The sequence below is a fragment of the Felis catus genome, chromosome F1 (assembly GCF_018350175.1).
Source record: "Felis catus isolate Fca126 chromosome F1, F.catus_Fca126_mat1.0, whole genome shotgun sequence".
In the NCBI taxonomy this organism is placed as follows: domain Eukaryota; kingdom Metazoa; phylum Chordata; class Mammalia; order Carnivora; family Felidae; genus Felis; species Felis catus.
In genome coordinates, this window is record NC_058384.1 from 39542916 (window position 1) to 39822705 (window position 279790).

The 279790-nt window shown below is 53.0% G+C and overlaps 7 protein-coding genes and 4 long non-coding RNA genes across 26 annotated transcripts; 6 read left to right on the plus strand and 5 right to left on the minus strand.

Annotated features, from left to right (window-relative positions):
* Positions 1-1026: 1026 nt before the first annotated feature.
* Positions 1027-2965, plus strand: GPR25 (G protein-coupled receptor 25). The gene has a single exon (XM_023247599.2). It carries the CDS (start codon positions 1725-1727, stop codon positions 2826-2828), a length of 1104 nt encoding a protein of 367 aa, XP_023103367.2. The 5' UTR covers positions 1027-1724; the 3' UTR covers positions 2829-2965.
* A 3650-nt stretch (positions 2966-6615) lies between these two features.
* Positions 6616-35998, minus strand: LOC111558359. Its single transcript, XR_002739148.2, has 3 exons — positions 35520-35998; positions 23476-26385; positions 6616-6943 (listed from the first exon to the last, which is right to left on the minus strand). It is a non-coding gene; the product is annotated as an uncharacterized LOC111558359 (long non-coding RNA).
* Positions 24838-45780, plus strand: INAVA (innate immunity activator). 2 transcript variants are annotated; one of them, XM_023247625.2, is made up of 10 exons: positions 24838-25144; positions 31424-31572; positions 32315-32439; positions 32951-33067; positions 33791-34013; positions 38459-38512; positions 39345-39555; positions 39780-39953; positions 41825-42482; positions 43833-45780. In XM_023247625.2, exons 1-10 carry the CDS (start codon positions 24942-24944, stop codon positions 43923-43925), a joined length of 2007 nt encoding a protein of 668 aa, XP_023103393.1. In that variant the 5' UTR covers positions 24838-24941; the 3' UTR covers positions 43926-45780. The 2 variants fall into 2 exon arrangements, with proteins under 2 accessions (XP_023103393.1, XP_023103394.1); XM_023247626.2 differs by lacking the exon at positions 24838-25144 and adding an exon at positions 28290-28482.
* Positions 45781-47260: 1480 nt separating this feature from the next.
* On the plus strand, positions 47261-77730 carry LOC109495416 (maestro heat-like repeat-containing protein family member 7). 2 transcript variants are annotated; one of them, XM_045048482.1, is made up of 22 exons: positions 47261-47861; positions 49682-49746; positions 50158-50280; positions 50402-50481; positions 50889-51018; positions 51668-51754; positions 55446-55553; positions 56020-56158; positions 56941-57029; positions 58547-58696; positions 60430-60584; positions 63929-64073; positions 64577-64749; positions 65263-65400; positions 65475-65589; positions 69544-69684; positions 70220-70396; positions 70743-70901; positions 71980-72081; positions 75519-75621; positions 76039-76098; positions 77447-77730. In XM_045048482.1, the coding sequence occupies exons 1-22, from the start codon at positions 47768-47770 to the stop codon at positions 77593-77595; spliced, it is 2682 nt and encodes an 893-aa protein (XP_044904417.1). In that variant the 5' UTR covers positions 47261-47767; the 3' UTR covers positions 77596-77730. The 2 variants fall into 2 exon arrangements, with proteins under 2 accessions (XP_044904417.1, XP_044904418.1); XM_045048483.1 differs by having other exon boundaries at positions 56023-56158.
* Positions 77731-81525: 3795 nt separating this feature from the next.
* Positions 81526-131474, minus strand: KIF21B (kinesin family member 21B). 7 transcript variants are annotated; one of them, XR_006591477.1, is made up of 37 exons: positions 131098-131474; positions 117539-117761; positions 117026-117208; positions 114533-114682; positions 114315-114449; positions 113749-113916; positions 113294-113409; positions 112583-112778; positions 111264-111453; positions 110203-110266; positions 109878-110096; positions 109460-109541; positions 108891-109008; positions 107867-108058; positions 105883-106082; positions 102601-102708; positions 102067-102135; positions 101434-101666; positions 100917-101064; positions 100477-100671; positions 100277-100378; positions 98873-99038; positions 98611-98662; positions 98368-98425; positions 97397-97602; positions 97244-97318; positions 95365-95478; positions 93594-93632; positions 91489-91625; positions 90372-90552; positions 89032-89196; positions 88579-88696; positions 87561-87731; positions 86822-87021; positions 86118-86301; positions 85112-85682; positions 81526-82972 (listed from the first exon to the last, which is right to left on the minus strand). XR_006591477.1 is itself a non-coding variant. In XM_045048480.1 (35 exons), the coding sequence occupies exons 1-35, from the start codon at positions 131136-131138 to the stop codon at positions 85628-85630; spliced, it is 4869 nt and encodes a 1622-aa protein (XP_044904415.1). In that variant the 5' UTR covers positions 131139-131473; the 3' UTR covers positions 81526-85627. The 7 variants fall into 7 exon arrangements, 2 of the variants coding, with proteins under 2 accessions (XP_044904415.1, XP_044904416.1); XR_006591476.1 differs by having other exon boundaries at positions 83240-85682; XR_006591479.1 differs by adding an exon at positions 129743-130025 and having other exon boundaries at positions 81526-85682; positions 131098-131473.
* LOC109495691 lies at positions 122328-123845 on the plus strand. The gene is made up of 2 exons (XR_002151300.3): positions 122328-122675; positions 123284-123845. It is a non-coding gene; the product is annotated as an uncharacterized LOC109495691 (long non-coding RNA).
* Positions 131475-131556: 82 nt separating the features above from the next.
* Positions 131557-135490, plus strand: LOC109495455. Of its 2 annotated transcripts, XR_006591480.1 has the most exons (3): positions 131557-132271; positions 132985-133111; positions 134933-135490. It is a non-coding gene; the product is annotated as an uncharacterized LOC109495455 (long non-coding RNA). The 2 variants fall into 2 exon arrangements; XR_006591481.1 differs by lacking the exon at positions 132985-133111.
* Positions 135491-144166: 8676 nt separating this feature from the next.
* CACNA1S (calcium voltage-gated channel subunit alpha1 S) lies at positions 144167-209637 on the minus strand. Of its 3 annotated transcripts, NM_001038605.2 has the most exon segments (44): positions 144167-144749; positions 144897-145034; positions 145240-145331; positions 146083-146168; positions 147552-147802; positions 148592-148720; positions 149909-150033; positions 150331-150432; positions 151362-151464; positions 151818-151914; positions 153176-153303; positions 154287-154446; positions 155621-155712; positions 156309-156374; positions 156575-156703; positions 157546-157602; positions 163250-163333; positions 164049-164159; positions 165499-165657; positions 166137-166338; positions 166812-166958; positions 167216-167268; positions 169605-169712; positions 169949-170036; positions 170484-170590; positions 172147-172206; positions 172516-172645; positions 173229-173361; positions 175925-175994; positions 176655-176748; positions 177821-177935; positions 178780-178900; positions 179674-179881; positions 179979-180204; positions 181783-181943; positions 183917-183998; positions 184424-184569; positions 186423-186526; positions 188113-188318; positions 190567-190719; positions 190891-191033; positions 193495-193634; positions 207504-207609; positions 209362-209634. In NM_001038605.2, coding segments are annotated over 44 exon segments (5616 nt in total). In that variant the 5' UTR covers positions 209514-209634; the 3' UTR covers positions 144167-144497.
* Positions 207866-209368, plus strand: LOC123382764. Of its 2 annotated transcripts, none has more exons than XR_006591652.1 (3): positions 207866-208219; positions 208347-208498; positions 208600-209368. It is a non-coding gene; the product is annotated as an uncharacterized LOC123382764 (long non-coding RNA). The 2 variants fall into 2 exon arrangements; XR_006591653.1 differs by having other exon boundaries at positions 207866-208174.
* Positions 209638-210207: 570 nt separating the features above from the next.
* ASCL5 (achaete-scute family bHLH transcription factor 5) lies at positions 210208-214193 on the minus strand. The gene is made up of 2 exons (XM_023247362.2): positions 214000-214193; positions 210208-212177 (listed from the first exon to the last, which is right to left on the minus strand). Exon 2 carries the CDS (start codon positions 211696-211698, stop codon positions 211126-211128), a length of 573 nt encoding a protein of 190 aa, XP_023103130.1. The 5' UTR covers positions 211699-212177; positions 214000-214193; the 3' UTR covers positions 210208-211125.
* A 16732-nt stretch (positions 214194-230925) lies between these two features.
* On the minus strand, positions 230926-250616 carry TMEM9 (transmembrane protein 9). Of its 4 annotated transcripts, none has more exons than XM_003999364.5 (6): positions 250529-250616; positions 249930-250031; positions 248726-248817; positions 243126-243234; positions 240696-240827; positions 230926-231967 (listed from the first exon to the last, which is right to left on the minus strand). In XM_003999364.5, the coding sequence occupies exons 2-6, from the start codon at positions 249993-249995 to the stop codon at positions 231815-231817; spliced, it is 552 nt and encodes a 183-aa protein (XP_003999413.1). In that variant the 5' UTR covers positions 249996-250031; positions 250529-250616; the 3' UTR covers positions 230926-231814. The 4 variants fall into 4 exon arrangements, with proteins under 4 accessions (XP_003999413.1, XP_011289250.1, XP_044904545.1 ...); XM_011290948.4 differs by having other exon boundaries at positions 249921-250031; XM_045048610.1 differs by lacking the exon at positions 250529-250616 and adding an exon at positions 250445-250498.
* Positions 250617-279790: the final 29174 nt, after the last annotated feature.

Sequence of the window (279790 nt, forward strand, 5' to 3'; positions counted from 1 at the left end):
AGAGCCCGACGCGGGGCTCGAACTCACGGACCGCGAGATCGTGACCTGGCTGAAGTCGGACGCTTAACCGACTGCGCCACCCAGGCGCCCCTCTATGTAATGAAATATTAATCAGCCATAAAAAAAGACCAAGATCCTGCCAAGTAAAATATTCAGAGAAAAGCAAATGCCATTTGATTTCACTTATATGTGGAATCCAAAACAAAACAAAAAAACCCCACAAATAAACAACAGAAATAGACTCACAAATACAGAGAACTCGTGGTTGCCAGAGAGGAGGAAGGTTGGAGGGTGGGCAAATTAGGTAGGGGATTAAGAAGCACAAACTTCCAGTTATAAAGCAAATAAGTCACAGGCATGCAAAGTACCGCATAGGGAATATAGTCAGTAATATTGTAATAATGTTGCACGGTGACGTGGTAACTATACTCGTGGTAAGCACTATGCAATTGTCAAATCACTATGTTGTGCACCCGAAATTAATCTAATATTGTATGTCAACTATACTTTAAACACAAAACACAAATAATCCAATTAAAAATAATTTTTAAAATTATAAAAACTTTTTGAGAAGATAAAAAAGGACCCCGACCTAACTGGAGTTGCCCCAAACCCTGATGTAGAAAGGGCACACCATAATAGAAGGCTTCTGCACAACCAAGGAAATCATCAACAAAACAAAGTTGGGAGAAGAAAGGGCACCTTCTGGAGTAAGGGTGAGCTTTCTCTCACCCATCCTCTCCTGGGGCCACCATTCCTTTCAAAGTCAGGCATCATTCCTACCCTTTCATGAATCTTCCCCTGACTCCCTCAGTAGGTAAGGGATTTCATCCTCCTCTAAACTCCTGACTCCTAATTAAAGACAACTAATGTGCTGCGAAATTGGGTGACATCTTGAGTCATCTTTTGTACTGAGCTTACTTCTGTGTTTGGCTTAATACGGACGTTTGGCCAGATGAGGGCAGATAGAGAAGAGCTGGGATTAAAATCCCAGGCTCTGATCCTTTCTAGCTGGGTAGCTCTCCCTCTCTAGCTGAAAACCTTCCCACGTGGCTCCATGAAGACTTGATTTGGTCAGAAAAGCCACTGTTTGAGTTAAGACATTGAACCTACAACAGCTGAAGAGCTCTGATGGCCGATGCCTGCTTAGGAGGCAGGCCTGGAAGCCACAGGCTCCCCAGTTCACCCCGACCCCGTTGCACACCAGATAGCAGAACCCCTCTTTCCTAGAGGACGAGGGACCCGCAGCAGGCTGAGGCACCAGCCTTACAAAACCCTCAGCTGGGGTTCTAGGCCCTCGCCCCTAATAAAACTAGAGAAAGCAGCAGTGCGGAGCATGGGAAGGAGCTAAGTGGGGGACGAGAAGGGAGGCAGGCTCTCGGGCACCCGCCACCTGTTGCAACCTGACATCAGACTCCCCCTGGGGGGCAGAGCGGGTCTCCCAGCCCCGAGGCCTTGTCCTCGGAGGATCCAGCTGTGAAGCCCCCTCCGCCAGGTCCCCGTCTTTCCCCTGGGGCCAGCCCCAAATCGTCGGCCTCTACCCCCAGGAGCCTGCCCCTCCCACTCCACCCCCTCCTCCCCCACCTTCCTGCCCACGCATTTGCCTGGGTCGAGGGTGGCAGGAAGGGAGGTGCTGGGCACCGGCCGTGAAGAGCAACTCCCCACCTCTCCCTGGGAGAGCCCGCACCCAGGCTGCGTCCGGCACAGGCCCGACGGCCCCCGCCATGCACCCCACCGAGCCCAGGAGCCCCAGCCCCGAGACGGCGTCCTGGGACTACTTGGGGTCCGGCGCCCTGGAGGAGCTGGAGCCGTGCCTGGCCCCGGACCTGCCCTACGGCTACGCCTACATCCCCGCGCTCTACCTGGCGGCCTTCGTGGTGGGCCTGCTGGGCAACGCCTTCGTGGTGTGGCTGCTGGCCGCGCGGCCTGGCCCGCGGCGCCTCGTGGACACCTTCGTGCTGCACCTGGCGGCCGCCGACCTGGGCTTCGTGCTCACGCTGCCGCTGTGGGCGGCGGCGGCGGCGAGCGGCGGCCGCTGGCCCTTCGGCGAGGGCCTCTGCAAGCTCAGCGGCTTCGCGCTGGCCGGCACGCGCTGCGCAGGCGCGCTGCTGCTGGCGGGCCTGAGCGTGGACCGCTACCTGGCGGTGGTGAAGCTGCTCGACGCGCGGCCCCTGCGCACCCCGCGCTGCGCGCTGGCCGTCTGCTGCGGCGTGTGGGCCGTGGCGCTCCTGGCCGGCCTGCCCTCCCTGGCCTACCGGGGGCTGCAGCCCCTCCCCGGCGGCGGGGGCAGCCAGTGCGGGGAGGAGCCCTCCGACGCCTTCCAGGGCCTGAGCCTGCTGGTGCTGCTGCTCACCTGCGTGCTGCCCCTGGGCGTCACCCTGGTCTGCTACTGCCGCATCTCCTGCCGCCTGCGCCGGCCGCCGCACCTGGGCCGGGCCCGGAGGAACTCGCTGCGCATCATCTTCGCCGTCGAGAGCGCGTTCGTGGGCTCCTGGCTGCCCTTCGGCGCCCTGCGGGCCGTCTTCCACCTGGCGCGCCTGGGGGCGGTGCCGCTGCCCTGCGGCCTGCTGCTGGCGCTGCGCTGGGGCCTCAGCATCGCCACCTGCCTGGCCTTCGTCAACAGCTGCGCCAACCCGCTCATCTACCTGCTGCTGGACCGTTCGTTCCGCGCCCGGGCCTGGCGCGGAGTCTGCTTGCGCGCCGACCGCCCGGCGCGCAGGGGCAGCTCGGTGTCCTCGCTCTGCAGGGACGACAGCTCAGTGTTCCGGAGTCCGGCCGGCAGCTGGGAGCGAGCCCGGCCGGCGAACGCTGGCTCGGCAGTGCCGTAGCCGCCCCGGCCCGGTGGAGGTGGCGGCCCCGGAGCCCGCGGGGGGACGAGACCCGCGGGAGTGCGTGGGGGGTGGGGGTGGGGGTGGTGCCGGCTTCCCCAGACATGCCTTCTCTGCTGGCTGCGGGCCGCCCCAGCCGGCGCTGCCTGGACTCCCAGGGTCTCCTTCATTAGCTTTCTCAGAACCTCAGCGCCTTTTGAACTCTCTCCCACCCCCGCCCCCAAACCAGTCTGCTGAGACCAGCTGTTCTCTCAGCCCAGTGGGCGTGGGGGGGGGGCGTAATTTTCTCCAGTCCAATAAAGGTCCCCAAGAGTGACTGTTGTCTCCGGCTATGCTTTCTCTGAACCCCTACAAATAGCTACTACCTTCTGAGAAATACCTTCTCGAAGTCAGACTCTCTGGCCCTCTCATTCTCCAAAATTTCTATAGAATATGGGAATCGACAGCCCTTTCGTACTTAGTCATCTTTGTAGCTGTCCTTGCTGTATCATTAGTCACTATCCGTTGAGACTTTCATTTTCAAAGCTCACCAAAGCCATGGGAACCAGCCCCAGCGTGAGCTGCCCAGTTTATCCCTCCGGACAATTTCCCTACATGTGCTTGGCCTGCCCTGGTTTTGTATCTTCTCTCCATTCCCACGAAGCTGAAGGACTCACCCTGGAAAGTATCTCGGCCCTTCCCTCTGGACAGAAGATTCTGAAATCGTTCACCAGAGTCTCTGTCACTTGGCCAGGGACACCAGAACCTCTTGCATCAGTTCACCTTTCTCAATAAACACTGTCGCTAGCCTGAATCTGACAACCGTGTCTTTTTTTACTTGAGCAATGGGAGCGAAATGAGCATCGGGAGGCAAATCCAATACTGCGCCAGACAAAATTCAAGCCAGTAGCTGAGGCTGCCCTCAGGATGATCAGAATTTGGTGTGAGGTCAAAGACCTGTACCACCTGTGGGTGCAGTAATCCTACAGAAAGGCAGCAAATCATTTACTGTTATTATTTCAATTTTTTAAAAATGTTTACATTTATTTATTTTTGAGAGACAGTACAAGAGGGGGAGGGGCAGAGAGAGACGGAGACACAGAATCCAAAGCAGGATCCAGGCTCCGAGCTGTCAGCACAGAGCCCGACGTGGGGCTCGAACTCACAAACTGGGAGATCATGACCTGAGCCGAAGTCAGACGCTCAGCCGGCTGAGCCACCCAGGTGCCCATTTACTCTTATTAGTTTAAAGGACGTTTCACATTTTGAAGGTTACGGGGAGAATAAAAACAGATTTAAGAGCATCTGCCAGCCAGGTGTCACTTGAAAAAGGGTATCTGTCAATGTGATATTTTAAGTATGTATTGGGCATTTTTTCCTATCCTTTTTGGGCCTATCCATTTTCTGACTATAACTTACCCCTTGGGGTTTCTGGAGGGTTTGGAAATTCGGTGTGTATACTTTTGATTTAAGGGGATTTGGCCTAAAGAAACGTTAGTCGGGGCAGGGAAAGGAATGTAATTCTTGAAAACCACCTCCCAGCCAGATCCCCAGCAGGCCAATCATAAAGTTGTAGGCTCTGGGGGCAGTGTCCACTCAGATCGGCACGGCAGTGTGAGGTTGGGTCTGTATCCTGGGCATTCCTTCTCAAGCTTCTTAACCCCCTACCTAATACCTGCATTTGCGTTCAGCATTTGGGGCTGTTGGATTAGAGCGCATTGGATGTCACACTCCACCTTGACCCCGCCTGTCAGCTGCCCCTAGCAGGTGAGGCTGTTAAGAAACGTCAACCACATTCCTCCCACATACCCAGAGAGTCACGAGCCTTGCAGCCTGTGGGGTTGCTGGTGCCAGTGGGACAAATTTCAGACACACTAAGGTTTAAGAACCCAAGTATATCATGGCTCTTCTCATCCTCACCGTTCCTCTCTGGGCAAGAAATTATTCTGTGTCATACGGTGGGGCTGCAGGATGGGGAAGCCGGCTCTCATCTGGGTCTGCATGTGGCAAAACGTCCAACGACAAGTGTTCTGAGTGAGTCCCCACCTCCACTCCTGCCAATTTACTTCTCCTGATTTACCAGTTGAGCTCCCTGAAGGCAGGCAGGAAGAAGGCTTCTCCATGCCTGAGTGAGTTTTCATAGCCCCTCCTCCAGGAATTATTGAAACTCAATGTTTCTCTCCCACTGCAGAACTATGGCTGACGGGGAGAGAAAGTTCTCTCCCGTCGTTTGGGTAGGTCACCGAATTAGTCTGCCACGTGTCCCTTGGCAATTTTCTTCTATACTCAGTCAGGAATGAAAGGGGACCAGTAAGCTTCCAGTTGCTACTGAGACAGATGAGGCACAGGTTCAGGAAAGAACGGGTTAAATAAGTACTCCCACACAGATTGCTGGGAGGTGTGTAAGTGGCAGATTCTTTTAGAAAGTAATTTGTCAGTTGGGGGGCCTGGATGGCTCAGTCAGTTAAGACTCTGATTCTTAATTTTGGCTCAGATCACGAACTCTGGGTTCGTGAGATCGAGCCCCCGGATGGGCTCCACGCTAAGCGTGGAACCTGCTTGGGATTCTCTCTCTCTCCCTCTCTCTCCACTCCTCCCACACTTAGGTGCACGGACACACTCTCTCAAAAAAAAAAAAAAAATTAAGGGCAGTCCTACTTAAAAAAAGAAGTAAGCAATTTGTCAATCAATATCCCCAGCTTTAAAAATATTCATATCCCATCCCCCCAAAATGTTCATTCCTTTTACCCTGTGCTTTCTTGTCTGCCACTCTCTTCTAAGCCAGTACTCCTGAATAAAACAAGTTTGATGCACTGAGTTCTAAGACATTCTGAAAGACTTACGCCGGAAAGAAACAACCTGAATGTTCAACAGTGGTGTAATGCCCTCGTTAGTATATGGGACTGCTATGCAAATTTTAAGATGTTGCTTTAATGTCAGATTGGAAAATGTTGACAGTAAATGAAAAGAAGGTAACAGGTAACCTGGGTGGCTCAGTCAGTTGAACGTCCAGCTTCGTCATCATCACATGGTTCTCGGGGGTTTGAGCCCCGCATCAGACTCACTGCTGTCAGCGCAGAGCCCTCTTCAGATCCTCTGTCCCCATCTCTCTGCCCCTCCGTCCACCCCCCTCTCAAAAATAAATAAACATTAAAAAAAAAAAAGAAATTTAGGGGCACCTGGGTGGCTTAGTCACTTAAGCATCCAACTTGAGTTCAGGTCGTGATCTCGTGGTCCATGAGTTTAAGCCCCGCGTCGGGCTCTGTGCTGACAGCTCAGAACCTGGAGCCTGCTTCAGATTCTGTGTCTCCCTCTCTCTCTGCCCCTCCCCTGCTCGCGCTCTATCTCTCCTTCTCGAAAATAAATAAAAAACATTTAAAAATATATATTTAAAAAAAGGTGACAAAATTACTCGCGTTAAATACCCCCACACTTCAAGCTAAATAATTGTTAGCATTGGTTTTGTTGAAGCAAGACATTACGTGCCACAAAGTCCTCTGGATAAAAACTATCTTTCGCTTTTTTCTTTCTTTAGCACAAGTTTTAAGCATCATAGGTATGTTTCTTTCCTCTTGGTGCTAAGGTGAGAAATGTCATCTATTTTAATTTTTGGTTCATTGTTTGTCTCTCCCATCAGAATATGGGCTCCGTAGCGGAAGGAGTTTGTCTGCTTTATTTAGTGCTGTATCCCCAGTGCCTGGAACACCGCCGGGCATGCGGTAGGCGCTCATGAACTGCCTGTCGAAGGAATGCTCATCAGAACCACATCGCGGTATAAAATAATATGATGCACTGTGAAGAGGAAGAGGAAGCTTATTGCATTTTATGTATGTTTGAGAAAAGGGTACACAAGAAAGCGTAGAGAATTCAATAAATGTTAGCAGTGATTGTGTCAAAGTAAGGGAATTGCAGATTCTTTCTCTCCTCCCTCTCTTCATTCTTGAAATTTTCTATAACCTTTTTTTTAAGGGCAGTTGTCAAAGGGCTGTGAAACCGCTGATGCGCTGGGGCTAAAGTCAGCCTGGGTCCGGTCTCCCACTGTCCCAGCTGGCCGCCCGTCCTGAGGTATCTCTCCGCCTCAGGAGCCTCACTTTCTTCATCTGAAGGATGGAGATGATCATGTCTGCTTGGGCCGCCTGGTAGATTAAAGGAAATCATGTTCTTGACAGTACTTTGCAAGCTGTGGTGTTTTAGACAAACAAACCACAGGAGCCCCGCCCTTGGGATTGTCTTGTTCCAGGCCCGGCTGCCCCCTTCCCGTCCCCGTCCCCACCGCCCCCACCCAGGCCCTCGCTCTCGTCCTCTCTGTGGAGACAAGAAGGGTGGAGCTGCTCTGGGTTTTTAAAAGGTCAGCATCAACTATACTCACATGAAAAAAAATATATTAAAAAAAAAAAAGGTCAGCACCTGGTCAAAGCCTGGGCACATGGGCTGTGTGTGATTCTGATTTCATTCTTGTGACTAATTCTGGGCTTTTTTTTTTTTTTTTTTTTTTTGGTACCTCCTTTGACCCCAGGGTTCTTTCTCAGGGCACAGTGTGGGAACCCAGGGCCTCCCGGGGTGATGAGTGATCTGGGGAGTTCAGAAGAATGGCAGAGTTGGCAAAGCTGTACTTGGTGATATGACTCACCCCCGTGTCACCCCCCCCCATGTCACTCTGGGGGTAAAGAGAGGGCTCTGGACACTTGTGAGGACATCTCAGGTGGCAGAGTTTATCAGATCTAAATCCCTCCCTTACCCAGACTGAGTGGCCGGCAGGAAGCTCCCTACCACCCCTGCTGGGCATCGAGCCCTCCAGCCTCAGTCCAGTGGGGAGAATGACGGAAAGACCCACAGCCAAAGGAGCAGGGAATGTTTGGTAAGTGAGAGGAAAAGAGGAAGCAAAGACGTGAAATCACTCTTCCTCGTCATTATCATCAAAGTCAAAAAGTGTTTATTGGGTGTGTAATTAATCACATCTTCCACGAGAGTGGACTGTGCCTGAGATTCACATTTACTCCATCGCAGTAACTTAGAGCTAGAGACCCATTTTCTCCGTTCTAAGAAGACACTGAGGATCAGAGGTGAAAGTCACTTGCTTAAGGTAATAATAACACCACTTAGGTCTCTGTAACACATCATAAATTTTTAAAAAGCACAAACACATGATTTCATCAATTATTGTGACCCCGAAGCAAGCGGGAACGATTAGCTCCACTGTATCGATGATGAAACTGACAAGTAAAGAGGCTTGGTCAAGGTCACAGAGAAGCAAACATCGCAGCTCAAACCTTTGTTTAACTCTCCTGCCCTCTCTTCCCCTGCCATCCCGCCCGTGTGAGACCCAAAGAGATGATCTCTCCATTCTGAACCCAGTCATACTCAGTGACTCCCTGACCCAGGCTCTCTCTTAAAAATTTTAAGAGTTTCCAAGACAAACACCATTTGATTTCACTTAGATGGGGGATCGAAAAAATAAGGCAAATGAATAAGCAAACAAAAAGCAGACTCACGCCTAGAAATACACAGAACAAAATGGTGATTGCTCGAGGGACGGGGGGGTGCACAAAACAGGTGAAGGGGAGTGCGAGATACAGGCTTCCAGTTACAGAATGAATAAGTCACGAGAATAAAAAGTACAGTATAGGAAATATAGTCAATGATATTGTAATAGTGTTGTATGGTGACAGACGGTAGCTATACTCTTGGTGAGCACAGCATAACCTATAGAGTTTTTGAATCACTGTTGTGCACCCAAAATTAATGTAACATTGTGCATCAGCTATACTCAAATTTTTTTTTAATTTTTAAGAGTTTTCCTCTAATCGTCAAGTTTTCCCCTAATTTCCCTTGATTATTAATCACAGGTTCTTTATTAATAAAAATGGATATTACAGAAAACATAAAGGTAAAAATGAAAAACACCCATTATTACACCATGAAGAGACACCTTAGAATATTTTTCTATGCAGATGATAATACAGATGTGCCCCCTTTTTTTTTTTCAGCTAAATTGGGGACAATCTACATGAGACCAAAGATTACTGTGTTCCCAAGTGTATAATCAGTGCCTGGCACAAAATTGGGACTCAGTAACTATATGTGGAATGTATATCATATACATTATTTTGGTGTCAAAATGATGTATATGATATACATTTTTAATTTATAATATAAAATTTATAATATAATTTTTTTAATTGAGTAGGCTCTACACCCAATGTGGGGCTTAAACTTACGACCCTGAGATTAAGAGTCACAAGCTCTACCAACTGAGCCAGCCAAGCACCAATGTATACATTATTTTGTAGCCTGCTTTCTTCACTTAGCAATATGCTATATTTTATATCATTAGATATTTTTCTAAAACACGTTTTTAAGGTAACATTACATCAATATACGAAATAAAACCTCATTCGTGTAACCAAGCCCCTAATCTTTTTTTATTACGTTTATTTATTTGTTTAGTAGTCTCTATACCCAACATGGGGTTTGAACTCACGACCCCAAGATCAAGAATCACATGCTCTTCTTACTGAGTCAGCCGGGAGTCCCTAAGCCCCTAATCTTGTTTCAAGTTTTCACCCTTATAAATAATTCTATGATGAACATCCTTGTACAAAGATTTTTATAACAAACTTTTATTCATTTCTTAGGACAAATTCCTAGAAGTGAAAGTATTCATCAAAGATTATAAACAGTTTGAGACTTTTGGTACGTTGTGCCAAATTGTTGAAAAATTTATATTCTCTCTAGAGGTGTAGGCATTATTATTTTAAAAAATATTTTGTCAGTTTGGTTTCCACCAAACTTTGAAAGAATATGCCATCTTATTGTATTATTCCAAAGACTTTTTATACATAATGTGTGATCACAACATCCCTCTGAAGATGTTAAAATAACAGCTAATATTTACTGAGCACATACTATATGAGAGGCATCGAGCTAAAGGTTATATATATTGTCTTATTTATCCTCACAACAACTTTATGAGGTATAGAATCTTTTGTCCCTGTTCTACAGACTAAAGAGTTGAGTCTCGTTGAGTTTATGTAACTTGCGCAAGTATCTTCTCTAAAGAGCTTGTACTATTATCCCCATTTTACAGATGGAGGAACTAAAGTCCCAAGAGGTTTGATGACTTGCCGGGGTCACACACACACAGCAGAACACAAATCCCATGCATCCTGGACCACAGCTCAAGTCGGTTTCCATCTTCCACTACTCCTCCAGCACCTGCCTTGCCCTGTTTATCACTAATCAGTACTAAACCAAGGGCACACTGAGGTCAAGGCCACCATTACTGGCCCTGCAGAGAAATCACCCTGCTTCTGTTATCAAAGATCAGTGGTTAATTGATGGCTAATTTAATGTGTCAACTTGACTGGGCCACGAGGTGCCCAGACATTTGGTCAAATATTATTCTGAGTGTGTCCCTAGGTGTGTATGAGATTAATATTTGAATCAACAGACTCGGTACAGAGGGTTGCCCTCCCCGAGGTGGGGTGGGGGGGCCTCACCCAATCCATCGAAGGCCTGAAGAGAACCAAAAGACTGAGTAAGAGGGAATTTATTCTCTGCCGTCTGAGCTGCGACATCAGTCTTCTTCCTGCGGACTCAGACTGGGTTTGAACTTACATTATCGACTCTCTCGGGTCTCCAGCTTGCCAGCTGCAGATCTTGGGACTTCTCAGCCTCCACAGGGGTGTGGGCCAATTTCTTATAATAAATGTCTTTAGAGATAGATGGATAGATAGATGGGTGGATTTAGAGACAGATCTATAAATAGACATAGAACTATATCTCTTCTGTTGGTTCTGTCTCTTTGGAGAACCCAGACTACTATAATCAGGGTCCTCTCACTAGGGAGAACTTGGGCATCTGACTGAGAGGGTGAATGGGGCTCTTCACAGATGTGCTGAGGTAAGGGGTCCAAATGGGAGAAACAGTGCGAAAACCCACCATGTTGCCTGCATAGTCCTAACTGGCAAGCGAAAGTGGAGGGGCTTGGCCTTGGTGGGCAGCAAAGCCTGAAGTGCAGACCCGAGACAACGGCTGCCAGCGTCTGGTAGAGGCTGTGGTTTGCCCCAGGGAGATGTGCTAGACACAGGGTGATTAATCTCACTCACCCTGCTCTGAAAATGACTGTCTTCATGATGTGCATGCTCACATCCCCTCTCTAATCCAATATGTCTCTTCACTGCAGCCCCCGAACCCCCCAAAGCGAGAAGGTCATGCCTTATACTAGCCCCATACTGGGCCCTATGCACACAAAGACACAACATACTATGTAGGTCACAAGGCTTGCTGAATTTCTATCTTTTTAAACAAAATCTTGGAGGTTTTTTTTTTTTTTTATAACCTATAGCTCCAAATCTTCTCAGGTTTCATTTTTTAAGTTCTTATTACCATAAAGAGAGAAAATGTCATATTAAGAGTAAAATAACTCCAGACCCTCCACCCTAATCGCAGTAATTTTCTTGTTTGCACATTCTCTTCCCGAGCCCTTCTCTATCATGGTCACATTTTACATTGCTGTTACTCATGAGGCATTCTGGTGTTTGGGGGTTGTTGTCACTGTTGGGTGTTTTTTGTGTTTTGTTTTGTTTTTGCAGAATATACTGTAAACGTTTTTCTCTGCCCCTATGTAGATTTCATAATGGTCGTTTTTGAAGGTTTCCCTCTGTGGGTAAACCACCATGTAACACAACAATCCTCCATATTAGACATTCAACTTGCTCAAAAGCTTTCGCTTTGATAAATACATTGCAGTGAGCAGCTTTCCCATCTAGCTCAGGACTGGTTTTGAACGTCTGTTCCAAACCGAACGAAACTCCCTGACACCTGCTCCCCCTCCTTTAGCCTCTCTCCTTCGCTGCCTTCGTGGGATTCTATCACCTCTTCTGGTCTGTGAGGAGCAGAAACAGGGAAACCCCCTCACCTCAAGAACAGCGGCCATGGACTCATGAACAATGCATTTTGGAAGCACTTTGAAAAGTAGCACAACACATTAGTGGAATGAAGGGCATGTCAGTAGTTGTTTATTATTATTTTAGACCCTAATGAACCAACGGTGAAAGACAATATAACGTAGGGCTTTAGTCCGTAAACCAGTGCCACTGCCCGCGTTCAAGTTCCAGCTCTGCTTCTCACTTTCTTTGTTACCTGGGTAAGTTATTCAACCCTTTCCACTTCAAAATCCTCATCTGTAAAATGGGAACAATGCTTCTTATGTCATTGGGCATGTGAAGGAGTTAAATGTGTTCAAATAGGAAGCGCTTAGAACTATGTGACACATATTAAGCATCGTATGTTTGCTACGATTATTGGGAGTATAACAAACAATACAAACTATTGTTGACTGGAACTGCACTATACCATGGCTTTGGATTTCTCTTCTCAAATTCATGGACTCAACTCATTTTTATTTTGCATTTATGATGCGCCAGTTAGTAAGCGAGGCCATGGGGCTACAGAAATTAAAGACTTCCAGTCCCTCTACAGAACAACCACCGAAGCTCGAGTCTCTATCCTACACACACAAATAAGATGGGAAATGTGGGCTTACTGGCGTAAAAGAAGGAAATAAAAGCCATGTGGACCGTTAATTGGGGGCAAAATGTTATCTTTCTTCTTTCCTTTTTCTTGGAACTAAAAAGTACACAAAGACTTCTGTCCTATGAATAAGTCACTTTTGTAGATCATTGATTTCCAGAGAATTGGTTGATCACAGTGTCTCTTGAGTGAAAACCTGTGTATAGACCCAGGTTATTCTGTCTTTCAGGGCTGGGAATTTCCTGCTGAGCCCAAAGCATTCCCTGAAATGAGTGGGACTCAGAGACTTATACACAGCAACAGCCTTGCTGAACAACTGTGTCCAGCGGTGGGCAGTCAGCCCTGGATGGGGGTAGGATGAGGGGATCTCTCTGGTCCCTGTCAGACCAAAGATTCCATAGTCCCATGAATACAGGTCCAATCTGTTTTCCAGAGATATATCGAATTTATTACTTTCAAAAATATTTTAAATATTTTATAAAATGCACTCCTCAAAAGGCTGGAAACACATATCCATCATTTAAAAATTAAACAATCAGGGCACCTGGGTGGATCAGTCGGTTAAGTGTCCGACTCCGGCTCAGGTCATGATCTCATGGTTTGTGGATTTGAGCCCCATGTTAGCTGTGTTAACAGCTCGGAGCCTGGAGCCTGCTTCAGATTCTGTGTCTCCTTCTCTCTCTGCCCCTTCCCTACTCGTGCTCTCTCTGCCTCTCTCTCTTAAAAATAAATAAACATTAAAAAAAATTTTTTTAATTAAAGAATCAAAGCAAAACAATCCATACACACACACACACACACACACACACACATACACAAAGGCAACAACTCGATCATGCCATCCATTACCACAACCAATCCCATCAAAAGGAGATCAAGGCAAGACAAACAACTTACATTAGGTCTGAATGTAAAATTCACTTATCAGCCCACTTAATAAATGCTTTTTGACACTTGAAAACCTGTTTCTCTGTGGTCCTACACCAAGAGAAATCCATGCATACATACTCTGGGTACTCTCAGAGGTTCAAGACCTGAAAGACTCCTGACCAGAGCCTGCCAGGGGCTCCCCAGCAGACTGCATGTTATTTTAAACATGCAGTTTTTTTATTTTAAAATATAATATAATAAATTATATTTAAATATAATTAAATTATATTTATATAATTTATAAATATATATAATATATACAATAAATTATATAATATATAATAAATATATATATTTTAAATAAAATATATATAATATATATTATAAATAAAATATAAATATATAATAAATTAAATAAATATAAAATAATAAATATTTTAAAATATAATATAATAAATCACTACAGGCGTCTTTTGGGGGTTTTCTTATATCACAATCTGAATTTGGAAGGTAGGTCAATAAGAAGGTGATTGCTCACATCATAATGCAGTCTACTGGTTTTTAAGAAAAAAATTATTTTATTTCTTTCTTTTATTTTGTGTATTAAAAAATTTTTTTAACGTTTTTATTTATTTATTTTTTTTAAGTTTTTTTTTTAACGTTTATTTATTATTTTTGAGACAGAGGGAGACAGAGCATGAACAGGGGAGGGGCAGAGAGAGAGGGAGACACAGAATCTGAAACAGGCTCCAGGCTCTGAGCTGTCAGCACAGAGGCCAACGCGGGGCTCGAACTCATGGACTCTGAGATATGACCTGAGCCGAAGTCGTACGCTTAACTGACCGAGCCACCCAGGCACCCCACGTTTTTATTTATTTTTGAGAGAAAGAGAGAGAGAGAGAGAAAGAACGAGTAGGGGAGGGCCACAGAGAGGGAGACACAGAATCTGAAGCAGGCTCCAGGCTCTAAGCTGTCAGCACAGAGTCCGATGCAGGGCTCGAACCCATGAGCTGCGAGACTGTGACCTGGGCCAAAGTCGTATGTTCAACCTACTGAGCCACCCAGGTGCCCCACAAAAAAAATATTTTAAATAGAAACAGAAATCACCTTGTGCAACCTCTAAGAAAATGGTTCAGGCAACAATCATTGGTGGGTGCTAAAACCACGAGGCGAGAGCTGGACTATTACAAGATGCTGACGTGGCACCTCAGGGATTAGTTCTCAGTGATAAGAGAGACAACACGATGTGACAACCGAGGATGGTGAGGGTGAGGGTGGAGGATGACGAGGCGGATGGGATGCCCAGCACCACTTGTGAGGTGTTCTTGCCACAAATGATGAGCCGAAATCTATTTAAGCCTTTGCCGCTAATGTCCAGGTTACAGGAAATACGGGGGTCAGGAGTCAGTTAAATGACAATGCGAGGAGGCAAGCAGATAAAACACAGAATGTGGGGCATGAGACAACTGACCTGATTTCAACAAGGCACTGACGTGATAAGAAAAAAATCGGGTGGGGGAAGGGGACCTACACAGGATTAAAAGAGCCAAATGCAAAGTGTAGACCTTACTTGGATCCAGATACAAACGGACCAACTTGAAAAGACCGTGTTGGGACAACTGGGGAGCTTTGAATGTGACTCGGTGTCAGGTGATATTAAGGAGTTATTGTGGTAACAGTCATGTGATTATGTAAGAAAAGTGTCCAGTTTTTTTCATAGATGCGTTCTGAAACATCTACAAGTGATGTCACCATGATTAGGATTTTCTTTAAAATATTTTGCTAAAGGGGCACCTGGGTGGCTCGGTCGGTTAAGCATCGGACTTCGGCTCAGGTCATGGGTTTGAGCCCCACATCGGGGCTCCCCTACTCTGTGCTGACAGCTCAGAGCCTGAAGCCTGCTTCAGATTCTGTGTCTCCCTCTCTCTCTGCCCCTCCCTTGCTCATGCTCTGTGTGTATGTCTCTCTCTCAAAAATAAATAAACATTAAATTAAAAAAAATAAAACAAAATATTTTGCTAAAGAAAAGGTAAACTGAGGAAATATAGGGAAATGTTGATATCAGTAAGTCTAGGTGATAGATAAATGAGAGTTCACTATACTAGACTCTCACTTACGTTGGAAGGTATTCATAATAAAAAGTTTTAAACTATTAATTTTAATTACAGAAATTACACATGAATAAAGAATACATTTTCACAGCAAAAAGTCCACACAGAAATGATAAGTAAAGCTCAACTCCTCTTTGCCCCCCAGTCCCTAGGCCAGACTCCACCCCAGCATTTGGGTGTATAGAGACTATTTTTCAATTTCTTAGCTGCTCCTGCTAGAATCCCAGCTCTCAGCAGTAGGCAAGGATATAAAATAGACATCATCTACTTTCCAGCATCCAAGGCATTTTTGAAGCTTCTTGGACAAACTAACTGGTTTCTCCTCCCTGGTTTCAGCTTTAGGGGGCTTTTTGTCCATCATGAGCACCTAGCTAACCCTGGCTTCAGGATCCTCCATCAGACCCAGCATGGCGTCTTTCAACCATTCCATAGGACCAGCTCAGCCCTCTCTCTCCACCAACCTCCCACAGAGCTATCAAAGCACTGAGAACACATCAGTGCCTGTGTTTATGAACAAATAGATGGAAATGCACTGACCAGGTGCAGAGGGGTTGGGACAAGAACTTTGGGGTGGGAGGTGGGAAGAGGTCACACATCACCGGGCTTATGGACCATTTCAATTGATTTCAACAGCATCGTACCTCAAATTAAACCATCCTCCCTTTAAAATACACCCTTTTCTCTTCCTTTCTCATCATGTGGAGTATTTTAAGAGGAGACAGAGGCGTGAGGTACTAATTTGTTTCTAGTTAATCCATGCCAAGGCCCCAGGCCTGGGCCTGGTCACAGGAGGAAGGTGCCCTTTGAAGCCTCGAGCTGCAAAACCACAGGAAGTGAAACTTGGTCACCAGTAAACAGGTTTGGACCACTGAAGATGTAATTATCATGCAGAAGTTTCTTGCTTTCTTTTTTTTCCCTGAGAGTTGGGTGTGAGGACGAGGAACTTATTTTTCTTTTAAGACGAAGAATGTGGAAAAAAATGTCTCTTAAAAAAATCACTACCTTTCCTTAGGTGCCTACTATGGGCAAAGCATAATGCTAAAAAGCATCTTTAAAAAAATGTTTATTACTTAAAAAAAAAATGTTTAATGAGCCCCAGAGAGAGAAAGAGAGAGAGAGAGGGTGAGGGGCAGAGAGAGGGAGACAGAGGGTCCGAAGAAGGCTCCGCGCTGTCAGGGCAAAGCTCGATGTGGGGCTCAAACCCACGATCTGTGAGATCATGACCTGAGCTGAAGTCAGACGTTCAACCAACTGAGCCACCCAAGCGCTCTAAAAGGCATCTGATCTACACCCCCATTTTATATATGAAGAAACTGAGGCTGTCTGGCTCCAAAACATACTTTTTATGTCTCTCCTAAACTAGGTACCTGAGCTGGTTAATAACCACCTACCTGGCAAAGTGAGGAAAAGGCCCCATGTAGGTCAAGTGCTATTTTGGAGGGCACCTCTATCTCTAGGCCTTTGAGAAAAGCAACCGGTTATTAGAATTCTGATAATAATCCAGCCCCAATGACAGCCGCAGGCACCGCCACCCCACCCTCTACCTTTCCCGCCACGTCTCCTGTCAGCTGCCCAGTCTTCAGCCTTCCTGAGGTGCAGCTCAGACAGGGGCTGGGCGGCCAGGGGTCTGCTCCCAGGGGCCTGGGAATTCTCTACCACACATAACCCTGCCAGGGAAGAAATGCAGTGGAGACCAGGCTGACAAAGTGTCTTTACTATGTGCCATCTGACTACAAGCAAATATGAGCTTTCTTTGTGGGAACTGGAAGGGGGGGCCGGTGTGGAGAGCTTGGAGCAGAGGCGCCCTCGGGACCCAGGTGTCCTGTCTATCTGGATGCTGCCACATTTGAAAGCCCCCCAAAAGTCACTGCTCTCTCAGCTCTGGTATTTAGCTTTGTATCTTTGTAGTGGTGCTGTTTTTAACACAACTCACTATCTTTTCTTAGTTTCACGTTCTCTGTGGGTCTCTAGAAACAGAAGAGGGGATGGCTAGAGCCCAGGGCCTTCGGGCCTGCTGGGCAGTGGTCCCAGAAGGAAGAGAAAGTAGGCTGGGGACTTGGGGCTTGCAGTGAAGGAGGGGCCAGTCCTGCTCTCCGGAGAGGAAGGGTCCACGTCCTGCACCAGCTGGGCCATAAGAAGCATGGAAGAGTCTCGGGCCAGATTAGAGCCTACAGGCAACTCCACTCTGCCCTCCATCACTTTTGCTCTCAGGATTTTTTTTCTCCAGGGCGCAGGGAAGAAAGACCAGAACGTAGTTGGTCCAGACCCAAGAGCGCTCAACTCTCGCCCCCTGGTGGTCCCACCGGGGAGAGCAAGTTACAACAGGGGCTTGCAGAGTAAGGGACGGGGGAGGAAGGCGGCTCAGAGGCCAGTGCTCTGTACAGGTGCTCAGACATAATCCTGCGGTCCCTGGAATCCTGTGGAAGCCCTCATGGCTAGGAAGGAGAAGCTGGAGAGGAAGGAGTAGAAGGAACGAGAGAAGGCAGAGGAAAGATGAAAGAGAAGAGAGAGAGGAGGCGGGGAGGGTAAGGGGCAGGACCCTGAACACTGTGGAGAGGACCGGGCCGCGTTCAGAAACCAGCTGAGAATTGCTGGCCTGGAGGATGCTGGTGTGGCTTGGGGAAGTGGGTCCTTTCCCATCTCATGCAACTTGGGAGTCTGAGTCCCAGTGATAGGTCTGCCCTGCACTCCAAGCAGCTCCCTAGACTCCGTGTCCCCCAGCCCCAGTTTCTTAAGGGGGTGCTCTTCCCTTGAGGCAGTTAAGTACAGCCGCCTGGCTTGACCCCCGAAGTTGGTCATATGCATTTCCCATAGCTACTCACCTGCCTGCAGCCAGCCTGCGCCCCGTCGAGCGGGTTGTGGCCCACAGAGACAGAGGCAGACGGGCACTGCCCCTCCTGCACCTGCCCCCTGCTGCGAGCTGCAGGATGCGGTCAGGAGAGGAAACGGGGCCTCCGGCTCCGAGTCATTCTGGGGTTTCCAAAGAGCTCCTTGCTGAGGGCATCGACGGGGCACTGTCTGGGCCGCTGAGAATCGACTCATTCTCCTCATCCAGCCCATAGAGGAAGGAGAGGGGGAGGGGAGGATGGACAAGGTGAGCCTCATCCTCTGCTGGGCCTGCGGCCCCGAGGCTGCCTGAGTCAGCAGCACCCGTGGGCAGGGAGAGGTCTGGGGCGAGTCCCCATCCCAGTGTGTGTGGGAGGGCTGTGTGCAGTGCAGAAAGGCAGCCGCCCAGCCCCCGGGAGGCTTTTAGAAGCTACGCCACGGAGATTCCAGCTTGTTCCTCTTTCTCCTCTCCAGCAAGAGCTCAGAGAACTTTTCCCAAGACCCCTCCTCTACCATTTCTCAGGAATAACCACCTGACAGAGATGAACGGTTGCCCCTTCAGCCAAAGTGAGGAGAGGAACGTACTGGGGACTTGACAACCTCTCCCAACTTGCACCCCTTCCCTTCCTTCCATAGGATGAACCAGTCCGTTCCCAGTGAAGGCTCTGGTTTCTGCTTCCAGGACACTTGCTTCCCAAGCCCCGACTTCAGCAGACCCCGTTCAAATCAGCCCCAGGCCCTGTGCTCAGAGCTGTGCAGCAGCAACTCAAACTTCAGCCCAAGGAGGGCAGACACATTTTTCTTGACTCCTTCTGAATAAAAAAAATTTTTAAACGTTTATTTATACGTGAGAGAGACATAGAGACAGAGCAGGAGCAGGGGAGGGGGCGGTAGTGAGAGAGGGAGGCACAGAATGCGAAGCAGGCTCCAGGTTCCAAGCTGTCAGCACAGAGCCCGACGCGGGGCTCAAACCCACATACTGGGAGATCATGACCTGAGCCGAAGTTGGACGCTTAACCGACTGAGCCACCCAGACGCCCCTTGACTCCTTTTGATTTTTTAATAAAAAAGTCAAATGTGTACAAATCAGATTTCGCATAAACATTTGGATTTCCAGCATTTGTTTTTAAAATAGAAGCCCTTTGCTTGCGACATTTGCAGTGACAACCACCTTTGAGACAGAACCTCAGTGTTGGAATGTGCCATAGTCTCTACCACGCCTTTCCATGCTCCCCTCCAGCCACAACACATGCCAAGGCCAAGGTACAAATTGTAGTGGGACAAACTAAATATGGCCATGTTGGAATGCCAGAATTCTTCTACCTGACATACTTCATTCCTTCACTTTATCTGATAGGCCCTTTAGGTGTTTGATGTTTTCCAACCACTGGTTTAGGGCTATGGAATTAGAAAGATCTGTCTTCCAATCCTGCATCAGTCATTTACTGGTTGTGTGACTTCGGGGTGTGTGGGTGGCTCAGTCAGTAAGGCATCCGACTTCTGCTCAGGTCATGATCTCACGGTTCACGGGTTCGGGCCCTGTGTCAGGCTCTGTGCTGACAGCTTGGAGCCTGGAGCCTTCTTCAGGTTCTGTGTCTTCCTCTCTCTCTCTTCCTCCCCTGCTCATGCTCTGTCTTTCTCTCACTCAAAAATAAAATAAAAATTTTAAATGTAAGACAGGAAGCCATCAAAATCCTAGAGGAGGAAGCAGGCAAAAACCTCTTAGACCTCAGCCACGGCAACTTCTTACTCAACATGTCTCCAGAGGCAAGGGAAACAAAAGCCAAAATGAACTACTGGGACCTCATCAAAATAAAAAGCTTCTGCACAGCAAAGGAAACAATCAGCAAAATTGAAAGGCAACCGACAGAATGGGAGAAGATACTTGCAAGTGACGTGTCGGATAAAGAGTTAGTACCCAAAATCTATAAAGAACTTATCAAACTAAACACCCAAAAAAACAAATAATCCAGTGAAGAAATGGGCAAAAAACATGAACAGACACTTCTCCAAAGAAGACATCCAGATGGCCAACCGACACATGAAAAAATGCTCAACATCACTCATCATCAGGGAAATACAAATCAAAACCACAATGAGATACCACCTCGCACCTGTCAGAATGGCCAACATTAACAATTCAGGCAACAACAGATGCTGGCGAGGATGTGGAGAGAGAGGATCTCTTTCGCAATGCTGGTGGGAATGCAAACTGGTGCAACCACTCTGGAAAACAGTATGGAGGTTCCTCAAAAAACTAAAAATAGAACTACCCTACGACCCAGCAATTGCACTACTAGGCATTTATCCAAGGGATAGAGGTGTGCTATTTCGAAGGGGCACATGCACCCCCATGTTTATAGCAACACTATCAACAATAGCCAAATTATGCAAAGAGCCCAAAGGTCCATCGATGGATGAATGGATAATGAAGATGTGGCATATTTATACAACGGAGTATTACTTGGCAATCAAAAAGAATGAAATCTTGCCATTTGCAACTACGGGGATGGAACTGGAGGGTATTATGCTAAGTGAAATTGGTCAGAGAAAGACAAATACCATATGACTTCACTCATATGTGGAATTTAAGAGACAAAACAGGTGAACATAAGGGAAGGGAAGCAAAAATAATATAAAAGGGAAGGGGACAAAACATAAAAGACATATATAGAGAACAAACAGAGGGTTGCTGGAGGGGTTGTGGGTGGGGGAATGGGCGGAATGGGCAAGGGGCATTAAGGAGGACACTTGTCGGGATGAGCACTGGGTGTCATATGTAGGAGAGGAATCACTGGATTCTACTCCTGAAATCATTATTGCAGCATAGGCTAACTAACTTGGATGTAAATTAAAAAATAATAATTGGGGCGCCTGGGTGGCGCAGTCGGCTAAGCGTCCGACTTCAGCTCAGGTCACGATCTTGCGGTCTGTGAGTTCGAGCCCCGCGTCAGGCTCTGGGCTGATGGCTCGGAGCCTGGAGCCTGCTTCCGATTCTGTGTCTCCTTCTCTCTCTGCCCCTCCCCTCTTCATGCTCTGTGTCTATGTGTCTCTCTGTCTCAAAAATAAATAAACGTTAAAAAAAAATTAAAAAAAAAATAAACAAATTAATTAATTAAATTTAATTTAAATTTAAAAAAAAAGAGAGAGAGAGACTTAACTGGTTGTGTGGCTTTAACGCAATTACTTAGCTTCTCTAGGCGTCAGGTCCCTCATCTCTAAATGAAGATAATAGTACTGCTACAAATCCCCAGCTACAAATTCAGGTTTGCAAGGCACACAGGTCATTTCTTTTCTTTTAAATCAATTTGATTCTGTTCCGGGCCTGCTGGGATGGCAAAAACCGGCTACTTTCTGCAGCAGAATCCTGAAGGTTTAGGGGGATGCCAGAAAGCAGGGTAAGGGCGGACATCTAGATGCTGTAGCCCCCAGGGACCTCTTGTAGCCTGGGCTCCTGCTTCCTGGATGTGTGTGGTGCAAGAGTCTGTCGAGGCTAGAAACTTGGGGCCCAGCATCCCACCTCCCAGCCCTGCTGAGGTCTTGCCGCCTCTGAAGGGCATTGCATGAAGGTCCTTGCTGCTCAGGACACACACCATTTTCTTTCGCGCTCCCAGGCCATCGCACCTTTTTTTCCTGGCTCTCAAAAGCCACCTCGCTGCCCTTGTCCCTGGGGACCCCTGGCACTGTCTCAGCAGGCTTAGGGCTAAGGCCTTTGGGAAGCTTCCACTTTCCACCCAGACAAAAGAGAGGGGTGAATGGGAAGGGAAAAGGAATGCAAATCAATATTTCAGCAAATTGTCCCATTGCATGAGTAATAATAATAATAATGTTTACCTTCATTTTTTTTTAATGTTTATTTATTTTTTTTTTAATTTTTTTTTTCAACGTTTATTTATTTTTCAGACAGAGAGAGACAGAGCACGAACGGGGAGGGGCAGAGAGAGAGGGAGACACAGAATCGGAAACAGGCTCCAGGCTCTGAGCCATCAGCCCAGAGCCCGACGCGGGGCTCAAACTCACGGACCGCGAGATCGTGACCTGGCTGAAGTCGGACGCTTAACCGACTGCACCACCCAGGCGCCCCAATGTTTATTTATTTTTGAGAGAGACAGAGACAGAATGTGAGTGGGTTAGGGTGAGAGAGTGAGGGAGACACAGAACCAGAAGCAGGCTCCAGGCTCCGAGCTGTCAGCACAGAGCCCGACGTGGGGCTTGAACTCACAAGCTGTGAGATCATGACCTGAGCCGAAGTTGGACGCCGACTGAGCCACCCAGGTGCCCCAATAATGTTTACCTTCAAAGGCACTTTCCCCTCTGTCTACCCCTTAAACGTTCCCAGGATCCCACCCCCTTCCCTGTCCTGTTCTCATCGTCCACACCCTTCCTGGGTGATTTTACCTACTTCCAGAGCTGCAGCTCTGTAGTGGCTCTCAAGCCCCCTTCTCCAAACTTCCTGGGGCTTTAGAACCCCCAGCCAGGCTGCTCACTGGACATTACCTTCAATGTCCTCAGGTGAACACATCTTATGCTGAACCCTCAAGCTAAAAACCTGGGAACCCCTAGACTCTTCCCTCTTTTTCCCTGCCACGTCTGTAGCCGGTCAACTGTGAAGTCAGGCCAGGTCTACCTCCTAAAAAGCTGTTTCTGAATGCTCCCCACTCCATTCGCTCATTCATGAAAGTGATCTAAAACGGAGTCTGCCTAGGTTCCGGATCGACAGTTTTCAGTAGTGTGATGGATCATTTTAGGTGTCAACTTGGCTAGGCCCGTGGTACCCAGATATCCGGTCAACCATTATTCTAGATGTTTCTGTGAAGGTATATTTATTTTTCTATTTTTTTAAAGATTTTATTTTTAGGTAATCTCTACACCCAATGTGGGGCTTGAATTTACAAGCCCGAGATCAAGAGTTGCACACTCATCTATCAAATGAGCCAGCTAGGTGCCCCTCTGTGAAAGTATTTTTATTTTTAGTTTTTTTTAATGTATTTATTTTAAGAGAGAGATAGAGAGAGAGGCAGAGAGAGCTAGCACAAGTGGGGGAGGGGCAGAGAGAAGGAGAGACAGAATCCCAAGCCGACTCTACACCATCAGTGCAGAGCTGGATGTGGGGCTCCACTCGACTCTTGAACCGAGAGATCACGACCTGAGCCAAGATCAAAAGTCTGATGCTTAACCGACTGCGCGCCACCCAGGTGCCCCTGTGAGGGTACTTTTAAATGAGATTAATATTCAAACCACAGTCGACTGAGTAAAACAGATTATCCTCCATAATGTAGGTGGGCCTCATCCAATCAGTTGAAGGTCTTAACAGAAAAAAGACTGACCTCTGATGAAGAAGGAATTCTGCAAGCAGACTGCCTCTGGACTCGAACTGCTATCTTCTCTGGGTCTCCAGCACGTCAGGCCACCCTGTAGATTTTGGACTCGACGGCATTTCCAACAGAATGAAACAATTCCTTAAAATAAATCTCTTTCTCCATTTCTCTCTCTCTCATATGTATTATATACATATATCCTATTGATTCTGTGTCTCTAGAGAACCTTGACTAATACAATTAGCTTCTCTTCAGTTTCAGGATAAAAACCTTAAATCCTTACTTAGCCCACGAGGCTCTTCAGTCAATTTAGCTCATATAGTGCCTTATGTACAAATGAGAAAAAGCCACCACCTCTAGGCAGGGCACACAGCTTGGTGGGTGGAACACGGGTGCGCCCTCCCTCTTAGTATGGTGGAAACGTGGACGACCAGACAGAGCTGCCCTGCTTCCTGATGAACCTCTGCCTGCCACTTTAGCCTTGTCTTTGTGTTCATTCTTTTCCTCCCTCCTCATCCGACACCCTAAGGTCCGCGCAGCTCCTAGGTCCCCGTGCTTCTTTGCCACTATGCGTTTGTATATCCCGTCATAGCTGCCTCAAGGTCCTTCTTGCATTCTCCCGCCAGTTCCCCGGGCGCATGCCTTCTCCCGCCAGACTTTGCGACCCTCAGCCTGGCCCAGCCGCGCGCACGGCCTCTCTCTCTCTGCTCTGAGTTTCAGCCCTTGCTTCATTGATGCTATTGCTACTTGATTACTCGCCTAGGTTGGGGAATCATCCAGGGAAGAATTTGAACTTTGATCCACCGTGCTGGGCACTCGTAGGTGCTCCATAAACTTCTCGCACAAATGAAAACAGGGACGTGTGAGTGAGAGAGAGAGTGAGTGAACGGATGGAGGGAGGGAGGGCACCAGGCTAGCGGTAACAGCAGGAGGCGCTCACCGGGAGTGGGCTCCTTTCCTTGCGCGGCGGAGCCCGGCCAGCCGGCGCCCAGGAGGAGGACTGGGCTCGGGCCGGAGGAGGGGGAGGCGGTTGCGGCTGCGCCAGCGCGCGGTGGCTCGGCAGCACCGCGGAGCCCAGCGAAGGGGAAGCGGACTCGCGGGGAGGGGGACGGGGCCTGCGGGGGAGGGGCGCGGCGCCCTCTTGCCGGCTCCGCTCTTTCTTTCACCCCGGGGTCTCCAGGAATGGAAACGGCCCCCGGCCAGGCCGGAGCGCGCGGATGAAAGGCGGCCCTCGGCCGGAGAGAGGAGCCTCCTCCCGCCTGGGCGGAGGAAACTGGTAGTGCCGGGGGTGTCCCGCCACGCCGGCGTCCCAAAGCGGGAGAAGGGGGCAGTCCTGCCCCCCCGGGCCGGGGTCCCCAAAGGGTACCCATTCTCGCTGGCATCTTACCACCCCGCCATGGGGTCCCGCCCCGACTCTTGGATCGGAATCTCGAATCCCTTCTTGCGTCTTTCCCCTCTTTCCTCTGGGCCTTGGTATGCCCCAGGGGACAGATGTCTTGGGATCTTTAACATTTGGGATGCTGCAAATGCCGAAGTTAAATGAAATACCTCCCGGGAGGGAAGGCCGGGAGGAGGGTCGGGGAGAGAGAAGATGGCCTGGACAAACAGGTCCTGAAGCTTCGAGGCAGGAACGGGGGGCGCGGGGACAGGCGGGCGGCGCCAGAGCTCCATGGGACAGGTAAGGGGGAAAACTTAGGGGGACGCAGCGCGGGTGAACTGGGGGGCTCCAGCTCCTGAACCCGTGGTCCGTGGCCTGAGCAGAGCTGGCCCTACCAGGAACGGAGTGATTTACAAAGGGGGTGGGAATTTCAAGTTCCTACCCAAAGTGCACATTTCCGACTCCTCAACCCTTCTCCTTCGACCTTCCCCACGCCTGTGGATCCCCTGGCCAGGTTCCGGGAAGCCAGAAAGCAGCCAAACAAAAGGAGCAAAGTCTCGGGCCGCCTGGATGCGGAGGGGCGCGGTGGGGGAGGGGAGCAGGGTGGACCGGACAAAGGGGCTTTTTAAGGAAAGCCGAGAGGTCTGATTTCAGGGCGCATTCCTGGCTAGAACCCACTCCACCATCGCCTGCTGGAGGCGAACACCTTTCCCAGTGGGGACGGAGAGGAGTGGAGAAAGAAACCAGTTAAGGGACCCTCTTCCACCCTCCTTCGCCTTGAGGGTCCCGGGCTATTCCCCTTCTTTCTGCACTGCTGGCTCCGGCGGCTGACCATTGATCTGTGAATTCGTTAAGTGGGATCTTAGGAGTGCCTGAGACCGTTCTTTGCTGGGTGCTGGAGGCAATGTGAAGATGGTAGATGAGGCTCTTGCTTTCAAGAACTTCCAATCTCGTGCATCAGAAGAAACTCAAAGGGACTTTTTGAAACTGTGGGAGTGGATGGCCACAGTGTGGAAGTTTCCTGATGCAGCACTTCTCCTTGGGAAGTGAAAATCCTAAAGAGATGCAGTTTTTCTCCTTTGAACAATCAGATTCCAAGTACTCTGACTTTATTCAAGGACACTCCCCGTCCTCACCAACTTGTGCTCTGGGTGTTGATGCTCTGGGGGTTGGGGCAGGGCACTGATCTGAGAACCCTGATCCCTTAGGCCAGCGGGCAGCAGGGCACTGAACCCCAGCCAGCTCCTGGGGGTACTATCCACCTCCCTTTTGGTATTTTGCGTTGAGTGGCCTGGCAGACAGTGAGATCCAACCCATTGGATCTAGGGTTCTTGGGAGAATTGGTTGGCTAGTCGCATTCCAGACCTCACGTTCTGCTGGGTCAGGAAATGCTGCATGTGAGTTTGAGGGAGCAGGGGGTTTACAAAAATTCCAGAGGATCAATGCGGTGAGTTGATTATCTGCATTTCTCTCCTCTGAACTCAGAGAGGGGGGATTACCTGATAGTGGGGTTCTTCACTGGGTCCCGGGCACCAAAGCATCTGTGGATAGAATTCAGAGGGTTTGTGAACTTAGATGGGAAGAAATATCTTTATTTCACACCAACCTTTAACAAAAATTTAACATTGCCTTCAATCACGAAGGCAAGAAACCATTGGCAGTAGCTGTGGCTTTGCCGTTGATAGAATTCACAGATAGTTTACGGTCACATCGCAGTTGTTCTGTCTCGAAGCATCGTTTACATTCATCGCTTCTATGAAACTATCCACTGCCACATCCCGTTTAACATTAATAAAGAAGCATTATATATTACTATGTGTTTGTTTTTAGAACTGTATTTTAATATAATTCGTTCTCCTGGTGATTCTCTTCATTTCTTTTTTGTGCATTAAAAAACATGCCATGGGCTGGTTCCAGAGATTTCCAACACCCCCCACCTGGAGCTGGGGGATGGGCAAGGTGGAAGAAGGGGACTAGTTCCACTCAGAGTCAGTCTCTCTGTTTGTCTTCTTTGGAAGAATGTGACAAGCCAGTAGGGGGAGGGGAGGGCTGCAGGCTCTTTGGGACACCCAAAGCTGGCTCCACATCACGGGAAGGGTCTGCCCCCGGTTGGGGGGGCCCCCGTAGCCTCAGCCTGGGGAGAGGAGGAAGTGGTCAGCCTGGAGGACTCTGGGGCTAGCATTGTTTGGAAAGAGGGTGTGTATAGGATGTGAAGGTGAGCTGGGTATGTGTGTAGGGACTGTGGGGGATGCAGGTGAAGGGAAGGAGGCAGACAGGAACTCTGTCCGGTGACACAGCTCTGCTCTACAGGGGACACTTGGTGGAGCACACTTCTACCCGCCCAGCCACGGGGAAGGGGAAGGGGAAGGGGAAGGGGAAGGGGAGGGCGTTTGGAGATGGGGCTGGGAGAGGGGAGCGATCCAGAGAGATGCTGAGGTGCTGATACCCCCAGCGTGAAGGGACACAGTGGGAACATCAGAGTGGGAGAAAGGGAGGTGGTGCGATGTAAGCCTTGAGGGGTGTAGTCCTTAATCTGTATCACGTCTGTGTGTTTTCCACGTGGAGCCACAGGTAGCCTTGCTTCCCCCAAAGAAGTGGGCTGAATTCTAAACAGTTTTGGGTTTGTCTGAGGATCAGTGGGGTGGGAGACCTGGGGGCTTGTTTTCTGTAGAAAACAAGTTCCGTTTCGGTCCCTGGTCCCTCATGTTTGGGGAGTGGATTTAGAGCCTGGGGTCCAGTGGCTCTCCTGTGGCGTAGGGGCTAGGACTGGGGTTCAGCTTAGTGTGCTGTGGACCCTGTTGAGGGATGGATGTAAGAAATAAATAGGCCTTGATGATCCTGGGAGGAAATGAGTAGGATGAAAAGAGAGACCACTCTTGCTTTCTTGGGGACCCTAGAGCCTTCCCATACGGACTTCCATAGTTACTGCCTTGCCTGAAATTTCCTTAAACCTGATTTGGGAGAGACAAAACCCAGGCCTTGCTTTCCATGACTGTGTATGGAAAGAATCATGACCTATTCTTGTCATTCTGTCAACTTCTTGTTGGTATTCCCCATGGACGGTGGCCTTTCACCCTGCTTCTGGGGGTCTCGAATGCCTTGACCTCTCTCCTTGCTAAGGGTTAGCAAGGGTTAGGAGAGCAATTGTGTGCCCTAACCATTCACCACTTTTGCATTGGAGTCCCCTGAGGCCATGAAGACATGACCCCCCGTTGCCTTCTTCTGGGGTTCCTCCACGGGGAGCCCCTCTCTCCCTCCTCACCCCACCCCCGGAAGGCTAGAGGCCCAGGAGCTGCCTGCTGGCAACAGCCACGGCAGGATTAGTTCAGGGAAGGACTTGCTCACCTGCTCCTCCCCTCTGACTCAAGTCGTAACAAGTAACCTGGTTCCCCTGGCCCGGCAGGCAGCCTAGGAGGAAAGGCAGCCTACAAGGAAAGGGAGGCAGGCCAGCAGGCGGGACCAGAGGGAGGGGCGGCCATCGGCAGCGGCAAGTAGAGAGCTGGAGCCAGGTCAGAGGAGAGCACAAGGGAGACTGGCCTGTGGCCTGGGACACCCTGAGGCGACATGCGACACCCCTCGGCCCCCTGACCTGGGAACGGGGCTGTTTCCCGGAATCCTGGATTAAACCCCAGAAGCAGGTGAGAGCAGGGCAGGGTGGAACAGGTCTTTGGGGCTGGGGGGCAGGCCGGCCCGGGAGTGGGGGGAGCCCCTGTAGTAGCCCCCGTCACCAACTCCTCCTCCGCCTTGTGTCTGGGGCGTGGGATGATAGGGGGGTGTTGGGGGGCCCAGATGAGGAGCCCCTTGCTGTAGGTTTGCTACAGTTTTGCTGTAGTCCCCAGGCCTCAGTCTCCACAGGAAGAAGCGAGAGGCCCAGGACCTGGTTTCGGGGGCACACGGGTGATCGAGGAGGGTCCTCAGTGGCTCAGCCTGAGGGACGCTGCACCGGTGTTTCCCTTCCTTCCTCTATGCCTCTTCTTTCCTGTCTGCCTTTTCCTGGGGACATTGTTCAGTCAGGTGGACTGCTTCTTAGGACCCAGCCCTGGGGCTTGCCGCTTAGAGCTGAGGGTCTGGAGGGCAGGGAGAGATTCCTGCGTTGGGAAGGGGTTGGGCATGTTCCCTGAACTGCCTTTATCTGAAAGCAATGCCTTAAATATCTAAGGCTCAAGGGACTCCTGTGGTGCTGGTGGAGGCGGGAGCTGAGCTGATCCCTTGGGCTCCCGGGGCAGGGTCCCCACGGCCAGGAGGGCTGCCTTGGCAGGGCACATGAGGGCGACTGCTACATGGCTGTTTGGGGTTCCTGCTCAGCCCGGCATTGTCCAAGAGGTCCAGATTCTGAGCGGGGAGCTGGAAAGGGCCTTCCCTGGACACTGTCTAGTCTTTGCGTCCACGAGGAAAGGAGGCTGGCCGGGCCAGGTAACTTTCTCAGGACAACACAGGCAGTAGCCGAACTACAACTTGAAGCTCTCAACTTTGGGTCCTGTGCTCTTTGCTTCGCTTGGAGCCGTGAGTTAGCCCAGAGTGTGCCCAGCATCAGACCCTGGCAGCGTGTGCCCTTGACCCTGGCGGTGAACACTGGAGGAGAGGGGGTGTGCCAAGGGGGCTCTCCTCTCATACCCACCCCTCTGTCTGCGTAACCCTACACACCGCACCAGTCAAGGAGGAAAGCAGGGGCTGAGTTATCGTAACTTGCCAAGGCAACTCCTTCGTGGTTAATAATTAATTAGCAAGTGTGACTAATTCATGGCTTCTCTCCCACATTACCTCCTCCCTTGTGCAAAGCAGAACGCTCACCGTGCTAGCTGAGACACCCTTGCTTCCTAGTTCTGGCTGGGCCCGGGCCCTGGCTTCTGGGGAAGGTCAGAGGCTGCCCGCGGTGGGTGGGAGGTGGGTGAGCCGCCTGCCCCTCTGTCCTGCTCTCATCTCCAGGGGGCATGAAGGTTTGGGAGGGATGGGCCATGCAGAGGTAACTCTCACACTAATTACCCTGTTCTGGGTTTCTAGAACACGGGCTGGTCTCTTTGGCATGTTTACAAAGGCCCTACGTAAACATTTCTTTTTTCCCTTTCTTTCTTTCTTTCTTTCTTTCTTTCTTTCTTTCTTTCTTTCTTTCTTTCATCCTATCATCCATTGTCTGGACTTTCTGGGAAAAATGCAATTTCACAGTGCAGGTACATGTTGTTATCAAGGCTACCTTTTTATTGCTATTGCCCACGGTACTTCGCTGGCCTGTGCCATTTATGGAGGTCTATAAAAGCGCTCCATCGGTCCTGCTCTTCCAGTCTCGAGAGGCAGAGGTCCTACTGGGGACCTGCTGTTCGAAGTCCCTTCTCCCTCTCCTGGCCTTGTGTTGTGCTCGGCTTTCCCAGGGCTGACTTGCCTCTGCTGTTGGCTGGTGGCAGAGGGGTGGAGCCCACCTCCTCCACCCCGTGGCCCTGTGCCGTGGGGAGGCAGGATAAGCTCCAGACAGAAACTCAGGAGGACTTTTGGACTGTTGCTCAATGGGCTGACTCAGTGAGGAGGTGGCTGGGCTCTCCTTCCAGACCGCCTGCCTGGGCTCCTCCCGCCCCTCCCTACCCCTGCTCCAGCCAACAGCTACCAGGCCGCGGCCAGCTGAGACCCTGACCCAGGGATGCGGGCTCGGTGAGGAGCAGGTGTTGTTTTGGAGACTGGTACCCCTAGCTGGGCCGACACACGCTGAGACTGTACCTGTGCCACCCAAGTGCTCCAGGGAGATAGAGGAGTGGGTGGACTTCTTGTCCTCGGGTGGCTTCCACTCTAGTCACACAGCCCCTCCCCCTCCCCCGTGACCCTGACACACACACACACACACACACACACACACACACACACGCCAGGTCTCCTCTGGCTGTGGGGGATAGGGGATCTCAGCTGACTCCTCCTTGAGGGGTCTCCTAGACATAGTGGCTTGGGAATTATTTCAGAACTTTGGGACAGCTCTCTGGCACCTGCCTTTGGATGCATACCCTGGTCCAGAGGGCAGGGCAGCCTGGGCTTTGAGGACCCGAGAGCACAGGCTTGGGTGGGTACCCAGTGCCCAGCCAGGTTTGAAGTGTTGTCACCCACTGGGGCAGCAGGATGGGTCTCATGCCTCCTGGGTTCTCGGGCTGAGGACGGTCAGCCCATGGCGATCGACGGCTGTGCCCCAAGAAGACATCTTCCCCTTCCTGCTTTCCTTTCCTCCTTGCTTTGTCCTCCCACCCATTTTTTCTTATCTTTTCCTTTTCATTCTCTTTCTTGCTCTTTTCCTTGTCCTTGTCCCCAGTCTCAGTGGTCCCTGTGGCCACCGCTGCTGTTGACTCTCTTGGGCTGAGAGGCCCCTCTCAGAAGGAGGAGGCAGGAGGCTAGGGTGGGCCCAGAGAGCCCCCGAGAGCGGCTTTGCTGGTGAGGCCCACAGAGCCTTCTCGGTAGCACCCCCAGAGCTGAGAACCCCCCAGGCCAGACTGTTCCAGAAATATGGCCCTCACTTCCACTCCCCGTGCCCTCAGATATCTGATCCTTAGGCTCTGTTTGGAACTAAGGGGTTTCACATCTATCTTTTTGTTGTTGTTCTCTTAAAAGCTGGGGAAACTGCAGGCCACTGACACATCCTGGCTCAGCTTGGGAACGGTGTCACCCCTCCCTACTCTGTGCCCCCTCCTCCCAGAAATCCACCATGGAGAGTAAGGATGAGGTCAGCGACACTGACAGTGGCATCATCCTGCAGTCTGGTGAGTGGTTTGGGGAATCCCGCCACATGGGCCCCCTAGCCCTGCCTCTCTGAGGCTCCAGGCCCTAGGCCCCAGGCCCCAGGGCCGGCCAGGCTGAGAAGCTGGAAGACTGGAGTAGGGGGAGGGCAGGAGGGGTGGGAGAGGGCTCTGCTGGGGGCTAAATATGAGAGGGACTGCAGTTTTCCTGGATGGTCTGGCCTGGAGGTGTGATCCTATCTGGAACAGGTCTCTGCAACTCTGGCCCTAGTGATTACTAAGAAGTAGAAAAATCTTATCTGGCTGATGGAAAGGTCCTGTCTCTTTGGTTGGCCTGAGTCTGTGGGCCTGGTCTGGTCCTGACAGAAGAGAAGAAAGAAGCATGTGTGTGAATGAGAGAGAGAAAAAGAGAGAGGGAGAGGGAGAAAGGAAGAGGAGGAGGCAGCAGTGAATTGTGTGGGTGGAGGGTGGGAAGGGTGAGAACGGAGCCCTGACCAGGTAGCCCTCCCACCACCTGCAGATGGCCTGGTGAGGCGGCCCTTCCTTTTGAGCTGTCATGTTGCCACCTCGGACAGCCAGGAGATGTGGCGTTTGTGGTTATGACACAGGCCGCAGCACCTGAGATCTGCGATCAGCGGGCAGGCATGAGGCTGTGTGTGTGTGTGTGTGTGTGTGTACACGTGTGGGCCTGGGATAGCTAACGAGTGTCTGAGAGGGGCTTACCCACCTCGGCTTCCCTGAGCCAGTGCCCTGTGGCCCCCCCTAGGCCCTGACAGCCCGGTGTCCCCGGTGAAGGAGCTGACCCACGCGGTGCGCAAGCAGCAGAGGGCCCTGGAAGAGCGGCTGGAGGCACACCTGGAGGAGCTGAAGAGACTCTGCCTCAGGGAGGCGGTGAGAGCCTCGGCCGGCCCCTGGTTCCTCCCAATAACTTGGGGTTAACGGGGGGAGCCCTAGAGCCACATTTGGGGATGTTTGGGCTGAGGGAAGGGAACCCCGTTTGTGGGAGAGTTCTGGAAATCAGATGGGGGTGTGGTGCCTGGAGCCCCTGACCTGGGCCCTGAGCGGCCCTGAGCGAAGGAAGTAGCCAAGGTGGGGCCCCCAGACACGGGAGGGAAAGACAGAGGGGCTACAGAGGGAGTTGACAGAGGTGCCTGTGGGAATGTAACCAGGGCCAGAGTAGATCTCTGGCGGGGGTGAGCAGAAGGTAGAAGGGAAAGAGGAGGGAATGCGGAGGGTGCCCTGAAGAGGCCAGTGAGACAGGCCTGGGGGGCGGGATGGGGTGGGGAGTGGGCAGGGGCCTCTGGGGAAGGATGGGCACAGGCAAAGGGGGTACCGGCTATGCTTGGTTGGCCAAGGGCTGGGCAGTTGGAGCGGGGCCTGGCTGACGTTGCTTCCACTGCAGGAGCTGACGGGTGTCTTGCCGGCCGAGTATCCCCTCAAACCAGGGGAAAAGGCCCCCAAGGTCCGCCGCAGGATTGGAGCAGCTTATAAACTGGACGAGCGGGCCTTGCACAGAGAGGTGAGGCACCTCAGGGGGCTGTCTCTCAACCTACCCCCCCAAATGTTGATCCCTGAGCCAAGGCCTCACCGTCTGGAGGGGCAGCTTCTGAGGCACAGGGCCCTCTCCTGGTTTTTGGCAATCTCCACCACCCCCCGCCCCCCGCCATCACACCCAGTCAGGGTGCTCGGCTCCGTGTCGATGAGGGGCACCCACTCACATGTAGCCCAGTGGCCATGGGGAAGGTGTGCAAGAGCTGGGGACTCACGAGAGGACCCTGGGTTTGTCTGGGCCAGTAGGCAGAAGATCAGTTAAGAGCTCAACCACCAGCCCAGGGAGGCAATGGCCCATTTAAACAGGTTATTCTGGCCCCTAGGGCTGTCCTCTTTCTCAGCGGGGAAGGCAGGTGGTGAGGGGGCGGCTCGGGCCCCGGGGTTCCTTCCCCGTGGTGCGAAAGGTGGCAAGTGTCCCCTGGGCTCGCCTGCCCGGCCCTTGGGGTCAGGAGGGAGAGAGGCCCACGTTGGTGCCCGCTCTGCCCGGCTCAGTGGGCAGGTTGGCGGGTGGGTCCCCGTGCCGGCTTTTCGGGCCCACAGGTTTGCTCTCGGGCACCTCCCACCGCTCCACCTTCCGCCCCAGGGCCCCAGGGCCGCCTGTGCTGCCGTCTGCTTCCCGGGCTGGGGGTCCGTCGGGGCCCTTCCCTGGGTCCCCACGGCCACTGAGCCCCCTGCCTCTCCCACTCCTCAGGACCCCCTGAGCGGCCTGGAGCGGGAGCTAGCCCTGCAGCTACAGATCGCCGAAGCGGCCCGCCGCCTGTGCCGGGAGGGGAACCTCAGCAGGCAGGCCCGCCGGCAGCGGAAGCACGCCATGCTGCAGGAGGAGAAGAAGCTGAGGGAGCTGGAGCGCTGCCTGGGCGAGCAGCGGCGCACCAGTGGGCCCCCTCCCGCCGCTGCCCTGCCCCTGGGCCGAGGTGAGCCAGTCGCCCTGAGAGTCCCGTCCCGGGCCACGCGGGCCTCGTGTGAGCTTGGGTGGCATGGCCCCGGGGCCACTGCATTCGCCTTCGTGCCCAGCACTGTGTTTCATAGTCCAGATTGGCTTTAGCTGGGAAACCTGCTTCCTCGGTCCACCTCTACCCCATCCTGACCCTCTGCAACCCCAACAAGCTGTGGCCCAGGGCTTCTCCATCCCGTGAGGCCCTCTCCCCCAATCTCCTTAGGAAGCGTCCCATTCCTTCCACGTCCGCCTCAAAACCCACTGCCCTCAAGAAGGCCTTCTAGGCAGAAAGGTGCTCCCCAGGCTGACTTCGAGCTTCTTCCCAGGGTCTATGCAGCTGCGGTAGCCAGGTCCACCCTCCTGCCCTCCAGGCCCCAGGGGCTGGCTTATATGGTCAGGAAGCATGAGGCTGACGTGAGCCTGAGGCTCTGAGCTGACGTACTGTCCCCCGGCCTGAGCGAGGCTGCTCAGGGACCCAGGGCTACTCGTGGGATGTTTAGGTTGAAATCCAGCACCACCAGTGCCACACCCCACCATCCCTTAAGCATCTAGAACCACCCTGGTCAAGGGGAATCCCTCCACTTCTGCTCTTTGCTCTTACTGTGCCTCTAGTCTAGTCCCTGGGCCCCGTGGCCCAGAGACCTGGGGCTGTGGGGCACCTAGAAAGTCGTCCCTGCCCAGGACCTGCCATTATTGGACACCGGTGCACCCAGCCCGGGTTACCTTCCAACAAGTGGTTCTGAGCCCTCAGTTGTGTTGGCTTTGCCCTCTCCTGATGCAAACCCAGCTTGTCAAGTCCACTCGCAGCCCTACCTTCTACTTCTCACGGCATCATGCCCGTCGCTTGCCTCAACCCCTGGCCTCTCATGGGGCCCAGTTGTAGGGGAGGGACCTGGGGTGAAGAAGGGAGGGGTGGCCTGGGGCCATCCTTGGAACTGGAGACCAAGGCCTTGGTCTGGGCTTGGGGAATTGTTTACTTCTCCCACACCCTCCGGCTCCTACCCCTGCACCTTGGGTTGGCTTTTCACAGAGGCTGCTCTCCTCTTCTGGTTGGGGACGCTCATATTTAGAACCCCCCCGTGCCCCGTGGCCCATGCTGTGGGCAAGGGGATGCTCCTAGTACAGGTCTCCAGAGTCCCCGCTGCCGCACGTTGTCTCTGATGTAGGTGAGAAAGGGTGTGACCAGACACCTCCCAGGTCACCTCCAGCAGAAGTCGAGAATGAGCCGAGAATGTCACCTCCGTGTGACAGTTGACCCAGTAAACCCAGGAGACCGTGCACCTGACCCAGGCTCAGAGGGCCAGACTTCTCTGGGTCGACTGGCTCTGGCCTGGCTGCAAGACAATACTCTGGTCTCCCAGGCTCAGATGGAAAAGAAGTTCTCCATCCTCCCTCCACTCCGACAGGATCCCCAGGACTTGAGCCCCCCCCCCCTTGAAAGGCAGCCACTGACTTGGCTTGTGGAAGTCCCTGAGGGGCTTACCTGCGCTGTGCTGGTAGGGAGCCGGTGGGGGAGTGAGAAGTGCCCCTGTCCCAGTTTGCCTCAGCCCCTCCTGTGTCTTCTCCAGCCCCATACTGCTCAGCAGCCTGCAGATGTTGGGGTGGCAGAGGGTGTGGGGGGATATCACACTGCTGCTGCCATTGTAACCAGTGATGCTTCTCGTTGGGGGTATGAGCGGGTCAGGACGTGCCTGGAGCTTTCGTTAACCTTCCATGGGAGACAGGCGGTTCTGAAACCTCGGTGCACTCAGCTGTAGAGAAGAAACCTGGGGTAGCGGCCACCTTTCACCCTCCAGATCAGAGAAAAAGACGCTGCACCCTCCACCTTCAAACCCTGTCTTGCCGGTGGGCCTGAGGTCCTGGGTTCTAATGTCCTGCCTTGGGAGCGCAGGAGGAAGCAGCTCTAGACCAGTGATTCCTTCTCTGGCTCCTCTGCCCAGCTGTGCTTTCCCCAGAAGGAGGAAGTAGAAAGGGATTAATAATTAGTTAGGAGCTGAGAGGTGTTTTGAATTAAAAAGGAAAAAAAAGCAAACAGAAAAAAAAAAGAAAAGGAAAAGCCACCCTGCCCCCTTGGTCTCCACACAAGGCTTATTCAATTTAGGATAATTACTAATTATGCCAAGTGGGGGTAATTAGCTAGTACCTTGCAGGTGGCAGGGAGCAGTCAGGTGTTAAACTAATTCACCACAGTGAATTTGATGAGAAATCCCCCTACGCCCCCATGACACACACCTCTAATTTTAGTAGGTGCTCGGAATGCGTTTGTGGACTGACAATACCTTCCTTTAGCAATGCTATCTATTGGAATTTCTGCGGTGATGGAAATGTTCCATATCTGTGCTGTCTATAGTAGCCGCTAGAGCATATGAAATGTGCCTGGTTTGACCGAGGAACTGAATTTTTAATTTTATTTCATTTTAATTAACATAACCCCCATGCAGCTAGTGGCGACGCGTTGAACAGTGCGGCCTTTGAGAATGTGCAGAGTTGGTGGGTGTGACCTCTGTAGTTACCTCCTCACCTGGGGGGTCCAGCTGCCAGTGCTGGACTGAGGGCAGGGTGAGGTTGATCCGGGGCTGGGTTGGGGCAGTGTGGCTGAGACAGTGAGCGGCCCTCGGGAACGGCTGTGTTTGGCTGGCAGATAGATGTGCTCCCTCCATGTCTTAACTCTACAAAAGCAGCGGGTCTCCAGATCACCCTCTTTGCATTGCATTTGTTTGGCCAATGAGTCTCTGACATGCTTGTTTTTATGAAGATTAGGGATGATGGGAGATGATGTCTTTCTTCCCAGATCATAGAGTCAAACCAAACACATGACACTAACCCCAGCTGCATCACGGGACCATGATAGTAACAGTCCCACAAATTCTTCAACTTGACAGATCTGTAAAAAAGAATACTCTTTATTCTCCGAGGTTTTGTAAAAGATCAGAGGCAAAGAACCAGAATTCAGTAAAAGGGTGTAGCCTCACTTGAACCCCAAAGCAAAGGCTAGTACGAGCCAAGCACAGCATGGCCTAGCTGGCTACTTGGGAGTCGCCCAGCTCCTTGGGCAGAATGCCCTACGTGGTTTAAGAACTACTCTGGGTAGAGTTTTTTAATTCATTTAAGTTGTGGAGCAAAGGTTGACAAACTTCTATAGAGGCTCAGTAAATATTTTAGGCCTCATGGGCTATAAGGTCTCTGTCGCAACTACTCAACTCTGCCATTGTGGTGCAAAAGCAGCCAGACCTTATGTAAATAAATCTGTAGCTGTGTTTCGATAAAACTTTATTTATAAAAACAGTGAGTTAACTGTATTCGGCCCAAGGGCCCATAGTTTACCAGTCGTGGTACAAAGGATTTTAAGATGACTGGAATTGTTTAACTGTCTTAGAACTTTCTAGATAATGACTTGTGCATTAGATGCTAGCTAACAGGAGAACCCATAAATGGTAGGTAGCGGTGACAAGCCAGACTCTGGTCAGACTGTCTGGGTATGAATTCTGACTCAGTCACCTTTTGGTGGATTGGCCTAAGCCATGTTACTCAGTTCCTGCAAACTTTGGTTTTCTTAGCTGTTACATGATGATAATAGTGTTTACCTTACACGGTGGTTATGATGACATAAATTAATATACATAAAGTACTTAGAAAACTACTGGTACAACAGAAATATTGGCTATTGTTCATTTCCCCTCATCATTGTTATCAAACATAGTTGAAAATACTTTGTGAATTCCATCCAGGTCAGTAGAGTATTCTCAGGGTCTAAATGTTTCAGTTTGTTCAAGGGCAATGGCAAATGTAAGTTCCCTCTGATTTCCTGGGTCACAGCTGCTCTTGTGCCATGCAGAAATGTCACACTCCCATTTCATGCAAGTGACTTGCCGTATCACCAAGTGAAGAATCAGATCGCTGTGAGTTGATCCCACAACTCCACAACTCAAACTGCCACTTTGCGCTGCCCTTGGTACTGGTAATGCAGGGCTTCTCAGATTTGGGGTCTTTGAGTTGAGTTGTATTCATGATCTCAGAAGACTATAGAAACGTTAGGCAAATTATTTCCATCCCAAAGGCCTTCCAGAATGACACTTCACCTTTCCCTTCCACTGCTGAGAAACCCTGTCAGAAAAAGCCCTGGCTTTTTTTTTTTTCTTACAGACAGGGAAACTGAGGCCTAGAGCATTGAAATGGCTTATTCAAGGTTGTGTAGCTAATAGAAGAGCTAGGATTGAAATCAGGCTTCCCATTTCCTCCTAGCTTCTGATTTTTTTTTCCCACTTCCGAGTAATAAATTCATATCTAACATAGTATTTAGTACACAGTTGGTATTTCCTGATACGGGATGCTATCGGGAAGGGGGTGGGGTCAATACTGCCGGATAAGCCAGATCTAGGAGTTGATTTCCTCACCTCTTTCTCTCCTCTTTGACTTTTCCAGAGCTCAGCGCCTCAGATGACAGCTCTCTATCAGATGGGCTGCTCCTGGAGGAAGGTGAGAGGGGTAGTTTAGGCCTATTGTCAGGATTGGGCTCATAACAGAAGACAGTGGGGCTTTGGCAGACTTCACTGCTAAGGACTTCAAATGGGGAGTGGAGATTTACTGAACTAGTGAAGGCAGGAGTGCCGGGCTGGGCTCCAGGTCTCTGCTCCTACTTGATGCTAATTTCTATGTGCCCTTGCACACGTTCATTTGAGGGTGGGGATGTGCTGACCCTTTGCCATTCTAGAAGTTCAATCATTTTGACAGGGAAGGAAAAGGTGAATTCTAGCAGAGCCTATGGGCTCTGGGGTCCCTGCCTTTGCCCTGGGACCCTAAGAGCCATCTGGCCACAATCCTTGCCCTCTTTGAATAGAGGATGGCACTGGGGAAGGAAACACTGTCCATCGATTAAGAACCCTGTTTATAAACCTTAAGGATGCTGGGGGTCAAGGTGGACCAAGAGGGTAGCGCAGTCCTATGTAGGGGAGTGTCCAGGTCAATAAGGAAATAGTGCACCTGGGCACAGCATGAACAAGAAAATTAGGTAAGCGGAAAGGTAGCTGCAGATATAATACTAGGAGCAAAGGTTAGAAGGTGGAATGATGTGAACTAAAGGCAGTCAATCTGGGAAGGTTTCTTAAAGGAGGCAGGTGTAAAATAGAGCTATGGGTGAGGAAGTCCCAAAGGAGAACAAAACATTTTTGAGCATCTGGGCCTGGAGCCACAGCCTGGAACAGCCAGATAAGCAGCCGTGGGAGGAAGAGCAAGGCGTGGGCCACAGAGGTTCTTGTTGGGCCGATTTCCTGGCCACTGCCTTCACCAGGTTTCTTTTCACTCCCCGCAGAGGAATCCCAAGTGCCAAAACCTCCCCCAGAGTCCCCAGCTCCACCTTCCCGGCCTCTCCCACCCCAGAGCCTGGAGGGGCTGAAGCCAGCAGGACCTGAGACTGGGGGCCTGGAGCGGGCCCCCATCCAGAACAGTCCCTGGAAGGAGACCAGCCTGGACCATCCCTACGAGAAGCCCAGAAAATCTTCTGAACCCAACAGCGAGTCCAGGTCAGGACGGGGAGGAAGGGGAGGGCTGGAAGTGGGTGGGAGCTGTGCTTGGCCAGGGGGGTACAGGCAGGGCAAGGCGTGGGAGACTGCCCCTCTCCTTAACTGTGTGATGGTGAGAGATGTGAATTTTGGGGCCCCCTTCCACGGTGCCCCCTTCCTCTGCACAGCTTGACGCCCTGAATGGAGGCATTCTTGCCACTGACCTGTCCCTAATTCTTTTGCAGCAGCCCAGCCACCACGCCACAGGACGGGCCCGGTGCCTCCAGCCTATGGCTGCTGGAGCCTGCCTCCTACCATGTGGTTCCCATCCGCAGCGTTCCTGGCCAGCGGCAGGGCCGCACCAGTGCCCCCGCCACCCCTGAGATGCAGGGGAGGAGGGGCCAGGCGCAGTCTCTGAGGTAAGAGACAGGTCACCCCAGAGATGCAGGGGGAGGCGAGACCCACTATTGAGAGCTTACATTTGGAGGGTGGTGGCTTCCAGGATACAGGTGGGACTGGGTGACACATGGCTAGTACTGTGGCTTCTCCATCCCTTCTTGGGGCACCTCTCAATAGAGGCTTTGCCATAATCAGCAAAACCAGAGGCAAGTCACTTGTGAAGCAAGCTGTTTTCTGCACAACCCAATTCAAGTTCCAACCCCCCCCCCCCCAACCTATATTCTCCTATGGCACGAGAATATGTGCCTTGGTAGATACATACTTTTGCAACTGTTTAAGATTGTTGTATTACTGGTCGCTGACAGTGGATGATTCACTCTCTCAATTGATGTGCAGTCGATTCTCATTATTTGTGGGAGTCTGATGTCCTATAAAGTCACCACAGACAGTAAAGTAGCAATACTGAACCATTGCTCCTAGGGAAAGCACAGGGTGAGGCTCTCGAGAGCTTCTGGTCACAATATTTTTGTCAATCGATCAGTCCATAACCTTGTTTTATGTGTGTTTCTGTTGAAGACACCTTATTTAATATATGCTGTTGACCCATTAACATTGAACTGGCCAATGGCACTGTCACTCATGCCCGAATAAAACTCATCTCCTATGTATATTCTACTGAAGGCACCTTCACACATAGCCTTCCTGCCCTTAGGAATACCAGACAGCACTTCAGCACTATGCTTAGGGCCATTCTAAACAGTGAAGTCACCAAGAAAAAGTACAAGAATATGAAACGCGTGACACTAAATAGACTGTGGCAAGAATACTCGTTTATGGTACGAAAGCCGAAACAAGGAGTCAGAGCATTGCCTTGTTCGGTCTCGGCTGGGAATGTGCCTATTGGGCATGTCAAAGTCTTCACCATTCTGTGTGTGCGTCCACAAATGACCACAAAAGTATTGTGGGTGTTGACTTTGAGGCTACAAATGCATTTTGACTATGGGGGGGGGGGGGGGGGATTTGCAAATACAGAATCTGCAAATAATGAGAGTCAGTTGTATGTTATTTTCCAAGTGCTTTATCAGTATTCTTGGTGATAGTTTCAGTGACAGCGTTATGAAAGGCACTGTTAGCTACACCCCACGGAAAGCCCTGGGCACCACTGCTGGGCTCTTCTGTCAGTTTAAATTCACTCATCAGGCAGCACTGGACTGGGTGCAGCCTGGGACAACTGCTCTCAAGTCAGGCCATGAATTTTATATTTTACATACTCCCAGGGCTATTTTACAAACAGTGCCTTTGTGCAAACTGGGAAAAGGGGCTGGGTTTCAGCCCCTGCGGGTCTTGGGCTGCCCCCTTGTGGAGGGTCGACCTGCGTGCAGTCCCCCTATGGTAGTTTGGTGGCACCGCCAGAACAACATGCCACAGAGTGGGTGGCTTAATGACAGGGATTTATGGTCTCACCATTCGGGAGGCTGGAAGTTCAAGATCAGGGTGGGGTTGGTTTCTTCTAAGGCTTCTCCTTGCCTTGTGCATGGCCATCTACTTCCTTCACACGGTCTCTACCACATGACAGCTTTACAGGTCCAGCTTAGATACCTGACCACGGATTCTGTGGGTGTCATGTGGCTGAACACAGGGTCCCTAAAGCAGCTGAAAATAGCCCACGTGGCCGTGGCACGCTTTGCACAAAGCACAGAAGTGTGAATGCAGCAGGAGGGATACGTTGAATGGCACACCAGGCCAGGAGGGTGTCTGGATGCTTCCTGGAGGGGGGCGGGGGAGGTTCTGCCTCACCTGTTTATCTTCACCAACCCCCCCACCCCCACCCCAGGCCCAAAGGACTAGATTCGGCCTCCCCGACTCAGTGCGTCTCCCCTTCCCCCCTCAGGATGGATTCCTTCCGGGCGGGTCCCGAGGGCCGAGGCCGCAGCGCCTTCCCCCGCCGCCGCCCCACTCACTACACGGTGACGGTGCCCGACTCCTGCTTCCCCCCGACCAAGCCCCCGCTGCCCCACCCCGCCTACCACTCCTGCTCGGAGGACAGCGGCTCCGACGTCTCCAGCATCTCGCACCCCACGTCGCCGGGCAGCAGCAGCCCCGACATCTCCTTCCTGCGGCCCCTGTCTCCGCCCGAGCCGCCCCGTCCCCGCGGGGCCTGGGTCCCGGCCGGCGCGCACTACCCCAAGCTGCTGCCGCCGCCCGGGCGCTACGTGCTGGTGGCCGAGAGCCACCTGCCACCGCCCGGCGAGTGGGAGCTGGGCCGCGCCGCCCTGGGCCCCGCCTACGAGGAGGACGCGGCCGCGCTGCGCTGGCAGCGGCTGGTGGCCTCCCGCGGCCGCCTGGTGCGGACGCCCTCCCTGAAGGACAGCCCCGCGGGCCGCGCGCTCAGCAAGGCGGCCGTGTCCGAGGAGCTCAAGTCGTGGCACGAGCGCGCGCGCCTCCGGAGCGGCCGCCCGCACTCGCTGGACCGCCAGGGGGCTTTCCGCGTCCGGAGCCTGCCCCCCGGGAGAGAGGGCTTCGCGCGAGCCCCTGCTCCCCGGACACAGGTACGGGCGGCCCCGGGGTCACGGGGCCTTCCAGCTGGGGGAGGGCTGCGATTCTAGCGGGCCCCAGAGTAGAGAGGTTTGATGCCACTAGGCTGGGGGCCGCGCCGTCCCCAGCTGGGAAGGACAAGCCACAGAACCTTTCCTCTTGGCTTTGGAAGGCACTCGTGACCCCCCCCCTCCCCCCACGCACCTCCCAATTTTGCCTCTAGCTCAAGAGCGCTCACCCACGTGCACTGGTGGAGGTAATCCTGGAAGAGAGCGGGACTCTTTTCCTTATGGGCTCCACAGATGATCCGCAAAGCAGATAAGCCTGTATTCAGAAGCAGAAGTCCAATCCGAATTAACCCCCAAGTTTCCTGATGTGAAGGCCCAGGACAAAGGGAGAGTCTGGACACGTGTTTGCAGAAGCCAGGACCTGTGATTGCCTGTGGCGCCACGTCCCCTCCGGTGGCCCTCCTGGCTGCAGGGCTGAGAAGCAGGGTGGCTAATGGTTAAGTGCACAGGCTTATCAGCCTCTCAAGCCAGGCTACGGGGGGGGGGGGGGGGGGGGGGGGGGGGGGGGGGGGGGGGGGGGGTTCAAATCTCAGCCCTGCTCCCTGGAAGGGATATTAATGATTGGACAACTATCTCAGAGGGCCATGAACTTTAAATGAGTTATTATGTGTAAAATGATCAGAACAGTATAGAGTAAGTATAAGTAAGCGGTATTCTTATCCGCCAAGGACCAGATTGGTAAGGTAGACATGAGGTAAGGCTGCCCACTCTGGTTTCAGTGACCCAGTTTCTTCATTCTGGAAGTAGGGATAACACACATGCGTCTTGTCTCCTTTCTCCCTGGCATGGAGGGCTCTGCAGCCTCCAGAAGTTACCAACAGGCTGCTTCTTTGAGACCCAAGATCCCTACCAGGCCCAGCTGCACATCCCTCCCCCACCCACCAGGTCTCTGGGCTGCAGCTGGCATCCCGGCCTGGCAGCGGCCTGGCCTGGGTCCCAGGCCGCACCCTCCAGCTGACGTGCTTTTGCCTTCCTGCCAGCTTGGACCTGTCCTCAGCCCAGGCCCAGCCTATCCCAACCTGCCAGACAGGGAGGGTGACAAGAAGTGAGCCCAGGAAATGCGGGGAGGAGGAGGGCAGGGCGCCTGGCACACCCCAAAGAAAGTGGAGTGGAAAATGGATAAAGGGTGATCACTGGGGGACATAGAACCTCCTGGAAAGGCAGGGGCTGAGTGCCTGGGCCCCTGAAGCTGCCAGTCAGTGTCCTTAAGGCAAAGGGATGGTGTACCTGTGTTTGCTGTTTGACGTTTCTTCCTGGTTTGCTTACAGATCTCTCCTTTCTTCCTGACCCCGGCAGGTGACCACAGTGTATGTGCCCCGGAGATCGCCCGAAGGGGCCCCTGTGCAAGTCTTTGTGCCTGAGAACGGCGAGATCATCAGCCAGGTGTAACCAAGGCCGGGTGTCACCACCGTGTGCCCTGAATGCCTCAACCTGGCTGCCGGAAAAGACTGTTCCACAGCAGGGCTGGAGCCGAGACCTCCCTGCCTCGAGTGCCTTCTTCGGCTCCTTTACCCCATCGCGGGTCGATGACCTGGAGCTGAGCCTTTTTTTTTTTTTTTTTTTTTTTAAATGTCTTTTGTTCAGAAACCCTGGCCTTAGGATTTATATTGTGATTTGTCCTCAAGATCCCAATAATATGATGATGCTTTCTTCCCCAGAGCTTGGTCTACTGGACTTAAGGCATTGCCTGTCTGACTGACAGCATTTGTCTCCTTCTGCAAGACAAGTGGCAGGGGACACGTGGAGCAGAGAGGGCCACGTCGGGATTCCTCACAGACTATTCTCTGGCTCAGAGCACTTCCCCGGAGAACAGCTCCTGTCTCACTGCCGCTGGAGGCACACTAGTGCGCCTCACCACCCCCATTTCCCAGCTCTCTGGGTACTGTAGGGGTGCCTGACAGGGGGAGAATCTTCTTCCCCCTTTATAATGTGCTCTGTGATGCACACACGAAGTGGTAGGTTAAAGACCACACATCCTGGTGGAGTATTGTCTCCCTGGGCCCTATTTTCCTCACCCCATAACCCCCTCTGGAGGGCCCCCAGTCACTCACCATATGCTCTCTGTGCCGTGTGGGCTCCCACATCTACCCAGACCTCTGAGCCTTACGTTTGAGGCTTCACCGGACTGTAGCATTAGGAGGCCCGGGCTGGGGGCTGGCCCGTGGTGGTGTTTGGTGGAGAGCAGCCCACGCTTTGACCACCGTCTCTGGGCATCGTGAGAGCTTGCAACCCCACCCATTTCTCTGTCATCTTTTCATTATCGTCCTAAAAACGAAAACCTTCCAGATATCTTTGGAGAGGCACCACTGTTGTGGCATGTTCTCCTAGGAGGGGGTAGGGGTCCCTGCCCTTTTTACCCCTCACCCAGCTGTGCTTCTGCTTTTGAGACTGGATTTCCTTGAAAGAGAGCAAGTCCTTATTTTTACAAATATGGGAATACTCACTCTTAAGGGCGTTCATTAATCATCCCATCTGCTAAGACTTGAGCAGGCCTGGACACTTCCTGTGCTAAGACCATCCGATAGTCTCTGGGTTCTCGTCCCAGGGCCTTTTTGCTGCCTGGTCACATACTCAGATCTCCTGCCTCAAGGAGAAAGCACAGAGTTGAAGCTTGGTGGTGTTAGGAAGAACGGAGTTCTGATTCTGCCCATGCAGACCCCTTTCCCCTCTGAGTGGCCTGGACTTGGACAGAAACTACAAATACAACTTAAACCCCCAATCACTTTGATGCCTGACCCCAAAGAAACACAGTTCTCCCCACTGGACAGAAGGCAGTGTAGCCAACTGCACAAGGGTGCCGAGGGAGGAACTTAGGTGGCCTGTCAGGAATCCGGGGGAGGAGAGGAGAGCCTGAGGGGAAGCACCCACATTTCTGTCACTGACCTCTTACCACATCCTGCAGCTCCCTCCTTTTTGGGTGGACTCTGGCCCCATTATGTTAGAATGTCCTAGTTTGGATGCTGTTCTCTTCCATTTTATCTCTGAGCGCCTGTCCCTGGTGTAAAGCTATCTCCCCTCCCCGTGTCCTCCTGGGAGCCCAGAGCTCCTAGGCTGAGCCAGGAGACAGCCCACCACCGCCCCCCCCCCCCCCACACACACATGAGGGTCCTTTATGTTAACTTATTGGTCCTGTGTAATGCCTGGTGCAGTTGCGAAGTGGCTGCATACTTGGCTGCGGGGCTGGAACTGTGTGGGTTTTAGTGCCAAATATGTCAATAAAGTCTGTTCTTTGTGATTGGCCTGAGCTGATGAAGGGTTCTTTTGTGCCAAGTTTTCTGAGCAGAGGTTTTGCCCAGCCCTCAAGATGCCTGCCCAGGGAGGCAGAGTCGCCTGGTCTCCAGCGGGTCTGGCCTGGTCCCTGGGGAGCAGGGGGATGGCCGGGGTGGTAGAGGTTCTCTGCTCCCTGGCAGGATGGAATGAGGAACAGTCCCTGCCAGAGCTCCTTAGGTCCCCAGGGCCTGAGGAGATGGGCTCTGGGAGCCACTTTCTCAACGGCAGGGACTTCCGCTCCAGGAAGTCTGAAGGCTTCCCCCAGGCCAGGCTAGGCAGTGGACGGCGATGAGTGGGGCTGAGTCTCCTGTTCCTTGAAGCGGTTCTAGGAGCTCTGGCCTGCCCAGAGTGGAGGTTTCCATGAGAAATAGGAGCTTCTCCAAAGCTCTACAACGCAGGAGTTTCCTTGGGGTGGTGGGGAGAGGCGCTTTCCACAAGGTCTCCTCCCCCACTTCTGGGCAGGGTGGCCCACAGCCCCTCCCACCTGGGGACCTGTGCGGGGAGGGGGAGGGGAGGGGGAGGAAAGCTCCAATTCAGCCCACTTCCCTGCCGGCCCTGCAGGGGCCGCTATAGGACCCGGGGCACAGCGCCCCCTGGAGCCACGATGCCCGGGAGAAGCGCGTGCCCTGGATCTGAGGTGCCCGGTGTGTCAGGTAAAGGGGTCCCTGCCTGCCTGTCCCTCTCCACAGCACACACAGGGCCGATGGCTACGGGTAGGGGTGACTCCAGCCTGGCCCTGGGTGCTGAGCCCTGGGGGCCGGGGGAATCTGTGGGCTTCAGGGGCTTGGCTTTCTCAGGCTTGGGGGAGACTCCATTCTGGGTAGAGGTGCGTGGGTGGAGCAGGTCTCTAGGGGTCTCTGGAGGCGTGAGCGTCCTAATTGTGGACCTAAGGATCTTCAACTTAACGGAAGTGCTCATAACAGGGCGCTTGATTCTGTATTGTAGACAATTGGGATGAGTTAGGCCCAGGGAAAGCGACCAAGTGCTGGGGAGTTCCGAGGAGGCAACCAGTCAGAGGAGGAAGCTCCCCAGCCACAGGACTGACAGAGACCAGCTGACACATGGGGACACAAAAGAAGGCAGGGGCAGGCCCTCTGTCAAGGCTCTTCTAAGAACAGCCCATAATGGGATACACAAGTTTGGGGACCCCAAGGGCAGGGCAGTGAGAGAACTGGCTCAGGCAGTGGTCTCCTGGTCCAGGAGAAGATTTTCCTGGGCAGTGTCTGGGGGCGGGGACAGATATTTAGGGGCTCTTAGCTCCCCTACCACAGGGCAGAATGGGATTGATGAATTGGGGAAGGGGGACAGAAGTCTCTGGTATAAGGGAGATTTAGGATTTTATTCTATTTTTTTTTTTAATGTTTATTTTTGAGAGACAGCGAGAGGGGGAGGGGCAGAGAGAAGGGGAGACCGAAAACCCCGGACAGGCTCTGCAAAGTCAGTGCAGAGCCCAAGGTGGGGCTCCAACTCACAAACTGAACCTGTGAGATCATGACCTGAGCTGAAAACAGGAGTTGGACGCTTGACCCACTGAGCCACCCAGGCACCCTGGGAGCTTTAGGATTTTAGCAACAAGACTCCCAGAGTCAATTTGACCCAGAGGCAGAGGGACGGACATCATTGGTGCCTCATTCTGTATTTTAGACAGTAGTGATGAGGCCCCCAGGAGACCACGTCTGCAGCTGAAATTTGCCCGTGCAGGTCACGCCCTGAGTGGAAGACTCGTAGACAAGTCGGGATGAGTCAGGGCCCTTTCCGAGGGTCGCATATCTTCCCATGGGGGAGGGAAAGGGAGCTGACGGTGAGAAGCTGGCACTGGCATTGCTCAGCCAGTTCTTTTCTTGTAAATGTCCTGCCTCGCACAGCTTCACCCCTCGGTGGAGACGCTGTATCCCTAGGAAGGAGCATCTAACGCCTGACCTGGCTACAGTCCTCACAGGCTGCAGGCTGCTGCCCCAAGGATGCAGATGAATCCATATTCTCACAAGCACCAATTAGGCAGAGTCACCTTGTCGCGATCAACTCACCAAGTCTCTTGGAATCCTGACTTAACGGGTGAGCAGTTGGCCCCGGACCGGGCTGCGTTTCAACTCATTGTAGTTCCAGAGGTGAAGGTGATAGGCCCAGCCTTTGCTCGAGATGTCACCTGGTGGGCACGAGCCTACCCACTTCCGGCTGCCTCCTTCACAGCTCTGGGCTCGTGTCTGTCTTCAGAACTGCCTCCGTGAGGAGCCTGGAGCCAGGCGGGGAGCAGGACGCTGGGGCTTTGAATTAAAGCTCACCCAGCTCACAGCTGTTCAGGGAGCCAACTCCCATGCTCCCCCGCCGTGTGCATCTCTATGCCTGTCTCAGCTGAACAGCCAGACTGATCTTGTTAAACAAAAGTCAGACCATACCACTCTTTTACTCAAAGCCTATCCAGGGCTTCTGTCCCATTCAGGGCCAAAGCCCGAGTCCTTACAGTAGCCCTTTCCATAGGCCTTGAAAGGCCCTTGTGACGTGTCCCATTACCACTCTGCTTCTGTCACCTGCCATTCTCCTTGCTCCCTCCACTCCAGGCACATGGTCCTTGCTTTCCATGAGCATTCCAGGCATGATCCTGCCCCTGGGCCTTTGCATTTGCTGTTCCTTGGGCCTAGAATGCTCTTTCCCTAGATATCTGTATGGTTTGGTCCTCACGTAAAGGACCGGCCCTTCAAGACTGCTCAAATTGAGTCAGCGAGCTTTTCTCTGACCTCCATGTATGTATACAAACCTATATGAGCAAATACAAAAAGAATACCTTTAAAACAATAGTAGCCAGAGTTTCCGTGAAGGAGCCATTTGGCCTGTAAGCTCTACTTAGAAGAGGGCCTTTTCCCTAGAAGATGCTCAACAAACAGATGCCAAAGAATGAATTCATTGATTTCCCTGCTATGTGCCAGGGATTCTCCTAATATTTTACATGAATGAATGAATGAATTCAGACCTCATCACAATAACACATACCGTGATTATCATCCCCATGTGAAGATGACAGAACTGAAGCTGGGGACATTCAATTTGCTCTTTACATGCATTCATCCATTTAAGCCTTACAACGCTAATAGTTAACCATCATCTTTGCCATCGTATGGATGGGGACATACAAGTCGAGAGAGTTTGCTTTGCGGAAGCTCACGGAGCCAATAAAGTCGAAGAGCTGAGCTTTGAACTCAGGCAGTTTGGGGTTTGACTGCTGTGCTATGGCTTTAAGCCCCACCCTCAGTGCGCTCTGCTGGCCGGGCAATGTGACTTGGCCTGAACCCAGGTCTGGTTGCTTCTGTTGCTTCTCGCTCTAGAACTGCTACCATCTCCAGCCTCTTGATTCACCCCTCCTGACACCCTGGGGGTGCTCAGTCTGCGTTCTTAGCGTTGCCCCCCCCCCCCCAGCCTCTGGGGCCCTACTTGGGGAGGCTTTCCCAGAGGGCTCTACCAGCCCAATTGACAAGGGAGGTTCCAAGGCTCATTTGAGATTTCAAGTCCATTCACAGGATTTCAAAGCCTGTCTAGGAGAGCTCCAGTAGTTCGTGGCCACTGGGGGTGACTTAAAGATCTCTCTAATTACCCTTCTATATCTGGCCATTCGTGATGCAGACACCTGTCCATTGTCAGACCTGCCTCTGTGAGAAGCCAGGAGTCTTACCTGATTCCCCACATGATTGCTTTTCCACTTAGTCTTCAGAGATCCACACCAGGCCCTAGATCTGGAGAAGCTGGTTCTTGGAGCTGAGATACCCGCCCAGGCCCTGATGGTTTTGAACCTCTTGGCAGAGGATAGGGGGATAGGATGGCCCTGCTTTCTTGTTCCATCTGAGATAATCAGTCAGCCTCCTCCCAACCACATCCCTTTGCAGGATTGCGCCAGTCAGAAAGAGAAGCTTGTGAGTTCATTCAGGAATTTCTAGAAGAAGGACAACCGGTAAGGAAATTGTCTGGACCTTTTGAGAGCTGAGGAGAAAGTAGAAAAAAATGAGAACTCACGTTTCCTTGGGTTTTGGATACTAGCCCTGGTTTGAAAAGCACCTGAAATTCGGCCCATTTTTGCCTTCTGACCTGGACAATCTGACCTGAAAGAATCTTCCATGGGGACCCCTAGCTCCACTGTCCCCAGAGGGCTGTGAGGGGACCGGGACATTGATGAGTGTCAGTCTAGGGGATGGGGGAACTGTGTTGAGGAAATCAAGTGAGCTATCCATCCTGGCTGCTCTGAGGTCTGGGCTGGGTGTGTGGGGCAGGGTCTGGGGTACAGGTTTTGGGTGCAGCCTGTAGGAGAAGTGAAGGGCTGAGGCCTGGTTCACAGGCAAGAAATTTCTGTGGTTTTCTTCCCTAGTCAGAGTCGGAAAAACTGAAGTTCCTGAGGGCTGTGGAAACCTTGAGTGCCACCGTTCAGGCCCAGGCAAATGGCAATATGAATGATTACTTTCCCAAAACCATTCTGGCCAAGAAAATTGAGGTGAGAGAGACCCAAGCTCTTCTGGGAGTTGGTCATCCAGGGATGAGGATGACCAAGTCCCAGAGCCAAGGGCCGGCATCTCTCTCTGAGAGAGATTCTTGTTTCTTCCTGGCCCTTCTAGGTATTAATCCTCGAGGAATCCACCGAGGTCTTGGTCAGCAGTGTGCATCAGCGAGCCATGCTCTGCATCGTGGCCCTGAGGTTCCTTCCTTGCTGTTACCTCTTCTGAGCCCCTGGGCCTTTGATGCTGTGAACATTTGGGTTGGGAGGAAGGGCAAGGTTTGGGGACTTGAGTTTTGTGCTGTGGGTGGCAGGGCCCATTGATTGCTGCCTCATCTACCAGCATCCTGGGGTGGTGGACGTACCCCCAGTTTCACGATCAGAAGCCTATTAGGACATCCAGTGTAGGGAAGGCTCCCCAAGAGGCCAGGACCTCTTTTCCTGGCAAGTAGGTCATTGGAAGGTGTTTGGGAGCCCAGGTCCTTTCTGTTTGCTGTGCCTCAGAAGGGAGAGCAGAGAAGGTTCTGCCCCAGGGTCCTAGAAACATATCCCACCCTGCCACTGATATCCTCCAAAGCTCTCTTGTCATTCCTCCCCTCTCACCCCAGCCAGGTGAATCCACCATTCTACTTATCCCAGAAACTGGATCTGGTGAATGCTGGCCTCTCTAGCATATTCTCTCTGCCGCTCATCATGCCTAGTCTAGACAGAAAAGAGAGTGCTAGTCTCTACCTCCAGGTAATCCCCACCATCGCCTCCTGGTGGAGGTCTCCACAGGAGAGGATTTATCTTCAGAGGCTTCCTGGGTCCTCTTAGCTCCTAGACCCTCTTCCCCTCCTCTCTGACCTTCAGGAGCTCATAGTTCCATGGCCCTCGTGCTGCTCGAAGTAACCCCTCTGCCTCATCATCACCTGTCTCCCCGAGGACTGGCCCATGCTGCCACACTACCTGTGTCCTCTCTCGCTAAGTCTCCTATTTCTCTAGGAAGAGACAGTCTAATGATAAAACCCATAAATTTTATGGAATAACTTAACCGGCCAATGGACTGCCAAATCTTCTCAAGAGTTTTCAGTTTTAAAAATAGAACTTTCCTTAATCTACCAGAATGAATCTCTAATGGTGAGAATATCATGGGGGCTATATTTGTTGGGGAGAACTACCCAATGCCTACATTTTACTACTTGGTTTAGAATTTGGGCTGGCCTTGGCCCAGCCTTCAGTGAGGTCAAGAAAGGTCAGCACTTGGAAAGATGGGAGTGTGGCAGCAGGGCTAGCCCGGCCCCCACGTTCCTTCCTCCTGAGGTGGGACAGGGGGGAGTGCCCCAGGGAGCCAAGCTAGCACAGCGGCTGTCGGTCCACCTACGCTCCATGCTTCCTCACTTGTCAGACGGTCCAGGCCTTAGATGACATGTTACAAGCTCTTGTAATGGAAGATATGGACCCCGACATGTCCCTGCTGCAGAACTTCCTGGAGGTAAGTGGCTGGAGAAATCGGGGAAACGGAAGCCCTATTTTAAGTCTGATCTTTGGGAGGAAAGATAAGGAGTATGGGGATAGTCTGGGGGTCTTTTCAGCACAGAGGCCATCAGTTCTCAAGCCTCAGAGAGCAATCACAATGACTTGGAGACCACTTCCTGTCTCCTCGCTGTCTTTAGAGCCTTTCAAATATTCTTAGTTATGATACGTTGTCATCTCTCGGGGTTGAATTTGAATTGGGGAAGTAGCCCAGAGTCACACGAAACCTACTTTCATCAACAAGATGGTAATTAATGAGGATAATATAATTTTGGATAAAACATTATGTGTGACTACAAATGAATCGCCTGGATATCTTTAAAAAACTTTTTTGTGGGTGCTTGGAGGGCTCAATCGGTTAAGTGTCTGACTTTGGCTTAGGTCATGATCTCACAGCTCATGAGTTCGAATCCCGCGTCAGACTCTGTGCTGACAGCTCAGAGCCTGGATGGAGCCTGCTTCGGATTCTGTGTCTCCCTCTCTCTCTGCCCCTCCACCTGCTCGTGCTCACTCTGTCTCTCGCTCTCTCTCAAGAATAAATAAACATTATAAGAAATAATAAAAACAACTTTGATGAGGGCTGTGTCTAGAGAGGAAACTTATCCATATTGGGATTAGTGACGTGATTTTTTTGAAATGTATCCTTTCTGGTACATTTGTTGAGATGTGTTTCTGTGCTTTGTGGGTACCTTCACTGTAAGCAAACTAGTAAATGCACTGTTATAATTTGAGTTTATGGGGAATGGAGATGCTGAACTTTGGTTCTCCATCAGGGTGGAGTCCTCAGGAAATCCATTACTGGGGTCCTCATTATCCAAAGATAAATGGTGCCCCCCAAAGGCACTGCTTGATGTAGTTTCCAAAATTTCATTTATTGATTTATCTTGATAAATGAAATTTAAATGAGAAAAATAGATATTATTATATGCAACAACATTTGGATTATATTTGCTACTTCGAGGTAATTCTGAAAACAAAAAAATCAAGTGTGGCTATTTTAGACCTAATTTTTCCTACAAAATTATATGATTGCATGACGCTTCACTTATTTCATGTTTGACTTTGCACAGCAGGATCAGAAAGAATTTTAATTTTGAAAAAAAAAAAAAAAAACATTTAAGGCCTATTTAGTTTTCCAAAGGGCTCCTCTCTCTTTTTGTCTTTGTTTTATTTTTCATATTTTTGTTAAGGTGTAATTTACATATAGTATAACGCACCCTTCCTAGTGCATATAGTTCTATGGGTTTTGACAAACGCAGTCACGTAACCACAACGATAATCAAGCTACCGAGTAGATCTACCAACGCCAAAAATCCCCCCATGGCTCTGTAGTCAACCCCTGTGCCCACCCTGGCAATAGAGGATCTGTTTTCTGTCCCTATTGTTTTGCCTTTTCCAAAATGTCATATAAACAGAATCATATAGCCTCTTATGTCTGTCTTCTTTCATATAGCACAGTGTATCCGAGACTCACCCATGTTGTTATATATGTCACTAATCCATTCCTTTCTATTTTGTCATTGTCCCGATGGATCACAGCTGTGTACCCCTTCTCTAGTTGAGGAACATTTGGCTTGTTTCCAGTTTGGGGTGATTATGAATAAAGCTGCAATAAATATGTGCATTCAGGCTTTTGTACATACATAGATTTTTTTTTACTGTTCATATTTTAGAAGATTTTAATACATTTTTATTTATTTTATTTTATTTTATTTTTATTTACATCCAAATTAGTTCACATATAGTGCAATGGTGATTTCAGGCGTAGATTCCTTAATGCCCCTTACCCATTTAACCCCTCTGTTTACCTCCCACAACCCCTCCAGTAACCCTCTGTTTGTTCTCCATATTTAAGAGTCTCTTATGTTTTGTCCCCCTCCCTGTTTTTATATTATTTTTGCTTTCCTTATGTTCATCTGTTCTGTGTCTTCAAGTCCTCATATGAGTGAAGTCATATGATATTTGTCTTTCTCTGACTAATTTCGCTTAGCATAATACCCTCCAGTTCCATCCACGTAGTTGCAAATGGGTACATACATAGATTCTTTATTTCACTTGGGCAGATACCTAGGAGCGGGATTGCCGAATTGTATGTGCATATTTTACTGTTATAGGGAACTTCCAGAGTATTTGCCAGAGTAGCTGTATAATTTTGTGATCCCATCCACAATGTACCAGAACTGTAGCCAGCCTGCGTCCCTGCCAGCACGTGGTATTGTTAGTGTGTTTTATTAAAGATGGTCATTCTTATGGGTGCGTAGTGGTATCTCCTTGTGGTTTTAACTCACATTTCCTAATGACTAATGACGTCGAGCACCTTGCGTGGGTTTATTTTTTCTCTGTATATCTGCTTTGGTGAAGTGTCTATTCCTATCTTTTGCCCATTTTTAAGAATTGGGGTATTATTGGGGCACCTGGGTGGCTCAGTTGGCTAAGCATCTGACTTGTGGCTTTGACTCAGGTCAGGTCATGATCTCACAGTTCACGGGTTTGAGCCCTGTGTCAGGCTTTGAGCTGACAGAGCAGAGCCTGCTTGGGATCTCTCTCTCCTTCTTTCTCTGCCCCTTCCCAGCTTGCTCTCTCTCTCTCTCAAAAATAAATAAACATTACAGAATAAAAAATTGGTTTCTTATCTTATTTTTGAGTTTTGAGAGTTCTTTATTCTGGACATAAGGCTTTTGTCAGATATGTGAATTGCAGATGTTTTCTCCCATTCCGTGGCTTGTCTTTTATTCTCTTAACAGGGTCTTTCGAAAAGTAGGTATGCATTTTGATGAAGCCCAAATATTAAGTTTTTCTCTTATGGTTATACTTTTATTGTCTTACCTAAGAATTGTTTGCTTAACCTAAGATCTCAAATATTTTCTCCTATTTTCCTCCTAGAAGTTTATAGTTGTAGGTTTTAGATTTATGCCTGTGATCAATTCTGAATTAATATTTGGATTGGGTGTCAGGTACGTATGGGTGGTGGTTCATTCGTTTTTATTTTTATTTGTTTTTTGCCTCCGAATGTTCACGATAGGATTTAATGTTCTGGCAGAAAGGCCACCCTGAAGGGCATCTGTCCAGCTCCTATGCAAGCAGGACACACTTTTCCAAAGGTTTGTGCCGAACAGGACACAGGTCTCTCCCACCTGATGGTGTCTCAGCCTGTCTCATAGGGTTGTTGGGAGGATAAAGTGAATTATTATACACAGACAACTTATCTGTTTGGTCACTAGGAGTATTACTACTAGTAATAGAAGTTAATGCTTCCAAATCTCATCTCTCGGAGACTATTTCCACCTTGGCCTGGGCTTAGCGGGGAAGAGTTTGTGTGCATTTATGATGTGAACAGAACCCCCGCTCTCCCCGGCATCTCGTCCCTCCCAGCTCTTCTGCTTTGCAATTCCTCCTCCAAGTGCATCACTGTCTTTAACCATTTCTATAGGAAGAGTCTAAGGTAATAGGTGAAGGGCCAAAGACATCCTTGCTTTGCCAAGTTCATGGAGCCGTCACCTGCTGCGACTCCCTCCTTTTTGTCTTTTTGGTATATGCGCCGCCAGAGCGAGCAGCTGTTTGTCTTTTCGGCAGTTAGAGATGTAGACTCAAAACAAGGAGGGATGTTTCCCATCGAAGGCGTTATTGGTGTCTCTATGCTGCCTTTCCAGATCATCTTGCCTTGGCTAACACTGTCAGAGAAAGTGCATCAACAGGTCCGGGCCTTGGGCACCATTTCCCGGATGCTGAGATTTATTTGCAATTTCCCTAGACTGTCGGTGAGTGCCTGGGGTGGCAGGAAAGGCTGACCCGATGGGCCTTGCCTCTCTGGGGTGCCTGATTGAGCCTGAGGCTCTGCAAGGATTAACCAGGGCACCTTATTTATTTGTTTATTTAGCCTTCGTGCCTTTTCTGCTTCAATGGGATATTGCCCTCAGCCTAGTTAACTAACTGGCCAGACACATCTCAGTCTTGGTGGGGCAACTTCTCCTAGAGAGCTGGGATGGGTCCACAGCTTTGTATCGGCTAATGTATTTCAGGTGCCTGGCTGTCCCATTTCCCTGGGTGTCAGTTTGGAAGGTTCCCCACGCCAGGACAGAACATGGCACTGGTGGGGTGAGAGGCCACACACAAGCAAATAATTTAGTGATGTGGGAAGAAAGGGAAGGTTGGAGGTGGATGATGGTCATGGTGGGGAGGAGCTCCTTTGGGGACAGTGAGGAGGTAATGGTTTCCTCTTCCCAGCAGCACATGATGGAGTTCTCGATGACTGGGAAGATGATGGGCATTTTAGGTCTCTCCTGCATGAACGCCAACCATGAGATCAGCATAGAGGCATCGGAAGCATTGCATTACTTTTTTAAAATCCTTGTGCTTCATAGAAGTAAGTGATATGAGCCTGGACCATCATGTGGCTGCAGTTGGGGGACCCGCCGAGTAGCAGGAGCATACAAGCACCAGCCACTGAGTGCCTGCCTTGTGACAGGCACACCAAAGGGCAGTTCTCTCGTGCGGGGGTGCTGGAATAAATCTGCTTTATCTAAATGAACTCCAAACCCATTGCTGATGAAATGCCCTGTTATAAAAGATTCTAGGAAATCCCTGGCAAAAAGGGAGACCTAGATTTGCAGCCACTTATGAGATCAGCTTGCATCTCCAAAACTTCCCGCTGTCCCGTCGCTACTGCTTGGGTGTAGGACTGAGAAAATGAGCTTTGTTTCTCAGGGAACAAGCTTGGGAATCTTTGGTCTAGACCTTCTCTGTCCCAGAAAAACCAAAGATACAGACAGCCACACACACTTACAGAGGTGCTAGAGGAATTTGCAAATGTGCCCTAGGGGGAGTTTCAGAAACCTTAGCTTTTTATGATTCAGTAGGATGTACTTCCTGTTTTGCTAGCTGTGGGGGTGGGGAGTGGGAACAGTTCTCACTGTGGCATGGGTACAGGGACAGCAGGGGCCAGGGGACCAGACCACCTTGCCAACTACAATCTCCCTCCACCCATCAACCTGGCACTAGGGAACTCTCCCCATTCTCCTGGGCAAACATCACTCCACCTGTTGAACCTTGTTGATCTTCTCTGAGGTTTGGAGGGGAAGTGAGGGAGGGTGTGTTCCTTTCTCCCAGTGAAGGCCCTGCCCCTTAATTGTTGTTTTTGGATCGGAGGTATGAAACAGAAGACAGAGATCATCCTGAAGGATTTGCAGAAGAATTTCCGCGGAGGATGGTTTGCCAACATACAGAATCTCGCAATGGTAACCCTCACTCTCCATGGGTGTATGGGATGCCCAGATGGGGAGCGTTCACAGGGGAGAAAGATGGCCGAGTAGAGATTACAGAGAGCCTGGCTGGGGTCACAGAAGAGTACTCCCCACACAGGGAACTGCCCCCGAATCAAGGTCTCATGGACAGCATGCTGGAGGGGTAAGGCCCATTCCCCTAGCTGCACTTGAGTTGATTGAAGGTTGAGATTATTGAGAGAGTTTTAAAATAGGGGCATAGTCGACCCTATCCTCCACTCACTGATTGTGTTCATGTACCTTTATTTGTGGACTAGTTTTAACCCTATTCAATCAGCAAGGGTGTATTGCTTGTCTTAACAATGGTGTCCTCAAGCTTAATCTACTTCAGACACGCCAGCCAGAAATCCAAGAGTCATCCTTCCCTCTTTTCCTCACTTTCCACATCCAATTTAATCCCATGTCTGTCCACCCTCGTCCTGAGTGGCTCTTGAATCCATCCACTCTGCTCTGGCCCCACCACAGCTATTCCACCATCAATCTCTTGCCTGGGTTATTGCAACAGCCTCCTGTCGATTGCCTTGTTTCCAACCATGCTTCTTGTCACACCATTTTCTGTACTGTCATCAGAGAATTAGTTCTAAAATGCACATATCATCATATTATTCCTCTTTGGACTTTGCACTGACTCTCCATTATTCTTATCCTAAAGGCCAGACTTCATATAGCCAATGAGGTCCTGCACGATCTGGCTCCTGCCTGACTCCCTTGCCTCATCTTCTCTTGATTCCCCTTTCCCACCTGGCCCAGGTCCCTTGCAGGACACAGTGACCACACAAAACTCCTCCCTAGGCCTTTGCAGAGTCTGTTTCCTGCCTGGAGCTCTTTCCCCCACTTTCACCAAGTATGGATTTCGGAGGTATTTCCTCCAGGAAGCCTTGTCTAATCTTGCAAGTCTAGCTTTGTCCACACTGTGTCCCTCACTGGCATTTCTCACATGGCACCACGACTGCCTATTTCCCTGCCCTGCCCTGACAGTAAGTTCCTTGAGGGCAAAGTCAGAGGGTGCCTTGTGTGTGGGCTTCCCCAGCTCCCAGCATAGAACCAGGCACAGAGTTGAGACTCTCTTTCTTGTGTGAGTGCATGAGCTTCACTGAGGTGTGTACATTTAGAGACAGGAGGCACATCTGTTTTAGACCCTGGCAGTCACTGCTTGCTTTGGAATGCTGCAAATTCACTAAACATCAGAACTTATTTCCAAATGGAATCACCTAATTATGTTCCAAATTCAAAATAGAAATGCCTTACTGCATTTTTCTCAGTATCATGTTGTCTGGACCATTGTTGTTACCTGAGGACTTAAGAGCTAATGACACTCGGGAGCCTGGCCTCACATCATGGAACAGCCAGATAGTAGCCAGGGGCTGCCTCCACTGGACCCTGGTTGACTGGTCTCTTTGGAGTCCAGAGGCTTCGGACACGCCCAGAGTGGGATGCTGACATTGCAGAGACAACTGTTGTTCTCTCTTCAGTTCTTCAGGAAATACCTGACCCCCGAAGAGAGAGCAGATGTGATAATGGTGCCAATGGAGGCCATGACCCGTGCCAGCAGGCATGATGTCTGTGCAGCTTCCAAGATGTTAAAGATGATCCTGAAGCACCCTATGCCAGAGATTGGGAAGGTACCAGCTCTGAGGGACTTAATGGTTCAAGGTCAACTTAAGGATTCTTCCACTCTGTTTTGGATCTTGTTCTGTTTGATTTGCTACTGGTTGGGGTTCAAGGAATTGCAATCCTTTAGCCCAGAGGAGAAACAGTTAAAGGAGGAGTTGTTTGCAATTGTGTGGAAGGCCATTCCATTGGAAAAGGTGACCTCCCAGTCTCCACTTCTACCAGAAAGGGAAGAATAAAGTTGTAGCAGGAGGCTACTTGTGGGGGCGTAGGACCAGAAGAGAACTCAGTTATCTCTCCTGCTTCCAGACAGTATGTTAGGTCTGTGGGCGCCTTCATCTTCATTCAGGTGGGAGAATACAAGGTGAAGACAGAGGTCTGTTTATCGATCGATCGATTGATCTCATATATCTATATTATATGTATATGAATTTATGAGACACTGACCTGAATCAGAAATGGAATACAGAGACTCTTTTGTCAGAGGTGGGATTGTTTCTTAGTAAAATTAAGACAGCATAGTTTATCTTTGTCTTTTTGTTATGCCATTTTTAAAGGTCTCATGGATTGATAGATTCACTCTCATTTTAATGGCCTAACCCACTCCTCTATGATGCTAATGACACCTCCATGATAGGTCCAATTAGCAACCTGAGTCTTACCCTTGCCACTCTCTCTGGCCTGAACACTCATCCGAATGCCTCAGAGTAGACTAGGAATACGTTCTTCGAGCTGAATGCCACCCCAGAGGTCAGCCACTGCAACCTCCCACTCGATGCCTGTAACCCCTTCCAGAACACCCCTGAGCAGCCAGCCTCTGCTGAAAGCACTTTTGGGAAGCTCACTACCTGAAACCATAGCTCATTCTAATTTGTGAATCTTTCATTGTAAGAAAGTTCCACCTTGTGGATTGAAATCTGCATCCCCATAGTTTCCAGACTCTGGCCCTAGCTTACTTTTTGGAGTTATGCGGAAATCAATTAATATTCACACTTTACTAAAACCAGGAGCCATGTGTGGTCCTAGCCTCATCCACATGTTATTTTGTTGAATTCTTACAACAGGTCTGCGAGGAAGTAATGGTTTTCTTTTTAGAAATGGGGAAAAGGCTCAAGAAGGCTATGAGCCTTAGTAGCTGAAGTTTCTTGAGCACTTATTATGTGACAGACCTGTTCCAGCCAATGTAGATGTATTAGCTCAGAACCATGGAGGTGGGTAAAGTTGTTCTCATTTTCTATATGAGGAAATAATGCATCGAGAGGATGAAAACTTGCCCAAGGTCACGCAACTGGTAGGTAAGGAAGTGAGGCTCAAATTCAGGCAGTGTGACTCCAGGGCCCATGCTGTTCACCACTAGGCACACTGCTGAGTCCATGTAGCCAATAAATGGTGAGACCTGAGCCCTCCCCTTCCCGCTGCAATAGGCCTTATATCTCCCGTCCTCCCTTCTCTGAGTTGCTCATCCCAAACACTTGCTTCATTCTTCATGACATGCTTTCCAGACATGACTTGAGTCACCCTTCCCTGATGCTCTCCATTTTGCCCCTCTTAACATATGGGGACAGGACAGCCCCCAGCCACACAGGTGTGGCCCAGCCAGAACGGGACAGTGACTGCTGGGGACAGGTTCAGATCTGTGTGCATCCACAGACTTTACGTGGGCGCTTAGTTACATGCCTCCCGAGGAGCTGGCATTGAGTGTCCAGAAAGAACCTTGCTCCTCCTTGGCCCCCTCCAACTTCAGGTGCCAGAAATCATCCAGTACATTTACCACAATATGAACAGAATTACTGAAACCACAGCCCAAGAGACCATAAAGAAGATCCTCTACCTGCTGGCTCAGACCTACACGGAAGAGGTTATCCTGACACTATTCAACATGGAAGACGGGTCACAGAGGTAGGTGACCCTATCAATTCCCCAGACAAGCCCCCAACACTCTTTTAATTTGCTTATTCTTAAAATGTACCCAGTTTTCAATACAAGTCAGTTCCTTATATATTTTATTTGGGAGCAGGGTGATTGTAAAAGTCATATGGACTTCTTGCGGCATATTTGAAAGCCTGTAAAATTTTTTGAAAAAGAAAAAAAATAAATACATCTTTTATCACCTAAATATAGTTTATAATTGGTCTACCTTTTAAAAATGGTTTATAGAGGGCGCCTGGGTGGCTCAGTTGGTTAAGTGTCTGACTTCAGCTCAGGTCCTGATCTCAACGGTTCGTGAGTTCGAGTCCCTCCTCAGGTGAGCTCAGGCTCTGCTTCAGGTGAACATGAGGCCCTCTTCCGGTGAGCCTCACTTCTCTCTCTCTCTCTCTCTCTCTCTCTGCCCCTTGTGGGACTCTCTTTCTCTTTCCCTCTCCCTCTCTCTCTCCCTGCCCTCTCTCAATAAAAAAATTTTAAAAATGGTTTTTAAAAACGGATTATCAAGCCCATATTGTACATGCCAATTTGCATATTTTTCATTTAACATCTTAATCATAGAATTTTCCTAAGTTAAAACCTTTTTGTAAACATAATTTTAGTGGATAATATTATATGGTATGAATCTACTACACTATAATTTCCTTTATAATTTTTTAAAAAGTTTATTTATTTTGAGAGAGAGACAGAGAGTGCAAGCGGGGGAGGGGCAGAGAGAGAGGGAGAGAGAGAATCCCAAGCAGGCTCTGCACTGTCAGCATGAAGCCCAATGTGGGGCTTGAACTTATGAACTGTGAGATCATGACCTGAACTGAAACCAAGAGTTGGGTGCTTAACTGACTGAGCCACCCAAGTGCCCTATAATTTCCTTTTCTAAACTTAAACAGTTTTGTAAAATATCAACTCTATGTAGACTATGAAAAGTTAGGTATGTAAAGAATCCTAAGACCCACTGAAATCCTAAAACATTGGAACAAAAACAGAGGAGACAAACAGAAAACAGATCATTAAATGGTAGATTTAAATCCAACCATATCTATCTATCTATCTATCTATCTATCTATCTATATACAATGGAATTTTCTTTTGCCATAAAAAATGAGAAAATCCTGTCATTTGTGACAGCAGAGTGGACTCTGAGGGCATTATGCTAAGTGAAATAAGTCAGACAAAGAAAGACAAATAGTGTATGAACTCACTTATATGTGGACTCTTAAAAAACAACAACAAACAAACTCATAGAAAAAAAGATCACATTGATGGTTGTCAGAGGCGGTGGGGTGAGGGTGGGATTGGAGAAAGGTGGCCAAAAGGTATACACTTCCAGTGACAGGATAAAAAAATACTAGGGATCTAACAATATACATGATGACTGTAGCTAATACTGCCATATAATATAGGTGAAAGTCATTAAAAGAGTAAATCCTGAGTTCTCATCACAAGGGGAATTTTTTTTCTTTTCTTTCTCTTTTTATTTTATCTATGTGAGGTGCTGGATGCTAACCACACTTATTGCAGTGATCATTTCACAATATGTGTAGGTCAGACCATTATGTTATACACCTGAAATTTACACAGCGTCTTTATCAACTGCTAATTTCAGCATCTGGGTGATCTCAGGATTGGCCTCTGCTGATTTTTTTTTTTTTCCTTGAGAATTGATTACATTATCCTGCTTCTTTGTGTGTCAAGTAAATTTGGATTGTAGTCTGGACATTTTTAATATGATGTTGTGAGGCTCTTAGTCTTGTTAAATTTTCCTGGAGAACGTTGATTCTTTTTTAAGCAGTCAGTCTGGTGTATGGTTTAGACGGCAAGTTCTGTCTCACCTTCTGTTGGATGTAGTTTCAGTGTCTGTTATATTTTTAAAGTCTTTGCTATACTGCTTTGGGTCTGTCTTATGCATGTGCTTCTCAGGGGTTGTTGGGTCTGTCCCATACGTGCAGCTCTGGAATGATCCCAGGACTTACAGGAATTTCTCTCTCTCTCTCTTCTCTTGGAGACTTCTCCTATTTTCTGGCTTTCAGAAATATATTTTCCGGCTTTCAGAAATGCATTTTCCAGGTCCTCTGTCTAGAAAGTTGGGCTTTCTCTTAGAATTTTACTGCTTGTGGTACTACAACTGCGTAGGGGCACCTGAGTGGCTCAGTCGGTTAAGCATCCGACTTTGGCTCAGGTCATGATGTCGTGGTTCATGAGTTCAAGCCCCACATCAGGCTCTGTGCTGACAGCCCAGAGCCTGGAGCCTGCTTTGGATTCTGTGTCTCCCTCTCTCTCTTTGCCCCTACTCTGCTTGCACTCTCTCTCTCTCTCTCAAAAATAAACATTTAAAAAAATACAACTGCACAACTGGGTCCACATTTAGGGCAGTAAAATGAGAAAAGAGAGAGAGCAAATATAGATCCCCTGCCATACACACATACTCTTTAGGTCATTAGTCCCCTTTGTTGCTGCAGCCACCTCCATTTCCACTACACAGCTCTGCATCTGGAACCATCCCCAGGACAGGGACAAAGAAAGAGAGATTCCACCCATCCTCTCATAGAGCCACAACTCCTAGGTTCCCATTTTACCAGATCTTCTGCAGAATGACAGGGTTTTACTCGGAGATTTTGTTTCATGTGCCTGCTGCAAAGTTTAACACTGCGGCCAGCTTCCGGTCAAAGTTGGGAGATAAAAGAGAAAGAAAAAAATCTGGGACACTCATCCAGTAAGGGTTCCTTTTCAAATTGTGGCTTTCATCGCCCAGTCCCCTTGCTATGAATCATTTTCAAAATCTTCAAGTAGTTGCTTTTGTACTTGACCAGCACTTTTAGCGTTTATCAGAGGAAGAGATCAAATGCAATGTGCTTGCTCTGTCTCGGCCAGCGCAGCCCTGAAAGGATATAATTTCTTTGCAAAGAAATTAAGGAAATTGAGAGACTCTTAATCTTGGGGAGATTAAGATTGCCTGTTAACGTCTAATGAGTACTGAGTAGGTAACAAACGCTTGGACAAGGCAATAGAGAGGACACCACAGGGGGCTCTTCTGACTGATCTGCAACATCGAAGTGTGGCCTGAGATGCTTTCTCATTGTAGGCTCCTAGGCCAAGTGAACATCTTCAGATTTACCTATGTGTGAGACGATAGAGAACAGGGAGGTGTGGAGGTGAAGAAGAAGGAAAATTAGGAGTGAAAGGAGAAAAAGAAAATGAAGACAGAGGAAAGGAAGAAGAAGGGAGAAAGAGGGGGGCTAGAAACACTGGGCAAAGGAGCCTAGAGTCCCTTCCAGGGGGAATCTGTGGAGAGCGACCACGTTGGTGGGGTTCTGCCTCTACAGAGGGGTTTGCAAGCCCTGGGAAATCCTGGCATCGTTCCCCAAAGGCTATGAAGTCATCATGGAATTTCTGCTGCAGAAGCTGACTCCATACCAGAAATCGAAGGGCCAGGAGCCCAGCCACAGTACAGAGATCTCTCCGTTGATTGTATGGAGGGGCCCCCAGAGGGGGCTGGGGGCTGGGTGGGGGACATCCCAGTGCCCTCTCCCAGGCTGTCCTGAGCTCTTGGAGCCTCTCCCTTTTACATATCCGTGTTTGGTTGAACATTTTAATGGCAGAGTCTTGGGGGTGCTTGGAGGGAGGGTTTTCTAGTTGCCTCTGCCTTGTAGGGAGACAGAAAAACTAGCTTCTCGTTCTCCCCCGGTGAGCTTAGGTAAGACACACCCCCCCAACCCCTCCTTAACTCTCAAGGATGATAAGAGAATGAAACAGCCACCACGATGACGAGAGCACTTTAAAGTAGTAACATTCTGGAAATTGCCCTTTGTTTTCTTGGATCACACTAATTTAGTCTTGACCTGCCCTGGCAGTATGGGCTTTTCGGGGCCAGCCCTTCATGGTGATAGGTTATGGGCAGGGATTTCATGATGACAGGACGCAAGAGTTGGAATATAAAATGATAATGCCCCTGCTCTCCTCCCCACCCGCAGGCCACCAGGGCCATCCAGGAGCTCCTTCTGGAGCCGAGTCGGCGGACGGAGGTGCAGACCTTCTTCCCCTCCCTGTGTATGGCCCTGTTGTTCCAGATCTCCTTTCTCGTGGTTGAAGGGGACACTGACTTTCAGGATCAGCAGCATGCAACCGAACGGATGGACCCTGTCAGGTATCCTTGGCCTCTGGGCCAGAGTTCCTGGCCACTGTGCCCCAGGGCCCATCTGCTCAGCTCCCATGTGTGTCCAGGTATCCCCCTGTCACTTGCCTGGCCTGGTCCCAGGCTGCTGGTTTTGGACAGCCTTCTTGCACCTCCTGGGCAGGGCACTGCGTGTGCTCCCCACACATCATTTCCACAAGTCTTACTGGACTTTTTAGAGAGGACTCTCTCCTTCTGACTCACTGGCCTGACACAGAGATTCTGTTCCAAAGTAAAATCAGTAGAATGGATAAGAAGTGCACCTGCGCTCCACTCTCTACCCTTCTGCTGGCTTCCTGCAGCACCACGGGAACCCCGCATCTCTCTTGGCCTCGGTTCTCATTTGTAAAATGTTAGCCTGGGTCTGTCTCTACAGGCTGCCCCACCTCTATCAGTTCACTGTTCTAAGGGAGGCTCCCGTAGATGGGAGAGGAGCCCAGATGGTGGGGGATGGCTTCCTGTCTGCTTTCTGCACCCCCCCCCCAGTTCCTCCGTGGAGGCCCTGAAGACGCTGATGCGAAGTACCGGGTATGGGGACTATGTGTCTTACATTCAGAAACTTGGAGGCTGGGAGCTGCTCACCAGTCCTGAAGGACACTACGAGGGTGTCACTCTACTGGCCAGGTAGGTCTGTGCCATCCTGTTGGCTCTCTCTTGGGGCCCGGGCCCGATCCTGAGCGTTCCACTCTCCTCGGCAGGGCCATGGTCATCAAGAACTGTTGGCACAACCGCCCCATCTTCAGCTTCCTCATCAGGATTCTCCAAGAACGAGACCACAAAAATCGCTTAACGGCCTTCATGTTCTTGACTGAAGTGAGCAGTCCTTGGTGGGAGGCGGGCAGGTGAGGGTAGTTCCTCTGGAAAGCAGAGGTGTCCCAGGGGAACCCTCCAGGGATGGCCAGTGGAGGAGGAGGAGGCCTAATTTCCTGTGGCTCCCCGCCTCACAGAAGGGTTGACATTGTTAACGACGGTGAGGTTACCTTGAGTCACAGGCTTTGAATGTATGTGGTGTGATTCCTCCTTGAATCTTAAGGCAACTCAACTCTGTCCCAACTTCATGGGAAAACATAGCTCCTTCCTTCAGCCACCTCAGCTCTCATCAGTCTTCTAAAATTTTGTGGGGTGCCAGGGTGGCTCAATCCGTTAAGCGTCCGACTCTTGGTTTCAGTTCAGGTCTTGATCTCACAGTTCGTGGGCTTGAGCCCCGCGTCGGGCTCTGTGCTGACAGTGTGGAGCCTGCTTGGGATTATTGCTCTCTCTGCCCCCATCCCTCAAAAATAAATAAAGGGGCGCCTGGGTGGCTCAGTCGGTTAAGCATCCGACTTCGACTCAGGTCATGATCTCACGGTTTGTGAGTTCGAGCCCTGCGTTGGGCTCTGTGCTGACAGCTCGGAGCCTGGAGCCTGCTTCAGATTCTGTGTCTCCCTCTCACTCTGCCCCTCCCCTGCTTGAGCTCTGCCTCTTTGTGTCTCTCAAAATAATAAATAAACATTTAAAAATGAAAAAAAATACATAAACATTAAGAAAAAAGCCTAATTTTTGCTAAGCACCGCTGATTGAGTCAGTATGTTCCAGCCATTTGACAGAAAAAAGGTGTAGACAATTTAGAAAATATGAAAACTAAGTCAAAAAATTATAAAGCCCTTACTAATCACAATACCCAGGGGAAAGCACTTTCAGGTTTTGGCCTGAATGGAGGGGGGTATGTGTGTGTGTTCCCATGTGTGTGTTTCTTTATCAGGGTTGACCTCATTTCCTATTAATATTCTGTATCCTGCTCTCTTCAAGCATCTTCAAACAAATTTTATTTTATTTCTGAGAGAGAGAGAATGTGCATGCATGTGAGCAGGGGAGGGGCAGAGAGAGGGAGAGAGAGAATCCTGACTCAGGGCTCCATCTCACCGACCCCAAGGTCATGACCTGAGCCAAGATCAAGACCCGGACGCTTAACCGACTGAGCCACCCAGGCATTCCTCAAACCAGAATTTAATGGTGATGTAATATTTCATCACAAAGCTGTTCTATAATTTATTGGACATTTTGTTTCTAATTTTATACTATTATAAGTATTACTGTAATGGACATCTCTGTGCAAAAGATTCTGCCCATATTCTAGATTACTTCTTTAAATATTGAATATAAGTACAAGTGTTGGCTCAGAAAATACGAATGTCTTCTATGATTTTAGCATGAATGCCAAATTACTTTCCAGTAAAGTTGGGCCAAATCGCACTTCCGCCAGCAGTGTTTGGGGAAAGTTTTGGGATTTCTGGCTCACAATATTTTTAAATAGGCTCCTTTTAAAATTCAAGCCACCTGACTTTTTTTTTTTTACAGGAGCAGGATTACATTTCAACATAACTGAAGATAATACAGTGCTAATACTGGAATATAAGCAGATGTTCTCCTAGTGTGTCATAATGTGTCCTTAGGTTGGGGGACATTGTCCTTCTGGAAGGTGCCCACTGCCATGAGCTGATATGTGCACGGTGGCAGGAGTGTTGATATATGCATTCAAGGATGTATGTCATGTTGGCAGAACTCTTGCTAGGGATGTGGGGATGTGGGAATGTTCATGCAAGGTGCAGAATGCTGCACGGAAGAGAATGCCTTAGCTCAGTGGGTGTCCAATATTAGTGGACCTCATGTCACTAGGGAAGCTGTTTAAATGCAGATTCCTGGGCCGCATCCCCAGAGACCTGGGTTCAGTGGCTCTGGAGTAAGGCCTGGAAGTCTTAGTTTTCTGTAAACACTCCCGGGGTTGATGCAGTACAGGTGGTCCTTGGCCCCAGCTTTGAGGAACAGTACGAGGTGCAAGCCTGGGTGGGACACCGGAAGGTGGACGGCACTCTCTGAAGAGCAGTCGTTCTGACCTCCGGCTGCATGTTAGAATCCTCTGGAGAGCTTTAAAAAGGCTAATGCCAAACCACAACTCCACTCCCTCGTCTTACTCCCTGCCTTGATATTCTGTTTGAATTGCTCTGGGATGAAGTCCAGGCATTGGTTTATTTTAGAAGTTCCCGAATTTAAAGCTCTATTCTAGAAATACAGTATTGAGAACCACTCGAGAAGTTCCCCCAAATATATAACACCCAACTAAACAAGCGGACACGTGAATGGCAGTTATTCACCTGCCACCCTTACTGGAATTTCGGGCTGAGAAGAGGGGAGGGAGGCGTCAGTAGGCTGGGGAGAAGGCTCCCAACTGCCCCTGAGTAAGGAGCTAGGTGAAACTCACTCTTGGGCATTTAAACAGAGGCCCAGTTTTAAAGTGGGGAACCGGGGCACCTGGTGGCGCTCAGTCGGTTAAGAATCCGACTCTTGGTTTTGGCTCAGGTCATGATCTCACGGTTTTGTGAGTTCGAGCCCTGCATCAGGCTCTATGCTGACAGCAGGGAGCCTGCTTGGGATCCTGTCTCCCTGGATCTCTGCCCCTCCCCCACTCCCGCTGTGTCTCTCTCTAAATAAATAAATAAACTAAAAAAAAAAAAAAAAAGGTGGAGAACCAACAGGATTTGATGTACCGGCTAAAAAAGCTGATCAAACTCTATAAACAAGAGACCACAGCTGTGAAAGCTTTCTAATATTTCACAGCCTTTTGCAACGCCCTTGTTTGTTTTGTTACCCTCGGCCATTTCCCTGGGAGGATCGTTAAGTAGAAACATTGAAAACAGACAGGGCTGTGTACTTGTCGTCACGGTACTTAGGGAACAGGGGAGACCTCAGTTATTTTGATTTCATTGGAAGTCTGTGAAAAAGGTGTTATTATCTCTATTTTGTAGAGGATGAAACTGAAACTCAGAGAATTTAAGAAACTTGCTCAGGTAGTAAGTAAATTAGGTGGGTCTGCCTGGCAGCCGGCCAAAGACTGCACTGCCCATGACAACTTTTTTTGCCAGTAGGATCACACTGTGAACGTAGATAGATACACATACATTTGTGCATGGGTGCATACACACAAAAGCAAGTTCCTCTCATTTAAATGTATCTGATTGGCTTTTGTCTTTGAAAATTCTATTTCAAATAACGTATAGACCCATATAATTTTACATAAATATACAAAGGAAGTCATGCATGCTATTTTTTTATTGTAGCCTTTTTGTTCTTTCCCAATTTTTAAATGTTTATTCATTATTGAGAGACAGAGGGACACAGAGCATGAGCAGGGGAGGGGCAGAGAGAGAGACACACAGAATCCGAAGCAGGCTCCAGGTTCTAAGCTCTCAGCACAGAGCCTGACGCAGGGCTTGAACTCACAAACCACGAGATCATGATCTGAGCCAAGGGTGGATGCTTAACCGACTGAGCCACCGAGGTGCCCCTGTTCTTTCCCATCTTGCCTCCTCCCTTCTGCTATATCAGTTTTACAAGCTGCCTCTTCGTTTCCTGAGTATTTCATATGCAAGCAACCAAATATGTATCCTTCCATATTTTTCTCCGTGCTCAAATAATCACACACACATGCATGCACGCATACACACACACACACACACACACACACACACACACACACGGGTACACTTCTTACTTTATCCCCAACAGCTCCCCTCATCAAAGATGCCTAAGGGAAAACCGGCAGAATGGGTGAATGCCTTCTCACATGGAGTGCGACGTTACCTTTCAACTAAGCTTTGGCTTCTTTACCTGTCTTTCCAAATCCTTAAGAACATTTCTTTATGAATAACAGGAACCCAGATTCAAAAAAATCACTGGAGATTTTTGTTCTCCTTGCCCACCATTCCAGTCTTTCTTGGTCTCCTTTTGCAGCTGCTTCGGTGCCCAGATGTGGCAGCCACCGTGGATGAAGTCACTGTGCACATCCTGGCAAACTGGTTCCAGTGTGAGGAGCCGGCCATAGTAAAGCTATTGCTGCGGGTGGTGGAGACCTTCGCGAAGCACGGGAACATGGTGAGATGAGGCAGAGGCCAAGGGCATGCTCTCAAGAGATGGCACCCGGGGAAGCAATAGAGAGGTCCAGAGGTCCGGTGTGTCATTACATCGAGGGTGGACCAAACTCTCAGTATCAGACAGAGAGAACCTTCGTGAAGCCAGGCCACTGAATACAGGGGTCAAGGACCTGAGCCATTCGTGCTTTCTCTCTCCCAGGAAAGGAAAGAGAAGGGTTTTCCATGGGTCATTTCTGGGTAGAGACCAAGCCAATTCCAAGATCCCAGACCATCCTGGTGTCCTGGAGATGTCATCACCAGGGATGATAAAGGCCACAGAGATGGGTGCTTATGGGCCTAGTGGGAAGAAGGGTCTCCTCTGCCTTCTCCCCTTTTTCCATGAGGACAAAGGACTGCCGCTCCTTTACCGGCCCGGTCCCAGTCCCAGAGCGCGTCTGCACTGGCTCTTGTGGGTCAGCCTGAGTGGAAATGCGAGTCCCTTGATGTAGCAGGAATTGTTCTGACTCCTCGTTTCCTGAGCAGCTCTCCCTCGGCAGGTGCAACAGTTCCGCATCCTGGAGCCCTACGTGCTGGGCTGCTGCTACTCGCTGGACGATGACATTGTGATGGAGACTTTCACGGTGCTCAAGTGTCTCGTCGAGCACCTCACCTGGAAGCATTCCTCCTCATTCCTTACTCAGCTCACCTTCATGCTGGGGCCCCTCTTTGAGGAGGTGAAGCCCTTTGGGGGGCCATTTCCCGTCTCTGGGCGTCCAAGGGAGTTGGGCAGAATTATCTTGAAAGGCCCTTCTGGCCTTTCTGCGAGGCCATTCTGTAATGGTCTGATCGTGTACATCCTCTTGGGTAATGGCTGTAAAAGGGGTGAACAGCAGCGAGAGCAGACGGCAGTGACAGGGGAGGATCAGGATGCTGCACAGTCAAAGCAGATCCCTGGGGAGACAGGAGGGTGCATAGGGGCATGTGGTGGGAGGGGCGAGCTCGGGGGCCACCTGTCCCTCCTGGGTGAACAGAGGTGGTGGGTGAACAGAGGTGGGTGAACGTGTGTGTCTTCTCACCCAGGAGTCAGAGCATCTGCGCTTGATGGCCTTTGAGATCTACGGGGCTCTCTTGGCCAAGGTCAAGAGGACAGTGCTTGTCTTCCCCTTGAAGCACCAGGTCCTCAACTTGATAGTCCTCCTTGTGCTCCACCTGGAGGATGCGAATGTCAACGTGGCTCAGGTGAGAGGGCCAGGCCACGGAGCCTGGTCTTCCATCCCCAGTTGTCACAGGAGGTAAATGCTAACAGGTGTTAGATGCTAAGGAAGGGGCTGTAGCAAGATTGGAAGGTGCTGCTGAAGGAGTTGCTTTGTCTCTGACCTTGGAGAGTTGCGGTGAGAGGCCCGATGTGACCAGATGCTTGCGCCGGGGTTTTCTCCAGCTCCTGGCTCTCTCCAGCTGGCCCGCAGCACACAGTGGGATGTGAAGTGGGTGTAAAGACGCCAGGGAGGAAAATCCTACCGTCAGGCGCAGGGCCTCCCCCTGGTTCTCTGCCCTTGGCGTCAGCGGCCTTCCCTCCAAGCTGTTCCCCGCACACTCCTTCGCGCTGAACTGAGAGGGGCTTCCCTGAGCAGAGAGGCTCCCGTGAGGTAGCATGGTGGGCGGGACAGAGCGAGCCCGGAACTGGCCCGTGTTCTGGGGGGCCAGGGCTGTGGGCTGCCGCTGGGGAAAGCTGCAAAGTGGCCGATGCGGTTGGTAACAGGACGCTGAGTTTCCAGATGGGGCTACTTTGCCAGGGCGAGGCCCCTGATGGGCACATGTGACGAAGCTGCTGGAACCAGCGATGACGTTGGGATATTACCTTTGTGGGGTGGAGCCCCTCCCAGGGAACCCAGTTCTGACAGCACCAGCCCTGATTCAGAGGAGCGACCACGCCAGTGGAGGGTCAACACTTGGGGAGATCTGTTTCAGAGAGACTATTTTGGGGGGGGGGGGTGGGAAGCCGTGTGGTGGGTGCATGAGGCTAGGTGGTGGACAGGTTCATTGTGCCGGCTCTCGGGGCAGCACCAAAGTAACTGGGAGAATCATTGCAACCACATGTTTTGACCTGCTCGTTAGTGGGAAACAGGTGTAAGCAAAGCCAAACTTTCTAGAAGACCCGGCCTTCCTCCTCACCCCTGGGTCCCTCTGGGTTCACTGGAGACTTCCATCCCTCCGGGGCTGGGCTCACTGCTGTTTGTCTCCCCTCTTTGTGTCCCTCCGTGTCCCCTCCCAGCCCCACCCCCGTAACTCCTCACTCGGCGCCTTCCTGTCCCTCCAGATCTGTCGGCCTGCCCTCTGCCACACGGCCACCATACTGGGCTGGTCGAGACTCAAAGCGATATTTGCCGAGAAAGATGTGTGGACTATCCTCAGAGCCCTGGTAAGGCGGCAGCTTACTCACCGTTCTGCGGCTGCGGGGTGGCCAGCGAGTCTGCGCTGTTCCCTGAGGCGTCTGGGATTTGCAGCAGCTGTAGTTCAATAACGAGATGCCCACGGAGCATCTAGTTGAGCCCAGCACCTAAACCTGGTTCCCGCCCTCCTCCCATTGCTCCTTATTGAAGTTGGGGAGCTAGGCACACCACTGGACGATTTCAGTGGTGAGGGCTAAAAGAGAGGAAGGTACTTCATAGTAGAAAGGAGGGGTGCCCGGCCCAGTCTGGGAGTTGAAGGCTTCCTGGAGGAGGTGTCATCTGGGAAGAGGGGGAAATGGAAAGCAGGATCTCACTTAGGCAAAGGGAAGCAATCAGTAGTGCGGGCCAAAGTGCTGCCATACACAGGGATGTGGAGCAAAGCACTCGCTCTGTTCCGGGGAGTTTGCGTATGTCACCTTATATAATTTGATCCTGGGAAATAAGGGTAGAGGAGCCTGGTCTTCGGGGCGGCTATCAGGGACTTGGAATAATGAGAGCAGGGGCAGAAAACTCAAAGGCCTACAAGGCTGTGCAGGGAACATTAATGAGGGAAGCCGACTGGGTGGGCCTGGAGGAGAATCGAAGGTCCTGGGGTCCAGCAAAGGCAGTGCCTTGTAGAATGGTCAGACACCGCACAGCCTTGTTCTAGTACGTACTCAGTAACGCCTCCCTTGCTATCCTAAAACGAAGTTCATAGGTGATACTGTCTACCTGCATGGATTTCCAAAATCGATATAATGCCCTAACTCCAATGGAGAAAGTAATTTTAAATGAAATAATGTGTACGTATGGAACACAATATAACATAAATGATGCGACTACATGACATGATAGGATATAACATAACATAAGGTCGAGCAATGGGATGGAACATAAATAGTATATGTAAGTGTCTGGGCCTCACTCCCCCGGAAGACACGATGAAGAGTTGGCTCCTTGTCCCTCCGTGTGGAACCTCTGTGACTTGACCTATTACAAATGCAGAATGGTACTGGACTGTTGTGCTGGGGACTCAAATGCCGTAAGAAGTGCTGTCGTTGGTGACATGACTTTCAAAGAGACGGACAATGTTTGGTGAAGACCTACATGCAATGAAGTATAGTCTTTCTTCATATTGTAGGTGCATCCCTGGGAAATCTGGTGTGTATCTGAACTGTGAAAAAAATATTGCGTTTATATAAAAGACAGGGTTGGGTTTTAGGCACAGGTAATTAGAAACAGATCTTTGATACAAATATGCAGTGGGGAATTGGAAATTAGTGTACCCCCTTTCATCATTTTGACAACCAAAAACACCCCCCCAAGTTCTGAATTCCCCTGGGGACAGTACAGTCCCCATTTGAGAGGGTTGAGAACCAACTAATTGATTCTATGACATAGAGTGAGTTTAGTGTTGCTAGATTTTCCACTTTCTTAAGACAAGCAGAAAATCCTGACTTTAGGTGATATTTACTACATTTTATTGGCAAATAATTTACAATGTTTAAAACATTGTGTGGAGCAAAAGACAGAAAAGATCTGCAAGCTGGATTTAGCTCATGAACTGGCAGTGTGCGGGCTTGGTATGGGAAGCAGGAAGCAGGAGTCGGGGCTGTACCGTGTAGTGAGGGTTTGGGCACAATAAGGAACAGGATTTGGTGCTGTAGGCAATGGGGAGCCACTGAACTGCTCTAAGCAAGGGGATAACATGGTTAGATAGCTGCATGTTTTAGACAGACCACCTGGTTGCAGATTGGAGGATAAGTTCACAAGGGACAGGATTGGGGTCTGTAGTTGAGAGGGTCCAGGGAGAGAAGATGAGGTCATGAAGACAAAGACGTGGAGTGAGTGGCCGGTGCTGGAGAGCTATCTGATGTGGAGTGTGTGAAGGTAAAGGTCACCTCTTGGGTTTCTGACTCGAGCAGATGCTGGTGTCATGGACTGAGGTCAGGAATACAGAGGGAAGAGCAGGTGTGGAGGCGAAGATGAGTGGCTTGATTTGGCACGTGTTGAGTTTGTAGAGCTTGTGAGATCTGTCCCACTGGAAGTAGATGCGCTCACTGAACCACGGAGCCTTGGAGAACAGAGCTGTGCTAAAGATACAGATTTGTGGACACCGAGCACACAGCTGAATTGTAGATGGGAGCTGCAACCACGAGCCTGGCTGCACCCATCTAGGGAAATAGCATAGAGGGAGAAGCATATGGTTCAATACTGGGATCCCAGGAAGCATCAATTCCAAGGATCCCATGCAGGAGACTAGGAAAGGAAACCAGGCTAGGAGAGGAGGGTGGTGGTCACTTAGGAAGGAGATAGTTTCAGGACAAGCAGTGAGTGGTTAACAGTGTAGCGACAAATAGCACAAGTCCAGGGAGATAAAGACTGGATGTGCCTGTTGGATTGGGACCCTGGGAGCCAGACCTCGATCAGCGGGAGGGTAGACGGAGACCAGCACACAGAGAACCCAAGGGTTTCTCAGGGTAACTTCGAACCCGGGGAAGATGAGAAGTGGGTGGGGCTCCGCCCACACCACCTTGGACCAGAACAGGCCCTCTTCTGCTGGGTCGGAATATTAGGTTTCCAGTTAGGATTTTTATTTGAAGAAAAGTTTTTTTGTTTTTTTTTTTTTTTGTTTGTTTTTTTACCAAAAAAGTCTGACACACCATGGATAGAGCCTCCCATTTAAGAACTGGGGCTCCAGTGCAAAGGGGGAGGAGAAGAGTCGCTAGGAAGGACACACAGGGGATGGGGTTACCGTTGGTGGCCTTTGCAAAAGACAGGACACGTCCATCCCCCAGAACCTTCAAGGGAGAGAGTCTGGATGCACGCAGAAGTAGGTGCATGCCTAGGCAGGGGAAGGTCTTAAAACACTTAATTATATGTGGCCCTGCTAGGCTGTGTTTAAACAGAAAGGTTTCTGTTACATGATTGTTTCTGTTGCAGCTTAACGTGGATGACGGTGAGATTGCAGATTTTAAGCCAAGCCGTAAATAAACAATATTGCAACAACTGAGTTCAATCCTCTATGGTTGGGAGTAGGAGAAAAAAAAAAAAAGCGCGAGCAAAAGACTGGGGTAAATCTATTCAGGTTTCACGCCTCTCACAGGGAAAGCGATCCCCATATCAATCCAGGAAGGCTTCATAGAAGAAACAAGACTTCAGGAGCTGGGGTGGGAGGGGACGGAGATGTAGAATTTTTTAAAATATAATTTATTTATGTTTTGAAAGTAATCTCTATACCCAACGGGAGGCTCAAACTCATGACCCCAAGATCAAGAGTTGCACGCTCTGAACCATCCAGGCACCGCTAGAATGCTGTGATGGGCTTTGGCACTGAGAAGATGTCTCCAGATTGGCGGGGCGGGGGAGGGGCAGGCAGAAGACCTGGCCGTGAGTTCCTTACTTAACGCAGTTCCTGTTCTTACAGCTGAAGCAGGAGGGAAAGAGAGCCCTCTGGTTTCTGAAGCAGTGCTTGGCTCTCTTCAAGAGCCCGCAGGCCCCCATTCGCCAGACAGCTGTACGATTTGCAGGTACCACTTTCCGTGTCCTTGTCCTAGTTCCTTCAAACAGCCTGAGGACCTTTCCCAGTGGAACAGGCCAGGTCCTGGCAGGCCAGGCCAGACCAGCAAAGCTCCCAAGGGGCGGGACGTCAGGGTGTGGGTGCTGCTCTGTTACAAAACTCAGAGACTGGTGAGGACTGCTTCGTGTCACCCCAAGGACAGGCGTCTTTAGTGCAGAGGGATACCCTCCCCCTGCCCCAGCTCAATTCGCTGATGACAGAAGAAGGAAGTAATTTCTACTTGCTGAAAAAGTCCAGGCAAGGCCAGTTAGGGGGAGGGAAATATAGACAAAAGGAAGTGTGCGTTTTGGGAAGGGACAAAAGAGCAGGTGCAGCCAGGGTCCTGTGGGTCTTTGGGGCCCCTGAGGTGCTGTGTGTGCCCCTGTAGGCCAGATCATCCAAACCCTGGATGCGGAAGAGGCCAATGAAATTGAGGAAGTGTACACAGGTGAGTAGCAACCCGCTTGCTATTTCTTGCATCTTTTAAGGGTAGTGGTGTTTGTGGGGAAGTCTCAGAAATGAGGGAGAATGGGCAGATAGTTCATGAAAAGTATCACTGGAAAGAATGAAGAGGTAGGCTCATCTTTAAAAAAAAAAATTATTCATTTTTGAGAGAGAGAAAGAGACAGAGCCTGAGAGGGGGAGGGGCAGAGAGAGAGGGAGACACAGAATCCAAAGCAGGCTCCAGGCTCTGAGCTGTCAGCACGGAGCCCGATGTGGGGCTCGAACTCACGAACCCACAAACCGTGAGATCATGACCTGAGCTGAAGCCAGACGCTTAACCAACTGAAACCACCCAGGCGCCCCCGAGGTAGGTTCATCTTAACGGCGTTTAGCTTTGGGGCATTGGCCAGAGTCGTCCTCCTCTTCATGTCCACTCACTGACCCGCACCTGCATTGAACTCCAGGCCATTCATCAGCCAGGACAGTTCCTTGAACTCTTTCTTCTTCTTCTTCTTCTTCTCCTTCTCCTTCTCCTTCTCCTTCTCCTTCTCCTTCTCCTTCTCCTTCTCCATGTTTATTTATTTTGAGAGAGAGAGACAGGCAAGCAGGGCGGAAGGGCAGAGAGAGGGGGAGAGAGAGAATCCCAAGCAGGCTCCACGCTGTCAGTGCAGAACCTAACTTGGGGCCCGATCATGACCTGAACTGAAATCAAGAGCTGGACGCTTGACTGACTGAGCCACCCAGGTGCCCCAGTTCCTTCAACTCTTGATAAAAAGGGCCATCATTGGATGATGATGATTTTCTCACTTGGGGGATGTAGGGGTTTCCAGCCCCTCCGTTTTGGAGCCCCCAGGACCGCTCCAGTTATGGTCCATGTATTCTCCACCCATCCCTCTGAGACACGACCCCTCCCCCCCCCCCATGCTCTTCTCTTTTCCTCTGCCTTGTTTCTCTCGAGTCCCATATCTCATCCACCGCTGGGTTCCCTGGTACTGCCCGAAGTCCTTTGAAGTCAGAGGACTTCACTCAGAGGTACTCTCTGGAAAAGAGGACAGCACAGCTGGGCAGGAGGGGGTGGCGGAAGGGGCCAAATAGGTTGGTTGTGGATGCAGGACAGGAAGCGGTCGGCCCCCTGAGCCCGGGGCGGGCATGGCATCCTGCTTGTGACTGAGCAGTGTGGACTCCCTCCCAGCGGGAATTCTTCTCGGATTTTAAAACCTGCCGGTTCCCAGCCCCCTGTGCTGCCCCTCTCTGCACGGCCGTCCTGGTGAGCCCACCGGCCGGGCCCAGACCTTGTGTCCAGCCCCACGGCATTACTTTTTCCAAGCACCTTAGCGGTCTCTGTGTTACAGCCCTAAAGTACATGCGGGAAGACCCCGACTCCATGGTCAGCTGCCTCGCCGCTCAGACCCTCTACATCCTGGAAGCCAAGGAGAAGCTGCTGGTCAACCCCCCTACCTCTTGCTTCTGCAGCAGGAGGCCACGAAAGACCTACTCCTGAGCCTGCGTCCTTGGGTCCTGGCCAGGGCGATTGAGACTGTGACAACGGTGACAGTGGGGCCAGGCTCCTGAGCCCTGTCCTAGAAGTGGGTGTGTGTCCCTGCAGGACCTCTGTAATAAAAGGAAGACGCATGAATTTCTGTGGAGTGTTTCCTGGCCTTTCCAGTTAGTTCTCTGGGGGCAGAGCCCTTCATTGTGAGCTGTCTCCTCTGCCTGAACACCTGGTGCAGGCTGGCCTCTCCCAGCCCCGCCCCTCCTGCCCCTCTCCCACATAGCCCGGCGATCGGAGGCCGGAGCGTGGGACATTCCTGTAACATCAGCCTGAACTACAAAGTGGGAGGAAAGTGATACTGGGACACGTGAGGTATTCTAGGCTCCGGCTGCACCGGGCAGGGTTCCTGGTGGCAGGCCACAGGGTCCACTCTGGCAGGTTTAAGCAGGGCAGTGATTTATTAAAGGGCATTAGTCAGCTCATAAAATATCCCCGGAGATCAGAGAGTTTGGAGACTACCCATCAGGAACAGGGCGGCTCTATAAAAACACCAGTGGGGCTGCCCCCTTGCGCAGCCCAAACCACAGCCCAGGTGACAACACTCAGGACCGGCTCTCAGAAGCTCCGCCACCGTTTGTGCAAAGAGCCAGATGTTTCCTCCTCCCGCTCCCAGGGCTGAACTGGGTGAGCGCGATCTCCCCGGGGCTCCTGTTAGAGTCCGTCTTAACCCAGCGCCGCCTCACAGTCCCTGGAGTTTATCTTTAGGTTTACACAGGGTCATTGGATGCTCCCATGCCACCTCCAACCCCCCATTGCCCACTCCCACCTCTGAGCCAGGTGTCACCTGTTGCGCCTGACCTTCAGTCAGCCGGGTCCCAAAGCTCTGGGCACAAGGACAGTAGTAACCCAATGTCCTAAAATGTGGGCTCCCCCTTGGCCATACCTGCTCTGACTCGAAAGGAGCTCGGGCCACAGTGAAGCAGATTCCTAGGCTCTCGTCCTGCAGTGCTCAGCTACTGTCACCTGCATCCAAGCCCCCAGGAACGTGTGGCATTCTGCCCTCGTTCACCCTCTCCACCCCGACGGGCCTCCTTCTCGGTGGTGGCCATGCTCCTCATAGCATTCTCTCAGCCCCGGTGCAGCCGCTGGAGTCGCTTGGGTCTGCTTGCAAACAAACCTCAGAGGGAGGCAGCATTAAAGCCCACACAAAGGTCTGCATTGGCCGGAGGGCTCTTCTCACGTACTACCCTTGGCCTGGTCTCTGGTTCTCACATCAGCCGCCGCCGGCTGATGCTGGGGGCCTGATCGGCTGCACCTCTTATAGACGGAGGTGAGCAGAGAATAGCACAAGACAGTGGTACACTCACGTTCCCTTCCCTGACCTCCGAAGCACAATCGGGTCAAGTGTGTCTGTACGGGACCCACTTCAGGGATTGTTCTGATGCCCCCCCTCCCCAAGTCACCCCCTCACGTTGGTCAAGCCAAGTTAACAGGCACGTTGGGAAGAGACCACATGGGGGAAGTAATGGAAGTCCATCAGGCCATCTCTGTCCTGGTAGGGTTGGGGCCAACTCTGTTGGCTTCTCTGGGCCTCCGTCCCTCTCATCTGTAAATCGAGAGCGTTGGAAAAAACCCTCTTTGATGATGCCACCAGGCCTGACAATGGATGGCTCCTATCAAATTCTGAGAAGTGCTATTACATCCTAAATAGTATTTCTCTGCTTCACACTCTCCTTTGCAAATTTTCTATAATAAGCAGATATTACTGGTACAGTCTGGCGGGGGAGGGAACCAAATCCCACATTAAAAGAATAAAAGAACAATGTCCCTTCACCTGGTGTTCCTGCCTCCCTACCCCTAAGTGCTTTGGCATCTTCAAGACACAGGGTGACCTGAGTTTGAAAAAACCACCTTTGGAGGCAAAGCCTCTGCAGGGTGAGGGGAGCGGCACAGTCACAAGGTAGAACCAGTTGGAGTCTGTTCCAGGGCCCTGCTCCTGACAAGTTCAGCAGCTCCTGGGCCTCCACTTTCTGGTTTCACCCACACCCCCCAGGCTTGCAGCTGGTCACGCCCAATCGTCACCTCCCACAGTCAACAGTGGGCTCTGTCCCATAGGGTGGGATCTTCTGTAAAAGAAGGGCCTGTGGGGAGCAAGGGTGGGACAAGACCAGGTGGGAGGGTGGGGCAGGGAGGGTGGCACGGGGAAGGCTTGGTCAGCCGGCCAAAAACAACCATCCTTAGAAGCTACCCTTGCTTCCCAGGGTGGCCAGGCTCCTGTGCCTGCTGGACGGCCTTGGGAAATCAGGGCAACTCTGCCCACCTGGGTCCCCCTCTGTGGTTCGGGGTCCCCTTTTGCTTGCCAAGACCCTTCTGGGGACCAGGAGCCTCTTGGGTGGATCTCCCCCACCCCCACCCCCCTCAGGGAGCCTCCCACCTCCAACCCACGATAACTTCTGCCTCCCACGGACCCACAGAACTCACCGGCTGGATCACCTGTCAACAGCCATAGGTCTAGATAAGCAGCACGGACTGTGTAGGTTGACAGGACAAACTCGGTTTTATATTCGGAAAACACAGCAGAGAGAGACCCTATTGTCTTCACAATGCAAGACTCAGAAAGTAAAGCTTTCAGAATAGTCTTGGCTGGTGACGAAGATGCAGATCGTCCCCCAGAGGCCACCATGCCCAGGGGATGGGCCAGAATCTCCAGGAGTTGGTGGCATGATCTGTGGTTATCGAAAGGGAAGGTGACCGTTAAGCAAAGGAAAACTTCGGGGAAGGTATTTCATGACACTCCATAACTCAGCGCTCCCAAATATGCCACTTCTGCCCTTCCTTCGTTCACTGGCTCACCCACTCGTTCAAGGCCTGTTTGGCATCTGTCGCCGCGAGGCACTGACAGGGAATATGGAAGTAACCAGAATAAAATCATTAGCCTCAAACAGAAAAGAGGGTGAGTTTTATGGTGTGGGAATTATATCTCAATAAAACTTGCATTAAAAATATTTTCTTGAGAACTGAGCCTGGCAAACTGGATAATTGCACACAGAGCGAACATAGGGCCACCGGTGCCATATAATTTCAGTGAGTGAAGCGCAATCTAAAATTATATGGGGGCCCTGGGCTCCTGAAAATCAGTGGTAACGGGCGAATACATGGAGTTAGAAGCACGCGAGTATCTCGGGTGCACAGCAGCGACCCTGCATCTCCCGGGGGGAAGAGCTCATCACAGGCTAGCTTGGCATCTTCTCACATTTCTTTTTATGTTGAAAATAATGAGGCTAATAGGCAGAGGCAGGATTTTAGGGCCTTAGGAAAAAAAGGGAATATTAGTCTTTAAAAATTGAAAAGCACTGATCTAGAAACAAAAATCAAGACCACTGTGGAGCTGTTTTCTTATAAGAGCTTTGAGTATTTGTCTTCCCTTCGTAAGTGGCAAGGGAAGGAAAGATGTCTTGTATGTGTCACGCACGGCAGCCTCCAGGCTCTAGGAAAGGCACTCGAGGCGTGCGTGAAAGGAAAACGGGTGCTGTGGTCGGGAAGGTCTGGGTTCCAATCCTGGCGCTGTCTTTCCTAGCTCAGATCCTGGACAAGTCACTTCCTCTCGGAGACTTTCCCATTTCGGAAAATGAGAACACTACCTGTCACCCGGGGGAGCGAAGATCTAAGGAAAAACGCCCGAAATAGTGCCTGGAGTACAGCGGGTGCTCATTAAATGCTGGTGCCCCCTTTGCAGCTAATGTACCCATCCCAGGAGACAACATACGGAGTCTGCAGGCAACGCAACACTCTCAACACCGTTTTTTAATTAAGCCCCACACTCACAGCCCAGGAATTCTCACCCAGAGGCCTGCCCCACCTGCCTAGCACCGACCTCCCACCCCAGAGAAGGGCCGCCAGCTAAAAGCGGGCAGTCCTCGGGGGCCACATCACGACAGATGATGGTCATTTGGGTTTTATTGAGGACAACTTCTTTGAACACACACATCCAGTCTGGGAACAGAAATGTACAGCATGAGGCTTAAATAACTTTCATACACTATGTACAGTCGTCGGCAGAGGTACAAAACATATATACATCTTGTGCTAGCCACATAGCGAGGAGGGCCGGAGCCAAATGAAACCCTGCAGCCTGGGCAGGGGGTGATCACTAGAAAAGAGCTGGTGGGCAGGGCAGGGCCCTGATTCACTTCAGGGGTCTTCTCTGACCCTTGGCTCTTCTTGGGAGTCGTTCCCACTTCCCTGCAAAGCTCTCGGGACAAGGGTTCAAAAAATTGGACTGGGGTACGGTAAGGGTTGGGAGCTCATCTGAGTGCCGGGGATGGGTAGGGGGTGGGGGATAGAACAAAGATGCTACAGAAAACAGAACTTTCCTTGTAGACTCTGTCCTCGCACATAAGAGGGCAGTGAGGGATCTGGGAGCCAGGAGAGGAAGGCCAGGCCCAGGGAGGCCTGTGGGGCCGGCGGCCAAGCCCTGGCTCCTGAGGCCGGGCCAGGAGGCTGTGCTAAGCTAAGAGAGCAGTAAGCAGTTTCCTGTTTGGGATGGCAAGCGGACAGATGCCACAGATTTGGGCCACTTGGCGGGAAGAGACTCACCGCTCTTGCAGGGCAGGCCCTGTCCAGACAAACACGATGGTGAACACATCAGGCACAGGCAGGCGCTGAAGAGGCCAGGGGCTGTGCCTGCACCCAGCCCAGGCTGCGTCCGAGGATGCCCCCAAGAGTCGGCATTGTCCGCGTGATGGAAGAGAGCAGGGCGTTTCTGACTTCACAGCAGCGGCCTGCCTGCGTCTCCACCACACTGGGTGGCGTGAGAAAGTCCCAGCAACAGTCTTCCCTACGGTGGTTTTGTGCTTTAAAGCTGCCCTCTGCCCAAGCGACACCGCCCCAGGCGGGCAGCAGGGCCAGACAACCAAGGGTTGTCCTCGGTTGATGCTGTCGTGATGGTGGGTGGGCACGGAGACCACTCCCAGATCCACACGTGTCCCCTCCCAAGGGGCTGAAGGTGGCGCCGTGACCACGTCAAAGGCGTGGGTGCGCCTTTCCTCTTCCTTGGCAATCTCCAAGGGCAGCTGCAGGGGCTCCCCTGGGGAATTCCGGCTGCCGTGGACGAATCGGCCACTCAGACGAAAGCAAACACCGAACTGGTTAATACTGAGAGCAGAGCCCGGCGCAGGACTGTGCGGAGAAGGCCCACAGGCGGTCAGCTTCAAAAGCATTCGAGGGGGCTCGGCCTACGTGACAGGCACTGTGGCTCTGGGCTCCTTAGGCTCAATAGGGCTGGCACCCAGTCCGGGCTCAGACGTTTAAAGATCTGGGGCGTGGGGTCGAGTGAGGGAGCTACGCATTCTGATGTGGCTGGGCTGGCGTTGGCCCAGACTCAGGGCTGCAGATGGGCAAAGAAAAGTAAGAAGCAGTATGATGAGCCCAGAGTCAGGCCAAGCCATGGGCCGAGGCCTGGTCTGAGTGAGGGCAGGCCCCTCCAGACACACACATACCCAGTCTACCTTTGGACAGAACCAAGCTGGGGTGAGCCTCCCGGACTCGGGTCTGCCCAGGCCACCTGCCACAAGCCTTGCTATTGTGCTCAAATCACAACCGTTTTGTGCTTCCAACCTTTAGGATGTTGGGGGCCTGCCCCCTAACTATGTACCTTGGACATCCCTGAAGGAGTAGGCAGAGACTCCAATGCTCTTGGAGCACGGCTTTTGGAAGGGCTCAGGGCTCCCGGGGGACTTCAAGTTTCGAATCAGTGATACTCGCTAGGACAGCAGAGCCAGCCCGCCATGAGGTAGCTGAGCCATCAGAAACAGCAGGAAACGGGCAACGACGCTGAGCACCTCTCGCAGGCCGTAAGGTCGTATCTGGCGCAAGAACAGGCCTTGCAGGTACAGTACAGTCGCCCCAGGCTGGGGCCTCCCTGGCCCATGGGGACAGTGCAGTCTTTTGTGTTTCTACAGTTTGTAAACAGTCATGCAGACAGATTCTTTCTTACAGGTTGCAAGGTTGAAGCTTTCGGATCGGGTGGAGAGAGGGTTGGGGAGGGGGAGAGGTGCTTACTTCCAAGTGGCTGAGGGAGCTGCCGGGCACCCCTGTGACGACTGGAGGAGGAGGGATTTCCGGCCATTGAAGACAGACTGTCCCCGGCTCCTCCGGGAGGCCAGTGCTCAAGGGTATGTGCTTCAGCTGACCCAGACTCCACCAGCGTGTCCAGCAGGGGCCACTAACAGCAGGACAGCCTTCTTAGTCCTGGGGGCAGCTCTGAACAGGGCAGAGGCTGGGCTGGGGACTCAGGCCCCGCAGGTGTTTTTCCCTCTCACAGCTAAGACCGCCTCCTCTGCCCAGTGCGCCGGCACACTCCCGTGCCGGGGACCACACAGAGAGGGCTCCGATCCCCTGGGCAAATAGGGAGAGGCACAGAGGACAAACACAGAGCTACCTCTGGAAAGTCTAAAAGTCACTGCATATCTCAGAACAGAGTGGGGGCTCCTGGCCCCCTCACTGAGGACAGGAAGCACAAGACCAGTTAAGCATTGGAAAAACACTGTGGACGGGTTGGGGCCCAGGAATGGAGGGATGTCCTGCGACTCCTTCCAAGGCCCAGTCCTGTAAATTCAGAACTGCCCCAACAGGGGGCGCGGGAACACGGATTTAACCACATCCTTGGAGCCTTGACTCCACAGCCCCAAGGCAAAAAGAAGCTAGGAATTCCCCTCTTCCTGCTAATCTAAAGGGGAGGACCTCTTGCCCCATGCCAGCTTTAAGGCTTGAAAGTGTCTCTCTTGAATAGCCAGAGAGAAAGAGGCTGGAAGGACTCCCTGCCCAGTCGGGGTGAAAATACAGGTGAGCTGGGGAAGGGGCTGGGCCATCCTCACCATCCAAGCCACTTCCTGGTAGACACAATCCTCTGAGCTGCTTCCTACGTGGCCCACACGGGACATTGGGAACGGGGGACCCCTGGCCCTGGGCTGTGGGGCGGAGCTCCCCCGCCTTTGGGGGGCAGCGGGCATGAGACCCCGCGAGTGAAAAGACACATGTGGTGCCGCGGGCATGGCTGGTGTAAGGCTGCCCAGCATGGGTGCCAGGCCCCGGGGTGGAGGAAGGCACTGAAGCATCAGGCGGCCTAGAGGTCAGGGGTGCACTAGAATGGTCCCTGGGGGCAATGTTGGGGACAGGCCCGAGCTGCAAAGCAAACAGAGGAGGTGGTCCTGGAGGGGCTGGTAGGGCGGATTCCCTTTGGGAGTCCCGACCCCCAAGAGCAGAGGGAAAGAACATGTGGGGAGAAACTTCAAGTCAGTTTCCAGGAGGCAACAGCAAAAAATAAAAATAAAAATAAAATAAATTAAATAGCTGAAGTATTTCTGACTATCTCCCCAAAGGAATTTTTTCTAGCAGCTCTAACCTTGGCCCCGTCGGAAAGGGACCCCAAGGAATCGCTGGGGTCATCTGGGAATGGCTGTTGGTGGCCAAGGGGCTAAGGGTCAGCCGCAGGGCCCAGCTGCCTCCACCTGGTTTCCATGGTTACCTGAGGACTATCATTTTGGGCTCAGAGGCAGGTGCGGTGGCTCCAGAGGCTGCATTAGGGGAGGTAGGGGGAGGCCTGTTCATCGGAGGGGGCGCAGCAGGGGCTGGAGACGCTTCACCTCCCCTACGGGGCCCCACCACTGGGCCAGAGGCTTGAGGAAGGGCATGGCCAGCTCAGCAGGAGAAAATGTGGCCAGAGGGAGGGCAAGGGGAGCCTGAGGGGCTGCAGGGAGAGAAATGAGAGGGAAAATGCCCTTTGGCTTCACAGCTTAAATTCCCCCCCAACCTCCCTCTCTCCCCAAGAGGCAGGGGCTAGGGGAATAGTATCCCATAGGAAGGTCAAGGGAGGGGAAGGATAACAGGAGAGGGGCAACACCCGATGCCCACACCCTCTGTCCCTAGGGCAGTCGGCCCCGTCAGGCCACAGCTTCCCTTCTGTGCTGTCCAGGCTGCCGGGGGCCGAGGGTCTGGGGGCCATCCTCTGAAAGACAGCCAGGGTGAGGACTGTTGTGTGCTCCTAGGGTGGGCCACCGGGTAACCGCCGAACACTCCAGAACTTCACCGTCAGGTCACTGGGGTGGAGGACAGAGAGGGACTGGTCAGCGATCGAAGGGGGCCTGGCTGGCTACCCCCAAAGCAAAGGATGAGCCAGATTCCCCAAACTCCCCAAATGTGGCTGGGGCCAAAGGGCAAGCATTGCTTAGGATGAGGGCGGACTGCAGGGGTGGAGGGGTGGCTGCTGGGCAGAGGGAGAGGGCCTGTGCTCTCAACGTCCCCAACAGAATTCTCATCATGGGTTTTCGTTGGTGTTGTGTTGTTTTGTTTTGTCCAGGCCTGGCTGCTCCCCCCTCTGCCTGCTGCCACCTGGCACCCCTCTCCTGGGGGTCTGTCCCACTGGTCATGCTCGGAAGAGGAGGGTGGGAGGAAGAGGGGCAGGCAGGGCATTCACTCCAGGCCAGGCAGGGCATGAAGGGAGAGTAGGGAGGAGGAGTAAAATAATCTCATACCGTTGAGAAGCAGCTCAGACCGAAGTGGAGAAAGAGAGGGAAAAGGAAAGAGGGGGGAATGAGAGAGGAGACGGGAGGGGAGTGTCAAGGCAGGGTGGTGGCTCGGCCCTTTATGGCCAGGACCCGGCGAGGAAGGCAGGGGGTGAGTCCGGGGACGTAATTCCACACCTTTACCCGGCAGTCACTGTTGGGGGAGAGAGGCAGAGAGGCAGAGAGGAGAGGCAAGAGGACATGGGGAGGGAAAGAGGGGAGAGAAGGGACATGGTCGGACGAGAAGGAAAAAGAAGAGACCCCTCTGAGGAGTTCCCCTGTGGGACAGAGGGCCTGGCCATCCCCTGGATGGGGACCAGAGGTGGGGCGGGAGAGAGGCGAGTCCAGGGGGTGGCAGGCCTGCTCTGTGGTCTGAGATTTGTGGATGGGGGAGGGGGGTGTAAAGACAGTAGGGTGGGGGCTGCTCTGTGAGGGGCAGGAAAGGCTTGCAGATAAGGGGTGAGTCCTGACCTGGGGCCCAGCACCTTCCTGCTCCCCTGCCCCCGCTGGGCACTCTTTGAAGGCCAGCACAGGCTAGCAGGTGCTGTGGGGTCTGCTCCACGAACCGAGCCTGTTAGGATAGCTGCAGGGGGGCCCGAGGCTCCCCAGCCTGCCCTGCCCACACCGGGGACCGGGGTGGGGAACAAAAGCAGACCTCTCTGCCCAGCACCCACCTGGAAGCAGTGAAGATGTGCTTGGCATTGGTGCAGATGGCGTTGATGGGGCTGTCGTGACCCCTGATCTCTCCGATGGGCGTGAAGTTATCCACGTTCCAGACCTTGATGACGCCCGCGCGGCAGGCGCTCAGCAGCATGGGGCGGCCCGGGACAAAGGCCAGGGCACACACCCAGTCCTTGTGTGCATTGGGGATTTGCTGCGGAAGGAACAGCGCCAGTGAGGGCTGGGGCCAGTGCTGAGTGGGCAGAAGCCAGCAGAGGACCCTGTGCCACGAAGGACAGCTACCAGGATCCCCTCTGCCTCTGAGGTCCCCAGGTAGGCATCACTGGTCCAGGAGGCAGGCCAGGCGGGCCCCTAGTAGGGATTGCAGGGGCCCAGAGATGGGTCCTTTGGTGCTCCCCCATCCCGGGACAAACCCAAAATCCTGCACTGGTGGAGAACTCTTCAGCCCTCCCAGGGTTAAATGCTCAGGAAAGGGAACATGGTGATTCAGCTTTAGAGTCAAACCTAGCGGCTGAGAGCAGCCCTCTTTCCTGAAAGCCGCTGCGTAATGGGGAAAATGGGGGGGGGGGGGCGGTGCTGCAGGGAGGCAGGGGAGTGGACACAAAGGGGAAGAGGGTGGACAACAGGAAAGCTGAGGAGGCTTTGGCCCAAGACCCTGGGTCCCCAAGGCCCTGCCTGGACTGGGGAACAGCCCCACCCTAGCGCCTCCCCCTTCCCTTCCACCCTCCATACCTGGATGAGCTCCTGCTGTTCCAGGTCCCATTTCTTGATGCCATTATCCCGGGAGCCACTGAAGAGGATGTCTCCCTGGATGGCAAGACACTCGATGCCATCATAGTGCGGGGGCTCAAAGTTGTGGGTGGGGCCAATGGTGCCGGTCACACACTCGCCCAACTCGAACATCTGTAGGAGGAGAGGCTGGTAGGGAGGGCCCGAGGGAGTAGAGACGGAGGGAGGAGGGCCAGGGCCAGGGCCACCCCCCTGCTATCACACAGCACTGTGGTCCCCAGGAGCCCACAGACCCAGTTTGCCCGGCCCAGGGCAGTAGCCACTGTCCTGGGGGAGAGAGGTGTCCCCAGCAGGAAAGGGGTCCCGGAGGAACACTGCTTCTTCCAAGGACAGAGGCCTCTGAAGGCTCGGGTCTTGACCCTTCCTAAGGGGACTGGGGCAAGGGGTAGGGGGAGACTGGCTGAAATTAACACAGCTCAACATGCAGCCGATCTGGAGAAAGGTGGGTTTGGGGTGTGAACCTCCTTTTAAATTCCTTTTATTTTGTAATAAATATTACGTGTACTTTAAATAGAAACATTCATCATAGCACCGACCACCCTCTGCTTCTCTACCGCTTTCCAGTTTCTGACTGTGTACATGTAGCTTTCAATGATGTAATCGGGGAGCAAACGGAATTAGTGTTGTTTTGTATCCTTTGTGTTTTGTTCTCATTTTATCATTTTAGTAGGTGCGCTGCAGCCCATTCAGCAGGTTTTCCCTAATTTATGTGACTGCTATTCGACCCTTGGACATTTAGTGGTTTTAAATTCTTCACCATTTACAAAATATCGCTGCCATCTACTTTCTGCACACACCTGCTTGCTTCTTTGGGGTGATTTCTTCAGCATAAATCCCCAGAAGTCTCATTATATTTCATGAATATTCCCAAGGCGACGAGGTGGGGGGAGCAGGCAGAAGAAACGCAGAGAATGCCCCCCACCCCCTGCCCCAGGCTGCAGAGGGAGGTCTTCTTAGGTACCTTAACGTAGTGGTCCTTGGAGCCCGTCACCACCAGGTCGTGCTGGCTGGCGGTCTGGGTGACCGTCAGGCACATCACAGGGCCAATGTGGCCAGTCAGCTTGCCAACGGGCTGGAACCTGCGGGTGGGGAGAGGCCCGCCGGTGGGGGGAGATAGATCAGAGGGAACCCTGGGTTGTGGTGGCCGGGTCCATCCTGGAATGAATAGATCTGGCCAGGGCACTCTCCCTCCCTCAAAACAAGATGAACAATCTAGACATAAGCTGTCCTGGGTCCCAGGGATCTTGGGGAACACGGGACCTGCATCTCAGAGCAGGGGCACAAGGCCGACAGCACGGGGAAGCAGAGGATCCCCGGGTCCTGCCAGCCCTGAAGTGTGGCACCCAGAGCCGCGATCAGTGTACCCACCTCCGCCACGCCAAGCCCCCTACTGCCCCCCACGCATCTCCCTGACCTGCTGAGCTCCCAGATGCGGACGGCATTGCCCGAGGCAGCATACAGCATGGTGCCTGAAGGGCTGAGGGCGATCTGGTTGATCTGATGCTCCCCCTGAGCGCTGGTGATAGCGCGGGTGGATGTGGCAGCACAGGCGTCGCCTGAGGTCACCTGGCCCGAGGACCTGCCACAAGCAAGGAAAGCAAGGTCAGAGATCAAAGCGGTCCATCCACACAGGCAGGAAACCGAGCAAACCTCACTCAGACCAGGCCTGATAACCCAGTTTTTCCAAGAAGTCTTCCCTGACCGATGGAGAGGAGCCAAGCTCCTCTTAGAAGTTTCTAGTCTGACGTGGGGGAGACCAATGGTGATAGTGCCACTCCTCACCCAGCATAAAAAGACTCAGGGGACTGGGTTTGAACCGGGGTCTGGTGGAAAACGCTTAATCTTTCTGAGTCTCAGTTTCCTCCTCTTTAAAAAGAGGTGATAATACGCATTCTATTTCCTGCGCTTCTTTGGTTTTTTAAAAAGACTACTCTTAGACAAATTACAGGATCACAGCAAAATTGAGGGGAAGCTTTCCCATATCCCCTGCCCCCACACATGCACAGCCCTCCCCCCCTTACCAACATCCCCACCAGAAGGGTGTGTTTGCTACAACCGACGGACCCAAATGGACACATCATAATCCCCCGCCGTCCACAGCTGACCTGAGGGCTCACTCATGGTGTGAGGTTTGGACAAATGTGTAATGACCCGTATCCCCCATTATAGTCTCACACAGCAGAGTTTCACTGCCCTAAAAATCCTCTGTGTTTACTCTTTTGAAAGGATCAAGTTAAATCACAGATGACAGCTTATAACGTAAACACAAGGGTGAGCAAGACTTCTGTTAGGAAACAATTTCACTTTGCTGGAGCCCTTGTCTCACTTCTGTCTCCCGCACGTCTGTCCACCTGAGACCGTCAGGGTCGGGGATCAGGACCAGCTCTGGCGGCTCATTTAGGCAGCTAGGTGGCCAACACGGCTTTGGAGTCTGCTGCCGTCTGCTGGGGCCACCCTGATTCCCGGCTCCCCTTTCAGACTCACAGGGGGCCGCCCAGCACACCCCAGGGCCAGGGCCCGGGAGGCTGAGATGAAGCGAGGGGGCCAAACAGTGCAAAGGCTCATTCAAGTTGCTGCCCTGGACGCTGTCCCCTAGCCCAGGGATCTCACTTTGTCCCCCAGATTCAGGTCAAATCCATGTGACTATAAGGTCCTCCGTGTCCAAGTAGCTGGACTCGGCTATACTGAGTAGGTCACCAGGGCTGAGTGCTGACACCCAGCCCACCACCACGAGCCAACTGGGGGAGTACCTACGTGAGGGTCCGAATGCACTTGGCGGAGTCCCGGATGTCCCACACCTTGATGTAGGAGGTAGACACGGAGAACACAAGCCCGGAATGGCTGCAGTACTTGATAGACACCACGTTGTTGGGGTGGCCCTTTAGCGCCGCGATCTCCTGGCCCGTGACCAAGTTCCACATCTTACAGCTGCGGTCTGGAAGGGACAGGGAGAGAGGCGGGGGGGAGGGCAGGTGTCCGTTAGCAGGGGCCGGTCACGCACACTCCCCCTGCACGGGGGTTGTGGAGGATGGGGGAGACGGTCCACAGACATCCAGAGGGAGGAGCCCTAGGTCTAAGGGAGGGAAAGATGGGCTCGTGCATGTTCACGAGGTGTGTGTGCGACCAGAAAAACCCCGGCGAGAAGTCCGTTAGAACTTTAGGCCAGGGTTTCTCAAGCAAACTCTATACAAAGACCAGAGTTCTGTGTGTGTGGCCAAGGTGCCCTGGGCTAAAATAAAATTCTTAAGCTTTTGGTGTCTATTCCTACAATGGCTAATAGCTGACACGATCAATGAACAAACGGCGAGCAAATCTTATGGAGAAAACTTGGAATCAACAGATCACACCTGGATTGACAACTCGGCCCCTTCTCGCCGTGCAAATATATGTATATGACTGTCTTTCTATTGACGGGTCTACTGCAGGACTGTTCTTTCTGCTGGTAAGACTTTTCTGATTTTGTTGCTGTGATTAAGTAACCGTGACTGTGTGAGGTCCCACTGCCGAGATCATAGGGATTTCTTAGATGAAAGTGCTGGGGTAGATGTCAGGGGGTAGTAGTGTTGGGGGACTGGGATGAGGAGACAGGGTGGGGCACCTGAGAAGCTTCCTGGAATTTCTGAGGAAGCTTCGGAAGGAAATGCTGGATGGAGCCACTAGGATGAGCTATGAGGGGAGACTTGGTCAGGGGCACCCAAGCCAGGGATCCTTGAGCCAAGGCAAGAGCCATGAGACAAGGTAGCGAGCAAGCCGACCCCACATCCTCAACTCCTGGGGGCTCTGGGTTTTCATCCTTACAGCCCAGTCTGGCAAAGGAAGCAGGGATGGGTGTGAGACCTAACCCTACCAGGCCAGTCTGGGTTCTACTCACCTTTGGATCCTGTGAACAGCAGCTCATCCGTGGCGTCCAGGCAGAGGATGGGCTTGGTGTGGCCCTCGGCCATGGAGACGCACTGCAGTGGGGCTGTCCTCGCACCCTTGGCTCCTCCAACGGGGGTGATGATGCCCCTTCCCAGGAGAGAGGGAGAAAGGGGGCACCTGTCAGCCGGGAAGACTGAGGCCGGGTTGAGTGAGGTACACAGATAACAGGGGGCAGAACGGAGAGAGGACTAAGGCCTAATGAAGGAGACCCCAGAGACTCCGGCCAAATGCCCTCAGTGCCTGAGAGCTGGGAATAGGCTGTGCAGGTGGGGAGGGCCTGTCTGCACAACAGCCTGTCAGTCACCATCTTGAGCACTTCTGGGAGCAAACCGTGTGCTAGGCACAGCAGGAAGGAGACGTGGGCCCTGCCCATAGGGAGTTGCCATCTGATGCCCACCCGACCAGATCCTGAGACGTAAATGCACGGACGCCCCGGCGAGGCAGGGCAGAGGCCCAAGGGCTGCACTGGCTCCTGCAGCAACTATGACTCCTCCCTGCTGCTGCAGTTAACCCAGGGTGAGGTGAGGGGTGCAGAGAGGGAGGATGCTCGGGCTGTCACCCCCCAAGCACCTCGGTGTCATCTGTCAGCGACTTCTGGGGCTGATAAATGCACACGTGTGTGCAAGTGTGCACACATACACTCCCGCCCACCCACGAGCCCCTTTTGGACCTGCACGGTCAGACCTGTGACTGTCATTTACAAAGGCCTAATTTAATCCCTTTAGGGGTCCTCAGCTCAGCTCTGGGTTAGGGATGTCGAGGCCCCCTGGGGAATGAGGCCACATACACCTGGAGAAGCACCTCCTCGTTTCCCACGAACATTCTGGGAGGGAGAATAAGGCTTGTCCTCAGTGAGCAAGAGGATTTTGCTATGCCGGCCTGCTGGAGGTTCTGGGGATGTTTTTTTTTTTTCTCAATGAGGGTCTTTTGGAATGAGACCCTGGCCAAGTTATGTGCAAGTCTAAAAATATGTTCTAGTTCTTTTCCAAAGAGAACAATGATCCTGACAGTGATGCCGTGGCCTGTGGGCTACTGAAGTGACCGGTGTTCTTCCCACAGTGCTGGTCAGAGCCCCCATGGACTCAGCCAGGCCCCCCTGCAAGGATGGCAATCAGACAGGGCCAGATGCCAGCTGGATGTCACACACACGAGCCCCCAAAGATACCGGCTTCGGACACTGGTTTGGGCCCAGCTGTGTGGCTGGGAAAAAAGCCCAAGACTGCTGTGGAAAGTATATCACAAGGATCACCCTCTTTAAGGTTACGAGAGAGGCTGGTAGTCTGGCTAGCTTCTCGCGGTGGTAAAGCCTCGCTCCCTGCAGGCAGGTTTGCAAAGACATCAGTAGCCCGGGCAGCAGGTGCAGTGAGCAGTGGGCACTGGGAGAGCTGGAGGGAGCTCTCCGCCCAGCAGGAGCTCAGGCCCACCAGGTCCTAGGACATGCTCCTCGTAGTAGGGTGCTACGCTGGGGTAGCTGGAGAAACTGGCCACTGGTCATCCCAAAGCTGGGAAAGGAGGTCTCCTAGCACCCGAGGTCCACGTCCCAGGAGATGTGGGCAGCAGGCACCGCCCCCCTTGCTGCTCTTCTCAGAGCCAAGGTCTGAAATGTGCACCTCACTGGCACAAGCTGAGCAAGTCACAAGGATGCTGGGGACGGCCACCAACCCCTGCCCAGCTGGGCCCTACAGGCCCCCAGGCTTTCCGCAGCCTTGCCCCCTCACCCTAGCCCCTCAGCAGAGCTCGGTCCCAGCCCCAGACAACCCCGGGCTCCCATGCTCTCCCCCTCCCTGCCCAGGTGATAAGAAGAGAACGGTGCCTGTGGCAAGCAACTGTGCACCCCTCCCCAAGCCCCCAGCTCCAGCCGGGCCTGGCCAGTCTGAGGCCACGCAGCAACCCTGAGAGGGAGGAACCATGGGGGAGGGAGAGGCAGGCCAGTGGGGAGGGCGGCATGCTGAGGACTCAGGTGTGCAGGCGGGAGGGGAGGTGGAGCAAGAGGCAGAGAGGGGACAGTAGAGAGTGAGAGCTGGGAAGCCAACACGGGAGACATTCTGTGTGTACCTCAGGACCTCCGACAAAGAGGAGTCGCTGTCATCAGACCTGGGGAGGGCAGAAAATTAGCTGGATTAGGGGAGAGAGGAAAACACACGAAGGGATGGCAGAGGCAGCAGCAGCGTGGAAGGTCAGAGGGCAGGTTATTCTCTTCAAGGGCAGCGGGGAGAGGCAGAGGGCAAGGGCGCTAAGGGAAGCAGGAGAGGAGGTGGGGAGGGGCCGGCCGCCAGGGGTCCCTCAGCTAACAGAGTAGGAGTGAGGAGAGGGCCACGCTCCAGGGCGACGTTCAGCTCGTGGGTCATTTGCCGGTTCCAAGCCCCTGGCTGCCCCATCGTACAAGCTGGGAACACCCTGCCCTGCCCCAGCAACGTTCCTACATGCCTGAGGCCAAAAGCCATGCCTGATCCTATCTACCCCCGCCCACCCCCCACCCCCCCCCCCCCCCCCCCGCCCCCGGGAGCTGGCTTCTTCCAGCGATTCCTCAGGGACTTATTTACAAAGCCCACTGTCCCCAGCAAGCCCGCTGGGATGGGCCTAGGAGCTGAGTCTATACCATGCCTGGGCCCCAAGATCTGGTCCACTGGACAGGGCCAAGGTCTGCAAGACAACCAGGCTGGAATGGCCAGAGTCCCACCTCCATGCTTCTGGAAAAGGGACCTGCTGACTGTAAAGGTATGGTGGGGGTGGGGGCACCCTGGTGGGCCTGGTCCAGGCTCCGTTTGCTCCTTCCAAAACGGAAACTGAGCCAAGGTGGGTTTGGGGAGGGAGCAGTATTTTGACCTGGCAAGAGACAGTTCTGTGGAGAAGGGCTGATGTCAGGTACCAGGTGCAAGAGCTAGCACTTTCTAGCCTGGGCTGCCCTGAACAACAGCGCTGCCGCCTTCCTCCCTGCCAGGGTAGAGATGCTTTTAGGGAGCCAACAGAAGAGCCCTCTCAGAGGCTGCAGAGAGTTGCAGAGGGCTGGGGCAAGGTCCAGAGTGTAGGGAGCACAGAGAGGAGCACGGGGAGGACAGGGTCCCCCCTCTCCCAAGGCAGAGTCCCACTGGGAGGAACGTATGCTGGAGCACGTCAGAGGCCCCAGGTTCTGGGCCCAAGTCTGCCACCTTCTAGGTAAATGTCCGTGGGCCTCTTTAAACCTCATTTCCTCTTCTGTAAAAGAGGGAAGAGAGTTCTCATGGTTGATTACAGTTCACGTGAATCACATATATGAAAGCAGGGTGCACAGCGAAGGCACCTTCTGAACGCACAGGATTGCTGTTAATACCCACTCGACTATCCGTAGTCACAGCAGCCCAGTGGGAGCTGAACACATCAGTCGGGCTGATCCTGCCATGTGAAGGCAATTAGGGAGTCCCTTTCTGCTGGGACAGTGCACAAGGGCCACTGGGACCTCGCCTGAGCATGTGTGGCAGGGAGGCAGTGGCTGAAGGGAAGAATCCAAGAGTCAAAGAATCAACAGAGGATTCAAGGCACAGTTCTGGTGAGGCCCTATGGGGGGGGGGGGGCTGACCTGTGTGAACATCCCCACCTGACTGCCCCTGTCCCTGTGTCTTCCTTCTTGCCCTCTCCTGAGGTCCCAGCATGCTGGGGGGGGGGGGGGGGGAGGAAGGGTCCACAGTTAGAATAGAAAGAACAGAGACACCAGCAGAAGAGCTTCAGAGCCTCGTCTCTCAGAGGGGCTGGAGCAGCGTGGTCAGGGTCTGCCGGCTGCCCCAACCCTGCCTGCGTCAAGGATCAGCCCACCTCTGCAGCGCCCTCCCTGGCCCGCCCTGGCTCTTACTTGTCCAGTGCTGACCCTTGGCTCTGATTACTGGTGAGACGAGAGAAGACGTTACGGTCGTTGCGGGGCCGAGTAGGAGGGGACGAAGGGGGCGTGAATCCCACATCTGTGGACCTGGCGAGTGGGGACACAGCAGCATCTGTCAGTGACCACACCCCCAGCCCACAGCCTCACACGCGCACTGTTTCCCGCACCACCTTCTGTCTTGGTTCTAAGGCCTGCAGGGCGGGGCCTGCTGTGCGATGATCCCGGCTCCGGGTTAAGCTCCTGGATGCCGTTCTCAAACAGTCCATCCTCATTATTCATGGCTTCTGTATCTGGGAGTTTACTTGCACATTAAAACGGATTTGTGATCCCAAATTAACTCTCACGGTGCTTTGGGGTCATTCGCAGACATGGAGCAGAGCAGCCAAAAATTCAAGTCCCCAGATGCACACCTTCTCAGCAGAGGTCAAATGAGGCGTCCCTCTGCCTTCTTGCTCTCCTATCGTAAACAAGTGGCCTTCTTGTGGTCTATTTAGGGCCATGTTTTTTGCATTTTTGTGCTTTTCGTTGGTGATTTCACTGCTTAAAATACCCCCAAAGCATAGTCCTGAAGGGCTGTCTGGCACATGTCTAAGCACACGAAGGCTGAAATGTGTCTTATGGAGAAAATACATGTGTTAGAAAAGCTTCATTCAGGTGTGAGTTACAGTGCTGTTGGCTGCAAGTTCAATGTTAATGAATTGACAATATATATCAAATGGGATGTCTTTAAACAGAAACACACATAAAACAAGGTTCTATATCGACTGGCTGACAAAAATGTCATGACCGGAAGCTCTCCGGAACCTACCCCTGAATTTCCCCACAAGCAGTGGTTCAGTATTAGTTCAGTGAACTAATTCCATGTTCACAGTGACTAGATAGAACGTTAAGTACCATGACTACTGAGGATTGACTGTATCGTCAGGGAAGGGTCCAAGACTTCACTGTACCACCCCATTGCAATAGCCCAACATTTCCTCTCCTTGGAAAGCTGTCATCGGGTTTGACCTACACCCTCCCTTCCTTTGAAGGGTCTTCATGAGTTCAGCCTAAAGCCCTCAGACCGCAGCTCAAGTGTGTTCTCTCAGTTCCCGGGTGAAGTGATGATGGTCTGTGAGGCTCCTAGTATACAGATATCCATGCAACTCCTCCCCACTGAAGGCCCCCACCACAAGCCACTGGTATGGGCATCTACCCCGGCTTTGGACTGGAGGGAGGGCTGGGAGCTTGAGCAAATCCTCCCGCTTCCCATCAGGTCGCATGGTGGCAAGAGGTCATCTTGAGCCCCTGCTCTTCTAGTACAAAGCTGTATGACTTGGAGAAAGCATCAAAGCTCTCTGAAAACTAAGTGCATGCCAGATGACCCCAGGAGGCATCTGGTGACCAGCAGAAGTTCTGTGGGTCATAGTGCTATGAATGGCTAACCAATTAGAGACTTGGCCACCATTCTGCAATCATCTCCTGGTTTTTCTTTAAACTTCTACGCTCCTCACATGACAAGACTTTAGAAAGGGCTGAGACCTCCCAAGTACCCGTGGTTATGAAAAGGAGCTGAAGCATATCAGTACAATGACTAGTTGAAGCCACGACAAAGCCACCAATGTTGAGCTCATATCAGCCAACGGTTTTGGGCAGCAGGCTTAGCCATCCAGTTCAAGGTGCTTATGGAGATGATATTTCCTGAGCCCATGCCTGACAGGATGGGGAAGGGGCCACTGGGGGAAGCTGAATGACTTAGTCAGACCAGCCCAGATTAAAGTATGCCTGATTATCTACAGAGTAGAACATCACAGCGATTCATGCATCCAAGGACGGCAGTGACTCTGGTGCAGGTTCCGGAACATGCTCTCACCTAATGGGCTGCCCTCGGTCATACGACTTCCTTCGGGTCAGCGGTGATGTCTCCGTGGCTCGAGACTGCCGGGGGCTAGAACAGAAGAGTCCAGTGAGGCCCAGACCTAACTCCCTGCCCACCCTGACCCACATGGCTGGCCCTCCTCCTTACAAAGTACTGCCTCTGGTGGGCAGGCTGATGGTGCGTGAGACCTTGTCCCGGTAGTAGGGGTCTCGTACGGAGAAGCCCACTCCATCCTCTTTGATCTCGACAAGGGAGGCCAGGGACTTGGTGATGTTCTTGGTGGAGATATCCAGTGGGGGACCCAGGCACTCGGCCGACACAGCCTTCATTTGGGCAGACAGCTTGGGCTCACCCTGGGAACAGAAGGACTGGGGTAAACCAACTTGCCCAAACATAACAGGAGAGCTGGGAGATTTCTAATGAAGGAATAGTGCCACTTGGCCGATGGTGAAACCACTAATGGAAGATCCAGGTGAACACCACCCAGAGACCATCTCTCAAGACTTGTAGAGAATCCAAAGCAACTGAAAGGGTTTTACTGCCCTTATTTGGACTCTGCACACACAGAATGCCCAGACTGACCTCTTTCCTGGTCACCAGCTAATCAGTTTATCCAAAAACTATGCACAACTCACTGTTCCCAGTCTGCAGTCCCTACCCTTCTCTCTTTAATAAATTCTTTTTCTTGGTTCAGATTAATAACTGACCCCTCACTGGTAGGTGAACTCCTCCATTGTTGACTCCCATACTATTGAATCAATAATCTGCATGCAGAATAGCTAGAGGTCTCAAGTTAGTCTTTGACTCAGAGCATGAGGCAGAGTCTGGTGGGGAACGGGGCAATTTTTGAAAGCAGGGCCTCTGGCTCTGGTGACATCATTAGGCTGTGACTCCAGCCATTTCTCCCACCTTCCACCTATCTCAAAAAGGGTTGGGTTGTAACCGGGGTTACCTATCTGAGCACCTCCCAATTCCAACCCAGGGCATCTCCATCCCAGCTGGAGGCAATATTGTTGGGTCAGGGCTGGGGGGTGGGGGCAGAGCTACAGAAAGATGGGAGACCAGGCTATAGGGAGACTGGCCCTGCTGCAGCCTGTCTGCCTTCCTATGGGGCTCACCTTGAACTTGAAATCATCATGGCTGGTGGAACCCTTCATGGTGAATGACTGGGAGAAGCTAAGGAAGAAGCAGAGGGAGTTCAGGATACTGAGAGCCTATCCTCTGGCTCTCTGAGCCTTAGACTCATGGATTCCAAAGAGCCCCCAAATCTAGGCTTAGCCCTGGGACCCTATGGCAACCCCCACCCCCAGCCCCAGGTTCATGCTATGAGCTGTCCTCTCAGTCATGACTTGGAAACTCACCTCCCCTCAGAGAACTCTGAGATCTCCTCATCTGTGCTGGCATAACCATTCTCTGTGGAAGGGAGGAGGGATGAGTAATGAGAGGCTCCAACAGAGTGAGGGGAGAAGGGATGGCTTCCCTCCCACACCTCACCCACTGGGATCAGACTGGGACTTTTGGGGGAGTTCTGGGGAGGTGAAGGTCCCCCCACCCCAGGGGTTGGAGCTAGGGAGCACTAGAAGAATCTAGGAGCTTCGAGGCCTCTTCCCACACCCACCATACCCTGCTGCACGTTGTAGATGAGGGCCTGCAGTTCAGGGTGTGTCTCAGCCTTCTCTCGCAGGGCATCCAGGAGCAAGTGGTTCTGGGAGGAACCCGCTATGTCTGTCTGCCTCAGCCGTCCCTCTAGCAGCCGGATCTGGGCCTCCTTCTGTGCCACTTGTAGCCCCTGTGGGCAAGGAACCAGGCCAGGGGTTACCATTCCCAGCCTGGCTTTGTGGGCACCTTTATCACCACCCTCAGACAACCTGCTCCCAAGGCACCTTGGAGGGTGGCCCTCCCAGATATCATCCATGTACCTGCTGTCCCAGACCTGGGCTAACTCCCAGACATCACCCTTGTACCTGCCCCAGACCAGAGATGCAACCCCACCCTTCTAACTTTCCCTGTGTACACATGTCAGGAGAGGTCGCCTTAGATACGTTCCCCTGTTATGGGCTGAGTTGTGCTCCCACCCTCCCAAATTCACATGCTGACAGTCCAACCCCCAGGACTTCAGAATGTGACTGTATTTGGAGATAGGGTCTCTAAATAGGTAGTTAGGTTAAAATGGGGTTCTTAGGGTGGGCCCTAATCCAGTATCACTGGAGGCCTTCTAATAAGAAGACATTAAGACACAGGCACACACAGAGGGAAAACTGCACGAGGCGAGAAGGCACTCGCTTACAAACCAAAGAGAAAGGCCTCAGAAGCAACCAATCCTGCCGACATCTTAATCTTGGACTTTTAGCCTCCAGAACTGAGAAAATCAATCTGTGTTGTTTAGGCCACCCAGTCTGCGGCCCTTTGTCATGGCAGCACTAGGAGACTAACACAGTCCCCTAAAACACAGAGTAGAGCTAAGAGCTTAGTGCGAGCAGAGCGGGTCTCCCCACCACCTTGCCAGACACTCTACATGGTGTCTGTCCCCAAAGACCACAGGCCCCAGGGGGAAGGAGGCCCATCCCCTGGCCAGCTGTCAGGGAGAGAGGACAGGAGCACAGGACAGGTTGATCTGATGTCCGAGTGTAAATCTTCCTGAGTGGAATGTGGTCTATCTGTTTCCCGCTGCCCCTGTCCTGACATACAGATACATGCTTCTCCCAGCAGACTCGAGCCCTGCTGTGGATGGGCCTGGACCAGACACGTAGGGTCACTTCTAATGGAGGCCCTGCTATGTGCCAGGCATCATGCCAAGCCCTTTGCATGCATCATCTTGTTAAAGCCACGCAGCAAGCTAAGAGCTTGCTATTGTCATCACCCCAGCTTTACAGCTTCGGAATCAGAGGCTCGGGGGTGAGGCGGCTTGCCCTAGCCTGTAAGTGACGCAGCTCAGGAGCCAGGCCTGTGTGCTTCACCATAAGGGTAGATCACGGAGGCGCCTGTGACTGCTGGGCCCCTCACCCGGGAGGTGAGCTGCTGGCCCACCTTGTCAATGGACGCCTTGAGGAAATTGTCCAGCAAGAGACGGGCTTCGGCCAGGGAGCAGGAACTGATGACCACCGATGTGTCCGTGGAGTCCAGCTCCTCCTACGATGGGGAGGTAGAGACCCCTTGTCACTGAGACTGTCCCCCACCCCCCTCATCCCTTCTGCCTCCGCCCAGGCCAGGCCAGGCCCTGTGGGCACCTTGGTCTCCTCCAGCTGCACGATGGTGGCCTGGCAGTCGGTGATGCTGTCGTTGATGTAGTCAATGTTGGCTGCCAGCACCTCGATCTCCTCCGCCAGCTCCTGCAGCCCCTTCTCCTCCTCCGGGCTCTCAGCCTGCAGCCGCTCCCGCTTCCTCCGCAGCGCCTCCTGCAGGAGGAACAGCTCCTCCCTTTTCTGCAGGGAGGGTGATGGAGGACAAGCCTCAGGTTGCTGCCCAGCCCTGCCCACAGCTCCCCCCAGGTGGGGTCCCTGGGTCCCCCTGCACCTCCGGATTCCAGAGCAGGCACAAGGAGCGAGCGGAATGGGGATGAGAAGGCCTGATGAGCTGGAGGAGTCAGAAGTGGCAGAGGACAGGCGGAGGAGTGCAGACGGGAAGGAAGGGGAGACGGGAGCCCCAGGCTCCTTGTGGTCAGGCCCACCTTGATGAGCCGCTCCATGTCAGCCTCCAGGTTGACAATGGTCATCCTCTGCATGACGATGTCAATGATCCTCCGCTCCAGGGACTGCCACTTGAGCCTGGCAGCCTTACTGAAGCTCTGGCTGGCCCCCTTCTTCTGGAACTTCTTTCTGGGAGACAGAGGCAAAGGGAATTGGTTGGGAACACTCCCTTTCTACATTTCCCTCCCCCGCCCCCAGGTTCTCTATAGTATTTTGTAATTAAACAATGTTAATAATATGTTCTTTTGGGGGCAAATGCATGTTTTTTATCATTTTATTTCATCATGAAAAGTGTACTCTTTAATCCCCATCCCCCCACCACCTGGAAGGGAGCACTCTCAGCCTCTGTAGCTCCGTGGTCCCCCTCAGCCCTGAGCCGACGGCCACGGGGACCCGTCACAGGACCACACTTCCCCTGAGCTTGCCTCTCTCTGCTCCTGCCCCCATATTTCTGCCCGCTCTGCCCACGGAAGCCAGGGTACTGTCCGCCCGGCTCACCTGGCGGGGCGGGTGCCGTTGACGGCAGGCGCGGGGTGGTCCCCCAAGAAGTGATTGATTTTGCGGTTCCACTGGCGCACGATGCTGGAGACAGAGCGGGCCCCTGATTCGGCCTCAGACGAGGTGGTACTGGCTGACACCTCAGCCCCCGAGTCCAGCATGGGTGGCTTCGGTCCTGCACGCCCCGCCACCCTCTCAGACATGGGCTTGGCCAGGCGCCTCAGTGCAGAAACCTGTGGCCAAGAAAAGAGGAACCCAGTGAGCAGGGCACCCGGGGACCTGTGAAAAGGCCCAAACTGGGGGGGAGGGGCCGGAAGGGGAGACTACAGGAGCTGCTCCATCCAGGGTGAGCTTGGGACTGAGAAAGAGCCAAGGGCTCTCGGTTTGATATGAAATGAATACAAGAGACTTCCACCTTCTGAATTAAGGTCTCAGGCCTTTGGGACCAGAGCCTGCAGCCTGTCTTCAGGCCTCGGGCCTCTTGTTGAGCAAGGCCCTACAGCAGGCCTCGCGCAGGCTCTGCTCCATCGTGTTTGCTGAGAGAAAAGGGAGAGCCAGGGCCACAGCCAGCGGGCACTTGTTCCCTCCCGGCTCTGGAGGAACTCAGGAGAAGGGGAACTGTGTCTCGCTCACCTCCTGGGTTTTCCTCCTCAGGACCATTTCCTGCTGCCGCTTCTGGGACTCCAGAGCTCGGATCTGAAACTGTGGGTGAGAGAAGGGGGTTGGGGTCCACACTTCGGCCCCGCAGCCTGGTCTGCCCACCTCTGTAGGTGACGGCCTGGCTTTCGGGCTGATTCCTGTGTAGCCAAAACTTATTGATAAAAGGGGACGCGGAGTCTGGTTCCCCTTCCCGGAGGTCACAGCGCAGACCCTTCTCTCTGTGCAGGAAATTCCCTGAGCCTCTTCTCCACCGCACAGCAAGGGATCCGGGACTAGGGGGCTCGGGGCTGGACGCTGCACAGTTCCGGCTCTGGATTGCTGGTGACCCCGGGCAGGGTCCTGCCATCTGGGGCTCGGGTCCCCCATGCCCTGCGCCCCCCACCCCCAGACACTAGAGGGGCTGGACCAGAAGCCTGCCGTGCCCTGGCCCTTCCATGCCCTGCTGTGGGAACCGAGGGGCAGCCAGGCACACAGGGAGGCTGGGGGTCCCCAAGGGCTGCCCCGCACCTCCTGTCGCCGCTGTTCCTTCTTGAGCTGAGCAATCTCCCGGTTCCTCTTAGTCTCCACCAGCCGCCGCCGCTGCTGCTCTTCACGCATCTGCTTCATCAGGGCCACCTGGGATGGGCAGGCATGGCAGGGGTGAGGGGGTCTGAGCCGTGGGGGGCCCATACCCTCCAGGGAGCAGCTGGCTCTGGGGATGTTGGGCAGGGGTGGTGGCCCGGGGCTCAGGGGTCTGCCCCTCCTCTTTCGTGGTAGTTGAAGCTGCCCCATGCCCGGGCAAGCTGCCAGCCCAGATGTGCAGGTGCAATGACTCTGCCAGGTCTAATCCTGGCCCCCCACTTCCAAATGTCACAGCTCTTGGTGGCTTTTACCCAAACCCGGGTCCTGGGTCTGGCCCCTGGAGACCCAGCCCAGGTTGCTGGAGGCAGGTAATCCTACCTGGGTGGGGCACATTCCTCTCTCCCACTGACAACTGAGCTGCAGACAGGGCTGAGGTGGGGGTCAAGGCCACATATCAGGGCCAGGCTCCCAGTGACAACAATAAAAGCCACCACCATTTATCGAGAACATGCAATACGCCAGGCACTCTTCTTGTGACAGTCACATGAGAGAGGCATTACCATTCTCGTTTTATAAATAAGGAAGTGAGCCCCAGAGAGACCAATGACTGAGTCATAAAACTGGTAATGAACGGTCAGAGTTTTGGCCCCGGTCATTTTATCCCCAAACTCCAGCTGTTACTCTAGCCCCAGGGAGGACCGCATGCCAGTTCAGAGCAAAGCCAGTGATCAAAGCTTGGAAAGCCTAGAACCTGGGGTTGTCAGAGCTGTGGCAAAGGCACAGAGAGCATCATCATAGTGGCCAGAGATGACCCAACATGATAGAGAGCTTGTGCCTGGGACCTCACGGCATCCGCCCCCTCCTGCCAAGTCCTGGTGGCCAAAGAAGGACAGGGCAATGTACACGGGGTTTTAGACACTTCCCAAGTGACAGGGTAATGAAAGTCACACAGAGCTTGATCCTTCTCTGCCACTGAGGCCTCAGACATCTCCAGGGATGTCACCAGCCTGCAGTGCCTGGAAGACAGTGTCGAGTGGAAATGGCATGGGAGGGAAGGAGGCTCCGAGGGGGCTGGGGGCTGGCGAGGTTGGCTTCTCCCACAGAGGGCAGGCCCTGCAGGGGTGAATCTATAGAGGAGGGCTGGCAGCTGCTGGGTCTTCAAGGTCAAGAATGAGTTTTTTCCCAAAGAACTGGCATTGAGCAGACAGCCCCGGGCTGACCTGAGAACATGTTAGAAGCTGTGTGCAAACCTGAGATGGCACCTGCTGGGGTCAGGGGTCAGAGGCTCCCTGGGGAACAACTGTGTACCCCTAGACAGAAGCCCACCCACCCAACTTCACATGTGTGGCCAAGTTGCACAGAGGGGAAGGTCTCAGAAGGGGCAGGCATATCCTAGGCACACAGCAGTGCGGACATGGGTCACAGTGCCTGAGACCAGCATTGCTCTGTACATCTGAAGTAGGAGGCATTGTCTCATCTCCCAGGAGACCCTGGGGACCGTGGACCCCACACGGGTTCAATTCTGTGAATCACAAACTAGCTGAACCGAGGCGGGAGGGTTCTTAGACACTGGCTCTCATGGCATCAGGTTAGAACCCGAGGTTGCTGCACCATCTGTCCTTCTAACAGAACCCTGGGCCCTGCTGGGGCACCCCTGGAAGGTTCTTTTCTACCTCTAGCCAGGGCTCATGAGAGCACAGTTAGATGGGCAGCTGGCTGAAGGGCCCTGGCAATCCTGAGACTGAAATGCAGGAAGACTGGTGGGTCCTCGGTCCTTTGGATATCCTGGACATCATATTATTTCACCAGGCTTCCCTTACGAGGCTCTATCTAGGGTCACCCCAGCTAGGATGTGCACTGGCCAGCTCAGGCTGCAGGGGCGTTAGCCAGTGAGCCTCCAGGGAGACACAGAGTGAGGACACAGATACATCGCCCAGGAGCGCCTACACAACACAAACCTTGATGGGTGCGCTGCTTCCCCCAGGGAAAAACCAAGGCCCCCTGGTCACTCCCTTCTACACCACCAGGGGGCACTCCTTGGGACCAGGTCAGGCCAGCCAACCTGAGTAAAGCAACAGCCTGGCCAGGCTGATGGAGCCCCTGGATCTGTGGCCCAGCTGAGGCTGGAGACAGAGCGTGCCCGGGAGAGGTGGCCAGGACTACCCGATGGCTCAGAGCCCACCTCCTCTCAGAATGCATCACTAGCGCATGGCCTCCTTCCTCTGCACGCAGGTCAACACATGAGTCAGCGGTGAGGCCACGGTTACTAACGGCTCCCCAAGTCCATACTGCTGTCCCATCAGCCTGAAGCACCTTTGGTGCTCCCATTTCTGAGGCCAGCCCTCCACAGCTTGCTGGGACGGCTGCCAATGCCAGGTTTTGCGAGGGGGTCTAGCTTCAGGGCCTGGCCCAGGGCTGGGGAGAGCTGGAATGCATGAGGGGCTAAGGGCCAGGGTAGGACAGCAGGGCCAGGAAGGCCAGGGGGAGGGAGGACACGAAGGGAGCGTGGAGGTGCCGGGCCGCAGGCCAGAACAAGAACATACTCAGACATCGGAGGCAGAAGACCTGAGCCAAGAAACCAGAGCTTCAGGGGCAGACTCCAGGCCCCAGAGACTAAGTACTCTGGGTGACGGCAAAGTGGAAAAGGCACCGTGCCACACAGGACTCGAGTTGGCTTAGGAGGCAGAGAAGTGAGTTTGAATCCCAGCGCTAACTTTGGATAGCTGGAAGGGACCTCTCTGAGCCTCACTTTCCCATGTACGAAATGGGAATAATAATAGGGCCTCCTTCATGAGGTTCTCCTGAGTACTTAGTATGCTCATGCATGTGAGACCACTAGCCTAGAGCCTGACCACAGTAAGCATTCAGACGACAGTAATGATTATTATCACTGTAGGCCAAGGCCCAGCACCCGGGGCGATCCCTCACAGGTACTTGGGAGGACTGGGGGCAACTGTGGCGCAGTTTCCTACCACAGGGGGCAGTGTTGAGCAGCGTCCCGCGAGTTCCTCCCCTGCCCCTCTACTGGGAGAGGTGGCTTCACCCTGGACCGTGAACCCGGCTCAGATGACAGTGTCCAGGGCCAGGACGGGCTTGAATTACACAATGCTGTGCGTCGGGAAGATTTCCACGCTGATCGCGATGGTTATTTTTAACACAGTAAGTGGATTCTAAGAGGACGTCCCACGGCCACCCCTCAGCCCTGCTGCGCACCCCCTCGGCCCCTACCTTGGCCTTCTTCATCTCAGCCACCTCGGCCTGCAGCTTCTTCAGCTCCCTCTCATAGCGGGACTGGTTTTTGAGCAGCCGCGCGTGCTCCTTCTGTGCGGCCTGCAGCTTCTGCAAGTCTCGGTTCATCTCCCGCAGCCTCTTCTCATAGTCCGCCTTGATCTTGTTGGCCTTCTCCTCCGTGTAGCACTCCATGGTGCCTGAGAGCAGCAAGAGGCGGCTGTCAGTGCTGTGTCAGCTTCGGGCTCAGATGGTGGGGGGTGGGGGGCGGGAGCCCGGGTTCTAGTCTCACTGCGGGACCCCGAGCAAGTCACACGCCTCTGTGCGCCTGTTTCTTATTTAAACACTGAAGGGATCAGACTGGAAGATGCCAAGTCCCCTTCCTGCTCTGACTTTCTACTGGACCTGGAGGGGGTGTCTGCATCTCGAGACCTCTGAGCCTCCTGGGAGGGTCCTGTGGGCCACTCCTGCTGGCTTGGCTCTGACCCATAACTGGAGGAAAGAACCAGGCCAGTGGGAAGGAAAGAGCTAGTAAGAAGACAGTGATGCGGGCCAGAGCAGAAGGAATAAACTGATTTCTCTACCCTTGACCTTTGCTGCCCGGAATGCGCACAGGCGTCCCCTTGGGGATGTGCAGCAGATACTTCAAACTTAACAGGCACAAGACCAGACTCGCAATCTCTGTCCCCCTCACCCCAGCAGGCTTCCCCTTCTCAGTAGATGCCATCACCATCCTTCCAGAAGCTTGAACCCTGGAGACACTTTTGGCTCACCTTACGTCTTCTACCCAGTCAACAAAAGCTTTTTTCTCTACCTAAAAAATGGATCCAGAACTGGACCACTCCTCAAGCCCATGTTGTCTAAATCCTCTTTCACCACGGTTATTTATTTCTTCTTCGCTGTCTTTTTTTTGCCGCTAATGATCCACCAGAATCTTTTGTAACAGTTTCTAATTAGTCTCAAGCTACCACTTTCATTCCCCTCCACATCAGCCAGAGTGTTCTTCTCAAAATACTTTTAAAATCTACATCACATCGCTCTCTCCAAACTCCACACCCTCCCATCTCCCTCAGAGAATAAAGCAAGGTCCTTCCAGTGACGGACACGACCTGGTCCCGTCTTTCTTGTCTCATCTCTTGCCACTTGCCCCTTTCACCGTGTTCCAGCTGTCTGTCCCTTGTCGTTCCACCAACATGCCAGGCACACTCCCACTTCAGGGCCTTGGCATCTTCTGTTCTCTGCCTGGAATGCTCAGCCCTGTGCTCATTCTGCGCTGGCACTCTCTCACCTCCTTCAAGTCTGCTCAGATGTCACCTCCTCCGTGAAGTCTTCCATGACCATCCTTTATAAAACTCTAACCCGCTCCCCAACACTCCCTGACCTCCTTCCCTGCTGTATATTTTTTTCTCGGTACTTATCAGCATCGGACATGTCACCCACTCTGTTTACTTATCGTATTTACGTCTGTCTCTGCCCATCAGAATGTACACTTCGTGATGCAGGGATTTTGCTCACCCCAATATCTCTAGGACCCAGAACAATGTCAGCTCTATAAGACAGAGTCAACAAATGTTTGCTGAGTCAGTGGATGAATGAGTGAAACAGTAATTGAATGAATTACTGCTAAAAAGCAGTATAAAGAAGACAGAATGTGACAAGTAGGTTTGTAAATAGGTTCGAAGGAAAATGCTCCAGGAACTGAATGCAGAAAAAAAGCTGAGGAGCATCAGGTCCATGTGCCTAGGGAAATAAAGGATTCTAATACCAAAGATGCCAATAAAAGAATAATAAATGTAAAATGCAGCACGAAACTAGGGTTAGACCTAAGACATTGATGACAGTGGGTCAAAGGGCCACAGTCCAGGGGTCAGAAGCCCTTGCCCAGGAGGCCAGGTAAATCCCACAGGTGCCAGCTGCTGGGCGGGGCTTGTGACAGTGGAGGGAGGGGCCTCAGGGGAAAGCGAGGGCGGGGTGGTGGCCTCACTGAGGTTCTGCAGCACGCGGTCTCGCTCCAGCTGCGTGTCTCGGATCTTGTTCTGCAGGAGAATCAGCTTCTCCTCATACTGGTGCTTGAGAGTCTGCAGCCGCCGCTGGCTGTTCTCCAGCTCGTCGATCAGTTTCTGCTTGATCTCGATCTCGCACGTCAGGTCGGCCAGGTCTGCCTGGAAGTTCACCTCTGTGGGGGCAGAGACAGGCTCAATCCAGTTCCAGGGGCTTAGGGCCGGATGGGGGCGCTGGGGCTTTCCTTTGGTCGGCCGCGCCCAGTTAGCGAGCAGAGGCTGGAGGGAATGATAAGTCCCATGGTGGGTAGGGGCTGCCGGATGGGGTGACACATTTGAAGACCAGCCTCAGAAATTCGAGGCTGGCCCAGGAGCTGGGGGGGGGGGGGTGGTCTAGGCATCCCACCACCCCTGTCGTGCCCCAGAGGCCAACGTTTACCTGTCATAGATGGCATGGGACCCAGCCGGGGTGGAGGAGGAAGGCTGTGGGTCAGGAAATGGCAGCAGGGCAGAGCTGATAGGGTGGGTGCCCCCACTTAGAGGAGTGGGTTTTGGCACCGGCCAGACCTACATTCAAGGCCTGGTTTTGCATCTGCCACGCGGTGGGTGGGGGGGGGGAGACTCCTAACATCTATGCACGGGGTTGTAGTGAGAACTGAACGACCCAGACCAAAGGTCAGCAGTTCCCGGCATATAATGAGCGTTGCCATCCTTAATCACTACTATTGCCTTTGTTGATGGTGGTGGTGGTGATGGTGTTATCACGCCTGGGAGTTCCGGGCCCTGGACATCCACACTCTTTGAGAACTCAGTTAAGGCCTGACCCCCTTAAGAGGGGCCTGACCTCCCCTCCCCGCCCCCCCCCCCCCTCCTCGGGGCATCTGGCTCAGAGACTTGAGTCTGGAAGGTCCGCGCAGTTTCTCTGGGCCCAGGGCTGACGGGCAGCCCACCCCGCGTACCTACTACTCCGCGTGTCGCTTCCCCCTGCCCCAGCCCGGGCACACGCACCCTTCTCGTCAGGGTCTGAGTCCGAGTCCACCAGGCTCTCCTCACTGCCCGAGTCCTCGTCTTCATCCTCACGCCCCTCCTCCTCCTCACAGCCACTCTCGTCTCGCTCTTCCTCCTCCTGGGCACCAAGCACCATTAGGGGAGGCCCGCGGACCCTCCTCACTCAGGCTGGGCCTGGCCTCGGGGAGGGGAGTCCAGAAGCAGAGGGAGTCTGGACAATGCCCCAGGCGTGTCAAGACGGTGGGGAATGGGGCAGACCAGGCTCAGGGCCCCTTGTGCCCACCCCCAGTCCTGAAAGAGTACCACCCAACTCCCCCAGCAGCCTGAGCAGAGCCCCCCAGGGACAGCCTCCCCACCCAGCCTCACCCATTTGGAATGAGGTGGGGGACTGAGGGATGGAGAATGCCAGGGCAACCAGTTAGCCATACAAGGAAGCTCCGGGATCAACTCAACTGGGGGCAGACCTAAGCCCCTCTCCGATCCTGCCAAGGTAGCCATGGGGACCCCTCTGCTCAGTAGGGATGCAGGAGTGAGCACGTAGAGGGGAGGGGACAGGGACGGTCCCTCACCTCCTCAGCTTCATTCTCGTCGGTCTCCTCACTGTTTTCCTGTTGGAGTTTTGCCCTCTTTTTGAAGGCCTCTTTCTCTGGACTGCCCAGGAGTAAAGGGTGGGCCAGGTTAGCTTTGAGCGTGTGGTGGGGGGTGGTAGGGGTAGGATAGGGCAGGAGGCTGGGGCTGGGTTCCTGTTCTGCAGAGAATGTGGCTACTCTTCTCTACCCCAATCTAGAATTAACCCTGCGTAATCTCCACCCTCCCTCTCCCCGGGGGAAGGTGCAGCATTAGAGAAAGGAGAGTGGCTTCTGCCCAAAAGCCTGAGCAAAAGTGCTCAGAGACTTCCCAAGTAGCCCTGGGGCAGCTCCCCGCTAAACACAGGCAGGTGGCAGGGCTCCTGCAGAGCCCGCCGGGACGTGGGGGCTCCCCACTCACCTCTTTCTCCGCTGCCTGACCTCCTTCTTCTTGAGCCGCTCCAGGTCCTGCTTGGCCCTGCGGATCACCTCAGAGGCATCCTCCATGGAGCTGGCCGGGCTGCCCCCGAAGGCGGGAGCCCCCGGAGATGCACCCAGCGAGTAGGGGCTCCGAGCTGAGGCCCGAGACAGGCTGCGGCGCAGGGACTCATTCATGGCCTCGCTCTCCAGGAGCTTCGTCCTGCGTGGGGAGAGTAAGTGGTCGGGGCCAAGTGAGCTGACATCGCCCCGGGCTCTGGCCCAGCCCAGGCCCTCTGCCGTTCCCAGATATGCTGGGGCCTACTCACCGCAGCTCCTCAATCTCCCGGATGTAGTTCTGGATCAGAGCACCAATGGCCTCATTGCCATCACCTGGAGGGGGAAGGGGGCAAGGAGAGGGCAATAAAGAAAACAAGGAAGGGTAAGGACTTGCGGCTCAAAGCTGGTGGTCTTGTACCTGTGCGTCCGGTAGGACAGCACACACGGACCTTTCCCAAAAAGGAATCCACATCAAAGAAAGATGCGTACGTGTGCACAGATATACACAAGCACTGTTGGTAAAAGCACGAAATCGGAAACAACCGAGGGCCGTCCGCAGGCGCTGCTGCCGATGATCGGCACATATGGAACACTGTACAGCTTAAAAGAATGAAGTAGATTTATATGTTTAATAAAAGATCTCCAAAGCATAAGGCTAAGTGAAAATGGGAAGTCACAGGACAACACATACGATCTCACATACAGAAAAAAGGCAGTATATATTCACACACACATATGTGTGTACGTCCATATGAATACATAGCCACACTTGGAGCAAAGGTATGGGAAAATATGGGAAAGTGTGCCCAGAGCTACCTCTAAGAAGTAGAGAAGACACGGAATGGAGACTTCAGTGAGAAAGGATTTTAACCTCTACTTTATGCATGCATGTTAAGCAAGGAAGACGTATTCATGTATTACTTGTGTCGTAAAAAAAAGGTTTAAAATCAATTGGAGGGGCTCCTTGGTGGCTCAGTCGGTTAAACGTCTGACTTCGGCTCGGGTCATGATCTCACGGTTCGTGGGTTTGAGCCCCGCATTGGGATCTGTGCTGACAGCTCAGAGCCTGGAGCCTGCTTCGGAATCTATGTCTCCCTCTCTCTCTGCTCATGCTCTGTCTCTCTCTCAAAAATAAATAGACATTAAACAATTTTTTTAAAGTAATAAATAAAAAAATAAATAAAATCAATTGAAAAAAAAATGCTTAAATGCATCGATCTGTGTGTGGATTGGTCGGCTAGCCCAGCCTCCCTAATGTCCTAGGGTGGGTATGGGGAGAAGGAGCCCCAGCCTGTTGGTGTCCGAGCTGGCCTGGTACACCCCAACTTACCGGCCTTGGCGAGGAGCAGATTGGCCTCCTGGCTCATGAGATGGGTGACGCGGTTGTTGATGGCATCGATGGCCTCCTGCATGGCCTTTACCCGCAGACGCAGCGCCCCATTCTCCTTCTGCAGCATGGCATTCTCCCGGAACAGGTCACTGTAGCCCTCGGCACCGTCCTCTCCGATCACCCTCTTGCCCTGGGAGGAGGGGCAGGCAGGGGGTGGTCAGGTGCCAGAGCACGTAGTGCGGGGAGGGGTTGATGATGCACATGGCAGTGCTGCCGGTCTCCCCCTGCCTCACGTTTTCTAAAACATAGCTCCTGTCTCCCAATACTCTCCTTGACAACCAGAAAGTCCAAATTCTATAGCCAGCCATTCCAAGCCTCCCCTAATCCTACCTTGACTTACCTTTCCAGCACCTACCTTCATACCACCATAAGTGCTAACCCAAGGGCCAAAACCTCAAAGGGCCCAGGCAGTTGGCATATATGAGTAAATTAGTCTGGGTACAAGACGACAGGGAGTGGTGGGGACTGGAGCTAACAGAGTCACAGACTCAGTCTAAAAGGGGGCAGCAATATGCTACCCCAGCCAACTTAGTGCTCTATGTTATTAGATGTTCAACTTTTTCAGGAAAAACTGAAATTTCCTGATTTTCAGAAAGGCAGACAACAAAGCTGTATTCTTTTAAAACAAAGGGCAAGCCAAACCAAAACCCATTCGTGTACCAGATGCAAGCCACGGGCTACTAGGCAGCCACTGATTTTGCCTCAGTCATGTGGAATTAGGCACTTCCCCAAGAAGCACCCATTTTTTCCATCTCTGTTCCTTTGCACATGGCTCTTTTGCATCCTAGAACGCCTGGTCCACTTGCTTTTGATGATATCGCATTCACTTTTCAAAATCCATATAAAAGGCCCCCGTCTCCATGCAGCCTTCCCTGACTGGCCACCTGAGTGAGTAGGGCCAGCTCTCTCCCCTGCCCTGACCCCAGGCACACTGGACTACTCATGCGGTCCCCATCAATTCTTCTTCTGTACCAAAGTCTAGGAGTCTCATCTGGTCCAACGTAGCCTATTCAGCGGACGTGAAAACACCCAGCAGGGCGTCCATCCCGTGCTTAAGAGCTATGCAACAGAAGCTGAGTTGCCTCCTTTCTCTTAGTATGCTAAAACCCTGGGGGCTCTGACCGTGCTCACTTCACCCAGGGAAACCCCTATGCACAGAGCCGATACTCAGGACGTGGTGGGGACAGGGTGGGGAGGTGGTGGCGGGGTGCGAGGGACGCTGAAGAACAAGGGCCCGCCGCGCCCAGGAGTGTGCTCACCGCCTTGTACTCCATTAGCTCCATCTGTAGGCGCGCGATCTCGGCCCGCAGAGCGCTGATCTGCTGGCTCGTCTTGTCCTGGTTCACCACCACCTTGTTCTTGATGTTGCGGGCCCGATTGGCATACTTGAGCGTGTTGAGCGTCTCCATGAAGTCCCGGTCTGAGGGGCTCACACAGGCAATCATGATGGTCTGGCTGGGAGGGTGCAGTAGGAGAGTGAGGTTCGAGGGGCACAGCCAGGCCCCCAGAAGCATCGCCTCAGGGCGCAGCTCCCAACCCATTCCCCTACTGCCCTAAGGCCCTAAGGCCCTGGGCATTCACCAGGGCAGAACCTGGGATGTGGGGCTCCGGACCACCTGGCCAAGGGCTTCCTTCCAACGGTGGTAACCCACAGTGAAGGCGGCTGGCAGGTTGTGATATGTCACCGCCAGTCACAGCTCTGTGCCTGCCTAGTAGTTCCCATCCATTACCCCATTTGGGCTCTGTCACTTTGAGACCATCTCTCCCGGTTGCACAGACAAAGAAGTTGAGTCTGACCATGTTGGCTAGAGGTCATACGGCATCTTGAGGCTCCTGTCTCCCAAGCCCGCAGCCCGCAGTGGGAAGGCCTCCTCATCCACAAGATCCTCATGAATCAAACCCTCACATCGATATTCTCCAGGAGGTTCCTGCCTACCCTGCCCCTTCCCTGGATGTTGGCTATAGGGTACCTGTTGCCTCCCAGCGAGTCCTGGAGGAGCCGGGTGAGCTTGGAGTCCCTGTAGGGCACGTGTACCACCTTCTTGCTCTGGTCCCCCAACGCGCTGATCACGTTGCCCAAGGCCAGCTGCGGGAGACAGACCCTGGCACTTGGGAGGCACTCAGGGAGAGAGGGAGTCGGGACAAGACAGCCCCGAGCCATCTGTACCTGCCTCGATGACCCAGCAGCCCTCAAGCTCCCTCAGAGGGTTTCTAGGCAGATGTGATCATTCGGTGAAATCAGGAACTGAGGCAAGAGTGAGGGTGAAGGACCAAGGGCCTCACAGTAGTGACATATGGGTGCCCTGGGCAGCAACCAACAAGAGGCCCAAGGAGGACGGGGCAGCCAGGGGCCATAGGGTCTGGAGAGGGGCTGAGACTGAGCTGTGCCAGCTGCTGGGGCTGGTGACCCGCCGCGTGTGCCTACCAGGCCGCAGTTGATGGAGATGCCCTCCTTGGCCCGCTCGCCAGTGGCCCCCGTCCGCTTCAGCCGCTCTGAGCCGGCCAGGTCCACAAAGTGAAACTTAGCAGTGAGCGTCTCATACTCACTTGTGGGAGCCGTGCCCTCAGGAAGCCCAGTCACAGCCTCATTCACCTGCAGCAGAAGCCGGCGTCTGAGTCACCTGGCCCTCGCCCCACCTTGCTGCTCCTCTGCTCTCAGCCCTTGTCCTTCAGTACTGCTGCCTGGGGCGCTGTGGGGCCGAGAGCCAGGGAGGCTGCAGGCGCCTCTCCCCTTGCACAGGCAGAGCATCTGGCAATGTGCACAGTAATTGCACATGCCCGATTCTCATGCAATCCTCAAAACCATAGAGGCCTGGTTACCCCATTGTACAGGGGGGTAACTGAGGCTTAAGGAAAACGAAAAAGAAAAATCAACAAGTGGCAGAGGCAAACCCAGATTTGCTAGTTTCAGATCCACAGCTCCTTCCTCATTTTGCCCTCCTGAGAAGCCCCCATAATGCGCCAGCTCCTGGGCCTCTGCGGGCTCCTTACTGGGTCGGGCTGGGTGCACACTCGCATCTGGCACACGTGGATGGTGAAGATGGCGTGTGAGCGGGAGCTCTGCACGTTCATCTGGGTGCTGGCCGTGGTGCGGGACAGGGCCCCCTGCTTCAGGCACTGGATCAGCTGGGGAGGGAGGCATACGTGAGGACAGGAGACCAGCCACGCAGTCGGCCCCTGCCTGTCCCGGACCTTTAGTGGACACTCACCTCCTCCTGGGAGGTGATGAGGCGGGAAGTGACGCCCGTGGTGTAGATGCCACCGTTCCCGTCCTCGTGGATCTTGATGTTGGACCTGCGGTGGCGGGCGTCAGGGTCACGGGTGCTATCAAACAGGTCAAGGATCTCCTCGTTGTAGAGCTGGGCAGGGGCAGAAACAGCTGCTGGGTTCACGTGGCACATAGTGTGGAGCCCCATGGGTCTTTCCCATGTTTGTAAATCAGCTCCATTTTGCAGATATAGAAACTGAGGCTCTGGGAGGTGAACCTGTCAACACTGGTGCCCTCTAGGTTCTAGATTCCATGATCTTTCTCCTGAACAGGTATGAGGGGGGCAGCTGGGTCCTGGGAAGAACTATATTAAGGTTTTGTTTCCACTGCCCAAGCAACCAGCATTCAGCAGCTTTCAGTCTTGGCAAGGGACTAATGACCCTTTTGGGGACAAGGGGACTCAACGTCCTAGATGTAAATGAGGAAGATATGACCGAGATTTGGGCAGATCCTATTATGTTGCTACTAGGCTAGGAAAGGGGTAGGGACGTGGTTTCAGATGAGGGAGGGAAAGGCAGAGCTCAGTAGAGACTGACGGTCCCCGGTCCCCGGGGGTTGAGGTGACAACTCCCTCCCAATGGGGAAGGAATGTGGGCATGGAGAGCATGCCCTTGGGGCCTGGCATCCTGGGGAGGGCCTGCAGAGACCACTGGGAGAGGTGACCTGGCCAGGAGCAGTCACCTTATTTTACATGCTCTCAATCTTGGAGATTCCTGTGCTTGGAATCCCTGCAGGGAAACCTTCACCTGCTGAAGGGTTGGCATATTCTCCAGGCGGGGCGGGGCTGGGGGTGGGGGCTGGGGCTGGGGGATGGGAAAAGGGACAGGGCAGCTTGGTCAGCGGCCAACAGAATCCTGTGGGGGAGGGGCAGACGGCAGCCCTCTGACATCCGAGGCTTTGATGCCTTAAAGAAACAGAAATACTCCACAGGAAGGGGAAGGGGAAACGGAAGGGACTGGTGCAGAGGTGGGTGCCATGGTGTCTGTCTGTCTGTTGAGACAGGCGCACCATCATTTAACCCCTTGTGGTTCCCCCTTTGGCATGAGTTTTCCAGGAACTGCCCTACTCTTTGGGGATTCCCATGGCAATAGGATAGAGGAAAGGAGAAAACAAAGAGATGGAAAAGCTTATAGAGATACACAGCCATAGGACACACACACACACACACACACACACACACACACACAGAGGCAGTCACTTTATCAGAAGCAAAAAGTCCAGAAGGACAAAGAAAAACTCTCACGTCTCCCCTAAGGGGAAAGCAGTCGCTCTGAGTGCCCAGGAGGGAGAAGCAGTGGTGCGGTGGGCAGGGTGGGCCATGGAAGACCTACAGAGGGCTGGAGCCACATCCCTCCCTCAGAGGACAACCTGGGTACAGTCAGAGCCCAGGGCAGCTCCATACCCAGCAAATGCCCCAGTGCCAGGGGTTGGTGGGGATCTATGGGTTGGAGCTTCAGATGCTGAGAACTGAAGGCACCTGGTTCAAGTGTCCTAAAGGAGGTGCCTGGTCGAGTCAGGCACCTATGAGCAGTACCCAGGTCTACCTTAGAGACCCTTCTGAGAGGCCCCTTAATAGGCCGAAGATCCCTCCCTCCATCCCCAAAACCCCCAGATGCCAAAATCCTGGCCCTGACACACTGACATTCTCCCAGAGAGAGAGGCAGGAACTATTGCAAAGAAAAGCTCTTTCTGTTGGACCTTCCTGGCCTGGGGTCAGACAAGACTCAGAGGGTCAGGAAGGATCTCGAGCAGAAAGGGATAGGGCAGGCGCTCTGAGACTGGGGAGCAACCTGGTAGAGCCGAGGAGTTCTCACTATGTGCCAGGCATATGCTTCCGTGTCATCCTTACAAAACTCGTAAGGAAATAGATATTATAGCCACCATTGTGCAGTGGTGACATGATGTGCCCCAGGTTACACAGCTAGTAAGTGTCAGAGCTGAGAATCCATCAGGGTTTGAAGAGATCTTAAAGGTTCTCATTGACTCAACCCCCTTCTTCTTTTTTTTGTGTTCATTTATTTTTGAGAGAGAGAGAGAGAGAGAGCACGCGCGAGAGAGAAGATAGGGGCAGAGAGAGGGGAGACACAGAAACCGAAGCAGACTCTAGGCTCTGAGCTGTCAGCACAGAGCCCAACGCAGGGCTCGAACCCACAAACCGTGACATCATGACCTGAGCTGAAGTCAGACGCTTAACTGACTGAGCCACCCAGATGCCCCGACTGAAGCCCCTTCTGATACAGGAAACCACTTAAGAGTGTCCTACCAAGTGGTCTTCTAGCTCTTGCTTGGATGTTTCCAGCAGCAGGATATTTATCAGCTATAGATGCTGCCACGGCTTCCTAGGCTGATTCCACTGTCCTGGGGGTAAGCCCAGCTTCCATGGTCTTGCTGTCCCCCAAGTCTCCCTCTTGCCAACCCTACGAGGCCACAGTACCTCCAGGAACTGAGCGCTGACTTTGAACTCAGGCCCAGCCACACCCTGCTCCTGTGCCCGCCGTTTCCGCTCAGCAATGCCCCCAAAGAGGTGTGCGATGGCCCTCGGAATGATGCCTTGCTCCTCCTCCGATGTTGCCGTGTCGAAGCCAGTGCCCATAGTGTACGTCTTCCCGGCCCCTGTCTGCACCCGCAAAGATGGAAGGAGGTGTTAGACAGCACCCTCTGGGGGACATCAGCAAGCCCTGGACCCCAGGCCGGGCAGAATTCCTTACCATTCACCTCCCAGCCCGGGTCACCTGTCCCTCCTGGCCCCTCCCTCCTCCCTCAGCCACACCCTGTGGAAGTCTCCTCTGACAGCCTCCCTCCCATAGCTAGCCAGGCTGCAGCATCCTCAGACAACAGACAAAACCATGGCTCCACTGCCACTGCTCTGAGGGGGCAGGGCTCTCTCTTCCACCGGGTGGGGTGATGGGGGTCAGAGTGGCCCTTGGTGGGAGTGGAGGCGGCTTACCTGCCCATAGGCCAGCACTGTGGCATTGTAGCCCTCGAAACAGCCCTCGATGAGCTTGCTCACACAGGTCGAATAGATCTGTTCCTGCCAGGTGTCCAGGTCGAAGACAAAGTCATAGGTGAAGGCCTTGTCCTTCCCCAGAAGGACCTGGGGCTCCCCCGGGGTGACAGAAGTGCAGATGTGACAGCCCTCAATCTTCTCCTTTGACAGCTGGGGCCGAATCCTGCCGGGGACGGGGAGAGCCCCAGGTCGGACCCAGCCGGCAGGGGAGTGCTGTGGCCCCCCCGCTCCCCCTCACCTGCCTGCCAAGCCTCCCCTTCCCCCAGACGCCCCCCACAGCTCCCACAAACTGGAGGAGAAGGAAGGAAGCTTAGGAGCCTCCCCAGAGGATGGAGGCAACTTTTGTAATAATACCACAATAGTAATAATAATATCAATATTATATCAAATATAATATCAATATCAATAAAAATATCACCCAAACATTTATTGAGCAGTTGCTAATACTTATTGAGCACTGTATATATTGGATCTGTGTTAAAAGTATTTTACCTAAATGAGTTTATGTCTTCTTCACTATAAATCTGTGAGGTGTGTATCTGCCTGATTTTACAGATGTGAAAACTGAGGCCGAGGGACTTGAAGTGACTTGCCTAAGGTTGTCCAGTGGGGTATGACAGAACCAAACCCACGTCCGACATTAAAGCACACACTCCTGATTGAGCGGAGAGCCCTAGAATTTGTGTCCCGCAGATCAGGAAGAGAAGACAGCTTGCCCCCTGCTGGGGAGGTAAGGCTCAGCACCAGGGTGGGGACCGGAGGGACAGGCCTGGCTGCTCCCCTCAGGACTGAATTAAAGAGCAAACCTGAGCCTCTGCCAAGGCCTGCAGGGGCTGCAACAGTCCTCCAGCTGCAGAGCCCCCTCTCGGATGCCAGAGCCTGGCGGAACATTCTCAGGCACCAGCTCTGGTTCCTCTCCAGGAGCCAAGGGGGACAGGCCAAACACAGCCCTGACAGAGCAGACCAAGTCAAAAGTCCGCTGAGAAGGGCAGAGACCTCTAGAAGGGATACTAGGCCTGCCACAGGCCTGGATCCCAATCCCAGATCCTGCTGGGATCCCTTATAATGAGGAAGAAAAGTGGCACCAGGGCTGGGTGGGAGCCAGCCACAGATAGGGCTATCTCCATCCAGCCACCTCTTCTCCCTCTTCCAAGCAGCCATTGCCATGGCAAGGTCCCCATGGCAACCAAGTGTGAGTCAGTGAGCATGCGCTGTAGGGACTGGCAGAAAAGCACTTCCCAAATGCCTAAAGTAAAAGGGGGTGGGTTAGGCGCTGTCGCTCATGGGCTCACACAAGCCAGCCCTATCAGCCAGGCGCTTACAATGAGCTGCTTGTCAGGCTCCCTTTTCCAAAGCCAACATTTACCAAGAGAAGAAAAGAATGAGTGGGCCAGGCCAGCATGCATCCAGGGCCCAGGCAGGGGCGCCTCGCCACAGAGCCAGGGCCACCAAGTCGCCATCCTGTCCCTTCTAGGGCTGTCCCGGCCCCCAAGGCCCACTCAGAGCTGCAGGCCAGGGGAGATGCTCCCGTCAGCCTGTTGCCTGCACTTTGCTGCCAGAGGGTCAAAGGGGACTGGGAGGAGGCGGGGTAGCTCCCTGGGGCAGGGTTTGGGGAAGTTAGCTACACCAGGCCCAGTCCACACCACAGATGGTGGCCTGGGTTTTCTTCAGAAGTGTTTTCCCTTAGGCGTCAACAGGTTCTCATAGGCCAGCGGCTCTCCCCTCGCCGAGGCTGCCGGCAATGGGAGGTTACCACCTTCGTCCCCCCTATCCAGCTGTTCCAGGTCAAGTCGAAATTAGAACTCAGCTTCCCAGTCTCCCCACTGAACTGTTTTCGGACTGAGAAGGGAGCAGCTGATACCCGCTCATCCTGTCTAGACGTGCAGACTAGCACTTGACCCACACCAGGAGGAGGACTGGGCCAGCGATTCTACCTCGACCACTAAGGGTGGCACTTGACACACGCATTCACACTCACTCTATGCCAGGGGGTGTCTAAGCATGGACATTTACTACCTCTTGATCGTCAAGAGAACATCCGAGGTGAATACCGCCATCCCCATTTGTAGAGGAGGAAACGACATGATGCCTGGCTAGTCACAGACAGCGAGGAGCAGAGTGGGGGTTCGAACCATGGGTGTGCACGGCCTCTTCAACACTTCCGTGCTGCGGTGTCAGTAAGGGCAGGGCTCAGCGGGCTGGGGTGGGGGAAGAGTGGCTCAGGTACACAGGGAGACAGATAGCACCTCCAGAGGAGGGGAGTGCCACTGCTCACAAGGCACCGGGTAGGTACCTGGGACTCTGGCCCTCAGACCTGGCTCTGCCCCTAGGCCCGTGGGACCCAGGGTCAAACACTTACTGCCCAGGGCGTCCAGATGTTCCCAGGTGAGCCCAGGGGCTGGCCTGGGAAGGCTCCGAGGAGTTTCTAGCATTGCTGGCGAGCACTAACTCCGGAAGACACCCTCCCTACCATGTGGGCTGCTTGTGATAGGATTTCTGGATCCAATTCAAATACCATTTAATTACTCCAGGCAGATGGCACTGCTGATGATTGGAGGAAATCGAATCAGGATCCCTGGAGACAGTGAGAGCAGGGGAGGGGGAGCAGCAGCCCTGCCTGTCAGGGCCCATCAGTGAGGGGTGGGGGGGAGTTTCTCCTTCAACGACCAGTCCCCAGAACACTGGGGAGCCCACCTGCCAAGAACCAGAGAGCTAGCAGAAGAGCAGTCTGGGAAAGAGGATGTCGAAGAGGGGTTCCAGAATTTGGGGTCCGGGAATGTGGAGTCAGTCAGGCATTCCCCTTGGGGTCTTTATCCTGGGATGTGAGGCCCAGCACATCTTGATGTGGGGGTCCTCTGAGGCCAAGACACCAGCCAGCCCCAGGGTGGCTCCGTGTAGGCACCAGGGTGCTTTGCAGGGTGCAGATGGTGAGCAATGTTACTCAGAGAAAAGGGTACAAGCTGGGGGACAGAGGACATGGGCTCAGAAAGAGTCACTAACTCCCAAAGCAACTGACCCGGAAGAGGGAGACAGTGTTGGTCCTAGGAATGGGACTTGAATGGGTAGCTAGAGGTGGAAGCAAAAGAGAATTAAGATTTTATATATGCTAGCTGGGCCAGGCACCCGCCGCAGACTAGCTCACTTGAGTGATGCAATGAGCTAAGGGATTTCAATGCCCATTTTCCAGAGAGGAAAGTTGAGGCTTGAAGTGGTTAGGTCACACACAGAGTAAATACAGTGGAGTTGGGTACCAATTCCTGCTCTGCTTGACTATGAAGCCTGCAGTCTGTTCTGCTTCTCCAGCTACCTCCTGCCCGGGGAAACTCTCAATCCCCAAATCAATAGATAAGCTTCCTCCCACAGCACCACCATTAGAGCCAGGGAGGCGCTCTGGAAGGAATCCTACTACATCTATCTGCTCATGCATGCCCCTGGCCAGGCACCAGGCTGGCCCTGCCTTCAGGGCTTGCAATCCAGCAGGGGCAGACATTGTGTCTCAGCTGTCTGGGGGTTCACTCCTCACCACCCAGTGTAGCATTCAAACCTACATCCCACAGGTCGGAGACCAGAGGGCTGAGAGATAGAGTCCGAGGTCCTTGACAAGGCTCGGCCCCCACTCTCCTGATTCGTGAGCCCCTGCTTCCTCCTGTGTCACCTAGAAGATCTCTTCCCAGTTTTAACTTTCTAAGAACTCCATCACCTTCCCCTCCAGCAGCCTCCCCTCCTGGCCCCACCCTGGGTGAGGTCACTTCTATGGGCTGCCCTTAGCCAACTCCACCCTGCCCTGCCCCAGATAAAGGGAAGGAGGAGGCTTTCTAGTTACTGCAGGGTGAAAGGGATAGGAGTCAGGCACAGCCCTGTTCCTCCTGGCGGGCATGGGAGGGGGGATCCGGGATGGAAACCAATTTCTAGGGTCTTCCAAGTAAACTACAGACTCCGGGAGCTGTGGACCAGATCCATGACTAGGATGAGGTGAGTGAGGTATTCGCCACAAGTGCAAAAGTTAAGGGGGTATGAAAAAACTCAGTAATCAAGATAAACTATAATTTAATGCAATCTTTGAGAAACTCCAATCGGCAGACAATGGCCCGCGGGGCCAGCTCTGCGTTTGTGGACCACACATCCAATGTCATTTCTGTCCGGGGACCACTAGAATCGCACCCAGGGAGCCCCTCACCCCAGGCCCTACCCCTACAAAGCCTCGCTCCATCGCTTCTCAAGGTCCGGGGCAGGGAGGGAAGGGGGCGGGCCGGACAGCCCCGCGCAGAAAGGCTCCCGGAACCTCCCGGAACAGAGCCGGGTCTATTCGCCGCTTGGCAACCCGCAGACCGAGCGGCGGTGGGAGCGGGCGCGAGAGCGAAGAGAAAGGGCCCAGGGCTTTTCAGAGGCAGGATCTGGCACGGGCGCGTGGCCGCTGGGCTTCCTCTGCTCACAATTGAGCAGGGACTGGTGTGATGTGGGCGGGTATTTTAATATCCTTCCCCCACCGCCGGAGAGATGTGCACCGGCCGAGGGACGCGCAGGCGGCTCGGGGTCGGCCCCCCACCCGTCGGTGCCCACGGCGGCGGCGGCGGGACAAAGGCCGCGAACCCGATCCCGGCGCTGCGGGAAGAGCTGAGGTCAGCGGTTCCTCAGCTCTTTGGGAAGCCAGGAGGACGGGGCGGAAGGGGAGGACAGAGGAGACAGGGAGGAGGCAGGCCCCGGGCGGGGGGGGGGGGGGGGGGGGGAAGATGCTGAGAGACTGCCAAGGAGAAAAGCTCCCTCGGCGAAGGGTAGCTTGCCCGGAGCCCCCACACCCTGCCCCCTGGCTTAGGAGGGGGAGGATGAGGCTAGCTCCCCTCGCCCCCGCCCCTGCCTCAGTGACATCACACAGAGCCAGCCAATTACCCCCAGGGGCTCCGCCCAGTGACCTTGGGCTCCTAAGGGTTGGCTCCGCATCTCAGGTGAAATTAGTCCCAACCCATCAGCTGGCTAGGGCCCTTCCCTGGGCTCTTAACTTGAATTGCCCCCCAGTTAGGAGCTCAGTCCCCGGAGCTCTTAAGGGTGCTTTCTATTTGAAGAGTCTCGTCACTGAGAGGTAACAGCCTGTGATATTAAAATAACTAATCAAGAACTAACTGTTCCAGAGTGCTAGAAAATTCTTGCAATTGTGGTGTATGGTCTGTGATTCCTGACGCCTTTCTTTGCTGGCACCTGGAACCCCTTTACATCGCCGCTTACTCAACTCCTCCAGTTAGTAACAACCACCATACTATGGGGCAAGACTGCCTCTTTGCTGGACACTGTACCCACAATGCTTTTGCACATTAGATCATTCTTCATTCTAATGCCCCTAATTTACAAATGAGACTTCAGAGGAAATTAACTGGGCTCAAGGTCACATAGCTGATAAAGAATAAGCTCTTCTAGGAAGACTACCTTTACTAGCCATCAGCCCCAAAGATTCAGTCCAGGAGGAGAGCTGGAGAGTACTAGTATGTTCGCAGCTATGCTTGTGAGTAATTTGCACTCTGGGGACTTCCAGGCTGGGAGACACCCTCCCGCCAGGCTCTGCCTCAAACGCTTGGAGAAGAACCAGGGTCTTGGACTGGAATCACCCCTCAGATGGCCGACATAACCAGCTTAAGTAGTCCCTCTGGAAGAGACCCCAGGGGGAATAAGCCTATCTGCTTTTATCTTCTATAGGACCCTTAATGGCGTTCTGGAATCCTGAAAAGCAGCCCCCAGAGGCTAGTGGAACAGCCCGGGGAGAAATGCAGAAATGAGGAAGTTCATCGCCTGGTCTCTAGGTGTGCTGCCCTCAAGCCTGAGATTGGGCAGATGCCACGACCTCCCTTCTGCCCAGCCCCAAGCAGTCTGCCTGGCTCCAACCACAGGGCAGCACGGGTAAACTGGAACTGAGCTGTTGTGTGCAAGTGTGGGTGGGGGTCAGGGAGCACAGAGAAGAGCACTGGGACTCCTAGTCTGCCTGGCACACCGAGTCACTTAGCCATGCTGTGACCTGCCGGGGACCAGCTCTTCTTCAGCAGTGACAGAGCCAGATCAAAGGGGACCTCAGCTACAGCAGGAGGGATTTAGATAAGCTAGCAAAAAGAACTTCCTGCCTGCAAAGATTGTTAAGCCCTGGAAAGGGGAGCCTGGGAGTCTGTGGAATCTTTTTGCTCCGAAATCATAGTCACTGGTATCACTGTGGCTTCTTCCGTGCCGTGTCTGATAAGGACAAACAAACCCTAACATTTTGTGAGAACCTATGTGTCCAGCTCATTTACATACATGAACACATGTAAGGTGTTAGGACCACCCTGTGAAGCAAGGGCCATTCCCCCCCCCCCATTTTACTGAGGCTCAGAAGGTGAAATTTCACAAGCCCAAAGTCACACAATTCATAATGGTGGAAATGAAATTCAAACCAAAGCTGACTCTGCCCAATCCCACTGCATCTACTGAGCAACCCGGCGCCAGGGCAGGAGAGAGGTCGGACTGGAGAAAAATGATCCCCTCCGAGAATCTCCGGACTGATCCTACCAACAGCTGCCAGCAGCGCCACGAGCAGTCTGTTGGGAAAGCATTTTTCCCCGTTTTGTAGTTAAGAAAGCCGAAGCCGAGAGCACGGAGAAGCATGGAGACAAGGGCCCAGGAGGCTGCTTCCCTGCCAGAGGAAGGCAGCGCCCCTCTGCAGCAGAAACAGGGCGTCTACACCCCCACTCTAATGAGCATCCTCTCCCCCCTCCTCCCCGTGGCAGCCCGCCAGCTCTGGGGAAGGCGGCTGGAAGCAAAATCCTGCTCTCTCAGGGGAGTCTGGCTCCCAGACACCCGGGGGCTTTTAGCTGACTTAGCCCGGAGAAGGCGTCTTCCCCTAGAGGCCACTCCTCTCCAAAATACGGTGGTGAGACCCAATTTAGGGTGCTGGCTCTTGTAGCTGCAGGGATACCGAGTGGGGGGCCACCAGAGCCCTGCGACTGCCAGAGGGTCTGGTCGCCCTGTCACTGGACCTTCTCCTGGCCTCTCAGACCCTCCCCCAGCACTGCCTGAGACTGCCCTCAGGGAGAAGACACGGAACCCCTAAACAAGAAGGCTTTGTACTGTGGGGTCTGAAAGCATGGGTTTATGAGGCCCTAGCAGATCTGGTGAAATGGGCCTGTCAACCCTCTGTGCTTGACCTCTGCCCCCAAATATGTTCCCGAGTGCACAGGGAGAGGGTGCCGACGCTCCAAGAAAACCTATAGGAAGCCTTGGGGTGTCAATTCAGGGCGCCTGGGGTTCAGCCTCCACTCCTTCCTCACATGTCCTTGACCTTTCTCTTTTAGTTCATCCAAGTCCTGGCCACTGGCTTCTGAGTAGCAACCAGGGGCAGGCAGTCTGACAGGGGAGGGAACCTGGGGAGTCTTGTTCACGGCCCCCAGGGCATCACGATCTCAGCCGTGCCCCAGCAGAAGCGGGGTGAGGTGTCAGAGGCTGGGGAGCGGAGATGCCAGGAGGAGCTGAGGGAGGGGGCCGGGCCCTGTCCTGAGCTGGAAAGATGAACAGGCTGGGCCGTGAGCAGTGGCCAGGGCTTCCTGCCAGGGGCCAGGTCTGCCCCCACCCCTGCAGGGGCCCGGGAAGAGGGGTGAGCGCAGCACAGGGAACATCTGCTCTGCTGCGCTCCAGCATGGCTCTCCCTGTCCACTCCCTTCTCAGGGCATCTGGCAGGGGTTTCCCGTGACCTCCCAGGAGACAGGAGACTGCAGAGTGGGGCTGAGTGGGGAGTGCCCAGAGCCCAGAGCTGCGATGGCATGTGCATCACATGGAGGACAGCTCAGTGTGAACTGGGCCCTGGGGACCCTCCCCTGCTGAGGAATGCGGAGTGACAGGCGGCTGGCCTCCTCCGAGCAGCTGGCTATGGAGCACAGTGAGCCTCTCCCCCGGCATGTTGTCCCTGGTCCTCGGTCCTCAGCCCTCAGTCCCTGCTGCCAGGCCCTCCTCAGTGCACCTTAACTCCAGTCTCAGGCAGGACCAGCCAGCCTAGAGAAAGGACAGGTGGCCTCCACCACTGCTCTGATGGTGGGCTTCTACCCAGCAAGGTAGAGGGATAGGGACTCAGATATTTGGGGACAGGGGACCATGGCACTGCCTCCCTTCCACAGCCCAGAACAGCCAGAGGTGAAAGTATTCCGTGCTGTCACCTGCCGTGGGGGCTTCACAGCCCCTCCCACAGAGCTCCACAGCCCCCACGCCCATAGGGATGGAGCGGTAATTCTCTGGGACCAATGTCCACCAGTCCCAGCCTGGCTCCCCTCCCAGGGCTGGGAAGCATCCTCTCCTACCCAGCCTAGCAGCCTCTCAGTGTCCCTCTGGCTTTCCTCAACAGGCCGTATGTCTAGAAGGCAAAATGAGAGAAGAGACCCAAGACACCTGAGGTTGTGCCCTGTGACTGGTGTGGAGGTGTATAGGGGTAGCAAGAGGCAATGTGGCTGCCCCCAGAACTTCCTTTCCTAGAGAATGTCAAGATGGAACTCAGGCAGGAAAACAAATTCTAGGGACCGCTGCAGGGATCGAAGGAAAGAGAGAATGGATGGACGCATACCCAGCAGGAAGGGAGAAGCTCCCCAAACACACCAACAGCATGGACATGGAGGGAGTAAAGAGCTAGGACATGGAGGGGACAGGCAGCCCCAGGCTAAGCAACCCCAGAAAGGGAAATCCAGACCATGTCCCCTTGGTGCACATCTGCATAGCACCAAATGCCTTCCTGGGTACTTTTCTCGCATGTGGTTATGGCAATCGGCGCGGAATGGCGTATGAAGAAATTGAGGCAAAGAGCTAATTAGAGCTGTGTCGGGAGGCAGCTCAGAGCAGTCTAAGGAGCATGTGCTTGGAAGTGAGGGTGCCCTGGGTTCAGATCCAGACTCCTCCATTCACTGGCTACGAGCGTTCGCTCATCTATAAGATGAGAAAAACAGTAGTCAGCTGGTGGGGCTCCAGGTGGGAAGAGTGGGACAATGTAGGCACACTGCCTGGCACAGGGCATGTGTTCAAGAGGTAATGCTGAGCCACCTTCCAGTTCAGTCTCCTTTCCACCTTGGCGTGCTTTCTGCTATAAATAAGTGGAAGGAAGGAGGAAGGGGAGGGAGGGAGGAAAGAAGGAAGGGGAGGGAGGGAGGGAGGGAGGGAGGAAGGAAGGAAGGAAGGAAGGAAGGAAGGAAGGAAGGAAGGAAGGGGAGGGAGGAAGGGAGGGAGGGAGGGAGGGAGGAAGGAAGGAAGGAAGGAAGGAAGGAAGGAAGGAAGGAAGGGGAGGGAGGGAGAGAGAGGGAGGGGGAGGAGGTTCGAGGCAAACTTTTCATTGTACCTAACACTCTCTGTAGCTCAAACCAGACAGACACCTCGTAAGTATGCTTTAAGCTAAAACTTATTTTCAAAACATTTTATTCACATAAATAATTCCTCAGGAGTCCACCCTTTATGGGCTATATGCTTTCTGCTTCATCCAAACCACTGCTCTTCACAAATGAACAAATTGTTCCTGTTCTACAGTGGGTGAAACCGAAGCCCAGAAGGACAAACAGAAAAAAAGCCCCATGACCCAGCCAATGGGTGAACTGCACTGGCCCCAGTCCTGCCTTTTGCCCCCAGAACTGGAAGGGTAAGGGTGCCAGGCTCATGTCACCTCTGCCACTTCCTTAGCCCCTGCCCCACCCCATCTTTGCTCTGAGGTTTTCAAAAGCTGAGATCCAATCAGCTTCAAGGTAGTCAGGCAGGCTGGCTGGGTGGTGGAGGGGGTCGGTTTCCGGGGCCTGTGGTTACTACACTCTACTTCCTTGTGATGACATAAGCCCTATTTCTGCAGCAGGAGGCCACCAATAAGATTCTCAGGTCTCCATGCAGAGGAGGTCCTGTCTGAGCCTGGGTTCCCCAGATCTATAACCTGGGCAGCATGGGACACAGCTGGCATTGATTGGCACTGAACGGCCTTGGGCTGTCAGAGTGGAGAAGGGGGACTCTGAAGGCACCCTCACATAGTCTTTTCGGTCTTCTCCGGTCTCTTTGTCCCAAGCCATCAATTCTTGCGATTCAACATTTATACAGACATTGACCAAGATTTCAGGGTAGCCTGAAGCTACAGGAATAACGACAGGTAAAGAACCCAAATGAGAGAGGACAGGGGTGCAATCTAACACTATTCCCTGGGTCCCTGGCTCGTGCCCCCCTCTCCCATCTGCCTCCAGCCCCTGCTCAACCCTGTAGTTTCCATGGATGGATGTGGGACCCATAGAGGCACCTCCTCTCCCCAGTCACTAAAGGAAGGAAGCTAAAGGAAACCAGGAAAAGATAACAGGGGCACTGAGGGCTCCCCTCATGGTGGGGCTTGAAAGGGTCTTAAACAAACGTACCATGTGACTTGGCTTCCTTCCCCAATTTCAACTTTGTCAACTTGCATTTCTTAACAGCCACCCCTTCCCCTTCTCCCCACATTAGTCAGGTCTGGGTTGCAGCCTGGGGCAGGGCACAGCTCAGCCTCACCTCTCCCAAACATCCATCCTCCCAACCCCCACCCATCCCCAGGTAGAGAGAGGCCCAGGAAGCTGAGTCCTTGTCTACAGGGGATTAATGGATAAAAGGATCACAGGGCAGGCTGGAGGGGCTGGCCTGGGAATCCCTTGGTGCAAAGGCAACTAGCCTGGGTTCAGGGGCACACAGATGGGCCAGACTCTGGGGAGGCCTGGGGTAGGGCTTATAGGGTCTGCTCACACCTAGACCTTCTGCCCTTATCTCACAGCCCCAGGTCCTGAAAGTTTCCACCTATAGCCCTTCCCCAGCCCTGGCCTGCCCTGCAGAGATCTGCAGACAGCCAGCTTTGATCCTCTTGCCAAGGAGATTATAGGGCCAAGAGCCCTGGGCCTGGCACTTCTCACCTAGTCTAAAAGGCCCCGCCAGAACCTCCCCCCTTGCCCACGCACGTGTGTGCACACACGTGCGCACATGCATGTGTGTGTGCATGCACACACACACACACACACACACACACACACACACACCCCAAACCAAGTCTGTCTCATTCTTGGCATCCCTGTCCCAAGAGTTGGACCCAGGGCTCACCATAATATTCTCATGGGGACTCAGAAAGCACTTTGGTTAGAAAGTCCTTTCTTTGGTTACAAGAAAGGACTTCCAGGAAGTCAGACAGCAGAACACAGCACCAGGCTGGGACCTCAGCAGTTCCAAAGCCTTGGCCTTTTGCAGCATGCCCTCCTCCAATACTCTACTCCAGCCCACCACCCAGTCCTTTAGGTGGGACAAGTGGCTTCTAGAGGTGGGGATGGGAGCTTGACGGGGATCCAAAAGTGTGGGGGACTCTCCCCTACAGCTCCTCAGTGGTTACCATCTGCTCCCTGTCCCGGCCGGAGCCCTAGTCTGGTCCTCCCCTCAGCTCTCTGATTAGAAACTGGGTTCTGTCCAGGCATTGTCTGCCTTCCACGGCCGGCTGCCCATTGAGGTCTGGCGTGTGCCAGGCTGGGCGCTCACACTGGAGTGGGAGGGGAGAAGTGGACTGAGCCCCCTAAATTAGCCTGGCTCTTCTGATGTTCAAATCTCCCCACCCCTCCATCTGAGATCAGCAACTCGAGGCAAGGAGTGGGGGCCTCTGGACACTACTAGAGCAATCTGAGTGGGAAGCAGAGATGATGTCCATCACCCTAAAGAACTGGGTGCAGTGGGCAGGCACACTCCCTTCTCTGGAAAGGGTCTCAGAAACCTTCCGTTGGCTGTGCTAAGAAGGCAACCCCAGCTCTTCCTCTCTCCACTGCACAAAGTGCCAATCACACACTTCACCATTCCTCAGTCTGGCCCGGGGAGGCTGACAGTGGTGGCGGTACAGGGGGCTTTGTTTGGCCCTCTCCTATAAGATGAAGTCTAAAGGAAAGCCCCCATGGGAGGAGCGAGCACCCTATGTCCCTTCCTTCCCAGCCCTGGTTCACAGTGAGTGGGGTCAGGGCTTCATTTCCCTTTTATGATGTACTCGGACTCTCCCGGTCTGCTGCAGATGTCATATTTACATTTCTCACTCCCCCCCCCCACCTTCCTCCCTCCCTCCCTCGACCTCCACAGGATCCTACTGCAATGTCAGCCCCAGCAGCAGCCAGGCCCCGCCCCGGCCAGCCCACCAGGCACCTGCAGGGCTCCTCTTTGTCTCTCAGGCTGCTCAGGGCCAGCAAGGCTGTGTTCAAGTGATGCTGAGGCTGCCTGATGCACGGGTGGGAGGCACCTCAATCTCCCTTCCTTGAGCCCAGAGCCACGATCAGCAGTCCACTCCTCCTCTCTGGGCTGCAGAGGACTGGCCGGATTGCCTGGGGGGCATCTTCCCGGGGGCAGGAGGGGGAAGCTTTTCCATAGTCCTCTCTGGCCCTGTCTAGAGTGACTTCCATGGGCTCTTGGAATCTGGGTCACCTACAACCTAGGGAATCTAGAGATCAGTCTCAGAGACCCACCCTGGAGACTTAGCCTCCATACCCCCACCCCCATCACACAGAGCTGGGGCAGAGATGGGTGTATTTCTCCATCATCTCTGCCTTGGTGACCAGTCCCAGATTGGCACTCTTCCACCAACGACCCCCTCTCAAAGAGAAAGATGTAAAACAAAAACAGGGAGAGGTGGTGTTGGTGCAAAGCATCTCCACCCAACACAAAGGACACAGATGGCTCAACTTTGCAGTATTCCCTGCCTTGCACCTCTGTGTACCCCTCCCAACAGAAGCTCCCTCCCCCCCCCCCAGCCATGTCTTCTCCACACCTCAGTTCTGTCAGGATGTCTCATCAAATCCCAGATTAAGTCCATGCACCACCCTACCTCCATTTTATCTGAGTGCCTGAAGATGGGGTATCATTGTCTCACCCTCCTGCCCTCTCAGAGGTAGAACCTCAGATACACCTCTTCCTTCTCCTAGCCCCATCAGCTCTTGGGGACAGGGCCAGCACGTTTTGTCCAAAAGCCCTTGACCCCCCACGGAAGGCCAAGGCACCATCCCAGCCCTTCCATTCGTTCCTGCACTCAATCGATCTTTGTCTGCAAGCCGGTTCCCGGGGCGGGTGTGCTGCCTTCTCAGCTGGACCAAGGGCACAGAAGTAGCCTACTAGGGTGGATGAAGGGAAATTTCCCCCCTCCAGTATCCCAGTATGAGACAGCAGCCCCAAGGGGAGGCGAAGAGGAAACACACAGACGCTCCGGCCTGGGCCAGGGCTGGGTGTGAAATACCGGATTTCCTTGTTTATTCGATTTTCTGATCATTAAGGGCTCCCAAGAGGGGCCCGAAATTACCACCCAAACAAAGCCACCTTCCAGCCTCCCGCGGGCCGCCGATCCCCTGCGGCAGCCTGTCCAGCTCCCCGCGCCCTCCAGCCCGGCTCAGGCCGACCCCTCCTCCGGCAGTGCGGGCTCCGAATCCAGTGGCGCCCACGCGAGACAAAGCCCGAGCCCCTCCGCGCACGCCCCCTCCCCCCCACCCCCCCACCCCGCCGCCGGTCCCTACCTGACGGCCACCTTGACGCAGCAGTCCCCCTGGCCGGCCATGGTCCTCTGGCTCTAGGGTCTGGGCGTGGATCAGGGGCGGGGGTCTGGGGGCCAATGCCCCAGGCAGCGGCTGCGGCTGCGGCTGCGGCTGCGGGAGGCGGGGGCGCGGGCACTGCTGGCGGAGTCTGCCGCGGCGGCTGGAGGTGACATGCTCGCAGACGGCAAGCAGAGGGGCTCACCCGCGGCCAGGGGTGGCCCCACGGGGCTGGGCCCGCGCGCCTCCTCGCGCCATCGGGCGACGGCGCGCAGCTAGCTGACAGCCCGCGGCGCGACCCGCCGCTCCCCACGGCGCGGCACACGCGCGCACACACCTCCCACCCTCGCAGCCACCTCCCGCCGCAGCGCGAACAAAGGGGGCGGGGGCCGGCCCGGCCCAGGACCCGCCCCCGAGCCCCGCCGAGCCCGCACTGGGCCCCGCCCCGCCCCTCATTCACCAATCCAAGGACCGGGCAACGGCAGGGGCGGGACTTGAGCCTTTAAAGGGACCTCTTGGCTCGCGTCCACCCGCTCGCTGGGGGGCGGGCGGGATTGGAGGGCTGGGGAGGAGGAGGGCCCAGAAGCCGACCACGCCGGAGCCTCTGCCCCCCCAGCCGCCTGAGTGGCAGAATCTCAGCCTAGATGGGACCCCGGTTTCATAAATGAGGAAACGGGAACGCAAAGAGGGGAACTACCCAAGGTCACTCAGGTTTGGTGGCTAAGCAAGGGGTAAGAACCCAGGTCTCCGGAGCAGAGTGCTTCACTTCAAAGCATCCCACAGCGATTAGCGGTTTATATTTTGAAAGCACCAGGAAAGCTTCCCTTCTGATTTATGACAGTGAATGTGTCAACCTTTACTGAACGAGATTCTTGCTGGTGACTAACAAAATTCCCTTCACCTCCATCCTGCAGCATTTTAAAGTTCATCTTTTGGTTGATTCCTGGCTAGGCTCTTCGCCCAGATGAGCCCCTCCCTGCTAGACCGAAGTGGTTCCACTGACCTTTATGACCCACAGATGACCCGCTGAGCTTGCCTCACACTCTTTTGTGGCCGTGGGGGCAGAGGGTCGACGTGGGAGGCCTGGGCTGCACTGGGAGAGAAGGCAACAAAGGGGGCACTCAACTCCAGGCACCTGGGTAGAGGCTGGAGGGGAGAGGTGGGTGCAGAAGGAGACAGAGCAGTGCAGCTGCCTTTACATGGATATAAAGGACAGGGGGGGCCCCGGAGCCTTTAAACATAGGGCAGAGATGGAGAAGAGCAATGCCCTGAGAAGTCACAATTCTCTTTCCACTCTATCTACCCTCCCATTGATTCCAGACACCCTCTCCCTGCCCCCCAACTCCCAACAGGGGGGCCATTCCCAGGGCCCTCCCCAGCTGCCCTCCCTTCCCACACTTCAACCAGCTCCCTGCCCTGGAAAGAGCCCAAGAGGAGGACCCAGCTGCAGCTCCAGATGTGGATGATACTCTCTGGGGGAAGGGGGGAAGGGGAGTCAGATGCCAAGCCTCTTGCATCACCCTCCAATGATGATGAAACTATGCCAGAGATTTTGGCAAGGGTGTGGGTTAGGGTCTGAGGATGTATCTGTTGGTACCATCCTCTCTCCCTTCCCTCCCCCACTCACCCCCACAGATAACTGCTCCGTCCAGTAGTCCAGATCACTCTGGTTTTAATGAGTCAAACCCAAACAATGATAATTTCAAGGGCAAATTTCAAGGGCAAATCAACACCCCTCCCCCCAACCTGCTTCAAAACAGGGCACCACCAGCAGTGGCCCAACGGTGGAGGAGGAGAGGGAGGGGGTGCTGGTGGGATCCTGCACCTTTTATTAGCATTTGAACCTAGAGGAAGCTCTCTCTGGGCCAGTAGGTCACCCCTTCCCGAGCAGTAGGCCTGCAGAGTGTTGAGTCAGATCCTGGACATTCTCTCCCCATCTTCCAACCAAAATAAGAGATGGGGAGGTGGCTAACAATTATGGACCATCCATGAGAACCAGGTATTTTTATGCATATTCTCATTTGAATCTCATAACCTTGTGAGCTGGGCTTTATTATTCTCTTTCAGTTTTGCAGTTGGGGGAGAATGAGTCTCACCCAGCATATAAGCAATGGAGCCAGGATTTGAACTTATGCATCTTGTTCCAAACTCCCCAGATCACCTCCAAGCAAGTGCCCAGAGGGAAGGGAGCCGGCCTGACCCAGGCTTTTGCTGGAGATTTAGCCCTCCTGGATGATAATGCTGCATTTTGCAAAGCTGCTCTCCCGCCCACTAGACCCTGGACTTCTCTGGGGCTCATCTCTGGTTTCCTGCCTCCAGGAGGTCCCCTCTGACTTCCGAGATTAGGTGACCCTTCTGACTCACAGCTTTACTGCTGGGAAATGGCGCCAGAGCCGCTGCAAGCACCCTCCCCTTCCCTCCAGGCCAAAGGATGTCAAGCCAGGAGGAGCAGGGAGGCACATGCGCTGGAAACTCTGGCTTCCTAGAGGTCAGGGCCCCACATCAGCTGTGCCAGCCACCTCAGCAGCTCCCTCCTGGACCACCAGGGCCATTAGATGTCCAGACTCTTGACTCCTGGGCACTGCTGCCCAGAGATGAGCAGGGAAACCGGGCACAGAGGTCAGAGGGAGATCCAAGGGGCAGGAAGAGACGTGGGGAGATTTAGGTTAGATGGGTCAGAGGAGGCCGAGGACAATCCCTGCCCTCTCCAGTCTCTGTGTGCCTTCAGCACAGACTCTGCTTCCTCTCTCTGGCTTGTTCCCACCCCCACCCTTTCCCACCCCTTCTCCCTCCTCCCAGCTGCTCTTTCCTTCCCTAACCCTGAAGTTTCTCAAGGAGCTGCCTATATGCCTAGCCCTCCCAACCCCCACCCCTTTCCTCTCAGCCTGACAGAAATGGGCAAACACATATACACTACCTCCTGTTTGGTCCTTAATTCCGCTAATCGGACTGGAGTTTGAGCCCCAGCTCTTGTCCTAAGCTGAGGCCTTTCCCCGTCAGGCGTCTAGGGGCCTCCATCATTTCTCTTGACAGGAGCCGTGGGCGTCTGGGCAGATGGGAACGTGGGGGAGCTGTGGAGGACCCTCTCTGAGGCAGGAAGCTCCCACTCCTGTAGTTAAAATACTCCAGCAGCAACTTGAGGAAGCCATCTGGCCCAGATCTCTCAGGCACGGCCTAGCTTTCAATAGCAACCCTACGGTAACAAATCAATATACCTAAGAGATACCCTTCAGCTCCAGAAATGTCTCTAGAGGTGGTCTGAACCTGAGACCTGTTCCCTCTTATCTTCTTTAGGGTTAGCACTAGGCATTGGCATTTGAAGAAATGATCTGAGCATTGTCCTAAAAGTTCGGGGGGTGGAAAGTATAGAGTTCTGGACTTCCAGGCCTAACTGTCAGCCCCACCGCAGCAGCTGGGCTTGGTTCCATGGGACAATGGGCATTAGCCCGTCCTGCCAGCCACGCCCTCCCGTGTCCACCTGGATATGGAGCCCAGCTCTGCCTGCCAACAGGAGCTCAGAACCCCTGAAAGGATCTACTTGGGTGCAAATTCAGAGGTCTTAGATCAGGCGCGGGCTCAGCCTGACTTCCTGTGTTACAGAAGGAGACAGACTTAGCCTTAGAGGAAACCAGAATTTGTTATAAATAGAAGGGAGAGAGAACTGCCGTGGATTATAAACACCCCATCAGTCCTAAAAAAAAAAAAAAAAAAAAACCCAACTATTTTTGGTTTCAAATGTTAATGACAATTTAATGGATACTCCATATAACCTCAGACATGGCTCCTCATCCACTTTCTGCTCTGCCATGTTTCCTATCAGGGCCAAAAGCAGGAAGAGCAGGTGTGGGAAATTCTCAAGGTCACAGAACCTTTGTGGAGTTGAAAAGAAGGCTCAGATCATCGAGTTTTACAGTTTCATTTTCAGGTGAAGACACGGAAGCCCAGACGGGTAAAGAGACTCGTCGACAGTTGAACAATAAACTAGCGAGCAGGGACCAACAGTGTGGTCCTCATGGGTCCAGAGCAGGGCGGTTTCCGCAGCAGCATGGAAGGACCCAGAAGCTAAACATCCAAGACTGGGCCCTGTGTGAGTTTCTGGCTTGGATGAAAGTGAAGACTACACCAGATAACAAGAGACAGGTGGAAGCTGAAGTGTGGTGTTCCAAGTCAGAGATCTGGGTTGAGATTCCCACCCTGCCACGCGCTAGCTACGTAACCCTGGGCAAGTTATGTAACTACCTCAGGCGTCCGTTCCCTCACCTCCGAAAGAGGATAATCACATTCCCCTCATCACAAGACCAGGATGAGGTTAAAGGCAGTAACCTGGGCCAAGCACCCAGTATAATGCTCAGCACAAAATAGATAGTAATTTCCTTCACATTTCCCGTGGATTCTCTGTCCCTTCTGCAATGGGCCTCTGCCCTCTAACTGGACAGAAGGGCACATCTGTCATAAAGAAATCTGCAGGATAGGGAGTGTCTGTGGTGAGTGTGAATGAGGTGTGGACAAGGTGAGGAGGTTTGCGGGGCCCAAGTGCTCCTTGTTGATGCGGGAGGTGGGAGGAAACCAATTGGCAGAGTTATTCGGAGGCCTCTGCTGGCCACTCAGTGGTGGGGACCAGGGTGGGGGGGGGGTGGGCAGGGTGAGTGTTCACAGAGGCAGGAAGGGGCCTGGGGTATGCTGGATCCCTTCTGTGCACAAACACTCCTGGTCTCAGCCTCACTGGGGGTTATCTGGAGGGCATCTCAACTTTATTTCACTCACCCCATGTGCTACACTGTGCCAAGGACGCCACATAGGATTTCTCATTTCATCCTCACGACAATCGCTGAGGTAAACACGGTTATTGTCCCCATTTTGCAGAAGAGGAAATGGGCTCAGAGGTCACTCGGCTAGTGTAGCAGTCATTAGTGCTGTGCACCAAATATTTCCGGCTCTCTGCTGTCCGTCACAAGGCAGGACTGCGTGTCCTCTGATGTTAGCTGTGGCCACGTGACTGACTTTGACCAGTGACGTTTGGGCGGAACAGACACATTTCACTTCTAGGTGGAAGCTGTCTGAGCTACGGGCGCCCTCGCATTACATCACGTTGTTGATCGAGTTTACGTGAGAAATAAACTTTTATTGTGTCAGGCCACCGAAATTATGGGCGGATTTGTTACCTTGGCCTAGCCTAGCCTACCCTGGTTGAGATAGTGAAGGGGCAGAGCCAGAGTTCAGAGCCCTGGTCTCTAAAGATCCCAAAGGGCCCAAGTGCCTTCGAGGACTCTACCCGCCTGTCTAAGACACAGAGGCCCCCTTTGGCTTCTGATCTGGACAACTTTTGGAGCAGGAGAAGAGGGCAGGGAGCCTGTCTTGCCTTCCCTTCTTTCTACTCCCTATGATTTGACTAAGATTTTGCCATGTTTCCGGATTGCTGGGTCCTCAATGAGCATGGTTTCCTGTCACCCCCTTGGGGGCTCCGAGTCTTCTGGTCAGCTGTGCTATCTCTCAGGGGTCTTCAGGGGCCACGCTGAGAAGTAATTAGAACAGTTCCAAGGGACTTCCAGTGCCTCTGCCCGTCGCTTGCCTAGGAAACAGCTCTCAAGTTGGGCATCAGGACACAACTGTGTTAACCCCAACCCAGGGCTCCTAGAGGAAGCCAATTGAGGATCCCACAGATCTTCTCAGAGGCACATAGAAAGTAATAAGAGCTACCCTTTTTTTTAACATTGTGTCTGGCGTTGTTTAAATGCTTCAGATCCCTACTGTCATGTAATGCTCACAACAACCCTAAGAGGTAGGAACAATTATCATTCCCATGTGAACAAAGGACACCAAGAGTTGCCCAAGGTCATGCGGCAAGTGATGGGGGTGGGGGGGGGGTCGAACCCACCCAAGCAAGCCGATTTCCTGTTTCATCCTGTGTCACATCATAGTGAAGAATCGGGATGGATCTAGACCTTGGCAGCTGCTGAGCTGAGAAAGAGCAGAGCACCTTGAGAATTCACCTGCTTCGTAGGTCCACACAATGACCTGTACGCAAATGTTCACGGCAGCATTATTCATCGTAGCCCCAAAATGGAAATAACCCAAATTTCCATCGACAGATGAATGCATAAGCTGGTATATATCAAATAATAGAATACAATCAGCAATAAGAAGGATGAACTATCAATGATACAGCATGGATGAACTCCAAAATAATTATGCTGAGTATAAGAAGCCAGACCTGGGCACCGGGGGTGGTAGGGGGCCCGAGAGAAGGGAGGAAGGGGCAGTGAACAGAACTTGGAGGGGCAGAGGGGGCAGGGGGATCACTATTAGGCACCAAGAAATTTGGGGGGTGGTGGATACATCTATTATCTCGATGATGGTGTTGGTTCCACGGCTGTATACACATCTTTCAGAAATAATCAAATTGTGCACTTTGAATATTTACAGTTTCTTATAACTCTATGAACTCTTTTAAAAAGGTAACTTGCTCCAACTTCTTGGTCAAACAGGGATGCAGAATAGCTGGTGACTTTTCCTGCATCACTGGGACAGCAAACTGGAGTCTTGGCCACCTAAAAGGCAGCTGAGCCCTCTGCCCCGCCCCCTGTGGACTGTGCACTCATTGGGGGTCCCCTCTCCCCCAGAAGGGACAGTGCTGGGGAATTAGCACAGAGAGGGGAAGTAGACACAAAAGGAGAAGGAGCAAGCAGGGAGTCAAGCTGGAAAAGCCAAAGAGAGGGGGAAAGAAAAGAGATGATGAGGAAGGAAGAAGGGAGGGGGCAGACCCCTCCCCTCAAACCTGGTGGTGAGGAGGGGGCCTTCGAGGCAGTCCTAGCCAGGACCCCAGGGAAGTCAGGTCCTCTCTCTTACTAGGGCCACCCTAGTAAGCCCCTTCCTTCTGATTAACAAATCAGCCCCACCCTGCCTAGGAGCTATTGATTTGCAGTCCCCAAGGATGCATCCTTTCCTTGGATTTTAATAGACATTAGCTTCAGCGAGACCCTGCAGAGCAAACTGTCAGCAAACGAACATGTAACACTTTAAAAATGGGGGTGGGGGCAGTGTTGGAGACTTGGAGAGGTGTTGGAGAGGTGGTGGTGAGAGATCACACAAGATTAACCACTGAAGTACGCTTCCTTTACAACAATGTACCAGACTGGGAATGTTATGGGACCGTAATGAATGCCAGCACCCCTGGCTGTGCATATGTGCTGAATCTCTTGGGATGATTTTAGGAGAATTTCAAAGCCTCTTTGGCCACGACAGCCTGCATTGGCCTGAGGTGACATAATCTCTTGAAAAATGAATCTGTGTCCTCTCCCCCACCCCCGTACTTCCTGACACTTGTCCAGTTGACAGAAAAGACACTCTGCCTTGAGGAGAATTAGACGAGACTGGGGAGGATGCAAAGAGCGATGAAAAGAACTTTGTCTTCCTCTTTCACTCCCAAGCTAGGTTGGAGGAGCCAAAGAAGAGTTTGCAGTCATAACCCGAATTAGAAAGAACCCAGAGGGAGAGGCCATAATCTGTCTCCCATCCCTCCCTCCCCCACCACAGACTGCCCCAGCGCCCCTGGGGCTAGCCAAGGAGAGCCAGGAGATGGGAGGCCCGGGCCTCAGGGGAGGTCAAACTCCAAGACCAAAGACCAGACGTGGGGTGATCTGGAGAGATAGTCAACCTCTGATAGTGGCTGGCACTGGGGCTGCCGGGAGCCACCTGTAGACCACTCCTTGTGGTCCCTATAGTGACCCCCCACTCCCCCCTCAGAGGGGACAGCTCACCTATGGCAAATGCAGAAAAGGCCCCCCTCAAGTCTGCACGCTGCCTGAGAACAGCCCTGCACAGGACACCCGCCCTCAGTGAGCCCTCATCCCGATTTGTATACACTAACCTAAAGCAAAAGGTGGGGTCTCTGCCCCCTCCAGAGAGGCAGTGGTGGTATTGGGGTGGCCCTGGATGGTGGGGAAACCCACCCTCGTCACAGTAGGTTAAATATTATCAAACTGCCGTTTCATAGACAAAAAGGATAAAATATCTGCGATTTCAAATGATTCAATCGAATACACGTCGTTTAGCAGTGAACTTGGTGTGGTCTCGTGCATTCACCCTCCCTCCCTCCCTCCCTCCCCACCTCCTTCCTTTCTCCCTTCCTTCCTCTTCTCCTAGCTTGGGATACAAACTTGATAAAGAAACTCGCTGACCTTGAGGAACTCACGGTAGAAAAAAACTTTAAACTCCTGGTCACACAGGTGACTAGTCACAGGTCACCCTAGGTGACCCTAGGTGACCCTAGTCACAGGGTAATAAATGCCATAATAAAAGTTACCACACACTACGGAAGAGGCAACTGAGTGTAGCCAGGCCATCAGGGATGACCAAGGCCGAGTGCAGAGGCATTTACTGGGCATGGAAAGGCACGGCGAGTGGGGGCACGAGCGTGGCCAGTGGGGCTGAGTTTAGTGCAGTGGGCGGTGCTTGGCAGGTTGTGGGAAGGGGATGCGGGGAGGAGGGGGGAGGCGGAGGGTCAGGGGGCGTTGCTGGGGGATGCTCACAGAGATAGGAGAAGTCAGCAGCTCAAGAATGGTGTCCCGGCTCCTGTCCTACACTGGGCTTCACTACTTCTTGGCCAAGTGACTCTGGGGTAACTTAGTCTTTCTGAGGCTGTGTTTTCATCACAGAACGGGATTCACAAGGACCTTATGTTACAGGTGGCAGGGCAAACACTAAACGAGATGTTGCAGGCAAGGCACTTAAGGACCTGGGCTTGACAAATACCGGCTACTATGGTTCTACAGAGGGGGAAGCCAACGGCAGAGAGCTTTTGAAAACAATGCACAACTGGAAGTTTCTCCACGTCTAGGACTTGTTGTCCCCTGCGCATTTCACTGGACGCTCTAAGATGTGGTCCAGGGAGCCCGAGGTCTCCTCCTGGCTCCTCCCACTCACTCGGGAAGTTGGGTGTATATGGCTCTTTCCTCCTCTGGGTCTTGGTTTTCCTTCTCTGGGCGGGGAGAGTCACCTGGCACTATAAGCTGTCAGCCTCATGACAGGAGTTGACACGTCATTGGGATCAGATGCCAGAAAAATGGGGATCAAGGTCAGCTCTGGGTTGGCAGTGCCTTCTCTAGTGGCTTCTGCAGAGGCAGGAGCTGGCTTCTCCATCCCTGGACTGTCCTGGGAGCTGGCAGGGCTGTGGGGGATGGGGTCTGATGCAGAGCTACCTGGGTTGGCAGTCAAGTTGCCCGCTTGCTTTCTTGTCTTTTTTTTTTTTTTTTAATATTTATTTATTTTTGGGAGAGCACAAGCAGGGGAGAGGCAGAGGGTTCAAAGAGGGCTCTGTGCTGACAGGCTGACAGCAGCGAGCCCGATATGGGGCTCGAACTCACGCACCGTGAGATCGTGACTTGGGCTGAAATCAGAAGCTCAAGAGACCGAGTCACCCAGGTGCCCCGCCCAGCTTTCAATAAGTGGCCTCAGGACCCCTCTGAGCTCAGTGTCCTCTCATCTAAAAGCCCAGCTCTCTCACCAGCCAGCATCAGACAGGATCAAAACAACAGCATCTTACTAAAGGCCTGCGCTTTACAGGGTCCTCTTCATACCTGTCGACAACCTGGAAGTGGGAATGAGTCCCCCATTTTACAGAAGGAGGAGCAGAAGCTTAAGAGGGCTGTAGGAACTGCCTGAGATCACAGCATGGAGGTAAATGAATGGGAGGCAGGTCCAAAGGGGTCTGGCTTCCAAGACTGTGCTCTGAAACGCGTTGCAGAGAGTAACCACATGCTTCCTTTAAGAGTCACTCGGCCACATCTAGAGCAGGGCCTACACGTACACCCGGACCGGAGCCAGGGAGCTCCTCCCCACTCTGCAGATAGACTGGAACTGAGCCCACCCTCCACGGTGTCCAGGGGTCCTCCATCTGAGCCTCACACCTTCCAGAGCGCAGGGCTCCTCTCCTCCCCACGGCCAGCATGAGGCTCTGTGACCAGCCCCTCCCACCAGCTGCAGCCCCGCCCCTTCTGGCAGGCCCCGCACCCAGCAGCTGGGCCCCAAGTCTGCAGGGAACCGCCGGCAGAAGATAGGGGTCCAGCAGACACTGCTTCTGGCCAGTGCCCCCCAGGCGACAGAGGTGGCCCCTCCGGCCCCTATGGGTACCCGGTCTCTGTCAGATGGTCCTAATGAGATGAGGGGCTTGTCTCCCCCCCAGACCTGTCTGGTCCCCTTCACTCCCCGCTCAGCCCTCATCCTTCCACACTTGTTCCTTTTAGGCTTTATTGGAGTGGCCCGGCAGCTACGTGTGGGCAGGGCTGAGGTGGAGTACAGCGTGTGGCCCCTGGAGGCAGAGCACCTCCTCCCTGTCTCCCCGGGGCCTAGACAGCCAGCCAAGGTGGCTGAGGTTGCAGAACTGAGGCAGGTGACACTGGGCAGTGAGCTAGCGAAGGGCCGGGCCCACACTTCCCACCATTTTCCTGCATTTATTTAACAGTTATTGAGCCACTGGTCTGTGCTGAAAAGTGTTCAGCTCCAGGTAGAGTACTTGGAACAAAGTGGACCGGCTCCTGATTTTGTGAAGCTTAGCCTCTGGCTAGGGTAACAATAAACAAGCGGTTTTGATCCCCACTGCACTCGGGGAAAAGGCCCGCCATGTTTCTGGGCCAGCCTCCAGAGGGTCTGGAGGGTGTCCGGGGAAGGCTTTCTGCAGGAAGCAAGAGCAAAGCTGAGATTTCAAAGATGACTAGGGAGGGATCCATGGAGTTTAGGGTTCATGGAGTTTTCCAGAGACAACAGCACTCTGGAAGTCAGAAGTGAGGGCAGCTCCCCCTGGTGGGGCTGGCAGGAGCCATGCGTGAGGTCCAGATCCAGGGAAGGCTTCTAAGCAGAGGGCAAGGGTTTGCACGATGTTCTGAGGGCTTGGGGGTGCCTTTAAGGGTTTTAAGCAAAAGAATGAGACAACAGGCTTCTCCTTTTAGAAAGATCAGAGGCAGGCAGGGAGGAAGAGAAGAGAGGAGCTGCTGAGAGGGCAGTCCAGAAGCTGTTGCAAAGGAGGAGGCATGAAATGATTGAACAGGTCAGGAAAGTCACTGTGGGCATGAAGACAGGTTGGAGAAGTACTTAGGAGGGTGAATCTGTGGGGCAAGCTGGGAGCCCAGGACAACACCCAGACTCCTGGTTTCAACAAGGGGTGGGTAGCACCCAAGAGTATACCAGAGTAGCAGCAGCCTATGGGGAAAGGACAGTGGGGTCGAATTTGGACACGATGCACTTTTGGCACAGGTAGGACATACGTGAGGAGTTGTTGGGGAGAAGGATACAGAGATGTAGAGGTTTAGTCTAGCCACATGGAATTGGGAATTTTCAACACAGAGGCAGCTGATGTGTGAGCGGCTGAGAGCAACCAGGAAGACCTCCCGGGTTGGAAGAGGGGTCAAGGACACAGAACCTGAGAGGTAGATGGGCCAGGGGAGAGCTCACAGGGAAACTCTGGGTTGAGCACTTGAGAGGTAGGAGGAAATTCAGGAGAGGCAGTGGTGGAGACACGTCAGGAAGGAGGGAGAAGTCTATTGTACCTCGTGCTGTCTAGAAATCAAGGAAGATAAAGATAAAAGAGGTCTCCTGAAAAAAAAAAAAAGGTGGAGGGAGGGAATCTCCTGGATTTGCAACAAGGTTGTGGAGATATTGGTGAATGTGGGCACAAGGCAGGCTGCATGGGGATGAGAAATGGGAACTAGAAATGGAAATGTGGATGAGGCGACAACCCAGGTAAGAAGTTTGCTCTTCAGTAATGGACTAGATAGATGATAGATAGATAGATAGATGAGAGAGAGAGAGATAATAGATAGACCTCAGGTAGGTAGATAGGGCAGCTGTGAGGCCATGTTGTTAAGATGGAAACACCTTGAATGTGGTCCCTGCGGATGGAGGGAGCAGGGGGAGAGGGGAGGACGGGAGACGGGCTGGGGTAAAATCCGAAAAGCTGGCTGGAGGAGATGCCAGTCTTCCACTGGGTCAGGAGGGAAGGAGAGCAAGAGACAAAAGCATTGGCAAGCTCGTCAGTTTGGTAACAGGAGCTGAGGGAGGGGACCTTCCGGCGGCCTCTGCTTCTCTGTGGAGGAAGACAGCAGGCTGTGGAGGGAAGGCGTGGGGGAAGCCAGTGGTGTCGAGGTTTGAGGAGCGGAGAGCTGAAACGGGCCGGGACCACACATCTGCGGCCAGGGTGAGTCTCCCTGCCCTTGCCCTTGCCCTTGCAGCCTGGGGCCTGCCCGAGGAGCCCGAGGAGCCCACCCGGGGGTTTGCCAGGCGGCTGCGGGGTGGCCCAGTGTCACCACAGCCACCCAGCCACCAGCGCTGGGCAAGCTCGGTGAAGGGATGGCAAGGAGAGGAAAGAGTATCCAGAGAAAGGCACCGCTGGGACCTGGCGGGCCTAACTCTGCCTCTCACTGGCTGTGTGACCACAGGCACGCCGCATCACCTCTCTGTGCCTCCACTGCCGCATCCTTAAATCCCTTTCAACCCTTAAAAACCCTGCCTTGCGAGGGTGCAACGAGAATGAAATGGACGCTGTGTGGAAATGCTTTGTACCTAGAACGTAGAACACCCCGCGGCGCGGGACAGCGTCTGGCACACAGGAGGTACTTGGTAAGTAGGAGCCACTGTGACTCATCACTGCTTGGTGTGGGTAAGAGGAGCTGTGGAAACTGCAGATCTTTGATATCCAGGGGCACAAATACGTGAGGGACCTGAGGCCTATGTCAGTGGTGGATTCTGGCCGAAGGGACACGGTCCTAGCTTCAAAGAAGGTGGGTGGTGGTGTGGCCTGGGATGTGCGGCCGTTGCGTCTAAGGCCGCCAGGCCCTCCTGCGGCGACGCGGCCCCGGTCAGTGGAACCGGCCATGCACTTCTAGGAGAATCCACGTTCTCCACAATGAGCCCCTCTCTGCTGCACGCAGGATAGCTGCCCAGAGAGCCCCTCTGTTCTCCTGGGCCCAGGCTCCCGAGCCTGTGCGCGGGGTTCCTGGGAAATGGGATGGGGAAGAGGGATGAGTGAGTGTAGAAGTTTCCAAAACAGGAGACAGGCAGGGGCCAGGGGCCAATGGCATAGGCCTGGAGACTTTAATGTCCTGCTGGTGGGAGTGGCCTTATGCCAGACAGACACTGGCACTGACTAGGCCTATTTGAATGACATTAGAAGCTCCATCCAACCATGCCTCTTGCCGGTGAGGAGAAGGGCCTGTCAATCTACTTCTTCCGGACGTGTTTTCCGGTGGTTCCTGACCACCCCCACTCGGCCCATCCATTCAGCTGCTGAGAGAGAGAGGGGCTGCCGTGGTGGGCTAACCTTTCTCGGCCCCAGCCACCCTTCCCTCACCGTTGGTCATGCTAGCTCTAAGCCCATGCTGCTGCTGTGCGGAACCTCACAGCCTGCGGGGGATCAGGGTCTCCTGGGAGCCCTGATGCTGGTCAAGGCTCCCCAGCGAGGACCCGAGGCTCAAGCGTCCCTGGGCACTGGCCATGCCCTCTGGGGACTCTTGTCTTTTCAGTAGCTCTGTTGCTGCCACCTCCACATCCTCTGGTTCCATCTGGCAGGCATCTGCCAGGGCCCGGCCTGTCACCGTGACAAAGTCAGCATCAGCCGCCAAGGTGTCCAGGCCTCCTCGAACCAGAGCCTGCAGGGAAGAGAGAAGGCTGGGTGTGATCTCCTGGGGAGCTGCCTCAGGGGTCTGCCTCTGTTGGCTCTACCCTCTCTCTACCCCAGGACATCACAGGGCCACCCCCGAACGCAGCCCACTGCTCTGTCCCAGCCCCCATCTCACCTCTTGTATCAGCCTGGCTGTCGCTGGAGTCTGGCACCTGGAACTACTCTCCTTGGTCCTACCGTGGTGGGATGCTTCCTCAGGCCCCGGGGTGGGGTCCCTCCTCTCCCCAGGCAGGGGAGGCTCTGCGTCGGCACGCTGTTCCAAATGCACAAAAGCAAAGACCCCAACAGGGATGCTGGAGCCCGCTGGGATCCGGTGAAACCCTAGCCCTAGGGAGCCTCAGCCAAGACTCACAGAAAAGGGAGGACCCAGGAGTCCGGTCCTTTCTGTTATTAATGGACAAATTACCACCACACCCTTCCTATGCATAGAGTTTCTTCCCAGGCCTGTGCCCTATTACCTGGCAGGGGGTAGGAGACGCCTGGGCCCCGGGCATTTCTCTCTGGGCCAGCTGTCCTTTTAGCTTTTCCACACAGGATTTGCTGTGGGCTCCTGTGGGCAAGACAGGGCAAAGGCAAGAGGGGCCGAGTCAACAGAGCTCTGCCTGGCCAGGCATCCAAACTCTGAGAGCTCTCTGAGACCCTTGGGGCTGTGGAAGGGGTCCTAAAGGGTGGACGTAGGCTGAGGCCCAACCAACTCCAGGCCAGGCAGGACCCTGTGTTGTCCTGTTGCCCTTGTACTTGTCCTGGTCTTTGTGCTTGTGGGTTTGGGAGGGGGAATCAGGGCCAGAGTTTGACCAGCTCTGGTCAAGCTGTTTCTCATTGTGTCCACGTGTGTTTGCATGCAGAAGTGTGTGTGTGCGTGTGTGTGTGTGTGTGTGTGTGTGTTTACATGCCACGGAGCAAGGCAAGTGCCCTCATCTCCCTTGAACTCCAGCATCCTCAGGGCTCTTGCTGTCACACACAGCAGTCTAGGACCTGCTGGGAGATTGCCAGACCATCTGCTGAAGGGCCCCAGAGCCAAGGGGTCAGTCGTTCAAGAGCTGCCCTTCGGGCGAGTGGGTGTGAGTTTCCAGGCATGCCCCCTTCCCACCTCACTCGGCGACCTACATGACACCCTTGACCTCTGCCTGGATCGGGAGCTGGCCCTGACTGCTCTTCCGTCCCGGGCCCAGCTGATCCCACCGCAGCAGGCTCCCAAGCCAGCCCTCCCAGCCAGATTCCCCAAGCGTAAGGAACGAGCGAGGCTCCCCAGGCCTCTCTGGGAGAAGGCTCAGCTTCCAGGGTGCACAGAAAAGACTGACCCAGGACGCTTCGGGGCTGGCCAAAGGCTCCTCCTCTGGCAGCAGGCGTCTCTGTCTCTCCAGGGAACTCTCTTTCATAGCGGATGCTGAAATGGAAGCAAGGCTGGTGATAGGGAAGCAAGGCAGGCTTCTGGTTTTCCCGCCATCCTGCCCCTCTATGGTCCCAAACATCCTTTTCCCTCAGGATCTGGACCCATCATTGTGTGCAGCTTGGACTCCAGGGCTGGTGCTCCCACTACTCTGTGCCCAGCCAGTCCTGGCTCTCTAAGAGAAATGGGCCAAATACATTCCCCACTCCTCTCCTTCGTTCAATGGTCCCTGCTGTCAGACATGCCCTTCCCTCTACCCTTTTTCACATTCTGTTCATCTTCTGAGGCTCAGCCCAGCCTCACAACCTCCAGGACACTGGTTCTCAACCTTGGTGGTACACTGGATCACCTGAGGAGCTTTAGAAACTAGTAGTGGCTGTGTCCCATCCCCAGAGTTTGCGGTGAGGCCCAGGAACTGCAATTTTGAAAGCTCCTTGGTGTTTCTGATGCTCAGTGGAGGCCAAGAAACGTTGTTTAGCTCAAATCTAGACCTTTCCAGCCCATGGTGATCAATATGCCTGCATTCTCAGGACACCTGCTCTTTGTGATTATTCGGTCACTGTCAGGTCCCGTGACACATCTCCCAAGAAGACTACAATCCTTTCAGGGCAGGGCCCAGGTCTGGAGCTTCTGTATTCCCAGAACACCTAACACCATGGTGACCCAAGGCGCAGGTGCCTCTCAAGGCTTGAGGGCTGAATTCAAAGGGTCTCTGAATGCAAGGGCGTGTAGGCAGCTCTGGCCATTGGAAACACCTGCTCACGGGGCTTGTGCCCTGTCCTACCCATTACTGAGGGTGTGCGACTCAGCCTTTCCAGGTCTAAGGTACCTCTAATCACCCAGTCTCCTATCTATAAGGGAAGGTCTGCTTGGACCTCAGCCTGCAGGTTATGATTTCTGAGAAGCTCCCCGACTTCATCCTGCTGTTTTTTCATGAGACTTATGTAATCACAGATTATACCTGGTCGACAGCTCAGGGTGAAAGAGAGGGGGCCCAAACAGCAGTGAGATCTCCCTGGAACCCAAATCCTACAATTAAACTTTAACTTTCCACAGTTGCAGTAAGCTCTCTTTCTAATCTAATACATTCAGTAGGTCTCAGCTCCTAGACCTGCCAGATGATGGAATAAAGGAACCACACAACATTTGTGCCAATGCTGACATGAGGCTGCCCTCTGCTGGCCAAAGGAGTCTCTGCAGTCTGGGCCTGCCTCTTGCCTTAAGGGGGAGGATGGATCCCAAAGGACACCAAGGCAAGCGGAGGACAACCTATATGTTTCAGGGTGTCCCCTCTCTGGAAAAGCCTGGAACCCACTAACCATGTCTTCCCAGTCCTACCCCAGTACCCTTACACCCAAAGCTGGCAGTGACTGCCACTACCTGGAAAATAGCTGGCTGTTGCTATGGCTGCTGTTGTCACAGGCAACATTGGCATTGGCATTATTGGTGTTGGCATGAGCAAGAGGGTTGGTGCGTGGATCTTGAGGGAAATCCTCCAAGAAGACAGGTGATTCCAGCTCTTCCATCTCTATCTCGGCAAACTGGAGGGGTCTCTGGTTGGCCATCACAGGGGGCAGGGAGTTGGTCCTTTCCATGAAGTTGTCCACCTGGCCAAACAGGCCCCCAGTCCTCTAGGGTCAAGAAGGAGAGCATAAGGGCTGAGAGCAGTGACAGGGGAATGAGAGCTGAGAGTGCATGGGGACTGCCACACTGGGATGATTTGTTGGGAACAAGTGATGGTATTAGAAGACAAATCCTGTAAGGCCAAAGGGAAATGGACTGGGCTGTAAGGCCAGAGAAGAAACCACCCACCTTCAGAGAGTTCTCAGTACAATGGGGTAGACAGAACACATCTAAGGAACGACATAGGAGACACAGATAGCCAGATAGGGAAATATGGTGTCATGGAAAGAGCACTGGATTGGGAGTCCGGAGAACTGGTTCTAGTCCCACCTCTAAAACTAACTAACTTGCTAAGGTGATACTGGATATCTCATATAATCTCCTTGGGTCACCACTTCCTCATGAATAACCCAGAAGGTTTTAACTAGCTGGTCATTAAGGACCTTTTAGTTCTGTAGCGTCATAAAAAACACTAGACAGCGCTAAGAATTGAGGGCCAGTGTAACTGGAAGCAGGTGGGGCATTTGACAATGAAGGGATTCTAGGAGAAGAATGTTGACTAGTGGCTGTGGGGACGTGAGGAAAGGAGTGAGGCTTGGTAGAGGAAGGGAAGAAAATACGTGTTATATTTGACAACTGACTAGGTTGAGTCACTGATTTTGAGTCCCAAGAGATGTGGGCTGTGGGTGTCTTCAGTTTCCAAATTCCCCTCCTATGTGGCTTCTCGCCCTCATTTCTATGGGATGTTGCTATTCCTTGTGCCTGGGACACACAGGGTGGTCACGGCCTTCACATACCCGGAATATCCCTTCCTCCATCGCAGCCTCCACCATGGCTCTCTCCAGCTCCTCTTCAGCTGTCAGGTCTCCTGAGATGGTGCGCCGGATCTCTGGGGCTGCCTCTTCCTCAATGGTCCGCAGTCCGGCCTGGGGACAGAAGCTCCGTGACCCCTCCAGTCTAGTGGGGGAGACCAGACTGCTTCCCATGGCCTTGCTCATTTCTAGCTCCAGCTCCAGTCCCACTCTCTCCTGGACATTCAATGTCCCAGGACTCCATGAGGCCAGTAGGTCTTGCTCTGACTTCTGGGATGGTCCAACTTCATGGGGATTTCATACCGTCTCCAGCTTCCAGCTGGAAAAATCTTTTTACTCAGTAGAGTCTTTTAGACAAATGATCTCCTTTTACTGAATATTCCATTAATACAGTTTTTTAAGTTGATTAAAGCCATGGGACAAATCAAGATTGGTGTCATATGATAGCTTGCAGTGAGAACATGGCATCATTTCTGTGACATTGCTGTACAAGATGTATATCCCTAAATCTGTCATGAAGAAACATCACCTGAACTCAACCTGAAGGATATCCTGTAGTCTTCAAAAGCATGAAGGTCTTGTCAAGGAAAGACCAAGGAACTGTTCTAGCTGAAAGAGTCTAAAGAGATATAACAACTAAATGCCATGTGTGATTCTAGATTGGATCCTTTTACTATAAAGGCATTCTTGGGACAGCTGGTGACATTTGCATGGGGCCTGAAGATTTGATGGTTATAATGTCTCAATGTTAATTTCCTGCCTTTGGTGGTTGCATTGTGGTTGTGTAGAAGAATTATGTAGGAAAATGCCCTTATTTGCAGGAAATACATATGAAAATGTTCTGGGTTGATGGAACGTCATGTTGGGAATTACACTTAAAATGGTTCATAAAAAAGGTGTTTGTATTATACACACAACTTTTAAAATCATGACACTGTTTTAAAGTAAAAATTGAAATTGAAATAAGTTTTTGAGCACACAGCCCAAAGGCACACATATTTTTGAATTTGTAAATTGTATGCACTATAATTAACACCAAAAAATAGAAATAAAAGACAGATGAGATGAAACAAAGTTCTAAATTTCTCTGCATGCCAATGGACCAGTTTAAGCACTCAAATCCCTCTTCTGAACCAATGCCATTGCCTTTGGGTCTGTCACCCAAAGATGGAGGAGCTCCTGCCTGGCTCCTCACTCACCCTGGCGCCCTCCTTCCCTCTCTGCCTCTGTCACTGGCCTTCAAGGACATGGAGCCCGAAGACCTGGCTCAGTGGAGTCCCTTGGAGGTCAGGTTGGGTTTACCTGGATCTGTACAGTGTCCTTCTTGGGCCGATACCCATAATACTCTTCCTGGCGCTTCATGAACTTCCGGAAGTGCTCCTGGATGAGAAACGTGGCGTAGAACTTCCCTACAGTCACCTCATCATCTGCAGAAGAGTCAAAAGGGGTGTCCTGAAGGTGGGTAGGAATCTGAACTGGGTTCAGAGTGGGACCCAGGTGTAGCCAGGACCGGGCGTTTCAGGACACTCCTCTCCTTGCTGACTTGGCCAGTGGGCAGTTCCACCCTAAGGTTGGTACCCGCCCTGATTACCACCATGGGGTCTCTCCAAGGTATTTACGAAGGTTCTGGGCCATTCTCAGATTCCCACAGGGCTTCCTGGAGAAGTCCCTTGTCCCCTTTCCTCAGCTGCCTCTGGATGCTGGTCTCCCAAAGCAGCACCCACCTCCTATTGGAGGAATGACCTGGTCCAGGAGCTTCATGCTGGTTCTCTTCCAGATCTTCTTGATGATGGCCCTCAGCTCCTCATTGGCCTGCTCAAAGTTACCTGGGAGCAAGGGACAGGCAGGGGCAGCCCTAAAGTCACACGGCCCAAGTCAACTGCACTTGACAAAGACACCTAGAATTCTCCAAACACCTCATTCAACAAATGTTGGCCGAGATTTTGTTTGTCTATTTGGTTTTGGCAGCTGCTGTGCTGAGCACTGGCAAGAAGGGGAGGGCATCACCATCCCCCTGGGGCAGCCCAACCCTTGAGTCATGTTTCCACACCCCACAAGCCTTGGCTTCCAGTGTTCAGAGTGGCTCCCTTTGAAGTCTGTCTGTCATCTCCTGGTCTTCTCCCTTTCCCCTCAAAAGCCTTTAAATCCCCATGGCCCTCTGGTCTATTCCAAGGATTCTCAGGCAACCTTCCTGTTGCCCTAACGTGGTTTCTCTCACTCTTGGTCTTCTTCTCCTTGCCCTCCCAAGAAAACCTTCCCTGTGGTGGTCTCAGATCCCTGCAGTGGTCCTGATTGCCTTCGGGGACAGCTCTGATACAACCGAGCGCTAAGTGAGGGCTCAGGAACAAAAGAGCCCCCAGCTTAAGTCCTTTCCCTGCTCCCATGATGTCTGCTTCCTGGCGGCAGGGCACTCAGCTGTGGAGCTGAGTGTGGGCTGCAAGCCCGGGGCTAACTGAGGCGCCCCTCTGCTCCCCCCAGAACCGCACCACAGGCAGCCCCCACCTCTGCACGAACACTGCCATTTTTGGGGCCCCATTCAGACATAGCTGTGTGGGAAGAGATCCTTAGTGACCTTTCCCCTGCAGAGATTTTTTGAGCTCTCTCAAAGCCCTGAGAGGCACAGACTGGGGTCCTCCTTCTGCTTTTCCTCATGGCTCTTGGTTCCAACCCTTAGCTCTGAGAATCTGGCAGAATCTGTACCAGAAAACTCATCCTATGAGAGAAGGGAGGGGGCTGCATGCCAGAAAGTTCTCACCTTCCGTCTTGATCTTGAGTGCTGTGCGGACCAGGGCGAAGAGAGTGGCGTTGAAGGTGACCGTGCCGTCGCTGTTCAAGGGCATGTTCATGCCCACCAGCCGCTGTGAGGGGAGGGGCAGTGGCTGGCTGCTGAGCTGGGACCAGGCCAAGCTTGGCAGGTCATTCTGGCCTGGTCTGTGGACCGGGAGGGGATGGGACATGAAGGCTGGGGGTGCAGGTGATTTGGGATGCCCTTCACGAGGGGATGGAAAGATAAGCTGGGAGACACTGTTGACTGTTGGGAGACACTGATGAGTTGGGAGACACTTTAGGTCCTCAGGAAGGGACTTGGGGACCCAGGAGATGACTGCTCTAAAACGACTCATCCAATCAGGCCCTCATCAGCTTCCCTGTCCCTTGGTACCGGAGCCTCTTCCTCTCCCAGGGGGCACCCCTCCCTGGTCGCGCTGGTTACCTTACATGCTACCCGGTGTGGGCAGAACTTCCCAAAGCCCAGAGGGGGTTGGATCCGTCTCAGCAGGGTCACCACATCCAGGTGTTTGATTCTGCCCCTGCAGGAGGACACAGAGACTTGTACACCAGGCGTCTCCACCCAGGACCTCCTCCCTGCTCAGAGAACGGCCAAGGGGAAGAGAGCCAGGTGGCAGGGGAGTGTTTCCTGTTTTCGGAGTGTGTTTAGGAAGTTGAAGCTGAGCTCCTGCTTTAAAGAAGAAACAATGTTTGGGTTCACTGTTACCCACCACCAGGAATGGGCTGTTCTTTTTTTGGGCAGACATCCTTTTGAGACCAGAATTCCCTCAGACGTGGGCTCTCCAGACCCAGAATCTGGACCTCATTTTCCCCACGGCAGAGCCTCCCTTGGGTTCTGTTTGAGCTGACTGGGGGGCTCTTGGGTTATATTAATAGAAGTAGAGGGTATGGATCACTGGAGGTGAAAGCTCACTTCCACAAGACTGGTAGAGAGCTAGAGACCTGTGTCATAGGTTGTTGTAAGGATTAAATGAGATCATGTATGCAATGGTTAGCACAATGCATGACACTTGGGAAATACTCATCAAATATGAGCTTATTACTTTTTAAAGAAAGAATGTAAAGCAGAAGTGCTTCCCAAGATTTAACATAGGTATGAATGCCCTGAGGATCAGGTTAATAAGCAATGCAGGTTCTGATTCAGTCAGTCCAGGGTACGGCTCGGGGCTTTGCATTTTATTTTTTTATTTAAAAAAATTTTTTTTCAATGTTTATTTATTTTTGGGACAGAGAGAGACAGAGCATGAACGGGGGAGGGGCAGAGAGAGAGGGAGACACAGAATCGGAAGCAGGCTCCAGGCTCTGAGCCGTCAGCCCAGAGCCCGACGCGGGGCTCGAACTCACGGACCGCGAGATCGTGACCTGGCTGAAGTCGGACGCTTAACCGCTTAACCGACTGCGCCACCCAGGCGCCCAGGGGCTTTGCATTTTAATCAAGCTAGGATGCTGTTAGTCAGTGGACTAAAACTTTGGCTAGCCAGAGCCCAGAGCTGCTCAGGTACTGAGTTCCCTGCTCTCAGACGCATCCATACAGAAGCTGAATGACCATTTCCCAATAAAGTCAAGGGGTTTTCTGTCCTGAGAGGCTGTGGGATCCCTTCTAACTCTAAGAAACTCCAATTTTCTGATCTGGGACCTCAGATAATGAAGGAAGAAGAAGTCCATTCATTCTTATTAAACTGGAGAGTGATTCCCTATAGGACACGAGGACAGGGGCTAGGATTGGCGGGGGGGTGGACAGTGAAGGGAGGGGTCTGCACAGAATCTACAGACTGGACTCACTTAGCCTCCGGGTCATACTCTGCCCAAATGGCTTTGAACTCATCCAGGTGATGGGGGCCCAGGATGGACCAGTCCCGGGTGAGGTAGTCAAAGTTGTCCATGATGACAGCTACAAACAGGTTGATGATCTGCAAGAGGAGAACCAAGGGCTGCCACCACGGGAAAGCAGGTGACAATGGGGAGGGGCTGGGAGATGTCCACTGGGTAAGGGGGCCGGAGCTCCTTCCTACTTGGGCCCTCACTGCAATCCTTCGGAATGACCTACGTCCCAAACACTAGCGACCTATGTCACACCTCTGCGCTCCTCCATAGACAGTGTCCTCTGCCCGGGTTCTTGGTGCCGATCCTTTAAAACCCAGCTCAAGCTCCTCCATCTCAGCCTCTTGCCCCCGCCCCAGAGAGACGAGCCCCCTCCTCTGTGCCCTCACTGGACCATGTGTCATTACTGCTCTTGCCTTTTCTGTGTCTAGTGGGCGTCCCTTTGAACTGCAAGGCTTGCTCACACATGGATTCCCCAGGTGCCCAATGAGCTCCTCCAGGGCCAGACTGGGTCTTATCTGTTTCTACCCTCTGCACTGAGCCCAGGGGCACACAGATGCTCACACAACTGTTTTGACCGAATACAGGGAAGAAAATAGAGTGAAGAGACGACAGTCCCATGGATACTGCTGGCTCTTTGCGTTCCACATGAACAGACAGCAGCCCTCGTGTCTTAGAACAATCTGTGCTCTGTTTCTAACCCATTCGGGACCTCCTCTGGGACCTTATTTCCAGAGCCCCAGCCTCCTCACAGTGGGGCAACTTTCTCTTTGGAGGAACAGGGAGGGGCAAATGGCTTTACTGGGAGCCCCTATTTATTTAGGACAGAGCCCCACTAAATTCTTTTGATTATTCATTCGTAACCAAAAAGGTAAAAAAAACAAAAACAAAAACAAAAAACCTTTTAGCAACCCCTCAGAAAACGAAGCCACCTGCAGGATGGCCTGAACCAGAACAATCTAACCAGAGCCTCCTGCCTCCTGTGCCCCTGAGGTCAATCCCCAAGAGACAGAAGCTGACGGGGAAGGGGGGGGCAGATTCCCTTGTGAAATCACCCTCCTCGCCATCTCACCAGGAAGGCGCAGAGCATGTAGAAGCTGACGAAGTAATAGTAGGCGAAGTTGGTGCCACACGTGTACTCCTCACCCGGGGCATAATCCGATTCGGGGTCACACAACTTGCCGTAGCTGCAGGCCAGGAGGATCTCCTGCCACGCCTCACCTGTCGCACACCTGGAAGAGAAGGGCTTCTGTTGGCCTTTTCACTCTTTTTTTTTTTTTAATTTGTTGAATGTTTATTTTTGAGAGAGAGAGAGAGAGAGAGAGAGAGAGAGAGAGAGAGAGAGAGCAAGAGTGGGGGAGGGGCAGAGAGAGACACACACACAGAATCCGAAGAGGGCTCCGGGCTCTGAGCTGTCAGCACACAGCCTGACATGGGGCTCGAACTCACGAACCACGAGATCATGATCTGAGCCGAAGATGGACGCTTAACCTACCCAGGCGCCCTGAAGGCATGTCCACTCTTGGGCAGCCCCTCAGGAGGCCAGCAGCCTGGCAGGAGCAGGGTATGGACAGACAAGCAGACTAGGGTTGCTCCCCCAACCCAAAGGAAGCAGTTCAGACCCCTGGGTTCACCAAGTAGCTCAGTGTGAGGCAGGCCTCAGTTTCCCCTCTGTGCCGCGGCCCCACTGCTCTATCCCTTAAGGAGCACTATAGGTAGGAGCTGAACTAAAGAAAAGGGGCAAAATCAATCCATGATTCAACTCCCTGGTGGGGGGTCACACAGGAGAGCCCTGTGCTGACCAAGGTGACATGCTCTTTTGAAGGGACATGTGACTTCTGTCTCCTGTTTCAGTGGGATGAGATCAGGGGAATATACCGTACTCCACTTAGACCAGCTAGGTCATTTTTGGGGCCCAGTGCAAAACAAAGATGTGGGGCCATTTGTTAAAAAATGATTTTAAAAATGGCATTGGTTGCATAATGGTGAATGCAGCTAACTTCTAAAAGTGATCAAACATTTCAAAACAGGGACAGGAGAGACTTAGCTCTTCTTTTTTTTTTTAAAGTTTTTAAAAAGTTTATTTTGAGAGAGAGAGAGAGAGATAGAGCGAGCACGAGTAGGGGAGGGGCACAGAGAGAATCCCAAGCTGTCGGCACAGAGTCCCACGGGGCTTGATCTCCTGAACTGAGATCATGACCTGAGCAGAAATCAAGAGTCAGGAGCTTAACCAACTGAGCCACCTAGGCACCCTGAGCCTTAGCTCTTCTGAATGAGGGCACTGTGTTGTGTGGCTGCTCAGGCCACAGGGTCAGGAAGCCGGCCCTGCCTGCAATGTAGAGTAGAGCAAAGCAAAGGCCAAGGTCAGAGGGTGGGGACAAGGTGGGGACAGAAGGAGACTGGTACCTGAAGAGCAGCAACACAGCTTGTGGGAAGGTCTGGAAGTTGTTGTTCCGGTTTATTTGGGTCCCGTCCACCATGGCGATCTTACCAAACATCTGCAAATCACAAAGGGCTCCAACCTTGGGACCTAGGTCACAGTTTCCCCTCAGCGCAGGCCCCACTGTCCTCTCCCACCTGACCTACTCCCCTCCTCCACCCCTACCTCCTGCAAATCCCCTTTATTTTAGGCCACAGCACACCCGAGGCCAAATCAGTTAGATTATTTTCAAGGTTGGGTGAAGTTCGTCCAATCAAGCCCAAGGAAAGCCCAAGAGTGGACTGGTTTTTCCAACAGCAAGCCAACTTGGGGACTCAGTGTAGGGAATGTGGGGGAGAGGGGACACTGGAGGGTAGACTGGGACCACTTGAAGCGCCTATCAGGGCCTGGGAGAGACACAGCCTGGCCCCTGCTGTTGACCTGCATGCCCAGGCCCCTCCCGGACTGCTCCCACCTGACCAGCACTGCAGCATCGGGGAGAAGGTGCAGTCTCCTTTCTCAGACTCACAGCTACGCCCCTGGTGGCCAGGATGGAAGATGCAGGGAGGGCGGAGGGTCCAACCTCCACACTAATTAGGCCTCTCCGGGGTCCATCGATGCCCCCTCCCACTTGGCCAAGATCCCTCCTTTGGCCTGGGCCCACCTGCCTCTCACCTGCATGCCGATGACGGCGTAGATGAAGAAGAGCATGACGATGAGCAGGGCCACGTATGGCAGGGCCTGGGGGTGAGGAGGGAGGGTCAGTGCACAGGGCTCCACGCCCTACCCTCCCCGAGCTCACTGCGGACCCTGTGGTCGCCCCAGGGCTCTCCCCCGGGGCTGGACGGATGTCCCTCGCAGCCTCTCCAGGTACGTGCAGTGACCACGGCCCCCACGCAGACCTGGCTCGGACCCTGGCCAGGTAGGCTGGGCACACGCACCTGGAAGGACTTGATGAACGTCCACAGCAGAGTGCGCACTCCCTCTGCCCGGCTCAGCAGCTTGATCAGCCTCATGACCCGGAACAGGCGAAAGAAGGCGCTGGAGATCCGGGCGCTCTCGTCTGGGTCCTGCGGGCCGGCAGCCCCAGAGGTCAGTCTGGAGGTGGCACCTCACAGGGGTAGTAAGGGGCAGGCGGGGGAGGGAGGGGCAACGTGTGTGTGCCGGGGAGGCTTCCATGGATTGGGGGGGCAGCTCCACCCCCACCTCACGGCCCCTGCTGTGAACTGCCGCTGGACCACCCGTAGCCTTAAGGCTTTGGGCTTGTTTAGCCGAGAGGAGGGAGTGGGCCAAGCATAAGCCCCTTCTCGGGAGAGGGCAACAGGGAGGTGAGGCTGTGGCCGGGCCTGTCCTCCGGGGGCCTCCTGCCTTATCTCACCTTCTCCTCAAGCTGCCACGGAGCAGAGGACCCTTTCAGCGCAGTTTCCCTAAAGCTTGGCTGCTCTGTCACCATCAATCAACATCGCCACCCCACTCAGCACATGGCTGTCCTAAGCCAGGCAAGCCTAGCCTTAGACACCCGGATAACTCTGGAAGGGGAGAGCCCTGCCAGGCTTCCTGTGTCCCCAGAGACCTCGTGCCAGCGAACGGTCACTAAGGTCCTGTGCCAGCTAGCAGTCACAGTCCTCTCGGGATGTTCCCATCTGGACAGAAGGAGCCAGAGAGACCCTTCGCCCCGTTTCCCGGGGCTCCGAGAAAGCCACTACATCCATGCACGGTCTACCGCAGAGCCCCCGCTCCCCCCCCCCCCCCCCCCGCCCCCAACCCGATCCCTCCAGGGCGCCCTGCTCTAGGGAAGGAAGCCCTCAGTGCTGGATCCACCCCATGCAATCCACGGCCAGGCCCGAGCATGCAAGCTGCAGGGCAGAGAGCCGGCGGGCGTGCAGGGCAGGCTCATGCAGCCTGGAATTACAACGTTCCCGCAGCCTCCACCCAGGCAATACAGTCCCCCGCTGGAGGCCAGGAAAGTCTGTGGAGAGAAGAGACCGGGGGAGGGGAAGGGGAGGAGAGAGAGAGGAGGAGGGACACGGTGGGAAGGGGGGGGGAGGTGAGGAGAGGTTGTCAGAAAGGACACACAGAAGAGTTAAAGAGAGAAAAGACAGAGCGGCGGGGGCTGAAGACCCCGAGTGGCTGCCAATCAGGGGTGGGGGTGGGCGGGTGTGAGGATGAAGCTGTGGGAACAGTGAGGCAACAGGCTGGGGACAAGGGAGCAAGAAGAGGAGGGAAGACCAGACACGGACAGGTCCCTTCCCATCTCCAGGATGTGCCTACAGCTGACAGGGGGCTCAGGTGCTTCCTGTGTGTCTGGGTCACATGATACTGGGGCCATCCCTGCGGGGACACACTGGGAACACCAGCTCATCACTCTGGGGGGGCTCACACCCCTCTTTCTCCCCGGGTCCAGCAAGGCTCCCTTGTGCCACTGAGGCCCTTATGGAAGTCCCATCCTCCAGGGGCTAAGGCCCTCTGGGGGAGTCTGAGACCCCCACCGCAGCTGCTTCTCTGCCCCGGACCTGGGAGCGGGGCCGAGGCCTCCATCACAGGGGCCCGGAGTTGCATGTGTGAGAGCCGCATTTTCTCCTGTTTACCCTAAACTTCTCTCTTAGGCCACCTTTCAGGAGAAACCTTTGTCCCGCAGTTGTGGGACAGGGGAAGTCCTTGTTTCATCTTGCAATTATTTGTGGGTGGACTGGTTCCCAGTATACTGGTTTCCCCACCAAGCAACATTCTCTTGGGCAGCTTTTCCTTGGACCACTGGTTCTCAATCCTGGCTGCACATCAGAATAAGCTGGAGAACTTAATATATTCCTTTGCTGGGTTCCCCCCCCAGGCCAATTAAGTCTGCTTCTAGGGGATGGGCCTGGCTCCAGGGGTTTAAACTGCATCCCACGTGATTCTAATACGCAGCCAAGGATGAGAACCAGTGTTCTAGACCCATACCACCAACATGGTAGCTACTAAGCACATGTGGCTATCTGAATTACAGTGAAAATTAAATAAAATTAGAAATTCATCTCCTCGGTTGTACTAGCCACATTTCAAGTGACCACTAGATGCACAGACACGAATGGCTAGTGGCTACTGGACTGGACAGAACAGAAGAAGATTTCTATCGTTACAGAAAGTTCTAACAGGCAGGGTTGCCCTAGTCTGCTCCCCGGTTTGTAGGTCAAGAATGTAAATCAACATTCAAATTTGAAGTCTTAACATGACTTCAGGGAACCATTATTAGTACATCTGCTCCTAAAAATCAAATAATGACCGATGCCCTCTGGGCCCTCCACCACCAAAGAAACTGTTTTGATTTATCCAGGCTTCCTCTACACAGATCTCAGGCTGTTTATTTTGACTGTTTGGGGTTCTCTCTTCTAATTTTGCTGGTGAGAATCAAACCATGAGGCCTTTGGGATGCTATTTCCCAGTGGAAACCCAAAATGGATGGAAATCTACAACACCCACCTACCCACCTATGCATGCACACTCATGTGCGCACACACAAACACACACACGCGCGCACACACACACACACACACACACTGATTTTGCCCAGGACCTATCCAGCCCTTAGTCTGCCCCACCCCCTCAGGATCTGAGTAGAGCTCTGTCATTGTCTTTCTGCACGCAGGAGTGAACAGGATTCCCAGGCCAAGCCCTCCCCCAGACAGCGAGGCAGCCAAGTCCCCAGAAAGTGCTGTTCCTGCCAGGGCTTCAGCCTAAAGGAATCTCAGGCTGAGGGCTCCTTCCTCACAGGCTCCAGACTCTTCCTCAGCTGCTCCCCCACTCCCCGCCCCCTCTCGGGTGTCTTTAGTGCCAGCCCTCTCCCCCACCTCTCCATAGGATTCACCCCTGGGCTGGCAGACCGTAAAGTGCTTATCAGCAGGCAGCGGAAAGTTAAGAAGCCCTACGCATGGGTAAGGCTCCTGGCTTTGGGGCTAGTCCCCAGCTGGGCACCTCCATGGCCAAACCAGCCACCTCTGAGCAGAATCGCACTATGGCCACGGTTAGGGTGGCTCAGAGGGCCGAGTGTTCTCCACATCCTCCTAGGATCCTCCTCCGCAGGCACTCTGCCCAGAGGGAAGCCGTCTTTTGAGTTCTGTCTCTGATTCCTGGATCTCCTCTTCCCTGTCCCCTGCTCCCCTCTTTCACCCTGCAGTGACCCTCAGCCATCTGCCTCCCCACTCAGCCTGGACGTTTGTCCTGCCATTTCTACAGCGCCCTTGCTTGCGCTGAGACGCCTTACCCAATGTGCCAGCCCTCAAGACCACATCAGGGGTCCGGTCCCTTTCCTCGAGCATTACTCCAGGGTGAAACTGAGCTCACTAGGCCCACCCGAGACCCCGTCGTTCTTCCTGCAGATGGACTCATCACATTGGCTATTCCTCAAGGGTCAGTTCCTGCACTCACACCCGCCGTCCTGTCCTCACTTCCAGCGGAGGATTCTGCCTGCTGCCTCGGACACGCCTGTGACTGCCCAGGATGAACGCCCTCTTCCCTCCGCCCCATTCCCCTGCTCCCTCGCACCCTTCGTGATTCTTGCCACCTCTGCTTACACTCTTCCTCTTCCAGTCTTCTGACTCGTGTCCTTTGCCGTCGCCTCCGAAACTCTAATCGCTTCCTCAACAATCTCTTCTCTCACATGTTGTGAATTTCTCCTCTGCGCTCGCTCCGTCTATGGTCTCCCTTTCCCTGTATTAATCAACATCCACTTTCCAGTAACTACCTCACCTAACCTCCTGGCAGAAACTGTTTCCTGTGCTCACAGCTGCTTGATGTTTTTTGGGTTTTTTTTTCTTCTTATCACTTTCTGGTCACTGCTCCATCCTTTTAACTGGTTTCAGCCCCACAGTGTGCCAATCTGTCACCCTGCTCATGGATGGCTTCCAGTCACAAACCCTATGGCCTTGCTGGCTTCAATTCTGCAGGATCTCAACTCCTTCGCAGCTGGCTCATCCCACCCGAGGCTTGAACCATCAGCTCCATGCATCTGGGACCAGCCCATGTTGATCGAGCTGCCACCATGTGCCAGACGCAGAGTGACACTCGGCTCCTCTCCTGCATTCCCAATGGCTTGCTACCCATCTCCACTTGTGTACCCGGCATCCAAACCCACAGCATCAGAACAGAATCACGGTGAGTGCATCACCCCAAGTCCTTCTCTTCAGGAGGTGCTGAGCCACCTTGGGTTCCTTCCTTCCCATGGCCACAGGGTCACATTCACCAAATCCTGCTGCCTCTGAGCTTTTCTGTTCCTCTCCTGCCATCCGAGCCCTGACTCTCATTGCTTTATGCCCGTTTGCTTTGCACACCCTCTTTCTACTATGGACGAACTACAGCTTTCTGAAATCCAGCTTCTCCCCTGGGACACCGGGTCTTAAGCCCTTTCATTTATTCAAAGACTCTGCTCCGGTAGTTACCTCCTTACTACCAGGTATTTGCAAAGCCTGAGGATATGCTCCCATTTTTCTTGTTTTTTTTTCTGTTTTCTTCCAGTTTATTTATTTTGAGAGAGAGCAGGAGAGAGGCAGAGAGAGAGAGGGTGAGAGAGAATCCCAACCAGGCTCCAGGTCGTCAGCGCAGCGCCCAGTGCAGGGCTCAACCCCATGAACTATGAGATCGTGACCTGAGCCAAAATCAAGAGTCAGAGGCCCAACCGACTGAGCCACCCAGATGCCCCTTCTCCCATTTTCAAGGAAACTCTCCTTGGCTCCACATTTTTCTCTAACTCCTATTTCTCTCTGTAGCAAAACACCTCAAAGGAATTGTTCCATTCTTTGCTCTCCCTTCCCAGCCCATGGCGAGCAGGCATTCTTCCCCATAATTCTAGTGAAACTGCTCCTGCCAAGGTCCCTGTTGCCAAAATTCAAGTCAATGCTCAGCTCTTATCTTCCTTGACTTTTCTGTTCTCCTTGATCTCAGGACATCACTCTCTTTTGGTTCCCTTGCCTCAGAGGCCAATTCTTTCTTAGTCTGTTTGCTGGTTCCTCCTCGTCTCTCCAATCACTAAACACGGGAGCATTCCAGGGCTCAGCCTCCGGATCCCTTCTCTCTAAATACCTTCTCCCTTCTCCACAGATCTCGTCCATCCCCACAACTTTAAATACCATCTTCAAATTTACACCTCCGACCCGCCCTAGCCTCTGAGCTCCAGACTCATAAATCCCAGCCTATTGGGTATCTCCATCCGGATGCCTCGTAAGCATCCTAAATTATCGTGTCTAAAACAGAAATTTGGCTTCTGCCCCACGCCTGCTTTTCCAGCAGTTTCCGCATCTCAGTAAATGGAAGCTCAATTGCTTGGACAAAAATCCTGGTAGTCACCCTCGATTTGTTTCTCTCTCTCTCTAAATCAAGGCCAGCTGCAAATTCTGTCAGCTCAAACTCCCAAATAAATAGGATGTGTCCAGTTCTCACCGCGTCCACAGCTAGCCCCCTAGCCACCATCACCTCTCACCTGGTTATCCAACATCCTCCTGGCGGCTCTCCCTGGGCCAGCCCTGTGTCCCCCACAGCTTTCTGTCAACACGGCAGCCAGAGGGATCCTTTAGAACTAAAGTCAGACCAGGTTTAAGCCCCCCAAAGGGCTCTCATCTCTCTTAGAATAAAACCCAGGATCATAACCATGGCCTTCAAGGGCCTAAGTGATCTGGCACCTGCCCTCTGTCTCTGACCTCATCTCTACCATTCTCCACTCCCGCTACAAGGGCCTCCTCCTATTCCTCAACCTCAGGGCCTTTGCACTCACTTGTTTCTCTCCCTACAACACTCTGTGCCAATACCTGCATGGCTTACCCCCTTGCTTTGTTCAGGTTGTCACTCAGATACCATCTTGGCACCAACCCTTCATTCCCTTCCAGTAAGTTTTTACCCTGGTTTATTTTTCTTTATAACACACACTGAGCATATCTGCCATGTTAGAGAATTTTTATCGTCCGTTGGCCTCCGTGTTCTTGTTTATTGCTCTATCTCTAGCATGGGTAGGAGGTACTCGATACGTATTTGCAGACTAAATAAATAACTTCCTCCATAACAGCTTTAGTCCTTCTACTGCTTTGTTCCAAACCCTCTGGTAACTTCCCATTGTCTGCTACATAAAGTTCAAGGCCCCCTCGCCACTGCTTACCTCTCCAGCCATCCCTACCCGGCCCCCCCCCACCCCCCGCCTCGTCCCTCTTCTGCACAGTCATGTGCTTCTGCTAAACCGGACCTCTGGGTGTGCCCCGAATCTTCTATCATTCATTTCCTACTCTGTGCCTCCCCTACAGCAGCTCTGCCTGCGGTGTTTGCTCTTCTCTCCACCTCCGGTCACCAGCTCGCTTTCCTTCAGGACCCACTTTCAGCTTGTACCATCTCCGCGAAGCCTTCCCTGACCGCTCCACCCAGAGGAGACCTTTTCCCTTTCATAACAGCTCTTGCCTTGGACAGCCTGGTGCGTTCACGATGGCTGCCTGGAATCTGAGTTATCTGTCTGCTCTGTAGGCTGCGACTCCTGTCATTTCCATCTCTGTAGACCCCCGGGGCGCCATGCTGCACACACAGCAGGTACCCCACAAATGTCTATGGACTACACAAGTGTTTGCACCCCACCCCGGGGATGGCTCTGTTTGCCTGATACTCACGTCGATTTCACTGAGAATGACATCGATGATGCTGCCGATGACAATCAAGAAGTCAAACACATTCCAGGGGTCTCCAAAATAGCCCTGGGAAGGACAGCCATGGGAGAACCAGGGGGTGAGCTCTAGGGGGAAGGAGTTTTGGTGGCCAGCAGAAGGTGATGGTCCCCGTCCAAGGTAATGCAGAATGGCCAAGCCAGGCCAAGGTGGGGTGCGCGTGGCCCCACTTTCCACGAGTGCTCCTGCGTGCCCACCCACTCCAGTACCCCTCTCCCTTGGGCTCTGTAGTTCCCTTCCTCCAGAGCATAAGGTGGTCAGAGAGGAGGGACAGCATGGTTGAGAACTCAGGATCTGGGATCCTGATCCGGATGGGGAACTCCTTCATCCTCCCCAGCTTTGAAGCCCTGTCTGGAGCTTGCTAGTGCAGACCTTTCAGAGTGTGGCTGGGCTTGGCTGGGCTTGGCCAGGTGGGAGTGGGACTGGGGAACCAAAGACACAGCGAGATACTCCCCCTTCAGAAGCCTAAGGGCAGGCAGGGAACATAAGGCAGGTTCAACAAAGGGCTTGGGGAAGAGGCAGCCAACATCTATTCGGTCACCAGCCAGTTCTGGCAGCCTGAATATCCTGCATGCCTTATGCCTTGTGTCTAAAGGTGGAAGTAAGCAAAGGGGTGAGCAGGGCGGGACCAGAAGTGCTGGATGAAGGGGCTTTCAGTAGAATGACACTGGGGTGGGGGCGCACGAGAAGTGACCTGTCCTGTCAGGTGCCATCTGCTCCTCTTGTCCTGTGCCCCAGCACTCACCCTGGCCTTGAACGCCATGAGCTTGAGGACCATCTCCAGGGTGAAGATGATGGTGAAGGCCACGTTGAGGATGTCTGAGATGTGGTTCATCTCCTCTGACTGGTTGTAGTGCTGTGGAGAGGCACAGGAGAGGGGGCTGGAAGGGCCCAGTGGCTCTACCCCGCAGGTTGCATCCCAGAGCCCCATTCTCTTGCCAGGCAGCTCCCAAACCTCTTCCTCAGGCTTCCTGCCCACTTTTTTGAAATCTCCAAAAACCAGGTGCCTGTTTTGGCAATCCCCACCAAGTCTAATGGATCCCCCTCTCCCCAAAGAGACAGCAAGAGGAGGAGGAGAGGTCCTGCTGAGAAGGCTGGTCTACACACGGGACTGCAAGGTCAGAGCTTATTTCCAGATCTGTTATGGGATGACCGGGGGGGAGGCCCCTCAGCAGGACTCCGTGACAGGTTCCATCTAGTCATCTGGGCACAGAACTAGGAGAGAAGAATGCTGATTCCAGAGCTGGCATTATCACCAGCTACAGGTGTACAGGTGGGCCACCGAGCTCACCAGGCTGACACTCGTGCACACTGTCCCCCGGATGGTGAAGCAGTCAGAGCAATAACCTTAGCCCCCTTGACCCAGCACTGTGATGCTCCTTAATTCTGTTTCCTTGTATAACCTGCCAGGAACCTCGTGGTCTTTTTGGAAAGTCGATGAACTCCCGCTTCTTCCATAAAACTCCCCCAGGTAGTTCAGAAGGATCTGGGGGCTGCCCCCACCCCACCCTGTCTTAGCCGGACTGCCTAATTCTGCTGCCCAGCTCAGCCCAAACTTAAGCCATTGCTCACGATCCTCTTTATGACCTGGCCCTGCTGGCCCAGTGATTCACTTTCCATGTCCTCATCACCTGGCAATGCGGAGTCCTGTTGTTGGATGTGTCTGCCTAGGGCCAGGAAGCCTAGCTGTGCAATTCTATTTATACGGGGCTTAAGGGATCTGATGCTTAATTAAGGTTTGCTAACGATGCTGCTGATTGTGATATTGTCTATAAAGTATGCTCAACTCCTAAGAGACACCTGTTCTGTGAATATCAAAGCCATTTTTCTTGAGACCGCAGCCAAGATTCCAGCCAACTCAATCATGCAGATTTGCAACAGCCGAAGATAAACTGAGAAGGCACTTCCTACTTCCCACGCTGCCGTGTGCTTCTGCACAGCTATCTCCTGTTTGCAGATTTGTGCAGCTATTTGTATGTCTGAATGCCTTCTTAATAAACTACTGGGTGCCTGGCAACCAGGCCTGGGCCCAGGGAACTTCTCTATCCCCCGCAGTACCTCACCACACAGTGCCTGGCACATAGGAGGTGCCAGGAAAAGTATATTGGGGGAAGGAGACGGGAACCTTGCCCCGCCCACCTGCCCTGCCCCTGGCCCCAGTCCATCCGGCCCTTATCTCCTGGGGGCGCCCTTACCTGCATGCCCAGGCAGATGGTGTTGAGCATGATGAGGGCAAACATCAGGTACTCAAAGTAGGAGGAGGTGACGACATACCACACCTGGTACTGGTATGGGTTTTTGGGGATGTAGCACCTCAGCGGGCGGGCCTTCAGGGCATATTGCACACACTGGCGCTGAGACACAACACCACAGGGCAGGTCAGCACTGACGGCCCCTCCCTTGCTCTCACACTCACATGCATGGGCTGGAGGGAACCCTGCATTCTGGTCAGCCAGGAGCAGCTGTGGCCAGGAACTCGTGGCTGACGGGCTCTGCGGGACTGTTTAGGGGACGAGTCCCAGTGGGCCTGTGGGTTCCCCTTGAGTTATCCCGGCCCGTTTCTAACATGGCTCTAGCCCCACCCAGGGGCTCTGAAGGACTAGCCTTCTCTGGGCATCACGAGGGTTCCATGAGAAGACTCCCACAGCACCAACTTGTATTGCTTCATGTTGGGGATGGGTTGGGAATGGGGTAGAGTGTATGCAGGCTGGGTCTGGGCATGAAATGGAGGTTCTGGGGTCAACCCCAGGCCCAGGACTCTTCACTGGCCAGAGCCTAGGGCTCAGGCTGGCAGGAGGCCTGCTGAGTCCGCTCTCCACCTCAGCCCAGGCACCTGGTTCTTGTCCAGTTCACAGTTCTTGTACTCAGTCTCCCCCTGCTCCTGGAAGGTGACAATAACGAAGCCCACAAAGATGTTCATCATGAAGAAGGCAATGAGGATGATGTAGATGATGAAGAAGATGGCCATCTCCACTCGGTTGTTGTAGACGGGGCCTGTGTCTTCCTTGTATGAGTCTATGGCCTGGTAAAGCAGCCTTGGGGTGGACAGAGAAGAGACTGGTTGGACAGGGGTGATGAGGCAGAGAGCCAGGCCAGGAAGGACAGGCTTTCTCTCACTGGCCACAGGGACCCGAGGGAGCTTTCTGAACGATCAAGCACCAGAAGGGAAGTTAGGACCATGCCAGAAAAGACTGGGACAGGTCCTGGAAAGGGCCTGCCTTTCCATGGGATGCCCCATCTACCCTAATCAATCAGTAGGGCTCCCCACATGGTCACAGAGGCCTACACCTGTTGGGGGACTGGGACATTCTGTCAGAGTGCCCAGGTCAGGATGTCTTTAGGGTGGCCGGTCAACACACTGGTCCCACACACCCTCCCAGCTGGTGGGTTTGTTGAGCGCTTACCGCGGGCCTGGCACGGAGTGGTGAGGGCTGCAGAAGGGCAAGATGGCTCCCTGGCACTGCCCCCACCATGCCCACATTGGACCCAGGCCCCAGCCCTCACTCACTGAGGCCATCCCTCAAAGGTGGAGACCGTGAAGAGTGACATCATGGCCGAGAGCACGTTGTCGAAATGGAAGTCGCTGTGTATCCACTGGCGGGGGCGCAGCTCCATCTGGGTGGGGTCCCCATCCTTGTACACATAGTAATAGCCCCTGGGGTGGGGAGGCTCAGTCACTCCACCGTGCATGGCTGGGCTGCCCCCTCTCCACCCACATCCTCTGATCCCCTGTAGACTGGGGACCAGAGGGGACACTGCTGGGCACTCCCTCACCACAGTTTCCCAAGGAAGGACCCTTTAGAACACGCTTCCTGGGCCTAGGGGCTCAGGTTCCCCAGGTCCCCCTCGCACAAGGTCCCCCACGCAGTGGCTGTCCCACCTCCTGCCCTCAGCCAGCAGAGTTCAGCCCACCTGCACTCCTTCTCTGTCATCTTGGATAAGTCATTGCAGCTGAAGAACTTGCCCTGTGTCAAGAAGAGGGAGGGAGGGAGGGACACACATTGTCATGGAAACAAGATTGAAAACTGGGCTACGGAAGTGAATAGTGGCAGGGCATGTGGAAAGAGGGCCCCAGCACTGTCTTCCTCCTTCACCATCATCCCTTCCCTCAGCTGCCCTGCGGGGTTCCCTACCAGGCCCGAGGCTGTCGCGGCTGAGAAGCCAGTTCCTGAACAGGCTGGGCCTGAGGGGAAGGAAATATGGATACAGCTCGGCCCTGCCCCTCCCTCAGGGAGCCCCCTGCCCCCCATTGCTACGGGAAGCCCTCTTGAGGTCTCCCCATGACAGACCAAGAAGGGCTGCCCCCCCACTTCCTTCTCCTGCCAGTGGGGTGGCCACAGGGCACACAGGGCACAGTAAGAGTTGCAGGGACGGAGCCCAACCGGGTTTTGAGGGCGTAAATCATCTCAAAGTGGAACGGGGGTCCCGCACCCCCACTCGGAGGCCTGAAGAGGCGGGCGCTGTGCCCCCCTGTGCTGATTACAGTCAGAGCAGTTTCCCTTTTTGTCTACCTCACAGACTGGGCACCCACAGAAGAGTCTGTGTGAAGAAAAGGAGTGATCGCCAGGCCCGAATGGAGCTACATGAAGCCTGAAGTTCACGGCATCTGGTCGAGTCCCCTCAGAGGCCCAGAGAAAGAGCTGCCTCAGCCAAGGATACGGGACTGGCTGACGGCTCAGAGGTCCTACCCGCTGCAGGGTTTTGCTGTTCCAGCCACATCCCCCTTTACGGTTGCCAGAGCAGAGGGGTGAAGGGGAGGCAGGTGACATTGGGGGGGAAGCAGGGAGAGGACACAGCTGTCACTGGGCAGGTTTCTGGGCACTTGAAACAAAACACCCAATTTAATATAGGAAGCAAACTCTTGATGTAATGTGGAATGTATGCGAAGTTTCCACAGGGTAAAACGTGGGGTAAGATGCCACTTATAACCGATGTCTGGGCATTATCTGAGTGGGCAGGAGCTGGGGGTCTTTTGATGAGAGACTACAGCACAGGGGTCGGGGCAGGGGTCGGGGGGTTGAGGGACAGCTGCTCTTGCCTGGAAGGCACACAGGAGCCAGAGGAGGGGGCCGCTCACTCGTTCCTCCAGGGAACGTGTCTCGTGGGCCGCCTATATGCCAGGCCCAGGCTGGGTGCCAGGGTCAGGGAGGAGTGAGACAGACACCCAGCGCCCCTGGTAGAGGAGGGGGCAGGGCTCGAGGGGAGGGGCAGCCCTCTGCTGGAACTAGGAGGGGAAGGTCACATGCCAATCACGGTAACTGAGGGTTGAAGGCTAAGCTGTCTCAGTCTGGATGCGGTTTCCAAGGGGATGCCTCCACCTCTCCAGGACAGTAACCAACAGGACCCATCTCCCTTAAGGTCATCAGGGAACCCCACCTTGACTGCTCTCCCCCCAAACCTGCTCCCTGCCCACAGGGAGGGACTTGTGGGGTTTACTTCATGACGCCCTCTCAGCCTTAACCGAGACGCCGGCCCGGAGAAAAATGCTCCACAAATGCTGTCGAATGAATGAATGACGGTACGATGATGTCATTGCCCAAGTCTGACTGAAGTTATGTCATTGTGGTTTTCATGCTTCGGGGGACAGGAGCGGTTTGGGTCATGAAAGGAAATGTCAGGGTGTTGGAGCACTCGGATACCAATTTCTGTGTCCTGCAGATGGTATGAAAGGCAGAGGCATCCAGAAACCAGCTCGGTGGAAGGGGAGCCTTGCGGGGCTGATTCCTAGAGAGGAACTGCATAGCTGTGACCTCCCAGGAAAGTGAGGACAGAACGAGGCGGCTCCCAGGGTAGAATGATGGCCTCCCTCCCTCAGAAGCTCCTGGTAGATGTGAATGATGCCAGCCACACCGGCCAGAAGCATGGGGTGCTGAAGTCCAGCTGACGGAAGAAGGTGGAGTGGATGGGGGCTAGAGCTGGGGGGCATGTTTTAGACAGGCCTGGAAGGATGGGAGGGGTGGGGGAGGTTGATAACGGGGAGGGGTGCTGACAGGGTCCGGCAGGTAGGGGAGGGGGCTTGGTCCTCAAGGAGAAGCCACCGAGAGCCAGGAAGACAGCAGGTGCAACGGTCATGGTGGCCAGCAGAGCCACTGGGGCCAGGAAGGGGCATCGCCTAGGAAACCTCATCCAGACTCCAGGTAGCTTAGCCTCACAACTCTGTGCACTCGAGGACATCTGCTTTCACAGTCTGGGGCTCCCTTTGCTTAGAGGGTGGGGAACGGGCTGGCTCTTGCCTTGGCCTCAGAGCTGGCACCAGAGCTGCGGAAGGGGGGGCAAAGCTGCCCGGGTAGGTGGGGCTCACCTTGAAAAGCTGGACGCCGATGCAGGCAAACATGAACTGCAGGAGGGTGGTGACGAGGACGATGTTCCCGATGGTGCGGATGGCCACAAACACACACTGCACCACGTGCTGGGGAGAGACATCAGGTCGGCAACATCCCGCCCTTGCTATCCCCTGCTGCCTCCCAGCTAGGTGGGGGCAGAGGGAGCTTCGTGGGGAAGCATGGCCGCCCAGCCTCACCCCTACCCCCGTTTGGCAAAGGGGGTGCAACACGCGCCCCAGCAACGGCTGGGCGGAGGTTTCCAGGATCAGGCCCTTGCAGCCTCTCTTTTCCTGCTCCTGGGGTCCCACCCAGGCCCTCTCACCTTCAGCCCCTTGGCTCTGTTGATGGCCCGCAGGGGCCGGAGCACCCTCAGCACCCTCAGGATTTTCACCACAGAGATGGCGCTGGACCTGGGGGAGGCGGCGAGGGTGAGGGGTGAGGGCAGCCTGCTCCAGCCCTCCACCTGCCCCCGGCCTCTAGTCCTCCACATCAGACACCTTTCTGCCTGAACACACTCCCCTCGTTCCCCACCCTTCCCCTAGGCTGCGCGAGGACCCCACCCCCGGATAAAGCCGCCTCCTGCCCGGTGGTGCAGCACAGTAAGGGATTCCTCCATGGGTGGCTACAGGCTCGGTCTCTCTCATCAGACTGGGGGCGACCCAGAGGTAGGGACAGCAGCCCCTCCTGGTAAGCACTGTCACTTCAGTCCAGTTGGTAACAACCTAGGGGACCCTGGACCCCCATCAATGGCCCTGAGAATCCCTCTCCTTGCGGCTTGGTGCCCACCAACGGACAGTGGGTGGGACTCTGCTCTGAGGAGGGGTCCTCGCCCGGGGCTGGCCCCTGCCCCTGCTCACTCGAGTCCCATGGAGATGAGGGACACGGCCACCACCAGCAGGTCCAGGATGTTGAAATAGTTGCGGCAGAAGGAGCCCTTGTGCAGGAAGGCACCGTAGGTCGTCATCTGTGGGAAAAGCCAGCATCCTGGGTGGGTGGGGGCGGTGGGGAGCTTGGGGACGGGCGTGTCCCCACAAAGAAGGGCTTCCCGAGGGAAGATCTGCCTCAGTCTGCAGAGGCAGATGGCTGCCAGGAGGTCTCTACCCTTGCTGTGTCCTAAGTGCTTTTTCTCCCATTCTCTGCTCCCAGTTCTGGAAACATGAGGACTTCTCATGGGCAGCTCCACCAGACTTTGCTCTCTGAGCTTGTCTCTTTGGTCAGATGCCATAGGGCGCCCCAGTCTCCTTCCCCACGGGGCCACAGAGTGGGGAAGCCCTGGCCCTTCTCTCCCCTGTGGAACATGATAAAATTCCTCTTCCTCCTCTCTGGGAAGCTTCTTCAGAAGTAACCTCTGCCCTGAGGACTGCTGAGTGAGGCTGAACAGCCCCTTTAGACTGGAAGACCTTCACCAGGCCCGGACCCCTCTCCCTTCCCCATTGTCCCAACTTCTTGCTGTTCCTTCAGCTTCTTCCGTGTACTCTGTGATGATCTCCCAGGCCCTTTGTGCAAACACGCTATGCCCTTGAAGTCTGATGAGCCTGAAGCCTTTCCTGGCATTCAAGGTGATTTCTTCTCAACTCGCCTTCCCAGGCTCTGTTTTCTGTGCTATACCCCAGCCCAAAAGGACCACTTTCTCCTCTCTGAGCACGTCTGAACCACCTTCTCATAATGCGTTTGCCATTTTCTGTCCTCCTGGACTGCCCCTGCTATCCCTCCCTAATGAAGTCCTGGCCACCTCTAATGCCACCACCTCCAGGAAGCCCTCTTGGACCTCAGGGAAGCCACCATCCCTCTGCTCAACTGCTTTAGTAGTCAAAGGCCTTGAAATAAAGAACTGTCCTGATTTCAGGTTGCAGCCTGCTCTGGGCTATTCCTTCGGCAAAGCTCGCCTCTCCCTTCCTCATTCATGAAGGTGAAGGCTGGGGCTACTGGGCCCCAGATGGGCCCTCCCTCTGCCTCTGAGACCCTCCACGGTGATGGTGTGAACCCAGTGTACCTGTCTCGAGAATGAGAGAGCAGTGATGTGCTGTGGGTAAGGAAGGGGGAGCTACGATGGGACAGAGCTGCCAGAAACCCATCTGGGGCAGAGGTCACTTCTCTGGGGATTCCTGGGAGACGCCTTTTAGTCATCGGTAACAAAGGTCTCGGAACAAATCACGGCTCCCTGGGTCTGAGGCTAACTGTGCCTTCACTATGGAGGAGGAATGCCCGAGGCTTCATAGACGCGGACGGACGTGCTCACTGAGCTGTGCTGAGCCGTGCTCAGCTGCAGGTTGGTCGTACTTCATGTCCCCACCCATGCACCTGCTCACCTCCTTGCCCCAGCTTACGAGCAGAAACCCCATCTGCTCCTGGGTCCCGCGAGTCCCTCCCTGGTGTTCTCCACTTTCTTCTTGCTTTTCCCTCACCCCCGCCACCCAGCCTGTGAGCGAGTGCCGGGCGTGTAAGTTGGAGCCACGTGAGGTCTGCTATCCTGGCCTGGAGACACCACTCACCCAGGCTGTCCCACAAGCCTTCACTCACCTTGAGGACAATCTCCACAGTGAAGACAGAGGTGAACGCAATGTCGAAATACCCAAGGATCTGGTGACAGGGCAGGGGAGAGAGAAGCCGGTGAGAGGAAGAACCGAACAATGACATCATCATTGTCACCACCATCACTATCATCATTAAAACAGGCAACAAGAGCCTGTCACGTCACACGCTGAGACAGTTCAGGACCGGACCGGGCAGTCTTACCCCTCCAGGGATTTAAACTCTAAGAAACTCTGATGCCTATGGCCACACAGAGCCTACAGCTGAGCTCTGCGCCCCAGAGTGAGGTGTCCGGGTGGCTGAGGCCTGGGGTAGGGAGGGGTGCTGAGCTGGCAGAAGGCACAGGCCTGCCATCACCTGATTCCTCACGGACTCGGCCCGGATGGGGTCCTCTGCGGCCAGTGCGGCACTGCTGAGCAGGATGAAAAGAAGGATGAAGTTGGTGAACCAGGTAGCGTTGACAATGCGATGACACAAGACACGGATCCTGGGGGAAGACGGCCAGGGGGCCAGGGGAGCTGTGAGCCCCTGGGCACTCGGGCCTCACCAGCCTCGGTCCCACACACAGACGGTGGAACCCTCCCTCCCGGCTCGGTGGAGAAGGCTAGCCCGCACCTCAACTGTCCTCTGGCTGGACACGCAGGGGCCCTGCCCCTCATTCTCTCAGCGCGGCCCTAGCCCCCTCTCCCACCACCCGTCCCCTCCCCCAGTACTCCTCCAGCACCCTCTGGTTTCCCCCAAAAAGAATGGACCCGGCCGATCTCCATCCACGAAGCAGACAGATGAAACTCCCTGAAGACTACAGGCGATGTAGATTTTAAAGGTATAAAAGTGTGAAGCCAGGAAGAAATACAGCCTCACCCGGTTCTCATCCCCTCGTCCTGGCTAAAATTGCCCTCAGAAGGGAACTAAAATATACAGTCCCTCCTAGGGGGACTGGATGAGAGTCATTTTCTCATAGTGTAACTGTAGGCCCAAAGAATCAGGAAAAGGGGCCTTTTTAGAGCAGAAGCCATCCCTCTTCGAGAGCCCCATCAACCACCCTGCACAGCAGCCAAGAGACCACCCACTTGTTGGTGGGGCTGAAAATGAAGAAGGAGCTGGCTTCTGGGATGGGCACTGCCTTCTCTTTGAGCTGCAGCTCAGCCAGCGGGCGTGGTCGGGGGCTCACTGGGATCTCGGGCTCATCTTCCTCATCATCTCCTGTCGGGGAGGGAGAGAGAGACATCGGGGGCGTCTTTACAAACCTTACAGCTCCCCCAGGTCTCTGTGCTCCGAATCCAACCACGAACCCCCAGCAACCAGCAAGTGAAGGTGGCAGCAGGCCAAGGCAGGGCACGAGGATGTCAGCAGAGTCCTGTCTTCATACCTCCCTTTCCCCTCAGGGAACAGATTTGAACCGTCAGGGGAAAATGGCAGTCCCAGAACCTTCCAGAAGTGGGGCCAGGAGCAAAGTCAAGGAGCCTTGCTGTCTCGTCTGCTGTCTCAGGGCTGGACTCACACCATCCCAAGTGCTCCCAGCTGGGAGACTGGGGGGTTGGGGGGGGGGGTGGTCTCTACTTCTGATGAGACCTGAGCTGTGGTCCAGGCTCTGCCCCTGACTTGCTGTGCATGCTAGTTACGTTTCTGTCCTTCCCGGGCTTCAGGTCCCCAATTTGTGAAATCTATCAGGGGAAGGAGGCTTGTTGAAATAAACAGGCTCTGAGCTCCTCTCCTGGGTTAGAATTCTAAAAATGATCATTTCAGAGAGAAACTGCCAGCATGGGAAAAAAGTCAATATTCCTTGAGTCTCGGCCAGTCCTCAGCACCGAGGCAGATACTGGGGTGGGAGGGATTGAAGAGGAAGACATAGGCCCTCTAGGTTCACTTGCTAGGTCCCATGGCTTCATGAGACAGCTGACTACCTGAGGTCCCCAGCTGGGCTTAGCAGGGGGAGCCAAGGTTCCAGTGATCAGACTGGGGGCACTGTCCAAAGTTGGGCTGTCCCTCTGTTGGGCTCTGTGCTGACAGCTCAGAGGCTGGAGCCTGTTTCAGATTCTGTGTCTCCCTCGCTCTCTGCCCCTCCCCCACTTGTGATCTGTCTCTGTCTCTCAAAAATAAACACTTAAAAACATTTAAAAAAATGGGGCGGGGGGACCTGGGTGGCTCAGTTGGTTAAGCATCCCATTTAAGCTCAGGTCATGATCTTACAGTTCGTGAGTTTGAGCCCTGCGTCGGGCTCTGTGCTGACAGCTCGGAGCCTGGAGGCTGCTTCCGATTCTGTGTCTCCCTCGCTCTCTGCCCCTCCCCTGCTCATGCTCTGTCTCTGTCTCTCTCTCAAAAATAAATTAACATTAAAAAAATTTTTTTTTGAAAATTGGGATGTCCCTCGATATGCAGGTCTTTCCCAGTCCCTTGTTTCCCTCACCCCATCGCCACCTCATCCTTACCCCTGCTGGCCCCTGGCAGACCCCCTTGGGGAAGCCAAGAAAGAACCACTAGATTCTTCTCTCTCCACTGCGGCAGCCTGCACAGGCTCGCAGCTCCACCAGAAACCCCCCTTTCTCCCTTCTTATAATGAGAAAGTGTTAATTCTTAGAACATATTTGCTTTCTTTTTTCCTTTGTCTATGCCCATTTTGTTAACTTCATTTTGTCCTAAGCCCTTTCAAATCATCTTTGGAAAGAAGCAGAATAGATGTATTCAACCTCTTTGGTAAGAGCTCTCTTCCAAATGCTCACCCCACCTCCCCTCTACCGTCTACCCTCCCCCCTTCTTTCCAACCCTGTTCCCTTTCCTTAACCTCTGATTTCCTGAGTCAGTCATCTCCCCTGCACACCAGCCACTCCCACCTGCTAGGTGATGGTTGTTAGATGAAACGGCTCAAGATGAATTATTTTAAAACCCAACTATTCACTTCTGGCAGACATTTGAAGAGATATGATTAGCCCTGTCTTGATCAGCTCCATTCTCCCCACACATCACTTTGCAAAATTCTTTCATGTGTTCACTTACTCTATTTATTGAGTGCCTACTCTGTGCCATTTGGAGCACAAAAAGTCCCCCCCCCCCCCCCCCGCCCCGGAGCTCAGAGTCACTGGGGCAAACAGACGCTAATCAGCTGATTCCACAATTTCCTGAAACTGCACCAGTGACTCAGTGCTCCAAGGACCTGTGAGCGAGCTGAGAGAGGACCTCAGAGCTTTGGGCCTCCAGGGCTCTGCCAGGCGCCCTCTGTGAACCTATGTGTTCCCGCCTGCAGCAGCCACTGGTTACTTACCTTTGTGAGACATTTATAGTTTGTCTGTGGCTGTGCATTACCCTCCTGCCCACCCTACGCTTGCCTCCTTCATTTCAATTCTCCCCGCAGCGCAAGCCATGGTTCTGTTTATTCCTGTACCAGTCCAGCCCCAGCCCTGCTGGATGCTGGGTGGGGAGTAACCTGCCCATCTCCGACACCACAGACAGACAGGTCCTCATCTATGGTCTACTCTGTGTGGCCAGAGTGGAAAAGTCGAAAACGGGAGTCCTCAGTACCGAAGTATGCGACTGGCACTCAATAAATACTAGCTGAATTGAATGAAAATAGAATGTGTGGATTTTCTCCATTGTGTGCACTGGACACGAGGCAGACGGGGCAGACGGCTTATTTGCATGACTAGGTCAGAAGGGAGGTCTCTGTCTTGCGATCCCCTCATGGAAGGATCCAGGAAGAGGACACCCAAGGGATCGTCCCCGGGGAGAAATCAACACCAGCATACACCTCCAGCAGTCCCAGGACCCTCACCTGGGAAGTCAGCTGAGGGGTAGGGATCCTTCACTTCATTGACATTAGATTCAAATTCATCGATTTTCAGCTGTAGGAAGGAACACAACAAAAATGAGGATAAAAGCAAAGCTGCAGTTTCTGCTTACTGAGCATTTACTGGAGGGTCAGTGTAGGTGCCCGCTCGGTCCTCCTTACAGCCTGGGGGATAGGTCGTATAGGACCATTCCTTTTTTACGAATGAGAAGCCAAGCCTAGAAAGGTCACACAAGTTGCCAAGACCTCAGACTGTCTGAGCCCGTGCACGGCATCCCCTGTTTCGTTCCCTGGGGCCCAATGCTCCAACCCTTGCACCTCTGCTTCCACCATTTCCAGAAAGTTTGAGCAGAGCCAGGCTGGAACAAGCAGGAAGTGATGGGAAGCCAGTCTGGGTCTCTCAATGGAACAGGGGTGTCAAGTCGGGAGGGGGACGCCTTGACTGGGGTGGGAACCCGGGACTCTGAGGAAGTCTGGTTCCCAGAGTGGGGCATCTATGCCTCTCAGTATAAAGGATTCCTTGTGGGAGGGTAGCGATTTACTCTCCCCCCCAGTAGAGTGGAGACAGATGTCCTCACCTGGCTGATAACCAGGCAGATAGCCCCTTTCCACATTCCTACCCACCCACCAGCACCCTAAGTCATGAAGGTGAAACCAGAGGACTTGTAGAGTCCCTCCCCATCCTGCCTCTGAAGGTACCCCACACGATGCTCACCTTGGCGGTGGTAGGGATGCCTTCACCCTTGGGTTTCTGTTCCAGCTTCTTGGCCATTACTGACTTCTCTTCCTCTGACTTATCTGGAAGACCCCTAAGTTAAAAAGAAAGAAAGAAAGAAAGAAAGAAAGAAAGAAAGAAAGAAAGAAAGAAAGAAAGAAAGAAAGAAAGAAAGAAAGAAAGAAAGAAAGAAAGAGAAAGAAAGAAAGAAAGAAAGAAAGAAAGAAAGAAAGAAAGAAAGAAAGAAAGAAAGAAAGAAAGAAAGAAAGAAAGAAAGAAAGAAATCCCACAGTGGAAGCCCAACTAGAAAGTTCTCAGGGATCTGCTTAGTCTAATGGCATCCTCAAGGGGATCCCACACCAAGGACTCAGGGGACTCTGTGGAGGATGGAGCAGTGTAGACTGCCAAATGGGAGGGACTATAGCCCTGGGCAAGCCCTTGCCCTGTGATGAAAGGGCATGATGCCCAGCTTGGGGCCATGACTACATACGGCTCGCTGGTCAGCTACGCTCAATGTTCATTGAAGGGTAAATGGGTGAAAAATGGTTTTGTGCCTAGTTCATAAAGAATTCACAGTGTGGGAGCATGATTTGGTTCAAGACGGGGCTCAACTCTTTGGAAGTGTCTGGATTACATTGCTCTCTTTCTCTTCCTATCCTGCCTCTCCCCAGAATATGCATACCATTCCCGCAGGCATGGGCACTGGAGGAAGCAGGACTTTTGTCTAGAACCATTAAGTATGGTTCTCCAACCAGCAGATGGAGAAAGGTGTAAAAGACCTGAGAAGCCAACCACCACTTCACATACAACAAGGCCAGGGGGCAGCAAAGGGAAATGACTCCCTTCAAGAAGTGCAGGGACTCCGTGGCAGGACTGGTTGAATTTCTAGAACTCTCCACCAGGGTTCCCTGGTCCCACCTGCCTGGCTCTGCCATCACATTTCCTGAGGCCTGTCTAGAGACCAACTGCCTCCAATTCTGCGCCCAGGGACACCTCATAGGACTTCAGCCATTCCTATGCACGCTGGTTGCAGAAGCCCGCCCACTGGGGCAGGTGTCACTGTGGCACAGCCTCTGCTCATCGGGCTCCAAGGAGCCACCCGCCCAGAGCTAGGAGGTCACCATCAGGCATGCCAGGTCCCTCCCTTCTGAGGATGCGGCACTCACTTGGACATCTTCCTGCGTTTTCTCTCCTCAGCTTTGGCCTTCTGGGCAGAAGTCAGGCTCTCTGCCTCAGCCAGGTTGTCCACAGCGATGGCCAGGAAGACATTGAGCAGGATATCTGAGGGTGTCCGGCTAAGGAGTCTCGGGTTGTGGATGAAAGGGAAACCTGGGGGGCCGGAGTCTCACCCTGCCCGCGGGTTGGCACGACTTAACCCTGCTTCCTTGGTGGGGTGTTGGAGTTCTTCTTGCCAGTAACCCCATGGGATGGCATGGGCCCAAGGGCACGGACAAGCATCCCCAGGGGAGCCTGACTGCAGAGGGTGCCCATGATGGGCCTTGAGTACCGTCCATTTCCTGCCCAGGACTGATCCCAGCTCTCTCGGGGGGCTTTGTGGGGCGCCCGTGAGGCGCTGTAACTGAGAGTCGTGTGCTCAGTGCACATAAGCTCAAGGACCACTGGTTCCCTCCCTCCCCGCTACTCATAATACCAAATTCCACGGTGCCGGCACCAGAACCCCGGGCACTGCCGGCTCTGTCTGCCCCCTCCACCTCGCCCTCCCCACTGCCCATCTCATTCTCGGTCTGCCTGCTCCCTGGTTCCTCCCTGCCTGCCTCCAAACCTGTGGAGGAGGCTGCCCACCAACTCACGGCCCCTCCACCAGACCTGTTCTTGCTCCTGCCTTGTTCCAGGCTCACCAGCCTCTCTGGGATGAAATCCTCCCACCTGTAACCAGTCACCTCTGTGGTCCTTCTCCTTTCCTGGTGGAAGGAATTATCCTACCGCTCGACCTGCACTTGCCATATGCCACGTCCCATCCCCCTGCCCCCTTCATGAGCCTGGGAGCTCCCCTCCAGCCAGAGGGCCCGGTGCCTGGCAAGTGGGTACCCTTGACCCGCACTGTAAGCCCCCATTCCAACCCCCTCCCTCCGCTCTTTTCTGCGCTGTGCTCCCAAGGGGATACAGTTGCCACAGACAAAAAGGATGATGAAATAAATGCACACGAGCACCCCAGGGTAGGACGGCCCGCCGTAGGCCATGATCCCGTTGTACATCACAGAATTCCAGTCTTCACCTGTTAGGACCTAGAGGGACAGGGAGCACTGGGGTAGAGGGGCGCGGATGGACTTGAGAGTCTTCTGTCGGGACCACACTGCCCAAAAGGCCCCCTCCAACTCTGTCAGTTCCCCTAAACCTTTCCTCTCTTCATTCACTGCCAGGACGAAAGGTCCCTGCTCTTCTGGCCTCTCTCCCAGTGGTCAAAAGTGGGCCAAGGAGTTTGGCCGTGGGGTCGCCACATCCCTGTGCTCTGTCCCTACTGCCCAGGCCTACCTGTACTACACCCACCCATGCCTCCTGGCATTCCAGCCTCCCGAAACAGTGTGAAATGTCAAGTGTCTTCTAAGGCATGATACTGGACCAGCCCTCAGGTGAATGGAAGAAAGAGAGGGTGACGTCATCTTTAAGAGCAACTGATTGCCACACGCCGACCTCCCCACTGGTACCAACGAGGTGATGTTCCTCGTGAGTGCTGGCTCCGACACAGGGGAGTGATGTGGGTAGTGCGTGAGAGAGAAAGCAGACCCTGGGACTCCATTCGTTTGGTATCAGTGATCCTACGATGGGCCAGCGCTCCGCTTGGCACCGGGGACACAGGCAAATAGGACAAACTGGGCACAGCTCCTAGCCTCGGGAGGGTGAGGGAGGCTCACAGTAGAGAGAAGACAGGGGGTGCAGGGGCCCGCAGAGGGACCTTGAACTCAAACCAGCAGATCGCAGAAGGCTTCCTGGAGGAGGTGATGCCCGCGCCGATCCCCAAGGACAAGAAGTGGGATTCAGCCCCTGCGGCACGGCCTACCTGGAAGACGCTGATGAGGGCCTGCGGGAAGTTGTCAAAGTTGCTGCGCCGCACCTCCGTGTCCTCGAAGTCGTACCTGCCCCCGAAGAGCTGCATGCCCAGCAGGGCGAAGATGATGATGAAGAGGAAAAGCAGCAGCAGCAGGGAGGCGATGGAGCGGATGGAGTTGAGCAGGGATGCCACCAGGTTGCTCAGCGACGTCCAGTACCTGAAGGCAGACGGTCACCGGTGGAGACGAGCGGCGCCCCCCACCCCCACCCCGCGCCCCGTCCCCCCGGAGGCGCCCCCGCCAGCCCCGCGCTCACTTGGTGATCTTGAAGATCCGCAGGAGGCGGATGCAGCGCAGCACGGAGATGCCCAGGGGCGTCATGGCACCTGACTCCACCAGCAGCAGCTCCAGGACGCCGCTGCACACCACGAAGCAGTCGAAGCGGTTGAAGATGGACATGAAGTACTGGCGCAGGCCCAGCCCGCACATCTTCAGCAGCATCTCGACGGCGAAGAGGGCCAGCAGCACGCGGTTGGCAACGTCTGCGGGGCGGACGGCCGGGCCTCAGCGCCCCTCTTGCCCGCCCCCTGCCGCGGGGACTTTGCCTTGGCCACGCCCCCCCCCGGGACCCCCCCCCCCCCAACCTCACGCGCTTCCAAAGCACCGGCCCTGTTCTGCTCCCCAACCTCCCCCCAGCCCAGGAGAACCCGGGGAATGTTTGCCCATCGGAGGAACGCCGAGGCAGACGCCCGAGAAGCGCCACCGGTCCGTGTTTTCACAAAACCGAATCCTGTTGCTTTTGATTTCACTCAAGTTAATGGGGCTCTGCCCCACTCTGCTTACCGTACACATCCCTTCTCCTGGGGGAGGAGGGGTCCCCCCACCTTGCCAGAGCCGGCCCGTCCACCTAGGCTTTGCCCCCTGACCCCCACCTGGCGAAACCCACCGTCAACCATCTCTTTTCTCTCCCGTGTGCTTCACTTCTCCTTTCAAGTGGATTCTCCCATCGCCGTTTTAAAAAACGCAGAAGTCTCTCCCATTTCCACCCACCCCACCCCCAAGCAGCTCCTGCTCTGGCTCTCTCCTCCCTATCACGGCCACACACAGCAGAAGGTTATCTTCTTGGATCTCTTCACCTCTTCACACCTTGCCCTACCCCGTTTACCCTTTAACTCATACCTCACTGGGTCCACCTGGTCGCTCCACCAACAAACTCTCTCAGGGGCACGACTTTCAGGTCACCAAATCCAATGGGTGGTTTAACCTGCAATTTTCCTGAGCTCCTGGAAGCCCGGGGCACGGCTGACCCGCCTGGCTTTTTTTCAAATATTCTCTTTCCTTAGCGTCTGTGACACCATATGCTTCTGGATTTCTTCTACTTCGCCTGCTTCTCCCAAGCCTCCTCTGCAGATGCAATTCTTTACCTAATCACTGAATGCTGACCTTGAGCTCTACATTTAGTATATACCATCCTCTGGTGACCTGGTGATGTCCTCTAAGGCCATAGCTTCTATTGCCATCCCTGCCAGTGACGCCCAGATTTTAATTCTTGCACTCTTAGCTTAGGATCCCTACATCGTGTGGGAGATGCCCCAGCATCTCCTCCCCTGTAATCCTTCTCTTACTATCTTACAGTTGCTTCTACTGTTGCCCTCCCTATATGGACTTGGCATTATTCATTAGCATCTGTCCTCTCCTCTGGCCAAGTAAGTTTCCTGGGAGGCAAGAACAGCATATTGATTCTCTCTGCATCCTGGGTTCTTTCTCTGTGCCTTACCTATGTAGTATGCATGCAATAAATAGTTGGTGAAAGATTGCTGTTTGGGGAGTAGAATTCGAACCCGGATGTTTGCAGTTTCAGATTGCCGGTAATCCTCATGTTCGGTGTCCGAAATTGTAATAATTTAACCAGACACCTGGGTGCGCGGTTGGAGGCTTTCCAGTGAGCTGCTGTTACTGCCCCCGGTAATGCCAGGAGGAAAAATACTACCAGCCTATAATTTCCAGAAAACAATGTCAATATCTGCTTGACGTCTTCTGCAAAACCTGAGGTGCTACCGGCTGGCTTTGGCCATCGGCCACATCTGTCCCCTTCCTGGCTTCACTCTGTTCTGTCTCACCTTGCAAATGGGTCAACCAGAGAGGCTGGTTGTGGTGCTCTGAGGCGATAGACAGGGTGTTGAGGCCAACGACCAGGATCACCAGCCAATAGAAGACTCTGGACTTGATCACATCGTGGCACTTCCAGCGAAAGATGCGGTTCCACTGCCTCCAGTGGCGGCTGGGAGAGGAGAAAGAGGAGGACGGAGTCAAAGAGCTGCTTGACTCCAAGCTCCCTCCTTCCTGCGGTTGCTTTGGGCCAGACCGCAGCCGTACTTAGCCTGATCGCCCACTCTCTGGCCACACGGGAGACGCTCAGGGCAAGAACTGCAGAGGCAGACTGATTTAAAATCTTGCCTCTTACTAGCGAAGCTCTTCCTCTTTTCAAAGGAGAATAATAACGATGCCAGCCTCAGAGGGGATTAGAGATTATGCGAGTACAATGCTTAGTTGGCACTGTGCCCAGTATCCTATAGGGGCTCCACATACGTTAATTTCAGCTAGAGCACACTGGGAGGCCTCACTTTGCTCATCATAAAAGCAAATTCCGTAACAGATGAATCATCTCTGGTGTTGGTGAGGGTGTGGAAAGGGCACTGTCACAGCCACGGCAACCGCTTCGGAGAACCATTTGGCAGCGCCGACCAAGGTTTTCAAATCTACATACTCTTCCACCCAGCAGTTCCGTTTCTAGGAATTGGCCCAGCAGAAATGTTCATACTTAGGGACAACTGTTCCTGTGGCGCGTTTGTGTTGTCAAAAATTGCAAAGGTTAAATATCTTAGGGTATATTCATACGGTGAAATACTTCACATCCAAAGATATACCAAATGAAGGTGTGTGGACCATCAAGCCACAAAGACACAGAGGAAACTTAATTGCCCATCGCTAAGTGAAAGAAGCCAGTCTGAAAGTCCTACGTACTGTACGATTCTAACTATGTGACGTTCTGGAAAAGGCAGAGCTATGGAGACAGTAAAAAGATCAGTGGTTAGTGGCTGGGGGGGGGGGCGGGGGCGGTGGGGGAAGGATGAGTAGTCAGAGTACAGAAGACTTTTAGGGCAGTGAAGACACCGTGTATGATTTTATAATGATGGATGGGTCCCTGTCATTTCAAATTTGCCCAAGCCCACGGGATGAAGGCATGGCACCAAGAGTGAGCCCTAGCGTAAACCAGGTGCATCAGGTGTACCAACTGTCCCATTCTGGTGGGGGCTGGTGATGAGTGAGCTGGGCCCGTGCGGTGGCGGGGGGATATGAGACAACTCTGTGCCTTCTGCTCAATTTGCCGTGAACCTTAAAAAAATTAAAGTCTTAAAAACACCAAGATGGGTGTGTATGTATGAAGCTGCCCTAAATAGACGATTTTAAGTTAAAAGTGTTCATAGATGCTATGTGTATCATGTTCATTTATTTATCAAATATTTGGCAGTACGTAGTCTATGTTGGGCACGGTTCTGGGTTCTGTTGGGACAGTAGTTAACGCAAAGACCCCTGTCATGTAAAAAGGCAAGCAAAACAAAAAACCTGGCGTGTGTGTGTGTGTGTGTGTGTGTGTGTGTGTGTGTGTGTAAGAGAGAGAAAAGCATAGCAAAGGTCTTGGAGGGATAGCCATCTGTTACCATGGTTACCTCTTTGCAGGGCAGTGGGACCTTCATCTTTTCTTTGATGTATTTCTCTACCACTGGGCTTTCAAAATCACGGTTATGTATGGATTTGTAAAAGGAAGCAGCCGACCAAACAAATGCATCTTCCTCTTGAGACAAAGGCACTTGAGCCTGGAGTGTCTCCAGACCCCTGGCTGGCCAGCCTCCTGCCTGCACAGCTCTCCATGCCACCTCTTTGCAACGCACACCTTCCCTCTTCCCGAGCAGAGGTTTCCGGGACTAATTAGCCCACCGACTCCACTCTCATCAGAGGGCAGCAGCCAAATCCTCTCCTTGCCTCCTGGCAGGCTCCCAGCCCCTTCCCTGTGTGCTGTATAAGCAGGTGATCTGCTGAGTGCCCTCTGATGGCGCTGAGGGATGGGGCATGTGACTCTAAAGCTAGTAAGTGGGTTCTAACAGTACATGGGGAACAGCACGTGGGTTCTAACTCCATGTCTCGGGGAGTTCTGAGTCTGGGAAGACCCTGGGGCGAAGGGCAGATACTTACACAAACTGGATGATTTTGTTCAAGCCCTCGATTTCATACAGGCTCTCTGTGTCGGAGCCTCCTTCATCCAGAGACAGCTTCCCTGGGAACGAGAGAGAAAAGGTGGGCCAGTCTTTGGGGCCCCTCCGGGCTGGACACACCTAGGTCGGGCACACCTGGAAAAGGGGCCATTGGCTGGAGGCACCTGTGACCACAGGCCCTAGTGGGCCTGGATGGCTCTGTGTTTTCCCGAGAGCCAACACTTGCAGGGGAGGGGCGGCTGTGGGCAGGCAGCATGGCACTCTGTACTTCAGGAGGAGCCCCGGGCACACCCGGATGCCATCATTTCGAGCCGTAAGGCTTAAGATGGGTCACTCACCCTCTAAGGGCCTGACTTTTCTCACCTGCAAAATGGCAACAGTCTACCTGCCGGAAGGGCGACGTGACGCAGCGCCGTCTCTGGGAGCCGACCGCGAGGGGCCGCTCAGGGGTGGGGAGGGCATGCTGACTATGCCTTTGGGCCCGAACCTTCTCTCAAGTCCTCAACGTCCATGACCTCGCCCTGCGTGATCCAGCTCATGTAGCCCCGGAGGTCCTCTTCCAGCTGCTGCTTCTCCCGGAGCTTTTGGAAGGTTCCCCTGGACTTGGCCTTCTCCCGCTCCTTAGTGAATTCCCTGAAGGAACAGAGAGATGGGGAAGGGCGGAGAAAAAAGAGAGGGTGTGGAGAAGGATTGGGCTTCCCAAGGACAGAGAGAGCACGTTCTGTGGCTGGATGCGCCCCTGCCTTCGGGCCCAGGGTGTCGCCTGGGGTCCAGGTGCCCCTTCCAGGTGACAGAGGGGCAGCTCCTCTCGTGCCCCCTCGCCATCCACACCCTCAGGAGCACCTTGGAGCGCCCAGCTTGCCTTTCTCATTGCCTTCTTCTCATCTCGTCTGGTATTTTATCCTCCCTCGTCTTGGGGTCGCCTTGGACACTAGGGGTTAATGACATGACCATTTCCCTAACAGAATCAGCCACGGATCCTCAAATTTTCCAGGCTTCCCTGACCCTTGAAGCTACCTGAGGAATTTAGTTCTGCTTACAGACCTAAGGTCTGGAGGAAATTCCCCTGAGTCTAGAAGAAACCAGGTGGCCACACTGGAAGGAAAGGACCGGAGGGTCAGCGAGGGATCTTCAGACCAGCAGAGGCAACCCACTAAGCAGGTTGGAGAGAGAGGGAGGAGAGAGGGAGACGCAGGCACAGTCATTGGCTTGTCACATCAGCGCCTCAGCCCTCAGCACCATCCCCAGGGACAGGGCCCCGGCAGGGGGGCTCTGACCCTTTCCTGCTGTGGATCCTTTGGTCGTCCCAGGAAAACTGAGGCTACCTCCTCAGGATAACGTTGCAAAATGCACAAAATAAAACCATCTCATTACAAAGGAGTCGATTGTATCGCAATATAGTTATGGACATATAAAGAAATTGTGATAAGTACGTATATGCTTCTTTGTTAGCTCGTTCCCTAGCAAAGCCGAGTTGCAGATCTAACAACTCTCATAGTTTCAAAGTAGTAATGCGTGTTGTGTGGGTTCTATTGGGACAAGTCACAGGGAGCGCTAAATACCACTGTGGCGCACTGTCTCCATGCCTAGTGAAAGGAGACGCTAGATTTCAATCAGAGCTAGCAGAAAAGAAAGACAAGTTTTTCTCATTCAAGTTCACAGACCCCTTGAGTTCTTTCTACAGAGTGCTTGGAGGGAAGCTTCTGGGGTGGGGTGATGGCCATGGGGAAGGGGGCTGATGGTCACTTCTAGACGCTCCACTGTGGCTGCCTTGGAGCCGTCGCAGAGAGAACAGCTCTCATTAATAATGACCATTAGTAGTTAGTGCTCGTTATGTGCTGGACTCTGTTCTAAGGACTTTCTACGTATTAACTCATTTAATGCTCCCAGCACCCCTATGGGATTATTCCCATTTGACAGATGAGGCACAGAGAGGTTAGGTGACGAGGCAAAGGTCACACAGCCACCAAGCAGTAGTGTAAAGATTTAAACTTGGACAGTCTAGCCCCCGTCTGTGTGCCTCACTGAAGGCCCCACAGACTCCTAACATGAAGCATCAGCTCCTGCACATCCAGGGGCAGGAGGCTGGGATCTCGGGGGCTTCACCCAGAGGGAGTGCGGGTGTAGAGGGACAGAAGAAGAAAGGATGCGAGAAGGCTTGGGGAGAAGGGAGAAAAATTAAAAATCGAGGGGCTCCTACCTGCATCTTCTACACCTCCCTTGCTAACCCGGGAGTGTGCTCTTGGCAAAAGGGGAACCAGGGGTAAGCGGAGGTTCTAATCCACATCTCCCTGCCCTGCTTCTCCCCTTCCTCCTCCTCCTCCCACACCTCTTCCTCCCTTACTGCCTACTCTCTTTCTCCCTCTTGCTCTTTTCCCGCTCTCCCCATCCCACCCCCAACCTCTCTGCCCCTTCTCCCTTCCACCCTCCATCCTTCTCCTCTCCTTTTCTTCCCTCTCCCCGCAGCTGTTTGTGAACGTCCTTACCCGCTCAGGACACCCAGCACCAGGTTGAGAATGAAGAAGGACCCCAGCAGAATGAGGGTGACAAAATAGATCCAGGGCCACTCGTTCCCGATGGCATCATTGACCTGGTCCAGACAAAAGTATGAGTCCCATACACTGACCTGAGAGGGCGTAGGTCCCCTTCTGGACTCAATGCTCCACCTGACCCTGGGGACAAGGAGAGAGGCCATCTGGGCCCAGTGAGAGGACTGTCCTCGCCCAAAGATCTAGGACCTGGAATTAGAAGGACATCTCAAAAGTAGCCTCGCTGGCTATCCACTTGGCCAGACAAGACCGACACATTTCTTCCCCCAGCCATTCACCTCCCTGGCTCAACTCTTTCATTTACTTTTTTTTTTTTAATTGTTTTTGAGTGTTTATTTATTTTTGTGAGAGAGAGAGAGAGACAGTGTGAGCAGGGGAGGAGCAGAGAGAAAAGGAGACAGAATCTGAATCAGGCTTCAGGCTCCCAGCTGTCAGCACAGAGCCCGATGCAGGGCTCGAACTCACAAATCGTGAGATCATGACCAAAGCTGAAGTCAGATGCTTAACCATCGGAGCCACCCAGGCACCCCTGGGCTCAACTCTCTCATATACTCTCTCTCCGGTTGGTTTCCTTACAGCCAAGATTTTTCAAAGTAGAAGAAACACTAAAAAGTCTCGGCGTGAGCTTGGCCAGCTCCTTCATAAACAAGCTCTGTGACCCTAGACAAGTCACCTAACATCTCTGAGCATTATCCCATCTGTCCATGGGGATAATGATATACGCTTGCCCCTCACAGACCTGTAATAGAGGTGAAATAACACGTGACAGTCCTTTGACATGTTTGATAACTCGCTCCCAAAATATGAGCTGACGAGAACTACCCATACTAATCCTTTATGTTTGCAAAGCATCTGACTGTTTGACAATCTTTTCCTCAACAGTCAGTATCATGTTGTGGTTACGCGTCCTGGGATCAGAGCCCAAGGGATTAGAGTTTGCTCACCAGCGCCATAACTGTGGGCAAGTTACTGGACCTCTCTGAGCCTCGGTTTCCTCATCTGTAAAGTGGGAACCATGCCTTCCATTGTTGGAAGATTAATTAAGAAACGCAACCTAGCTCCTGATAACACCAAATAAATAATATACTCCAACAAGAAAACTTATATAGCATTGACCACATTACTGTTGTAATTCAGTTAATCTTCCTGGTAGTAACCATCAGAACTACCCTATGATGTAGGCAGTGTTTTTATTTTATAGACAAGGAAACTTATATCTAAAAATATTTATATGGGAAAGCAGTCTTGCCCTGGGGCAAAAAAAAAAGACTCAAAGGGTCCTTTATCCCTCAAGAAATCTGAGATTCTAGGTCACAGGAATGAGTCACTCACAGCCCGGCTTAGGGAAAAGTTAGAAGTTGAGGCCAGAACCCATGGAGCTCCTGGTTTCCATTCCTTTCCCACCTCTTAGGTTCTGCCCAGACAGGTTGTGCCTTGGGGATTGTCCAAAGGATGGTGGGACACACACCTGGGGACAGGAAGGGGGCCATGCACCCCGTGTAGGTTTCCCAGGGAGGGGTGAGAAGCAGCCTCGGACACTGGAGTCGGTGACTGTCGAGCCCCTCCCCCTCCCCGACGAGCCTGCGGATGAAGGCAGAAGGTTCTGCAGGCACAGGGCCAGACCCACCCAGTAGAGGACATCGGTCCACCCCTCCATGGTGATGCACTGGTACACGGTGAGCATGGAGAAGCCAAAGTTGTCAAAGTGCGTGATGCCGTGGTTGGGCCCCGGCCAGCCGCCCCGACACTCGCTGCCGTTGATGGTGCACGGGCGTCCCGAGCCCGTCCTGGCGCAGGGTGAGGGCTTCTCGTTCTCTACCGTGGCCACGATATCTGGGGGCGGAAGGCAGCATGAGCATCAGATGAGAGGAGCAGGTGGACAGGAATGAGAGAAGGTAGTTTGCAATCGTTGAGCAATAGGTCTAAAACACACTCAGCTGAAAACACAAAGGACTGCGCCCCCTGGAGCATATGGCGATGGAGGAGGAGGGCTGCTTGGGGCGGGGGGCCCAGCCGTGGATGTCTACAGGCAGCAGCGGTCATATCTTAGGCCCCAGGGCGTCATCAGAGGGCCCGCTTCGAGGATGACTTCCCTATGAGGACGTAACCTACGTAGCAGGTGTAATGTGAATGTCAGGTATATCCACAGAGCTTTAAAACAGGAGGCAGCTATCCCACTGGGGCGGAGGTGAGGGGCGAGGTCACACGTGTTCTGACTCAAGAGTTCCTTCTGGGAGATGACGTGGAGATACCCCAATGGTACTGAGATGAGCTGCACAAGACACGACGCTTCAGGGGTGCGGGTCTACAGGCATTCCCAGCAGTCCCCGCTGTGTCCCTGGATGGTGCTCTTATTATCTCTAAAATCCTTCAGTTTGGATTCCATCCCGGATCCCTTCTTATCGGGGGATGTTTTAGTCCTCTATTGTGTTCAGAGATTAAAATTAGCTCATCAGAGTTGGAATGCCCTACCTTACCCGTATTTACCACGTTGCCTCCATCTTCTGGAGAAGGGAGAGGAGAACATCAATAGTTCTGGGCTCTGAGTGGGTCCCTGACCCCTCAAGGCAAGGAGGGCCCATCCCAGAAAGGTTTTTGAGCACGGCTGTCCAGCACTGGTCAAGAACGCACGAGAACACTGGATGAGACCACCAAATTTGGTCTGAAGGTTGTGATACAAAGTCTCCTCCTCTCTGTCTGGATAACGTGTATCATAGGACATAGACTGTTACAGGAACAGGACGAGGCTTAACTAGGAGGGGACTAGGAATGAAACCACTGAAAGCTCTATGAGAGCTCACTGTTTTGGGTTGGGCTTGGACCTTGCGTTGCCCGTCCCCTTGTCAGTGGGCCTGGGGAAGTAAGGCGTCTCCCAAGACACTGCAGGTATTGTAGTCTTGGCCATCCTGGGTTACTCTGGTGAGTTAGGTTCTGGGCTTTCGGTGGGAGGGGTTCTCCTAACAGAAGTCACCTCTTCCTCATGCCATCACCAATTCCTGTCGACCCTGGTAGAATCAACCCTCCAACCGAGACAGATCGACACCTGCCATCTCGGCAGCAATGAGTCTCAGAGTGCAGGGTGGGACCCACACCCTTTCAGGGCCCCCACTCGGTCACAATTATTTTTATAATAATGCCAAGACATTATTTCATCTCCCGATCCTTCAACAAACGCAGGGTGGAGTTTTCTAGAGACTACATGACATGTGATTTCACAACAGACTGAGCACAGAAGTAGCTGTGGGTATCCAGCAGATTCTATTAAGCCAGGCATTAAAGAGATTTAGACAAAAAGTAAGACAATACCATTCTTGCGTTAAATGTTTTGGGTTTGGGAAAATACAGTAATTTTTTAATAAAATAAATTATTTATGTTCATAATGGCCTTATTAGTGTCCTTTTAAAATGAATTAATAAATTAATATTGTGACATTGTTTTCTCAGTTTTCGTACCTAATGCCATAAACGTCAATGAATAAAATCCATACCAACAAAAGCTCTTTGGGGTCCTTAATAATTTTCAAGAGTGCCAAGAGTCCTGAAGCAAACAGTTTGAGAACTACTGGCTTAGAAGGCTGGGGTCAGGCTCAGCTGGGCCTCAAGACGTATTATCTCTGAGAACCCTACAAATAACCCTTTGGCTCCTGGGTGCTTTCTTGAGATCCTCTTTCAAACACTGCTCTGTGGGTCCCGGCTCTGAGGGCCTGCTCAGACTAAAGCTAAAATGACGGCTGTAAAGAAAAGTACAAGTGGAAATTTGGGCTTGTCCTGACCTGAGCTCAAGCCACAGCAGGCTCAGAAAGCCCAAAGATACCAATTTATTTATTTGGGGTGGGAGTGCTCCATTCAGAGAAAGCTGTGGCCTGGGCCCCTGTCCATGGCCTCCATCACTGACCCTGGCAGACCTGTGCTTCCTTCAAGGGAGACTTTGTCCAAGAGAGAACCATTCCTTGGGTCAACAGGTATGGGAAGCAATGACCTTCTCCACGGCTGAGGTGGCTGTCCCTTTTGAATTGTCTTAGGACCACGGCCATCACCGCCACCACCACCCCGACCCCGCCCCAGCGCCCTGGGAGCTCACCTGTCCCAATGAAGTAGCAGGTCTTGTGCATTTTGCCCTTGAAGAGCTCCAGCCCGATGATGGCATAGATGATGACCATAAAGAGGACGAGCAGGGCGATGTGGAACAGGGGAAGCATGGCCTTGAAGATGGAGTTGAGGACCACCTGCAGGCCTGCAGAGGGTGAGCAGGGAGGAGAAAGGAGGAGTCACTTCCCCTCTTGGTCTCCTGGCCCTCCCACTCTCTATGTCCTGGGAAGCCTCTGGGTTGGAAGGGGACCCAGAACTGGGCCGGGGAACGGGTTGGGGGAGGAGGAAGGGCATCTGCAGGAGCACCGGCACCCACTCGGCACCCCCGACACAAGCCGGAGGGGTCTGAGCACACGGAAGGCTCTCAGGGCCTTGACGTCCAGGCCAGCCCCTTTGCTGCTCATCGGGGCGGTGTTGCTTTGGATGACGTTAACCTGTTCCAGAATCACGGTGAAAACCCTAGAGGGGAGAAGAGGCAGAGAAGAGGGCCCAGTGGTCAGACAAGCAACTGGTCCAGTGGTCCGGGACCCTGTGTCTCATCTGTGCTCAAGGGGCCCGTGGACAGGCCTAGGGGACAGGAAGCAAGTCTCATCAATCACTAACTCGGGTTTGGTCATGCCGGTCTGGAAAATTTTATTAGAAGATTCTGAGGCCAAGTTCAGACTCTGCACAAAGAGGATTGGATCCATCTGAGATGTCCATTCTGGGCACCGAAGGGGGGTGTTGAGGGACACATGCCACAGGCACTCACAGGCCATGGCCTGGGAGCTGAGTGTACCCCGTGGGGGGGGCTGAAGGTCACCAGTGGCGCTGCACTCAGTGGGGACCCAGTGGAGAAAGCCCAGAGCTGTGTCTCCCTGTGCAGCACTTTCTGACAATGCCCTCTTATTTCCTTTCCTGCTCATTTGCCCCTCCTCTCAACTCACTCGAATTCCCATTATCCTCTGAAGACCATCTCAAGCCCTTCTTTATGAATCCTGCCTTTGACAAGGAACCCCTGGGACAAGTCGCTGAGTCCAACAATGGCGCGCTGTGTGCTATTGTTGTCCCACACTCTATTATTCTGTCATCATTTGTCTTGGCCTCCCCCCCAGGCTGGTTCATCAAGAGTAGAGGCCGATTCACAGAATTCTGCCTTCCCCAGTGTGCCTAAAGCCGCATGGGATAATTAGTAAATCATCAACATCATGTTTATTGAGTCGAGGGGCAGCCTAGTGGTTAAATACCAGGTTCCGGAGCCAAGATCGCTTTGGTGCGAATCCTGGCACAGCCACTGGCTAGCTCTGCGACCTCAGGCAAGTTGCTTGACCTCTCTGAGCCTTAGCCTCCTTAAGTGGAAAAAATGAGATTGTTGAAAAAGCTAAATGAGATGTTACATGTAAAACACATAGTAAGTGCTTGATAAATGCTGCTATTGTAATTAGGGGGTGGTTATTAAAAGTTATATTATGGACTGAATTGTGTACCCCTCAAATTCAGATGTTGAAGCCCCAACCCTCGGTACCCCAGACAGTGGCTGTATTTGGAGACAGGGCCTTTTTACTTTATTTTTAAAATTTTTTAACATTTATTTATTTTTGAGAGACAGAGCACAAGCAGGGAAGGGGCAGAGAAAAAGGGAGACACAGAATCTGAAGTAGGCTCCAGGCTCTGGGCTGTCAGCACAAAGCCCGACTCAGGGCTTGAACCCACGAACCCATGAGATCATGACCTGAGCCGAAGTCAGATGCTTAACTGGCTGAGCCACTCAGGTGCCCTGACAAGGCCTCTTAAAAAAAAATTTTTTTTAATGTTTATTTATTATTGAGAGGCAGAGAGAGACAGAGCATGAGCAGGGGAGGGGCAGAGAGAGGAGGAGACACAGAATCCCAAACAGGCTCCAGGCTCTGAGCTGTTAGCACAGAGCCCGACGTGGGGCTCGAACCCACAAGCCACAAGATCACGACCTGAGGTGAAGTTGGGTGCCTAACCGACTGAGCCACCCAGGCGCCCCTGACAAGTTCTTTTTAAAGAGTTAAGTTAAGGGGCGCCTGGGTGGCACAGTCGGTTAAGCGTCCGACTTCAGCTGGGTCACGATCTCGCGGTCCGTGAGTTCGAGCCCCGCGTCAGGATCTGGGCTGATGGCTCAGAGCCTGGAGCCTGTTTCCGATTCTGTGTCTCCCTCTCTCTCTGCCCCTCCCCCGTTCATGCTCTGTCTCTCTCTGTCCCAAAAATAAATAAACGTTGAAAAAAAAAAATTTAAAGAGTTAAGTGAGGCTGTTAGGGTCGACCCTAATCCAATCTGGCTGTTGTCGTTAGAAGAGGAGGAAATTCGGACACACGAAGAGGCACCCGGGTGTCCACAGAGGAAGGACCACGTGGTCGCAGGGAGGAGGTGGCCACCCACAATCCCAGGAGAGAGGCTGCAGGAAAAACCAAACCTGGGAACACCTTGACCTTGGCTTTCCAGCCTCCAGAGCTGCGAGGAAATGAGTTTCTGTTGTTTAAGCCCTCCAGTCTGTGGGATTTGGTTATGGCCCCCCCGGACAGACAAATACAGGTTTCTAAATATCCATTTCTGTGAGCCCAAATAACAGGTTCCCCATATACCCCATGTAGGTCCAGGGAATAAAGGCGGAGACATTTATAAACAACCCGAAACTGCTGGCCATTGAAACCACACCCATCATTTCCCATTTTGTGTGAGGTGAAAAGAAGAAAGGAGCCCGTGGTGCCTCGCTGGGGGAGGGGCGGGACCTGCCAGGGCAGTGTGTCACTCTCGACAGGCAGGGGCCAGCCCCTAACAGAGGCTGCTCCATGGCAGGGCGTGCATGGTGCTGGGGGCTCCGCCTGCCTCTGGGATGCTGGTGGCGGCGGTGGGCACAGCGTCCTCAGAGAGCCCCTCTGACCTCAAACCCCACTCCCCACATGTGGGCCTCACCCCAGGAAGACGATGATGAAGTCTAGCACATTCCAGCCGCTGCGCAGGTAGGCATCCTGGTGGAACAGGAAGCCATAGGCAATGATCTTCATGGCGGCTTCGATTGAGAAGACGATGAGGAAGAAATACTCCAGTTTCTCCTGTGGAGGCAAACAGTCACACCACTCCTCTGTGTATTCCGGGTGTGCCCTTGATCCTCCCTTTCTCTTCTCCCCCAGGCACACTGTTCCTCAGACGTGCCTGCCCCAGGACATTTGCACTGGCTGTTCCCTCCGCCGGGAATTCCCACCCCCCACCCCCACCCCCACCTCACCACCACACATCCCCACATTGCCAGCTCCCTCCTTTCCTACAGGTCTTTACTCAAAAGTCATCCCTCACCCAGGCCTTCCCCGGCCCCACAAGTACAACTGGAGTGACCTCTGACTTTTTCTGTTCCTCTTCTCTGCTTTAGTTTATCTCCTTAGCACTTATCCCTAGCTAAAAATACCATATATATTTTTATCTTGTTCGTTTTCTGTCTCACCCACTTGAATGTAAACTCCATGAAGTATGTGGATTTTTGTTCATTTCTTTTATCACTCTACTTCCGTGGCCTAGAATTGGATGAATAAATGAATGGTCTGGGCAGCCCCCAAAGTGAAGGTCCCCAGGTGGTTTCTGGTCTGGGCATCTTTCTTCTCGCGCCGTCCTGAGGACCGACAGTGGGGCATGACTGCAGAGAGGGGGTGCATTTCTCAGGACCCCAGATGGCCCTCTCTGGCTGGTCGGGGGTCTCACCTTTAACCCATCTTTCTGTAACCTCCCCCTGCTCGTCCTACCAGCCCGCCCACACCAGCTGCCTCCGGGGAGCCCTCTGGAGCCCACAAACAGGATGATTCAGGGGGAGGGGACTCGGGCACACTGTGTCTGGAGGAGGGCCCGCAGGTACCAGGTGGGGGGGGTGGGGGTTTCAGCGCAGCCTCTGCCCTGCAGGAGGCCTTGCTGACCCTTCCACGTTCTGGCCCTGCAGCCCGATTCTCTGATTCTCTCAGTTACCCCGTCCTGGACCCAGTCACCCTGCCCCCACCTCTGGGCCCAGGAGAGCTATTTCTAACTGAGAAGGCAGCATCCCCTTGCCAGGACTCCAGGCTGAAACTGATCTCCTTGCAGCCATCTGAACCCTGGTTGGCGGCTTCCAAGAGCCCTGCACCCCACCCCACCCCCACCAACCTCCGCGGACAAGCCCAGTCTCCCGGGAGGGTGTCGCCCAGCCTGCAGGCAGGACGGAGCTACAGCACTCCACAACTCCGGGAGGGGTTGACTGCCCTCTGGAGCTGACCAACGAGGGGGTCTGTGCCCCAACCAGCGCCCTCCCTTACCATTAGTCACCAACACCCCCAGGAAAGCCGTCCCCCGGCCAGGGCCTCTCCATCAGCACACTCCGGAGGCATAACTCGGATTATGAATTCATAATATGAATTCTTTATTCTGGATGGAGCCAGATCAGGAAACGGGCCACCCCACTAATGATTTGGAAGAGAATTTGTTTTTACTTCCAAGTAGTAGCTGTGGGAAGCAAGGAAGAGCTTGCCAAATGGCCCGTTGACATGGATGCGGTCCGAGAAACCTCCCAGCTCGTCATTCAGAGAACATTCCCGAGAGCATAGTTTTCCCTTCTATATGGAGGGGGAAACTGAGGCACATATGGACTGAGACTACTTTCCTTAACCTCACCCCTAGTCCCTCCCACCAGTTGTAATCCCAAAACTTGCTTTTTCTTCCAGATAACGTATGGTTAAAATGCAAAACATACCGTTCTACTAATGGGCCTATTTACAGGGATTGTGCCTAACTGAAGGTGCCTAACTGAAGGTGGAATCGTGGGGCACCTGGCTCCATGGGGAGATGCACAGGGCAGTCGGGGCACCTCCCCGCTGAGGTGGAGTGGGGGGCAGCCATGGAGGGCCTCCTTGGAATGGGCTGGGTGCTTTCGTTCCTGGGCAGGGCCGGCTTCCGGGGAGTCAGGCTCACCAGTATGGGAAAAGCATAGGGAGGAGAGTGAAGTCAAGTCAGCATTTTAAGTTTTAAGTTGCTGCAACCCCAGGGGCAAGACAGTTGAAGTGGGAGTGAGTGGAGGGAAAACAGGGCCCAAAATAGTTGTGGTGCTCAGAGGCTGGGCGGTCAGCCACGTCCACGGGAGCGCTGCCCACACCTGCCACTGCCTGTCCTACGGCCGCCAGACCCTGAGTGAGCTTGTCGAGGCCCGTAGGCCTCAGAGGGGGTCACTCAGGTTCCACAGCCTGTTGGCTCCCAGGCCCAGCTCTCCCCACCACACTCCCCTGACCCGATCGCGGAGCACCTGGAACTCTACGGATCTGCCATAGGAGCCCCGTGTGTGCACGTAACACGGGCCCTCGCCCAGGAGGACATGGGAGCAGGATATGTCCCCTCCTGAGTTTTGGGACAGTGTTGTCAATGCCACATTGGGTTGCCCCATGGCCCCTCCAGCCTGGGCTCAGTCTTTGACGGAGGAACAAGGGACATCCATTCCACAGATATTTATTCAATGTTGGACTGGAGGCAGCAGGCAAGACCCTGCTATCTCTCCCCAAGATCGAAGTTATCAACTTTCCCCCAAACATCCCAGTTCCCCTCAGCACCCCCTTCAGAGGCTGCCATCAGCAGGTGGGAGGCAGTAGGTGTGTAGCGTAAAGGTTCCCATCAGCTCTGTTTCTTTGGACGAGTTCCTGACCTCTGTGACCCTCCGTTTCTTCATTTGTAAAGCTGAGGTAACGACCACTACCTACCTGGAAGAGTCATTCTGAGGAATAAATGGCCTCCTGTAGGGAAGCGCCCACAACTTCCTGGCACATTCCACATGCTCAGGAAGCCACAGCTTTTCTTATTAGCTGCCTGGGCCCAGTTGTGAAGGTCTGATTTCTGCTTGCACCGTGTTCTACCAGTTTCCACAGAGCAGTTGTCTCAGGTCACTTCTGCGGGTAGCTCACCAGGAACGACTTGGCTCTGTCCTACCTTCAATTCAACATGCTTAAAACTGACCTCCTCTTACTCCTGAACTTGCTCCCTTCCTCGATTGTCCCTGTCTCAGTCAATGACACCGAGCGGCCCAAGCCAGGAATCCAGGGTCTTTCCTGGCTCTTCCCATCACTCTTCCCTGGGCCGAGGGGCCTTGACTCTGTTCCCTGCTGTGTCACCTGCATCTGGAACAGTGCCCGCCACACCAGTGTTTGTGATCAAAGGAATGAGCCAGTGTCCTTACTGCGCTGCTTCTCAACGTACAGACCGGAGGCTGGTGCTGTCCACAAACTGTTGCTATCAGTCTGAGACAAGCATAGGCAGTGAGAATAAGCATTTGGAAATTGTTGCAGCAATTCACCACAACTTCCGAGCACATGGGTGGACCAGAGCCTCAGGTGGGGCTTGACGAGTCTCAGAGGGCACAGCTGTGACGTGATCCCATGAAGTAGGACCACCTACCAGTCCGCAGTGGATTGCAAATTGAAAGAAGCGACAGGCCGAGTTTTTCCCCACATAGTTGTCTCCGAGCCTCTGCACTGGAGCACATCGTACTTCCTGACACATGGCAAGTGCCCAAGAAATGTTTGTTGAATGAATTAAAAAAGCAGTCAACAATCATCATCTCTCCTACGACGTAATTTAAAGGGAGGTTGTGATATTGCATTTATAACATGAAACATATATTTCTTCTTCAAGGTCTTTGGCACAGAGCTCCTAAAACATTTGGAATTTCGTAAGCGATGAGAGTTGACAAAGATGTCTTTGTTATGTTAACGGAGTAACGACTTGAGGAACTCACCTAAGGTTGGGGGCGCATCACCAGAGGAACCAACCCTATCATTAAAAGGTTGGAACTTTCAGTCCAACCCCCTTAACCTCCCGGGAGGGGAAAGGAGTTAAAGGCTGAATCAATCACCAACGGCCAGTGATGTAATCAACAGTGCCTATCTAAAAAGCCCCATGAAAACCCAGAAGGACAGGTTCAGAGAGTTTCTGGGTTGGTGAACAATGGAGACGCAGGGAAGGAGAGTGGTGCATTCAGAAAGCATGGAAGTTTCATGCCCTTTTCCCCCATACCTTGAGGTCAAGGTGTGCACCTCTTCCAGCTGGCTGTACGTGAGTTATATTCTTTTACAATGAACCAGTGATCTAGTAAGTAGAATGTTTCTCTGCGTGAGCCACGCTAGCAAATTAATCAGACCCAAGGGGAAGGTCGTTGGAACCTGCCATCCACAGCCCGTCCGTCAGAAGCACAGATAACAACCTGAACTTGCTATGGGTATCTGAACTTGGGGATGGTGGTGGCAATCTTGTAGGACCGAGCCCTTCATCTGTGAGATCTGACGTTCTATCCAGGTAGACAGCGTGAGAATTTTTTTGAATTGTAGGTTCACCCGGCTGGTGTCAGAGTGTTGCCCGGTGGTGTGGGAAAACCCCCCCATGTACACACTGGAAATGGGTGCCGAATCAATACGGGTGCAGCCTCGGGATCTCTATTCCTGAGGAGGGACGCTACACCCCAGGCTCTGAGACCAGAGTAGGGGAGACAGCGCTGATCCCCTGACCCTCCTGACCTCACGGGAGGACCGTGAACCAGTCTGACTTTGCGAGACGAACTTTGTTGCCAGCTTCCTACAAGTGCCTTCACTGCCACAATCCCCTTCAAGAGAATTCTCGTCTCTCCACAGACAGACCTCTAACTGGGCTTCCCCGGAGTATGGCCCCGACCACAGCCCTTGCACCTGTTCCTGGGGGCGTTGGAGCTGGCCACTCCCAAAGTCCTGGGCTGGAAAAGGCAGGGGTTGGACCGCAGTCCCCTGGCCCTCCTACTGCCTCTATTTCCAGGCTATCCTCCATCCCTGAGGGGCAGCCAGTCCTGCCACGGAACTGCTCCCCCCACTGGCATGTGCTAGGCGTTGACGGAAGAGGGTGGGAGCTGGCCGGACCCTGTCTGGGACCACAGAAGCAACTGTTAGCATACCGTCTCCCTCCATATCCCTGCTCCAACACTGTAGCCTGCAGGAAGGCTGGACTGGACTCCAGTCTCCCGGGCCCCCTGCGCCCCCCCTTGGAGGGCTCAGAAAGAACCATAGCCTAGAGCAGGGCTGACAAAAGAGCCAGAGGCCTCCTGCCACTGCCGGGCCTCATCTCCTGTGCCTGAGTCTCCTTCCTGAGGCTCAACCCATGGTGATCCCTTAGGACACAAATCCTCCTGGTGGGAGGCCATTCATTCACAGTTGTTGTTAACTCTTTAAGGTACCCTTGCTTCAAGGAGCCAAAGTGGGTTTGGCGGAGGGAGAGGGAACCCGGTGTGTGTGTAGGGAGCACAGGCTGGGTGAGGCGGGGCTCCGTGCGGGCATCCTCGCACATGCCTTCATGCCCGGGGGCCTCACAGTAAGTGTTCCCAGCAGGCTGGTGGGTGCTGTGGTTATGAGTTACTTCCATGACATTAATGATTGTTTTCCTCCTGGGCTCATCCCCTTTCTCGCTCCCTGAAGCAGACAGCAGTGCCGGGCCTCCTGCCCCAGGAGACGTTTGGGCCAGGGTCCCAGGCCTTTGTTTTCTAAGCCTGAACCCACCATGTGGAAAAAGGGGTTGAAGAGAGAGGGCTGACTCACAAGTGAAACAGAGACTCACCCCAGGGCCGAGAGGCCCCAATGGTAGATCTGGTCTGGGGTCTGCGTCCTCGTAGTGCCCTAAAGGTGTGGCAGGGTCTGGGAAGAGGCCCCAGGGAGCCCCAGGAAAGCAGGGTCTCACCTTGCCAAGGATTCCTGCCCCTTAAACTTTGCATGGAGACAGTGGAGGGTGGACCTGAGGGGAACGTGGGACTGGAACAATAGGTCTCCTCCAGGGCGGACAGAGCACTGGTGACCCCAGGCCCTTAGCACTGCCTGAGACACAGGCCTGGCTCCAGGCCAGGGCAGGCAGGCCGACTAACCTTAACCCAAGAATAACTGCAGGTGAAGCTCTCCCCATCCAGAGGGACACGGGCTCAGAATCCAGATTAAAGCTGATTTCTAGGAAAAAGGATGACATTTCCTGAGCACCTTAGTTGTGGACGAAGGTTCAGTCCTACTACGCTGTTTTTCCTACTTCCCAGATGAAGATAGTTGGGCTCAGAGAGGGAAGCCGGGTGTCCGAGGCCCAAAGGGCTAGTCCCACCTGCTGGGACTGAGTCAACGGTTTTTCTGCTAAGCCAGCCTGGTGTCCGGTGGCCACACCATTCAAGGGGTATCCAGGGCCCTGGCATGTGTCTCCATGACCACCTCAGCCTCCAGGTTTGGAAAATGACCCATTGAGGAGTGAGGAAGGTGGCTATATTTAGGCCGATGGAGTCTTACCCAACTAGATGTGATCTGAGTGGGTCTCTCCTGCCATCATACTTCCCCCCTCCCTTCCCACAGGGGAGAACCGGGCTCCCCCCGGGTCTAGGGGGGTCAGCCATGCCAGGGCTCTCTACCCTAGCAAGACCGTGGAGCTGAGGGTAGCAGGAGGAGCCGCACGCTTGTAGTGGAGGTGACGGAGGGGGACGAGGGGAAAGCCCACCATGCGAGAGGGTGGGAGACCAATACTGTCTCGGGTAATCATGATAATATTAGCTATTCGCTGAGGTTTATTAAGTACCCATGTATGTGCCAGGCTATATCCTAGCCACATAGATACATTTCAATCTCACGGGAACCGTGCAAGGGAGGTACTCCTACCCTCATTTTACAGATAAGGAAACTGAAGCACAGAGAGGTTATGTGATTTCTCTGGGGTCACACAGCTGCTACGCGGCAGAGCCATAATGTGAATCCAGACAGGTTAATTCCAGGGTCAGTGGTCCCAACCACTAGGCCATGCTGGTCTCAGATCCTGCCTGCCCCTGCCTCCCCCGCCCCGGCCCAGGTCTGCCCTCGCCCCTTGGCTGTGGTCTGGGAGTGCTGGTCAGGCAGGGAAGGAAAAGAATGACAACTGAACAACTCCCGTGTTGTGTGGGACGTGATGTCCTTGCCCTCATCAATGTAAGAGTTCTGAAAGGACCCATCGTGGTCCCTGGTGAGGTGACTGAGGCTCAGAGAGCTTAGGAAGCTGCCAGCCAAAGTCCAGGGTGGAGGCAGGTTTGTCTGACTTGAAACCTCACGTTCCCCATGACTCCCCCATAGGGTGCCCAAGTTTCCTTCAAAGCTTTCGTTGTTCACTACTACCTCCCCGTCCTCAGCCCTGCCCTCCTGTGAGGGGCGCAGACGAGGGGTGGGGAGTGCTAACGCCCCGGAAGGGGAGCAGAGTCCCTGCAGTGGGACAGGGCAGGCTCCGAGGTGAGGCTGAAAGGCAGGCTTTGATTGTACTTTGCCAGACCCTCGTACGGTGACCCAGGCTCGGTCACCGGTGCCCAACAGGTCCCGGATCTCTGAAGGGCAAGGCCAGAGCCGGGGTCCATCTGAGGCCGGAGCCTCCCCAGATGGTGCGTAGAGTGGGCTGCTGGTCGCGGGAGTTGGCGGGCACATTCCAAACCCTATAAAAAAACAACTGCCCTGCTTGCCAGAGGCTTAGGCTGCAGCCTTGTGCATAAGACCGCACGGCAACCGGAACCCCAGGAATGTACCAGGGGCCTGGCCGAGTCTGCTGACACGGGAGGGGTGGCAGGGGTGGGCGCGGTGCTCTCAAAGGTCCAGGGACAGGGAGGCCGGGGGTACCGACGCCAGGGACAGGCTGAAAGGCCGAATCCCGCTGGCCTGGCCCTGTGCTGGGCAGCACCAAGGCCTACCCGACTGGTGCTACCAAAAATCATCCAGAACTTAGAAATCAGGCAAAGGGAGGTCACCGCGTCCTTGTAACGCCATGTTGGAGCATTTCATAACAGGCCTGGCCAAGGATTATTTAATTATCTAGGACAAAGTTTATCAGCCCCAGCCTTATTCATATTTCAAGCTGGATAACTCTTTTTTGGTGGGAGGGGGCCCTCCTGTGCTTTGCAGGATGCTTAGCAGCATCCCTGGCCTCTACCAGTAGATGCCAGTAGTGTGGGCACGGTCCCCACCAAACTGTCCCTCCTTTCCCTCGCCCTTGGAAACCATTGACCTGGTTCCCCTCTCACTGTTCTGTCCTGTAGAGCTGCAAATGATTTCTGCTTGCTAGAAAAGATTTACTGCCCGGTGGACGTCAGCTAGTTTGATAACCAACCTGGCAATTTTATTCCATCATTTCTTTCTCCACTATCATATACTTCTGTTCCGCTAATTCTCTTTGAATCAGCTTTACCCTCCTGTTTGTTCTGAGGGGAACTAATCTTTAACGTGTGTTCCTTCTTTATTGTAATCAGTCATGTTCGCACTGTTTGAAAAGTCTCCTTGGACGCAGGATTGCTCTGTGGACGAAGTGAGATAATGGAGCGAGGGCAATCAGTTTCCAGGCTGTGCCCAGTAATTAGTAACTGTGACTCTTGTTGCTTTTCCATGTGGGTCCCCTCGGGCCGGTCAAGGTTGGAATGGTGACCCTCCCAAAGTCCCCTTTCACTCAGGCAGGGGGACCTCCTAGGATCAGCGTTGCTTCAGACCTCAGGGAGCAAGTGGGGCTTCAAGGGGCAGAGCTGGCTTTAGAAGGTCTTGGTTTGGGTTCAGGGTCTAGGGCCCTGCACTCTGGTCTTGGCTTCCAACTGCCCTTGGACATCTCACTGCCCTTTTGCTGGCCCCAGTGGTGACTCTGTGTCTCTTCTCTCCTCCCACTTCGCTGACAAGCAGTGCCCCTCTGTGACCCGCATCCCCAGGCTTTTACTCTCCAGGGAGAATTCCGGGACAGGGCTGTGTTAGACACAGGCTTCCCAAGCCTAAGGCAGGCTTCTCTCTTGGGCAAGAGGAGTTCAGCCCAGGTAGAGCCTCGGGCTGGATGCTCCGTGTGTCCATTCTGGCCTGGGCAGGCAACAGCTTCACAATCAGGAGAAAGCAACTTACAGTGAGGGGCTGGGGGCTGCTCTCGTGGGACGCCTTCCTGTACCAGTCCCCAGGGGAACAGGGATGATCATCATCCTCTGTCCTCCGCTGTCCAGAAGGCCACATCAAGATGCCCCACAAAGGGTACGGGCCCGCCCAGGTAGCCGGATGGGTATATGCACCCAGTCTCTGTGCCTCAGTTTATTCTTCTGTAAAAAGGAGAAAAGTAATACTACCTGCCTTGTGGGGCTGTTGTGGGCAATACATGAGATAATGCATATAAAGCATTAGAACAGAACCTGTACGATGCAAATGTTCGACAAATACCAGATGTTGCTGTCTAGGCAGAGGAGGAGGAGGAGGAGGAAGAGGAGGACAGTTTGCTGCAGGATTTCCTGGGGGTGGCCAGGAAAGCCATTCAGATAAGCTGGATGTTTTAAGGAGTAAAAATGAAGCATTAAAGAGACATCAGGGACAGACAGTGGGTGAAGGAAAGGGGAATTTTTTTTATCTGAAATACTCCTTTGGTCATACCCTAGAACAACCCAAGGGTCTCTGGGATCAGGGCTTGGTGACTGGGGAGCCCACTCTGAGGCACAGTGGTGCCTCATCTAGTAACTTCTCTGAAGTGTATGATGTCATCCCCATCTTACAAATGAGGGGACCTAGGGTGCAAAGAAGTTAAATAACATGTCCAAGATCACACAGCTAGTATATCAATGGTTCTGGACTAGAAAACATAGATAGTAGGGGTTCCTGGGTGGCTCAGTCGGTTAAGCGTCCGACTTCGGCTCAGCTCATGACCTCTCAGTTCGTGGGTTAGAGCCCCGCATCGGGCTCTGTGCTGACAGCTCAGAGCCTGGAGCCTGCTTCGGATTCTGTGTCTCCCTCTCTCTCTGCCCCTCCCCTGCTCATGCTCTATCTCTCTCTCTGTCTCAAAAATAAATAAAAACATTAAAAAAAATTAAAAAAAAAAAAAGAAAACATACATTGTAGCCCTAAGACTCATTCTTAACCACCACGCTGCTTCCCCAACCTGGCTGATTTCAGAGACCGTTTCCCCCTCCGCCATGATGCTACATAGCTGGCCAAGACATGAGCATCCTGGATCTTCTTCTTGCCATCCTCTGACCCACTGTGTCTCCCCAGAACTCCCCTGCCCTCTCTGGGCAAGGGCCTCAGTTTCCCCTTCCGTTCAGGGAGGACCCAGGTTTCCCCACTGACACAGAACAGGCAGAGTCGGGGGGGGGGTACCTCAGCACCAGTCCATCACCTGCAGCGAAAGCAGGGGGGAAGGAGATGGAGAGTAGGAGAAAGGTCCTGAAGAAGCACCCAGACCTTCCACGGGAGCCTGCTTCACAGACAAGTGTCAGGATTTCTTTCCCACAATCGGGGGTGCCAGCTGCCCCCTGACTCTGTTTGCACCCAAGTCAACCGTGGGAAGCCCTTCTTGCCCCCTGACCAGCCCTGCCCCCCGCCTCTCACCCATCAAATGCTCAGACCTGCAAAGCCCATTGCCCGGTGAACGTGGGCACCTGTATCTCCACGTGTCGGAAATTAAAATCACTGTGGCCCTCCCTCCCACCTCAGCCTGCTCCTCCCCCGGGTGTTGCCTGTCTTGGTAAGTGATACCGCCATCTGCTCTGGCACCCGCTCTGAAACCCAAGTGTCATCCTTGTCTTCTTCCCCTCCCCCGTGCGTCCGTCCCTACATCCAGCAATCACCAGGTCCCACTGAGCCGTCTCCTGTCTCTCAACGTCACCCTCTTATGCATCATGCCTCAATTCTAGTCTCCCCTGTTTCCTGCCTGGACAACTTCATGACCTCTTCCTCCCTCTCCCTGCTTCCCGCATCGCACCGCGCTCCAGTCTACCCTCTACACGGTAGCTTGAGAGATTCTTCTAAGCCCCAAACTCCTCTCTCAATCTCTTGCCTCCAGCCCTTTGCTCATGGGGCTTCCCTGCTGAGGCTTCTATAACCTCTCCCCGCTGCCCCGACCTCTCCTCTAGGACCAGCTACGTGATCGACAGGCCCAGTACGAAATGAAAAACTGTAGGGCCCTTTGTCCAAAAAGTCGGAAATAAATGCCATTGAAGGTATCAAAATGCAAAGCTTTTTCCTTCCGTCCATGGTTTCTTTTTCAATCTGTCATGGTGGGTTTTGGTTTTTGGTTTTTTATTGCCTATTTAATGTCGTAAGGCACAAGGGCAGACCCTCACAGGCACTCCCGTCCTCCTCCATGACCTCCTCCAGGCTCCTCCCACCAGCTGCCAGTTTCCCCCCCAACACCATCCAGCAGCCAGACATCCTGTGTCTCAGCCAGAGGTGGGGAAGTGGAGACAGGCATCTCCCTTCCCATGGGCTTGCTGCTTCCACCCAAGGTGGACAGGAAGGAAGCACACAAGGGTGGATGTGGCCACCTCTGCTCCAAGAGACACAGGGGATGTCTGTGTGGTTGATGTGGTTGAGGGATCAGCCACAGGCTCCACCCGGCGATCATTCACTGAATGGGCCGTGGAGCCGTCAGCCCAGGGTGGGGACAGCCATTGCCATGCCCTGTCTTGAGACACCAAAGACAGACCGCATGTATCCAACCCTGACCCTGGCCCAGGGCACCAGCAGGGAGAGAATGAACAGTGTCTGTCTTTTGAGGTGGGAAGGTGATAGGAGGTGGCAGAGGGCGAAATGTGAGTGAGCCGTGGCTCCAAGCTACTCGTGCACATACCATGATCTCACTGGTCTTCGCTCACAAAATATGGATTTAGAGATGAAATTATTTAAATTTTCAGTGCTATACCCACGGATCATTAAACCCCAACCATGGGGCCCTTCTGAATGCAGGCCCCGGAGGGACTGCACAGGTCACATGCACATGAAAGTTGGCCCTGTCCTCGTCCTTCACATCTCAGGGAAAACATCCCATCCTCTGGGAGGGAATAGGTTTTCCTCCAGTGCAATATCATGGTGTCCCAAACCTTATAGATTTCCCTTTTCAATTCAGATACTTGTGTAACTGGTTTAATTATCATCATTTTAATTGGTTGAATTAATTAAGGCCTGTGAAGACAGAAACTAGGTCTACTTGGTTCCCAATCTTATCCCCAGTATGTACCAGGGATATAATGGGCACTAAATAAATATTTGTAAAATGAGTGAGAATGCTAATGAAGAATTGGTCCTTGGGACTCCCTTCTTAAAAACTATGGGTTATTTTGGATGACTGGGAAGTCCCTAACCTTTCTCAGATACCTACCAAAGCAGCCAATAGGGTAAGAGAGAGATAAGTGCCTGATTTCCCTTCCTTCTGGTCTAACTCCTCTCATCTCCCTCCTGCTGGATTGTGTGGAGATGAACATATAATTGACAAGTAGGAGTGAGGAATCCACCGCTAGAAGCTGGCTGTGTGACTTTGAGTATCACCTACCCTCTCTGGGCTTTACCCCAAAGGGATCAGATCAGGATCCCTCACTGACTATTAATAGCCTGTCCAACTTTGACAGTTGAGGGGTATTCACTGCTTTGGAAAGGTTTCTGGTTAGTTCTTCCTCTTCCAGGTAATTTATCATCCTGTGTTTATGCGCTCTAGACCTTACCCGAGGCGTTGTAACTCCAGCCCATAAGCTAAAGGGAAAGCACACAGGACTGCGTGAAATTTTTAGGACAGCCATTTGGTTTCAAGATGGAAGAGGACAGACCCAGTGAGGCGTAATTTAATAACCTCCAGAGGGCAATTTCTTTTGAAAGTGACCAACTTCTTAAGGAGTTGAAATAAAACTAAGGCCCCCAGATATGAAGTCCTGAAGAGTGGGGTGGACCCAGAGCCCTCCTAGATTCAGGAACACTGAATACTGGGCCTGCCTTGTGGAAGGCCCCTCCCAGCCTCAGTTGCAGTCCTGCCCACATTTTGTCTCACTTTCCTTCCACACGCAGGAGCTCAGAGTTTTTTCTGTTTATAGCCAAGCACACACTTAAAATCCCAGCTTCTCGCCAGCTCAAGATAGATTCCCATGGAAACCGGCATAAAGGAGAGGCGAAGAGAAATACCTTTGTTTCAGGCCCTGGATGCATGTTAATTGCCCTCCCCCCGCCTCCCCCGTGGTGTAAATGCAGGAAAAAAACCTGTTGAAATGGCGGGTCCATTGTCCTGTCCGCTCGTGGGCCTGAGAGCACTGTTTCTGTGAGGGATTCCCCTAGAAGTCTTCATGCTGTTACCACATTAGCAACACAGCTGCCACAAAGCCAGGCCCTCAAGTCAGAGGGGCCTGAGTTTGAGACCCTATGGGCAGGACCTGCATGTGGGGTGGTCCCGAGCAAGGTACCCAAACTCTCTGCCTCAGTTGCCTTGTCTTTTACATGGCTTTAATGTTGTTACCTCACAGGGATACTTCTGCGGATTAGTAAGACAATAATGTAAAATATTTAGCATAGAACCTGGCATCTAGTAAGCACACGACAAATGGTAACCATGCTTACTATTATCTAGCTGTTGAGTAAAATCAGCCCTTTTACTCCCTAGGGCTCCATTTACTCATCCATAAACCAGTGAGGCAGGGAGAAGATAGGACAAATCCCTCCTAGATCTGGCATTTTATGGTTCTGTGTCCGTGTTACTGGTGAAGGGGTGAGGAGAAAAGTGGTATAGAGGTCTAAAACGTGGTCTCTTGGGATTCCTAGACCCCACTCTCCCAGGAAGCAAGTTTCTTCTGGCTTATATCCAGGAAAGGGAAACTAGCCTTCTGCCTCCATTGCTCAGGAGCTGACCTTACTAAGCCTCAGTTTCCACATCTGTCAAATGGGACTACTTTATGGGGTTGCCGGGAGGATTTTAGAAGCTTACTCTCATCAGATGCCCAGCACAGTGCCTGGGCCCTTGCTCAGGGCTGGATGGTAATATTACAGAATCCGGAATTAGCAGGTGTACCCTGCAAAGCTCTTGAGTCACTCAGCCAGCCCTGCAGGTGGCTGGGAGCTAGACTGAGGCTCTGGCATCACCCACCAGCATGCCGTCCACCAGGGGGGCCTCCCTGAGCCTGGGGCTGCAGGCCCACAGAAGGGGGGTGGGAAGACCTGTCTTACCAGACCAAGGTTGAGAGTGTTGTTGTCATCTTCTGGCATGGGCAGGTACACAGCCAGGGCCACACAGTTGGCAAAGATGGTGAGCAAGATGATTGTCTCGAAGGGTCTGGTGCCAGGGTTAAGGAGAGCCCTCGAGTGAGGCGTGGGATTGGTGCAGTCAAGGGGACGAGAGCCCTGAAGGTCTATCTGGACTAGGAATGTAAAGCCAGGCTGATGGGCCCATGTTGCTCCTTCCCTGCTCTCCTGCGGGTTGTACGTTCTCCTCCGGAACAGGTGACTTCCATTTAGACCTGTTGGGACCTCGAAGCTCTGGTTCCTGCCTGGGGTCTTAATGCTCTGCTGTAAGCGCCTGCCCATCCCCCAACCCTACCTGCCCTGCTCCCGAGGAGCCATGACCTTCTGAGATTCCGGCCAGACAACCTGGGGGGCCCACTCGGAGAGCTGGCAAGGGGGGCTGGGGGCTGAGTATCCACAGGGCAGGACAGGGAAAGGGGAGGCTGCCGAGATAGCACCCGAGCCTTGCAGCCAGAGGAAGGACTAGATAACTCAACTGAGCAGCCCACCCCTGGGCAGCCGTGCTCATACTCGCACTCACTCACCCCTCCCTTCCAGGCTCACCCACGGCTTCACGGGGCGTTTTCCAGGGGGCACCCCACGCCCATTCCTTGTGGGTGAGCCGTACAGCCAACCGGATAGGCTGAGCCGTTGGAAAGCGGGTGTGGAAGGAGAGGAGGGAAAGGGAAGGAGGGGCGTGGTCAGTGGTGGAGGTGGGGACAGGTTGTGGGGTGGGAGGCACGCTTGTGGAGAAGGTCTGGACTGACAACCCCACTCTCTTCCCTCCAGTGTTTGAGAAGAGGCTGGCCACAGGGGCAGAGGCCAGCAGAGGAAGAGGCGTGGAGGAGCGGAGGTTGGAGGAGAGAGAACCCACCCGGGGAAACCCGATCTCACGGGAGACGGGCCACAGGGAGAGGCAGCGAGAGGTTCCACGTCACCAGGTGCAGCTGTGGGGAGCAGAGCTGACGCCGACCCCAACTATTCCAACCGGCCCCATGTTGTTCTTATCTTTCCAATTATCCCTTATTCTCCTTTCTTCTAGGGAACAGCTGGTGGGAGCCTAGTCTTCCAGAACCCTACAGAAATATTTCAAATATTCCTGACCTCTCTCTGAGAAGGCACTTGACATAGCCCCTCCCCCCAACCTCCTTTCTCCCTTCCCCAAATAACCCAGATATTTTCACCGGTCTTCCCCTCAGAGCTACTGCAAACATAGAAAGGGATTGCAAGTCCCTGGCCCCAGGCTGGTATGTCTGAGCTAAAACTGCCAGGCCTCTTAGCCACTGCCGGGAGCTCCTCACAGCAGCCCTTTGTTCAAGGCCATTTCTCCCCCAACTCCAGCCCCAACCAGCCTCCCCTCACCCAGCAATCTCTTTGCTTTCACACTCTCCCACCAAGGGGGAGAATTTTCTTATAGAGGCCGCCACTTTTTTCTCTCCTAGCCTGTATCAAAATGAGACTGTTGCTTCAAACCCCGCAGGGGAGCCCCATGACAATGTGACTTGGGCACACCTGTGAACCGCCCCTCCCCCAACCCTGGCTCCTGTTGTAGAGGGTCCTAGGGCTGTCACTGGGCCTTGGGCGGTGCACTCAGGCCTCAGGAGCCTCGAGAGTTCTGCCGCTCCCTTCCCCCTCAACTGAAGGCTTCCTTCCCAAAGGCTCCTTATGTCATTCTGTGGAGTTCGCCCCATCTCCAAGCCCCCAGTCTCCCCGGCCCCCAATCTCGTGATCTGTGCCCATACCCGGTCTCCCTCTCCCACATTACACGCGCTCTCCCTGATACCCTGGGGACCCTAAAGGATACTTCCATTCCACGATGTTGATGCAGGCCTTCCTCAGGGGGTTCTGGAGGGTCAAGCAGAACAAGGCCCGGGGTGGCCTTGGCAGAATCTCAGGAACGGGCTTCTTGGGCTGTTTCTTCCTCAGGCCCTCATCCTGGGGTGAGGATGGCTCCATGGCTCCCCTGGCAGTCTCGCGGTCTCCAGTTCCCCCACCCCGCTGCCCGCTCCTCCCTGTGTCCCCAGCGCCCCAGCCTTGGGGACTGGACCGGCTGAGCCTGCTGGGCCAAGCGTGCCCTGCTGAGCCAGCCGTGGGCGTGGGCAGGAGGATTACTCCCCCTGCTCCCAGCAAGTAAAATTAGCCTCCGCTCCGCTCCCCGCTGCCTGGCCTGAGCTCCTGAGGCCAGGCAGCTGTCATTCCTTCCCAGCCCAGCCAGTGACATCCCAATACGTCCCTGAGGAGGTTGGTAGGGGGGTGGCGGAAGGAACTTTCACACGGGCCTGGGATGGGGGCGGCAGGCGACAGGATGGAGGGCTTCGAGGCTGGGGCAATCGAGGGTTCAAGAAGGGGATGGCCTATGATGGGGAGCCCCGAACTTCAGACTGGCTCCCTGCTGCCAAGATTAGTACCCCACCCCCCACCTCACTCCCTAGCCCCTTGACATCGTCCAGAAAAGGTGCTGGGTGGCCTAGTTCTGCATGACTACACCACACCCCCTCCCATCTCAGTCCCTGCAGCTAGAGGTCAGTCCCCCCCACCCCATGCACACCCCATGTCAGGGAAAGCTAATGCCTCCACACTGGGGTGGAAGGCTCCCCAGAAGAACCTTGAACATGAACGCTTCAGGCACAGCCCCTGCGGCACTGTGCAGAGACTGTGTGCTTCGTCTGCTTCTCCCCCAAGCCCTCAGCGCCTAACTGCACAAGGGTTGTGTCTCATGCCTGGGACTCCGGCCCCGCCCAGATACCATCCCTGGTATACACAAAGCTCTCTGTCAATGTTAGTTGAATGCACGAGCTAACAGAACACCCCACACCGCCCACAGGAAGTGCTCTGAGCTGCCAATGGGAATGCGAGAGGGGCACCAAAGCACGTGGGGGTAGACAATGAGCTGGAATCACAAAACCCAACAAATCTTTTATTCAGCCTCTTGGTACAAACACTGTGCCATATGGTCCCACTGCCCACAGAGGGATACAGGCTGAAGGGAAAAAACACAGTCCTCACACAACCTGAGGGGGGGGGGGGGGGGAGTATGAAAAGGCTACACCAGGAGATTAGGGCTGGGGGTGGATCCTAGCCCTCCATCAGGGAAGCCAGAGGGCGCCACCAAGGCCCCCTCTGGGCTTCTTCCCAAGTCTGATCTCGATCTCGGCCGACGGCAAGCAGTAGTCTGGCCTCCGCCGCGGCCTCTGGGTTCCTCTCGGGGTGGGGTGGGAGGCGGGGGTGGCAAGCCAGCCTCCAGAGTGGACGCTAGTGTTTGAGGCCATCTCGTGGACGGCAAGGGCACGGCTCATCCAAACCAAAGACCGGCTGGCCTCCTAGGGAGTCGTAGACACAGGGTTGCGCCTGTGGCGACAGAGGACGGGGCAGGGCCACCACGGCGGGTTGTGCACCACCCCGCCGCGGGCTGAAGCAGAGACGGAGACCCATCCAGGGACGGCCGTCCCGGGCTGCCCTCCTGAGGCCTGGAGCGGGCGCGGCGCGCACCCGCAACTTCCCTGGGCCCGGCGCCCTCACTGCTCCGACGGGGCTCCTCCGGTCTCTGTGGTGCCCCCTCTATCCCCGATCAGTGGCTGGATTCCTCCGACTCAAAGAAAGGCGAGGAGGAGAAGCAGGAAGACTCGGACGACTCGGGCACCAGGGAGGCGGGCCCCCGGGCCTCGCCGTCGCCCGGGCAGTCGGACGGGGAGCCCGCGGGCTGCGCGCCGTCGGGGGCCGCGCTCAGCAGCTCCTGCAGGTACTTGATGTAGCGGATGGCGGCGCGCAGGGTCTCCACCTTGCTGAGCCGCTTCTCCGCCAGGGCGCCCGGGAGGTGGCCGCGGAGGCGCGCGTAGCCCTCGTTGACGCACTTGACCCGCTGCCGCTCGCGCTCGTTGCGCTTCTGGATGAAGGCGGGCTCGAAGGGGTAATCGTACACCCCGAAAGCACCGGGGAAGGGCACGTAGGGGAACACGCCCGCGTAGGCGTCGTAATACTGCGGCTCGGCCGGGCCTGGGTACAGCAGCAAGGGCACGTTGCCCAGGGGCTCGGCGGGGGGCAGGGGCGCCCGGCGCGGAGGGGGCACGACGCCCAACTGCATGCAGCTGGGGGGCGCCAGGGACCGCCGGTCCACCAGGGCCCGGCAGAAGTTATTGTTCATGGTGCCGCGTGGAGCTGGACCCAGAGTGAGACCCTCCCCGGGAATCGCCCCCGCCTGGGGTCTGCACCGTCCTGACCACGGGGACGAGTCACATCGCCAGCCACGGCCCTGGGGTACGAGGATTGGTTAGGGCTTCTCTTTGCCCTGTGGGATGGCCTCCGAGGTGTCCCAAACACCCGTCATCGTTGCGGCCTAGCGGGGCTCCTCGCAGGGACTCAGCAGGCACCCTCTCCAGTCCAGTAGTGGCGCTGCACAACTCTGGGGACCCCTGCCCTCTTCCGGGGCGCCCATGTGGGCAGGACGGCAGGCCTCTGCACCCCGCCCCCTCCTGAGCCCAGCATGCGCACCTCCCGCGGGCACTAACCCTGGGGCTCCATTCTGGTGCTTGTTCCTCACGGCCTTGGGGATCCCCCGGCTGCCTGGGCTGCAAACCGCCGGCTGCTGTTAGGAGTGTGCCCGCTCAGCTCAGGGACATGTTTCTAAAGAAGAGGAGAGTGAACACATCAGTTAGGAAAGGCTTTCTATGATGGGCTTCTTGGTGTTACCCCCATCCTCAAAGGGGATGTAAGCACTATGAGGGGAGGCAGTGTGGCTGCTGAAGATGATATATACGGAGAGCAGGGTTCAGCCCTGCGTTCATCCCTTCATGGTTGGGGGGCCTCTCTGGGTCATGGTTTCCACATGTGGAGATTTAAATATCCCTCACTGGAGGTTAATAATATGGGAGAATCAAATGAGAAAAAAATATACCAAAAAAACCCACAAAAGAAACAACCCTGGGCCTGGCTTATAAAAAGTGCCCAATGACCCTACAATCCAGCAATCACACTAGTAGGTATTTACCTAAAGAACACAAAAATACAATTCAGAGGGATAGGTGCACCAGATATATATATATATCAGTATTATCTACAATAGTCAAATTATGGGGAAAGCCCAAGTGTCCATTGATAGATGCACGGATAAAGAAGATACACACACACACACACACACACACACACTGGAATATTACTCAGGCACAAAAAAGAACGACATCTTGCCATTTGCAACAACATGGATGGATCTAGGGAGTATAATGCTACATGAGATCAGTCAGAGAAAGACAGATGCCACAGGGTTTCATTCATATATGGAATTTAAGAAACAAAACAAAGGGAAAGAGAGAGAGAGGAGCAAAGTAAGAAAGAGACTCTTAGCTATAGAAACAACTGACAGTTACCATAGGGGGGTGGGTGGGGGATGGGTGAAATAGGTGATGGGGATTAAGGAGGGCACTTGTGATGAGCACCAGGTGTTGTATGCTAACTCACTGGAATTTAAATAAAAACTTTGTTTATTTTTAATGTTTTTATTTATTTTTGAGAGAGAGAGAGACAGAGACAGAGAATGAGCTGGGGAGGGGCAGAGAGAGGGAGACACAGAATCCCAAGCAGGCTCCAGGCTCTGAACTGTCAGCACAGAGCCCGACACGGGGCTCAAACCCACAGACTATGAGATCACGACCTAAGCCGAAGTCGGATGCTTAACCGACTGAGCCACCCAGGTGGCCCACACTTGCTCATCTTTGTCCTTCATTGGGTCCCAACTCTGTCCCCAGTGAGCTCTGCCCTCCATGCTGAATGAAAACCAGGAAAACTCAACAGCGATTCCAAGCGCCATGGAGACTTGCATCTGCTCTCAAAAGCGGAAGCAACTGTGTCAGACATCAGGACAAATTCACATATCCCTTCCCTGCCCAGCAGCCTTTCAGGGCTTCCCCCTCCTTTGTTCTAGAAAAGCTCTCTCAAACAGACTCCCAGCTTTATCAGGACCACTCTCTGCTCATTCCTGACCTCACTCCTTGGCTTCTACTGACTGATCTTGGGACCCATCTCACACCTTTCTTGATTTTCCCCATCCCCGCCGTACTTTTGAGGGAGCTCCTGCCCCGGCTGACGGCCGGAGCTTAGCAGCCCCCAGCGCGGACTTTCGGGTCTGTGCCTTCTGAGTCTTCAAGCAGACTGTAAGCCAGCAGAGGGCAAGGGCTTGGCCTTTCATTCTTACATAATGAAAGGGTATACAACAGCTTCTTGCCCAGTGTTGGGTACATAACGGAGCTGACAATCATTTGCTAGCGGTGCCCTTTTTTGGTAAAGCCATGGGATCCAGACTAGACTCTCCCACGTGACCCCCGTCTCTTCGTATTTGATTTAATTCATTCAAGTTTCATTTTGATAGAGGTCAGTTTCTGTACCTCGAATGACAATTTCCGTAAATAGAACTTCGTATCTATTTGTGTTGACTCGATATCCGATAACTTACTTTCCTCACACACTGTTTACGTTCCTCGTAAAACTCTGCAGAGAAGTGACTCAAACAAGAAACCTCCCAGCTTGATGTTCTGGAGCCAGTTCTGTCTTTACCGCGAGGAGAGAGCGGAGAGCCTGGGAGGGAGCCTGGGCGAGAACACGCCTGCCTGCACGTGCGCTGTGCTCCACCCCTTCCGTCATCGGACTCCGCCCTTTCCTCCCCCCCCCCCCCCCCCCCCCCCCCCCCCCCCCCGCAAACTGGGACACAGAAGTATCACTGAGAGGCAAGACCTTCATGCGGGCAGCGCCGCTTTACCCAGGGCCTCGTGTACGCTAGGGGTCGCTCTAGGCGCTGGGATAGGGCGGCGAACACGTGAACACGGCAGTGACGTAATGGTAATGATAGTTCTAGCTGGTATTTATTATTTATGATGTGCAAGGCACCATGCTAGGCGCTTTCCATGAATCATCCCCTTTAACTCCTACACCATTCTCATGAGTTCGATGAGTTCGGTGCTAGAATCGACCAGTATTGGGGGGGGGGGGGGATGGAGGCTCATAAACGTTAAGGTACTGCCCGAGTTTCCACAGTGAGTAATTTCATAAACTAGCAAGTGCTAAATGACCATACCCTTCTTCATTCTTCTTCCCCCACTCCTTCCCCCAGGATTTCCCCCAGTGGCTTCACATTTGAACCAAAAGATCTCAGAGGGGCTTGCTCTAACCTAACACAAGTGTCTTTTTTTTTTTTTTAAGTAGGTTTCACGCCCCATGCGGAGCCCAGCGTGGGGCTTGAACTCCTGACCCTGAGACCAAGACCTGAGCTGAGATCAAGAGTCGGACGCTGAACCGACTGAGCCATCCAGGCAATCCCGAATATCTTATTAAATTATGATTCCTGTTGGAGGAGATGTCCCACTGCAGATTTGAATAATCCTGCTGTGACTGAACTTCTGCTCTGGTGACAGAGGTTCCGCAGGTTACCTTGGGAAGGTAACTCCCCCTTGAGGATATTCTCGAAGGGTAGCCATGAAGCTCTGTTGGGAAGGCAAGAATTGGGATGTAATCAGGCTGAGTCAAGCATCAGGAGCTGTACTCCAGGAAACCTGATAAAGACCCTTGCCTGAGCTTAGACAACCTGGATAGTGGGATGGCCCTCACTCAAAGGTCTGCAGCCTGGGCAGGATGCGGTCAGCAACGGAGAGGGAACTAACCCTTCCGCGGAGTTCACTCGATGGGGCAGAACCGTGTGTTAACAGTGCCCCCGTGTGGCGAGGAGAAGCAATGGCAGTGGTTGATTGATGAAATTCCAGGTCAGGACCTCCTGAGCGGTTTAACTAACTGCCTGCTCTAAGTCTCCGTTGGGAACTGTGTTTCCAGGTCTTTGGGAAATTTAAGGAGGAGGGAAGACCCCTCACCCCCATGAAGACTCACTCAGTTTTCTGTTAAGATATACTAAATTCTCTTCCTGAGTTTGTGGATCAATTTGCATCACTTAAACTTCTGTTATGTACAATATGTATATCGAGCCCCCGCATCGGGCTCTGTGCTTACGGCTCAGAGCCTGGAGCCCGCTTCGGATTCTGTGTCTTCCTCTTTCCCTGCCCCTCCGCTGCTCATGCTCTGTCTCTCTCTGTCTCAAAAATAAATAAAAACATTAAAAAAATGTTAAGTGTATATAATTAAACATGTTTTGTTATTTGTTTTGAACAGAAACTTGCACATTGTGTCAGTATTAGACAACTCGCTAGATAGAAGTGTGGTTCTGAAGTCACATAGAGGCACTCCCCCTCCCCCCATGTTAGCTGTAGTGGTGACTACTGGATGGGTTAAGTTCAACCAACCCATAGATTGCTTTAAGCAGCCACAAAACAGCACCCGTGGGCAACGCTGTCCACTTTCCAAAGGGGTGCTGGCTCCTGTCTGGGACTGAGGGCACTCCTTGCCCCTGGCACCCCCACTTCTCACAGTTCTGCCCCACTCTGGTTTATTTTCACCCCGGCACAGCGGGGCAGATGTGCAGGGCAAGAGGTACCTGATATTTTTCCATGAAGCTTACCTCACGACACGAGCACACCGAGCTTCCCCCTTTAGGACCACGATACATTCACATCGTACCCTGCACGGCTGCTTTATTACGGGCAAGCAGGACTCCAAACCCTCAAATCCAACTTGCAGTAGAGGAAGTTGCCAGTGGGGGTGTCCTGGGCTTCCCTCCCAAAGTCTTGCTGTTCCAATTGTGCAGCGTGCAGCGTTTGCCCCTCCGGTAGCACCTCCTTGTTGTCACATGCTTCCAGAGGCTCTAATGTCACAAGTCCCAGGGATGACACATTGTTACAGCATCTTGCTGATGGCTTCATGAGCATCGCCTGCCGACCCCTGTCCCAGCCCCCTCCCAAGCCACTGAGTCTAGTGGCTACTCAGTCTCATTCTCCCACTTTCCCTCATGCTTGACTCTTGGTGGCCCACGGACAGCCAGGGGGCTCTCTCCTTGGAGCACATCCCGATGCCACCTCCTGACCAGGTTGTAAACTATAAGTGAAGGAACTCCTGTCTTATACTTCATTAAAAAAAAAAATGTTTATTTTTGGGAGAGAGTGCAAGTGGGGGAAGGTAGAGAGAGAGAGAGAGGAGGACAGAGGACCCGAAGCAGACTCCGTGCTGACAGCAGAGATCCCGATGCGGGGCTTGAACTCACGAACTGTGAGATCATGCCCTGAGCTGAAGTCAGATGCTCAACCGACTGAGCCACCCAGGCGCCCCTTATACTTCATTTTTAAGACAATAGCATATGCTCAACAAATGTTTGTTGATCGACACTGGGAATCCCCGGGGAGGGCCGAGCCATCATTTATCAAACAAAGGGAGATGTGAACTTCCAAAAAGACCAGTTAAAGAACAGCTTCTCTCACTGTCTTCACTGGGACTGGAGCTGGAGGTGGGAGTTGGAGGTCAGAAAGTGGCTGAACCTAGAACCCATGGCTGCAGCGGCAGCTTTGGGGACAGGGAGTTCACAGTCCCCAGCTCCTCCTACCACTCTCAGAGATTCCTACAGTTGATAAACCCACCATGGTGCCTTTGAGCCCCTGAGCCAAGACTTCTTCCAGAGCCTGCCACCCTCTGCGGCCAAAACCTGGGAGAATTTATAAGGAAACCAAGCCCTTAAAATGACAGAGGGAGGACCTGGCTGACTCAGTCGGTGGAACATGTGACTCTTAATCTCAGGGTCGTGAGTTCGAGCCCCACGTTGGGCATAGAGATTAGTAAATTAAAAAAAAAAAAAAAAACAACAACACATTTTAAGTGACGGAACTGTTTGGCCTTGTGCTGTCATCTTGCACATCTCCTGGCCGCCAGCAAGGTGGTCACTAAAACTTTTCCCCAAAGGGCTCCGTGGTCAAATACTTTCAGAAATGCAGCCCCCTTTATTCCCTTTCTTGGAGATTCTCAAGATGCATTGACATCCCAGAGAAAGCCCTACAGCAAAGAAAGCCATTTTTGGTTAACGCAGAAATTCCCAAATGACCTCAGAGAACTTTTTCCCTCATTTCAGGGAATTCAACGATAAAATCTCCAGAATAAATATGTACTTTTTTCTTTTTGGATAAGAAATTTCATAATATCCCTTGGGAGTCTGTCTTATAGACTGTAACTCTTTTTTTTTTTAATTTATTTATTTTTGAGGGCGAGAGAGAGAGAAGAAGTGGGGGAGGCACAGAGAGAGAGGGAGACACAGAATCCGAAACAGGCTCCAGGCTCTGAGCTGTCAGCACAGAACCTGACGTGGGGCTCGAACTGTGAGTTCATGACCTGAGCCGAAGTCGGACGCTGAACCGACTGAGCCACCCAGGTGCCCTTGGCCTGTAACTCATTCTAGAAAGATAACCTCACCACTCCCACCATATGCATATGCAACACCCCCCAAATACATGTGTAACATACATAATCATTTCAGTATCTCACTGCTGTCACACTGGGTCTGACCAAAGAGGAGGGGGACAGCCAGGCCGGTGACCACATGCCCACATGGTGCCTTCGGAGGGTTAGACACTCTGGTGCCTTATGCTCTAAGCAGATACAGGGTGCGTGCAGGCTGATTTCAGCCCCTCTGGCCCCTCGGCCTGCACTGGACGAGGCAGGGCCACGGTGGCCTCAGCCCCAGAGCTGCCTAGCCTCACACTGCCCGCCAAGCCATCCTTCCTGCCTCCCGTTTTGGAAAGCTCTGTTTGCCCCCGAGCAAACTGTCTGCACCACTTTCAGCAAATAGAACAGCACTGCAGAGCTTTGGCATGGGCTGACGGAGCCCTGTGCTCCAACGTGGCATCACTCTGCTGAGAATCTCAAAGAAGAGGAAAGGAGTGGAGAAGGGAAGCCTAATGTGGGGTAGGTGCCTTCTGATGTCTGATACTTTGCCTGCTGGCCTGCTCTCCCTGTCTTGGGTGACCCTCATGCCAGAGAAGAGGTAGGTATTATTGTTTCCATTTACAGAAGAGGAAACTGAGGCTCAGAGAGGCTAAGAGAACGCCTCAGTGGCGCACAGCTTGCGTGCAACTTACCGGGGTCTGGTCAGGTTGATGCATGAGGACCTTCTTGGCTAGGCAGGGGTCCCCAACTTTGTTGGAGGAGGACGATCATTACGGGATCTCCTGGGGGCCAGAGTCAAGTGAGGGTCTCGGTCCTTCCTACTTCCCTGGACTGCGACCCAGTATTTGCTTGGGGGTCACAGGAAGATGCTGTTGGAGGCACCTGCTTCGACTTCCTAGGAGTATCAGGCTCCCAGCCTCCTGCTGGGAGGAAAACCCCAGAGCACCCCAACTCCAGGAGTTCCCGAGAGAGGTGGCCAGACACGTGGGAGAGCACAGACTTTCACCCTGGACTGAATCCTGGCTCTACACTCACCGGTTGAGCAGCCTTAGGCCAGATAGTGATTTCTAGAAGCCTCAGCTTCCGCATCTGTAAAAAGGGGGCAATAATATCTATCTCGGGGGTTACTGTAGAGATAAAGGTAATGTGCCTTAGTCACGTGGCACCCAATAGGAATGGCATTACCGGAAGCTGGTATCGTCAGTAAGGCAGGGCGACCTTGGGAAGAGCTTCTAGAAGCTCTAAGGTCCCTGGATACGTCTGCAAAAGGCCCAAAACAGCGTGTGCCGTTCTCCAACATCGTGACTGGACACAGCGCTGATGCCCACCTCAAACAGCTCCCCACAGTCGCATCTGTCCTGATGGAAGCCCAGAAGGAAAAGTCTGTACCCAGGGCTTGATTTTTTTTCTCAAGTCTTTGGAGGAACAGGGTAACCGAATTCACATAACTCTCTACAGAAGCTGGATGTAGTTAGCGCGTGTCCTACTGCCTGTCAATTCACCCACCAAACGTCTTCTGAGCTCCTTCCAGGAAGCCTGCTGTGGGCTGGGGCTCAGCACAGGACAGCCACAACGGCTGTCCCCAGTGCGGCAGACGAAAAGAACTGCGTGTGAGCAACAGTGCCCATCGCACACCTAGCACTTTCCTAAGTGCCGGACCCGTCTCTAAGTGCGCTCTCATACAGCCCTGGGAGGGCAGCACTGACAGTAGCCTGGGTTACAGGTGAGGACGACAAGGCTCAGAGAGGTTAAGCCACTTGCCCAAAGTAACACAGCTGGTACAGAACAGAGTTGAGATTCACATCCAGGTATCTGGGCTCCTGAGTAAGCCCCACTCACTGTCGTATTCATAAGGAGAAATATCACCAGAAAGGGAAAAGCAAAAGGAGTTGCGAGGAGAAGATAAAGACTCACGGCATGAGGTTAAGGAAAACGCACCATGAGACCATCTCAGGTTTGCTCCGGACTTCCCGGAACTGGGATGTGTGGACAGTAATGTCTGCCTGGTCTGTTTGGTGATCAAATGGGTAAGTTCGTAAAATCACTTTGTAAACTGTAAAGTTGCAGACAAGTGTAAAAGGATTGTATCATTAGGTTTGCGATTGCCATTTTAAAAGAAGTGGCCGCCGGGGCGCCTGGGTGGCTCAGTCAGTTAAGCGTCCGACTCTTGATTTCGGCTCAGGTCATGATGCCAGCGTTGAGGGAGAGAGTCTAAAGCTGGGCTGTGTGCTGAAAGTGAGAAGTCTGCTTGGGATTTTCTCTCTCCCTCCCTCTCTCTCTGTCTCTCCACCCCTCACGCCCCCCCCAATAAATTTTTTTTTTAATTTTTTTTTTCAACGTTTATTTATTTTTGGGACAGAGAGAGAGAGCATGAACGGGGGAGGGGCAGAGAGAGAGGGAGACTCAGAATCGGAAACAGGGTCCAGGCTCTGAGCCATCAGCCCAGAGCCTGACGTGGGGCTCGAACTCCCGGACCGCGAGATCGTGACCTGGCTGAAGTCGGACGCTTAACCGACTGCGCCACCCAGGCGCCCCAATATTTTTTTTTTTAAATAAATAAAAATAAAAGACGCAGCCACCAATCAGGTACCACCTCTCTATATATATGCTGGAAGGGTGAGAGCTAAGGGGTCAGAAAGATTTCTCAAATATGCTTTCAAGCCTGCAATGAACTTTGGGAAAAGCCCATTCTTGCATTCGTCACCGAGGGACCCACTAGATTGACCTTCAGAAACAGTGACTGCTCCTCAGGAGCCATTGAGAGCTTAGAATTCCGAGCACGGCTGGACCAGAGAACAACAGCTACCTTGTCCATGAGATTTCCTCCAGGTCAGCCACTGTTGTAAATGACACAGATACGTGTGCTTGCTTGCACACACACGCGCGCACATACATACATATGGCCAGTGACTGAATCCTCACTACAAGGCAGGAACTGTTATTATCCTTATTTTGCAGATAGGAAACTGAAGCACAGAGAGGTCAAGTAACTTTCCTAAGGGCACACAGCTGATTAAGTGTTAAACTTGGCATTTGAGAGAAACTGGCATACGCCTTGGGACTGGCTAGGCATCATCATTCTGTCCAAGGAGGAGTCTTTTTTAACAGTCTAAGAGAATGAGGAAAAACTAAAATTCAAGAGAGAGAAAGACTGTTCTAGTCGTTTCTCTTTCTACCCACACTCTCACCTCCCCCTGCCCCCTGCTGTCAGTTACACCCAAAACAGGGAGGAAAGAAGCCACAGCCTAGAAGCCAGGACATCTAAGACGCATCTGGATCCAAAGCTACCAGTAAGTGCTAATGTGATTCAGTGGGCAAATCTTACCAAGAGGTAAAGCTGCTCCTTCCCTAGCCTTCAGGGAAACAGCTCAGAGGAGTCCAACAACCTCATGGTGGGGGTGAGGGTCGGGGGGAGGGTGGTGTTAGGGTCTCAGGAGGGCAGCTGGGGAATGAAAGGCCAAGGGAAGGGGCGCTCGCCAAAACTCTGTTGGGAGCCCAGTATATAACCAGATTCCTGGTTAAAAGAATACTGACTGCTTCCAAATGCAAGTTACTCTGATTCCTGTTCCGATCGTGGCCAGCACAGAGTAAGTGCTCAAGGGTGTTTCTGAAGCCATGCTAATTTCAGAGACAAGAACCGGGGAAGGAAAATCACCCTGTGGAGGCATGGTGAGCGCAAACCAGGCGATTGCGCAGAAGAGCTCTGACCAGGAGACTGCGAGCCGAGCCCAGCTTCCCTTGATGGGGAACAGTCAGCTGCAGGCTGGGTATGTGGGCTGAGGGGGCGCCACCGAGGACGCCCCCCAGGGCTCTCCCGAGTCGCCCCCTCAGCCGTTAGTGTGGCTGTCTCCTCTCTGGGCCTCCTGCCGTGGGCCTAGCACCAACCTCAGGCAGAGAACTGGGCTTTGGAGCCCGTATCATTGCTGACTAGGGGAACAGAGGAAAAAGAGATTCTCACCCCCTTCGCCACAAAGAAAGTCACCCTTGGGGGCGATGGGTATTTTCCTGGGTAAAAAAATCCCTGAGGGCCGCAGAGCAAAATCTGAGGTTTCCTGAGGCCCCTCCCAATCACGGAGTCAGAGAGTTTGTAGGTGGGAAGTGACTTCCTGCTTCAGGGCCCCGGGAACATGGCATCTCCTTGGTCTGCGATGACGGAGGGGAAGAGAGGTAATGTTGTTTGCATTGGCGATGCTTCAGGCGTTGGACCTCACTGCCATCAGAGTGTCCCTGTGAGGAAGTGTCCCACTCCACAAAGAGGAAGCCAGGGCCCATGTGGCCAGATCAGACAGTAGCCCTGTCTTCTCACCTCCTCACCCCAGCCCCCTCTCCTGGTGGCTGAGGTCCTCACGGCTCCCTCCACGTCCATTCCCCGGGCTTCTCCGATCTGTCTCTCTCATTCACGCACTTAGCCACGTTTCAGACAGAATTCGTGCTCTCTGCATCTTGTCAAGACTTGGCATCCAACCAGGGACTCTGGGGCTGGCCAACCGTGGCTTGGGATCCTGACTTTGACACTTCCCAGCTACAGCGGCGTGAGCCACCCTGTTGGATTTTCTCTTCTGTGGGTGGGGGACGGCTGTGACACTCCCTCCCTAGGGTTACCGTGCAGTTGCAGGAGGTCACGGGCGCGAGCATCTTTTGTGCAAGCGCTCAGTCCACATCTCTGCAGCTGCTGCCGCTGGGGACGGCAGCTGGTGTCGGGCTCCCATCCCGCCCCACACAGACCTTCTAGAGGCGCAGAGCCAGACTCATCCTCTAAAACCTTATTTTGATTATGTTGCCCCCTCCTCCATAGGCAACTTACAGCTCTTTAAAGCGTATCCCCCCTTGCCTGGCACCAAAGGCCCTCAGCGGCATGCCGACCTCCTCCTTCTCCGACCTTCCCTCTCGGCACTTGGCCGAGTCAGCCCTCGCCTCCACTGTGACCCATTTCTCCACACCGGCCTTGGCCTTCTCCCCATGACTCCCCTCCTGGAGTGTCAGCCCCTGCCTTTCCACCCGTCCAAATTCAAGTCCTCTGGAGCCAGATGGAGTCTGTCCATGGCCATGGAGACCACCCTGCCCCCTCCTGTTCTATTCTTTTTCTCTCTCCCCTGAATCCTAGAGCCTTTGCGTTGTTGTCCCTCATCAGCCATCATCGGTTTGGGGACGCTCTCTTTCGGGCTGTCCTCTCGCCCGGCCGATGGCCTGGCCACATGTTTGCGTCTTGCTCTCTCACAGAGAAAGGCGGGGCCGTGCCTCGTGCGCCTCAGCATCCCGCAGGGCTGGTGCTGCTCCTGATGCCCAGGAGGTGCCCCTGGTGGGTCCCTCAGGTGCCCTAAAGGTGCAGGGGCGATTCAGCGACCAAGCACACGCGGTCACACATGAGGGTGACCCACCCGGTCCACAGAACGCTGCGGTGACACAGGTGCTCACGAGCCGCGTCTAGTTTCTCGTGTCTGCGGTGACGCAGCGATGCCGACATTCCGGGCCCGAGAAGACAAAACTTTTCCATCCAACCTGCTTCCTCTGGCAGCAGAATAAAAAAGCATAGGCGCCGAACGGGAGGAAATACGGTTTTAACAGGGACGGAATCTCGGCTCACTTCATGGGGACGGGGGCTGCAACCTAGCGGGCACCTACCATGTGCTGGCAACATATTTAATCCCCTCATGGTAACTTCTCTTCCCTGTGCTGCAGATGGAGAAACTGAGGCTCAGAGAGCTTCAGTGAGCTTCAGTGAGATCGTGTTTCTGGGAGATAGCAGGATTACAAACCCCACATGGAGATTTCTGTAGAACTTCCTCGGTGCTAGGCGCTGGTCTACGCGTTTCCACCGTATGACCCTCACAGCAGTCCTACGGGGTAGGTATTACTGGCCCACTTCCCAGGTGATGGGACTGAGGGGCAGATAAGCAAATGGCCTGTGGTCTCACAGCTACCAAGTGACAGAGCTGGGATTTGACCCAGACAGCCTGCTCCGGAGGTCACACCCGGAGCCAGCTCAAGCCTGCTCCCACATTCAAACACGAGACCAAGCTCTCCCCTGCACACCCCTTCACGTTGTAGCTGCTTTCCAGGAGGGCTAACCCCGGCTGATTTCCACCCAGAAAAGCCCTGCTTTCGTCTCCGGACACTGGCAGGCATCAGGCATTGGGCCAAACGCAGTGGCAGTGGACTGTCCCAAGATCAAGTCCACGGGAAAATTCCCAGTTGGTGGCAAAGCCTTCGGCAGCACAGCTAATCTCGCCTGCTCCCCTCAGAGATGGGTGCCATAACCCCAGCCAGCAGGTGGCTCGGCTCCGCTTTCCTTTCCTTTGGGTAGGAGAGCCATCGGGGGTGACTAAGCCCTGAGTAAACTGTTCCCAGCCTCACTCCTCCGAGCCGGGTGGGGCCGTCACTATTTCAGGACAAAACTCAGACACATCCCTCAGCCCCCACCTCTGCACAGTTACCTCCTCGGGCGGGGATCGCTCCTCCAGCACCGCAGCTGCCGCTCACAGCGATCTGTGTCTCGTGGGCCTTCAGGGGGACAGAGGGACCTCGGTGCTGCCCGTCTGTCCTGCGGCGCCTTCGGCAGCCTCTGGCCCGGCTTCCCTGCCACAGCACCAGGAGCCAGGTACACTTTCCTGATTAAGCTTCAAACGGCGGCGACACACCCAGAAGGGGAGGGAGGAGGGCGGTGGGGGGCGGGGGGGCTCCTCTGATCTGGGATCCACTCCCAAGGAGGAGAGAGGGCCACTCTCGGCCTCCTGTGATTGGCTGCCCCAAGTCCAAGCAAGACAAATGCGGCTCCGGCTGGAGCCAAGGGTGAGCCGGGATGCTGTCCCCCCAGGGTGCTGCCCACCTGAGGGCCAGCGGAGGGCCAGCACACCGGCCCAGCTGGCAGGGAAGCTCAGAGAGCCTCCAAGATGGAAGTGTGTGCGGCAGGAGGGACTCTCGAGCTTAGGAAATGCCTCTTGACTGTGGCTGGTGCAAAACCTGGGACGACACAAGGGGTCTCTTCTCATGGGGCCAGTCCTTCTGGCTAGGGGAAGACAGCCCTGTCTCTGGAGTGACTTTATGGTATCAGTCTGGGTGCTGGGAGCTGATGTGGTCCCTGGGCCCTCCTGGGGAAGGATGGGGGACTAAGAGGGCTGTGGTGGCTCTCTAGGACACAGTTCCAGGGCGGGGCAGGACACGTACTCGCACAGCTGGGCTGGGGGCTGCCATGTGCCTGCTGGGGACTACGGGGCAGCAGAGGGCTATTCCACAAAACTGCCTGATGCCAGAGCTGGAGGGGCCCTTGGAGGCCACCCGGGCCACAGAAACTGCCCCCCCAGAGAGGGCAGGGTTTGTTCAAGACACGCAACCAGCTAGTTTAGCCTTCTGCAAAGCAAGACCTCCGCTCTGGCAAAGCTTACTGACCTAGACAAGGTGGAAGCAAGGAGACCTGCGTGCTGGCCTCTGCCTTGTCACCCTCCCCTTTGCGCTGAATACTGTTTCCTTTCAGAAAGAGCCTTGGGGGGGAGGGGCCCAAGGTACCCCTCTCAGCAGGAGGGGGAGACACTCCTTTCCCTCACATGGTTACAAACTGCACCACTGAGCACTTACTACCTGCCAGGCTCTGTTACACTCACACAAGCCCATCGACCCCTTCCAACACCTTATGAGATAAGTTACTATTTCTGCTTCTCTGCCGAGGAAAGGAAGACGGATTAATTTGCCCAGATCCACACAGCTCGGAAGAGTCAGCGCTGGGATTAGGACCCAGGCAGACTGGCTCTGGGGCCTACACACCTGGCCTCTTCGCTACAGTGTCCTTTGGTCTGGGCCAGGTCCGGGGTTTCCGGGCGTGGGTCCACTTGGTGCCTGCTCTGGGCTCCCCCGGCTCCGTCACACCAGCAGAAGCTAGAGAAGACCCTCTCTCGGTACTGGTTTACCCCCGTTCGGCCAGTGGGACACTGGCATCCAGAGAGATTAAGTAGTTTACAGATGTCAGTTCTGAAGGTACCTTAGATATCAACCACCTCCGGGGTCCCCAACCAGCGGCAGTAGCACCCAGCTTCTTGCAAAATTTCTGCCACTTCCGAGCACCGTTTGAACGGTTTTGCTACGATTTCCTTGGTATGTACTCACTTCCCCGTTTTTTACTCGTCCTTAGCGCTCATTTCCCTTGAAATCACGAAGTTTATGTGCTGATGGTGGGTTTTTTTTTTTCTAATACTCATTAAAATAATCATAGAACTACTAGAATAAGAAGTATTCTTCGGGGTACCCCCCCTAAAATCACCACGCTCAGGTGAACCACACTTCGGGAAACAATGGGCTGGTGTAACGTCCTCACTCTCTACCTCGAGAACTTCAGGCTCAGTCAGGAGGCCTGCTGTTTGAGGTCAGGCAGCGAGTGACAGAGCCAGGACGGGACCAGGGGTCCCGACTCCCAGCCTGGAGCCTCACCCTCTGTGTCCACCCTGATGCAGTAATCAGAGAAGCCCAGTGCTCTCAGGGCCTGCCTGCCTCCAGCCTTGGCTCTGAGCTCAAGTCCATGGCTGGGGAGCAGGGATATCAGGGGCTAAGGGAGTAGCTAAGCGCTAAGGGCCACCAACTAATCACCCCCAGGGGGCTCTGAGAAGAACTTCAACAAGAGAGGGATTTAGCTGAGGGGTCAGGGTTTCCTGGGGCCCTGGGGCCCCCGATCGCACTAAGTAGGAATTCTCTGTTCAATCTATGCAACCTTGACCTGATGGGTAGGAGTTTATGCTGTAACAGTAATAACAGTGAAGTAAGAATAACCAGCACTAAGTGCTTATTTAGGTGCTAGGATTGTTCTAGGTGTTTTATACACGTTAATAATTTAGTCCTTACAGCAACCCAATGAGGTAGGTAATTAATCCCCTTCCACAGTGAGGAAACAGGCATGGCTTCAAGATCTACTCAAAGTTGCCAAGCTAGTAAGGGGCAGAGTTCGAATATGTACCCAGGCTACTGGCTCAGGGTTCACGCTTTTAAGTGCCCCACTTGCTTTACTAAATGGAGGGCTGATCTTATGGGGAGATTTCGGTCCAGCCCCTCATAATGACAGCCATCATCAGATAAGCACTTAACCACGGGCTAGACCCCAGGCCAAGGTATCACTACAGATGAGGGGATTGGCTCGGAGGGGTGGAAGGGCTGTCCGAAGACGCCGGGTCTATTCATCCCAGCTTCTAGGCTCGAGCTCCACCCAGCCACCCACCCTGCTGGCTGCCTGGAGCCTGTGGAAGTTGCCTGCACTTGGAAAGCAGAGGCTCAGGAGGAGCTAGGAGGGAAAGACTCAGCCTTCTCCTCCACACCTGCAGTCATGTCTTAAAGCCCTGCTTCCTCCTCAGCCCCCCGGGGCAAGTGGGTGGACAGTGGGAGCTGGTGAGAAGCCCGAGTCAGCTTCTGACAGTGCCTCCTGCCCCAGACGGCGGAGCCTCAGAGGCAGCTTGGGAAGAGCCAAGTCCCTGGTAGCTACGTCTGCGCCCACCTAGGGGAGGGCCTGGGTGGAGGGCCCATCAATTCCTCCATAGCAAGGGCCCCACCCAGTAACTCTGCCAATTTGTTCTGGGGCTAAATGCTGTGGTACAGGCAAAACATGGCCTCAAGGCCTAATAGACCTCAATAAAGAACTCAAGACTTAGGAAATGGGGAGCCCTTTACGGTTCTGAGGGAGGGAAGCAACAAGATCCCAAGAGAAATGAAGGCATGAAATGGGGAGCGGTGGTAGGGGTGGAGGAAGGGGACAGATTCCTGAACAGTTGACCCTTGAACAATAGGTGGGGGGGGGGGGTTATGGGGGCCCACACCCTGCGCAGTTTAAAATCCACATATAACTTTTGACTCCCCCAAAATTTAACTACCAATAGCCTACTGTTGATTTGAAGCCTTACCAATAACATGAACAGTCGATTAACACATATTTAGCATGTTATATGTAGTATATACTGTATTCTTACAATCAAGTAAGCTAGAGAAAAGAAACTGCTATTAAGAAAATCATAAGACAGAGAAAACACATTTACAATACTGTACTGTAAAAAAATCCACATATAGGTGAACCCGTGCAGTTCAAACTTATTCAAGAGTCAGCTCTGCTTGGTGGTCAAGTTGGTGGGACTTTTGAGTGATTGGGCACAGGAACTGCAGACAAAGGAAAGATCAAGAATTGAGTGACCTCCAGGTTTCTGGCTTGAACGATAACGGATATAAAGGTCAGTTAAAGAGCTTAATCTTGGACGTGTGTATTTTGACAGGCTTGAGGCACCCTGTGGGAGAGTCCATCTGAGAGCTGGGTAGACAACCCTGAAGCTCAAGGGTCAGGTCTGGGCTAGAGAGAGAGATTCTAGAGTTAATATCAGAAAACCACAAAGGAGAATAGACTTTCAGGAGCAGTACTTGGACATTAAACTTTAGATTGAGCCATGTAGGCTGGAAGTGGAAGCCTGAGAAATGTCAATCTTTAGGAACAAGTGAAGGGATGGTGAGAAAGGGCAAGAAGGACCGAAGATGCAAGGTCCCAGAAGCCAAGTGAAGAATTTCATGAAGGAAGAAGGATGAGGGCATCAAATGTAGCGGGGGGGGGGGGGGGGGGTGGACAGGCAGAAAGATAAGAACCAAGGCTATCCTCTGGGTCTGACAATTATGGTCATCAATGACCTTGCCTACAGAGGGCTCGGGGTGAAGGACTGAAAGGGAAGGTGGAGGGCATGGGGTCAGGTAGTAGACTCCATGGTAGTCAGAGGTGGACATGGGGCCCGTGGAAATTTCTTTGGAGGGCAGGAGGACCGGACATGTTAATAGGCTGAGAAGGACCAGGAAGTAGGGTGAGGTAGAGGTCCTTGGGAGAAGGGGATGGGTGGGTTGGCTTTGAACAGGAGGGACATGCTATCCCCAAGACCACAGCAAAGGCAGTAAGGTAAGTACGAAGAAAAAGTTTCAGATGGGAGTAAGGAAGTTGAGAGATCATACCTACTGGCCTTGATTTTCTTGAAGTAGCAAGGTAAGATTTTCTAGGGTAGGGAGAAAGGGAAATAAAAAAAACTTTTCTCCACCAGGAAAGTTGCCTAGTGACCTCCACAAAGAGTGAGCCACAAGAAAGGACTAATGCCAAGGGATTAATGGCCCCCACAAAGGCAGGGAGGAGGTGGGGGGGGGGTGGTAACCACCAGCCCTCAGGGGCCCCACTCAGTCTCTCATAGGCAGAGCTGAACTGCCCAGGGAGGAACAGAGAAGACAGGCTGGGTTGTAGATCCACACTTGGAATTTTGCTGGTGGAGTATGGTAGATGCAAGGAGACAAGGCAGAGTGGGTCTGAGTGAGAAATGCAGAGAGACCACCAGGAAGTGTTCCGGCCTCACACCGTGGGGACCAATTCTAAGACCCTGGTCCCCAGGGCCAAACCCGGTGTCTTCCCGGTGGGCCTGAGCATTGCTGAACAGCGGATCTCGTGGGTTTCATAGGAAACACAGGATTCCCGAGCACGACACTAAAATTCATGAGATGGGATAGAGTGTCACTTCTGATCTTTTCTGTAATTAACTATAGGGATCATAATCCTGTTCCAGATGACTTGCAGAGCAGTAAACTCTCCCTCTGCTGGGCTCCCTGTTCTTTCATAGTTCATAGAAAGAGGAGGTACACTCTGGAAGAGTTGCCTAAGAATCAATTTTGTGTGTGTGTAAGGTGAAGCAGATCTAGATGTTTGGCTACTGGCTGAATCCTTATGTAAAGTGAACAGTCATCCTAATTTTTTATACTAATTTGTTTTTACACACTTGGCTTATTTACAGTTAGTGATAATGGCTTGCTTCATTTTAAATCCTTAAAACTACCAACAACTAGCTGGATCATCTGTAGGATTTAACCAAGACTCCGAGAAACATGGTACTCGAGGTTTCTCCCAGGCGGTGTGGTTTGGTGGGGACCCAGCAGCGTTAGACACCAATTTCTGGATTGGTTATTCTAGATAAGTTAACACACGCACCTGCCCACCTTTGAAAAGACCCAGTTTTGCCTGCCTCTTGAAATAAGAGCATCCTCATTGTGGAAGAGTTACAATGCCCCCATCCCTCGGCCTTCCAAAGTAGCCGTGGCCCCAGCAGGTGCCAAGTATGTGCCAGGAAAGGGAAGAGGGCAGAACTGGGACCCATGCTCCTTCCTCCCATGGCATGCGTGTCTCCTGTCAACGCCATCACAAACTTTCATGCTGGCTGAGCACATTTGCTCAGGATCCCGCAATCACTCCAGCCCCTTCTCCGCTGCATCCCTTGCTTGCTTCAAGGCCAACTCCAAAGTCTCCACTCTTCCTAGAAGCCCAATTGGTGTGTCACCGCTCCCCCCCCCCCATCCTCTTTATACTAGTATTGGACTCTGAACTTGGGCAAATCTTTGCAAACTGAAATCCGCGCCTCACATTGTTCTCTTAGCTCGCACTTCACCAAGGACCCAGCAGGGGGCTCCACACAAAGCTCCTCAATAAAAGTTTGCTGGCCCAACCCAAGGGCAGAAACTTTAATCAGATCCAGCTGGTCCCTCTAGGTGCACCGTTTCTGTCTGGGTCTAGGACACACCCCGCACTGCATGTTCTGGGATGGGACAGAGGGCACCGGACCAGGCTCTGCGGGATGGCCCCTGGATGGTGCTCAGATTTGTTTCCCCCAGGCAGCTCTGTTTTCCTTGCTGCCCCACACCTCTCTGAAGAGCCGTGGGTTTTCACTAGGGAAAACACACAAGTTTCGAAGTGAGCACTTTTTACTGGTCTGTAAGATACTGACTGACATCAGGACTGTTCAGAGTTGAAGGGGGAATCTCCCCCAAAGAGGAAACAGAATTTCGAGGTAATTCCTGACGGCCAGTGGATAGAGCTTGTGAGGAGCCTGTCGCCAACCCATCAAGTGAGCGGCACTCCTGGCGAGCCCTGGGGCTCTGCCTGGACCCCATGGACCCTGCCACACCGACCAGGACTTTCCAGGCTCTGCTTCTCTCCCTGGACCTATTAAAGGACAATGTTCTCTGCCCCTTCTCTGGGACACAGCGTTTATCACATCACTTGTGAAACACTCTCAGCTCTCTAGATCTCTTGAAATCCAGGAAGTGAGAGAAAGAAGACAATTTAATGATGGCTTCCTTGATGTACAGACAACAGAAGGACAAACGTTTCTCTCCATGCACTGGTACAATGAAATTCAGAGACGAGTGGAAATCCAGGGACAGGAGCTATAGCATTTAGAGCCGCTGCTCAGCCCATGGTCACGTGGTCCCACCAACTGGCTCAGTGCAGACATGGGGAGATGGGGGGACAGCCCGGCCTCCTGAGGTGGGGGCGAGGGCCCAGGTGGCAGAGTGAGCAAGGTGCATCAGCACCACCGTGCCTTGGGGAAAGAGTGCAGGAGAGTGGGGGTGGGGGCAAGCGGGTGGGTGTGCCCTGAAGACACAGTGCGGCTCAGTGGCATCAGCTGCCCCATCAGAACCATCCTGAGGGCTGGAACCAGGCTGAGCGGGACTGAGGTATTGGAGCTGGGAGGAAGGTGGCCATAAGAACCACAGCAGAAAGGAGAACATGCTGACTGCCTTCCTCCCACACACTGAGTCCTCGATGGCCCAGCTCCATCCTGCGAAGGGTAAGAACATTCCGAGATCTGGAGCTGGAAGGGTGGCCAGGGTGAAGTAAGGAGGTACAGACCGTTCCAATCCTGAGGCCACCTGAGGTGTCTCTGCTCTGCTCTGGCCACCACCCCCTCCCCTTAAGCCCAAGATGTGAGCAGGCAAACCAGAGATCAGGGACCCCATCACTCTTCCCAGATTCAATCAGCTGACTAGGACTTTCCTAAAAAGAGAGAGGAGAGGGAAAATGGCCACGGGCTTCTAAAGAGAAAACCTGGGAAGGGTGGCACCGAGTGGGGGGGAGGGGGCATCTGGCTCCATCCAGCCCCAGAAGCTGGCGGCCGTGGCCTCTGGTCCTTGACCCAACCTCGTCGGCCCATCTAGCTGAGCATCTTGTGCCGATCGAAGACGGTCTTCCGCTGCTCCTGCACCTGCAGCTTCCACCGCTGCTGGGCGCCTTCCACACGCTCTAGGACTGTGTTTGCTCGAGGGCCCCCAAGGGAGGCAGTGGCGGCTGCCACAGAGCGAGCATCCTGTAGTGGAAGAAAAGGGAGAGATTTGGCACTGTGAGCTGGTGGCAGGGGTTGCGGGGGGGGGGGGGGGGGGAGGTGGTTTCGAAAGCCTGACACAGAAAAAAAAATGCCCTTAGAGCAATTCCAAAGGTTGAGCTCCCCGCAGACCGGGAGGCTGGACCTCCCCAATGGCTGGGGGTGGCTTGAGGGCCTTGCCTGGTGGTCCATGGGGCCTAGCACAGCACCACAGCCCAGCTGCAGGCTTGGTGTTTGTACAATGTGTAAGGTAGGGCCTGGGAAAGGGGGCACTCCGGGAGGAAAATGATCTGAGGCCCCAGTCACCACACAGCTATAGCTTGAGTCCTCGGCTGCATCCCACTGGCCTATTTCTTTTACTTTATTTTATTTACTTGTTTATTTTTCAGAGAGAGAGAGAGAGAGAGAGAGGGTGGGGAGAGGGGCAGAGGGAGACAGCATCTCAAGCAGGCTCCATGTGTAGCGTGGAGCCCGATGAGGGGCTCGATCCCACAATCCTGGGAGCATGACCTGAGCAGAAATCATGAGTTGGCTGCTCAACCAACGGAGCCACCAAGCGCCCCCACACTGGCCTATTTCTAACCTTCAAGAGGAATACTTCTTCCTGGACTGTTCACCTCATTTGGTCAGCAGAGGCCCTGATGCCGTCTGCTGTTTGTGGATACGTATCGGTGTGCCCCGTGGCGGGTACAAGGCTGCAGGACTCCTCCGCCCTGCCAGCCACGGCCCAGGGACAGCGGGAAGGCCCAGGGCTTAGGGCCTCGCTGCCCTGACATGGCAGCATGTGTGCTCCAGTGGGGAGGACGGGCCCACCGAGGCATCTGCACGGGAGCTGCTCTGCCAGGCGCCGGACACCCAGCTTACTCCCCCTGGGAAAGAGGGGTTGCCCCTCACTCAGGGAGTCTGGCAGGGATGGGGATTTGGAGTTGGACCCCAGCACTCCCATTCCAGAGCCTGCTCTGGCCCACTCCCCTTTGACAGGTCAGGTCAGGACGGCTCAGCTCCCCTGGGTGCCCTACTGATCCCCTTCCCCTCTGCTCTCGGAACTGCTCTGTTGTCAAAGGCAGTGGCTCCCCTAATTACCACCTCTGCCTCTGAAGCTCCGGAGCCCATGCATTTCCTGCAGGACCCCAACCTGATCTTTGGGGGGAATTAGAGCCGAGGGCCAGGCCCACACCCCTGTGGGGATTTCCTCCCTCGCTCTCCCTGCCTCTCATCTGCTGCCACACATCTCTTAAGGGATTAGCACACCTCTCTAAGCCCAGAGCCGCCCAGTAAATGCAACTTTGCTTCTAATGCCCCGAGCTGGCACGGCTTCTGTCGCTTCACAGCTGCCAGGCTGGGGAGAAGGGAGGGGTGGTTAGGCAAGGGTAGGGGAGGCACAGAGAGCTGGCAGTTGCAGAGAGGTGGCTGGCCAGGGGTGAGGCTGGGAGGTAATTCGCCGTCGCCGCAGAGCTCCGAGTCAGTGTCTCATGAGGAACGCTGCCCTCTGGGAGCCCCAGTCCACAACCCTGAGGAAGCCCTGCTCAGCCTGGTTAGCTGAGGATCACGGTGACATCAAGGACGCAGGTGCTGTCAGCATGAGGCGGGGGGCGCACTGAGCCTGGAGTCAGAACTCCTGGGTTCTAGGCCGGGGCTCCGAGGGGCCACCTTCTCCCCGCCTCAGACCCCTAGGGCCCATCTCACAGGCCTCCCAGTGGGAGCCGGGACAGAGGGGTGGCCTCAGCCACCTAGCAGCTCTGTGCCCCTGGACAAGTGACTACCTCTCCAAGCTTCAATTTAACGAAGCCAGTCTTTTCAGACTTTTCTGACTGTACTGTCAGCAGGAATTACATTTAAAACTTTTACAAGACACTTAGTATGAAACATTCGGATACTCTCTGCTCTGCTCCGTTTCATTTTTTAAGATGCGGGTCATGACTCAGTACGTTGATTTCGTGGCCTAACAGTTGGGATCCATACTTCGAAAAACACGGTTTAGGATGAGGAGACAGGTATGGCAAGGTTAAGGAAAACAGTATGTCCAGAGTTCTTACTGTACTGGCCACCACGGAGTAGGAGCTCAGGAAATGTTTAGTTTCCTTCTTCCTGGACTGCGCAGCTCAGCGGTTAAGAATACTCCGGAATCAAACCAACCTGGCTGTGAGTCTTGGCTCTGACACCTATCGGAATATGACCCTGGGCCAGTCAGCTCATTCTCTGAACCCATTTCCCCATCCATAAGGTGAGGACTGCAAGAGCGGCCTCTTGATGAGGCAAAGAAAGTAAGGCCTTTAGCAGCGCCTGGCAGATAGCAAACGCTCCAATTACTCATGGCAGACCCTAGCTCTACTAGGTGGGAGAGAGGAGGAGAAAGCCGGCAGCCTGCTGCCAGAGGGAGCTGCCTTTGAAAAACCCCCATGGCCCTGTACCACCTTTCAATGCTGTTCCTTCCCCGTTCAGCTGTGCCAGCTGAGGGCTACGGGGGCCAAGGACGGGGCTCCACGTGGCAGTACAGGTGACGTGGGCACTGAAGCCCCACTGAGGAAGCTGTTGGCCCACCAGGACCTCGCTGTTCTGGCTTCAGGGGCCACAGGGGCTTCTCTCCCCTCCCCCCTCAGGCCCCCACCTCTAACATGTCCCTTCTGGGTCCCACAAGCAGTGCCCAGGTGCGAGCTCCAAGGTGTGGGCTGGGATACCCAGGCAGGCTTGGAGGGATGGGGCAGCTCCAGCCCTGCTTCTCCTCGACTGCTCTGCATCTCGGGAGGACGTCTTGAGGAGAGGAAGCCAGAGGAAGCCAAGAGCAGAGCATTAAGGGAACATGCTGAAATTCACCGCATTACCACAGTATCATTTGTTTTCCCTTCATGTAAAGTCTTAACAAACAGCTCCTAAGTGGGGGAAAGCTGCTGCTGAGAGCCTCCGTGTTTCCATTGCTAATAGTCTGATTAAAAGGTATTAAAGACTCCACATGTGTTCTAGAGACGGCCCAGAGCGGGGCCTTACCCTTGCCCGTTCTGCAGGCAGAATGGCAGCTGGAGGAGGAGAACGGCACCATTTCTAGCCCCTTTCCTCCGATCTAGCTCCTTGCCTCTGGGGCTGAGTGTCCGGGAACTCAGGGAGGCCAGAGGGCAGCTAGGAGAGGAGGAAGGCGCCGGATACTGATGGGACACCAGGAGATGCCCGGTGGGACCAGACTAGCACGACGATGACAGGCATCACTAAGTGCCGTGGGTTCTGCTAAGTACTTTACGTGGATTCTCCCCAGGCTTACAAGACTGGCACATGGGAAACATCGCTCCCATCTGCAGATGAGGAAACTGAGGCTATGGGAGATGAATCATTTTGCTACCCAAGGTCACACAGCCATTTTGGTGGCTGAGTTGGGGTTTGAACCGTGTCTGCGATTCTCTTATCCCAGCACTCTGCTGGGTCCTTCTTTGGCTGGTTTCTCCTAAGAGGGAGCCAATGCGGAAACCCAAAGAAGCAAGCTGCTATCTTTCCGCTACACTGGAGGAAGAACAAAGCACCTGGAAAGGCACCCAGAATCAGGCACTTCAAGCCACCCTCCCATCCAGGCCTGGCAGGCCCCAGATACTGGTGCACACAGGCCAGAGCTGACGACCACCATCAAAGTGGCCTAGATGAAGCCCCTCCAGCCCACACAGGAGCACTGGTTCTGAGTCAACACTGGGCTGGGCCGAAGCCTCTCTGGTGACAAGAAGATGGAGGAAAAAAGAACCCCCACCTGGAGCTGCGGCCCCTCCACCCTTGTCCCCAGCCCTGGGAGTGGGGGCAGGACCGGCACTCTTGTCACTTACCCAGTCACACAGCTAAGAATGGCCCTGGTGCAAAGCCCTTCAGAAAAGTGACCACACAGCCTCCCTCTGTTTTCCCAGTTTAGCCCAAATCCTTCCTGCTGTCACCTAATCCCACTGCTTCTCTGCTGCAAAGCTCTCCCTGACTCCCACATGCTCCCAGTCACCTTCCTAGGACATGGCATGATGCCATTCCCCCACCAAAAAACCCCGCCTGCTGACTCGGCTCCTCACAGATGAAACACTCATGGGTACGACATTCAAGGCCCCTGAGCTGGCTGAGGCGCACACTCCCGGCCTCACCTCCCCTGCGTCCCCCAGCCCTGCAGCCACACCGGTCCAGGCAGCGGCCCCTCATTCTTAAGGATGCACAAACATTTGTCCAACTGGAACACACATGATCCTGATTACACTGCACCCAATCCAGACTGAGGAAACCACACTAAGAGTTCCGGTGTCGTGGCTACTAAGTGGCAGAGTCCGACTCCAACCCCGAGCTGTGGCTCCAAAGCCCTGCTCCCAACAACAATGCTGGGAGTCCTCTAACGGATGATCTAGAATCACATACTTTTCTGTCTATCCCCAGAGGAGGTGGGAGGACTGTCCCCATCAGCGTGTTATCTCCAAGTCTGTCAGCTTCCCTGGAGGGAGAGCCCTGAGCACACATGCGGCCCGCCTATCCGTGGACAGAGAGGGAGGCCATCCCAGTGGCCCTGAGCCTTCTCGCCACCCTGGTTCCTTCGTGCCCCCAGCTGCTGCCCTCGTCATCACCACCATTCTTTGCTTCCCCACACACCCCTCTCACACGGGGGGCCTGGAGCTGCACCCAGCCCCAGTGGGGTGAGATCTCTGAGGACCCTGCAGAGCTCAGGGGCCCATGCTACAAGAAGCAGAGACACCCAGAGCCTCATGGAAACCCTTATTTCTCTCTTCAAAGAGGGCCAAACCTGTACATCTAAAACAGCTCTGTTTGCTGTTTCTGTCCCAGCAAACATGCTTGCTTCCTCCTTTCAAAGGGTGTCTGAGCCTGGGGATTAAGCCTAATGCTGCCGGAATCCCAGGGGAGGCAGCGCTAAGCAATCAGGGCCCACCGAGGCCTGCCAGCACTTTCAAAGGGAACACGCCAGGCTTTCATCTCCCTCCTCAGGCGCTGGGGCTACGGCTGTGGGGGAGGCTTCCCTTCCCCTTCCAGACCTCTCGCCCCAGGGCAGGAGAGCTCCTGGCCACAGGCCACAGGAGTTGGGGGAATGGGGACAAGGGCCCCCAAACCTGGGAAGTGATCCAATCCCTAGACCCATCTCTGACTGGGTCCCAGACTCAAGGTGGGAGGTGGGGTGGGGGCACCAGAGCCTGGACAGTTTCCTCCTCAAGGTCACTGAGTTGTACGGGCCCAGGAGAACTTTCAAAGAACTGAGAGGTCCTATTCCAACTTTCTTCCTTACAGGGTGAAAGCTAAATCCTTTACCCCAGGGGAGACCCCATCCTTCTCGCTTCCTTAAGGGAAACATTCTCCAGACCATCAATGAACCCAGAGACACAGCCTCAGCCCTGGCTCTGCTGCTGCTCAGCCAGGTGGCCTTGGGGCCTGCTCTCCTTGCCCCCAACCCCACCCCACCCCCCTTTCCCCAAGTGCACTGAGAGAGGTGGGTCAGCACAGTATCCCTCAACATCTGAGACTAGGGGCACTGGGTCTCTGGAGAGATGAAACCTTTGGGCACTACTGACCCCAGTGTCCCTACAGCAGCTGAGCTATCAGTGTCCCATCCATCCTCTGAGCTGGCTCTGAAGAGCCCCCTGCCAGGAAGCCTTCCTTCCCAGACCAACAGGAAAAAAAGGGTAAGTGCCCAGCCCCCAGTCTAAAAAAGAGCTTCCCAGAGCACCCAGCTTTCTGACTGCCCATCTCCTAAAACCTGATCTCACCAACTGCCTTCATGGTCCCTGCTCATTCCTTTGGCTGGGGCTCGGTCTTGGGACATAAACCCCTGAGGGCAGACATGAGGTCTACAAATCTACACAGCGCCACCTGCAGGATTCTTGAGTCCAGAGGAAAGAAGAGACGCCATGTCCATGGGAGAAAAATGGTGCTGCTGAACCCCCAGGAGGGATGACCTAGGAACACTTAAGTTGGGGACACCATACAGAATCACAAGGTGAGGGGATGGGGAGCCAGGCCGAGTACTGGGACTAGGGGACAATCCATGCTAAGAGTGCTACAACGGGGGGACAGACCCCATTCACGGCTGCCTGAAGGTGTTCCTTTAACCACCCAATGGGTAACCCAGGAGCTGCACCCTGCCCCACCCCCCACATCTGTGCAGAGCTGGCTGGGTCACGGTATCAGAGACTGAACACCTTTTATTACCTTCTAGAACCTTGGGGTAGGAGGTGAGGGTGTCATCCCACCTCTCTCTACCAAGGCAGAAATCCCCTCCATGGTGTGGAGTCTGGGCTCGCCGGCTTCCGCTTGAGGGCTGCCTAAGGCACCCCACTGCCCTTGCAGGCACCCACGATACATGGCTGGACAGCACCCCTCGCAGGCCAATCCTCCTTCCTACTCAGCCAAAATCTGCACCCAGGGGACGTCTTCCCTTGGATTCAGGATCTGCTCCAGTGGATTCAGGATCTGCTCTCAGGAACTGGATGACCAAATCTAACCCCTCCACTCTCCCTAAAGCCCCCTCATACAAACAGAGGCAGCTGTGATTTAAGACTCCCAGTGGGGAGCGTCCCAGGTCTCCTGGGGGAGAGGGGCCTGCACCCAGACCCAGGGATGGCAGGCTGCCCTCCCCTCTGGCACCACATCCAGGATAGCAGGAGACACAACAAGGCCATGCCCGAGAGCCACACATTCCAGAGAAATCGCGGTGCGGACTGGGTAATCACGGGGCTGCATCTCTCAATTACTCCCCCAGCCAGGACTGCAATTACCACATTACCCCTAATCGCCGAGTGTTTATTAGCAACGCTCCTCCCCATCAGAGCTGCTATTACTGCACATTAATAACCGGGTAGGCACACAAGGTTTCCTCTTGAACACAGACCACCCAGCCGCCAGTGCCACCAGCTCCCAGGCCCCAGCTCCAAGGGGCGAGGCTCAGCCTCTCTGTTCCCCCTTTGGCCAAACGCATGTCGGCAGGAGGCTGGGGGCACACTGGGGATGGTCCAGGCACACACCCAAGAGAAGCAACAGGGCCCATGGGATGGCCAGGCCTCCCTCCTTTCCTGGCCTCGTCTTCCTGCTCGTGCTGGCTCAGACCCACAATGGCTGCACACTGAGGTCTGAGCCCTGGACCCTCTTGGGGGGGGACCCGCCCTTGCCCACCTCCGATCCAGTGCCTGAAATGTTCTAAATTCTGACTGCCTGGTGGCAGTTTAGCCGATGCCTGGTGATTTCTCGTGACTCCAAAAGCACTCGCTTACAAGGCAGCCCACCCGACACATTATCAGCGGTGTCATCTGCAAGAAGATTCCTTCTTAGATCTCGTGAAATCTCCCTCTTGTAACTCCCAACTGTGGGTCCTCATACCCCTGGCTTTACCTGGGCGAAGCAAAGCCCTCTTCTGAAGACGTGCTATCCGAAGGCTGCTGTCACGTATCTCCTTGAGTTTGGCTTGTTTGGTTTTTTTTTTAAGCTAAACATCTCCCGGTTTCTTCAACTTACCCTCCCAGGACATGGCTGAGATGCTTCACCCCTAGAAGCCCCTTTGTGCATGCGCTGGCTCACTCACTCCTTCCCTCACTCTGGGGATAAACAGTATCTTCCAGCAGCCAGAGCCACCAAGGACAGAGCTAACGGACCGGTCTGTGCTTCCCACAACTTCTCAGAGCGTGTCCCTCAGGGTAGAGAGTGGCAGTGAGACCTGCCCTGCCTTCAGATGCCACTGCTCTGAGGCTGTCGTGGTGGCTGTGTGATCCCATAGAGGGGGAGCTCCGGGCGTGCGGGGCGAGGAGCCTCCCTCGGGCGGCATGCTGGCTCATCACACCCCTGCCCAGGCCGCCTATACACGCACCACTTCTCACTTTTTTTTTTTTTCCTGCAGCCATCCTCTGCCCCGCACAGGGCTTCCTCTGCAGGGCGCCCCTAAACCCTCAGCATGGGGACAGATACAGGAGGGCAAGAGTGGCTGCCAGCTATGCCGGGCCTGACCTGAGGGGTCTGCAGGCTGCCTGGTGCCAGTGGTCCCCCATCTCCTTTATCTAATGACGTTGAAACTCCTGAGCCTGATATTTGAGGCCAACAATACTCTGGCCTCAACCTACTGGCCAGCTCTATTTGCCACTATTCCTCCTGCCTACCTTACCCTCGGAACGCTCCAAATTCCTCAAGCACACACAGTGATTTCCCACCTCAGCACCGCTACCTACTTTACTCCTCACTGGCTCTCAAAATCCTGCTTTCCTCTCGAGGCGCCCAGGTTGTGTTTTGCATCGAGCAGGTGCTCCGCAGAGGACTACAGAATGACTAAAGGACAAACCTGCTACCTCCAAGTCTGCCAACAGCTTGACACCAGTGTCTGAGCAACCGGTGTCACGTGTTGTGTTCACGTGTGACCGGCCCTGGCTGGCCCACTCCCCCTCGGCCTAGAAAGGCAGGGTAACAGGAACATATGGCTCCCCCCGCCGATGCCCCGAGGCTGCCTGATGCCAGACATCGGGAGAAGTGTAGGGCCACCTCCCGCTTCACCTGGAAGTGCAAAGGGCAGTCCCCTGCCGAGGAAAACTCTAGAGTCTGGGTGACGTGTGGGACACTGAACAGAAGAGCGAACTGGAGTACGGGGGGTGGGGGACACGGATCCTCAACGAGGCCTCTGTAATACTATTCTGGTTCTGCCCCGGGGACTCGCATGCCAGGGGCCCGGGACCCCACGTGTGGGCAGAGGTACTGGCAGGGCCCTGGCGCCCAGAACCCCGGTTACCTCGTTCTCCTCCTCATTGTGCAGCTGCTCGGTGTATGCATCCGGCTTTCGAATGAGAGGATCCACCAGCATCAGGAAGGCCATGTAGAGCAAGAGGGCCCCCACCACTGACAGGTAGATGACAATGGTAACCTGAGGGAAAGAGCCAGCTTGTCCTGTGAGCATCCTGGGCCAGGAGGGCAAATCGTCCATTCCCGTGCTGTGCATATTTGATGGCGCAGCTGCCTCAACTTCCGCACTGGGGAAGGGCGAGGACACTGGGGGCTTGGAGGGCAAGAGGGAAGGGACTGTGCCCTATTCCACATGTGTACCAGGTCTGCCCTAAAACTGAGGGGACCCCCCAAGAATGGCGGACATAAAAACAACAGATAATGAAGGAAGACATCTGGATTCTGACACCCCAAGATGCTCCCAGGGGTGGGGATCGGGGAAGCAGGGCTACCGGGATATCTCTAAGAAAGGGTGGAAAGCAATTGGACACTAAGAGCAAGGAAGAACCGGCTGGTGAAGAGGCCTGAAGGCAGAGGCCGAGCACCTGGGCACGAGGGCTCACTCCCCCCGCCAACGGGATGGACAGGTGCGAAGCTGCGGTCCTGAGAGGGCACGCCAACAGGTGGAGGGGGACAGACCGGCAAGGTGTGCACTGGAGGCTGGAGGTTACATCTCCCCCTCCCGGCGGTCACCCCGGGAGTAATTTCTGTAATTTCTGTTTTACAGAAGATAGATTCAGTGAGGCCAATTCAAGATTTCCAGTGTGATACTCTGGGCATTTAAGACAGGATTCTCCAAGACACTTAGCAGCTTCAGTCCCTGTAATGGCATTACTAATACACCTCAGTTACTGGGACTACAGAAGCACCTTTGCTTGTGTCCAAATGCCCCCTGGGCGGCTGCCATCACCTGAGAACCGTGAGGCTAAACCGCTCAGCCTAGGTGCCAAGGCTAGCAAGTGGGAGAGATGTAACTTGAACTCAGATTTACTGACTGTCTCAAATGCTTTCCTACTTCCACAATGCCTGGCCATCACTGGCCTCTGAACCCGGCCTTGACCCTAAATGGACTGCGAGGAGGGATAAAAGGAAGAAAGAAACCTTGGGACTTTCAAGTCAAAGCTCAGCTCAAAGGTCAAGTTCAACTGGATCAACTTCCTCCCTGATTGGGGCATCAGCGTTCATGCCTCTTTAAACAGGGCAAATGATCAGACCTCTTGCCTGTACCCCAGGAAGGGGAAGGGGAGTGGAGACTGAGTCTCTAATAGGCTAAAGCTGGGGGGAGGGGGAGGCTCCTTGGGAGGAGGACTGGAGGGAAATTTGAGGGATTAGGAAGTGTGTCTGATGAGGTCCCCATATCGGGAAGTCCCTTTCTGCCAAACAGGGACAGGGGACACTTGGCTCAGAATTCAGTCTCAGCCACTTGGTCCCCAGAGGGTGGGGCCCCAGAGCACATTCAGAGCAGGAGAAAGATGCTCCAGGAGTGGCTGGTTCAGGTGGGAGGATAAAAGGAGTGGGGGATAGGCAGTTGCTTTCCATGAGAAAGGCGAGAACACAGAGGACTGCAGGGCAGGGAAGGTGCTGCCAGCTCCCTGGTCTGGGAGGACAGCAGTGAGCATCGCCTCCCCTCCTGAGCCTCAAAAGGAGAAACCTGGACGAGGCAGTATCGTTAAATTCCCAAATTCCTTTCTCGAGGCTATTTCTAGACTCTCCACAGAACCAGGTTCTCCACAGAACCTGGCCAGAAAGGGCTTAAGTTAGAAATCGGTAGACGGGGTCTGGCTCAGGTGTTGGAACACAGACTAGGAGTCCCGGGGGGGCTGTGGGTGGACGAGACCCTGCTAGCGTGAGCCGTGGTCCTGTTGCATCCGCCTCAGGCAGAGAAAAGAACAAGGCCCCCGTCCTCACTCGCTATGGGAGTGGTCGTGTCTACCACTTCTCTGAATTCACCCAACAGCCTAGGAGAACGAGGGTCAGGGCTGAAGCCCCTCCTGCCCAGCTGCCCCATGCAGACACCTCGTCCTTGTCCACAGCTCTTGGGAGCTTTTCAGGACTCTGAGGAGTTCGGTAGACTGGATGTTCCAGGAGGGCGGGCTTATTGCTCTATTAGCAGCATCCTACACGGTGCCCAGAACATAAAAGGCACCTGAAGGAGGCTCCCTGAAGGAATGGGAGAGAGAGGAAGGGAAAGACTGGAAAGAAAAGAGTGACACTGAACACCTCTCCCAGGTTCCCAGCGCCCCCGTGTAATGGGAGCCACTGGACAGAGGTCAGAGGAGAAAGCTGGCTCCAAGAAGGTGTGGGGAGCGTACCCCTGCATCTGTGACCAGGCCAACCCAGAAGCCGGTCCCACAGCCACTTGGGATGCTCAGAATACAGCCAGAGACAGTGAGTGCCGGGCAGCCGGGGATTGGAGGGGGGCCCCCGAGAGCCGGGCTACCTTGATGGTGGTGGTGCTGCGTTCCTCATACTTGCACTCGCACAGCAGACAGTAGGCCTCCACGTCGTGGCCGGGCACCGGCATGGGCTCCACCACGTGCAGGCAGTTGCTGCAACGGAGACAGACAGGGCGGTGGGAGCAGGGCCACAGGAAGTGGGCAGCCTGGGAGGGGAGGGGCTGGGCAAAGGTGAGGGTGTTCCCAGGGAGTATGGAGTTTATAAAGGGTCAGGCTGGCGCCAGCCCCCTTCCCCAACTCAGAGCCTCACAGCACCTGGCCACTGGCCATCCGAACCAGCTCTCCAAAGTGTGCCTACAGGGCTGGCACGAAAAACGCTAACGTTCCCCAAACTTCTACCCTTAGCTGCCCTCGTGTCTCCTGCTATGGTTCTCCTGCTGGGGCTTATCCATTCCAAAGATTTTCAACCCCGAGCTGGTGACGCCTAGACTGGTATCTTAGACTAGAATCTCTTAGTCAGGACCGCCCCGGGGCCCTCCTACGTGCAGCTGCCCACTGGATTCACCATAGGAGCACCCCACAGGGTCCGCAAACTCTACGTCCACCCCTCCGCCCCTCTGCCCCAACCCCCCCAGTCCCGGAGTCTGTGTTCCAAACGGCAGAAAGCACCCCTACTGTCCACTCCACTGACCAAGTCAAAACCTGGCAATCACCTTGACACTGCCTTTTCCTCTCACCTATGAATCCACGAAAAGCCAGTGATTTTACCCCCTTAAACATTTCTAAGACCCACCTTCTCTATTGTCTCCCGCTGCTGTGTCTCAGATGAAGTTCTCATCATTTTTGCTTCGGGCAAATGACCCAGCCTCCCCACTGCTCTCCTGCTCTTGTTGGCCCTGTGCCAATACTACCTGTACCTGGCAGCCGAGTGGTGTTACCAAAATGAAACTCTGGTCATGTCACCCCCAGCTTAAAGCCTAAAACTGGTGCAATGTCTCCACCCAGCCTCTAGGGTGAGGACGAACTGAGCTGTTGCCCCTCGGCTTCCTACTGATCCACCCGATTCCAGGGCCGCCTACCTGTCCAGTTCCATCCCCTGCCTCCCCTCAACCTGCTCCCCATCCTCCTCCAGCTATGCTGATCTTCTGGACTCTTCTCTGAATAAGCCATGCTCCCTTCCTTGATACATCTCCCACCCTCTGCCAGGAATACATGGCTTTGCCACCTTCCCTTTCCATGCTCTGAATCCTACACATCCTTGAAGATCCAGCTCAAAGACCTGACCTCTCCCTCTGCTCATCTCTATCACAGCACTGACCACACTGTACTGTGATCTCACCTTTATTTGTACGGTCGCCCCCAGGAGATGTTGAGTTCCTTGAGGACAGAGGCCATCCCCAGCACCCTGGCAGAGCTGCGCTCAGTGAACAAGTGACTGCCAAGTGAATCCCATGTTCTAACAGTATGCCCACATAGCCCACCTTTCCCTAACAGGGCTCCCGCAGAAGGTGAGCCAAAGATCACAGGCCCATTTGAAAAGGTGGGGGGTTCAAGAAGGCAAAGTGGCATCTCCACCACGATGAGGTCAGGACCCAAGCCCTGATCCTTGGCTCATCTTTACATCTGACACTCAGCTTCAGTGGGGCCCGTGCTCAGCTCTTTATCTGGGTCTCTCGATCAGCCCCAGCCCTTCAGATCGGCAGGTTTTCAACAAGTATGGTTCACAGACCACAGTAAGCCAATGACCTGGAGGATGCACCTTTATCACTACCACCAGGAAAGGTCAAACACACCCTCAGAGGTTCACGGAGGCGAGCCAGGCATCACACTGCCATGGATCGCCAGGTCTGGGCTGTCCTGGCTGTGCCGCTAAGTGTCTGGGGCCCTGGGCCTATTTTCTCCTCTCTGAGATGCAGGGGTTGTACCAGATGACCTTTAAGGCCCTTCCTGGTCTAACAGGAAGCCTGCAAGAGTCACGCATAGCTCTCTGAAAACAACCAGGCCTGTTCTGAGCTATCCAGGGTCCTTTTAGACTCAGGCTGGGTTTTTGGCAGAGGCATTAAAGACGTGTGACGTGAAGATCAAGTGTTGACATAAAAATGAGATGTCCTCTAAAATCCTCTGATCCCCTTAAAAATCTGGCCTGCAGCATATGTGATTTCATCTAAACCTCTGACGATTCCAGTTTCATCACTGGGTAGCCACTTCACCACATCACTCCTAGCTGCACGAAGGGGTCCTCTTCTACCGTAACTAAATGCATCATTTCCAGACCCTGCACACTGCCAGTTCTGGGAGCTGATGGACAAGGCCAGGTTCACGTACAACATTTGGTCATCACTGCTGGGACCTTCTCTTTTCCAGGAAGTCCCTACAAGCCTCCTGAGGACCAGATGCCTCCTTTCCGAGCCACACGGGGTCGTGGCTTAGAAGGTCACGCCAGTGTTGCAGGAGGATATGTGGACTACCCCCAAGGCCAAGGTGGAGTGTCAGGGGGAGCTGGGAGGGGCCAACCCAGGTTCCTCAAATTGGAATGCTATTACAGGAACAGGCTGTTTCTAGAAGGGTTAGGGCAACAGTAAACGAAAAGCTGTAATTTTTCTGCTGGCTCTGGCCCTCCTGAGAGTCAGTGAAACCCTAAACATGATCCTGCTCTCTAAGGCTTTCCTTTACCTTTTTGGGGATCAGTGCTATCAAAAGACTCCAAGGACTGGCCAGAGGACATTAAGGGGAGAGGTCTACAAAGATAAGCTGGGTTTAATTCTCTGCTCTTCTCTGTATTCTGTGATGGCAGGTAATTTATTTACCCTTTCTGGGTCTCGGTTTCCTCATTTGTAACTGGAGGCTGAACGCCATCGGTGTCTTTCAAGCTGTGCTCTCTTAGAACCACTCAAGAACCACTGTGCAAGGAGGTGGGCTGAGGGAGGGGCTGAGGGACGGGTCCCTCTCGGCACCGGTTCTGATTTTGTTTTGTACGTTGTGTTTCCAAAACAGATTCTGTCGATAGAAAGGTTCAGTTTGTATAAGTCTGAAAGACACTGAACTAGCCAACCTGTTTGGTTCCTTCCTACTCTGGGATGGCCTCTAATACATTATCTCCTCCCTCGGCAGGCCCACCAACAGGGCAACATTGTTAGGGTTTCTGCCCTTCTACAGGCATGTGGTTATGAACTACCAGCACTAGATGGCAGGATACCAGCACCGCAGGAACATAAATGCCATTAAACGTGAGGACTGCGGCTCAGGCAGTTCTGGCTTCACTCTGCACCACAAAGGAGGGTGCAAGTATTGCCCCGACTGTGGACCAATGTGACAGCACAGTGACAAGGTGGCAGAGACTTGAAGACACAACTGGACTCCTCTGGTCCTAGCACGGAGACCCTAAGACCACATGTCAAGCCCCATCCCATTACTAAGGGAGTGTCACCAGTGTCGCTGGGTCCTAGAATCTGTCCAGCCTCGGTTTCCACCTACCACCCTAATGGAACTGTCTCGAAGTTCTCCATTCAGATTGCTCATTAGACAGTCCCTTAATTCTGATTTCTAAGGAGAAGATAAACTATAGCCTGAGAGGTCCAGACAAGACTCGTTTCTCTGTGGGCATCCACACTTGGGTTTTCAGACCATAGTATAACCCCAGGGCGGAGACATTGCTAATAAAATCTGCTGTTGCCTGTGGGATGTAGTCTTATTACCTGCTGTGGGGCTCTGACAGTCTATCAGATCATTTCCTGATGTTATTTGAGCTATAACCCCAACATACAAGGAGGTCACAGGGGCTCCTCCCAGGACTTCATGTCTCAGGGCTTTGTGACTCCATCAGGACAGGCAAAACCAGAGGGAAACAGTCTACCTATGTTGTGGGAGGAGCTCAAGTTTTCTGGGGCTTGGTATAAGTCTGACAATTATCTATGTGGCCTCTAATAACGCATGATAATATATATTAATATTAGCTAACATTTACACAGCACTTACTATGTGCCAGGCATTGTCTAAGTGCTTTACTTACACAGGTACGTACAAGCACATATACCACACACACACGCCCACACACACACACACACACATTTAATACTCAAAATACTGCCGCCCATCTTACAGATGAGGAAACTGAAGTACATTGGAGAGGAAGTAACTTGTCACAGAATGAGCAAATGGCAGACCTAGAGTGAGGGCAAGGCAAGCCAGATCCCCAGCCTGTGCATCTAACTAGACAGCCTCTCGGAAAATCACTCAGACTATCTCAGAACTGGGTAAATTCAAAATTCCCAAATGCTTCTCCGAACAAACTGCCTCACGATCACCTACGGAACTTTAAGAAAATGTTACCCCTGCCTTCCTGTTCCCAATACTTACGGAATCAAAATCTTAGGGGGGAGGAGATCTAATGTCGGGCATGGTGACTATCGTTAACGATACTGTATTATACACTTGGAACTGTGGAGAGAGTAGATCTTAAATGTCCTGACCACAGACACAAAAGGTAATTATGTGAGGAGACGGAGGTGTTAATTTACCTTATTGTGGCAATCATTTCATAATACGTATATCAAACCATCAGGATATACACCTTAAACTTACACAAAGTTCTACGTCTAACGTATCTCAATAAAGCTGGGGAGAAAAAAAAAACAACAAAATCCACAATCTTGGGGGGCAGAAGGTGCTGGCAATCTGCATTTTCTCAAAGCCCACCTGATGATATTGCCGTACAACCAAGCAGGCGCACTGACCTGGACATCCCCTCCCCATGATGTGAATCCCTTCTAACAGTGCCCTTAGCAAAGAATCACCCCATCTGTGCTCAGATCCCTCCAAGGATGGGGCTTCCCAGCTCCCAAAACAGTCTGGATTAGAAATGTTTCCTCAGCTCACACTTAAATCTGTTTCCCTGAAGCTTTCCTTAAAGTTGTTTCTATTGGCTCCAATTCTACACCAAAAAACCACACGGAACATAACGGATTCCATTCCCAGGCGCCCCACCTCCCATAGCATGCCAGCCCTGCTCCTGGTCTTTGTCAGTCACCAGATGTTCCCAAACCCTCCCCTCGTTGAGCCTCCCTTAAATCACTCCTTCTAGGACAACGTGTTGAAACTTCCTTTAATCAAGCTGGTCTCCTCTCTCTGAATTTGTGCTTCTTCATTTCTTTTTTAACGTGAAGCAGCTAGAAATGAATTCAGGACTCCAGGAGTATAATTTAAAATTCCCCTTTGGATTTTAGACTCTGCAGTTATAAAAAGGGAACACTACCTATCTCGCCTACCTCACAAGGTGTTAATGACACTGGTACAGAATAACACACGTAATAGAGCTTTGCAAAAGTACACAAAAGATCCCACAGTATGCGGGCATACTAACAACCTCTCCCAATTTCTCTGCCACCATTTTGCATATATGAATAAACACCCAAACCAAAGCAAAATAACAACATCCACTTCTCTGACCAGGAACCCCTCAGCTAGAATTCAAGGCACCTAGGCCCTGTTCCCAATTGGCTGTGTGACCATGGACAAAACAGTGCTTTGTACACTGTCCATAGGAATGAGAGAGCAAGCTTATCCTCCAGGGGTCCAAGAATCCCAGGAAACACTTGTAACTTCAACTAGTTGAAGCAGCCATGAGCCAGCCTGTACAGTGCCTTACCAGTCCTTCTGTGACACATTCTGGTTGTAAATGTGCCCACTGATGTTTCTATATGGTGGACAGATGCATTTGCAACGGATATCTTCAGAGCTCTGGAAGAAAAAGCGTATCAGGTAGACAGGGCCCATGGGTTCAGGTTCTAGCAAAGACTTTCAGCTTTCATTTCCCTGTTCTATATATGAATGCTCTTGACCTTTCCCATCCCCAAGTTCAGCAAGGAATGGCTTCTGCAGGAAGGATGCTAGTATCACAGGACCCTCAAGACGTCAACTGTCCAGGTGGCAAATGAGACCCCCCAGAGAGCTGCCTAGGGCTGTCATTCCCTAGTAGGGTGCTTTGGAGTAGGGATGTGTGTGGCAAGCAAAGTGACAGTCCTCTACTCTGGGCCCCACATCTGCTGTGTGCACCTCTGTCCAGCAATCTTGATGGTGAGACCCTTTCTCCCCACCCCTCCATCATCCCATCTCCAACTTCCCAGGTTAGGATGAGGGCAGAAGTAAACAAGAGAAAGAGGGTCATTTCTGTGGGAATACCCAAGCAACCCCTTAGAAAGTTCTTCCTCTCTGAAATGGGTAAGAAACAACACCACAAATATTTTCATGCCAATCAGGAATTCCCCAGGGAGACTGCAAGCAAACCCTCCGACTCCACCTTACTTAAAGCCTTGGGGATGTTCATATTTTCAAATACCACAGAGCTGCCCAGCTCCGGGTAATATGCCCCTAAAAAAAAAAAAAAAAAAAAAAAAAAGGCAATTTCTCCAGAGTCCCAGTGCTTAGGATGGGTTAGGCTGGTCACCCTTGGCAACAGAAACTTCCAACTGTGTAGGACTTCACACTTAAAGAGCATTTCTACTCACAGTATTACTTGATTCTCCTTCAGCAGAGTAGTGGATATTATAACGATAGTTATTTTAACCCAGGAGCAAAGGAAGGTATGGGGAACTTAGATAATTCCTTCAAACACAAACTCCCTTGCTGGGATCCTACCTCGTTTCCATCTGGTCCAGAACCTATGTTCTGTGCACCACCCCACTCCTCTCACTCCACCCTTCCCGACGCCTGCAGTTCTGCGCCTGCGAGTCCCAAAAGTATGGCCCATAAACGAGCGAGAGGGGCAGGGCTGAACAGCAGCTACCCCTGGGGAAGCCCTGTCCGCAGGGAGGGTGGTCGTGCAAGAGGTGCTGCTGTCTCACCTCCCTCACCTTGTTGGCTTGAGCTGGGGGCACCAGCAAGCACCCGACCACGGCCACCAAACATAGGAGCTTCATGCTTGGCAGGCTGGGGGTGCCAACCAGACCGGACACCTGCATAAGAGATATGAAGTCGGGCAAGGAAAGGTGACCACACCACTGTCGGCACTCTCGGCCCCTTGGCCGTCTAGCCGGGATGTGGGAATGGGGTTGGGGGCTGGGCTCAGCATTCCAGGGCCTCCTAAAACCCTGTAGCCAAATGCTACCTTCCCTCTCCCCCAAGTCTCCGGCTCTCGACTGCCCACCCGGAGCGCCCAGAAGAGAGGCCTCTCGGGGACACGGCCGCAGGGGGCCTCGAGTCCCGAGGAGCAGGCCACGCTCCGTGCTCTGACCCTCGCATTCCGTTCCACCGCCCTCCGCCATCTCTGCCTCCGCCCGCCCGGCAGCTCCTCCCCGCTCAAGGCCCGACGAAAACTTTGGGTGCAGAGGCTGGAAAACCTGATCCGACCGCCAAGGCCAGTGCCCACCTAATCTAGGGGTCTTGGGCGGTCCCCGAATCCCCAGGTGCCCCCACGACCCCTGTCCCCTCCCCCAACGCGCCGTCCGCTAACCTGCGAGCCCCGCCGCTGCAGCAGCAGACCCAGCCGGTCCCGCCCCCTCCCGGCCGCTATTGGCTGCCGGAGCAGTCTCTCAGCCCAACCTCGCTATCGCCAAGGTAACAAGACCCACCTTCGCCTGGGCTTAGAGGCTCCGGCGCAAGGGAGAGGAAGGCATTTCTCAAACCCCACCAAACAAGAAAAGGGAGCGTCAGTCAGTCTTGCAGGCCGAAACGTGGAAGGGTCTTGCCTTTGTGGGGCCTGTAAAACTACCACTGTAGTGCTTGGCCCCTCCTTGTATTATAAAAGGCGGAGGATCGGAAAGGGACTAAGCTTGTTTCACCTTGTTGTTTTGAAGAGAAAGCATTTTATACACAATAAGCTAGTAACAACAATAACCTTAAAAATCCAATAAAGGGCTTTGTCCTCGCTCACAATCTGGAAATGTTATTTAGGGATCCATGTCTTTGCTGCATAAGACTTTGCCAGACCCCAGCTCTACTCTTCCCTCCACCCTCCTCCCTGAGGAGGAGGAAACCAGGGGTGGCAATGAAGTGGAGGACCGGGCCTGTGAGGCGTGTGCCCGGCCACCAGTTACCTGGTCTCACTGCCCCGAGTACCGGTTCTGGACCTGGCAGACTGGGGCAAGATGTGCAAGGCCAGCATGGGGAGTGGGGAGTGGAGGGTTGGGGAAGAGAGAGGGAAGTCTGGGCTGCTGGGGGGCAGAAGTGAACTTCTTGCCAGCTGTGAAGGAAAGAGAAGCCATTTGAGCCTGGGGTACCAGACCCAGAGTGAGGACACCGAGGCTCTGGCCCTGGCTTTGCCACTAAGCAGCTATGTTACCCTGGGAAAAACCACCTCCCCTCTCCGAGCCTCAGTGTCTTTATCTGTAAACTTATTTGGTTGGATACTAAGGTCCCTTTCAGCTTTGAAATTTGGGGGATTTCAGGGAGTGGCTTGATGTGGCCCGCTCTTGATGTTGGTGGCTGGAATCAGCATATGGGCTGGGTGTGGGCAGAATTAAGCCCCTCACAGGCACACTAGACGCCTTGTGTGGAGGTAGTTGGGTTTATGTTTCTTTACCGGACTCATGTCTTATGCCTTTTTAAGTCCTCACCACCTGGTAGACTATCCTACCCTTGGTGGGTGCTCAGGAAATGTTTGCTAAACTGAACTGGGTAGTATTCAATTAAACCTCATTGGACAGCAGGCAGGAGGCACAATGGTGTGACACAAAATCATAGCTCAGGGACTAGGGAAGGAATCCTGGTTCCTCCTGTCCTAGATGTGAGGGTTTGGGTGGTTGGCTTACCCTTTAGGAGAGCTTTGGTTTCCACATCCATAAAATGGGGCTAATATTACCTACTTTTCAGGGTTATTGTGAGAGTATAATGGATCCTTATGTGCAAAGCACCAGGGGCAGGCTAGCACAAAGCAGGGGAGGGATCTGTAAATGGAGATGTTAGCTCATTCTGGGGGTCAGAATGGCTGCTTGGGTGAGTAAGCTGGGGCAGAGAAAGCATGCTTGCCACATGGGGGCAGAAGGGACAGTTCAGGCAGGGGAAAAATACCCTCCTTCTCCCAATTCATCTCTTATATGGAGGTGGGGAACTTCACAGGGACAAAAGCCATTGGGCTGAGTCCCAGTCACCTCCAAGGCATGCCCCTCTGACACCCAACACTAAAGGTGCCCAATGCTGAATTCACCATCTTGTTCATCTGATGGAAGCCAGGCCTCCATCCTGCTGCTTTTCTCAGGCCCCAGACTGTGGTGTCAAATTATCCTTGTCTCCAGGCGCCTGGGTGGCTCAGTCAGTGAAGGGGCCGACTTCGGCTCTGGTCATGATCTCGCGGTCCCTGAGTTCGAGCCCCGCATCGGGCTCTGTGCTGACAGCTCAGAGCCTGGAGCCTGTTTCAGATTCTGTGTCTCCCTCTCTCTGACCCTCCCCCGTTCATGCTCTGTCTCTCTCTGTCCCAAAAATAAATAAACGTTAAAAAAAAAATTATCCTTGTCTCTGCTATCTCCTGTCTCCATCTAGTCTATCTAGGTGTCTCTGTGGAGGGCCTATCATCCCCCTGTCTGCAAACCCTGCAGCCAGCACTCTGCTTCCTGAAATACACTCCCTTCCTCTGTCCTCCAACCCTGCTTTCAGTACATCGCTCATTGCTCAGTAATCCCTGGTAGGATCCTGTCACATCAAGTTCAGACAGTTCTACCTGGCATCCAAGCCCTGGCCACCATTTCTGCCCTTACCCACCATATCTCATCTCTGGTTACAACCCACCAGTTATCTCCTATATTTGACTTTGTTCACACCAGTCCTTCCATAGGATGTTCTCAGCCCCTCGGCCCTGCCAATCCTTATCCTGCGTCTCTTTCAAACCTCTACCCCAAGCACTTCTCTTCCAGGAACTCTTCCCTGGTCGCCCTAGCTGACCCAGGGCCCCTCATTCCCACACATCCTCCGTGTGCCCTGAGTTTAAGTGCCAGGCCATTGAGATGAGTCTGAAGCTATTTATTCAATTCAATCCCACAAACATTGACTAAGCACTGTCAAGACATCCCAGCAGGTACCACAGACAAGCCACATGGGAACCCTGCTTTCAAGAAGTGTGTAGTCTTGTACGGGAGTAATCATATGGCCGGGAAGTAACTTAAAATAGAAAGTGATCTGGGGCGTCTGGGTGGCTCAGTTAGTTAAGCGTCTGACTTGGCTCAGGTCATGATCTCGTGGTTCGTGAGTTCGAGCCCCACGTCGAGCTCTGTGCTGACAGCTCAGAGCCTGGAGCCTGCTTCAGATTCTGTGTCTCCCTCTCTCTCTTCCCCTCCCCCACTCATGCTCTGTCTCTATGTGTGTGTATCTCTCTCTCTGTCTCTGTCTCTCTCAAAAATTAACATAAAAATTTTTTTAAAAAATCAAGTGATGTGTCATAGAAGAGTTTTCTCCCTGAAAATATTTTTGAGCACTATGTTCCAGGCAGCATGCTAGTTGCTGGGGATATATCAGTAAACAAGACCTACCCTGTCCCTGCTCTCGTGGACCTTGAAGTTTATTGCAGGAAAATGACAGATCAACAAGTAATCACAATTTTGGGTGGTAAGAGCTATGGTGGGGAAGACCTACAGAGGCCGGTGAGAAACCGAGACCAAAGGCCAGAGGAGCCCCGAATGGTAGAGAGGAGGCTTTGAAGGTAGTGGGGGGCTACTTGAGCTGGGCCAGTGTGATAGGCAGAAGAGTAGCCCCCCCACATCACAATCCCTGGAACCTGTGACTATGTGACCTTCCATGGCAAGAGGGATTTTGCAGCTGTAGTTAAATGAAGGTCATTGGGATGGGGAGAGTAGCCTGGATTATCGAGACAAGCCAAATCTAATCAGGTGAGTCCTTAAAAAAGGGAAACCTTTTCTGGCTGCGATCAGACAAAGAGATGTGACAATGGAAGCAGGGTGAGAGAGATTGAAGATGGAAGGAGCCACAAGCCAAGGAATGAAGGTATAACCTCTCGAAGCTGGGAAGGGCGAGGATCAGATTCTCCCCTAGAGTCCCCAGAAGGAACACATTCCTGCTGACACCTTCATTTTAATTCAGTGACACCTGTGTCAGACTTCTGACCTACAGAACTGTAAGATAATAAATTTGTGATGTTTTAAGCCACTAAATTCATGGCAATTCATTACAGCAGCAATAGAAACCTAATATAGCCAGGAGGGTGGGCAAAATTTGGAACAGAATTCAGGATTCTGATTATGGGGAAGGACATCCACATAGGCAAAATTTGGAACAGAATTCAGGATTCTGATTATGGGGAAGGACATCCACATAGAGGGGGTGTAGGAAGAGCAAAGAGATGGGCCCTGGGAACATGCACGTAGGGCAAGAGCAAACGATTCGGTTTGGCTCAAACCCAGGGCAGGTGAATGGGAAGGGAGGGCAGAGGGTAAGCCAAGGCCAGAACTTCATGACAGCAGAGAGTCGATGTGAGCCAGCGAATGAGCCCGGGCCCCTGGCTCAGGGTTCAAGGGCAGGGTTAGGACCAGGCAACTTCGGGAATGTGCTGCCTCCAGCAAAGGAGGCTGAAGGAAGCCGTGAGCTTCCTGCTGCTTCCTCGTGGGACTACCGGTCTTCATCCTGCACCTTGCTCCCTACTCCCAGATTTGGAGCTCTGGGACTTAGACCACAGGTCCCTCTCAGGGACCTGCTTTTACCCCAACAACCCTAATATCCGTTGGCCTGAAAAGACCAGATCTTGGCATCTGTGCCAGAGCTGAAAGTCTGGGTTCCTCCTCACTCCTTGTCCCCACTCTTGGTTCTCCTGGAGAGGGACTGGACTGCTGTCATCACCTCCAAACGGTGCCTACTCTCCCCGGCATCAGCTATGTGCCCCTGCTTTTCCTCTACTCCCAGCAAAGCTTATCTATCTGTCCAGTGCCTTGGCCCCTCAAGCTCCTATAAGATGATTAAGTTCCTAATCTGTACAACAGCACCCACGCTTTAGCCCCACCAGGGAATAGCTACACTAAAGCATCATCCAACCTAAACAGAGAATAAAGTGTCATCCAAGTCAAACAGAGAAGGAAGTTCAAGGGCTAGAAATCCCTTGTAACAGGCTCTAAGGGGGCAGTAGTTTGGAGTACAGAGAAGCCCTTGATCCACCTCTAATAGGAAGTCATCACTCCACCCATAGATGGCAGGTCAGGGGCCCAGGAACGTCCTTGAGACGGAGTGAACACCATCGTCAGATGCCCTGAGGGTGTCTGCTCTCTCTGACCACAGCAGGATTTCTCAGGCATCAGGGGGCACAGAGCTGAGAGCATACTCCCCGGTCTTGACATCCGCCTGAATATGTGTACTCTTTTTTTTGCCTGGGCCCCCAAAGTTTGCCTTTTCACACACACACGCTGCGCTCCCCAAAACCAGCTAAGACAGCACTTAGTCAAAGAACAATTATATTTAACTGAGAAGAACTCCGAATGGAAAAATTATTCTATCTAAAGTGTATTACATGACATAAACTGCACCCAGTCTAATATACGTAGACATATATATACACATACATACACACACACACATACACACACATATACATACATATGTAGTCCACACACACACACACACACACACACACACACATACACACATTTAAATTTAAGTCCTGGACCCACTTTATGCCAGTCATTCTACCAGCAATTATTAATTGGGCACAATTACGTGTGTGATCTTACACTAAGTGGCTCCTCTCCTATCTTTCTTGGCTCAGCTTCTTTTGCTGCACATCCTCTTTGGTGCAGGCTTGAGGGCACTGCAGAAGTATAGAACAACAGTTCACTTTGGGGTTTCAATTGTCTTAACCACATCAAGTATCTTGGATTCTGTTAGCTCAGCTCACAAAAGTACATGAGGCAGCATGGGGGTTGGGTAAGTCCCCGGGCTCAGAAATCACAAGATCTGGGTTTTATTTTGAAACTAGCCCACTGGGGCCTCAGTTTCTCCCTCAAAGGATTTGTTCGAAAGAGCAGCTCTAAGTCTTTTTGGTCTCACGTCCTGTGAAATAATAAGAAATCTATATGTTTGTCTCTGCCATGGGTCCTGACACAAAACTCCTAAAATCTTTTCTTTCCCGCATGACAGCCACGGCTGGCACGTACTCTTAAACCCTTGGGAATTCTTGGCTGATAGGAGCATCTTTTGTTCTAATGAAGTGACTCTCGGTGCGCTCCTGGGTGGGGGCTGGTCACCTAGAAAGAACAAGCCAGGATTAGAAGCTTGAAACTTCCAGCCTCATCCCCAATCCTCTGCAGAGGGAAGAGGGGCTGGAAAATGAGCTAACAATCGATCGTGCCTGCGTGATGAAGCTTCCATAAAAATCTCAAAGTATGAGGTTCCGAGGGCTTCTGAATTCCCGAACACATAGAGGTACTGGGAGGGCGGTGTGCCTGGAAAGGCCTGGAAACTCTGCACCCGTTTCCCTATACCTTGCCCTCTGCGTCTCTTCCATCTGGCTGTTCCCGGGTTGTGTCCTTTTATAATAAACTGGTACTCTCATAATGAAAGCACTTTCCTGAGTTCTGGGAGCAAATTATTGAACCTGAGGAGAGGGTCGTGGGATCCTCGATTTACAGCCGGCCAGTCAGACGCATAGGCGAAAGCAGGTGACTCACAATGGGCATCTGAAGTAGAGGAAGGGAGCAGGCTTGTGGGACTGAATCCCCAACCTGTGAGGTCTGCACGCATTCTGATTAGTGTCAGAATGAGATGGAACTGTAGGACACCCAGCTGATGTCACAGAATTGCTTGACGTGGGGAAAACCTACGCATCTGACGTCAGAGGTGTTGATATGTGAGTGTGAGCGGAGAAGGGGGAGCAGTTTTTCCCTATTTTCATGTCCCCTTTACACCCAACAATTACTGAGGACCCCAAAGAGCTTTACGTGATCCTATCCATCAATACTTACAGTATTAAAATTAAAGCTAGGAAGCTTTAAAAAATTTGTTTTAAAATAGCAATAACAAACACGTTGTGTGCGTAAACATCTTTTGGTGAAAAACAACCTGTATTTTCCAAAAGAAAAAATGGAGCGAGGAAGGTGGTATCGTTTTACCTGTTTTTCTGCTAAATCTCCCTAATGTCTGGTTTAATAGAAGACAGCTGGATCCTCACATCTGCTTCTGCATTCAGTTCCTTGTGAATTACGTGTTATCATGTGTCATCTGCTTCCCGAAAACCCCCCTGTATGCCTGGAGGAAAATGAGATTGAAAAGGCAAATAACATCTTAGCATCGCTAGGAAAATCAGCAGACCTTCTGATTGCGCTAAAAGGGTTTTGGAGACCCACACGGTCCCCAGACCACGCTTTGAAAACCGCTGGCTTAGAAGGCCAAAACATTTCTGCCAGATCTGACATTCTGTGGTCTTTCTGAGAATACTCCCTGGTAGTGTTTTTCGAAATGTTTCAGAATTTACACTCCCAGGAATAATTTCATGGGATGTTACTGAACATGGGGAAATGTAGTTTCTATGAATAAATTAGTTTGAGAAGCCCTAGTTTAAATTATGTAGATGTATTTACTGCAGAACTTCTTAGAAGCTTTGATGTGATAATACATGTTACGGATCTCTTTAATTTTTTTATTTTTATTTATTTTCTAATGGCTTATTTTTTTATTTTTTATTATATGAAATTTATTGTCAAATTAGTTTCCATACAACACCCAGTGCTCATCCCAAAACGAATCTCTTTAAAAAATACTACCGTGGATAAGGTTTCCTCATAGTTTTAGCCAGAAACTCTTTTTTTGAGAAGACTCTTTAAAGACCGTTGTAACAAGGAACATTGTTTGGGAAATGCTGCTTTAGTGACTCCTGGGAACTTTTCCTGAGTATTAACAGATCCGATTCTATCATTTGGAATGCATTTTTCTCTACATAAAATTCTGCATGTATACTTTTTAGTTCTTTTAATGCAGAGATTTTATGGTAGTCATTTCTAGGACTAAGAGAACCTCAGGTTGCTAAATATTTTGCCTTTAGACAAATTGCTGAAAATTAAATAGGAAGAATATTATTAGCATTACATATATATAAATATATATATAAATATATATATATATATATTTGTTGAGTGGATGACTAAGTAACATTTCTTGAACATCTACTACATGCCAGCAATCTTTGTTTTTTTTTTTTTTTAAGTAGGTTCCAGAGCCCAGCATGGGGCTTGAACTCACGACCCTGAGATCAAAACCTGAGCTGAGATCAAGAGTCTGATGCTTAACAGACTAAGCCACCCAGGCACCCTGACCAGCAACCTTTTTAAAAACACAATAATCAAGACTGTGTGGTATTGGTGGAAGGGATAGACACATAGATCAATAGAACAGAACAGAGAACCCAGGAATAGACCCACACAAATATTCCCAACTGATTTTTGACAGAAGTTCAAAAGCAATTCAGTGGAAGAAAGATAACGTTCAACAAGTGATGCTGAAACAGTTGGACACCCAGCAGCACAACAATGAATCTGGACTAAAGTCTCACACCTTATTAAAAAACTACCCGAAATGGATCACAAATTGGGGTGCCTGGCTGGTTCAGTCAGTAGAGCATCTGACTCTTGATCTTGGGGTCATGAGTTTGAGCCCCACACTGGGTATACAGACGACTTAAAAAAAATGAATCATGGACTTAAATGTAAAACTTAAAACTATAAAATTTTTAGAAAAAAGTCATAAGAGAGAATTATTAAAATGTAGGGCTAGAAAAGCATTTTTACACTTGGACAGAAAGCACAATCCATACAAGGAAAAAAATGATAAGTCTGACTTCATAAAAATTAGAAAACATTGGCTCTGCTAAAGACTCTGTTAAGAGGATGAAGAGAAAATATTTGGAAATCAGTTATCTGACAAAGGATTAGGATTTAGAGTACATAAAGAACTTTCAAAACTCAGTATTAGAAAGTGGGCAAAAGACACGGATAGACCTTTCAACTGAAAGCAACATACAGAAGGCAAATGAAAACATGTAAAAATTTTCGGCATCACTAGCCATTTGGGAAATGCAAATTAAAACCACAATGCAGTATCTCTATATACCTGTAAGAATGACTAAGTTAAGGAAAAAACAGTGACAACACCAAATGCTGGTGAGGATGTGAATAAATTGGGTGCTGGTGACAATGGTATAGGTAAAATGGTACAGGTCCCTGGGAAACAGTCTGGTGGTTTCTTTTAAAACTAAATATGGGGGCGCCTGGGTGGCGCAGTCGGCTAAGCGTCCAACTTCAGCTCAGGTCACGATCTTGCGGTCCGTGAGTTCGAGCCCCGTGTCAGGCTCTGGGCTGATGGCTCAGAGCCTGGAGCCTGCTTCCGATTCTGTGTCTCCTTCTCTCTCTGTCCCTCCCCCCTTCATGCTCTGTCTCTCTCTGTCTCAAAAATAAAAATAAACGTTAAAAAAAAATAAAAAAATAAAACTAAATACGGATCTCCAGTGCAACTCTAGACAATTATACTCTCGGACATTTAACCTAGAGAAATGAAGACTTGTGTTCACAAAAACCTATATGTAGATGTTTACAGAAGGTTTATTAAAAATAGCCCTAAATTGGGAGCAGCCCAGATGTTTTTCAATGGGTGAATGGTTAACCTAGTTGGTGCATCCATACCATGGAATACTACTCAGCAATAAAAAGGAATGAACTATTGATTCATGGAACGACCTGGATGAATCTCAGAGAATTATGTTGAATTTAGAAAGCCAGGGGCGCCTGGGTGGCTCAGTCGGTTGAGCGTCCTACTTCAGCTCAGGTCATGATCTCACAGTCTGAGTTCGAGCCCCGCGTCGGGCTCTGTGCTGACAGCTCAGAGCCTGGAGCCTGCTTTGGATTCTATGTCTCCCTCTCTCTCTGCTCCTCCCCCGCTTGTGATCTGTCTGTCTCTATCTCAAAAATTAAAAAAAAAAAAGAAAGCCAATCCTAAAAGGTTACATACTTTATAAGTCCATTTATATAACATCCTTGAAATGGCAAAATTATAGAAATGGAGAATTAGTGGTTTCTGGGTATTAAGGAGAGAGTGTTGTTGGGAGGCAGGTGAATATGACTCCATAAAGGCAACATGAGGGATCCCTGTGGTGATGGAAATGTTCTGTGTCTTGACTGTATCAATGTTAATATCCTGATTGTGATATTGCACTATTGTTTGGTAAGATGCTACCAAGGGGGGGAACTGGGTAATGAGTATAGGTGATCTTTGTGTATTACTTCTTTAACTACCTGTGAATCTACAATTATCTCTAAATAGAAAGTTTAATTTTTTTTAATTACCTGAATTAGTCAAGATGCTAACTCTGTTAGAAATCTAACTCAAGGGGCACCTGTGTGGCTCTGTCAGTTAAGCGTCCGACTCTGGATTTTGGCTCGGGTCCTGATCTTGCAATTCATGGGATTGAGCCCTGCATCAGGCTCTGTGCTGACAGCACGGAGCCTGCTTGGGATCGCCTCTCTCTGCTCCTCCCCCACTCATGTGTGCACTCTCTCTCTCAAAATAAATAAAATAAACTTTAAGGAAATCTAACTTGAATTTGCTTGAATTATAAGCTAAACTATGTTATATTGCTAATACTTGACTGGTTTTGACTTATAAATGACGATTTCATATCAGTCAACTGACTACAACAGGAATGTATTAGTTCACGTAAGTGGGAAGGTCATGTGTTGAACCAGCTCAGGCACAGTTGGATTCAATAAATCAAATGACATCCTTACAGCTTTGTCACTCTCTTCGTCTCTGACTCTGCTTTGCTCTGTGAATTGGCTTTATTCTCAGGATCACTGCACACGGTTGGAAAGATGCTGCTAATGACCCTAGGCCTACATCTTCATGACTGTAGACATCAAAGCAAAAGTGACCCTCTCTTCACAGCATAAATGTGGCAGATTTTAGGGAAGATTCTAATTGGATTTGCTTGGGTCACAAGTTGATCCATCAAGCAATCATTTGGGCCACAGTGGTGAGTGACTCTGTCCAGCCTGGTTCAGATGCCCACCTCTGTGGGAAGGGGAAGCCCTGTGATTAACTCCTATCAGGACCAGGAGAATACCAAGAAGGCAAAATGACAGATGTCTACTCTTCTACCTAAGTGGATGGATGGATGGATGGATGGATGGGAAAGAAATAACAAATATACACATTTCTCTTTATTGTTTGTTTCTCATAGGGGGGTAAGAGAAGGACTATGAGTAACTTATTTTACTTCAAAAGTAAATTTCCCTGTTCACTTTTCTTTAATGAGCATGGGTCACATGGTATCACTTTTGGGGAGAAAATGTATATATTCATTACTCCCAGCGTGATATTTACAAAAAAGTAAAGTCTAGGATGAAGTCTGCCAAAAATTCTAAGAATACTCAAAAGGGCTCTTTTACAAAGCTATGTTTGTAACTTAGAGGTGGAGGAAGGGATGGGCCTGCTGTTTGGGTCCCAGGGTCTAATGCTCGTGGTGAATGATCAGCATAGTATAAGGTTATTTGGTTGTTTAGACAACTGTGGGATGATAGCACAAGTTGTAAAAGTACAATTTGTATTGTCAGAAGAAGAAGAATTTTTAGGTTTATTATGTCATAATAAGGTCTCTGACTCTACTCTCTTATTAGGGATTCTCCTTCCACTAGCAGTCCAAAGGGAGAAAAGAAAAACCTCGTCCCACCAAAGGTTTTGTTTTTTTCTATAACTTTCTTTTAATGGAGACGTAACAAATCTATAGGAAAGTACATCAAGTGTACAGTTCAGTCAATTTTTTTTTCGTATGCAAGACTCAGGCTTGGGAGTCAGGAGTCCTGGTTCTGTCCTCAGCTCTGCCGTTAAATCTCTGCATGATTGAAGGGGCACGTCTCTCCCTTTGAATTTCAGTTGCCCCAACTATAAGGCAAGAGTATTAAACTAGATTATTATTCCACAAAGTGTGCTGTGTATATGCAAGATGATTCTAGAGTGGTTTTTTGCCTTGATAGGTATGTAGTTTCTTTTTTTAAACTTCCATGTAGAGCTATACTTCACATACAATAAAATGCACAAATTTTAATTGAACAGTTCAATGAATGTTTATCTAGGTATACAATATACAATACATAGAAACCATTTTTAGTTATTCAGAAAGTTCTTTGTGCACCAGCCCAGTTAGTATGCATTTCCTTGCCTCCGACGCATCCAACTTTCTGAGTTCCATCAATATTAACTGGTTTTGGGTGTTCTTGAACTTCATGTAGTTAAATCACACAGCATCTACTTTTCATCTCTGCCTGGCTGTTTTTCTCATCACTATGTCTGTGAAAACGACCCCCGTTGCTGCAGGTAGTGGAAGGTCATTCACGTGCATTGCCAAACAGTATTCCATTGCATGAATGTACCACAGCTTATGTATCTTATGTATCTGTTCCACTGAAGGCGGGCATTTGGATTATTTCCAGTTTGGGGCTATTGTGAACAAAGCTGCTATACCATAAATGTCTTTGGGGGGATATATGCACTCATCTCTCTTGGGTATGTTCCCAGGAGCAGAATTGCTGAGTAATAGAGTACTCATATGTTCAGCTTTTGTATATACTACCAGTTTTCCAAACTGGATGTACCAATGTCCACTCCATCAGTGTATGAGGATTTTAGGTGACCCACACTGTTGCCAACACTCAGTGTTATTATGTCAAATCTTGTATGAATATAAGAAGGTGCATTGGTGGTGGGGTGGATAAAGATGATCTCAAACCTTTTCAGATTCTTGCAGGGATTTTCTGACTCAAAAGGGAGTTTTTAGTGTCCTGGTAAACACGCCCTTAGAGGGAGGATTTTAGTAGGGACACATTTGGGTAAAGAATTTGGATGAAGAGAAACCACATCCTGAGCAAATTGCAGAGACCACAAAGCTCTGTGTGTGTGTGTGTGTGTGTGTGTCTGTGTCTGTGTGTGTGTGTGTGTGTGTGTGTGTGTGTGTGTGTAGAGCTGGAGTGGGGAGGACGGTCCCAGAAAAGGCAATGTTTTGGAGGATAGAGTCAGGGTCCAAAATATCTTGTAACACTGTAATGAAGGCTGGATCTGTTTCCCCGCTTACACAAATACAGGATGAGAGAGATACGTAATGTAACACAAGATATGTTAGTGCTTTACACTAATACAGTGTGAAGTGACTGACAAACTCATTTGACGCAGGCTGAATTAGCAGAAGTTAAGACCGAAGGAGTCCTTCTTATCAGAACAGAACATTTTATGTTTGCTCTGCTCTGTACCAGAAGCCCACTTCTGGGCTCTTCTGTTTTAGAGATATATGCTATGAGGAGCACAGACACAATGCATTCAGAGCACACAGTGGCCAGCAGGCTGGAGGCTTTGAAACCCCACCACACGAGGAACAGCTGGAGGAAATGGGACATTGTTCTGGGAAAGAGACACCTCAGCGGTATGATAGCTGTCTTTGGCCATCTGAGGGAAAGTCATGTGGAAGAGGAATAGAATTTATAGTGCATGACTCCAAAAGGTCAACACTAACAGAGAAAACTTTCAGTTTGGTGTCAGAAAGGATGTTTACCAAGGATGTCCGAAGAAGAAATATATTGCCCGGAGAGCCCGTTTTGCTATTACCGGGAGTGTTCACATATCTTTAGGTCAGCTACTTCCTGAAGCTACCTCAGAGGGAAATTCATCCCTCACAACGATGACAAGTTTGACAAATGACTCTGGGTTCCCTTTTAGCTCTGAGATCCCCCGAGTCTGGCTGTGTGACTTTGGATTTCCTGGAACCTCCATTCTTTATCTGTAAAACAGAGGGTGAGTTAAGGATTCTTCAACACCAAATCCAGTTCATTGTGAGTGGCTTCCCACAGGGGCCAGGTGGTGAGTTATGTGGATTCCCAATCAGTAGCTGCGACTCCGGCTGTTAGGGTGCTTTGGTTGTAAGCAACAGAAACTGACTGACTTGCCTCAGGAAAAGGGGAGCTTGTTGGAAAGAAGAGGAAAATCCATATAATATTATATAATCTAAGAGATGGCTGAAAAATAAGGCACGAAGAGGGGAAAAACTAGTGCAACCTCTCACATCTTTGCCACTGGGGTGAAACGGCGGCAGATGATGCCTCCACTCCCATCCTTAGCTTGCTACTCAGTCTTCAAAGTCCAGAAGAGGGAGTGGTGCCATGGACCTAACTGGGTCTTACAGTTGCCCCCTGGCAAGAAAATTCAGGACACGTTGATTGTCAGCCCAAGGTCATCTTCCAAGATGAAATCAGAAACTATTGTCAGAAAGGGCAAACAAGTGTTTGCATACTTCACCCTTTTCTCTCCTACTCAGGACAGCACAACAGAGCTCTAGAGAGCATTTGATCTATTATGATAAAAACAATCTTCAACCGATTCTAATTTATCATTGAAAGGGAAAAAAATGCATCCCTCTGGAGGCTTACATTTTTACTAGTAGCACATGTGACACATGCCTTCACTGTGTGGTGACAAGCCAGCAGGCCTGAGACCATGACACCCCCCGGGGAGACAGACAAGCTGATAGGCGTGTACATCAACAAACAGGTATCAGATGCGTTCTATGTGTCAAGCCCTATACTAGACACCAAGACTCATTAAGCCAGTGCAAAAATGGAAAGGTTAAATATTTGCCCCGTAGATGCAAAGGGCAAGTGCAATGCATTGGAGCTAAACAGCCTGGGGCTGGCCAAGGAGGGTTACCTTACAGGCCAGGGCCTTCCGGCCCTAATGTGGCCGCCCTAGCCCCACCCACAAGTGACCTCACGCTCCAGCTGTCCAACCGCTGATCACCCCACCCTGGTCTAGCCGGTCCTGGGCCTTTGCAGCCCTCTGGAGGAGGTGACGCCCCCAGGATGAGGACATTTCTATCCCGGCCAGCAGCTGTCACCTGAGAAAGATTAAGATCCCCCCACCGGCGACAAGGCTTGTTGTACCCGAGACAGGCACAGCTCAGATTCCCTCCGCTAGGTAATTAACCCCGGGAAAAAATGTGACAAATCCCTGGGGCAACCGCCCTCCAGCCTGCCGCTCACTCGCTCCGCTCGGGCCTTTCCCAGACAGGGCCTGAGCCTAGAAGGTTTCAGGAAGAAATCAAGTGGTGGGGGCGTCCCCTCCCTTTCTCGAGGAGGTGCGGGTGGGAGGACTTGACACAAATCCCGTGGGGGACGTCTGGGGCTCCAGACTCGGGTGCCGCGACCAGGCGGCGAGCTAGAAGCACGAGGCTAAGGTCAGAGAAAGTGAGCCTGGACCACAGCAGGGGGTGTGCTGGCTACTGGGCTCACGGCGCCAGCAGCCCCGAGGTGACCGCTCTGCGTCCTCGCCAGCCTCCTGGGGCGGGGGACGCGGGTGGCGGCGGGTGGGGAGGCTCGATCCAGCGGATCCCAGGAGGCACAGCAGCACGGGAGACACTAATCCGCAGTTTTTACACGTAATCACTTCAGACGGCAGAGATTAAGTACCTGTACCTCAAATTGCACTCATAGCTGGAAGGACTGGTGGTTTTAGAGGCTTTTCAGCTCGTGTTCTCCGGGGCCTTTGGGGGCAGAGCTTCCCAGGGAGGGACCAGGGGCCCTGACTCTGATCCCTGAGTTGCCACTCACTCTGAACCACAGCATCTCCCTGGACCTCAGTTTTCGTACCTGGTCAATGGGTTAAACTAAACCTGGCACATTTTACCTCCTTTTAAGAACAAAAAAGAGAATCCAAAGAGTGTTTGAAAGTTAAAATGGGATGGAAGTCTATGAATTTCACTGGCCTCTCTGCCATGTGTGTTTGCTCACCAAGGAAAGCCAATTTGATCTTTTGTTTTCTTTTAAAAAGTCTGTAATTGACTTGAAGGAAATCAACCTCATGGCTAGGTCAGATGAGGGTCAGAGGTGGGTGGGGGGCAATGGTGTGGGAGGGACTGCTTATGTGCAGGAATTCTCTCAGGGAATGAAGGAATGAGGGGAAAGCCTGACCTGTGACTTCTGTAAACGTTCCTGTGATCACAGCCGGTGTTGTTGAGTTGGCTGATGAGAGCAGGTGGCCCCCTCATTTTACAGATAAAGAAACTGAGGTCCAGACAAGGGGAAGTGGCTTGCCCAAGGTCACCCAGGTGTTGGCCAGAGTCAGCTCTGGAATTTCTTTGCGGCTTGTTGAAACTGGCTCGCCTGACCCAGACATCAGTCTTGCCTCCCCCTACCTTCAGGTTTTAGGGTTTGGACCTTTCCCTCAAAGGGTTAGCTTTCTGATTCCAAAGCATTTCCTAGGGTTGCTTCCTGATTCCAAAGCATTTTGAACTGCCCACCCTCCCCCCTGAGCCATTTTCTGATCCTATGTCTCTCAAACTGGGGGAGGCAGGAGGTTCCAGGGGTTAAAGAGTAGTCTCTGGTGTGGAATTCAGCAGGGGTGAGATGTTCACCGACACCGTGCACTCGATCAGTTTACAGCTTGCTGTTAATAGAGGCCATTAATCACAGCCAACTGCAGCTGGCTCCGCCTGGGACAGGGATGGCTCACCATCCTTGGGCGGGGCAGGCAGGAGTACACCGGGAAGGGCCTCCTTCAGTTACCCCCAAGACCCAGAAATCTGTCCCAAGAAGGAGGCAGTGGAGTAAGTGCTCCCAACATGGCGCCATGGGCACATATGATTGGTGACTCACTCTTTCCAGCAAGTTCCCCAAATGTCTGAACTTGAGTAAAATGCCTAACACAGTGTCTGGCACACATCAGGTACTTCCTGAGCACTTTTAAAGAGTCTGGTGTTTGGGAGGACTGGCCCCAAAGCATCAGGAGAGAGGGAGGGAGAAGTTATGGTGGTTTCAACTGTCATCTGGGTGGCAGAAACCTGCTGTGATTCGTCTCCAGGGTGATAGAAGCTGCCACTGGGTAGGTAGCTCAGGGACAGCGTTTTCCTTGCAAGGGGGCAGTGGGCTCAAGATGTCAGCTTCATGTCGCAGAGCTTCCTTCTCTTTCTGTGGCCTCTCGTGGGGCCCACACTGCTCTGAGTCTTCACATCCATAACATCTCTAACTGGAGACTCTTTTGGATTTGCTCAGGGCCAGAATTCTGGTGGACTAGCCTTCTTGGCAGGCTTCCTAACAGAGTTCTAAGTGCTCAGCGCTGAGGAGGTAGGAAGGCCAGCTATCGCGTTCTGGAATGTTCTATCCCAGTTTTAGATTGTGCCCTGGAGCCAAACACTGAATCAACAGGACCCAACATACTATTAGGCCCCTTGAGGTCTGAATCAGAGGAAGTATCTGTTGTCTTTTGCCAACTACTTATTTTAATGCTTGAGCCTACAAGAGCAAGTGAATATAAGTGAGGGAAGAGATTTAATAACTTGATTGAGTCTAGGAGCTGCTGTGTATTTTGAACTTACCCTATGCCAGGCACTCTTTTACATATTATTCAAATATTACCTCACTTAGAACTCCCAGCAACCCCGTGAAGCAGATATTATTTTATGCCCATTTTGCAAGTGTGGAAACAGAGGTGCTGAGAGATTAAATTATGTGACCAATGTCACAGAGCAAGGGAGTGGCCGAGCTGGCTTTCACACCCAGGCTATTGGGCTCCAGGGTCTATGCTCTTAACCCCACCTAGAAAGGATGGGCCTGGGAAGAACCTTCTAGGAGTGTGGTTGTCAGACTCAGATGTCACCCACCTGCAAGACTGCCCCTCCAGCCTGGTGTGTGCAGCCCGCTCTGGAGAAGCGGGGAGAGCGAGATGACCTCTGAAGGCCCTTGCAGACAAGGAGACTCAAACTCTCCCTGGAGAATTGTTCTCTTCTGGACTTCACTTGCTTCTCTTTCTGTCCGGTCCAACAGGCTGGTCTGGGGCTCCTGATTGAGTTCAGCTGTCGCTGTGGGACCAGGAGAGGAGTGTGCAAACCCCTGCAGGATTAGGGATGCTGATGAGGCAGCCATCAGAAAACAGCATCACTTGACAGGCCTCTCTATTTCACTAGTCACAAGGGCTGAGTGTGGAGCCCTCTTCCTGCCCCTCTGGCTGCCCTGGCCTCCCTGTGACCCAGCCCTTCTGGCTGCCATCCCCCCTTCTCTCGCAGCTGCGGTTTTCATTAATTTTTTGTCAGACCCTCAAAGCTATCCCTCTGTCATCCAGCCTCAGCTCGCAGAAAGGGCTAGAAGGTTAAGAAGTGTACTTCCTGCTTCTCTGCAGGATATTCCCTCCTCCATGCCCACCTGAGATCTCGTCTCAAAAATCTCCATGGGAGGAAATTCTTCATGTTCTTTGTACTGCCCTGAGACCAGGGCATTTGCTGAGATGGAATTTCTGGGGGCAGGCCACCAGAAATGTTGCAGGTACACACACAGATTTAAAGTATTCCATTCATCTAGGCCAGGGGTCTGCAAAGGGCCAGGCAGTGAATATTTTATTCAGGCCGCACAAGTTCCGTTGCAGCTACTCAGTTGTGCTGTCGTAACGCCAAAGTACCTTGAGAGAACAAGTAAATGAGTAAGTCTGGCTGTTTCCAATAAAACTTTATTTACAAAAACAGGCCATCGGCCGTAGTTTGTTGATCCCTGATAAAAGGCAGCAGCGGGCAGGTTCTATGTCATACTTCCCACCCTGGACCTACACAAGCAGGGATGCCTACCTCTCCCACCCCCCCAGAGGTCATGAGTGGACAGAGGCCCAGGGAGAGCACTGACTGAGGGTCAGGATTGCTGTCTTCGAAGCAGCCTAGAATGGGGCACTGGGATGCTGTCTTAAGAGTGAGGAGTTCCCCAGGCTTTTTGACCACTGTATTCAGTCCTTCTCTAGCACCTGTGCAGAGACAGCTTTCTTCCTAAGGGGGCAGTTTCCACAGGCCTTGTCACTGACTAACACCCATGTATGCTGCTGCTGGAGCCATAGCAGCCCAAGGCCGATGCACTTAGGAGAACACCCAAAGCACATCCTCATTGAGCTGAGTACGGCTGGTGACATGCTTCCTGTCTGGGACCTTTGGGATGACCTTGATGGGGACGAGCCTCGCAAGGAATCATCCCAGATGTGACAGAATCATTTCACTTCCTCCCAGGCACCCCTCTCTTTTCCACCTCTATATGCCACTACATGTGCTGTTCTCTCTTCCCGGAACACTCTTCCTCCATCTTCTTCACTTACCTTGCCCATCCTGTCCGCTTCCTCAGGAAGCCTCCTCAGATTGCTCCTGTCTCCCTCCTCTGGGCTGGGCCTGCCACATGTGCTTCTGTTAAACCCCAGCAGTCCCCTACTGTAGCTTTATTGTGTTTCGTTGTAACCGTTTGCTTGCCTGAATCCTCTGCTAGAAGGGGGTTAGACCGAAAACTCTGTGAAGGCAGGGACCCCAGCACTTGGCATAAGACCTGCTGCTCAATAAATGTTTATACAGTAGCTGATCAATTAAATATGTATCAAAGGGAAGAATTTATCTCACCTGTCACTGGGCAGAGCTCTCCCTTAACTCTTGTGGGAATACATGTGTCCATCACGTTCTCTATAAACTTCCCGAGGTTTGAGGGAGCAAAGGTCCTTTCCCGTGGTCATAGAACCAGTCTTTCCCCTTCAGCGCCTGTTTCCGTTAATTAAGGCCAAACACATGTGCATCACATGTTCCAAGAGTTGTTTGAACAGAGGCAGACATCTTGTCTTAAGAGACCTTCGTTTGGGGAGGGAAGTTGATAGGAGGAATATTTTCCTGGACTCTGTCTGGAAGGGGGACTTCCAATAGGAAGGTGCCATGTTTGTGGGGGGGAGGGGTGAATGAATGAAGGAACCCTTGAGAGAGTGAATATTTACCTCTGGAGCAGTTTGAGGGGTTTTCTTTTGAAAGGGGAGTTTCTGAACTCGCACTGTCTTCAGAAAACTCCAATTATAACAGCGATTAGGACAGTCACACCGCTGAAAATTAACCCCGACCCCTCCCCTCCCGACCAGCTGGGGCAACATGGGCCAGGCTTGCAGTCTAGGGTTCTGATAATACCCCTGGGGCCCAGCAACTGTCTCCCAAAGAACAAGAACTTGCCAGATATCACCATTCTAGCCTTCCCAATTTCCCCCCAAAGGGAGGAAAGAGACAGAGATGGGTGTTGGAAAGCCAGGGAAACCGGGACACAGGCTAAAGGAAATCAGGTCAGAAAGTCAATGAGAATTTGAATCCAAATTGCAGCCCACCCTTCCTTCCCACCGCCCCCACTCCTCCCGTTGTGGCCGTGGAGGGCTTGTGGCTGTGCAGGGTGGCGCCGGGCCGGTGGGTGCCCAGCCAGACTCACTCCGCTGCAGCTCCATGTGGTGGGGGAGGCAGACAGGAGCACTGGGGAGAGGAGGCAGAGAGGGCGGTTTCCAACCTGATGGTTTTCTCATCTCAATGCTCATCTCCCCCCAACTTTTTGGAAAACCTGTTCTGATCTTTCACCCTTTGCTTTAGAGCTAGCTGTGAATGGCCACAGTCCCAGCCCTTGGGCCCTGCCAGGCCTGTGCCTCGGGAGCTGCTACGTCTCTTCGTCTCAGGGTTTTGTGCCTTTGATGGGATAACTTCTGAGGTATTCTTGGGGGGCAACTGGAATGAGCCTGCCTGGCAGCTTAGCCAGGACTTGCTTACAAGCAAGGCATGTTGACGGGATATTAAAAATAGATTGCAAACCAATATCTCATTCTCTTTCTATTTTGGCCCTTTGCCTCTGCTCTCATACCTGGGGCGGGGGGGGGGGGGGCGTTAGATTTGATTTGCCCAGATTCCCTTTGCGTCCCCAGCTCCTTGCCACAGGACACCTGCCCTCCCTATTCCAGGTTGTCCCAGGTTCTTCTCACCTTCTCTCCTCACCAGAGAGCGCCTCTGGCAGGAAAGCTGACAAAGCAATTAACAGCCTGGGCAGCTCATTAAATACTAGAGCTGAGAGGTGCTAAATTTTCTCCAACCAGTCAAGGGCAACCGCCTGTAGGTCGTTCAATAGGAAAGATCTGTTTCAAGTGCTGAGATTGGCCTTGCTGGGTGGGGAGCTTAACCCCAGCACCTACAGTCCTGAAGGAGCCACCCTCTTACCATCCTGCCCCCTCTACCCTGCACCCCCGCCCCCATGCCCCATGCAGTCACTTGCGAACATGTGATATGCTTAGCCTGCTCAGGTCTCTGCTTTAAGGATCCCATCTCCTGGCAGAACACCCAAGGCTGAGTAATTCCTGGGCAGAACCCAGGATCGGGTGGTACAAGGATAACCAGAGGGAGAAGGAGACATCATCCTCTCCTTGGGGAGTTCACAGAGATTGTGTGCAAATATGCGGAGGGAGAGAAGGGGGTGTGAAAAAGACACACGGGCTCCGTCCTTGGCAAACTTCCTTGCATCTGTGTGATGCTGGAATGGCAGCAGATGGCAGGGGAGGGCAGGAGAGAAAGGAGGGCAGGGAAGGTTTCTGGCAGAGAACGGCCTTCAACAAGCTTTGAACAATGCTTGACAGAAAGGCAGAGATCCAGGTTCAGGGCAGATTAAGTGACCTAGAAACAAGGCTCAGAGGCGGCAGAGGGGACCTTTGAATGGAAGGACTAGAATAAAGTCCTTGGAGGCAGAGGCTTTAGGATAAAATTACAGTACCATGAAAATTTTCCCTCTCTAGATCAGACCTAGAGAAAAATGAGGAGGCCAGAAAGGCTTTGTATCTCAGGGACAGACATAGAGATAGTAAGACGATGTTGCCTGGCGCCTGTTGTCCTGGTACTTGTGTGTGTATGGGTGTGGGTGTGTCTGTGGGTGGGTGTGCACGCGCACGCATGCGCGCACTTCGGGCACTCCGATGTATAGATTCTTCTGTGGTTAGGGCGGTGGAAGAAGCAAGTCACGTGGCATGTGTGTGCCGCAGGTACCAGGGCGAGCTGCGTGTGAACACTGAGGTGAGAGTGAGCCCGTGAGCTCGTGTGAACGGCCCCGGGGGACAGCGATCAGAAGTAATGACGCTGGCACCATGCGGAAGGATCGCTAATTTAAGAGAGGGTATGGAATGTCAGGCAGAAGAGGGGCAGTGCTGTACCTCTGGATTCCTTCAGATTCCCGCCTTGGCGCCCTCCGTGGTTCTCCTTGCGCCTCCGCATGCCCCTTCCTCCTCCCTCACCTTTGCCCCTCGGAATCCCCATCCACCTGCAACCACCTCTACCCTGCCCCAGAGCCACCGGGCTACCGAAGGGGCAGACCTTTGACCTTGGTGCCCAGGGAGGAGCACAACCCCCAGTTCCACGGCTGCGGGGTTCCTGCTGTGAAGTCCATCCCCACCATGCCCATGACCCCATGCGCTGGTGGACTGATCTCAGGGGAGCACGTGTGTGGCCATGCAACTCTACTGGAAAGGTCCGTCTCTCTCCTCCTTCCCCCTGACTCATTCTCCCATCGCAGCTCCCTCCCTTTGGCCTTGTGATTCTTCAGGCTTCTGGATGAGTGCATCCTTCTCCCGCCGTCCCTTCCCGCTGCCCGCATCATCTCCTCAGCTGGTGCAACTCCAGCCTCTGTCCCAGCCCACCCTGCCCTTTTGCTGTGGCATCAGAGGACTTCTGGCAAGAGAAGGGAGTGTGGGCAAGAGGTCACCTGCTCAGGGGCACAACAGGCACAAGTTATCAAGAAGATGCCCGGGTTTCCTCCATTCCTCCCTCAAATACTGCTGAACTGGGCTCAACATGGGAAATCCATCAAGGAATAAAATACACGCGTGATTCGTGCTCCACAGAGCTTTCAGTCTAGTGGAACAAATGCTTAAAAACACTTGCTCAAATATATAATGATAAATAATGACAAGTCAGCAGATCCTGCCATTTCTACCTGCAGATGCATCTAGAATCTGACCACTGCCCATAGTCCCACTGCTATAAGATGCCCCAAGGCATCTTCATCTATCACTAGATTATTGCAGGTGCTGCTTGTCTGCTCTCCCTCTTCCACTATTGTTTCCCTGCAGTCTATTTCCAACCCTGCAGCCAGAGTGGTCCTTTCATCACATAAGCCAAATCTTGTGATCCCTCTGCTGAGAACAGCCATCTTAGAGTAAAAGGCAAGTCATTATCACGGCCAGTGGCCCAGTGTGATTGCTGACCCCTTGCCTCTGTGACATATTTCCTCCCACTTTTCCTCTGCTCAAGCCCTCCAGGCTGAAAGCCTCTGGATAGCAAAAGTGGTATTTAAACCTGGGTTTGTCGGATTCAAGAGTCCATGCCCCCTCCACTAAGAATATTATCATCCCCTTTCTACAAACAAGGAGACAGGTGCTCAGTAAGTTTAAGATGAGGCTAGAGTCACATGATTAAGAAATGTGACTATCTTTGCAAATTATATCTGCAGTTACCTGCATAATTGCAAATCCAGGATAGACCCCCTACCACTTCTTCTAGAAGATCATAAGTGTCCACCAGTGTAGACCAGGAAATAATATCATTGGCAACTCAAGTGACTTCCACCATACAAAATTTCCCTTGATTTTCATTTCTAGGGAGCTGTGATCTTGATCCTTTAAGCCTAAGGTCATTTCAAACAGATCTCAGAAAGTCAGCCAGGAAATGAAGTTTTCTTCCTTAAATTCTCATGCTACCCTCAATGTAAAGGTAATTTTTTATCCCCATGATTTTTTTTTTAACGTTTTATTTATTTTTGAGACAGAGAGAGACAGAGCATGAACAGAGGAGGGTCAGAGAGAGAGGGAGACACAGAATCTGAAGCAGGCTCCAGGCTCTGAGTGGTCAGCACAGAGCCCGACGTGGGGCTCGAACTCACGGACCGCGAGATCGTGACCTGAGCCGAAGTCGGCCGCTTAACCGACTGAGCCACCCAGGCGCCCCGATCCCCATGATTTTTGTAAATAAAGCTGAGGGCGGCATCCGGGAAGTCTGAAATCACATCTTCTGCTTCAGAGCCTCCTTCAGAGAGGTCCTCGGGGCAAGTTTCAGGAGAAGCCAGTGAAATCCTTCACTGTATAGTCAGTGGAATCATTGTGGGGGAACAGAGGAAAGCCCATCAGACATTGTAACCCTGGAGAGAACCAAGAGGCTCAGGGCACCATTATCTCCTTCATGTGGGTGAGATCAGAACCAGGCAAAGAGATGAAATGGGCAAGAGGGTCCTGGAGAACTTTCTCCAGAATAGAGATGAACACTGGTGTTACCGTCTCCAGCATGGACACAAGACTAGACCAAGTAGGGACCCGGGATCTTCAGGTTCCTAGTTCTATGCTGGCACTCTGTCAAGTGGTTCCTGATTGAGTTCCTCCAGGGGCACAAGTCAGCCACCAGGCAGTAAATCCCTCTTCTGTCCTGGGCATTAATGAGATCCAGCCGCCTCCTGTCAATCTCCCAAGAGCAAACATCTAACAACCTAGGCTGACAGGTGGCCCCCTGGGATATAGTCTATAATGGAGCCCAGGAACTGTCCAGGGCATTTCCCAGAATTAACTGCAGGGAGGGTGGGAGGCATGAGAGCTTTAGGAAAAGGAAAGTGGGAACATAGGTGGGGGTCCCGCACTCTCTTGATGCAGGCTGGGCTTTTGGAAGGAACAGCACGAAAATGTGTCGCTGAGCTAAACAAACCAAAGGGGTTTGTCACCTTTCCTTGTGACTGGAACTAATAGAATTCCTGTGGCGGAATTCTCTTTTTCTATGTTTCTTTTTTGAGGGGGATGGGAGTGCTTTCTTTCTCTGTCTTCTCTGTCTTCCTCCCTCCCTCTCTCCTGCCCTCTCTTTCTTTCTTTTTGTCTTTTCCGGTTCTCGAGGAGGAACTTCCAGAGTGGTATCGGACAGGGTTGCAGTCAAGCAGACCTGAACCTCTCTTGTTTTATAAATGGAGAAGCCCAAGTTTCGAGGGACACAGAGGTTTGTCTGCCTGGCTCTATTCCCAGCTCTATTCCCAACTCTCAGTAAAGGCTCACTCTGTGACCTAAACTTACTTCACCTCTCAATGTCTCAGGTCCCCTCTCTGTAAACTGGGGATAATTTAATTGTGGAATTAAAGGTGTCCATAGGTGTAAGAGCCAAGGATGGGGTCTGCCACTAAGTCAAGGCCCTTGGCGAAGGTCTTCAAGTGCACCTGGTTACTCCATCATTCACTGGCCTCTGACAGCAGCTCATACCTCCTGGAACATTGAATTTAATCTTTGGAAAAAGAAATAAAACTTTCATTTGGAGCCGTGTTTGAGAAATTAAATGGGTGGGGATCAATTGTGGGGAAAACATTTGGAGGAGGTCAAAGAGTTGATGTTTATCTCAAACAATAAGATCTCACAGGGTTGGCTTTGCCACACTGCATGGAGACACATAAGCTATGGATTCTCGATCTTACTTTATAGGGGCTAAAGTCCTCCTCTACTCAATGGTTATTTCCTGTTGCTGTTCTACTCTTTGAGAATATTTAATTATTTGAGTTTTAACACTTCGCATCTCAAATTCTGATTGGGCAGGTGAGCCCCTGATCCTTCTGAACCAAAGCCAATAAAGAGGAGTTAGTTTTGACTGTTGACTGTGGCTCCTTTGTGTCTTCAAACATTAACCGATTCTCCATCTCTGTCCAGAATTGCTCAGGAGGATGGCTTGGATGACTGTAAGAGTTTGGTAATGCTGTGGTTAGGGTTGAGGCAAGGGCCTGTCACTCTGTTAATCCTACATCCTGACCCTCATCTGTCAGCCCCTAACTTTGAGGCTATGATCAACCATGCTTCTCACAACCTGCACCTAAATGGCTGTGTAATTCCCAACGAGTCCCATCCCTGTTTTGAGTCTCATTGTTGCCTTTTGTTGGGACCTCTCCCTTCCCCATCTTCCGGTTCCATTACACAGAGCCGTGAGAGGTATCTTCTTCCTGTCTTTTAATCATCTCAGTTACACTGGGGTCTCCAAATGGGCCCACCTAAAATCAAATAGTGGTGGGGGCTTGCTTGTCACTCCCCCCAGTTAGAGTCAGGTAAATAATTTGTAGATTTTCTGGCTGGGAGCCCTTCATTCAACAAATGAATGCCAAGCACTGTTCTCAACTCAGTAAACAAAACAGAATCTCTCTCATGGGGTTTCTATTTCAAACTGGGGAGACAGCCAACAAACAAAGGCATGGATTGGATCAGTTCTGTATCAATAAATTCTAGCTACTTTGCATTGGATCATCAGAGAAGGAGTTCCAACCAGTGACAAGAGCCAGCCAGGCAGAGGCAACAGCGTGCACAAACACCTCCCTGAAAGCCACAGTGGAAACTGTAAGAGGAAATGAGACAATTAAACGACATAATGATTCCAAGTGCCTAGCTCAGTCGCCCATTGTGGATGCTTCAAACGCGCTAGTTTCCATCTCTGTCATGGAGAACTGTCAGAGCCAACCACAATGACAGACACCATTTATTGGTGACCCTGACGGTGGAGGTTATGTCTTCCCAATCAGACGAGAGTCTCTGAGGACTGGGGCTGTTCCTCTGCCACCATGTGTAGAAGGCAGGGGCTGTCTCCCCATCAGAGAGCAAGCCCCCTGAGGGCAGGACTGGTTTCCTCTCCAGTCCCCAGGGGAGGTCCTGACCTCAGGTTTTCTTAAGCAGGAGACTGACGGGTACCTTCCTTCCCCATGGCTGGATCTCACAAGGACTTGAAGTGCCCCGCAGGCCCCAGCCTCGCTCCCTGCCCAGCCCTCGGCCAGGCCCCTGCCAGTGGTGTTTTGGCATGGTACCCCAGGGCCAAGCCACTGGTCAGGGATGGGGTTTCAGCCTGAACTTTACCACCAGCTGCATGTGGTCAGGCTGCTGGGAACTTGGAAAGCTGATGCCAGAGAAAGGCCAGCTGATGTCAGGGAAGGAGCCATACTACCCTTGGAACCTGAGGCCGGGGGGTTGCGTCATAGGGTCTCATCCCCATGGTACTCATCTCAGCTGGCCAGTGGGAGTGGAGGTTCCTAGGGACAAGTCATACCTCATCTGGGCCTCGATTTCCACCTTTTGCAAACCAGTCCACAAGACTGAGCTTTCCCTGGGTATGTATCCAGGCTTAGGTGCAGGGATTGGAAGTCCCTGTCCCTGACCTTGGAAGCCCCTGGTCTGATGTTGGAGACACAGCCCTACTCTCAAAAATATCAGTCTAAGGGGGGAGGGGGTGGATAGGTTCTGGCTTTGAATTTTTTCCCACTCCAATCTAACCAAGAAACAATACCCAAAAGCTCTTTCGAAAAGACAAATCTATTATTTCTCTGCCTAAAAACCTCATGGCTCCTCATCCACTCCCAAATAAAGACCAAACTCCACTGCAAGGCACAAAAAGCACTTTACAACCTCCCTGGGTATGAAGCCTTCAGGGTAGGTGGGAGTTTTACTGAAGGGCTCTTTCCTGCCCTGTCAAGGAATTTGACCTGCCTAAAGGGTCCTTCAAGGGTGTGCTAAACTCAGGTTTAGCCAGAACTCTTTTCTGCTTAAAGGGAATGTTTCTTTGCAGGGTGGGACGGGGACCATGAAGAGAGAGCTTCTGACCGTCTCCTAACCCCTGAGGCTACAGGTTCAGGAGACACTGCCCTGTGATAAAGCTGCCGGGAGCAGAGCCCCGTCCTGGGACACAGTGGGTGTGGGGAAAGGAAAGACGCACTCTGGCATTTAGGAAATTCCAGGGACTCGAGACAGAACGTATCCCCAGGACAGGCCTGAGACATAAAAGCTGAGGTGAATTAATGTGGTCACACGGACATGTCACTTAATATGGGTGTCACAGGAGGGCAAGAAAGTTATCATTCTAGATGGGGTTGGGGTGTGGGGGAGAATGAATTGAAGGACAAGGGCCAGCGTGTCTGGGTTGGAGAGAATAAGCCAGGAGGTCAGCTGGGAAGGGCGTTGGTTGGTGGAAAGGCCTTGAACGCCACGAGGAGCTTAGATCTGGTGCAAGCAGAATCCTTGCACAGCATGGAGGTTCCACTAAGGCCTAGCCCTGATGGAGCCTGCTTCTTTTTTTTTTTTTTTTTTTTTTTTTCAACGTTTATTTATTTTTTAGGACAGAGAGAGACAGAGCATGAACGGGGGAGGGGCAGAGAGAGAGGGAGACACAGAATCGGAAACAGGCTCCAGGCTCTGAGCCATCAGCCCAGAGGCTGACGCGGGGCTCGAACTCACGGACCGCGAGATCGTGACCTGGCTGAAGTCGGACGCTTAACCGACTGCGCCACCCAGGCGCCCATGATGGAGCCTGCTTCTAATACAAGAGTCTGAGTCAGGTTGCCCTGTGGGGCTTCCGTGGGCAGTTCCAGGACTTGAGGCTCCCAGCTCCCCCTACCCCAGTCTGCCTCATGTCCCAGCTCAAGGTGGCTGGCTCCTCTTCCAGACTGCTTCGCTGCTGCTTTCCCAGCTCCCCACTGCCTTCTGGACTCAGTTTCTCTACCTGAGAAAGGGGAGTTGAGTTCTGCTCAGGGTAGCAATCTGACAGACAGCTGGGTCAGGATTCCAGAGGAGTGCCCAGGTGGGGTCTCCTGCCCTCCGTGTCCCCTCTTCTGCCAGCATAAAGCCTCTTGCTGTGAGGCCTGTGGTTGTCAGGGGCACATGGCCTGGATGCCATGAGAGTTCTCTGGAGAGATGCCAGGAGGGCGTCTTCTCCCCAATCGGTTTGCCACCTGCAAACCCGTCCTGCATTGCCCGTCATCGGGTGGGGCTGCTAAGGACATTGAGCTGGGACAACTTTCCGAGAGGTGGGGGGACTGGAGAAGGGGTGACAAAGAGCGTTCTCTGAACCCCATGGATTTCCCTCCCCTTCCGGCTCCTGCCCCAGCAGAGCCTGTAACCAGTGACGGCAGGGTGTTTCTTGAAGGGTTCGACATTATCGCCCAATGATCTTTCCACACGGTCATAGGAGAAACACCGACAGGAATGAAAGAAAGGGACAGTCCTTTTAATTTTTTTAAGCACAAACTGTTCATTCCCAGATCGTGCTACTGGCAGAACACCAAGAATTAGCCATTTTATCAGCCCTGTAATAACTGTAAAGTGCATGATTACATTGCACGGTACTTTGTGTCTAGGTGTTCAAAGTGTAAAGTGGCTAAATGCAAATATTTAAAGTACACTACTCATATTTTAACCCTGTTTTTATTATTTTTTCCTTAAAAAATGCCAGAAGGCTCAAAAATTGCAAGTGGCTGGACTCTTCTCAACTTCTGATAGGCCCTGGTAGATCTTTTGAGGATAAGGCTTATGGTCAAAAGAATCCAGCCATGAAGGCTGCAAAATGTTAGATTATATCTAATTCTTAAAGTTCTGAAGAGCCGGGCTAGGAGGCAAGTGTAATGGAGTTAGAGTGCCTGCTTGACATTCCTACTCAGTCTTTTTTTTTTTTTTTTTTTTTTTGACAAAGAGAGATAGAGAGGGAGAGGGGTAGAGAAGGAGAGAGAGAGAATCCCAAGAAGACACCACGAAGACAGCGTGGAGCCTGATACAGGGCTTGAACCCACGAACCAGGCGATCACGACCCGAACCCAAACCGAGAATCGAACGCTTAACCAACTGAACCACCCAGGTGCCCCGGCGTTCCTACTCAGTCTTTTACTAGTTGTGTAAGCAGGAGGTGGGTATTTAACCATTCTTAGCTTCAGCTTTTTTCTCTGTAAAGTGGACCATAGTAAGTGTCTACTTCATAAGGTTGTTACACGGCTAAACAGAACAGCTCATGTAACGACGTCACGCAGCATCTCTGGACCCAGGAAGTGCTGAACTTTACTGTGATTAGATGAGAACAAACAGGGATCTCATGAGATAGCCAACCATACGAAAACGCAACTTAGAGAGCAGAGCGGGCTCGCATCCTTGAGCGAGAGTTACT

Bases quoted from the DNA above. Each gene is read 5' to 3' on its own strand.
- CACNA1S (XM_006942798.4), bottom strand. From the start codon at position 209,513: ATGGAGCCATCCTCACCCCAGGATGAGGGCCTGAGGAAGAAACAGCCC. The intron at 193,635-207,503 runs GTAAGACAGGTC...TTGCCTCCACAG, and splicing joins ACACTCTCAACCTTGGTCTG to GAGAAACTGGAGTATTTCTT. The intron at 177,936-178,779 runs GTATCCCCTTGG...GGACACCCTCAG, and splicing joins CCTTTTTGTCTGTGGCAACT to ATATCCTGCTCAATGTCTTC.
- LOC109495416 (XM_045048482.1), top strand. From the start codon at position 47,768: ATGCAGATGAATCCATATTCTCACAAGCACCAATTAGGCAGAGTCACC. The intron at 49,747-50,157 runs GTAAGGAAATTG...TTTCTTCCCTAG, and splicing joins TTCTAGAAGAAGGACAACCG to TCAGAGTCGGAAAAACTGAA. The intron at 60,585-63,928 runs GTAGGTGACCCT...CTGCCTCTACAG, and splicing joins ATGGAAGACGGGTCACAGAG to AGGGGTTTGCAAGCCCTGGG.
- KIF21B (XM_045048480.1), bottom strand. From the start codon at position 131,138: ATGGCCGGCCAGGGGGACTGCTGCGTCAAGGTGGCCGTCAG. The intron at 113,410-113,748 runs GTAGGCACACGC...TGTCTCCCGCAG, and splicing joins TCTCCATCAACTGCGGCCTG to CTGGCCTTGGGCAACGTGAT. The intron at 106,083-107,866 runs GTGAGGCCACCA...TGCTGCTCTCAG, and splicing joins CCGCGTGCTGCAGAACCTCA to GCACCATGGAGTGCTACACG.
- INAVA (XM_023247625.2), top strand. From the start codon at position 24,942: ATGCCCCAGGGGACAGATGTCTTGGGATCTTTAACATTTGGGATGCTG. The intron at 33,068-33,790 runs GTGAGGCACCTC...CCCACTCCTCAG, and splicing joins AGCGGGCCTTGCACAGAGAG to GACCCCCTGAGCGGCCTGGA. The intron at 39,954-41,824 runs GTAAGAGACAGG...TTCCCCCCTCAG, and splicing joins GGCCAGGCGCAGTCTCTGAG to GATGGATTCCTTCCGGGCGG.
- TMEM9 (XM_011290948.4), bottom strand. From the start codon at position 249,995: ATGAAGCTCCTATGTTTGGTGGCCGTGGTCGGGTGCTTGCTGGTGCCC. The intron at 248,818-249,920 runs GTGAGACAGCAG...TTTTTCTTCCAG, and splicing joins AAGCCAACAAGGTGAGGGAG to AGCTCTGAAGATATCCGTTG. The intron at 243,235-248,725 runs GTAAGGCACTGT...TCTCCGTTGCAG, and splicing joins AATGTGTCACAGAAGGACTG to CAACTGCCTGCACGTGGTGG.
- GPR25 (XM_023247599.2), top strand. From the start codon at position 1,725: ATGCACCCCACCGAGCCCAGGAGCCCCAGCCCCGAGACGGCGTCCTGG.
- ASCL5 (XM_023247362.2), bottom strand. From the start codon at position 211,698: ATGAACAATAACTTCTGCCGGGCCCTGGTGGACCGGCGGTCCCTGGCG.